The 225,078-nt window shown below is 49.7% G+C and overlaps 12 protein-coding genes, 1 long non-coding RNA gene, 3 other non-coding genes and 1 pseudogene across 25 annotated transcripts; 9 read left to right on the top strand and 8 right to left on the bottom strand.

Moving 5' to 3' along the window:
• Nucleotides 1-554: 554 nt before the first annotated feature.
• On the top strand, nt 555-27,577 carry NUTF2 (nuclear transport factor 2). 3 transcript variants are annotated; one of them, XM_075101911.1, is made up of 6 exons: nt 802-1,105; nt 1,473-1,542; nt 11,522-11,646; nt 15,070-15,141; nt 19,145-19,243; nt 27,035-27,577. In XM_075101911.1, exons 3-6 carry the CDS (start codon nt 11,548-11,550, stop codon nt 27,146-27,148), a joined length of 384 nt encoding a protein of 127 aa, XP_074958012.1. In that variant the 5' UTR covers nt 802-1,105; nt 1,473-1,542; nt 11,522-11,547; the 3' UTR covers nt 27,149-27,577. The 3 variants fall into 3 exon arrangements, with proteins under 3 accessions (XP_074958011.1, XP_074958012.1, XP_074958013.1); XM_075101912.1 differs by having other exon boundaries at nt 823-1,105; nt 1,477-1,542; XM_075101910.1 differs by lacking the exons at nt 802-1,105; nt 1,473-1,542 and adding an exon at nt 555-795.
• A 1,887-nt stretch (nt 27,578-29,464) lies between these two features.
• On the top strand, nt 29,465-68,159 carry EDC4 (enhancer of mRNA decapping 4). Of its 2 annotated transcripts, XM_075101908.1 has the most exons (30): nt 29,523-29,660; nt 30,830-30,882; nt 33,727-33,883; nt 34,966-35,077; nt 36,218-36,317; nt 37,837-38,026; nt 39,094-39,241; nt 39,759-39,863; nt 40,760-40,869; nt 41,450-41,533; nt 42,100-42,195; nt 43,227-43,329; nt 43,797-43,977; nt 45,826-45,898; nt 46,813-46,904; nt 47,567-47,763; nt 50,064-50,152; nt 50,893-51,046; nt 51,801-52,264; nt 53,969-54,070; nt 55,058-55,210; nt 56,558-56,594; nt 57,576-57,756; nt 59,693-59,848; nt 60,529-60,644; nt 61,333-61,498; nt 62,658-62,844; nt 64,116-64,335; nt 65,075-65,238; nt 67,180-68,159. In XM_075101908.1, exons 2-30 carry the CDS (start codon nt 30,864-30,866, stop codon nt 67,370-67,372), a joined length of 4,149 nt encoding a protein of 1,382 aa, XP_074958009.1. In that variant the 5' UTR covers nt 29,523-29,660; nt 30,830-30,863; the 3' UTR covers nt 67,373-68,159. The 2 variants fall into 2 exon arrangements, with proteins under 2 accessions (XP_074958010.1, XP_074958009.1); XM_075101909.1 differs by lacking the exon at nt 30,830-30,882 and having other exon boundaries at nt 29,465-29,660.
• Nucleotides 68,160-68,530: 371 nt separating this feature from the next.
• NRN1L (neuritin 1 like) lies at nt 68,531-71,493 on the top strand. Its single transcript, XM_075100989.1, has 3 exons — nt 68,531-68,627; nt 70,784-70,943; nt 71,031-71,493. The coding sequence occupies exons 1-3, from the start codon at nt 68,570-68,572 to the stop codon at nt 71,302-71,304; spliced, it is 492 nt and encodes a 163-aa protein (XP_074957090.1). The 5' UTR covers nt 68,531-68,569; the 3' UTR covers nt 71,305-71,493.
• Nucleotides 71,494-78,282: 6,789 nt separating this feature from the next.
• On the top strand, nt 78,283-110,070 carry PSKH1 (protein serine kinase H1). Its single transcript, XM_075101903.1, has 4 exons — nt 78,283-78,343; nt 80,122-80,284; nt 81,407-82,438; nt 108,730-110,070. The coding sequence occupies exons 3-4, from the start codon at nt 81,494-81,496 to the stop codon at nt 109,045-109,047; spliced, it is 1,263 nt and encodes a 420-aa protein (XP_074958004.1). The 5' UTR covers nt 78,283-78,343; nt 80,122-80,284; nt 81,407-81,493; the 3' UTR covers nt 109,048-110,070.
• A 7,608-nt stretch (nt 110,071-117,678) lies between these two features.
• CTRL (chymotrypsin like) lies at nt 117,679-119,867 on the bottom strand. The gene is given in 9 exon segments (XM_075101907.1): nt 117,679-117,958; nt 118,125-118,258; nt 118,693-118,767; nt 118,770-118,805; nt 118,808-118,871; nt 118,975-119,065; nt 119,299-119,369; nt 119,550-119,653; nt 119,816-119,867. Coding segments are annotated over 9 exon segments (789 nt in total). The 3' UTR covers nt 117,679-117,796.
• An 886-nt stretch (nt 119,868-120,753) lies between these two features.
• Nucleotides 120,754-129,935, bottom strand: EXOC3L1 (exocyst complex component 3 like 1). Of its 3 annotated transcripts, XM_075101898.1 has the most exons (14): nt 129,770-129,908; nt 128,611-128,771; nt 127,344-127,370; nt 127,151-127,232; nt 126,214-126,874; nt 125,932-126,049; nt 125,680-125,805; nt 125,472-125,572; nt 124,933-125,043; nt 124,682-124,811; nt 123,570-123,692; nt 123,063-123,218; nt 122,507-122,631; nt 120,754-122,022 (listed from the first exon to the last, which is right to left on the bottom strand). In XM_075101898.1, exons 1-14 carry the CDS (start codon nt 129,810-129,812, stop codon nt 121,836-121,838), a joined length of 2,151 nt encoding a protein of 716 aa, XP_074957999.1. In that variant the 5' UTR covers nt 129,813-129,908; the 3' UTR covers nt 120,754-121,835. The 3 variants fall into 3 exon arrangements, with proteins under 3 accessions (XP_074957999.1, XP_074957998.1, XP_074958000.1); XM_075101897.1 differs by having other exon boundaries at nt 127,151-127,370; nt 129,770-129,935; XM_075101899.1 differs by lacking the exons at nt 127,151-127,232; nt 127,344-127,370 and having other exon boundaries at nt 129,770-129,861.
• A 1,774-nt stretch (nt 129,936-131,709) lies between these two features.
• On the top strand, nt 131,710-146,867 carry E2F4 (E2F transcription factor 4). 2 transcript variants are annotated; one of them, XM_075101905.1, is made up of 10 exons: nt 131,712-131,927; nt 134,218-134,327; nt 134,880-135,043; nt 135,569-135,610; nt 138,414-138,475; nt 138,817-139,102; nt 140,174-140,365; nt 141,562-141,609; nt 144,194-144,238; nt 144,584-146,867. In XM_075101905.1, exons 1-10 carry the CDS (start codon nt 131,781-131,783, stop codon nt 144,697-144,699), a joined length of 1,212 nt encoding a protein of 403 aa, XP_074958006.1. In that variant the 5' UTR covers nt 131,712-131,780; the 3' UTR covers nt 144,700-146,867. The 2 variants fall into 2 exon arrangements, with proteins under 2 accessions (XP_074958007.1, XP_074958006.1); XM_075101906.1 differs by lacking the exon at nt 140,174-140,365 and having other exon boundaries at nt 131,710-131,927.
• Nucleotides 146,868-146,935: 68 nt separating this feature from the next.
• ELMO3 (engulfment and cell motility 3) lies at nt 146,936-156,153 on the top strand. 3 transcript variants are annotated; one of them, XM_075101901.1, is made up of 20 exons: nt 146,936-147,261; nt 147,332-147,372; nt 147,486-147,558; nt 147,635-147,685; nt 148,151-148,320; nt 149,184-149,283; nt 149,388-149,539; nt 150,595-150,673; nt 151,014-151,064; nt 151,419-151,541; nt 151,719-151,850; nt 152,122-152,226; nt 152,702-152,810; nt 153,030-153,166; nt 153,278-153,441; nt 153,562-153,674; nt 153,883-153,987; nt 154,328-154,410; nt 154,676-154,756; nt 154,948-156,153. In XM_075101901.1, the coding sequence occupies exons 1-20, from the start codon at nt 147,184-147,186 to the stop codon at nt 155,158-155,160; spliced, it is 2,160 nt and encodes a 719-aa protein (XP_074958002.1). In that variant the 5' UTR covers nt 146,936-147,183; the 3' UTR covers nt 155,161-156,153. The 3 variants fall into 3 exon arrangements, with proteins under 3 accessions (XP_074958002.1, XP_074958001.1, XP_074958003.1); XM_075101900.1 differs by lacking the exon at nt 154,676-154,756 and having other exon boundaries at nt 147,056-147,261; XM_075101902.1 differs by lacking the exons at nt 146,936-147,261; nt 147,332-147,372; nt 147,486-147,558; ... (7 more) ...; nt 151,719-151,850; nt 152,122-152,226 and having other exon boundaries at nt 152,721-152,810; nt 153,074-153,166.
• Nucleotides 156,154-159,468: 3,315 nt separating this feature from the next.
• TMEM208 (transmembrane protein 208) lies at nt 159,469-165,084 on the top strand. The gene is made up of 6 exons (XM_075101896.1): nt 159,469-159,585; nt 159,713-159,808; nt 159,912-159,971; nt 160,145-160,281; nt 163,495-163,579; nt 164,635-165,084. The coding sequence occupies exons 1-6, from the start codon at nt 159,580-159,582 to the stop codon at nt 164,770-164,772; spliced, it is 522 nt and encodes a 173-aa protein (XP_074957997.1). The 5' UTR covers nt 159,469-159,579; the 3' UTR covers nt 164,773-165,084.
• A 692-nt stretch (nt 165,085-165,776) lies between these two features.
• MATCAP1 (microtubule associated tyrosine carboxypeptidase 1) lies at nt 165,777-180,562 on the bottom strand. The gene is made up of 6 exons (XM_075101895.1): nt 180,072-180,562; nt 175,682-175,825; nt 168,709-168,841; nt 167,998-168,303; nt 167,177-167,274; nt 165,777-166,670 (listed from the first exon to the last, which is right to left on the bottom strand). The coding sequence occupies exons 1-6, from the start codon at nt 180,513-180,515 to the stop codon at nt 166,506-166,508; spliced, it is 1,290 nt and encodes a 429-aa protein (XP_074957996.1). The 5' UTR covers nt 180,516-180,562; the 3' UTR covers nt 165,777-166,505.
• A 1,250-nt stretch (nt 180,563-181,812) lies between these two features.
• LCAT (lecithin-cholesterol acyltransferase) lies at nt 181,813-189,197 on the bottom strand. Its single transcript, XM_075101894.1, has 6 exons — nt 188,964-189,197; nt 185,830-185,986; nt 185,253-185,368; nt 184,811-184,906; nt 184,309-184,533; nt 181,813-182,980 (listed from the first exon to the last, which is right to left on the bottom strand). The coding sequence occupies exons 1-6, from the start codon at nt 189,109-189,111 to the stop codon at nt 182,358-182,360; spliced, it is 1,365 nt and encodes a 454-aa protein (XP_074957995.1). The 5' UTR covers nt 189,112-189,197; the 3' UTR covers nt 181,813-182,357.
• Nucleotides 189,198-191,296: 2,099 nt separating this feature from the next.
• TRNAH-GUG (transfer RNA histidin (anticodon GUG)) lies at nt 191,297-191,368 on the bottom strand. Its single transcript has one exon. It is a non-coding gene; the product is annotated as a tRNA-His (tRNA).
• Nucleotides 191,369-191,737: 369 nt separating this feature from the next.
• On the top strand, nt 191,738-191,810 carry TRNAK-UUU (transfer RNA lysine (anticodon UUU)). Its single transcript has one exon. It is a non-coding gene; the product is annotated as a tRNA-Lys (tRNA).
• Nucleotides 191,811-193,899: 2,089 nt separating this feature from the next.
• Nucleotides 193,900-193,971, bottom strand: TRNAH-GUG (transfer RNA histidin (anticodon GUG)). Its single transcript has one exon. It is a non-coding gene; the product is annotated as a tRNA-His (tRNA).
• A 10,402-nt stretch (nt 193,972-204,373) lies between these two features.
• On the bottom strand, nt 204,374-207,305 carry LOC142061174 (C-signal-like; annotated as a pseudogene).
• Nucleotides 207,306-213,962: 6,657 nt separating this feature from the next.
• Nucleotides 213,963-215,558, bottom strand: LOC142061175 (uncharacterized). The gene is made up of 3 exons (XR_012662070.1): nt 215,225-215,558; nt 214,968-215,136; nt 213,963-214,462 (listed from the first exon to the last, which is right to left on the bottom strand). It is a non-coding gene; the product is annotated as an uncharacterized LOC142061175 (long non-coding RNA).
• Nucleotides 215,559-215,670: 112 nt separating this feature from the next.
• Nucleotides 215,671-220,907, top strand: LOC142061173 (C-signal-like). Of its 2 annotated transcripts, XM_075101891.1 has the most exons (6): nt 215,675-215,848; nt 218,027-218,078; nt 218,942-219,132; nt 219,447-219,605; nt 219,800-219,910; nt 220,615-220,907. In XM_075101891.1, exons 1-6 carry the CDS (start codon nt 215,702-215,704, stop codon nt 220,726-220,728), a joined length of 774 nt encoding a protein of 257 aa, XP_074957992.1. In that variant the 5' UTR covers nt 215,675-215,701; the 3' UTR covers nt 220,729-220,907. The 2 variants fall into 2 exon arrangements, with proteins under 2 accessions (XP_074957993.1, XP_074957992.1); XM_075101892.1 differs by lacking the exon at nt 219,447-219,605 and having other exon boundaries at nt 215,671-215,848.
• The last annotated feature ends 4,171 nt before the right edge of the window (nt 220,908-225,078 follow it).

Raw genomic sequence — 225,078 nt, 5'->3', positions numbered from 1 at the left:
TTATTTGAAGCATTTTTTTTCTACCACCCCACACCTTCTGTGCAAATCTCTTTCACTGCAAGCAAGCTAAGCAATTCCCTTTTTTTAAAAAAGATAACGTTTTCCTTGCACAGCTCGTTAGGGGAGTTAAAAATTAATGTCAGGATCTGCAGCGCTGGCTGGGGGTTCCTGCCTCCTTCCTCACTCAGGGCTGACAGACCTCCGAGGGCAGGCCTGGCCTGGCAACCCTTCTCGCCTCCCTCTTTCGGCTGAAATCCTGTCTTGTCACAGCTCTGGGGCAGCTGCAGCCAGGGCAGGCCAAGGCTCCCCCCGGCCAGCGGGGCCCTGACTGCGCTCCCGCGGGGCTGACAGGGCCCAGCGGAGCCACCCCCGTGAGACGGGGCCTCCCACCTGGGGATGGCTTTGATTGGCCCCAGTGGATTCGTCAGGGAGGGACCGCAGGGCCCTGACGGGCAACGCCGGGCGGGAGGGACGGAGGGAGAACCCCGCCACACCAACGTACGCCTCGCCTGCTCGCTCGCGCCCCTCCCAGCCCCACCGCTATCCCACAATGCATGGGGGTGCCGCGCGGACCCTCTCCCCTTCATTCAAATGAGCCACGGCGGGGCAAGTGGCGGCGCGGGGCACGCCGGGAGTTGTAGTCCTCCGCGCCCCTCCCAGCGTGCGCTGTCCCACCGGCTGGACTCGCTCTCCCGGCATGCCGCGGGGCGGGGTCGGGTGGGGCGGGGCGGGAGAGGCTGAGGGGGTTCGCGCCGCGCACGGTGCCGCTGCCGCCGCCATAGTGGGAGCCGCAGGGTGAGTGCGGGGGGAGGCGGGGCGGGGGGTCTGCGGTGGGTCCCTGGTGGTGGTGGCGACGGCGACGGCAGCGGGGCTGGCTGCCCTCCTGCCCGTGGGCCGGCACATGGTGCCACCCCACCCCGCGCTCTTACCGGCCGGTCGGCCCCGGCCCCGCCGCGGAGCGCTGCCGGTAGCCGCGGGCCGGGTTAGCCAGGCAGCCGGCGGCCGGAGCCGCCCTGACCTTCCCCGTCTTTGAGGCGGTGGCGGCAGCGCGGTCCCCGAGGGACGGTGGCGGGGCCCGGCGGCCGCGCTTTACCGGTTGAGGGAGGTGAGGCGCTGCCGGCGGCGGCTGTGCCCGGGGCTGGGCGGTGCCCGGTGTGTGGGCCGAGGGGGGCGGCGGGCCCCAGTCCCGGCGGCAGCACTGGCGGAGCCGGTCTGTGTCGGCGAGCGGCTCTTCCCGGGAGCGCCGTCCCTGCATCAGCCCTGCTCAGGTCTTTGCCGTCGTGGTGGTCCGGGGTGCTGGGGCTCCTAGGCGGCCCTGGGTCCGGTGCCCCGCTGTGCTCCTGCCTTGCTTTACCCTAGCCGGGAGTCGTGGGGAGGGGAGCGAGGTGGAGGGGATTGTTTGTGAAAGGTGTTGAAAATCATGAAAATCACGAAGAGGTGCTTTCTGGTGTCCTGACGGCACTGCTGTTCAGCCAGGAGGTTGCGGGAGGGCCGAATCGAACCCGACGTGGTGGAAACACTTTGTCACGTAGAAAACGAAAGGTTTGTGCTTCCTTGGAGTAAAACTAGCAAAAGCGGGTGTGCTTGGTGATCTGCTGTAGCCGTCTAGGTTTTTTTCTTTTGGGTTGCCGCTTTCTGGTGTGATTCTACAAGGGTGATTTTTTTCCTTTCACCTCTGTAGCTGCTGTCGCTTTTTAGCTTTAAAAAACAATCAAAACCTGCAAAAATCCACAGTAGCAAGGAGCGTATGTTGCATTTTGCTAGTATGAGAGAGCTTTCTGAAGTCATTCAGTCCCAAAGATACTGTTCGTGCAATTCAGCTCCCTGTCTAAGGCAGGCTGTAACGCTTCAACTGTTCATTCTCCTTTCAAGTCCATTGCTTCCAACATAAACGTGTATTTTGGAGTGGGATTTGTGGCACGTACGTCATATTGCAATCAAACAGGAGCAAAACCCAGGTAAATGCTTGAAGAGGAATAGGAATCAGTTGCAGAACTGTTGCTTGAAGGTTAAATCTGATGGCTGACTCAGCCACCTTCTCAAGTTGGTACTTTTTTGAGTTCTCTTCTGGGAGGAGTTGTGTTCAAGCAATGCTTTCTGTGTTTGCGTGTGGTGACTTTAAGTTTTCTTTTAGCAGCAACAAATAAGGCATTTCATATATCTCCACATAGAAGTATGGAGATGTAGTATCATTATTGGTAAAAAGCATAGTCTAATTTAAAGTATAATGACATTTTGGCTTACTCTTGGCTATTCAACTGTTTTCCAACTGGGGTCCTAATGATTATTTTATGTTCCTCCCTAAAAGATTGCAAGTTGTGTGGTAGATGATTTGAAATATATTTAACATCTGTGTCTGTCTGGTTCTTCAGAAAAATGCAAATGGTGACAACTTTCTGCAGTTCTGTCCCTTGGGGTTTCTTTTGTCTCTGTCATTAATAAAAGGATTGCCTGGTTAGTGACGGTGTTGAGTATGTCTTGTCAGGATTGCAGTATATACTAATAACTGGTAACACTCGTAAGCATGATTTCTTTCAGTTGTTTCAGAACCCCTAAATATCGGGGTGTCACAGGCAGTTTTGATATTCATATTTGTGCATGACCAATTTGTGTGCTTCAATAACATGTTGCTGGAAGCAGGGCTATTGTGTGTTGCAGGGGAGGAAAAAAAAGGCAGCAAAGCAGGACAGGAAATGTGGTTTTGGAAGTGTAAGATGGTTAGGTAGATATCATAGAAAAAGTTTTGGTGACTTTTTTTTTAAAGGCATATTTTAGGAAATTTGGAGCTCGACCAAAGGTTGGAGACCAATCATTTGGAGGTGAGGTGTAACAAGCCTTGCTTACACACATGAAAAGCTTGTGAATCATAAAACATGTTGGAGAAAATTTTCCAGACTTTGAATGCTGCAAATCAGTAATAGAGGAATGCTGTGGATAAACCTAAAATTGAGGGGTAATATAATGCAAAATAGCAATGTTAACTAGGTTCTCTTTCATTTATCACTGCACCAAGGTACCTAGGGTTATGTTTTTAGGGGCGACTGCCTTTGTGCTATCTAATTCGGGGCTGTTATACAACTGGCTGCTTTTAACAAACATACAATGGTGATTGTCTTCAGATGTGCCAAACACTTGAAAACAATCAGTTGTGAACCACAAGAAAAGCTGCAAGGATTAAACTGCAGTTTTTGGTAGAAGTTTTATTGAGAATAAAAATTAATACTGAATGTTATTTTGCTGCTGAGTTTATGAACAAACCTGGTTAATTTTTAAGTAATGGTTTGGTAGAGAAAAAAAGGTTATAACTGTAATATGACATCTTTTCTTCTGTAACCTAAAAATCAGTTCCTAATTTTCTCTTAACCTGAACCAGCTGTCATGAGAGTCAGCGATGGATGGACAGAAATATCTTATTCTGCTGTTGAGAATAAATGTTCTGTTACTGTGCCTATAAGGTAAAGAAGAAATGTGGTGCAGCAGTTCCCCCTTCCCATCCCCCATTGCCTCCTCTGTTACTTTAAAACTGAGCGCTCTTGGGCTCATCCTGGGGAAGAGATGTGACTTGAGCCGTGTAAACATGAATTTGGGTTTCAGAATGCAGCAAGAATACTGTGGAAAAAATGCCAGATGTATAGTATTTTGACTATTGCTTAACACCAAAAGGTTGTGTCTCTCTGTCCAATTATATGGAGTATAACTTATGTATATAATATATGTATGTAATATAATATTTAAAAATAATCTCTGCTGACTCTTTGTGACTCTGTTGAGTTGTCAGGTTGCAGACAAGTTGCATCAAGCTGTAGGCACAGTGAAAGCTTTTCCAGAGTCCTCCCTGTGTGTTTTATTTACTAATGGCTGTGTACTGGTTGACAGCTGTACCCAAAAAAAATACTTCAGGTTGGCATAATTCCTGCATTAATTTTTTAAAATGAAGTTGGAGTAGAGGAATAAAAAGACTGAGAAGGGGAAAGTAAATTTATTTTCCATATTTTTTCAGAAGGAAACAGCCTGTGCCTTGTCACTCTTTCCCTTTCTCCTCTTTCTATCCATCTACTGTTCACATTTCTGGACTTAATTACTTTTAGATCTGAAAACATGTTTAGAATAATGTAATTTCTTGTGCAGTGCAGCCCGTGGCAATTACTAGGTGAAGGTCTGGGATGAAATCAATAATTTCTGATTGGGCTGGAGCAGTAATCTTCAGATGGTTAACCTCCATGGTGGTAGCAAAGATACACAGAAGTGCTTCTTTCTTTCAGTCTATGAAAGCATGAGTTTGCTCCTCAGCTGGAAATTTCATAGGTTTCAGATGGAGAAGGATTGACCACTAAATTGGAGTTTCTCAGAAAGAAGCACAGTGTGTTTAAGATAAATGACTGCTGATGTGTGATGTCCCTGAGTAAGTTCCAGTATTCCGTCATCCCTGAGTTAACGTGCATTCTGCCTAGGCTTGTTTAGCCTAGAGAAGAGAAGGCTTGAGCAGGGCTTAATCATAGCCTCCAATATCTGTCAAGCCATTCTCAGGAAAATGGGAGCCAGGCTATTCACAGGGGTTCCTGGTGGGAGCACAGGAAAAAAGGGATGTACATTGGAACAGAAGGGATCCTGGCTAGACATGGGGGAGCTCCCCTCTGCATGCAGATGGTCAAACATTGGAACAGGTTGCCCACAGAGGTTATGCAGTCTCCAGTATCAGAATTTTTGGGGATCTGGTGTGGGCAACCTGGTCTGATCTCCTAGCGGACCCTGCTTTGAGCTGGTGAAGGTCCCTTACAACCTGAAGTATTCTGTGATAATTTGCATAATTTCTTCTGTGGAAAGCTTGGTCCTTTGCTAAAGGAGGATGAGCTGTTATCAAGTGATTCTTGGTGTAGTTGAATAGACGATCTGTTTGAGAGAAGATTAACTGGTTCTGTGATGCTGGTTCTGTTGTGTTCCTAGAAAGCATGCACAGGAGATGCTCCCGTCTTTGTAAGTTTTAGTGGCAATAGGAAAGAGATTGAAGGAAAAATAGTCTAAACTCTTCGCTGCTTTGGTTTTTTTACTGCAATCTGCCGACTGCTCATTCTTTTTAATCTGAGTGATCAAAAATACATTCATGGTAAAAGTTACATGAAGAACGGGAGCTGAAACAACCGAGAGCTCTTTTGTTGTCCTTATTTAATCTTGTTAACCAGTAGTGAAGGGTGCAGCAACTGATGGTCTAAATCATGTTTGCTGTGGATTAACGTATACCCCTGGACCAAAAGCCCTGAGTTAAAGGGAGCATTGGTGCTCTCTTACTACGCTGATTTTTGAAATCTTCCAGAAAACAAGCTTGAGTTCAGTCTTAAGAGAGTTTAACTTGAGTGTACTGGTGTACCAGTGGTACATAGGGCCGGCTTTATCTATGGAGCATGTTTATTTATACTCTGACTACTTAATGGAATAAGTGTAGTCATAACTGGATAATAGTAATTCTTTTTTCCACTAGCATGTTAGAGTGTATTGGTTTGAAGTTTTTCCTCTTTAAATTCAGTGTTTTCTTTCTTGGTGTTTCACAGATCAGAAAGTCTCTACTGACCTTATTTGCTTGTGATGGTTGTTCATTGATTGAATGCAGCTTGCATTTTAAATGTGGGAGACCACCTTTGTTTTCTTTAGCAATTTACATTATACTTTACTATTGCTCATACTGGTTTTTGTTGCCATTATAAAAAAATGTAGGATTCTTATAGAAGCGCAGGTCTGCCATGCTTGAATTCAAAAAGACTTAATTTTTTTAACTGATAGCAGTCAGCTTATATATGTCCAGGTCCAAAAAAGCAGTAGACACAGCTGCTGGTTGAAACAAAGATTTGGTCTTTCTCTGTACTGCTGAGATGTGCCAATAGCCCACCTGCTCCAAATGTCACTGGTGCTTCCACATTGCAGGATAACCTCTCTGTTTGCCTGTCAGTGGGAGGCTTTATCTATTTTTGCCACGTAAAAAGGTGGCTTTTCCTCAAGTTACACCTCCGAGTAGCTTGCTGCTTGAGCAGAAAGATGGACTTTCTGTCAGCACACTGCAACACAGAATTGTCTCCAGGTGGTTTTTTCCTGTCTTGGTTGTTGAAGGATGCAAAGGGAAGAGTTTTCATCCAGCCCTTTTGCAGAAATGAGCCTTTGAAGGACTGTGTTGCCCTTAGGAGTTATGGGCAGCCTGTTCGTGCTGATCTGTCAAGCCCAGAGTTATGGCAGAGAGGGAAAAGGGATGAGCATAGGTAGGAACATTTAAGCTGTGACAGGCAATGGGGAAGATTCTGTGTTTCTGGATTTTGTGGACAGAAAAGCTGTTACCTGAGGCCAGTGTAACTCTAGTCTAATTCAAGGTCACTCACTGCGCTTGTGAAGGCTCCTTTTTCTTCCAGTTCTCCTCTGCCTCACACCTTTCTTTCCTCCTTGGTTCTACCACTGTTTCGGTCATGTAGCTTCATATCATGTTGGTGCCACCTGCCACGTGTCAAAGCAGATGGTGGGGAGCTTAATTTGGGCAGTTGCCTCCCTCCTGGACCAGCATGGCTGGTGGCACAGGACACAGCAAGCTGGAGGAGCCTGTGGGGAAAGGAGGGAGAGAGGCTTTGGGGTGTAGCATAGCCTTGGGCGACTTGGTGAGGTTGAGCAGCAACAGAAGCGCTGGGCAGTCTAGACTGTGCGGGCTGGGCTCTGGGATTGTGGGTCCCTGTGGAAGCCCTGTCAATGTGGGGGGTCTGTGACTGCATGTAGGAAAGCCTGGTGTCATGGGGAACCGGGAAGTTCTGCACAGTTTAGGGGATTAATTCCTTTCCTGTGCTGCGGGATTCTGAACACGAGCTTCACTCTGTGGTCGGGGTGCTGCGTGCCCGAAAGTGTTGTGCAGCAGCAGTAGTGCTGGGATGAACACAGGATGAGGGTGCTGGTGATACCATGGTGCCATGTAGGAGGAGACCTGCAGGAAGGGTGGGGAGAGATGTGCAGAGGGCTGGAGTTGACACTTCAGGATGTGTCTGCGTGCAGCCTGGCAGAGATACTGGAAAATTTTATTTAGGTGTCGCTGAGGAAAAGTCCCCTGTGGAACAGCAATACCAGTTCTGCAGTGTCAGCGTATACCTGTTGAACTTGCTGGCAGCTGTGGCTTTTGTGTGCTCTATTGGGTTTCAGCATGAGTGCTGTCTGCTGGGTGATATTTGAGGTGGGGATAAATACTCTGATATGAGCAGAGTCCAAGAAACGGAGGAATGTGAGTTAAAGTATTGTACTGTATGTTTGTAGCTCAGCTTTGCTGCTGTACTTCTGCGAAGAAGCTGTTAATCAAATGGGCTGTGATGTTCTTAAGTGGGTGTGATGAGGTAGGTTTGGTTTGAAGCGACAAAGGAAAGAAAATTAAGGGACTTAAGGAAGCAGTCTCCTTTTCCATAGGGAATTAAGGAGGAATGTTCAATGATACACTTCTGCAGTGGTAACTGTCAGCAGGTGCCTTTAAAAGGACAGGTGTGACACATCTTGTGTGCTTTCTAGCTTATTGAAACTTCTTTTGTCTGGCTTAATATTACCTGAACATTCTTGCCTCTGTAACCAAACTTTGAACTATGGATAGATTTGGCTGGATGGCTCTGAGGCACAGCTGTGTCATCCTAGCATTTGACACCATCAGAACATGTGCCTCCTTCCTAGCTTTGGAATAGATCTCCAAAGCCTTTTATATACACTTCTCTCATTAAAACAGCCCGATGAATGTATCGGTACCATCTTATATGGATTGTATCTCACTGAAGGGGACTGGGCTCAATGACACACAAGACCATTCCTATCTTGTTCTTTCTTTAGGTGCATCTCTAAGCTTCTTACATCTGTGATGACAGGCAGAAAACATAAAACGGCATGGTGGAAAAGGTGACAAATCAGAAAAGGAAAATTAAAAAGACCTTCCCAGGGACAGTGAGTGTTCGAGAAAACCTTATATGAATGGCACAAGAAAAAGAGTAATGTTGTAAAAAACAGACAAAAAAAATCAATCAAGGATCATTAATTTCAGCAGCATTTTTTAGTTTTGTTTTCAATTCTGGCAAAATCAACATAACTGGTCAAATTTATACTGATTTTTTATATTTAATGATTATTTTACCTGTTGAAATACAAATACTTTTTTTAGGAGATAAGAAGTTAGCATACTAATTTTTAGTTTTAGAAACCATAACACTACTTTCTGTATTTAAAATACTAATTCCTTAATTTCTTGCAGCCTCAAAGGCTTTCTTGCTGTTTCAGGATAGAACAGAAGGTATCTGGTGCTTGAGTGAGGCTGTTGTGCGTTGAGGAGTTGGAAGCCTCTGGGTCTCAGTGAGGTGCAGCGTAAGCATACAGCTTGATCTTCGGTGTGTATGACAGTGCAGTGAGCTGTTAAGGGTGAGCGCACATCATGCGTGTGCATGGAAAATTTAATTTAGCAATAGTTGACTTCAGCTTCAGGAAAATAAGCTGGTGGGTTTTTTGCTGTTCACTACTTCATCTTGGTGTTAGATGTGTGGCTGTTTAACATCAATACTGTCAACTAGATTTGCACTTGGATGTTTAGGAAGGATATCTGGTAGTGGTGTGAGCTCATGAGTTGAAGTTGAAGCTATGAGGATCCATAAAGAGTGAAGTGATTTTTCACTTGGACTGATTGTTGGCTCTACCACAGCCATCCCAAACTACACATCTGTAGGTACCTGCAGGTCTGGAATGGAAACAGCAGACTTCAGAACTAAATACTAATTCTTCTGTTTTTCCAAAAAGGACATGAGTCCTGCCTAACAGCAGGGTGGGCGTCACTCAGCGAAGTTTCCAGGGAGTTGGTGCAATGGTTGGAGTGGTTTTCTTTCAACATAAACTCTTTTAATGCAGGCTGAAGTTGTTTGATTTCTACATCTGCTCCAGATTAGGCTGATATGTGGCAATTATGGATGTGCAGTCAATACAACTTTTGCCTCCTGTAAAGAAGTAGGTTTAAGTTGTTCGGGGTGTCTTTTGTTTTTGAACCTGTTGTAGTTGGATGGATTTCTAGTTTGTGATCCTTTTTCCCAGAGGAGTGACCACACTGGGTAAAACTCCTTCAGCCTGAGTCATGTATTGCAAGTATTAGTGGACCACATGTGATGGTGACTGATGCCAGATTGGAGATCTTTTTGGGACACTTCAAATAGTTATGTGGCAACAAGTCTTTGAATTTTTAGTCTGTGTTAGTGTGTGGGGTTACTGAGTTTGATGTTGACCGTGTTGCTTGGGTGGTTGATATTGAAATAAGGATGTTTAAAAATGGGATAGCTATGTTTCTATCTTAAGTTTATTTTTGACCTCATCCTTGAATAAAATTAATTTCAAAGATGGACTTGAGAACTAGCATGCAGCCAGCATCAGTTGGATGGCAAAAACTACCAAGTCTGTGGCATGCTTTTGTGGTTCATTGTCACAACCAGAGCTCCTCCTTCTGAACCTCTCCTCTTTTCACAGGCTACAAAACATCCCTTTCTCAGCAGGGAGAACCACCTTGCCAGCTCTGTGCTGTCATGTTCTCTGCTCCACAGAGATCCATTTTCTCCCTCAAGTAGTCTGGGTGTCTAAGCTCTAGCAAATGTTCTTGGTTTGTATTTTACTTTGGTAGTTGAATTTATTGCCCTGAAAACTTGTATGCAACCTCCTGTTATGCCATTGATCTAGTAAAATTTATGATCAAAGGACTGGGAAGCCTGCCATATGAGGATAGACTGGGAGAGCTGGGTTTGTTCCTCCTTGAGAAAAGGAGGTTCAGAGGGGGTCTCATCACCGTGTACCGGTACTTAAGGGGTAGCTACAAAGAAGATGGAGACTCCCTTTTTACACGGAGCCACATGGAGAGGACAAGGGGGAATGGACACAAGTTGCTCTTGGGGAGATTCCGATTGGACACAAGAGGAAAGTTTTTCACAATGAGGACAGTCAACCATGGGAATAATCTCCCCAGGGAATTGGTTGACTCGGCCATGTTGGACACCTTTAAGTGTCGTCTGGACAGGGTGCTGGGCCATCTTGTCTAGACTTTGCTCTTCCCAGAAAGGTTGGACTAGATGATCCCTGAGGTCCCTTCCAACCTGTGATTCTGTAATAAAAGATATTTTCTATTCTATTAGTCTGGCCAAATTTGTGTAACCTTAAAACTTCTGGCCTAGGGTTTGAACCCATTTCAGTTCCCATTTGTATGAGTAAAGCTTAAACAGCTGAAGGCCTAAAATATCAAAAGAGCTTTCTTGTCTGACCATGCACAGAAAACTAGGCCTGGTAATACTCATTGTGGAGATTTTGGGAATATGTTTTTTTGCTTATCTTGTGCATCTGTCAAATCTGAAGCAGGTATGTGAGTAACTGACAACTAAAGGAAGCCAAAAATAACTGTCATGTTCTGTGTCCTAAAACAAAATTTCACGCCTTTCCAGACCTGCAGTGCAATACAGACCTGTAGCTCAAGGGTTTCCTGGTCTGGGGTTACAAAGAGGGACTACTGGCTGACAGATCTTGAAGTTTAGCAAGTATAATTTAGCTTGCTTGAAGTAAACTCCGATCTTAAAATGTAGTGTAGTGGGGTTTGAGCGCAGCATTGTTGTGTTTTGACTTTTATCACAATTCCTCAGTCTTTCAGAGATATAAGGATAAAGAAAAAATGAAATGGCTTTCTTGAAAAATTGAATGGCATGGTAAAGCAATCATTTGTACTGATTGTACATGGTAGTTTCTAGACTGACTCTGGCTGGACTCCTGCACTTGCTGCATGTTTAATTGCTCTAAAATAGAGGGACTCATGTTGAGAAGTGTGGGATGCCTCCAAGTTTCCAGTACCTTCACCAGGTACTGCAGATTCTCACCACTGAAAAATGATGGTTTGTATCTTGAAATTACTACAGGTTCAAAGATAAATGTCGAGTGTACTTCAGCCTTAGTGACAGGGTAGAAGAGGAAAGTAAGCTTGTGTTAAGCAAAAAGCTAGTGAACTAACTCCTGTTGTGTACAGCTGAAACAATGCTCTTCCTTCAAATGGCATGTGGATGGTGAAATACCTGGGGAGCTGAAGAGATAAATCAGTCAGTGTAAGCCACTTGCAGACAATCTGTATTAACATGTCAGTTGTTTACAGTAAATGAGATCAAGTCAAAATAGGAAGCGCTTGCCAACTTTTTCAGATTGTGTAATTTTTTAAAATATGCGACTAGAAGGTGGTAACACTCATTTTTGTTCTTGTTCTCCACTTTCGTATATGAGTTGTGACCTCACACTGAAATAGCTTTAGAAATCAGCAAGCAGTGTAATAAGAAATTGAACTGTTTGGTATCCAAGACTTTTATTTTACACAAGCCTAGGATACAGAGGTGAGATTTGTCCTACTTCTTCCAATGAAAAAAATCTGGCCAGCTGAGAGGATCTGCGTTTACTGATGCTTTATACTCAAACCAAGTGCTATTCTTGCTTACATGATAGTTCTTTCTGATGATTTTTTTTGTTTGTTTTACAGTCACTGGCTTTAGGTGAGGATTCAGAATGGGAGACAAGCCTATCTGGGAGCAGATTGGTTCCAGCTTCGTACAACATTACTACCAACTTTTTGATGCAGACAGGACTCAGTTAGGAGCAATATATGTAAGTATCTGTAAAAAGAGGGCTGGGGCTCTCTCCTGTTATCTGTCTAGGTTTCTCTATTTTGATGTGTGGGAATATGCAGGCTGGGATAGTGGGTTTTATCCTGACTCCAGAATATCAGTCAGTGCAATCACACTTACTCAGCTCTTACTTATTGCCTTTCTTTTATGTTTCACTTCTATTTTGAGCTTTGTCTGCCTTATCTATAGGCAGTCAGACTCAGAAACCCCGGGCTGGCTGCAGACAGTGGCTTGCAGTGGAGGGGACTGGTGGTGATCCTGTGATGAAATTCTCTGTAAAAGCAAACATGCTAGCCTTAGTTTGCCATTAATGTACAGGCATGGATTTGCTTGGATCCCTCTTGAAGTGGGATGTGATTTAAGGCCTACTCTGTGTTTAGCAGTTCTTGGAGGTGTTTCTCAGATCTCATGCTGTATTAATCCTCAGAACATTTAAACTGGATTCAGAATTTTAAATCTATTTTAATATTTAGACTTTATTAAATTTAAATTCAGTTTAAATTTCTTCAAAAACTAGGTTTTTATATTTTGCTCCTTATTTGGAGCAAAATAGATTTGGTTTCCAAAATTAAAGACTGTAACAAACCCAAGGAACATGAACTTTTAGTTTTGGGGGAAGACTCCTCTAGAACATGGAAAGTGCTCTGCATGTGGGGTTGGTTGCTGGTGATGAGGAACACAGCTGGGTGGCTGAGGCGTTTCAGCAGAACACTCAAGTCTTACAAGTCTTCTAGCAGTGTATCCTGTTCTTCTGACCTGTTTTTCATCTGCTGGAGGAATTATTTGAAGTTTCACCAAGCTCTTGAGGTTTGAAACTGTTGCATGAACACCATCTGACACCCCTCCATATGCCTCAGCAATATCTATCAGCATTGATAGCATTTGCTCATTGGATTGTTGTATATTTGCTATTTGCTAGACTGTGGCCTTATTTTGACCAAGAAGCTGTGTACAGACAGCCTTCCTTTATGCAAGAAAAACAAGTAGCCTGTGTTCAAACCACAGCTCTAAACATGCAGGCACTTAGCAGTTTCTGTCATTTTATTACCAAAACACATTCAGTCCTCAGAAGACTGGTGATAAGTACAGGGTAATTTAAATTCCTGGAAACAGGACCTTCCACACAAAGACCTCCTGGGCTTTTCCCACCCTTAGGGTGTTTCTTCCTTTCATCATTCAGTGGAGATACCTATGCAGATGTAGTCAGGAGAGCTGTTATGCAGGTTACTGATGTGTATTGTTTTGTGGAGTTGCTAAACTGTGGAGGATGGGACCCTGTTCTGTGAGGCTAAAATGCACCGTGAGCCTACAACATGTCTACATTAGAGGAGGTTCTGCAGCAACGCGCTTTTACTGTTGAGCTTTATGCCGTATGAGACCATGTGGGCGTGAACAAATTTTACAGCATACAGGAACACAGCAGGGAGTTCTTGGATTTGTTTTGCATTCCTGTATTGCTGCTTCCACCGCAAGGTTCCGTTTTCTCCTTTAGTCGTGTAATCCAAGTCAATTGAGCCTGTCACCTGAGTCACCTGTCCTGGGTAGGGATCTGGGCCAGTCACTTTTGCTATGAGTTGCTTGAGCAAGAGACCTGTTTTGCAGTTATCCCCCTGCAGTTGCTTAGCAGGAAGATGCTGTAGCTACTTCTTTCCTCTGCTTTGGGTATGTGGCTACTTATAATGAAATATTTTTTTAATGCCATTTTGTCATCTGTAGAGCTTTTGGGATAAAGGATGGGATGCTTTTTGTTCTTGAAGCAGTTCAGTGGCTCACAGACTGTTGATACAGCAAGTAGCTATGGAGGTAACCTATAGCAGAAGGTCAGGTGGACACTAATTAGGTGTGTGAAGTTCTAGTGTATTTCAGGAAGAATATATTTCCCATACCAGCTTAATCTATGTCCTTTGCTACTCTTTGAAACATCAGGAGTGTCCTGCCCCATTGTGTGCTCACCTCCTGATTGCTGCAGTGGGTTCAGTAAGGCAGGTTTTGGGTCCCCTCTGCTTTTGTGGCTTTATGTGTTTGAAGGCTCTAATGTGAATGCTTGAGAGGATAGCCTCATTCCCTGGTACCATCACCTGGCTTCTCAAGTTATCAGTGTCAAGGGTTGAGGTCGTGCAAGGTGCAAGTGGTATCAGCCAGATGACTTGCTGTGTTACTTTAGATTACACAATCTAAGTCTGAAAGAGGTGGGTCCAGGTTCAAGAGGATGCTTTATTCAGGGGCTCTTCATACTGGTTTTGGCTGGATCTGTGACCCTGAAATGCTTCGTGCTGTTGCCCCTGGTGCCCTCCATTGTTATTCTGGCTCTTGCTGCACTGTATAGCTCCTCCTGATGATACATGGAGGACCAGAAGCTTTTTTAGAGTGGTTGGCTGCTGTGCAGGTTCAGCACAGCATGTATGGCTGAAAGCAGTGGCTTTTTGATATGGTGTAGTTTAAAAACAGGGCCTGGAAAATGTGCCAGAGCGCTGGCAAATGAAGTTCTTTGGATACTGCCATTTCCGGCTGAGACATGCAGAGCTGAAGTGAGAGTAGAAGACTGGATGGAAAAGAGCTGGGAATTGTGTTCCTGGAGGTATTTAAAGTCAAAAAGATGGAAGGAATAGCCATCTGTGATAGGGTACCCACAAACTTAGGCTATCAGATAGTGGGTGAGGGTGTCGTTTGGAGATGGCAGAAGGCAGAGCTCAGTGGAAACCAATTTAAATTTAAGTCTGTTTTCCAAGGCTTAATACTGGATTTGAGAAGGCAGAGCTACGTCAACAATAGGATATTGTGACTCTGGTTTAAACAGAGTATCGTAAGCTGAATAGAAAGCCGCTTGCCTGTTGCTGTTGCACCTGAGATAGCATGCTCGGAACACCCCCTCTCATGTACTGGAAGTGCTTGTAGGTTAAAGCACTCCAATCGCTTCATGCCACACAGGGCAGTCTGTTAGAAGATATTTAGAGGCACATTCTATTTTTCTGAGTGTGAGAAGGACACAAGTCAGTACCTGAGCGGGGAGAAAGCCAAAAAAAACCCCAAAACCCAAACCCTGATGGTACAACTCATTTAGTTAGATTTCTTCATAGATTTAGTCCCTATACATGCTTGACTTTGTGTCCATAGGATTATTTTTTTGTATCTTTTAAATTTTCTTCTGAAAGCTAACTTTGACCCAAAGGGAGGAACATTTTTTTGCTGGTAGAATCATGACAATAAAATTTAATCTACCTTGATTTCCAGTAGATTATTCCAAACTTTTTCAGTTACTCTTTGTGGTTTCTTTCTACCTCTCTTTGAGGTAGTTTCCAAATAGCTGGCTTCTAAGGATCTATGACAAGTAAACAAAGTATCTTCTCAGGATTGCTTAGGGGTTACATAAGCAGGTTGATGAATTTTTTCCTTTTCTCCCCAGATTGATGCATCATGCCTTACGTGGGAAGGACAGCAGTTCCAGGGCAAAGCAGCTATTGTTGAAAAACTCTCTGTAAGTCTCTAATCCTCACTGAATGTTTTGGGAAACAGCTCTGAAGACTATAAATTAATTGCTTCTGAAAATTTGAGTTAAAGTTCAGCAGTTTAAAACTCTTGAATGTGGTACGTGTGCTTCTAACTTTCGGTCTTCAAAAGAAGTTACTTGTGATTTAATTCTATGTAGTGGGATGCTCTACTGGTGGCTCTAATGGTGAAATGTTCATTGACTCCATTAGTTTGCAAGGTTTTTAAAAAGTATAGCTCAAGCTGACCCATGACCTAGAGGTATGAAAGGTGTTTTTTTTTTTTCTTTTAAAGCATGCCAAGGAAGTAGCAATAGCAAATCTGTTATTTGGACCTGCCTATGATAGAGGCAAAACACCTTATTCCAAGGAACAATTTGTTTTCTGATACATAAACTTCAAATAAATTTTATGGTGGAGAACCTGACTTATCCTCAATGCAGCATTTGTCAGCTGTTCACATGTGAGCAGTGTTGGTTCAGGACTTTGAAAGCAGTGTTTCCTCTTTACCAAGTGAGAGGAAAGCATTTCTTACCATATAGAGATTGAAACTCTCCACGTTCATTGAGTTAAACTTGGAGAAGCTTTACCTTTTAGGTAAATCCATGTGTCTGTTATAAAACTGTGTGTATTTAGAAGCTGTCATGAAACTAGAAGGGTTTTCTCTTGCAAGATACGTGGAAGGCATGCATTAGGTCCCCAGACATTCTGCTCAGAGCATGGTATATCAGGCAGATACACCATTTTTATTGCACATCAAGAAGAAAAGTCTTTAACTTCAATGCTTGTCTTGTTACACAACTGCTGCTCCTGTGTCTTGGCATCACTGCTTTCATACACAACATCTTTAACTGTGAAGGCTGAGGTTTGCCCTTGGATGTGCATCTTAGGTACTTGCATTGCCTTTGAGAAGGTCACACACTTCAGAATAGCACAGCTTGCAACTGCTTGCTTCTAGATGAGATAATCAAGCTCCAGAGTTGCTTGTTTGTGTACTCAGTGTTCTTCAGACTTCTGGGCTAGCAGCCATTTAGATACCCAACCAGATAAGCATTTGTTTGCTGGGCCACAGTGTCTCAGACTGATGCCTTGGATCTGGCCCAGTGCAGATCGGCCCTTTTCCCACCAGAGCATTAACAATCTTTACCATCCCTGTCTGTGGTGCCAGTTGGACTTCCTTGATTCATGAGCCTGCTGCATAGTGTTGGTTGGAGAGTGAAGGCATGCTGCTTTGCCTCAGGTCAAGTTTTTCTGACTTTTATCCATCTGTGTCAAGTAATGAAGAAATGCAGGAAAGTTGTTCCGTGCCATTCCACTGCCATGGCTCGTTATGAGGCTGTATCAACTTACCGTGACTCTAATCAGCATACCCCTGCCAGCACTGAGCTACTTGGCCTCTGTTTGCTGTTTCAACTCAATGTGCTCACCTACTCTCTGGTCCCAGAGCTTCTTAGTCAGTTGAGCAGATCCCTGAAAGTTTGATGCTGGAATTCTCTTGCACTTCTCCACTCTTCAGTGCGGGGCTGATTAATCAGTGCAAGTGCCAAGGGACAGGATTTTCTTTTACAGCAAGTTCTTTGCTGTGTAACACCTTTTCAACCTACTCTGTCAGATTATGCTAATACAGCAGGGCAAGGTTGTAAAGACACTGCTTTGCTAGCACTGGTGCACCTGTACCTTGTTACAGAGTGGGAGTTGACACTTGTTCCTTTTGTCTTAATTGGTGCTGGATTTAGGAGTTGTTCCAAATAAAATACCTGTCCTAATCAGGGGGCAGCCTGGTTTACATTGAGCATTTGAGATAATCCTCTAGTTCTATGAACATCCTGGACCAAGGAGGAAACTGGGACAGGTGGCTTTGCCAAGAGTAAGTTTAAGTTGCTCATCTTTATTCTTGCAGAATTCCTCTTACCTGACTTCAAGGAGGATTCCATGGGTTTGGTAGTGAAAGCCCAGACAGTTTCTGTCAGAGAACACTAAAAGCCTTTGTTTTTGTATGACTTCTCACTTGTTAGTTGCTTTTATTATACCCTTCATATCAAGAAATGCTTCTCTCCAGTACAGATGGATGTCCATAAGCAACCATCCTTTTGAAGTAGCTTCTCTCCATCCTAAAAGTTGGTGATCTTTCCTATCAGCTGACCTCACTCTTTCCAGTGGGATTTCCCCCACTGCATTCCATGAGGAGTAGTTCACTCAGCTGCCCAACCATTGGGGTACTTTTCTCTGAAGGGGACAATCACATACTTGAAACAGGCCCCATCTTACCCGGCCTTGTCTTTGGTTCCTTGTCAAGAAGCCCTGCAAAATGGTGACTCTGAAGCCTTCCCTGTCTTCTGTCCCTAGTCTCACCTCTCATTGGCATCTTGTCACATTGGAAGCTGGGTTCTGGATACAACCATGTTCATTCCTCTTCATCTCTCTGACTTTTCAAGAGACTTTTCTTGCAGGACTCATTCAATAAGAAGCTCTTGTGCTGAGGTGGGACCAGGCTTCATAGTACTCTTTTTGCCAAAGGAAGGGTGTGTGGTGTCCTAGCCTATGCTTGTGCAGGCACATTCAAGTTTGGGATGGTGGTTCTGAAAAACATTTTGCTGGTAGTTCAGAAAAGAATGCTCTGGATTTTTTTTTTGTTGCTAGATGTCTATTCCCTACTACAAACCAGCGGCTCACTTTGCAGTTCATGGTAGGTTGGGATTGTTTTCCCAGCCAAGAGGGAACAGCGCAGGCTTTATTAGAGAGTGTTCTTGAATAGTGTCCCTCTGTGACTAGAGGCCTGCTCTGTATACTTCATTTTGCTTCTCCAGGTACCTACTGATCCTTCCACAGTTTCTGTATTTATCTACTATCCAAAGATTTAGCTTCTGGTATACCTCCTGAAGCATCATGCTTGTCAGGGCCAAGTTTTATACTTTACGTCCTTGACAGTAGGACTTAGGTCTCCTGTTCTTGTACCTAGGCCTTCTAGGAAGCCTTTCAGGTTCCTTCCACTATAGTGGAATGCAGAATTTGTCAAAGTACATGCTTGGGTCTGCCTCAACGTGTTAAAAAATCAGGGAAATGAAGCAAAGGCATCAAAGTACAACCTGAGGTTTAAATGACAGCATGCTGCTGTCCTGTGCAGTGGATGGACTCTGGGCATCAGCTGTGTGGTCACTCATAGCTCCATCCATGCTGAACTGCCACTTCTAAAACCTCTAGCATTAATGCATGTTTTGATAGAACACTGCCAAAATTGTGTTTGTGTGACAGGACTCTGAGATCCCCCAGATATTTTATGTTCACCTCTTGGAGTTGTCCGTGGTTGGAATGTGAATGTGGTCTAAATTGAAAGAGAGGTATTATTCCTCGATGTCTGGTGTTTCTCAGGGTGTGTTCTTTGTGCACTTAACTCCAGACATACTTGCATCTGCTACATGAGCATAGAAGGCTTCTTTCTTTTCAATATGTGTGCTTTTGATCTCCACCTCCTCCTCCTTTCACCCTGCTCCTGCCTGGTATACAGCAAAGATGGTGCCTGTTGCTGTGTTGGAGCTGTTAAGAAGGAAAGAAAGAAGGGAAAGGGTGGGTATGTGGATTTCAAGTGCTGAATGACGGTTCTTGGTCAACCACCTTCCCTTTGTATTCATAGCCATTGTAACAAAGAAGCAAATTTGTAGCTGTCTGGTAAATAATCTTTCAACACTGTTCAGAGCAGAGAAGCTTTGTGCATTTATCATATGAACCTTCAGCTTGTAGATGAACTGAACCTCTTTGGGCAGTGTAATTAGGCTAGGAAAAGATACTGCTTAACATATGTGGTGACATATTATTTCACATCTTCGTGCTTGAAAACACAACCCAGCCTAGTAGTGTCAAGTTGCCATGACTCTCCATGCAGCGCTACCAAAACAGTCCAACACTTCATAATGTTGGATTTGCTCAATCTTTAGTTTGTAAGTTAAATAATGCAATGACTGTACACTTCCTTATTTCACATTCTTTTCATTGCAGAGCCTCCCTTTCCAAAAAATACAACACAGCATCACAGCACAAGACCATCAGCCTACACCTGACAGCTGTATACTCAGTATGGTAGTGGGACAGCTTAAGGTAAACTCCTTCCGTTACAGGTTAACAAATGCCTATGTCTTAGATTTTTGCAGGACTCTAAATCGTCCGATTTCTGAAAACATTAAAATGCTCTCTTGGGTGGGGAAGGAACACTGGTAAGCTTGCATTGGGATGTCATTCTTCTGCTGCTCAAGACTGTCAAGAAGCTGCTCATCCCTTCAAATAACTAGCACTAGGTAAACCACATGTAATTTGATAATTGTATGTTCCTGCCAAGCGAAGTATCATGGTTTTTACTCTGCATAGAAATATCGTATGGGCTCTAAAAGCATCAATCCTTCCCTGACCCTGATGCAGCAAGGTTTCAGTGTCCTCTGCGTTTAAAAGCATTGTTACAGTGTTCTTGGGCAACATAAGCACATCTGGCTTAACGAGCTTTTTGATGTAACATACGCATTGAGCTGTGATTTAGCAGTCATTTTCTGTTAGCTGACAACCCTTCAGTAAGACCGTGCTTTTTCTCTGATGTCACAGGACACAAGAATACAGTTCTGGTGTTACTGCAGTCCAGTAAGTCTGTAGTGAAAACTGGTTCAGCAACAGGAGTGTTACCTCTGAGATCAAATGCTTATTGTTGAGAAGAAATCAGATTATTTTTCAGGCTGTAGTATGATTACATTGCTGTTTACGTTATACTACTGAACTGTGTAAACTTACCTGGTCCTCCATTCTTTTGAGGAAATGTTGGATATAAATATAACAGGGCTGCAGGCCTGTAAGCTAATTACACTTCTTATGAATGAAAGATGTTGTCCTGGAATCTGCAAAGAATATCCTGTATGTAAAGTCAGCTGTAGGCAGAACTTTCTCACAGTGGGCAGTGTTCATTTAAAAAGTGTGACATCACATAGCAATAGCTATGTATATAGCTAGTACATAGCAATAGCTAAAATTATCAAAATTTAACTGATTTTGTCAGGCCGTAGTCCAGCCATGCTGTCAAGTCAAGGACTCTTAACCCATCCAGTCTTTAGAGGTACTTGAACTCAGTTTCTTTTAAAATAGCTGTTTAGGTTTCCTTTTCCTGTTAACTCTGGCATCTCTGGTATCAAAACATTCCAACTTCCACTGGCCATACTGTTCACTAAGCAAACATAGGACTGAAACTTTTGAATCTGCTTGCTTAGCTATTCTCCTTAATTGTTCTGGGCTGGGCAGTTGAGAAGAGCAGTTCCCAGTGTATTGCATTCACTTCTAAGCCTAACATAGAGAGCTTTTGCTCTTGTTAAAGTTCCTCCTGCTTCCTAGCTGCAAGTTGGATTCCAGCTTTCTTGTAGCTCAATCCTACCTGCACACACTCTGAGGAAAGCCACACACAGCCACAAAAAGTACCGAATTGCAGGACAGGTATGAAGTCAGACGTTCTGGACTCAGTGTCTTGGGCCACTCACATCTACACCTGTTTTTACACAGTCATGTTTTTAAGCTTATTGCATGATCATCAGGCAGATCACAGCTTGCAACAGTGTTTGTGTTGAATCCTGTGGCAAGATACCAAGTCCTCAAAGATTCTGTAAAGCTTTTGGGTGTTCTCATCCTTTAGTACAGTTGTTAGGGTTGTAGATGCAGTCCAGGAGCTTTCCATAAATACCATGTCTTGGAGCAGTATCTCTTACTGTGCTGTTCTTATAATTCAAGGATCACGCAATAGTGCATCTAGGTACTTGGAAAGAACATACTGGATTAAAGTATGACTATTGTCATAATCAAATCCAACCTGTTTGAATTTTAGTAGGAGAGGCAACATTTTTCCACGCTTCACGTGTATGTGTCTCCAATCTTAGCTTTAAAAAGCACATTTTAATGTCTGGGAAATGCTGCTCCTCACTGAGGGAGTGTCCAGGAGGTCAAAGTCAACTTAGAACTTTTACAGGTGGATGAATGAAATAATTGGTAACAGTCTGTAGCATGATGTATATGGTAAACATTTCTGCCACTACATGAACCTGGCTGTCATATATAGGGAAAACTGTCTTGTGCTCATACATAGGTGTTGACAGCCATTCTAATGCATCTCAGTGTTGTTCTTGATACAATACAGTAACTGAGAACAACTGGGTTCACTTCGTGCATTTTAGCAAGTGGCTGTCCCATAGCTCCAGTCGAACAGGGTACCCTTTAACACGCAAACATGGAGCAGCATGCTTAGTTTTAATTAAAGGTTGCCTTCTTAATGGTGTGGCTGTTCTGCACAGCTTGCATCTGTCAGTCTCGAGGAAAACTGTAGAGAAAGTTGCACAAGGACAGGGATTTTCAAGACCAGCAGTAGCAGGGTTTGAAGGGAAAAACTATGCTTCCTGCTTGCTATTCAGTTATCCTTTTAATGGGACTGAGCCAAATTCTTCAAAGTCCAGTACAATTAATGCATATGCTTTTGAATTCTCTGCGGGTCTTTTTTCAAAACTTGCATTGTTTTATGTAATGAAGGAGCATGCATAATGCTTTTAATAGAATATTCCAAGAAAATAATAATGGTAAATACCTGTAACATGCCCTTTCGAAGAAGTCATTCCTGACCTGATATTTAATTGGATTTTTTGAGGCTTTAGTTGCTTGAATTACTAGTCCCAAAAGTTCAGTGGAAACTCATTCTTAAGTGAGCTGGGCACATCCTATATTTCTTCCTTAAGCCATTATATTTTGATCTTGTTTGATTTTTGGGGGGGGGGAAGCCAAAGCAGAAAAACTTTCTACTCACCCCATGGGGGTGACCAAATTGTCACAAAGCCTCAGTTCTCTTCTTAACCGTCCAAGAATAGTTCTGAAGAAATAATGGGGTCAAGGACTATTGCTGTCAAACATTGCTTTACCAGAGTATTACGCCTCAAGTAAACCTGCAGGTTTGAGTTGTTTTAAGCCTTTGGCCTCCCCTGCTGGAGGGGGTTTTAACTGGGGTCAGCTGAAATCATGGCTGCCTTGTGACACAGTCAGGATGTGTATCTGCCTCTGTGCTGCTCCAGTCTACAGCTCAGCATGCTAATACCGATGTTAACTGTAAATAAAAAGAAAAAAGCAACGTCTTTTGCAGTAGGATAATCTGCGCTGAGAGGACTGGACACAATGGCTTCTTGGGAGAAGATGTTGGAAAGTAATAGAGCCTCTGAGCAGGGTGGATGTCACTAGTGAGGATCTAACCCACTGGCAGAAGCACTAATCACTTTAATTGAAAAGTATGTATGTTTTCAAGTAAACATATGAAAGGTCCTCTTTAATGGATGTTGGGACAGGTAGTAATGGTTTTTAACCTTTGGCAGAGGTATAATAAATATACCTCCACTTATTCTAATTCTATAATAATTTTTTTATTGCTATTCATTGACTGGGTGCATGCTTGCTTGCTTGAGCTAGGAAGAGTAAGCATCAGTTTAAGCCTTTAGGAGTGAGTTCCATCTGTGTGATGCTACTTCGCCAATGTGCATCCAGAATGTCACCCAGTATTTTCAGTGTGCTTCACCTAGTAACGCATTTCTCCTGTCACGCTCAGGCAGATGATGACCAGGTTCTAGGCTTCCACCAAACCTTTTTGTTGAAAAGTTTCCAAGGTGCCTGGGTATGCACCAACGAAGTCTTCAGGCTAGCCCTCCACAACGTTTAACCCCTCTGCCTTACCTCTCCATGCAGTCCTCGCTGTCCTGGTTGAGTAAGGAGTGCTCTCTTCTGTCACTTGATCTCAGCGGAGAAGCATGGCTGTGGCTTGTGCATTCTCAGAGCAATGTGGCAGATCTGTGGCTCTCCCCCAGAGCGTGAATTTTGAAGTGATTGCTGCAGAATTAATTGTGAATAACTAATTGTTATGCTGTGTTTCCTAGTTGTAAAAGGGAAAGGAAATTTGCAATTAGACTCACTGGATGTTTTTGTAATGCATGCTGAACACTTGAAGCATTGCTTAAAGCCTGTTAAATGAGGCTTAACATCTGAAAGAACCTGCTATCTTAAGTAGTTAGCCTTTCCTTTGAGATAAGGATAGCTCCAAGCCTGCAGTTCAATCAACAGTTGCTGCGGGGTGGTGGTGAAAGTGTAAAACTGTCTCTGAGCAGAAAAGAGGAGAACAGTTGTGCAGCTAAACTTGGATTGTGAAGTAGTGTTGCATCTAATACTCTGACACGACCCATGGATGGCTCTGTGAGCTGAGGACTTTACAGTTTTGAGCCTCCAGGTCAGAAGAGATTTAGGAAAACTGTATGAGGTCAAAAAGCTTCCAAGATTGGCAGTGTTTGAGAGCTTGTGGAGCTGGAAGAGGAGACAGCTAAGGGCAATCTGCCTGAAATGTAGGTGGAAAATAGTTGAGTGTTTCCAACAACCTGAAAGCAACCTGGTTTTGATGGTGCCAGAGAGTGTAACAAGGGACAGTGGTTCCAAGCCAGAATTTGGGAGGTCCCGACTGGACACAAGGGCAAGATTTTCACTGGAAGGCTGAAACCCTGGGAAATGGTGCCTGGACACCTTGTGAAACATCTGTTCTTGGAGGCTTGGAATACTCTGCTAGACAAAGCTGTGGCTGATGTAATGTTGAGCATGAGGCTGGACTGGAAACCAGAGGATCCTTCGAATCTGATTCTGTGACTTTTAAAAATTTTTATTTTAATTCAAGGATGTCATGAAAGAACTTGAACTGCATAAAGGAAAGCTTTGTAGGAAAAATAAAGGTGTGTCCAGGTTTGAAACATGGGACATCTGGAATGCAAATTTTGAGTTGGACATAGCTGAATTTGGAGTGGAAAGTAAGGGTAAAGAGTTTCAGTGATTTTTATCTGAGATGTGATGAATTTCCAAAATAAAATGGGATAGGATTAGTCTATGCCTTCTAGAGCATCTCAAGTGACTCAGCTGTGGGTCTTTGCTAGACTTCAGTAGGATGTATTGAGAAATTTGGGAACAGACTAAAATTATTTAATTCACCTTAAATTAAGTCTAGGATTTTCCTTGGTTTTAAATCATATTGCTACTCTATGCTGTGAAGACATAACATGAAAGCAATAAAGCACTAACTTGTGACTTCATTGTGGGAATTTGCCATATGTACAACAGCAAGTGTTTGGGGATGAATTCTCTCTTCCTTTAATCTTTTTCTCATGTGTCCTGTCCTGAATTGCATAAGAAAGGAGAAAATTCTCCTCAAGCCAAAGCACTAAGCTGCAGTGCAGCTAGGCTTATCAAGAAACTGGGGAAACCTGTGCTAAAACTAGTCTGGTGGTGGTATCTTTTTTTCCAGAGGTATATTTTTAAAGTGTACTCATGTCAGTAATGATATGCTCAATTTTGGTGCAACTTGTAATAGATGCCTCAGTGATCTAAGAAGAGGAGACCACGAGGCAACTAAGTAGAAAATATACTACATGCTTATTAATAGTGTTGATTAGAAGTGATTCAAGCTGAAACAATTCTGCCTGGCTGGTTTAAACTAAGCCAAGCTGACACAAATCTGAATTCATTCCACTTAATCAAAAGAGATGGCATTAATAAGATGCTTTACAAAGTCGTATGTCAAACTTCAATGTACAACGCTTTGATGCTACTCAGTTTTCTTAGATTCCTTCATGTCCAGGAAACTACCAACTATCAAGCAGTAGCAAGACCATGCTAGGATGCAAGTGTTATAGTTGATATCTTTAAAAAGCTAGAACCCATGGGTTTCAGTGCATAGGCCACCTCTGCAGTATGGATATGCAAGTGTCTTTTCTGGGCAGATTTAGTAATGATAATACTTCCCTGAAATAATTGGCAGGACTGCTGTCATATGTGCTAACAAACTAGATGGGCGGCTGGATTAATCCACCATAATTGCTTGTGTTCACACTGTGCTGATTATTATGGAGCCTCTGCCTGATGCAAAAGGAGGCATATACCAATGTGACAGAAAACTGCCCAGGTCATCAGCCTGTTGAACAGTGGCTTTATTGGCACTTGTCTTGCCTGGGGACTTTTCTTTCATTTGTCTACTGAACACTTAGACTTGCTCATACTTCTGGCCTTGCTGCCTTCTTAATTTTTGGCTGGAGTAGTTTCCTCATTCACTCTACCCTTCATGGTTTTAGAGTAATTTGATATTTTGCCTGTTCTCCCCACCCTGATCACACTGTTGCAACCTAGAGTGTCATGCTCAATTTACTTTCTTCTGTAGGAGACAGTCCTGTAGCTGGCTTATCTTTCTTGCCCTTCTCTGGCCTTTGCCTACCCTACCATTTTAATTTTTGGGAAATAAGTGCATGCAGGATTTGATACGTGGGTGCTCTCTGTGCATTTATGTGGTTGCTTATGGGTTTTGGTTCTCTGCTCCTTTCCTAATATCTGCTAATGCTGTGCTTGCCTTGATAGCTGTTGAGCTCTGAGCTGGTTCCAAAAACAGTAATTGTCCATCATGATTCCAGTATCACTTTCCTGAGAGGCCATAGCTAATCCAGGGCCCTTTTTGGTTTTCCTCTGTGGATTAGCATACACTTACTGACACTGCACTTCATCTATGTTATTTTATTTCGTAGGCAGTTGTCACTGTGAAATCCTGGCAGTGGTTTTAGATTTAAATACTGCTTTACAGGCACTCGATCCCACCAGTGCTCTGGTAGACATGCTGTTCTGTGATATAACTGATGTCCTTAGCAAATTGCTCCTCAAAGCTGACTTGTTTCACAGTCAATTTATCACTTACATGAATACTACTTTCTAAGTAAAGATTTTTTTTGTTTATTTTGTAATCTGCTTTGCTCTCCGACCTTTTCACTTGCTTTTCTTGATGGACAGCAGCAGAGCATTGAGAAAAATTCAGCACTTTGACAGTGTGTTTCATGTGCTTTTCTGGCTGCTGCTTTTCAATGCTTTTTAAAAATGCATTTCACCCCTTTTCTGAAACTGAAAAGTTGTGTGCTGAAAAAATGGAGTGTAAAGTTCTCCAAAAATGCTGACTTGAATACACTGTGGTCAGTATCAGAAGACTGTTCTGTAGCTAGGTCCTGTGTGCTGTTCAGAGTAAATCCTGTCATGTGATTTCCTGCTGATTTGGGGAATCATTATGTTATTCTGAGGCTTTAATTCCTGTATGATGTCTCTGAGGAGACTGGTAAATTTCAGGTGGGAGAACTAGTCTCCCTCTAACACTGTTTTCTACTTTTGTAGTAATATAGTAAATACAGCACAGGCACTATAACCTGCCTAGATGTATTGTCAAAGGCAAGAGCTGAGGCACTGCTGCAAAGATCCCTGTGCTTGGAACATCCTGTCACGGCTATAGCAGATATTTCACTCCCTTTGAGCTGTTCCTGGACAGTGGAAGTGGGAAGTACTATGTTGTTGGCCAGCTGTACCTACTCTGGGAAAGAGCATACATAGATCTTTCAGGCAATATTGTTGTTACTGACTTCTACAGAAACCCTCTTCTGTTATCAATCCAAAGCATAGCAGCTGCAAACTAATTTTGAAATGCCTTGTTTTATGCTTGGCTCCTGGGCAAGGCCCAAAGAAATTTTGTGATTCAACAGTGAGGCAGTTATGCTCTTATCAGTGTTGCGAAGCTGCTGGAATGAGATGTCTGCACATCTTCCAGAAAACCGCAACTTCAGATGCCATTGCAGGATTTCTGTGTTGTTGGGCCCTAGGTGTTTGTCTGCAAAGCACCCTGGAACAGAACCTCTGGGTGTATTAGCCTCTCTTGAGGTATTAGGCATCTTACAGCATGTGATGTCACTGTTAACGTTGGCTTTTAAGTCATCGTATTGTGAGTTTTGGAATATGTTTCTCAAAAAAGAGCTTTTTGAACTTCTTCCTCTCTTTCTACAGGCTGATGAAGACCCTATCATGGGATTCCACCAGATATTTCTATTAAAGAACATCAACGATGCCTGGGTTTGCACCAATGACATGTTCAGGCTAGCATTGCACAACTTTGGCTGAGCTGGCAACCCCGAGGCACCCGTGCTTTTTTGGTTTGGTTTGTTTTTTTTTCTTTTTCTCCTCTCCTCTTACTGGTATTATTCACACTCACAGAACATTCCAAATATCATACACAAACCTGCGGCACTGCAGAGCGTGAGCAAGCAAGACCTGCGACCTGCCCTTCTGCTGAGTTTACATTGTCACTAGATGCGTTTCTTGTGCATGATGTTTGGAAGTTAGACTTAGCTACATTTGACAAGAGAAATTTGTGTTGTACCAGCATGCCTCGGAAAGAATTTATAATGCAAAAGGTTGTTGTTTATGTACTGACAAGATGCTCTATAACCCAAAGAAATGAAAGAACAGCAGCCTGTACAGCCCAGATATTGATTTGTTCAGATGTTTCAATGCTACATTACACAATAAAACCATGAGATTTTCTTAACAGTTTAAATTGTTTTAATGAGTCAGATATGGAGTATATGGTACCCGTTGCTTTGGATACCTCGTGTCTGCCTGGTGAGGTAATATTTATGGACCTAAAGCTTTCAAACTGAAGAGCACTTGATAGTTTTACCAATGAAGGCAGTTCAGGTGTGCCCTTAGCCATACAACTTCATTTTCCCTCCCTCTCAGCAGTGTTTATAACAGACTTCTAGCTCAATTTTTAACAATGGCAGGTGAGTTCTCAGCTGTTGCATTTTGCCAAGGCAAAAGCTTAAAATAATACCCAAGGATGACAACAGTCATGGTAGCCTGTAGTTAATCTTCATGACATCTATTATGTTCACCTTCAAAGCTAAACAGGACAGTTGTATTGCAGGAAACGCATAAGCAGACACAGAGGAATGTCAATCCAGTGCTGCCCTTGTGGAGTTTGCATCCAGCTCTAAAGCCCTGGCTGGATCTGTGCCCTGTGATGTGTTTCTAGCATCCCTTCATTGCAGTTTGAGCTGGTTGGTAGTACTGTTTGCTCTACCACAGGCTTGTACCACATGGTTGGTTGCCATGTCTCTTCCACCCTGGAGGTGGTGTTGTTCCACCAGCAATGGTATTTACTAAATTAATCTTCCTGGCACAGGAGTGGAATCATGTTCCCTTTGCCTTCAGAGCTGACTAACCCATCGGGTGCTAATTTTCAAGGGATTAGTGTGCCTTGCTGAGCTTGCTTTCAGAGTATGTGAACTTGGCATTTCCCATCTTGAGACCTGTTGGGAAAGGCTGGGGTGGGCTGTGCTCAAGCTGGTCAGTTTTCAAATCGGGCTGCTTTGGCACTTGAATTGCAATGGAGCTTTCTTGGAAGCTGATGTTAGGGCCCTCCTGTTTGGTACTGCACTGTTTTCATATATTCCCTCTTTCAAATGTAGGACTGTTCTGTCACTGCTTCAATGCTATGGAAGTTGGCACTCAAAATTAATTACTCAGAGATGAACTGTTTCAGTAGAAAGGCATTTTGTGTGGTCACCACTAAGCACAGCTCCTGATACTGTAGCTCCAGATCTAAATGAAGCCTGGCAGAGGAGGGAGAATCTAAGAATAGGTCTGGTTTATGAGCCTTGCTCTGCAGAAGGACTTTGTCCATGAGGTCAGGGTAATCCTTTGAATAACAAGCCCAAGAAGCCTGGAGAGACCATGCTTAGAAGTCGGGTTCAAACAATGATAGGTGTGGCGGGTGTTAGTTTAAAAACTATCTAAAATGAGATTCTTTTAGGCTGTTAAAAGTTCAAAGCAGTTATCCTTCAACATTGGTCACTGTAGGTCTTTCTGGGGCCCTTTTACAGCCTTTCTCCACACAGTCGCTCACTCCTGGTTCCTTACCCGGAGAAGACAAACACCAGTGTTTCTAAATCAGTATTGCTTAGTATTTTTGACACCCATAGGTCACTTTTGACGCCCAATATATGCAAACAGATTTGCTGTATCTTGTCTTTTGTGCCTGTGTTTACTGCAAGTGTTAGGCTGAACCCTGATGGTCACCTCCTGCCTCGGAAGGCCTGTGTGGAGGTGAGGGAAGGCCGGGCAGCTGCCTGGTGTTACTTTTCCCCACAACCAACCAGATTTAACCCTCCATGAGTGAGACTTTAGGTGTCCCCTCTCGGCATCGCCTGTAAGGCCCAGGAGCCAGGGCCGGTGGAGGACCTCCAAGCCTGCGGCCCGCCCGATGCACCCTCAGTGGTGCCCCGGCCCCGGCAGAGGAAGGGGGCGGCGGAGGTGCTCCCGCCGCGGGAGAGGTCCGGGCCTGCCACCCCCGGCCCTGCCGCCCGCCCCGCCCGCCACCAGGCCGGCTCCGCCCCCGCCGCACCCGGAACCCTCCGGCCCGGCGACGGTTTCCGCTCGGCGCAGCAGGCCCGGACCGGAGGCGGAAGCGTGGGTGGCGGGCCGGGCCGGGGTAGCGCGGTGGAGGCTGTGCGGGCGGTGGTGGCGGCGGCAGAGGGAAGCGGGCCAGGCCCCATGGCCTCCTCCTCTAGCATCGATATCGAGGACGCGACCCAGCACCTGCGGGACATCCTCAAGCTGGACCGGCCGGGAGGTAAGGGCCGGGACCGAGGGGGTGCGGGAGGCCGTCGGGCGGCGGCGCGCCCCTCCTCAGCCGCGGCCCCGCCGTCCGTCTGGCGGCCGCGCCCCGGGGCTGGGGCCGTCTCTCTCGGGGCGCCTGTGGCATCGCCCCCCGCCGGCTCCTATCCGCCCGGGGCGGGGGTGGCCCGCCTGGCCCCGCCTCTCGTCCCGGAGTGGGGGCCGGGTACCAGCCGGGCAGGGAGTAGAGCCAGTCTCCCACCTTTGGGGGGACCTTCGCTTAGAGGAGAGGGGGGTTGTCACCCAGCAGAGCGGAAGCCGCTGGGAGCCAGAGCTCGCTGCTGCTGCTGCGGCTCTCGGGGCTTTTTTTATCCAAGAGGTGTTGCCGCTGGGAACTGGACGGTGCTCGTCTCCTCCGCCCAAGTCTCCCTTCTGCGTTAAGAATACTTTTTTTCTTAGGGCATGTTGCTGGGCTCAGTGGAAGGGGCTGTTGGGCCTCTCTGAGAGCAGTGCCATCCTCAAACCTGGTGAGGTAATAGTCCAAAAGAGACCATGACCATCAAAGTTTTGCAGGAAAAACTTAGCTCTGGGTAGAGGACAGAATTTATGCCCATGGTCCCATCCTGTTGAGGGAAAAGCAGGGATAGCATACCTTTTAAGTGTCTTGAGAGTCAGTGTGAACACCCTACCTCCAAAACAACTGTCATGTGCGCTGCCTTTTGCTTGGCCAAAAGGATGAGAGGTTGGATGCAGATTGTGTGTAGAGGCACATGGGGTGAGGGGGTAAACCTACAGGAAGCCAGCTTCATTAGTTTTGATACCCATAGAGAAACTTATTACTTGGAGTAGTTTCTCTTGTTTCTGGAGCACTTGGATGCTCCTGGATTATAATTCTTTTAAGAAAATACATTTTTCCTTCACAGCGCAGCACTGTACTCAAAAGACTAACAGGATAACTCAGTGCAGGGATGGGGAACACTTGTTTCACAAGCAGTTTCTGAACTGAAAGGATATGTCATGATTGGGAAATGGTTGGAGTTGTTTCTGTTCTCTCAAGGTATCTTGACCTTTCCCTGAAGCAGTTTCCCTTGCTGGTTGAAGCAAAGGAGTTATCTACTGAGAATAGCTTATCTATTTTCATTTTTCTTCTATTCATTCTCTTTATACCCTCTCTGTCGACTCTAGTGCACAAGAAGGCAGTTGAGAGGAAAAGGAGCAAATGGACAGTACGTCAAGCGGTAAGGAGCCTGTGGTGGTTCTCAGCAGAAATAACTGCCCGGGTAATAGCAAATAGACTTGAAAGGACTGGTCATAATTAAGTGAAGAGCAAGCACATGTTTGATAACTGGAAGCCTCTGAAAATCCTGTTAGGATGTCAGATGAAAGGGAAACTGGGGGATCCTTCAAGGCTTTTGAAAGAGAACAGAAGCAACCTCGTGAATTACGTGCGTAGGGCTAGTCTTGTCTGGCATAAAATTGCTCTGGTCAAGCTCCTTTCTAGTTCTAGTTTCTGTCATACCCCGAGTTTCGCTTACAGATCTTAATATCCAGCAGAGACTAGTGTAGCTGCTTTCCAAGGTTACTGTCACAAAGAAAGTTTTGCAGTACTGGGTGCGCATAGCTATGAGCAGCATTACGTTATTCTGGGTGCTGTCCAGGTGGGTGACAAGAAACGCTCCCTGGTCTAAAGAGTTAACAGCTGTCACATGGTTTTTTTTAGTTCTGCTGGGTTTGGTGATTGTGAAAATGTGATCCACCACCAAAGTCCCTCTTGACAGAGTTTTCTCCCAGTTTTGGCAAACATCATTCATCACTTTGGTAGCACTTGCCCTTTTTTGATGCCATGCCCTCAGCAAGGGGAAGCTACATGATCAAACCGTGGACCTCCCAGCTGGGGCACATAGACAGGCTGTCAACACCATAGTGCTACAGAGGAGAGTCCCTGCTGGGGTGGTGGGCAGTATCCTTCAATCTGTGCTGAAATCTCTGCTGATACCCATGTGTTAGGTAGGCTCACCCTGCTAGTGTGGCGTTTATCAGGGAAGTCACTGTTCAGTACAAAGTAGTGTCCCTGTCGCGATGCAGGGGTGGGAGGAGTGGGAGCAGGAAGAGTTCAGTATCTCAGCTCTGCTCCTGCTTTCCTGCTCTTTAAAAAGGTAATGAATAAGACCACACTTTCCCTTTGACACCCTACGTCTACCAATGTCAGTTAACATTTTGCGTTTGTTCATGTACCTACTAAACGCTGAGCCTCTTCCATTCTTTTATGCCTTCAAGACTCTGTGTGGGCAGCACCTGTGCTTGTCTGGCTCCCACTAAGACAGAGTGATGGGCTAAACCCATTCCTGAACTTCAGCGTACTGTTGTTGTGCCCATCAGCCTCTGTGGAGTGTTTCCTCCTTCCCTTTCCCATGGAGTGAATGTCTCAGTCCTGCTGTCCATAAAAGAAAGGAGATGCTTTTGTGAGCTGTTCCTGTTGCTGCAAACAGAGCAAAGAAAATACCGTCTTTATCTGGCAGCCTAGCTGCTTTTTCTGTAGTGAATTTTTTCCTGCTTTCGGTCGCAAAGTATAAATTGTGGTCGATGGAAGTTGCTGCAACTGGACAAACACCAACCATATGTTGTAGGAATAAGGGGCACATCTTAATCTTGCAACAGCAAGTGGAGCACAAATGTGTTAGGTTTTTACAGGATTCCATTCACCGGTCTGAAGTTGCCTTGTGCTGGGTAAGCGCCACTGCTGTTTTCTTCATGCAGTGCAAGTAAATTGAGGTGAGTGCCCAAATGGCCTCTGTGTTGGGATGCGCTGTCGCTGCACAGGCTTTTTGCGTCCATAGTGTAGTTGCTCATTTAATGACTGTTCATAAATGTCCGAGTTTTAGATATTCTTCTGGCAAATGAATAATAGTCACAGTTATTTCTGTAGGTAGCAGCACACATCCTGGTATGTTAAAGCCTTTTTGGTAACTGAAAGCTTGCCTTGCTTCCAGAGGATGTGCCTCTTGCCTGCACTTATGTTTGGGTTTCTTATGTGTGCCAGTAACAGTGGAGCTTCTGGTCCTGGGAGCAGCCATTTTGCAAGAGCTCAGCAGCTGTTGTTACCTGGCAACAGTATACGAAATTTTGGTTCTCAAAACCAGTGAAAATTTCAAGCGAGGGTTTTGCTGAGACAGAAGGCTTTGGCTTTGATGTACCGATGTATAAGTGCAGATGGACTGGGCTTGCTCTCTAATGGGGATCGTCAACTATTTACCTTGCTAGTAAGTAGCAAGTAGGGAGAAGAGTCTCCTTCACCCCCTGTTACATCTGTCCCCTTCTAGAAGAGTTCAGAAGTCACAGAAGCCACCAGGCAACGTGTGCTAGGCCAAATATAAGAAGCCAGGGTACACGTACTCTTCAAAGCACAGCTGAAACTCTGAACAAATGGTTGCTTTAAGCAAAACCTGAGTGCTGTAAACTTTTGTGTGACTAGTCAACTAAGGGAAAAATGGGAATCCTGTAGGCACAGTTGCACAGCTTTGTAGCTCAGTTACTTGAACACCTGGCCTTTGAGATCAGGTCTTAGTCAGAAGCCAGAGTTGGAAAGTAACACATATGTTATTTCCAGCCAACCCCAAATGTTGCAGCTGACCGCTGTATGGATGGGCTTCGGAGATCTGTCTGCAGGCACGATTAGGTTAGAAATGTTAGAAGGGTTAGAAATGACCCTTCAGGAACCCTTTGATCTGGCACTTGATTCAGCGAATCTGAATTACCAACTAAGTCTTTCTGATTCAAGCCTGTTTGCTCCTTGAACCTGGTAAGTTCCTTGTACGTGTTCTGTGGTGTTTTTCTGATCTGCTGGGATTGCACGTGTAAGAACAGAGCTATGACTTTGCTCATTTGTGTGCAGATAAAGTTCTTATGTGAGAGGTCTCTTAATTTATCCTTTTTGGAGAAGAATACTTTTCCCAACTAATTCAGTGTGTTCTACCTGATAGATGAGTAGAACCTGACAAAAAAACATCTGGAGGCGGTGTATTTCATGCAGTGCTCTTTCTTTTAAATGGATATTGTGCACTGTTGGTCCTGCTTTTTCCTAGGTTCAGTGAATGAGAACCAGAGACCATCAAATTCGTATAACGGAGACCTGAATGGACTGCTGGTGCCTGATCCCATCGTGGCCGGAGATAGACCTCCTTTGGCTAAGCCAGTGCATCGCAGCATTTCTCTGGGAGCCCTGCAGGAGAAGCAAGTTATGTAAGTTTTGTTGAAAAAAGGCTAAGGGTGAATAGGAAATTGTTAAAAATTAGTTCTGGTGAGCCTGGACAAGCATGCAGGGAATCTGACAGTGAGTTTTACGTTGAGTTCAGGTGGCAGTTGAGTCCCTGCTATTGGTCAGAGCTTTTGTAGTTTTTGCAATGCCGATGTGTGGAGCCTGCCATCCCTGCTACTTGAACTGAAGAATATCAGCAGAGCTGTTTAGGGAGAAGGGGAGCAGGACTGGCCACACAGCAAACACTGCAAGTCAGGGTGGAGGTAAATTAGCAGGGCTCTGGGTAGGACTTGGCATTCTCACACAGACCTTCAGCCAGACTCTTTCAGGGACCCAGGTTACCTGAGTGATAATTTATACGAGTTTGTAGTATGGTAGACCTTGCACTGGTAGAAGTATTTCTCTCTGCAGAACTTAAAACAGGACAAATGATCCTGAGCTAGATTTCTACTTAACTCTTTGCTAAGTGCATGTACATCAGTGTGTTTTGGATAGAACATGTGCTTTTACTGCTTATATGCAAGAGAACATATGCATATAGAATACCTTGGATTTGTCATAGGAGTAATAATACATATCCACACCTACAGATCCACCTCAGTCTAACTGGTGTAATGCTTGGCTTCGTGTGCTGACTCTTAACATCAGAGCTCATGTAAATAGCTTTTGTTTGGGTTCTCTGGTCATGGTTTTGAGAGAGGATGCTGCAAGAACTATGAGCAATGTGCACTGTTGTTGATGAGGTGCCACTGATTGGCTTTGGTCTCTTTGCACCTTCCAGTGTTCGGCAGTACTCAAGGCTACTTTAACCCAATGTAGTTCTGTGCTCCAGTCAAATAGATTAATGGACTGTGAGAAGAGACTGGAGGTTTTTAAGCTGAGCGAACCAGGTGTTTGGCACCTGGAGAAGGGAGCCTCTTAACTGAAAGTACTTCTGTGTTCAGTTCAAACCTCCTAGATGCACAGATACTCCTGCACTGCTGTTAAAATTTTGAATTGTAAATATCTGACCTCTGTTCTCTTCTTTTGAGTCTTGTCTGATTTTTCCCTTTGTTTTTCTTAAAAGCTGCCTTTCCAGTGGTGACAGCTCCACTTGTGTGGTGATATCAGCAAAAGACGTGGAGATAGTGGCCAGCAGTGATTCCAGCATCACCAGTAAGGCCAGAGGGAGTAACAAGGTAAGGAGCAAGAGAAAGTATAGTTCTGTCTCTTTTTTTTCTTAATCACATCAGCTCATGCTTGAATATTTTAAACAGACATTATTATCTCTTTCCTGTGTTATAGGAGCTTGTCATTAGGTAGAAGTTTGTCAAAGACCTTAACAAGGGGGAAAAAATTGGAGCAGTGTCTTGTAACTGATTGTTACTGTTATTCCAGAGACCGGCTAAGTCATTGTCTAATTTGCAGGAACAAGTCCATGATCTAACCTGTAGGTTCCTGGGAAAGCGTCCATCCTTCACAAACAAGCTTTTCCTGCTGATTGTTTCTTCACTGGAAGGTCTTCACTAAGGAGGGAGGGTTGCTCTTGATAGCTAGCTAGCCTCAGTCCTGCTGAGGGCTCTACCCAGCAGACCAGAGCTGCAGAAGAACCAATATCCTGAGATTAGAACTAGAGCTGTAGCAGAATACCAAGACATGTTGAGAACAAATGCTAATAATTAGGAGACAGAACTCTGGTCTTGATCTTCTCAGCTTTTTCATATTATATCACTTTGTCCCTTGATGTGCATTGAACTAAGGGTCCACAGAGATCATAAATGACTACTGTACTATGTTATTATTGTTTTTCATAGATAATACTGAAGATAAAAATGAAAGGGAGGACTCCTGCTGTAATTCCCATAACATTTCTTAATTCTTTGCTCACAGAGACAATGCTTATCAAATAAGACCAGGACTCTCAGCTTCTTGGAAAGCAGTATTAAAACTAAAAAGCAAGTGCCCATGCAGAAAATGTGTTTCTATATTTCAAAAAAGTTTCCAAGAACTGGGAATCTGGGCCCAGTGCTAATAAAGAGGTAAAGGCTGCTTTGCTGTACTTGCAGGGTAGAGTGTTGTTCTGCAGTGTGACAAAATTCAGAGAGTCACATTCCTTCCTGCAATGGAAGAAGATAGTCACCAGCCTCCAGAATTTTGAATCGTCAGGGCTCTGCTGCCTGGTACTCAATGTGCAACTCTTCTTACCAACTGCTGCTTCTAATAGCTTCCTATTAAACCTCAGAGATCCTCCCTGGAGGAAATCATATATTTGGCATGTTTGTTTCAGGAAAAGTTAATTCCAGGCACATCTCATGTTTTGTTTTCTTTCTCCTGAGCAGGTGAAAATACAGCCTGTTGCTAGATATGACTGGGAGCAGAAATACTATTATGGCAATCTGATAGCTGTTTCAAATTCCTACCTGGCTTATGCCATTAGAGGTGAGATACCTTCTTGTTGTGGATGTGATTTGTATTCTTTTGCTCCGTGTATCTCTGAGAGGCAAAGTTCACATCAGAAGAAGGTAACTGGCAATAATTGAAGCATTTCTTGAAATACCAAGATCAGGATGCTGTTGTAGTGGGAGTATAAGTGAAACTGGAGCTACAGGGGAGGGAGAAAAGCTTTTCTGAAGTTAGAAATAAAAGAAAGAGGACTTGGGTTGGAATTGAGGAAAAGTTGAAGGATTACGTTAGTTTCACTGGACAGTATGCTGATGTTGAGATTATTCCTCTAATTAAATATTTCTGCAGTAAACAAGTTTCTCTGTGGCTAAGCACAGAAGCAGCCCTGTGGTAATTTGAGCAGATCAATGTTTGCGATGGATTTGCTTGCATGAATTTAGAACTGAGTTTAAGGCTAAATTTAGAGGAGCCAAAGAGCAATGCAGATGCAGTGTATTTTGCAGTAGGAAGCGAGAGAAAAGCAGAACAAAACAGGGAAAGATTGTTTCACAACATACAGGAAACAAATTAATATTTTGTCATCTGCAATGTCTCTTTCTGCTCTCATATAAGCGCGCAGTGTTTGGGGCTCCATCAGTGCTTTCCTTTCTTCTTAGTTCTAACACCCATCAGTTCGTCTGGCTTTTTATGAAATCTACTACTCCGCTTCTGTGTTTTTTCCTAGCTGAGGTTATTTTAGAGCAGCTTTAGGCTGTCTCACCCTTTTCTTTTTAAAGTATTAAAGCTTAGGTGCAGTAACACTATGGAGAGCTGAATGGTCTGCTAGGGCCAGCTTGGGCATTGAGAAGCGGAAACAATAGGGCCTCCATAAGACTGCCTTCATTATAGTGATGTTTGTCTCAAATGGGAAGTTGGAGACTTTTGCTTTGTATGTGCATGCTGTAAAGCATGTTCTTTTCAGTCATGCAAGCCAAAAAGCAGTACTTTTTGCCAGGTGAATGTTTATGCTTTTTACATTCCCCTTACAGAAGATACATTTGGCCTACCTGCCTCTCAGTGACTCCACTTACTGAAAATGAAATTGTAATTAAAATTAATTCGCTGTCACTGGAGGTCAGTCTTGGAGGTTTGGTAGCTTTGTCATGAGCGCGGGATAAAGATTTAGGCCTTACATTTAATGAAGGCATCTTTCAGAGAATAATCCTGAGAATCACAAGAAGTCAAATTCTGTTGACTTTTTAAGTAGAGGAACTTAGAATTTGAGGTGCTCAAGAAATTGTAGAAGATACAGGGAATTAAGCGGCCCCTTCCAAGGCAGGCAAACTCTTCCTGATGCGCTATTCCAATCTTTTCTGCCAAAGTGAAAAGTGCAGAGAATGTTTGTCTGGGTCTTGAAAGGGCTTGTTAACATGGATACAGGTTTTCAGTGTGTTGCCAGTGACAGCTGATGTTAGGATGGGTACTGGAAATTACAAACCAATGGCTGGAAACAAAGGCAGTCCAGTGGGGAAATTGCACAGCTAAATGATGACTTCTCCCTCTGTCTTTTCTGCAGCTGCCAGTAATGGCTCCGCTATGGTGCGGGTGCTGAGCATCAGCACTGCTGAGCGGACCTTGCTGAAAGGATTCACAGGCGGTGTGGCAGACCTGGCATTTGCTCATCTCAACTCCAACCAGCTGGCATGCCTGGATGAGGCCGGCAACCTTTTTGTCTGGCGCCTGGCCATGGATAAAGAAAAAATCCAGTATCTTGTCAAAATATGCCTCATAACAGTCTTTGTGTAACGGTTAGATGTGAATGCAGCCTCAAAATTGCAACTTATTTTGTAGCCTCTTCAGAATACCAGCGTGATGGGGGGACGTCAATACTTCTGCTCTTTCCAGAGTATCAAATCAATCAACTTGTGCCTGTATTCAGCACAATCATCATGTGATATTGCATTTAAGTAGAAATTCTAGGAGTGACACCCCAGTGCTTCTTCTGGTCCAGGCAAAAGTAGTCAGTGAGAAGTATCAGTCTGGACTTAGCTGGCCTTACACATGGACAGTGTTACCTTGGCCATGTGACAAAGCTTTTTACTCACGTTTGTGCGTTCTAGCTCTTTTCCTCAGTTATTTTTCTGGGGAAGAGGATGTAATACTTTCCCCCTGCCGCTTGCTATCTTCCTTCCAAACCTGTCATCCCTCTCCTGGTGGTCCTGAAAGTTATTTTCAGTGTTTGATTCATTGCCCTATATCATCTTCTTTTAATTGCTAGGAGTGACTGCTCAGTGCTTTTGGGAAGCACATGCGCCTGTGGGATATGTTGTCTTAGGCTGTGGCTTCTTAATTTCAATCGTATACCATCATTTCAAAAGCAGCTGGAGTGAAGGTGGTTGTAGTTGTTTAAGATCTGATTTGTATGGGTGGACCAGAGCATTTGGCCTGGGACAACGTGGTAGCTTTTCTGTCTTTCTGTGGTAGTGTTGTTATGCTAGCTGAAATAATTTAATCTGTCCATTAGCAGTTGCATGGATTGCATGTTCAGATGTGTGTGCTCCTGTTGTGCTTATCCTGTCCCTGTCTGCAGCCTGCAAGAGAAAATTACGAGATTCTATTAACTTTTGTAAGCTTAACCTCTTCTGCTGGTGAAGAAATGCTGGTTTGCCACCTTTCTTAGCAGAATCCTTTTATCTGATTTCTTTTTGAGTCTCAATGATCAAAAAAAATCATGAGGTTTAGTAGTATTTACCAGAGGACCAAGCCTGAACAGATTATTGCTGAGTGTCAGAAGCACTGCCAGAATGTTATGTTTCTTAACTGTGGTGATCAGAGAGGAGATCTTGGTTAACATCAAGCGACCTGACAATACCCCATTGAACACCTCTCGAAGAATCATCTGGTGCCCTTTCATCCCAGATGATAATGAGGAGAGTGGTGAAGAGGGAAGTCAGACGTTGGCCTTGTTGCACGAGGACAGGGTAAGGAAACCTTGCTTATGAAACATTGTCCCTTATTAGAGGGAGAGAATTCAATGACAGAAAGAACCAATATGGTTAGAGCTGTAAAGGCTTCTGTCCCATCTGTGCTGGGGATCCTCCCATAATATGAGGTGTTAAGGAGAGGTCATGCTGATCTTTCCTCAGGGCTCAGGAGGAAGGAGAGTGATAACTTCTGCTCACCATCAAATAGTGGGACCACTAGAAACAATGTGGGGGGCCAGAGGCATCACTCCTCTGCTCAGGCTGAGCCAGTTCCCAGGGAAAGGGGGATTGGTGAGCCACAGCTACGACTGCCAGGAGCAGTTCCACCGTACTTTCATGTAGCTGCATGTCAGGCAAGCATCTAGTGGCCAAACTGGGTGGAAATGGGAAGATTTGTGTCACATACTTGCCATTGAGCTGGTACGTCAGGATATAAGGTAAGGATATAAGAAATTCTCTGCTGGATCAGACCAGTAGTTGTAGGAATAAACCTGTGTGCCCACATGTTTTCCAGGCAGAGGTGTGGGATTTGGACATTATCCGAGCAAACAACAGCTCCTGGCCTGTGGAAGTGCCTAGCATCAAAGAAGGCTTCATCGTAGTGAAAGGACACAGCACGGTATAAACCTGTTTTGCTCTCTTTACTGCCATCACATAGGTGATCACTACAGATCACTTAGGTTTTCTTTGGGTTGTAGTGTCTCAGGAGCTGCAGTTCTTAGGACAGCTGGCTGTAAATAACCCAGTTTCTTACCCATCCAAACTATCACCCACAACCTACTGGCTATGTACACACAGTATTGGTAAGTAACCTTTGTTTAAAGAGCCAGGGTGAATGTGTAGCCATATTGTTTGAAAATGGCTCTTGACAAAACTCATCTGTATTTCCAAGGGCCTGTTTGACAAACTGGGCTGTATTTCATCTATTTTGTTACAAGTCCTGGTAAATGGAACACTTAACGCTGCAGTGGTTTACTGCTGGATAAGAAGGGGGAAATTAAGCCCAATGACATCTTTATTCTTCTATGATTTCCCTTATGAGTATAGTTATATCTGTGAGTACAGTGGACCAGGACTGCAGCTGAGTATCCAGTAGGTGATATTTCAAATATAAAATAATCAACTGGAAAGAGGCCAGTTTCACTTCTTGAACAGGATGATGACAAAGTAATTGTATCACTTTGTTTCACAATCATAATTGTTTCATCTATCATGACTGTGAAAAGCCAGAAGATCCCAAATCAAAATGAGCTCTGCTCATAACATGAGTAACAGTGGGAACGGTAGCAACACAATCCATTGTACTTAGATTTGCTGTCTGGAAAAGGTGAATGTTAGTTATTATTACAAAAGAGTCCTGTCAGTTCTTCTGTGAAGGGTTAAGTTGCCTTGTGACTTGTCTGTTGGAAATCACTCTGACGAATGTACTGTCAAATTCCTGTTTGAGGAGTTCTCTTTCTCCACAAGGAGTTGTAAAATCACTTTTCTTTGTCTTCCCACCCTGCCTCTGTTTAGTGCCTGAGCGAGGGAGCACTTTCTCCAGATGGAACTGTGTTGGCCACAGCAAGTCATGATGGTTTTGTCAAATTCTGGCAGATCTATATTGAGGGACAAGACGAGCCAAGGTAACTGGAGTATTAGAAAATTAAAGATCTTGGAACAGAGAGCATCACTTTCTCTCTGTTATCATGTTATCACCTCGAATCACCTGCAATGGTCATTCTCAGGACATTATAGAGATACAGGGTGAATGTTTGTAATCTGTTGCGCAAGAGTTGTATCACTGAATATTATATATGCTCAAGGTTTGGTAAACTTAGATAAAAAGCAAAGAACTGTGTCTGGAAGCAGGAGTTCTGTGCTTTGCACAGGCTGTAGTCAAACTATTTTTGCACTGTCCCTGTAAATGCAGAAAGCTTCTCTGATCTTTTCTTCTCAATGTTGACTTCTTTTATGTATTGTGCCCTTGTTTAGCACCAAACCAAGTACCGACACATGATTTCTTTTTCTTTTGTCACAATCTGTGGCAGCATGGGCTGTGATCTCCTTATTTTATATAAGCCTGTAAACAGCTACAAGCTGATAACACTTGGTGGCTGCTGACTCAATGCTGTCTTTGTACAGGTGTAATGTGTTCAGCGCCTACCTTATATATTCCTTATTAACTAGACCCTGCACACTCGATCTTTTCTGATTCTTTCTTAGGTGTCTTCATGAGTGGAAACCCCATGATGGTAGGCCTCTTTCCTGCCTGCTCTTCTGTGACAACCATAAAAAACAAGACCCAGAGTAAGTCCCCAATCCTGTACTTGGATTATCAAAGTTTAGTAGTGTCTTCTAACTCTACTTTTGGAGGGCTTCTTGTAGCTGCATTGTACTTGTAAAAAAATTAGTGTCATGGCAGGAGCAAGTCCTGTCATCTTTGTAGTCAGTTTTTTGGTGAGGGAGGAATAAATAAGGCTCTGCAGTACAGTATAAAGGGACCCTAATTCTAGTGTCAACTCCATGAAAGCAATGAAAATTCTAAATTGATGAGTCCTTTTAGGTTTGTGGCATGGTCAGTTTTAACTGGGTGTTATCCTCCAAATTTCTGCTGTAGTTGATTAAAAAGTAAAAGTAACTGTTTTGGTTTTTAATTTTTATTGTTTTTTTCAGTCAGTTGTGGCCTTAAGGCTCTTGAGAGCTGAGAGCTATAGCGGTTTCTAATCTGCCTCAGTGGAGAGATTTTTTGGGAACTTTAAGACACCATTGGGCAAAATTAGCTATGGGCAGCTTGCGAGGAACTTTTCTGTGAAACGTCCTTATGGGAAGGACCAGATATTCTTTAAGAGAGCTTAATTCTGTTGGGCCTGCAGGGTTCCCTTCTGGAGATTCCTCATCACAGGAGCAGATCAGAACAGAGAACTGAAGATGTGGTGCACTGTGTCTTGGACTTGTCTGCAGACTGTCCGGTAGGTGTTGATATGCCGAGTCCCATGAAGTGTTGGATTTACTTTGAGCAGTGGATCGTAACAAAGCTCTCAGTTTCCAGGTATGCTTACTTTGCAAAGGTGATCCTTGATCTCCAATGGTGTCTTCTCTAACCCCAGTTAGAGGATCCTTTGCCAATCTGACCTATCTGTTGAAAGCTGTCAGGGCTGTTACAGACTGTCAAGATTTGGCAAGGCAGGGCAGGTTGATCCTGGTAACACCAGTCTCCTTGGTGTTACCAAGACCTTTGCTTTGGTCTGTAGAGCACAGATATACCTGTGGCATGAGGAGAGGCATTCCAAATTGCACTCCTTGAGATCTTTCTTCTGTAAAAATACTAGATACTCAATAACCAATCTAGGATCTCTTCCTCTTACTGCTTTTTCATTTTAAATAATGAGAGGCTGCTATGTTGACAGAGCTTAAGCAGTTATACAAGGCTTACTTGCCAAGCCATATGGGTCAAGAAGTTCAAATTCCACTTTAGGACATTCCTTCACTCAACTTATGTGCCTTAGTTTTACCTTTCTGCTGGTGAATCGTGGCCTCTCTGATCACATGCACATGTAAGGCCACTTCTCATTTTTAAGAGAGCAGTTCAGAATATGGCATACAGCTGAGTGCTGCTTTTCCCACCTCATACTACAGAAAGTCCAAAGCCTATAGAAGAGTTATTTTGATTTGGTGGTTTTTTGTTTTTAAATCTGTAGCGTTGGCTCATGTCCTCCTATGAATGTGGAATGTGTTAAGTAATGACAAACTGTTGTCTTTCATTTAAATTTTCAGAATCTATATCTAGATCCTGTTCTGTGATCTCCATGCTGGTCTCTTAGCTGAAGCCAGCACTGATTTCTGCAATGATGTTCTGGTTCTAGTGGGTGGTTGCACTGTAATATGGTTGTAAGCTCCTTAAGAATACTTTTTGTAACTAGTGCAGTTTCATAGCAGTTGTTCTGGTTGTGCTAATCTACCTTGCTTTCTGCACCCCCCAATCTCTTGTTTGTGGATCTAGCTTTTGTCCTGACATCTTCAGCTCCATGAGTATTCTTCCCAGCCTGAAAGTCTGCCTGGACCTCTCTGCTGAATATCTGATACTGAGCGATGTGCAGAGAAAAGTAGGTGGTTCATTTTATTGCTGACTGTGTGGGTAATGGTGACAGAAGGAGAAATGACCATCTGTGTGACTGATTGTGCTGCCTAGGTCTAGGATTTGCATGTTAATAGCTAAAAATGAAGAGTTTGGCCTCATCTATTTCACCATAAGATGACAAATGGTAACCATTCACTCGATTCATCCTGAGGAGCCTTAGGATTACTTCTCACCCTAAAGTAAAGCTCTCATTTGGAGACACCGTGTCTGGCACAGTAGGATTGAGTTCCTGATAGACATTGACTTAGATAGGAGTGTGCTTATTGTGGTTTCCTTGGGTGTTCTGTTTCAAACTGAAATGGCTCAGGCTTTATTCCTCATGTTATTTCCATTGTTCCAAATCTCGTTCAGGTGCTACGTTTTGTAGTCCACGCACATGTACGCATGGTCTGCTCTGAAAGCCCAGTGGCTTACTGTTTCTGATTCTTCCAGGTCTTGTATGTGATGGAGCTGGTGCAGAACCAAGAGGAGGGCAAAGCTTACTTCAGCTCCATCTCAGAGTTCCTCCTTACCCACCCAGTCCTAAGCTTTGGCATCCAGGCAGTGAGCCGCTGCCGGTTGAGGCACACTGAAGTCCTCCCAGCAGAAGAGGAAAATGACAACTTGAGTGTAGGTAGGTGATGAAGAGAATTTGGTTGCTGTGAGATCAGGATTTCTTTCCTTACTGGTTCTGGCTTTCTCATGAAAGACTGGCTCTTTTCTTCTCTTAATGTGTATGAAATACATCCTGTGCAGCTAGAGTACTTCAGGGAAACACAGCAGAGTTGGTTGCAAGGGACCTCTGGAGGTGTCTCGTCCAACTTGCTGCTTGAAGCGGGACTGTTGCTGGTGGCAGATCAGGTCATCTATGGCTTCATCTAGCTACATGCTGAAGGCCCCCAAACATGACGCTTCTGCCTCTGCTCTGGTGCCCTGTCACAGGGCTGCACCCCTTCATAAAGAAAATATTTCTTAATCCTGAATCTGAACCTCCCAACCCAGGTTGTAGCCATTGCCCCTTATTGCACAGAAGCTCTGCTGAGGTGTTTCTGTTACTAAAAAAGCATTCCAGGGCTGTGTGGACTTAAGTGACTGTGAGTGATGCTTTGGTTAAGGTACAAGAGTAGCTGCTCGGTACCTGAGCCATGATGCTTTTGTGATTGCATAGTGTCATTGCCCCCAGCAGAACAGAGGGGACGGCTTCTGGCAGCGTGGGGCTGTATCTCCCTCCAGCACAGTTTGCTTCAGGCTCACAGGAGCAAAAGAGTTCCTGGAAGAACTGGCAGGATGTATTTCTGTGGCTGCTTCTCTGAGTAAACTATGGAATTAAACACCAGAGGTGCGAGCATATGGTCTGAGAAACCAACTGGTTGCTTCTGAATTGTGCTGCCTGAGCTCTGACAGATGTGAGGACAGTATACAGTCTGAGTTGAGGGAAAGGGTGGGATTCTTCCCAGTCACATCTGGAAGGCATATTCCCAAGCTTCTTGCAATGGAAGTGAACGAGTAACTCTCATGGGTTTCTCCTCTAAAAGGAGATGTCATCTTCTGGCTGTTACTCCAGCGAATATGACAGTGAATCCTGTGGAGAACTGTCCCATGTAGACATACCTTGATTGCTGTCTCTCTTCAACTGTTGGTTTGCTCTTGCTCTCCTACATTTCTATTAGTAAAATTTGGAAAGGTGCTTTGAATAACAGCGACATATTTCCTGTTAGAAAGATACAGCTGTACTGATAGTCCAGGAGCAATGTGCTTCCCTACATAATATAGTCAATTCTTGTTGTTATCAATATTAGTGGTGTAGCTCTGAAATGCAGAAGCAAAAATGACAGATTACATGTAAGCAAGTCAGGAGCAGATGGCAACTGAAGCTTTGTGTCCTGTCTGGTGCTCAGATAATTAGGACAATTTGCATAGGAATGCCTAATTTTGGAGAGGGGGGGCGGAATGTGTATGTTGATTTATCTTTTTGACTCGGCCTCCTTAGTTTTGTTAGTAGTGACACAGATACAGGTGTTGAGTGAATGTTGTCAGTGCTGGGTCATGGGATGTTATTACAGAGCTGTTCATAACTAGAGTTGTTTACAGTCGAGAAGGATGGTTGAGCCCTAGTCTGAACTTACGTATGTTATAAGCTAGTGTGTCTCTCTTAAAATATACCTAACCAGTCACTTCAACAGCCTGAACAAATCACTGGCAATTCTAGACCTCAGCTTCCTCCTCTTTACCTAATGAGGTATCTTTTTTTTTTTCCTCTTCCTTGAGGCTCATCTGACAGATGAGCAAATCTGGTTGCTCTCACATTGAAAAGTTAAGGGAGTGTAGGATACAGTTCCCCTTAACAGGTTGAATCTACCTCTGAAGTGGAGAAGTGATGAAGCTGTATCTCTGCTGCTGGTTCATCTGCTGTGTTGGTTTTTCTAGTAGTTTGTCTGCTGTTTCCATCCAACTTCATATTTTACTTTTGTCTCATTTACAGAAGGTGCTCAGGGAGCTGGGGCTGTTGAATCAGCAGCAGGCGTGCTGATAAAACTCTTCTGTGTGCACACCAAGTGAGTATGCAGAGTAGCTACCATGGGCAGCGGTCTATGGTTGTCCTAATCCTGCACTGACCTGCACTGACCTGTGGAAATTTAACTTACCAGTTCCTTTTGCTCATAAGAAAAACCACTTGGACTTGTAGAAATTTCTAGCTGTGGTGCGTGCAGTATGGACTTACCAGGAGGTAGCCCTGCATGATGCTGTGGCAAGCTAGTATTTTTGTTGCAAGGAGTACACAGTGACTTAATAGTTGTGCTCGTGTTTGCACATGAGCTGGGAAACATCTCTCGAATACCCTGGATGCCAGAACTGGGTGGCACAGCTGAATGAGGATCAGCTTCTGCTGAGCGTGTCCCGAGAAGGGCAACAAAGCTGGTGAAGGGTCTGGAGAGCAGGTCTTATGAGGAGCGGCTGAGGGAGCTGGGGTTTTTTAGCCTGGAGAAGAGGAGGCTGAGGGGAGACCTTATCGCTCTCTACAACTACCTGAAGGGAGGTTGTAGTGAGGTGGGTGTTGGTCTCTTCTCCCAAGTCACTAGTGATAGAACGAGAGGAAATGGCCTCAAGTTGTGCCAGGGGAGATTTAGATTGGATGTTAGGAAAAATGACTTTACTGAAAAGAGTGGTCAGGCATTGGCACAGGCTGCCCAGAGAGGTGGTGTAGTCGCCATCCCTGGAGGCATTTGAAAAACGTGTGGACTTGGCACTTTGGGACATGGTTTAGGAGGCCTGGTGGTGTTGGGTTGGGGGTTGGACTTGATGATCTTGGAGGTCTTTTCCAAACTTTATGATTCTATGATTCTTCTGTCATGGACAGAACACACTAAAGCATATTCCAAGGGAATCAGTTTGGTAAAGAGAAACGTTCTAAGCATTAGACTTCTCTTGCTGATTCATAGACTAATCAGAGATGCCTCATTTTTTTCAGGGCCCTACAGGATGTGCAGATTAGATTCCAGCCTCTTCATAGTCCTGACATGAGTGCACCCATGCCTTCCCATAGTTCCCATGAAGAATTTGGTAAGCATTTGTGTTAAATTGATCTTCAGTGTTGCTGAGCTTTTAAAGGTTGCCGGGGAGGAGGAGCACAGCAGGAGAGCAGCTTTGGGTGCCTCTTTGTAATAGAGTGGTGTAATTGCATAAAGGGTTCTGAATATGGACTAGCTGTGAAGCAGACCACTTGATTAGAGCCCAGTGTGAGTATGGAACATGGGGGCACGTTAGGCTAGGAGTGCTAATGCTTTGTGCACATTGGAGTCAACCTTCTTATGTGATTTGGCACTTGTGCCAGAAGCTTGGCATTTGTCTGTTGTCAGGTGGAAGAAATTAAGTGACACCAGAGCTTTGGGAGTGGAGGACACTGGGCTGTGTGTAGTGTGCTCTTTCAGTTCATTCTCAATTCTGGGATGTAGCTGTTAAACTGGCCATGTGATTAGGGAGGAAAGCAAGCTTGGATCTCTTATTATCAAAGCCCGATAACATCCACTGTTTAGTCTACAAAGAATAAGCAATGACACAGGATTTCCCTTGGCCTTAGCTTTGATTAGATTGTTGCAGGGTTTTTGCTTGTTCTTTTGGAATCTGGCATGGCAGGCAATGGCATAACTTCATGCTTTGTGGGATTAAAGCTTTAGCTTTTGGGGGAAGTTCCTATAAATTGATTTGTATTTCTCCCTCGGAAGCCTTTCCAGACCACATGGCTGATCTAAGCACAGAAGTGCTGGGATCTGAAAAAGGATCGGTGCATGGCTCTCAACCAGACCTGCGGCGTATTGCTGATCTGCCTGTACCAGCAGACTTCCTTTCTCTCTCAAATGATGCCAAACCTAAGCTGATGACTCCAGATGCATTCATGACACCAAGTACATCTCTTCAACAGGTAACCAGAGAGCAGCACTGTTATTGGTGGTACGAGGCGTAGGTTTGGATATTTCTGTGAACTTTTTCTATGCAGTAGTGACTCTGATAGGCTAAAGTAGCTGAATGCAGAGTACACAGGAAACTCTGTGGAGGTAACCAAACTGAGTAAAGACATGTTGGCACATCTAAAATGCTAGGCTGACCTAAGTTTGTGTTGCGATTGCTATATTTAGCTGCAAAACTGCTGATGTAGCTGTCTTGTGTAGAAATACGGGTTTGCTAAATAATTGTGTCTGAGCTGGGAGACTGGTTTACCTGTGTTGTTTGGGGTTGTGATATAACTATAATGGAAGAAAATATGCCATCTCTGCATATCCTGTCTGATGAGATGCTGTGGGAACGTATGTCTGAAATGATCAGGTAGGTAGCTGGGACTGTAACATCTTCTGCAGGACATCTGCAAATCATTGATGCAGCAACTCAGTGGGTTTTTTGGATCTAACACAACAGGCCTTAACTCGTACAGAAGGAAAGTCTTCCATGCTTGCACCAGAGATTTCAGTGTCAGAAAGCATGCAAAGCATTCCTTGGGATTTGGTGATCTCTGCAAACCATAGCAAAGTGTCTTGATGAAGAGCCGTAAGGAAGCATTTACTCCTCAGTGGAGCTCTCATGAGGCAGTCAGAAAACACAGAATTCTTCCTAAAGTTCTGTCATGTGTGCACGGCCAGCAGTGCTGCATCATGCACCATTGGGTCCTGCCAGGCATTTCTAAGGTTGGCACTGGCAGTGTGCATCTAACTCAGCGTAAGTTTCTGCTACTCCTTTTTGGTTATGCCAACAAGCAGAAGTGCAGGAGCTTGCTGTTTCTTGGCTGCTCGGCATCTGAGTGTCCTGTTAGTTTGTCTTAAACCCATTCAGATATTCTTGCCCTATAACCTGCCTCCATGCGTCTCTATTGAATTTGTGACTGTAGTTTTTTCCATGTGCTTTTGGAATGGGAGTAGACATAAATTAAAAAGCATTTTAAAAAGGGCATTCTTTAAAAGAAGTAATCTGCAGTATAATTACAAGGTGTGGGTTCCACTGGTGAGAAGCTGTGCTGTTTGTGTTTTCTCTGCCTTCCTGTGAGAAATGGACTGTCATCAGTTGTTTGCCGCACTGATACAGTTCTTACAGGAATGGAGGAGAGCACTCGTGAGCAGCACTCCACATACACATCCTAATATAGAAAATATAATTAATATAATTTAATTTATAATTAATATTAATTTATAACAACATAAAATACAAGGAACATGTTGCCACCACAGCTTGAATGTGTAACTGGAGGAGCCTGGGTGAGGATGGGCAGCACGTGGAGATGGGCAGAAATGGAGTTTGTGCTGAGTTGACTACAGAGAGCCGCCCCAGTGACAACTTGGGGAGCAAAGACTAAATTAAGCTACTCCTAAGGGTTTTGATGTTGCTAGCAAAGTTGCTGAGTGCAGAAGTTAATTATGTGCCTGTGGGCACGTAGCCTTCCCAATGCAAAGACATCCCAAGGGAGCAGACGGAAGTTGTTGATGGGATGATGGTTGCGCATACTGTTTGCTGCAAGGAGCAGCTCACTCTTTAGTTTAAACAGTGTAACTGTTCCATTTAAACCTGGCTTTTCACTGCTGCCTATTTTATGGCAGGCTTTTTCCTGCTGGCACCAGCACCCAGGACCAGTATAGGGTGGACACAGCCTTGAGTTTAGCTCAATCTCTGCTCTCTGCCATAAACAGTGTCAAGCGCAAGAAGCTCAGTGAAACTGGCTTTCCCAGCTGAGTACTTGCGTGCTTATGTTGGTGTTCTCTGTAGGTGTTTCTTGATAGCCAGAAGCAGCAGTGGGGGCCAGCATATTGCCCTGTACTCTTCACTGCTAGCCAGCTAGCTAGAAGAGCAATACTTCTTCTTGTGCATTGGAGCATTCTACTTCCACGTATCAGCAGTGCAGGACCTAAACCCCTTACAGAATCTGGCCTCACTAGTGGCAACAGAACTTGACAAGAGCAGTCTAGCTTAAAGAACAAAATGGGGATCTGGTGCTGAGCCTTGCAGAATGCCACTTTGTTTTGGGAGAGGAATCGCTCGATAAAAACAGTCATGGTTCACGTGATGAGGATGTTCTGGGGCTTACCTTTAACGAGCACCTGAGTACAACTCAACTTTTTTTTTTTTAATTCCTTCTTTGCCAAAAACTCCTTAGGAGTTGTTCCGGAGCCACCATTCTCAGGTCAAGCTCTGCTGTTGGACTCTTCTGTCCCAGCCTGATGGCTGTATATTTTCTTACAGATTGCTGTGTCTCCAGGCAGCAGCGTCAGTTCCCTGACTGCAGTCACAGCCATGAGCAGCACTTCTGTCACGGATGCCTCTATGCCCAGGTAAATAGCATGTATATATTATATCTGCAGTTAAATTGATACTGTCCTTCAAGATGGTGCAGAGCTGTACTGTATCTTGTAGGAGAGGACACTGTAACCAGAACCAGAAACTGGCCTGAGTCCCAGCATCCCTATACGGGCAGCTGTTTGCATCTCTGATGCAGCATGGAGCATGCCTGTTGCCATCCAAGGGGCCAACAATAGTGTTTCATTTGTGCCTCATAGGGATTCTCTTATTGCATCTCAGTTTTGTTGCTTTACATGCTTCTCCCAAAGGGCTGCTGTTGTTTACAGGTAAGAGAACACTGCAGCCACCAAAGACAAGAAGATAACTCAGGCTGTTAGGAAAGTCTTACTAGTGTTGAGGTGGGTTGGGCTGCATAACAGGGGAAAGCTTCACTTCTGGGAAAAAGATAAAGACCGTTCCAATAGTGTCCTCTTTCTCTCTAAACTCTGCACAGTGTTCACTGAAGATATAGCAGGTCCCTTCTCCATTGACACCTCAAATTCTGAGAGATTGCAATGCCCTTCTCTTTGGGCTGTATGAGGACTAAGTGATGCAGGTGCTAGTTGACAGGGAGTGGCTGACCACAGTAGAAAGAGCAAGGGCTTGGACAACACTAGCAAAATTTGGGTTGGGCTCCTCCATTGACCCGTGTATCCCGGCTCCTCACCTTTTGGTGCAGATCTCTACCATTAGATCAGCATTCTCGATTTGTTTGTGCCCCTGTTTTCTGCAGGCCATCGGAAGACTTGACTGTGAGCCCCAAGATGCAGCTGGACACCAGCCTCACACTGAGCAGCAGTAGCAGCAGTCTCCAGACTAGTCCTAGGAACCATTCGGTTCTTATCCCAGGCCTCCCTGACAAGCTAACACCAAAGGCACCTGTTCCAGTAAGGCTCCAAATGCTGTTCCCTTCCTTCTTGTGGGCCAAGGGACCTCTCTCTATGGGCCTGTACAAGCTGAAATTAGACTTCCTTGGATAATAACAGGACCAGCATCTGCCGTTTAGAAAACACAGATCTGCAGCCAGGTTTACCAGTATTATCGGAACTTGACCTTGGCATAAACAGCAGGTCTCTGAAACTAGAGAAAGCTCTAGCTTGTGCTGTCACTATCACAATGGTTGGACATGGTCACCTTTTGTGTTAGGAGACAGTGCTACCTTGAAAGGTTTCTTCTTCCTTGTTGGTCTGACAGGTTTCTGAAACAATAATTTCCTATTCCTCAGTTTTTATTTCCAGGTGTGATGTAAAACAGATTATGACTAAAGCTTGAAATTGATATCAGCTTTCAGGCCTGGAGATGTTCAGTGTTAAAACTGACTTTTTCCCTCAAAGAGAAGGGATCCTGGAGCAGAGAAAGGAGGTAGAATTGGTGTGACATTTTCTTTTGAAAGCGTGTTCAAACTAGCGTTAAGGCTTAATTGTGTTGTTAGCCTAGCCAAAAGCCCATTACAAGTCTTGGGGCCCTTTTCTGTCTGCTGAACAGAGTAGGAGCACAGGGATCACATGAGGAAAGGATACAGCTGGCTGTTTCCAGAGTTAGTTGGTGCAAGGTACTGGGGTTTCTTGGGATGTCTCTGCATTACCCTGAAGCCCTGGTTGTTTGGTTTTGGTTGTTTTTTTTTCTTTCTTTTAAATTCAGGTCACACCAGGAAACCCCTCTCTAGCACTGGAACTGCAGGAGGTGGAGCCCTTGGTGGTGCCCCAGGCTTCTCCCACCCGTGAGCGCTCCCCAGATGTCATTTCATCTGCTTCCACAGCCATGTCCCAAGATATCCCAGAGATTGCTTCTGAGACCTTGCAACGCAGCTTTGCAGCGGCTCCGTCTGGGCTACCTGCGGAGGTGCTGGAGCCCAGTCATCACGCAGACAGTATGGCATCTGCTGCCTCAGCCTTACATTTGCTGTCTCCGAGGAACCGGCACAACTCGGAGCACAGCCACCACTCTTTGGACATGCCTCCAGTGGAGGTGGACAGACTAAATGCTCCATCATTACTGGAGACTGCTTTAACTCAGGAAAATGTATCTTCTGACAGTGTTGTGAGTCAGCCATGGCCAGCAGCTCCTGACATAACCAGAGAAACCAGGAACAGCATGGCAGACAGGTAATCACTTGGATTTGTCTTGCTTAGGGCAATTTCTTTGCACTTGCCAAATTGCTAGCTTGGTGAAAAGCTCTTATGTTGTGATTAAACCAGAGCAGTTCTCCATCCCTCCTTTCCTTAAAGGATCTGGATGATTCAACTTTCCTGTGTGCTTGGTTTGTGTATGCTGTGTCCTGAACTTCCTAGGCTAGCTCTAACAATTTGTGTTCTATGATACCCCTTGCAGCTTAAAGGATCTCTGTTAAGAAGGTGAAAAGTCTACTTTATTGGCCTTCGTGTTCACCTGGGAATGGAGACTTGAGATGGGATATGTTTTTTTGTACTCTGGAAATAAAACCAGTACAAACTAAATTCTGCCCCAGGTGACGCATTCCTGCATGCTTTTGTTGAAAGGAATCAATTAGTGCATAATTGACAGTTTTGATTATAGGTTAATTGTATATCTGTCTTGCACAGGATTAGCTCTGTGCAGCTAGTATTATAAATAAAGTATTTTAAAAGTCAGAAAATTAATGGCAATGTCTGTGTGGAGCAGGCATGCAGAATAGGGCAACATCACACACACCTGCTTACCAGGAGCAAACTATTACACTGGAGCAATGCTAGGATTCGTCACAGAATTAGTGTCCCTGCCTTGTAGTGGGACAGGAACTGCAAGATGCATCTGGCACCTCCAGAGTCTGTCAACGCCGGGGCTGCATTTGCCACAGGAGCCTGCAAGCACCTCCCTTTTCAACAGGACTAGCAGGCTGAGAGTGTTGGTGTTGCCCCTCAAACTGTCCAGGGCTGTTCCCTCCCAACAGAATTGCAAGAGAAGGACCTCATCTTGTGCCTCTGTGCCTGAGGATGCTACTTCAGGAAACAGTCTCAATTCTGATGGCAATGGGGAGGGCACTGAGACTGTGTTTCTACACGGTGTTTTTGCTTTTGCTCGTAATTTGAAGTTGAGAAAGTACTTTTATAAGAGTTTGCAACTCCCCTCAATTTCACTCTGTTTTTGAAGTCTCTTGAAGACTTCTCATATCAGAATATCAGATCAGATATCTCTGGATCTGAGATACTTTTTTTTATATGTTCCAGCTCAGTCAAGCCATTAGCCTATGTGAAAGTAACAAGTGCTCACTTCTGTCTGAAGACCTTTCTGAAAGCTGAATTCAGATAGACCTAGTTTACAGCGTAGAAGCATGTGCAATTTGCTTTCAAAATCTTTTTGAAACTCGGACTGGATTCACTGTTACAGTTCTGTGCTGTCTGATAGAGCTAACCCATCAAAATCACACACTTCCTCAGATGCTTGAAAGAACAGAGAAGTGCTGATGACTTTTGTCCTAGTGATCAGTATTCCTTGAGGAAAAACAAACCCAAGAGGGTGCTATTCACTGAAGTATGCTGTACTGCCCATTTTGAGTAGTGGCTTACCTGTCTTGCTTGAATGTCTGTTGGGAGATTGTTCTTGGTGAGTGCCTGAAGCATAGCTGAGCTGTTTCTCCCTTTTTAAGGCCCCCAGAAAAACACAGGGGAGAAGTTTGAGCGTTTTGTGCCTTGAAACAATACCTGCCACTTTCTGGATCTGTGCAGATAAGTGTCAGGTTTTTGTTTGGTTTAGACCTTCTATCAGGTTCTCTTATGAGAAGTGGAATGAGCAAATACCCAAGCTGAAAGAGACTTTCATAATGGTATTTTCTTTTTTTTTTCCTCCTCTAGCCCAAGGGATGAGGTTGAAGACAAGCACAAGAGCTCTTCCTATCATCGACACAGCTACCACCTGCTGCAGCATGACAGCCAGGATGCTAGTGCAGAACAAAGGTACCAGAGTGCTCAGCCCCTTCTCTCGTTCTGCATGGACTCAGTTCAGGCTGCATTCGTGCTTCTGTCCCCAGCAAGCCTTCACATGTGGGGTGAATGTCTTTGCTTTGTCTCCTGACTTCATGTGTGTAAGCAGTCCAGCTTCCATAATGTTCTGATGACTTCAGCTGGTTGTGAGGTTGGCCTCTGGGTGTTGTCTAATTTACTCTCTGTAGGGAAAGGTTTGACTCTGCTGCTTTAAGAGCATAGACCAAGCTTGGTTCAATTCCTGGTGAAAACCTATTACAGGACCAGTTTCTAAATACTGTGCCTTGGATAAGGTAGCAAGGGTATCTCAGGAGTTATTTTCTTGCTTTTGGCATCTTGGCTCCCTCGTAAGCCACCCTAAAGCTCCATAGGCACATTCTGTGTGCTCAGCCCTGTTTGACAGTTGAGGGTTCATTCGTAATCCACACTTCAATTCAGACTGAAACATGCAGCCTGCATTGGATGGCTGGTCAGTGGCTGAAAGACTCCAGGGTACCAAGGATCACGCAGTTCCTAGGTTCTACCTGATTCTCCACCATTCCTGCGATACTTGATGCATTTAGTGCTTTCTGTTTGTAAAGCTGTAAGGCTATGCTATGCGTGGGTTCCCTGCTGGGTCGGCATCATGTGCTGGGGCTTATGTGCTTGAGTGTGTATGCAGCAAGAATGGGCATTATTCCAGCACGCTGCCTGAACTGTGGTGGTCCCAAATGCAGAGACCCTCCAAGTCATATTATGCAGCGCTCAAGCTTAGCCTGGGCAGACAGGGATCAAAATGGAGCAGCACGTGCTGAGCCCTGTAGAGGTCTCTGTGTTAAAGATCAAGATGGCAGGAGTCTTTAGCTAAGTGACTCCAGCCATGTGTGGATGAAGAGCAGAGTGTGAGTCCCCTCCCTTTAGTGAAGGCTAACGCTGTCCTGTATTGCAAGTGATGTCCTCTCCCCTGCTGTTCCTTCATAGTGACCATGATGATGAAGTTGCAAGCTTGGCTTCTACGTCAGGTGGATTTGGTGCCAAAGCATCTACGCAGAGGCTGCCTGTGAAGGACTGGAAAGCCAAAGCATCCCCTCGGGCTTCCCCAAAGCTGAAGCGGAAGGGCAAGAAAGATGATGGGTACGCTGGGCTTGCCAGAATGCAGGTGGCTGTGGGACCAGCTGTGCAGGGCCACAACCTGATGTAGCCATTAGCAGTGAGACTAGGGTCTGAGTCTGCGCAGCGGCCAAGTGCTCCCAGTCCTCACCCCATTTTGCAAATGGCAATAACACCACAGAGAGTGTTGCTGGTTACTCAGACACTGAGTGGTACTCAGGGGTGTGGCAGTAGGATCTACACTACCTTTCCAGATGGGACTCAAAATCCAAAATATAGCCTGAGCTTCAGAAGATGTGTGGAAGGTAAATTGTGGGGGGACATGGGATCCATTTGCCAGTTTCAGTGAAGTCTTCAGTGGAACTGTGATGCTGTGAGTGTAGTTCAATGTGGCCTCCACTTCTAATTGGCTTCTGAATGCTGGCACAGTGCCCTTGTTCAACGATATCTATCATTACCTGCTCGCTGCTTTTGTGTGTTTCTAAACATGTGCATATGAACGTTTGGTAAGTGAAAACTGATGACTGTAAAGGTCTGCCCATGGCAGTTTAGACCAACCTGTCTGCATTAACGTGTGGAGAGCAGCATAGCTGCTGCACAGGCACTCTCCCCTTGTGTTCCCATAGCTCTGTGATTGGGATCTCTGACTGTGCAGATTATGACAAAGACAGGCTATGGCATTAAGCTGCTGGCTGTGGTCCGGTACTGTGACACCCGGAAGCTCTTAGCCTCTGAAATTACTTTCGTTTTTCCTGCCTCAGTACTTTTAAAGTTGCTGAATGGATGCTGTCTGGAATCAACAAATGTTTGCATTTGAATATTCATAGATCTGTGACTTTGATGGAGATATGCAGTATTAGTGGATCAGTTCAGTGTTTTTCTTTATTCTGCTATTTATGCTGGAGTGCATCACTAGTTTCTTCACCTTGAGAACTGGAATCATTCTAGATTATTTGAAGCTCATTGATTTTGTATTTAACAAATGGGTATTTTGTTTTTCTTTGTAAAATATTAGGAGACCTTCAAAAGCTGTTTGGCAAAGCCTTCCCTGGCTTTGAATTTGGACAAAACTGAAAAATCAGCATGTGTTGTTCTTTGTAACAGTCCTCATTAAGACTTGTTCAACTCCAGCCTGTAAAGAACTTCGGCGCGTATGGATAGCGCAGATGTAGTCACAGTGCTGTGAGGACTGGGATTTCATCACCTTCCTGTTGCTTGTCGTGTTATACTAGGCAAAACAGAAGTAGGAGGTGGAGCGTAAAAATCTAAAGCAACTGTAAAATGTGTGACCTATTTTGGCAGAAGACTTGGATAATAAGAACAGTTAATTGACATAAGTGGTTTACTACTTTTTTCTCTTTTTATTTCTAGGGATGCAAACCAGTCGCCAAGATCAAATAACAGCCAGGTGAGTCAGAGCTGCTCTGCAATCCCTCCCAAGGGCATGATACTTCAGCACTATTTACTGTCTTACTAAAAACCTGAGAGAAAGTTCATCCCGGTTCCTTGAAGCACATGAGCCCCTGCTGTGCCCAAGCAGGCTGAGATGGGGCTGCACTTGGGCTTCATGTCACCCTGTTCTCTGACTTGTGCAGCAGAGAAGGAGCTGCTCAGTGCTATCCAGACTGATGGCTTCCTTCTCACCTTTGCATATCACTGTGTATTTCTTCGTTCTCACAAGCCCTATATCATCTAAGACCATAATTTCCTATTCCCTGCTGAGATGACTCACGTGTGCCAGCAGTGAGTTCCCAGCAAAGTAATGGTCACAGTGGGACTGGCCTGTTGGAATTTCTTATCCCTGTTGATAATACCTTTGTATCTGACAGAAAATGCTCTCAGCTGAGTTGCATATGCTTCTTAAACTGCCCTTGATGCCTGTGCCTCCTTTAGATACCTTGAGCAGGTGAAAATGACAGTATGCTACAGGTGTATACTTCTGCAGTTGTGTGGTCATTGGTAAATAAGTTAAAGAGCTCAAAAAGTTCTCTAGGAAACTTCTTTCTTACTCTACTGATTGCACAGCTCTTTCATATGTGTTTGAGGTCGTTATTTACATTTGAAGGCCTAAATGCTCTCTCTCACTACCTGGCCAAAAGTGAATAGGATCTGTTTTCTTTTAGATGCCAGAGCTTTGAAAGGAGTCTTGAATCTAAATAGTTGACATTCTATGCAACCATTTATGAATTCCACGCAGGAACTTCATGTACCTTCCTTTATCAGTTTATTTCTTGGGACGAAAGTCTTAGAAATAGCCATAAAGCAGGTCACGGTTTCTGTTTTATGTTATGCTTCAGTCCAAGGCACAGGGGTTGACTTAATACCTGGCAGAAAACTTAACTGACCTTTGACCCTGTTAGAAATGAATTCTTGTCCTCTCCATGCATAGGTGACACCAGAGTTCCAGGATGAGCTGATGTGCATATTGAGGAGCCAACAGCGGGAGCTCTCTGAGCTGCGGCAGAACCAGATAGAGCTGCTGCAGAGACTCACAGATCACCTGGATGCTATTCAGAGCTCCCTTATGGGCCACGTGGAGAGGGTGATTGACTCCCAGCAGGAGCAGGAGCGTATCCTTGTTTGCAAATGTTGCGTGGCAGTTAAGGAGTGGAAGGCTATGAGGCAGACTAGAGACATGATGAAGACTAAGAAGGTTCAAGGATCTTGGTAGCGTGGGCCATAGGTGCAGTAAAATTGCCTGGCTGCAATGTAACTATTTCAGTTCCTCTTGGTCCCTTTCTAGGAGAAGAATTGATATTTCCTCATGCCGCTAAATCTTCTAGTTACCCATTAAGTGCTGCAATGCTTGAGTAGACTAGAGATGCACCTAATATATTATCCTACGTCAAGCAGTGGCCAGTTGCACAAGAGTAATTATGGGATGATCCTTTCTTTCCTTTCCTCCTTTGGGCAAGTCAGTACTTGCACCAGATGTAGGACCTGTCTGCCACACTGCATGGCTGCATATAGAATTATCTTGTCTGTACCTATATATACATCTGGAGGTCCACAGGTCCCTTATGTGTTGTCTGAAAAGTACTTCTTTCTGGTGTTTTCAAACCTGGTATCCAATTATGTTTTTTGTATTGCGACTAGTCAGTTCCTGTACATCTGCTGCTGCAGTGGATTTGGTCATGTTCCCCAAACTGAGCAGCTCTAGCCTGTTTCATGTCTGAAACTACCCTCAACTTCTATGATGTGACAAAGATTTCTGTTTTCTTTATTAATTAGTCTGACCACCAGACTGATATTTTCATAGATAATTCAGATAGCTTTCTATTGAAGTTCGGAGTCTAGAGTTATATTATAATATTAGAACAATTTTTCCTGTCTGCACAACTTCATATCTACACTGAATTTTGTCAGTAGCTGAACTGTCTTTTCACCGTTTGTTTTGCTGGAATTTTTTTGGTGGTTGGGTTGGTTGGTGGTTTTGGGTTTTTGTTTTGTTTTGATTTTTTGTTTGTTTGTTTAAGATGCACATGAGTCTCAGTGTTTGTGTGCTTGCTCCTTCAGAGAGTTTGGCTGCTTCGTGAGGTATGACTGGCTCTTATTAAGCCTGGGTTTGCTTCCGTGCTTATGTCCACCAGTTCCACCCTGTAGAAACGTTTTTGCCAATTTGCTTTTTATGGGTGTCAGGCTTCTTGGTTTCTGTAGTGGTTTTGGTTGGGATAGATAATTTTCTTCATAGCAGCTCATATGGTGGTATGTTTTGGATTTGTGAACAAAACAACATTGATAACACGCTGATGTTTTTGCTATTTCTAAACCCTCTCAAGGCCACCTCTGTTTGTTGTGCTGCTCCACCAACAAGCAGGCTGGGGCTGGGCAAGAAATAGGGAGGAGACACAGCTGAGACAGCTGACCCCAACTGACCAAAGGGATGTCCCATACCATATGACATGCTCAGCAGTAAAAGCTGGGGGAGGAAGGAGGAGGAAGAGGGACATTCAGCGTGATGGTGTTTGTCTTCCCAAGTCACCGTCATGCGTGATGGAGCCCTGCTTTCCTGGGGATGGCTGAACAACTGCCTGCTGATGGGAAGTAGTAAATGAGTTCTTATTTTGCTTTGCTTGCATGTGCAGCTTTTGCTTTACCTATTAAACTGTCTTTATCTCAACCCATGAGATTTGTCACTTTTACCCATCCTACTCTCTCACCCATCCTGCTGCAGAGGAGTGAGCGAGTGGCTGTGCGGGGCTGAGCTGCCTCAGGGGCAGCTAAGTTAACCCATGATACGTAGGGAACACTCCTGTCGAGCTTCCTTTAGCTCTTTGGCTTTTCTACCATGCTTTCCAGAGCTCTTCCCTCACTCTGATCATTTAAGAGCACCTCTTGTTTACAGGAACACATCAACAACATTATTTTTCCCCTCTTTCGCCAGAGCTGCAAATTTGCTCTCACTGAGCCTCTGGACGTGAGGCTAGTGTCCATCTTTGTGGACAGAAGTGTTGAGGATAGAGAGGAAATCTGTTGTTTGTCCTCCTTAACATGCATTTTCATTAGAGAGAAGACTAGACCGAGCGCTGACAGAAGGACAGCAGCGCAATGGGCAGCTCCAGGAGCATCTGTCTCAGCAGCTCTCTCAGTCCCTTTCCACAGCTGTGTGTAACCGCCTGGAGAGGACCATTCGTGAGGAGATGAAGAAGACTGTACCCCAGTGTGAGTGTTGCTCTCTAGGTTTTGAAGGTGGATCCCTACAGTTAGCCCTGTTAGGGATTGAAAGCGTGCTGCATAAAAGTGTTGGCGCTGTATAAAGTAGGAGTTAGGTTACATGAAGACTAGTCATTGCACTTTAAACTGTTTCAGGCCCTGCTGTAATCTGAGGAGTTGTGGTTTTGAAGGAGTATGGGGCTCCCAGAGGGAATACCTGTCCAGAGAACGTGGTCTGACCTTCCATTATAATCCATAAAACTTCTGGAGTCTGTTTGGTGGAAGAAGGCAAAAGAGGCTAATAAGTTTGGGAATGTTGAGACTTGACTGGATTAAACTTGCCCTTTGTGCACTGGCACGATCCATGTAAGGAAATGCTGGTGAGAAAGCCTTCTGCAGCCGTTAATGTCCACCATTCTGCTTGAAGCAGGGCTACCCACTATTCTAGATGAGCTCAGCTGTGACTTTGTCGGGCCAAGTCTTGAAAACCTTCAAGGTTGGAGACCACCTTCCTAGCAAAAAGTTTTCTCCTAATATACAACCCTGGCTTCTCAAGCCAGAGCCTGTGACCATTCCCCCTTGCTGTGTCATATCTCAGAAGAGTTTGACTCCATTTTCTTTTTTGGGGTTTTGAAGTGTGACTCTAGCCTTAAAGCTGTAACTTTGACATATGTTTGTGTTGTGCCTAGGCATTTCCAAGAGCATGGACCCCATTGCAGGCCAGCTAAGTAACACCATTGCTGCCAAGATCACTGCTATTGAGGGGACACTGAAAGAGAGTATCACCAAGCTCGTGAAATCAAAGGTAAGGAGAACCAGACTTCCTGGGGACACTGAGTTGTCACCTGCCTGGGTAGTGACTTCTCATACCTCTTCCACTCACCTTTATCTTCAGGTAAAGTCAGTTTAGCTGCCGGTGGTCAAGGCTGTTCCCTGGTCTCATCTGGAGGGCGAGCTTGCTGTGTACTCCCCTGCCTGCTTTGCCTCATTAGCCCTTTCTTTCATTTACCAAGTTGTTAGTTTTCCACCAGAGTAGAGAATTCTCACTACAGCAGTGTTTTTAGGGCGTTCTCAATCAGCCTAGTGGTGAAAGTTTGACTGTCTCTTCTGCTCCCTACTCTGTCCTCCATTTCTACATTATTTAGGGAGCAGAAGCTTGTTACTTACCTTGGCAAGGAGTGGTGGATTGTGGGAGAGAAGCAGGGGAAGGGAAAGGAGCCATGCCTGACTGTGCCACCGTCCCTTGCTTTACAGCTGAACTACAGGGAAATCATTATGTTCTCAGGCAGCCCCTCAGCAAGCAGATGCTCTGCCTGCTGTAGTCGTGGTGCAGCCTAGTCAGTGGAAAGAGCTGAGGGAATACATGCTTCTGACACTGGGCTGTCCTTATCTGGTGTGGGTGTGTTGCAGGGACCTACAGTGTTTGTCCACATATTTAGTTGGCAGCAGGCTGTTGTTAATATTCTGGAATCTCTTCTATGTGTGCTTGTAAGAACCTTACAGATACTGTTGTGAGGGCAACGGCCGATACCCTGCAGGGGCCAATCCAGTCAGCTTACAGAGAAGCGTTTCAGAGCGTTGTGTTGCCAGCCTTCGAGAAGAGCTGCCAGTCCATGTTCCAGCAAATCAATGACACCTTCAAGCAGGGCACACAAGAATGTGAGTAGGTTTTATTCTCTGAGTTTTCTCTGCACAGTGTATTTGTATTAGTGGCTGACAACAAGTTGGCCTTTTATTATGTCTTTGCCTTTCAGAGTTTCAGTGGTGACTGTTTAACATCTTAGCCCATCTGCATGCTTCATTTTGCGCTTGGGAAATACAAGCAGAAGTGAGGAGGTTTTTGTGGGTGGTGCTATAAGAACAGAGGTTCACCTCTGGTCTTTGTAGCCCGTGCAGTGAAACACTTGGCTTCATTCTGTGAATCTGTGACTTCATCTTGAGTACAAAAGCCCAGCTGTAGGATTACCCCATCCTGACATCAGGAAGACGATGTATGGAGAGGGTAGCAGTCCTGCAGCTAGGCCCTCATCTCAGAGGAGTAATGGAATTGGGGAACGTTTAGAGAAGGGTACAGGGATGATCAGAGGTTACAGAGTGGCTGGACAGTGTAGGTATGGTCAGGCTGAAAAAAAAACCCTATATCCTTAAGTATGGAAAATTGTGCACTGATGCACTGGAGAAGATCTTTATCCTTCTCAGAATTGGGGTCCCTTCTGGGAGGCCAGGCAGGTATTACTCTGCAGAGCTGGTTTCTGAGGGGGCCTGAGGCTGGCTAGTGCTGGCACAGCAAATTCTGTGGTCCGTAGATCTGCAGTATCTCCAGCTGCTGTGTATTTTGCACCCTTCCTTTTCTTCAAAAGTCTCCCACAAGTACATAGAGCTTATATTCTTCTCCTTTTTGGTCAGACCAGTTCATAAAACATTTTAAACTACAGGTTTTTGATCTCTGCAGACCTGATTTATTTTTTGTCAGAAATGTCCCTCCTCTTCCTTCATTGGCACTGAACTCCATCACTAATGCAGATCACAACTCACGCTGTGTATGAAATAAAATACCCTTACTCCCACCTTTATCTTGCCCTGAACAAACAGCACCTGTAAAGGTGTGTGTCACAAGAAAACTCATTTATTTCTTTCTGTGTCATGTAATCCGGCATGATGGGGAGCCTGGAAGCGGGGTTTCTAGGTTACCGTAATGCCTGTGTGCTGGCTTAGTAATTGTTTCTGCTGAAGAACATGTAGAGCCTGGCAGCTGAATTTCTGTCCTGACCATCTCCGTGGGTACCGATGGCACAAACGTCTTCCTCTCTCATTGCAGATATCCAGCAGCTTGAGACTCACTTGAAGAACAAGAAGGTACGAGAACAGGAGGCCCGAGACCCACTGCTGAATCAGCTTCGACAGCTTATCAGCACCTTCCAGAGCACCACTGAGCAGCTGGCTTCCACTGTTGCAGCCAGCGTCCATGCTGAGGTGCAGCATCAGCTGCATATTATTGTGGGCAAGTAAGTTGGCAGCTCGGCTTGTGGAGAGAGATGTCAGTGAGGTATACATATGCGTAACAAAAACCTCTCCCTGCTAGCTGTAGAGCAAGCCCTTTGCCGCCCTAGGGCTGCTGTTGGCTCTCGACAGAGTACGACAAAGCATGTGGGCTGGTGTAACCGTTGTCCTTTAGGGGACAAAACGAAGACCACAGAAGGTTTAACAACCAGATGTATCACTGCTGTGTGTGGGAGCTCAGAGCCTGCTTTTCACAGGCATGCTGGAGGGCAGAAGGACCGAAGGCAGCCCAAAAGCACACTTGGTTCTGAACAGCCTTCCTGTTCTGAAGTGTTCTGGTCTTTTGAGGGCTTCTCTTCTTTATTTTGCATCCTCAGGCATTCTGACAGTTTCCACAGGCTACTCTGTCCTCCCAGCTGCTCTGCAGCAATTTGTGCTTGGCCATCCTCACTTCAAGATGCAATCCTGGCGGTGCCTTCAGCACATTCAGACCATGAAGCTGGTGGCAGGTTGCCAGGCATTAAGACTGGCCGGTGGTCACCTGCAGGGCAGAATGCCCCTGTCTATTTTAAGCCACTAGAACATATGTCAGAGCACATTGGGGTCTTTGATGCAGACCAGGCTTGCCAAGAAGGCTACCAGACTAAATTCTGGTCTTGTTGCATGGGCTGCACTTCCTCCCAGGGAAGTCCTGCCATTGTCCCTGTGGTAGGTTTGGTCCTTTGTATCCTTTGTAAGAGGGGAGGATCCAGCCCCTGGAGGGGAAAAGGTGTAACACACATTAGCGGAGCCTCCACTGTGAACTCTGAAAAGTCCAAGGCTCAGTGGAAGTGTGTTCTCATTCTAAAGATGTCATCTGCGGGCTAGGAAACTGCATCTAACAGATCTGATCTAGAAAGCTGGGTCTGCTCAGGGATGAACCTAGAGCTTTGTAGTTGTGCTTCTAAGTCAGGCACATTAAAGATTTAAAATACTATGTATCAAGAGACTCGGTTCCCTGAAACATCGCTTTCCCGCACAGAATCCCAGCATTTTCTGTGGTACCGTTGGCCAGGAGCTACCTTGCACAGCATGTTTCCAAAGCCTGTGCCTCAGAGCGATTCGTATTAACCCTTTGGTTGCCATGCTACAATAAGTAAGCAGGCAGGCCTGTACCTTCTCACTGGTACAAGCTTTGTGCAATGTTGTCCCTCAGCTCTTCGTTTTCAGAGATGCCTGTTTGTTGTTGTGTTTGTTTGGTTTGTTTTTTGTTCGGTGTTTTTTTTTTTTTTTTTAGCATGCAAGAGTCTATTTTGGCTCAGGTGCAGAGAGTCATTAAAGGAGAGGTGAGCCTGGCTATGAAGGAGCAGCAAGCAGCTGTCACCTCAAGCATTGTGCAGGCAATGCGCTCAGCAGCAGGGACTCCGATCCCCTCTACTCACTTGGATTTCCAGTCTCAGCAAACTCACATCCTTCAGCTGCTTCAGCAGGGACACCTCAACCAAGCTTTCCAGCAGGTACCTAGGCTTCCTGGTAGTTGGCGTTGCTGCTTGTTGGGGGGCAAAGAGGTTGAAAAAGGGCTCCTTGAGCTGGGAACATAATCCCACAACTCATACAGGAGTTGCCTGAAAAGACCTGTGACAGCCGACAGCTCAAGGGGTGCAGCTGAACTCTCCTGCAGGTCAAGCCAGAGCCATTCAAATTCCATGATTTGGTGGCAGCTAAGTTACTTCTTCCCTGCCCATGCCCTGGCAGGACAGCGTCAGTGCTCCAGCAAGCCAGAGTGTTTTGTCATCAGCAGTGGCACGTGTTGCAGCCCTGAAGAGCAACAGCTTCATAAGCCTCTCCAGGCAGATCTACCAGCTGGAGCCTGACCTTGCCTTTGTCTTTGAATATGTAGGCAGATCCATTTGAGCCGCTGCAGACAAACTTCTCTGGGAATAGTAGCAATGCCACGCCAGTGGGCTGGCAGGGGATGCAAACATAGCCCTGCTCCATGCTGCTAACTGTAACCTGTTCCCCTCTGTCTGGTTGTAGTCTCTTCAGCTTAGAACAGACACGGGTCTCCTCTGAGCACAGACTGAGAGCCTAAAGGCTGTCCTTCCCTGTACATCAGGATTTGCAGAGACTTCTACTTCCATAGGAGGCTGGTGAACCATTGAGCTGCCCTGAGGCAGAGGGCTGCCTCGTGTTCTGTCTTGTATCCCTCACCAGCCTGTTGTTTCCTCGGCATTTCTAGCTGTGTCTTCCTTGCAGGCTCTAACCGCAGCTGATCTCAACCTGGTCCTGTATGTCTGTGAGACTGTGGATACTCAGCAAGTATTTGGACAGCACCCGTGCCCGCTGTCCCAGCCTGTGCTGCTCTCTCTCATTCAGCAGCTTTCCTCAGATTTGGGTACTCGTACGGAACTGAAGTTGAAGTGAGTATGATGAGACAACCGGGTCTGAACCTATGCAGACCTGTTCCTGGCTCTGGCTTTAAATTCACTGCCTGGAAGTGGAAGGTGGTGCTTTGATGAAGGCTGGACCTTCTGTAGCCTGTTACGGGAATGTGAACAACCGGTAATGACTTGGAAAAAGATGTAGGCATTGCCATGGAAAGCTTTGCAGCCCAGAGGTAGTAGTAGAAGGCGTACCCAGCTGTAGGTGCTGTTACTGCCTGTATTGTGGTCTGTAAATATTATGGGCTGCTTTAAAAGGAACATGGCCAGCAGGTCAAGGGAGGTTATCGTCCCCCTCTACTCTGCCCTAGTGAGACCACATTTGGAGTGCTGTGTCCAGTTTTGGGCCCCCCAGTTCAAGAAGGACAGGGAACTGTGAACTGCTGGAGCAAGTCCAGCAGAGAGCTACCAAGATGATCAGGGGGCTGGAGCATCTGTCGTAGGAGGAAAGGTTGAGAGACCTGGGTTTGTTCAGCCCGGAGAAGAGAGAACTGAGGGGGATTTCATCAATGCTTGTAAATATCTGAAGGGTGGGTGTCAAGAGGACTCTTCAGTGGTGCCCAATGACAGGACAAGGGGCATTGGGCACAAGTCAGAATGTGGGAAGTTCCACCTCAATATGAGAAAAAACTTCTTTCCTGTGAGGGTGACGGAGCAGTGGCACAGGCTGCCCAGGGAAGTTGTGGAGTCTCCTTCCCTGGAAACATTCAAAACCCTCCTGGACGCGTTCCTGTGCCCCCCTGCTCTAGGTGTCCCTGCTCAAGCAGGGGGGTTGGACAAGATAATCTCCAGAGGCCCCTTCCAAACCCTACCATTCTGTGATTCTGTGATATGCAGTCTGTGCAGCAATCTCATTAGACCAAGGAGAAGTTTCCCTGCAGAGGTAAAATGAAGGGTAGTGCCATGTTTCCTGGATAGCTTAATATCCAGAGCAACTTAGCTCTGTCCTCAGTTCTTAACCCATCGCTGGGCTTCGTGTCAGCAGTTTCTTGTCATGACTGCCAGACAGGCTCACTGGGAGGTAGCAGCAGGAGCTACTGGAAATAACGTATGTTAGATGTCACACAAGCTTTGCTTAGAATAAGGTAGTGACTGTGCTGATACTTGCCTTGAACATTTTAAGTGAGCGAGTCAAAACCCTGTTATCTGTTGTCAAAAACTAACTTAAGTTACCTGCAGGTTTTAACTATGGCTTCTATGGAAAAATGACTCAAATCATGTTTGTTTTTAACTCGATTTAACAATAGGGATAAAGCAAGTGAGAAAAACTGCAAAAGAGCTTTAAGTTACAGATGAACTGGTAATCAGCACTGAAGTTGCTGCTGTTAAGTTTCAGGCTGGTCTGTTAGTGAAAACCGTTTGCAGTGACCACATTGCCTTACTGTCAGGCTGCAGTTTGGAAGTTTGTGGCTCATCTGAACTTCAGAATGGCCTGTTGGTAAAATTCTTGCTCTTTCCCCACCCCTTCCTGGATAGATGTATTGGAAGACGACCATAAACGTGTCCCTGCATGAAATAAGCCTCACCACTGAGGATTTTTACTAAGTGACTAATTCTGCTTCTGCTAAAAAGGCATCAAAGAAAATATCTACAGAGCTGTGACCAGGCATGGCCTGTGGCCAAGTGCCACCTCCAGCTCTGCAGGGAGTTCTAGCTTGCTGTTGGGCCTGCTTGGTTTAGGCAGCCAGGCTGTGGTGCCCATACTGCAGGCTGGAAAATATATAAGCTGCCCTTATACGTTGAAGAAGGGATAGATGGACTGCTATGAGTCAGTAATGCTTATTTTCTGATGGCTGAACATACTGCGCTGAGCTTGGGTCGGCAGGGGAGCAGAACTTCACATCTTCAGTGCTAGAATGAACTGAATGGGGTTGGGATCACGTACCGGGTTTGGTTCTAACCGTGGTGTCTCTCCTTCAGTTACTTGGAAGAAGCAGTGATGCACCTGGACCACAGCGACCCCATCACCCGAGACCACATGGGGTCAGTCATGAGCCAGGTGCGGCAGAAGCTCTTCCAGTTCCTCCAGGTGGAACCCCACAACACACTGAGCAAGCCTGCCCGTCGCCTCATGATCATGCTCCAGGGCCTGGTCACCCCCAGCATGACCTAGGCAGAGCTGGCTATCTTGTGGGCTGCGCCGTGGAAGCCCATCCAGCAAATCCAGTAGTTACTAACCACGTATGGCTTGTGTTAAGAGCTCTTGCCAGGAAATCTATCAACATGTGTGTGGTATCTCTAAGGCAAATGCCATCTGTGTATAGTTCCAAATAGTCACTGAACGCTCACTTGGCTTATTTTCTTAAATAGCCTCTTTTTGAGAGAATTAAGTCTCCTCTTCACCTGCCCCTCTGTCCCTGAGGCCTGCCTGGCACTCCAAGTCACATTCAGCAGACGTGGGTGGATTTCTTACCCCTATAGTTTGTAGTCTGCTACCCGGAGCGGAAAAGGGAGGAGCACTCTGAGCCCCAAGCACGGGGGCAGCTGGGGACACGTGCTCTTTGTTGCAGAAACCAGTACCTGTATATTAGTCAAGGACTCAAACTGCTGCTCGCTGGTGGGGTGAGTAGCTGGGAGGGGGTGTCAGCTAAGCAGGAACAGAGGGGTTTCATTGACTCCAGTTCCCTGCTGCCACAGGGTGCCCAGCCTCTCTGAGGCGGATTTGGGCAAGGGGCTGTGTGTACATGCCTCCAGAGTGACCCAAGGAGGTGCTCTGGGTGGGGATGGCTGGGCAGCAGCAAGCTGTGAGAGCCCTGGGGGTCATTGGTTCTGTTGTGTCCACAGTTCAAACATTAGTTTTGATTTTACACCAGGGTTTTTCTTTTTATCTCAATTTTGAATTTTTTTTTTTTTTTGAAATAACATTAAGAACAATTCAATAAACTTTTTGAGGAAAAAGGTGGGGACCTGCTCCTGTTTGTGCCATGGAGGGAAGGGTGCATTGCCTTTGGAACCAGTCCTGGAGCACGTGCGATGGTTTGGAGAAACAGTCTCCAGGCTGGAGCCTGAGAGGATGTGCCGGGATGCTCGCTCTTCCCCCAGATCTTCCTCTGAGCCTCTGCTTCATCTTCCCGGGGCGAGTCCAGCCGGGCGCAGGGCTCTTCCCTTCCCGGGCAAGGCGGGAGGTTTTGTCAGGGATGGTGGCAGTCTGCACTCCGCACGGAGGAGACGCGAATTCCCAGTTTGCCACAGCATAAGCTGCTCCTGGGGTTGCCGGGTCCGGGGTCCAGCCCCGGGGGAGGGCGGGGCCGGGGCGGGGCGGCGGGGCCGGGGCTGCCGGTAGCGGGGCGGCGGTGGCGGGGTCCGCACCATGGGCTGCGGCTGCTGGCGGCTGCTGGGCGTCCTCTGCCCGCTGCTCCTGCACCTTGGTGAGTGCCGGGGGGGCGAGGGGGGCGACGGGCGGACGGCGGGTGGGAACGGGACCCCCAGCCTCACTGGGTGCGGGGTGCCCCGAAGCTCAGCGACGCCCCCCTTCCCCATCTCCTGCCGTCCTGCGGGGCCGGGCGAGGAGGAAAGCGGTTTCGCGGCGCTGCCCCGGGGTTCCTCTGCTCAGGCGGGGACAGTCCCCAGCCTCCGGCTCTCCAGCCCGGAGCGGGGCCCCAGGCCAGCCCTACCCGCCGACCCCGTGCCTCCGGTGGCTGCCCCTGCCTGCCGTCCTTCACCGGGGGCCTGGAGGGCATCCTGCCCGCTGGGGAAGGGGGTCCGGCAGATGCTGCACCTCGCCGGCACCAGCCTGCAGCCTCCACGCTCTCCTACTTCTAGAGCCGAAGGAGGACGCAGTCCGGCTCCGGGCGCGGCAGTACCCAGCGGCATCCCTGCCCCAACCAGGGATGCAGGGGCCTGGGGGCTAACCTGGTCTGGCGCTGCGCGGAGTGTGGGGGACGGGGGCTGCCAAACCTGGGACAGTTCGCAGGCTCAGAGGGTGGATGATTCAGGCCCTTCCCCAGAAGCAGGACGGCTGTGTCGGTGCTTGCTTGGAGCCAGTGATGCTCTGCAGCACCCTGGGCTCCCTCCCTGCTTTCCCCTTGGGGTTCTCTCCCTGACGGAGCCGGGGGCAGGTTTTAACCCACATGGTTTTGCAGCAGAGGAGCAGAGGTGATCTGTTCTCCTGGTTTCTCCTTCCTTGTCTGCCCCGCCCAGCCTTGTGCCAAGGGAGCTGGGCAGGGGCAGGGGCCCGTACCGGGCATTAGAGGAGCCCAGGAGGCCAAAACCCATCCTGGGGCAGGGACCAGCCAGCTGAGGGAAGGCATCTACTGGCCCTACCAGCTGGTGTGTCCCTGGGCTGGTGGGAGACACACTTGTTCCCCAACTGGGTCAAAAGAGGAGCAACGGATCCCACTTTCTCTGTTGATACCTGCAATATTTGTGACCCACGTGGCTGGTATCCAAGGCTTTCCTCAGTGATGTGCTTGGGGGAGTGGTGTTTCTTGTCATGTACACCTGCCGTGCTCTGTGATGGACTGAGGTTTCAGGCTCGCCCTGGCACTAGTCTCAGCCACAGCTACTTTGTTCAGGGCCTTGTTCCAGGGGCACAGGCATGGGATGCCAGTGGCATGGCACATTGCACCCTGGAGACCTCCTGGCTGCCTTGGCAGCTGCTGGGCAACTTTCAGCTGCTTCTGAGGAGGTCCCCTTCCCACAGGGGACCCCTCTGGGTCTGTCCTCATGCTTTTTTAGCATCCTCAGTTTAAAGAGCTCCTGGGTGCACACCCACAGCACTTCCAAAAGTCTCACACCTCCTGTGACAGGGCCCTGCGGGACCCCCAGGGCAGAGCCAAGCCAACCATACAGCATTTCCCTGTGTCCCAGCCACATACTGACTCTTTTTAGGCTTGCCCCCAGCCACGGATGGCACTTGCGGTCATCCCCAACACACCCTGTCACCCACCATCCCATGGCTGGCACTGGGGTTATGCCAGTCCTGGTGGTTCATCCCTTGTGGAGCAGAGCAGGGAATTGGGGCTTCCCAGGGTGAAGCAGACAGAGTTGCATTTAAACCTCTTCCTTTTGTGCTTTACCTTCTTCTTTTCCCCTCCCTTTCCCGTTTTCCTCTTTCTTCCCCCTTACCCTTTCCCCTTCCCTCCCACTGCGGTAGAAGCGGGGATTCCAGCTTGACGAGCCTTTGCTTTTTTTTTTTTTTCTGTTGTAGTCACAAATTAATCTTTGCTGTTAGGGGATAAAAGCCAGGACAGATGGCTCCAGGGAGAGCCTGGGAAGCCCGAGGCGAAGTGGCCAGCACGCCGTTCTTCCCCTGTGGCTAATGGCAGCGTTGCTTGCAGGGTCATTGCATCGTGCCTCCTTGGGCTCCTGGGCCAGGAGCGAAGGTTCACTCTGAGCACCTGGGGAGAGGATGCCAGGGGTCTGGTGGGATGTGGAAGGGGGTGCCAGACCCTCGCCACATTTCAGAGCCCGGTGTCACCCCCTCACGGTGACACCTGCACCCCAAGCACCCCTGAGCCGGGCGGGCAATGGCTGTCAAGGGGGTCCACTGGGGCTCAGCTCCATCTCTCCCTGTTCCCTGTAGCTACGAGCCAGGAGCCCATCAGCATGGCGGGGAAGTGTGACACCATCTACCAGGGCTTCGCTGGCTGCCTCATCAGCCTGGGGGACAGCATGGCCCAGAGTGTGCGGCAGCAGCAGGAGGAGGGCAGCGAGGAGGTGCAGGAGCTGGACACCATCTGCAAGTGAGTGTCCCTATCCCTGTGGGAGCTGCTGGGACAGCTGGATGACCTGTCACCGGCGGTCCCCCTCACTCCTGCCTATCTCCCCAGATCCTGGGATGACTTCCACACCTGTGCCAGCGAGGTGCTGTCGAGCTGCCCTGAGGAAGCGGCCGCCATCTGGGAATCACTGCGCCAGGAGTCCCGCAAGATCCAGTTCCAGGGGAACCTGCAGGAGCTGTGCAGCGCTCGGGGACGCCTGGCCAGCACCCATGGCTCCCCGGCCTCCAAGACCAACCAGGCCACGCTGCAGGGCTCGGCCACCCCACCGCGCCCCCGTCTCCTGGCCCTGCTGGTCCTGCCACTGCTGGTGCCCCAGCTCTAGCCCTGCCTGCCCCTAGGGTGCCCAGCTGATGCCCCGGGGCAGTCCCCTGGTGCTGGCTGGGCACTGACATCCACAGTCCCTGCCAAGCCCGGCTTCCCCACAGCCACCCCTCGTGGGGCACGGTCCTCTCTTGCAGCCCTTCAGATGGATTTATATTTATATTAAAAGACACTTTTACATTTCTCCTGACTCTCTGCTGTGGGATGCCCCTCACATTCTTCCCAAGCTCTGGGTTTGCTCCTGGGGTCAGAGGGGAGGCGCTCCCTGGACCAACCCCCCAGGGAGGGTCACTGCGGGGGCTCTGTGGCTCTGTCACCCCCAGCACATCGCCTGCAGCCATGCCAGGCAGCCCATGGGACCACAACAGCCCTGGAGAGGGCTGGACTGGGGATTCCCACTGCCCTGCCATCACCTGACAGCTGCTTTTCAGGGCTGGGCATGAAGGACATTCCCTTTAGAGATGGGTCAAATGGTTTCTTTATTTTAAAGCGCATCTGAGGAAAACACAGTGCAAGCATTTCTCTTTTTTCTTTTTGGCAGCCGATAGCTTGTCCTTTGGTGGGTGAATCTAGCAGCATCAGACAATTTTCTGAATGAAAGCCTGTCTTCCATCCCTTTTATTTTGGGCCTGCTACATTAGGTCCTATTAACAGTCACCAAGGAAATTGGGGGTTGAAAGAAAAATAAGAAGGTTTTTTTAGATGAGATGATATAGGTGAACAAAACAGGGAAGTGAAGCTTTCACCCAGGTCCAGGTAGGACTCATTGAAGTTAAACCAAGATAACATGCTGGAGTTTGACTTGGTTAAACTTGTGTCAGTCAATGGAAGATGCTGTTATTCCCATCCCTGTTGCTGTTACACTGCAAACTTCAGATTTCTTTTTTCCCTAGCATGCTAAAACCCATTGTGGTAAACCAGTTCCCATAGATGTGGGTTGGTGAGGCGACCTCCCTGCTGCTCCCCTGCCACCTAAAGGGACATTAAAATTGTAAATGGGCCACCCTGTCAACAGCCCCTTTCCAACACGGCCTCAAGGCTCCTGGCAGTGGTGGAGGGTAGGTCTGGCCACCCCATGGGACGCCATCCTGCTCAGTAAAAGCAACAGCACCCAAACAGCCAAAATCCTCTGGCCAACATGAGTGTCACCATGTCCTGGAATTGTGACAGTCCCATCTCCCACACAAGGCTCAGCTGTGAGCAGGAGCGATGAGAAAAGCAGCTATGTGCCATGAGTGTGAGTTGCTGCAGTGTCTTTGATTCCAGGGATGACTTTAAGGCTGTCCCAAAAACATCCCTGTGGCCGGTCACGGGGCATGATCATGGTTTTGGTCTGGGGAAGTGTTTTCACACTGGCCTGTGTCTGAAAGCCACGCAAGAGAGAAGCTCAATTATCACAGTCCAGGGAAAACAATCGTTTGTCTCATTGCAAAACATTTTCCTGCGAGGTGTGGTCACTTAAACGTGTGATCCCCAACCTCTGGGATGTCACCACAGCTCTCCAGTCACCTGCCAGCATCCAGGGCTGGGAAACAGTGCCTGGACTGTTATGCCATGGTGCATCCCAGGGGGCTGAGTGGTCACTGCTGAACCCTCAGCTTTATGGGAGGGGCCCCAGATTTATTTCATGTTATTTATTTCATTAGACAGCCTGGAGCTGGCTTGGGGGGGGACACAAAATGTCGCATGGGGATGAGTGGGGATGGGCCTTTGCTGGGGGACAGCAACAAGCCTGGGGCAGGGTCCCCCACAAGACATAGAGTGAAGTGCTGCCCTGGCTCTCCTCAGCCAGCAGCTGCCACTCCCCATGTTTAACGCTGGCGCCAGGGGGATAATCTGCCAATTCTTTCCTTTCCAGTTCCTGAAAATCCGGTGTTTAAGGGTGAATTAGTGCCGGATCCCTGCAGGGTGGCTAAGAGGATAAACGCCAGACAGGGACCAGACACCCACCACACAGCACCCGGTGCCCTGCTGGCACCTCCGTGGGACCGGGAGTGATGGGCTCACTGCCACGAGCTGCTCCCAGTCACCCCCATGGGGTAGCAGGAGGTGGCCAGGGAGACAGAGGGCCACCAAAGCGGTGCTCTGCTAGGCCATCACCACAATGGTGACACCCGCGCACACCAAACCGCACCGCTTCAATCCAGCCAGGAGCTTGTGTGTATGGATATTCCACAAACACCAAACACTCTGGGTGTTTGATCACACCTGCAGGAGGACACGCCATGCATGTCCTGTGCCTTGGAAGACATCACCGCACATGTCCCACACCCTCGGCTGTGTCCCCACGTGTCCTGCACACCAGTGCGTGTCACCACACATGGCCTGCTCCCTTGGCTATGCTGCCACATGTGTCCTGCAGCTGGGAGGTGTCACCAGAATAGTCACCACACAGCCTGCAGGCACTGACAGCTCCAGGGAGCTGGGGCTGGGATTTGGGCTAGGACTAGCCTGTGGGTCACCACTGCTTGGTGACACCCCATGGTGCAGGGGTCCGTGTCAGAGCCCTGCCCTTAAGCCACCATCACTGTGTCACCCCTAGTCCTCCTTCAAAGAGGTGCCCACAAGGCCAGGCATGGCAGCGTGACAGCAAGGATGGACACACCGACCCCCTGGAAAACTCTTCAGGTGCTCCAAAACTGGGACAAGCGCCAGTGTCCGACCTCCTGTTTGGTTCAAGGGTTTGTGGCAAGGGTTTGGGACAGACTTGCGGCTGTGTCCCACCATGGGAAGGGACCATGTCCCTGTTCCTGCCCCTGAAATGGCACAGCTGGCTCCCTGCAGGCTGGCCAGCAACTTAAGGTGCTTGCCCAGGCTGAAACCCGTGGTCACCGGATGGAGGGATCGGGGCCTAGTGGCCCCCGGCACCTCTGAGCACCCGGCATGCTGTGAAAACCTGTCGCTGCGGTTATGAAACTCTGGCGACCTACTTTACACTCCCCGCTTTTGTTCTTAATTCCCAGATATGGCCGCTCTCCAGATTTTGCCCATCAAGGCAAATTAATTGGAGTAGATCCTAATTTGCTCTCTGCTATTCTTTGGGCAGAAGATTAAATGCTCAGCAGACATTATCTCCCTCTCTCTTTTCTAAGAGACAAACCTGAATTATTAAAAAAAAAAAGGGATAAAGGAAGGCTGAGTTAGGCTGAGTTGATGTTTGAATTCACTTTTTGTAGTCGCAGAAGGGGCCAGGGAGGCCCCCGCATCCCTGGGCAGCTGGAACCAGATGGCGACACTATTCTGGGCAGCTGTGTGAGCGGGATGGCACACGTGGCACGGTGACATGAGGGCCAGCCTTCCAGTCACACCGCCTCCGCCACGCAGCAGATGAATCCTCTGGTCCTTTGCCCAGGGAAATTCCTCCTAGCGAAGGCACTGGCTGGGGAACGGCTCCTTGTCTGCAGGGATGCACTTGAGTTTCTCCAACAGGATGGGCTGAAGCTGTGCTGGGGCCACCAGTGGAGATGGGACGGCTTCTTGCCCTTCCATGGTTCCCAGTGCCGCCATCCCTGGAGTCCCCATAGAGGAGCACATCCAGGCACTGAGCTGCCTCCAGCATTGCTGGCACCCCAGCATGCCAGGGGGAGAGGGAGCATCGTGAGGCATGTGTAGCCTGGAGGACACTATGTCACAGGGCTGGCGGCCGGCCGAGCTCGTGTGGGGATTTCTGCTGAGCCAAATGTCCAACTTTCCATAAGGAAATGCCAAAAGGCAACCTCAATCCCTGCAGATCAGACGTGGTGGGAACGGCTGAGCCGAAGTCACCTCTGCTGCCAGGGCCGTGCTCAGCCCCCAGCCTGGCACCCCATCTGCACTCAGCTTTGGGGCTTTTTTTTTCTCCAGAGAGGCATATGGGAAGTTGGATTTCTTTTTTTAAGCAGCTTTAATTGAACATCCTCCCTCTTCGACCTCTGCTCAGCCTTGTTGGGACAACCTTGAGCTCTAGCCTGGCATGGCCGCTGAGGCAGAGGCTGATGGCCACATGGGGCTGGGATGTGGCTCAGAGGAAATCCAGGTTTCCTGCTTCACCGTGTGTCCATTTGATGGCAGATGAGGGACCCAGTTCTCCTCTTCTTCTGGATTCCTGTGGCCCAGCACAGCAGGAATCCCCTCCCCGGGCTCCCCGAATTGCCCCAGGCCCTGAACATGCAGCGATGTCCCAAGCAGCTTGGGGATGTGGGGGGTGCTGCTGGCTATTTCCATCTCCAACTCCACAGGAAATTACAGCTTGCTGGGCCTCAGTGAGGCCCCAGATTCAGACAGCAGCACTGCAGGCAGCTGTTGGATGCACAGGGAGCTCCAGAGGCCTCTCATCTGACCTCCTGCTCCAAGCTGGGTTTAGCCTGGTTTAAGCTGCTCAAGGCTGTGTCTGGGGGAGCTGTGCATCTCCAAGGAGGGAGGATTCTCCACCTCTCTGAGTACCCGGCATCGCCCCCGTGGTCCCAGCCTGCCTTTAGCAGCTTCCACAGGAGAAGCTATGAGGAAGCCTCTGATGGGAGATGCAAAACCCTAAGGGGAACCTATCCTTGCAGAGGGATGGCTGTTCCCAGGAGGGAGCAGCAGGGCTGCGGGGCCTCCTCTGCTGCTGCTTCTTAGTGGAGACCCCTGCCTCAGTGGGCTGAATGCTTCCCACGGCGCTGGAGGCAGGCTGTGGGTCCTGGGGGGTAAGAGTTGGCAGGGGACCTCTGAAAGGGCAAGCAAGGAGTAGCAGGGTGAGGTTCCTTTCTCAGGAGAGCAACACCTTGGAAGGGAGGAGGCAGAACCAGGTGCAAGTCAGTCAGGACACAACAAGATGGCAGCCTGTTGACATCGGGGCGAGAGGCTGCAGAACCTTCTCAGCACTTGGTGCTTTGCAGCCCGCAGACAGCAGCCCTAGCGGCAAGACACTTATGCTGACGTCATGAAATATTTCTTGCTGGAGAAATTATTCTAGACTGAATATAAGGTTTCAGGGGTCAACTGACACTGACCCTAAACTCAAATCGGGTGCCCAAACCAGCAGGCAGCAGATCGCAGAGACGAGAGGAGGTTTCTCTGAGATCTCTGCCTGCAGTCATGTTTCATCACAGGTTTCACACTTTCCCCAGACCTTCTGCAGCAAGCTACAGGTCCTTCCCAGCCTCATCCCTGGGGTGTTTGCCAGGCAGATACGTTGCCTTTGCATGGATGTCTGGTGTGATGTTCTCTTGGCTTCAGTGGGTCTCAGAGCACTACCATGGCATAAATAATACAAGAAAGAGCTGCTCTGATTGAAGTTCTCAGAAGTCCATGGTCCTGGCCCAAGAGTTCGATACATGTTGGCTCTTTCACATTTCTGTGCTGACAATTAGCAGCGGTGATGGACCTGTAACTGCCTCGTTTGATGTTCTTATGAGCGGGACAGGAAACAAAGTGAGTAATGGAAGATAGAAAACCCTGAGGGAAACCCATCCTTTCAGAGCAGTTATCCCTGTCAGAGCAGCTGCGGCCAAAGGCAGCCAGCTCACTGCTGTATGCCCATCCATAGCAGCTGGGCTGATGGGGAGGGGCGCACGCTTTTTAATTTGCTGGTACAACCAAGCTGGGACAACCTTGAGAAACAGCCTAAAATGACGGTATCAACTTTAATAGGGACACATGCAAGGTTTTACATGTCAGGCACAGGCTAAGCCACCTCCCAGGGACAGCACGGGGAACGTGTGGCTGTGGAAACATCTCCAGAAAGAAAATGGAGGGGGTAGAGGGCTGAAAATGTACCAGCAGCACCATTACTGTATGGGACAATAAGAACCAGCTAATTTCCCTTGCAGGAAGTGGTACAGCTCACCAAGTCTGCCAAGTACAGCCCAAGCAGCCCCTTCTCATCCCTGTCATGCATTGCCGTACCTTATCTGGAATTACACAGGAAAGAAGCTGATGACAATGGCACCCATCAGCAGGTATAAGTTTTATTATGGTGTGACTTACCAAGCATTTTAAACAGCTGAAGATACCAGGAGTGTTAAAATAAAACCAGCTATTTTAAAAAGCATGGTAGGAGTGTGAAAATAGCCCCTCTCCACCCGAACTGCATCAGGAATGATGTGACAGCCAGGCTGGAAAACAAGCCTGACGGTGTTGTATTTGTATCTTCCCTAGAGAAAAAAGTGCCATCAGCATCTCTGCGAGAAGGTGTCATCCCTCATCCTGCTGCTCTCAGGTCATCTAGGGCTGAAATGCAGAGTGTTTGGTTTAAGGATGGGGAAAGGGTGTGAGGAAGAAAGTCCACCAGCAGTTACCGACCAAGTGTTGAGGGTTTTGTGGCGCTTAGTAGCTGGGGAGAAGAAAGGAATGTGCCTTGTTATTCGGTTGTGCACAAGAGCTGGCCCACAGGGACTGGCTTTTCCCTGCCAAGGAAAAGAGGTGATGCTTCCAGGCGCTTTTCTTGCAAAGGCAGTGTTTTTCCAGAGCCCCACAGCCCAGCAGGGAGCCCTCAGAACTGCCCAGTGGGAGCAGCACTGCCAGGCGCTGCTGGGGATCAGCTTGGGCCAGGTTTGGCTCCAAAAAGGAGGCGAGTAGTCATCTCTCCTTGGGCAGCAGGTCACTATGGCTGCCCCTCAGAGGCAGGAGTGCTGTGAGCAGGATCACCATGCTCGTGGGGCTGAGTGGGTCCTGGGAGTCACAGGGCTGCGGGGGGGTCCCAGGCACTGTGAGGTGAGGGGAGTGCCGGAGTCTGTGGGGCTGAGGAGGTCCCAGGGCTCTGTGGGGCTGATGGGGGAACCCAGAGGGGTCTGAGAGGGGTCCCAGGGTCTGTAGGGGCTGAGGAGGGTCCCAGAGGGGTCTGAGGGGGCTCCGGAGGCGGGGAGGCCCCGGGGCGGGTGTTTCCGGCGGCCCAGACAGGGGGCGGTAAAGCGCGGGACGACGGAACAGCGCCCAACCTCCCCCCGCCCCCTCGCTTCGGCCCCGCCCACCTGCGTTCTCCGCCAATCGCCGGCGTTGTGTTCCCGCCCCCTTCGGGCGTCCCCGGCGCTTGGGAATGACGTCAGGAGGCGGCGCCGAGCCGCGGGCCGGAGCGGGCCGAGGTGAGTGTACGACCGGCTGGGCCTAGGTCTGGTCTGGTCTGGTCTGGTCTGGTCTGGTCTGGTCTGGGCTTGGCTCGCCCTGTCCTGTCCTTCCCCTCCGCCCACCTGCCCGGGGTGCCGGCAGCCCGGCCCGGCCCGGCCCGGCTCGCCCGGCCCGGCCCGGCCCGGCAGTGGCGGTCGCGGCGGGCCCCGTCGCCTCAGCCCTACCGCTGCCCGGGACGGCGGGACCGGGCAGGCCGGGCCGGGAAGGGAGCCCTAACCGGCCCCCGGAGTGCCCCGAGCCGAGCCTGCCGCGGGACGAGCTGCCGCCACCGGGTACCGTACCTGGGAAGGACGGGGGGAAGCGGCCTCCTCCGGGCTCAGTCATGGGAAACAGCCGGAGTTTCGAAAATCTCGGTTGGTTCGACCGATTCTGGCCCGCCGCCGGCTCCGGCAGCGCTGCCTGGAACGCCGTGGCAGCCCCAGCCCCGGGTTCCCCGCAGGAACCCGCTAAAGGTGTACGCGGCCAGCCAAGCAGCTGGTCTTGCCGGGCTTGTCTCAGGCAACGAGATGCACTTTAAAATTGGCTGGTAAAGCTAGAGGTAAGGTCCTTCCAGGCCTTCTTTCCACCATTATTCTGTGGTGGCACAGGTGTAATTTGAAGGTTGCTGGGTGTGGGCTTTTCTTATGCTGTTAAGAGCTGGTATTGTCAAATTTCCTTACTGGCATATTACAGAAAAGTGAAATTAAATAGCTTCAAGTCGTGAGATATTTAATTGGTGGTGGAATGGCTGCTAGGCCTCGGGTGGGTGAGCCAAGTGGCTGATGCTCCTTATGCATGGGACCCCCTCAGGCATGAAACCATTCAGGCCCTGATGTTTTTGTGGAAGCAGCGGGTGCTTCCTAATCAGCAGACGTTGCCCTGCAGAGCCCCGGGATGCAATGTGCTGGTTGTCCAAGGAGAGGAGTGGGCAGACATTGAAGCATAAACCCGCTGTTCCTCCTCACCACCTACAGCTGCAGCTCAGGTGCGCTGTACTCCCTCTGGTAGTTTGGCACCTGCTGAGTGTCCGATTTCCTGCTCTGAGTGCCTTGTAATGCCCTATTTTTCTAATGCCTTAGTTTTTTTCCCAAACTCTTGGTGATTATTATGCAGGAGTGTTTCCACCTGCACTGATGAAGAGTTAAGCATTTCATTGCTGGTTATGGTGCGCAGCTCTGGGGTTCTGTAGGCTTTGCTGTCACGGACCTCTGTGTATTTGAGGAAGAGCTGCTGGTGGACACCTGGTCTCAGTTAATGTTATTGGCAGCGGTGGATTTATATATGATGTTTTCAAGGTCGGCATTTGATCCTTCTCATTGGTTTTGTTTGTGAGGGATGTTTTACACAAGTGCTTCTCTATGTGTGGAATTATTCTCTAATGACCTTGTTTGCAGATGTGCCTATTCCGTTTATCTGTTAATCTAGTAAGCTTTAAGGTACAATAGCACTGGGAAAAACTGTCCGTGTGAGGCATTATTCAGGAATACCTATTGTATTTTTTTTATTTTTTGGTGTGGTACTTTATTCTGAATGAGCACCTAATTACAGGACAGCCCTTGGTGAAACTCAAATGTCAGTTAAGCCTTCTAATAAAGTTAGTTTTCATTTCTACTGTTTGCACCCTGGTGTAGGCCTGTTTGTGCACGGTTTGCGTGCTTGACTTTGCGATGCTCCCAGGAGGTCTTACGTGGGAAATTACTTTGTTGATGTCTGATTTTAAAATTGAATCTTAACTAAAGCCTTATTTTCTTTCCAGGTTGGAGGTAGCATCTAAACTCCTTCTGGGTGCCCCTCTAAAACACTTCATGTTTCTCCACATAATTTTCCTGACAGATGACCAGTTGGGGTTCCCTTTCTGCTGTTCATGCTGAATAGTTGCTTGGAGAGGTGGTGAATGAGTGAAGATACACTTGGTGATGGTAAGCTGTGTGGTTACATTTCAAGGCTAACAGCTTTTCTGCAGCCTTCTGTGGAGGCTCAGGCACCACATCAAGCCAAAGAGTAGAAATTTAAAACTGCTTGGCTAACTGCCAGAACGCATACAGGCAGTTTCTCCATCTCCTAGCCAGGCATATTGTTTTAATTGGCCCCTAAAGACTTGCTGATGTGCAGCTGATTTGGTTCTGCTGGATTACAGTGGGATGAACAAGAACTACTTTTCCTCTGGTCTGGAGCAACTCGTAGAAATTCCACTTCCTACACCGAGCTCCATGTGGAAAAACAGGAGTGCCGCTTGGTACCTGAAGATGCAAAAGAAAGCAAAGCTGAGTCAGGATTTTGAAAAACGTCCAAGCCCACCTTAATGTCGTAGGGTTTGGAGGATGAGGGAATTGCCAGCTAAAAGTTGCTCTGGTTAAATAAGGGCTGCCTTTTTGCAGGGAATGGTAAAATGCATCTTAAAATTGGTGTGCCTCTGTCTCCATAATCCCTGTTTCTGCACAGTTTCATTGATACCCAGGAGCAAAGTAGTGAGATGTTTAAGACATCAGTACCAGTTTAAATATAAAGAAAAATCCTAGGAAGGGATTGATGTTGAGTGAACAAGTAGGTGAGACACTTCGTGGAGTTTCTAGTGAGAAATTTCCAAAGTGTAAGATTTGGAGTGGGTGATGTCTCATGAAGTTGAGCAGATTAAACAAAATTAAGGAAAATGCTCGACTCTTTTCCTTAATTTGATTTTTATTAAGCAATTAGGGCTGGACAAAAAGATCCAGAAGTCTTTTCCAGCCACAACTGTTTTGCGACTCTGATTCAGCTCTCAGCTGGGAGCATTAAATTGCGTAATAAAAAGAAGTACCATGTAGTTTCTGCTGACATCTGTTCTGACTACGACTGGATGTTCATAGGCGCTATCTTCACTGGCTTGCTGATGAAAGCAGCAAAGCGCAGCGTGTGCTCTGTAGTATCATACAGTGAAAAGCTGTAACTCTGTGGTAGCATGGCTCTGTTGAGATGGGAGCCACTAGCATTCCTCCCCTCCCCATTTGAAACTTTACTCCCTTAATTCCTATTTATCTGTTTCTTCTCATTCTCTTCTGAAGGTTCAAATGTGGGAATTGCCCCCAGTGTGGTTGCTGCTGATGTTGCCCTGGGAAAATGCCTTGATAGGGAATTAACACAAATCAGTGATGGGCTGTGGGACAAGCAAAGTGCTTCCCGAGCCCCCCAAAGATGTTCAGCTAGACCTGGTTAAAAAAGTTGAACCTTACACAGGCCACAATGATATATACAAACATTTCATCAAAGATGACTGTGGGACCCTCATCAAAGCCATTTCTCCCTCACCTCTGCGTCATGTTAACCCATATCCTGGGAACCACCTGCCTGCCCATGTGGACCAGCCTGAACCCCGCAAGAACAAAGTGGCTAAATACCGTGCCAAGTTTGACCCCAGAGTGACGGCCAAGTATGACATTAAAGCCCTGATCGGGAGAGGGAGTTTTAGTCGCGTTGTACGGGTGGAACACAAGGCTACGAAGCAGCCGTATGCAATCAAGATGATAGAGACCAAATACCGGGAGGGGCGGGAAGTGTGCGAGTCGGAGCTTAGTGTGCTAAGGCGGGTTCGGCACACCAATATCATCCAGCTGATTGAGGTGTTTGAGACCCAGGACCGTGTGTACATGGTGATGGAATTGGCAACTGGAGGAGAGCTGTTTGATCGGATCATCGCTAAAGGTTCCTTCACCGAGAGGGATGCTACGCGTGTGCTGCAGATGGTATTAGACGGTGTGAAGTACTTGCATACATTGGGTATCACACACCGGGACTTAAAACCAGAGAATTTGCTCTACTACCATCCAGGAACAGACTCCAAAATCATGATTACGGACTTTGGACTGGCAAGTGCTCGGAAGAAGGGAGATGACTGCCTGATGAAAACCACCTGTGGGACCCCAGAGTACATTGCTCCTGAGATCCTGGTCAGGAAGCCATACACGAACTCTGTGGACATGTGGGCACTGGGTGTGATCTCGTACATTCTCCTGAGTGGCACTATGCCCTTCGAAGATGACAACCGCACCCGCTTATATCGGCAGATCCTGAAAGGAAAATACAGTTACTCGGGCGAGGTGAGTGTGGCAGGGGTTATGGTGAGGGGAACTCAAACAAGAAGCTTTCTGCAGGTGGGACTTTGTGATGACCAGAAGCTGGCTGTCGTGTGCAGGGTAGTAATGTTACCAGGCATTAAAAATATGCGTGATTTTAGCTTTTAAAATGCTTTCCTGTGTTCTGTCTGCTTTCCAAAACTGCTTACAGTGCAGCATAGTGAGCTTTAAAAATGCATATGTACAGAAAGGAGCGATCTCTTCCTGTAGAACAGAACTGGGATGCTTGTGGGTTTCTGCCTGGGGAGACTTCAGCCATGGTAAGCTGCTGTTTGACTGTTTCACTGTTGAAACTTGTGCCAGGGTGGGTGTTAGAAATGTAGTGTGCACATGCCCAGTCTGATTTCTGATACAAATCCAAGTGTTGCCTGAAAAATACCTTTGCCGGAAGATAAGTTATGGGAGACAAAGGGGCACTTGCTTCTTAGATGTGGAGACATGAGCATTTCTGAAATTTATCTGCATTCTCTTGAGCTTAGTATGTAACAAAATTGAGGGTTCAAGGATAATTTTCTTAGATAGCTATAGAGAGAAGAACCTTGAGGGTTGGATTTTAGGCAGAAGGTGGGGACCCCTACCCTCCCAGAGTCCCATCACTCTGCAGAATGGCCGGGTGTCAGGCTGACCCAGCTCCTGCTAACTTGCTCCTGATCAAGGTGGGACACCTCGATTACCAGCCAGCTCTTCAGCCAGCACAAGTGCCAAGTGTAGGCATAACTTTCTGAAGGATCACACTTACGGAAAGTGGGGGTATCTGAATTTGTGAGATATAGGCATTTCTGCCTATATCCCTCACTGGGAATATTAAAAAATTGAAACTTCTATAACTTCTTCCTCTCTTTTATAAGAGACTCCTGAGAGAGAGACTCTCTTGTGTAAGAGATTCCTGAATGCCATGACCTTGTGAGGTGAAGCCCCCTGGGACGGTGTTAATGAGTGGCTAAGTTTATTATTCGGAAATGGCAGTCAAATAACTGTCAAAAGCCCCAGAATAAATGAATGATTGTTCTTGTATTTTTCAGGTGTGACAGTTATGTTGGCATTTTAATGGTGGATTGAAGGAGTCTAGCATGTTAAGTTTTTAAGCATATTAAGCTGCTTTAGGATTGTGTTTAGAAAAAAAAAGTAAAAATCACTCTCTGAAGGTTTTCAGAGGTGTCAATAAGTCTTTTATACTTCAAAGGTGTCAGGCCAGCTTGTGTAAATAATTGGAATATCCAAGTTCAACAGAGCTGAGGGATATTGGCATTTGCACAGGAGGCCACCAAGGAGAGCCCAGATTTGACACCTTCATTAATCTTATTAATTCTCCCCATAAGTGCTCCTCAGAAAGTCCCTGTTGGCAGAGGGAGGAGACAAAAGCGAGGAGTCATAAACCCCCAAATTTGACACTTTCTGGACTTCCTTTGGAAACTGCAGTACTTGATTATGTTCTTGCCAGAAGTATTTATCAGCTGCTTCCTTGAACTCCAAGCTTCAGCTATGTTTGGCAGCCATTGCTTCTTTTGTTAATTTGCTGTGTTAGTGCGGTTTGTTAACTAGTTGCATAGTTTTAAGAATGCAGTTGGGTTATTCTAATCCAGAAACACTAATTACTGGCCGCATGTAACATCTGCAGGGTCACGCTGAAAGGCAAAGTCCTAGATACCTAGTTTACCTTAGAACCAGTAGTATTAGATACGTTAAATTTTTCTCATGTGAACAGGCCGGCTCACTCTGTCTGTTGTGTAGCAGAACTCATTTCAGGTGTGTGCACCTCCTTGTAGTTTCCCATTCAAGCAGTTGGTAGGTGTTGGCTTGGCTCAGCCTGGATGTTGGCCTCTAGACAGCAGATTTTAGAGCTTTTGAGATTCCTTGGCCAAACTCAGGTTTGGTCCTTTTGAGCTCACTTCATTGTGTTCATCTTGGCCATTCATTTTTCTCCTCTCCTTCTAGTTCATTTGTTTTGAAGAGCAGTGTGGTAGGGTCTTTTTGGTGAAAGTTCTCCCTTTTTTTTGGTGATTTCCTAGTTCTGTGTCAGCCCCATGCCTTGAGGTGCCAGAAGGTCAGCGAGACCATTGACTCTGAATTTGCTCTTTCCCTTTGGGGACCCGCTTTTATTCTTAATCTGTCTAACATGTTGTGTTAATGAGTTCCATAGTTTACTTAAAACACACATGGAAGAGCTGTTCCCTTCTCTTAGTTTTTATTTACCTCTGCTTATTTAACTGATATTTTTCTATGTGCATTGCCTTTAATCCCCTTTACTTGAGAAACTAGTGAGTAACTTTTCCATGTCCACCTGACAGTTATCTTTATACTTCTTTAGATTCCTTCTTTTTTTGAGGCTGAAGAGCCAATTGTGTTTAGTACCTCCTATGGAATACATTCCATAGATCTGATTTTTGCTCTTACCCTTCTCTAGGCTACTCGTAATCTTTAGGTGGGGTGATACATGGGGACTGTGGCTTTGTGTCATGGCATAGAAATGCGCCTCTGGTTGTTCACTACTTTTTCCTGTAGGGTTTCTGATACTATATTTGTTTCTGAGCATTTTGCTGATGATGAGTGGTCTGCTGTCACTCCAGAGGTTTCCTGGGTGTTAATGGATGATTTGGGGATGTCATGGTATCTATGTAATGTGGTCCATTCCTTCTAGTGTCTCCACCCCTCAGCGCATGAGCTTGTATTTAGTGACATTGAATTTAGTGACTGTGATTCAATTTTGTCACTTGCTATTTTTAACTTTTTGCAGATTCTTTTTTTAATTGAGTTTAGCATGCTCTCCAGGACAGGTTCTGCCAGTTACTGTGAAATGTGGTAATTCTGGAGACTTAGAAGCAAGTGGTGGGATACAGGTTTGACACCCAATAAATTATGCTGATGATACTGAGCTGTTGAGGTCAAAAACAAAGCTGAGGCATGATGTAGAGTGTATATACATACAAATAGTGAGAGACCATGTGATAAATTGGCTGATGTTCAGTGTGGACAAACTTGAACTGATCCCATGGGAGGATGAGCAGTTTGAATTTTCTGTAAATGGTGGCAGGCCCTGGAGGTGCTTCTTGCCCATCAGAAGAAAAAATCTGAAGTTAAACGCTTCTAAACATCTTGATACTCATGATCCAAAAGCCATTTGATATTAGGAATTAGTGTTACTGTTGCCGACATCCTTGCTGTGCCATGCCCATCATCCACCTGCACTTGAATGTTGAGTGCAGTTCTGTTCCACCCTGGAAAAAAAATTACAGAACTGAAAAGCATATGAAGAAGGGTAGCGTGAGTAATCAAAGGTATAGGCTGGCTTCCATTTGAAGAACAAGTGAACAGACTAGAGCCCTTCCTCAAAAAAGTGCTTGAGGGGGACCTCTGACCAAACTCAGTACAGCCATAGGTGGAATAGTGAGGGTGAATAGAGAGCAGCTGTTCTGAGCATTCCCTGGGGTATTTAATTTGTTGTCCTCTGGTCCTTGTGCCAGAACTGAATTATTCTGAGAAATTTTGTGCCCTCATTGTGCCTAGGGCCACTGGATGCTTGTAGGTTGTGTACACAAAGGTAGCACATGTGCCACAGAGAAAGCATTAGACTCTATTTTGCAAGTGCCAGTGCACAAGCCTGAAGCGTTTTACTTGTTATCCCACTTTAGGAGGCTGTTACAGATAGTGTGTTTTATGAGTGGTTGTTTTGGAAAGCTGTAAATGCTTCACTGCTTGGAAAGCAAATATGTGTCAGCCAATACCCTGTATGTTTTGACCAAATGCTTTCTGTTCTTCCAGAGCCAGGGAAAACGGATGATTTAATTTACCAGTGTAATTAAGCCTATACCCCTAAATTGCAGGTGGTACTGTAGCCAGGTATTGGCAGGAGATGCAGTAACAGGCTGCCCACTTTGTGAGTGAATTCTAGGTGGAAGCAAAGTGAGCCAGAGGTTTAGAGGTGTCTGGCTGGTTGCCCACAACCTTGCCAGCTTCCTTAAAGCCATCTTCTGGACTTCTAAATGCTTCTAATTTTGATTTTCAGAGAAAATTGCTCTTTTTCTGTTACACTGGAAGAAGTGGGTAGGTGTCAGAAATGAGGCTGTTGGTAAATTTGTCAGACTAATGGAAATGCCAGGAGCCATAAGTCCTGGTTTGTTTGAGACAGGAATGGACAGAATACTGGACTACGTTGCAGAACTGTCTATCTCCCGATAGATGCAGAAGCAGAGATTTCAGGGGAACAACTGCTTTTCTCCTCTGTAATGTGAACTTTGAAGATGTGAAATGGAGGAGGCAATGTTAAAAGAAGCCTGCGAAGTAACGTGCCCAGAGCTGACAGCTTGAGCTGCAGCTGAGGCAGGTTTCAGGAGGGAAGGAGGGAGCTGTCTTCTGAACTGTATTGCCGTGCCACATCACAAAGCAGCAGTGCCATGAGTTTGCTGAGGATCAGTGCCGAGTCCCACTTTTTGAAAGGTCTGACCTCAAAATCTGGTCAGAGCAAACAAAGCTGTATTGAGAGATATAAAAGCCAAGATGCAAGCTGATCTGAGAAGTAGCTCCATCTTGAAAAACAAGTGAGCTCATGTCCAGCCAATGTAATTGCTTTCTGACTGGGACCCTCTTAGCACCGCTTGTCTGTTCCTGGAGTGAGAGGTCTGTTTGAAGAGGCTATTAGCAGATCAATAGGAGAGGTCTCCCATAATAGGTTATTCAGGTACTGCTGACATCATGGTTCCAATTATCTCTTGTATCTCCTTCTGTACTTTCTGAATTGCTTGGAGTAATGGGTAGGGTGAGGGATGAAGAAAAGTCGGCTTTGTAACTTGGCATGCTTTTTCCTGAGCAGGTCTGAGTAAAGGTTATGTGGGCTATTGAGACTGCATTTGATGTAGCCTGCTACAAAGTCATTCTCTTTCGCTTGTTTTGTCAGAACTCACCAAAATAAAATTTGGTAATATTTTAATTGATATCTTGGGGATAAAACTGATTTCTGGGGATCTCTTTGTAGCTTAAAAAATTGTCTGAGGAATAAAGCTGGAATTCCGTTCAGTTTCCTTTGAATTTGAAAGTGCAGAAATGAACATCAGACCATTGTAATCTTGCTAAGACAGGCTTGCTCTGGTTTTATTTCAAAGCTTGTCCTTCTCTTGAATACTGATACTCTTATGTTGCTTTACACGCCTGGGAAACTTGCTGGAAGAAGAGGAAGATAATGTATGTTGTGGATAAATTGGGAAACTGAGCTAGAGATTGTTCTGGTTTTGATATCTGATCTGGGCAAATAATTTCCCCTTGTGCTCTGATCTCCCGTTCATAAAACAGAGTCAGCTTTTTGTGGTGTGTTCCCCATGGTGAGGTTGGTGGGTGCCGGTGTGGGAACATCTCTTGAGCAGTTTAAAACCAAAAAGCTTGTTCTGAATAATGGTGCTGTTGGATACATTGCTAAATGTGATATAAGGAGGGACGTTTGGTATATGAAGGAAGCTGGGCATTGCAAGTCTGTAGGAGCTCTGTAAGGGGCATAGCAGGCATGTGGCGAGATGACCTGGTTCTGTGTGGCTTGCTTAGATTTTTCCAGTGGCGTTCAATAAAATTCCTCACCAAAGGTTCTTGAAAGAGCTTTGCAGCTGTAATGCGATAGCAGCCTTTGCATGGATCAGCAATTTGCTGAAGGTAAGCACAAAGTTGAAATATGTGGTCAGTTCCATGGGGAAGGAGAAAACAGTGACATTTGAAGGATCTGTTCCTTTTTGCCCAGAAGTGATCAGGACAAAGTTCACTAATGAAGCTGTGTGGTTGCTGATGATAGAGTTCTTCAGATGGTGAAAATGAGGGCTGTGGACCTTAGAAGTTTGCCTGAGTTAAAAGAGCAACTGGGTGAATTCATGGAAGATAAATCAATGGGGAGAATGGTATTAGGAAGTCCTAATTATGAATAAAGAGGTCCCTAAGCCGTGCATTTTTCAGGCTTGGGAGTAGAGGGGTGGACTATTAATTGCAACATAGGGATTGTTTTCTTGGATTCTCCCTCTGTATCTTCTGTCAGCTGATGTGGAGACACCATACTGGACTGGCTAGATCTTTGATCCAGTAACCTTCAGTCCTGTTAGAAGTGCTAGTCTTTCCTCCTTTCATTTCATCCCTCAGCTGGGGGCTTCATTCGCTCCCAAGAATTATCAAGCTGAGTAATAGGCAGCCTGCAGAGCAGAGAGAGCTCCAAGGTTGTGCATGCAGCATTTGGGGCACCTGCCTATGTGCTGGGGGTGTTCAGCAGTCCCATTGGACATCAGTGGAGCAGGTACTGCATGCCTCGTGTGGTTTTAGCTTGTGGTTTGGCAGCAGCGTTATTTCAACTGAGTCTGAGAATTGGAAATCAATCCCAAGGCTTATCAACTCCCACAGGCTAATTTTACTTGCTGTATAATACGCCTTTGGGAAGGCTAGACATGTAAAAAGTGAGGAGGGTAAACATTTCCTGTTAAATAGAAATGTTCTTGAACTCTTTGGTTATGACCTGGTGCTGGAGTTCCCCTGCAGGCAGTGAAAAAGCAGGCAATATATACAGACTAAGTAGTAATAAAAAGTGCATTTTGCAGATGATAATATTAGTTTTAAATTTCCCTTCTCCTGCAGAGTGTTTTTCTTGTTTTTTGTCTGTTTTGACATTATACATCTATAAAAAAGTGTGGTGTGAATTGCATTCTGCTTGTGACTCTGCCCTTCTCTGTTTGGCAACTCATTTGGATTTGAAGCACGAATGCAGAACCTATGTAGTCGTCCTGCCTGGCTGCCTTGCTCCATGGTGCCTCTAATACGATGGCTTCATTCTTTAACAGCTTCCCTTGCTAGTTAGTGTTGCTATTTAGAGTTCTGCTTACTTACTTTGCACTCCCAACAACATCCCAAGATGCTGTCTTCCCTGTTGCTTCTCCTGTCAGATGTGCAAGGGTGACAGCAATTTTAGGGGTGACTGCTAAAGCCCCACGTGTAAGTGTTTAAGCGGTTCTTTCTGATCCCATGAGCGAGTGGTGCCTTTCCCCACTGACTTCATGTGGGAAGAAGCTACCCTTCTGTAGCTTCAGAAACATGAGTCCCTTTCACGTGAAGGCATGTTTAGAAATATATCCCCTTCAAACTGAGGATTCTTGTGGGTCTTCACCAAAGTCTAATTTTTAAGGCTTGCTTTTTCTTAATTTAAAAACTGGCCCTTTCTTTCTGTCTAAACAGGCTCTCATTTTAAGTTTGAATATTTGCAGCATCCTTTTCTCCTGACTTGACACATACATTCTTGCTCTGTTATCACACATGCAGATATCTGCTGCACATTTTTTGTATAGCTTGTTTCCTTGGCCATGTCCACCCAGATTTCTTCTTCTCCACTTCTTTATTTGGGTTACCTACACTTTCTACCTAGGCTCCTTTGCAACCAGGTTCACCTGGTCTGTGGCTGCTTGTTAGTAAAGATTGTAATGCTGAAAGGGATTCCTAGGATAACCAACAAGACTGGAGACTTGTTCACGTACGTGGGCTTCAGGTAGTTGTAATGTGGAAAAATAACTTAAGATGCTCATAAAAGTAACGTAAGTAACAATTTTATAGTATTTTTGTAGTGATGACACCTTTTGAAGTTATGTCAAGTGAAATAGAGCACCCGTTTCTAAATCTAGATGCCATTATTTCTGCTAACTTTATGAGGAAATTGATGGCATTAATGAATTGGTTCTGCTTGTTTTGCAACAAACTGGCAAGCTCCAGTTGAGACAGCATCAACAAACAGTTGGTCTGGCTTCCTGCAGTACAGTGTTGCAGTGCATACCACTGAACTTAAAATTATAGGAAGGTTTAGGCCAAAGTGACCTCAGGAAGTCTCTGGTCCAAACCCCTCTTCAGAGCACAGCTAAATTTAATGCTAGATGAGGTTGCTTAGCGCCTTGTTCACACAGGCCTTGAAAGTTTACGAGGATGGAGACATCACCACCTTTCTGGGCCCTGTCCTGGGGCTGCCTCAATCTCATGGGAACTGTGTTTTTTCTTTACATCCAGACAGAATTTACCTGGTTGCAGCTTGATGGTCACTGCTTGCCTTTTCACTGAGCAGATCCAAGACATCTGGTGTGGTGTCATCCTCTCTGTAACTGCCCTGACAGCACTGACAGATGCAGTTAGATCCCATCGCGTTTCTTCAGCTAGTTGAGGTCCCTCTGGATGGCAGTCCTGCCCTCCTGCATAGCAGCAACTTCTCCAAATCTTGGTCAAAAGCAACCAAGAAGCAAATACTAAAAATTTTATTGGTAAAGAGATTTGCAGTTCAAATGGCTTCAGAGCAGAACCAATGGAGAGGCTTAACGTGCAGTTATATGTGCATAGCAATTCTTGTTTTCTCTTCTTGAGCATTCAGCATCTCGGTGATCATCTGCCTTAGCTTGGAGTTGAGAGCGCCAAGTTAAATGCAGGTATTGAGTGAACTCTGCAGATACTGCTGTGGATAGATTTGGGCTGGAAAAATGCCCTTAATTACATGAAAAACAGGTTAGCCTAGTAGATGCGTGGTGCTCCCATAATAACTAACTCAGTCCACATAAGTAAAGAAATTACTCACTTTCTCCCCACACAGTTTTCCCTGCCTGCAGGTGATACCAGAAGCAGCAAAGATGAAGAGTGCTGGCAGTGCATTAGCAAACAAACCGTGTGCCTGTGTGTTAGATGCTGCCTGACAGCCAGCCAGATAAAAATACAAAAAGCAATTCCAAACCAGCTGATGCATGCTTACAGGATGAGTTCGTACCCCAAGTATGTCGGTACATCTGCAGAGTGTTCCCAAAGTATTCTTGTAATTGTCCTTGTTGTGGAGGCTGGTTAAAAGACTGCAGAAGACTTGTAACTTCTCAAATCCCTTGTGACATGTAATGGAGGAGACGGATGACAGTCGTGTCAACTTTTAATATTAACTTCCTACATTTATTCAACTTTCTGAGAATGGGGTAGAGCTTGAACACAGGCTTCTTCTGACTTGGTTGGGAATTGGTTACTGAATTGCCCATCCCTCTCAAAGGGACTGATAGGTGATTGTATTATGAGGACTGTGGTCAGATTTTCTATCAAATGACAAACTTTTTCTAAAAAAGACGCAAGCAATAAAAAGAAACAGTAGTTATTCTTGGTAACCTCCTTCCCCTAAAAGTTGCAGGTGGAAGAGTGTAGTGGCAGAGATCCACGGGAGGGGGTGGGAAGCCCAACTTTCTATTTTGTGTACTTGTATTTTAGTGTAAAAACTAATTTCCTGTAGGAGGTTAAAAAAAAATTATTTGCATATCATGGAAAACATTTCTCCACAATCCCTATCGCTTTGCAGGAGAGGTCAGTCAGTCTAGGACAAACATTCTCAAATATTGGATGCAGCTTTTTCAAGAGCATTAAGTTTTGCACTGATGCTGCAGCAGGTATGATCCTTGACTGTCTGGGTGCCAGTCCCGGAATGGCTCCTGCCTGCTTGCACTTCTGGTCATAATTACATATGCCTTTGTAATTAAAACAAACGAACAAAAAAACCCACAACAAACCAAAAAACCCCAAACTGTCTTTTGTTGTTTTGATGACAGAAAGTATAACCACTTTAGGAAAAAAACAATTTAGAAAAAAAATCCAGTGTTTCATAATGTATTAATTTTTTTCCCTATTTGATGCTTTGCTTGTCCCAGAAATTCATCCAGGTTTTTTCCTGCAGTTCATAACCATAGCTATGTGTAATATGCTACATGCTAATGAAATTGGTTACAGGGTAGCAACTGCCTTGAAAGGGGGAAAACTCTTCCTCTGGCGATTTCTTCCTAGTACATCTTCTGTTTAAGATGGGCAGTGAGGCAGCCAGGCTTCCCTGAATTTGGACTGGAGTATGTCTTCTGGAAAACATTCGAAGCAGATTTAAAAAAGAATACCAGGAACAGAGAAGCACCACTGCCCTCTAATGTTCCCATTAGTCCTTTATTTTTAGAATACAGAAGATAGTCGTGTATCCACAAGAGGCCAGGAAAGCTAGTGTCTGCCTCCCATTTACTGAAGGTTTACTTTTGCATGGTATTCTGTGCTGCCCTTTGCTCAGAGGTGCTCCTTGTAAAGCTGCCTTGTTCTTCTGGAAGTTCTCCGTTGGCTCAGTGCCTGGGAGGGTCTGGATGCGTGGGGACCCTGGCAAGTTGCACTGGTCGATGGTGCTGCCCTTCCTGGCTATGCCAGTTGGTCTTTAGATCATTAGAGGCTTTTGCAAGGCAGGGACATCACCTTGGCCTCTGATCTTCCTGCCAGACGGGAGAGCAGATTTCAGACCAGCAGGGTGGCCACTCTTCAGTCTCCTCCCTGGATTTTGAGTGTCCCAAACTGTTGAGAGGAAATATCAAGGAAAATGGGCACAGGGCGATTGAAAGCAAGGTATTAAACCATATTTGCAGTACCCATTTGCATGATCATACAAGTCTACTGGCCCATGTTTTAGCCTTCTCAGGGGAAGAGAGAGGCTTTTCTTATAGCAGCTGGTATGTTTTTTTTCCTGAGATCCACATTAGACAGTAGAAGTGTTTTACAATAGTCCTTTCATTAGAGAAATGCGTGCATTTTCTCATAAAAATTAGAGGGTTTTTTCCATGTAAGGAATAATTGTTTTTTATATAAATAGCTGAGCCCCCTGACTGGAAAAAGAAAAAAAAAATCAATTTACAGAGGAATGTGCTTTTGCATTTCATACAGCTGTAAGAATGCGGTGATTTTTAAGTAGAGCAATATGAGTGTTGGCAAGATGCAGTCAGATGGCTCTCTGTTGAAAAGGGCACTATGCTCTGCTTTGAAGAGCTGAAACACTTGACCAGGATGAAAGTGTACTTCTCCTGGCCTGGCACAAAACACCAAGGCCAGCCATATAAATGTACTTCTCTTAGCTTTTGTTTTTTCTTTTAATGCACCTGCTTAGTGGGTGTGAGTATGGGTGGATTTGTGTTGCTCCATATGTATCTGAGAGCTGAAGTGTTTGTCCAGATCTCTCATGCTGCAGGAGTGGACGTCTTAGGCTCTCGAAACACGACAAACTCAGTTAAAAACCTCGAAAATTCTCCAACCTTCTGCAGATATCGGTGACCATGGTCCTCAAAAACTTTAGCATGCTGTATTGGAAAACACTTTATTTACAGGTAAAGAAACACAATTTCCAGCAAAAGGGATTTGAAACCAATGTATGCATTTAAAAATCAATTCTCCTTTGCTTTGGCTGCTTCTTGAGGTTTTTTGAAGGTTGTTTCCTCTGATGGAATTGGTGTGTCTTAAGAACCTTTCTCAAAATTGTTCCTTTTGCCTTTTTACTATGTACTTCAGCTTACGTTGCAGTTCAGCTGTAAAGATGACACCAAATCCTAGGGCAGGGTAAGCAAGGAGGAGAGGGGTGATCTTTCCCTGCATACCTTTGTCCTTTACATACAGCTACAGTCTGTAACACCTCATTAAGAGTTTATATTTCACAGAATCATGCATGTCATCAGGTCAGTGAATTTTTTTAGTCAGTAGCTTATGACAGGTGAGTTACTGGGCTTTCCCTTCGTTTGGATTTGTGGTTTCTGTGGCTGAAAGCATCGCTGAAACAATGGGGTGGAGATGCTACATGCTTCACTGGTGGCTCGTTTATATTGTGATGCTCAGATTTATTCCAGTGTGTCATGTGGAGGAGCCCAGGGTGGAAACTCTGTCTAAGCCTCAAAGAGCCTGGAAACAAAGCAAGCAGGGCATGAATCTCCATGGGGAAGAAGAATGTGCTTTTTCCCAGTCATTTCATTCACAGCACCTTGTACCTAGGGCTGCTCTCTATACCAGTAGCACCTGTGGGTTCAAGGCAGGGTGAAGGGCAGCAGCTGAGCATTTTGGTTAAGATTTTTGGGTGAATGACTGGGTTTGGGAAAGTGGTGCACAGCATATGGCATGCAATTATTTTAAGGAACGAGGAAGGCAGGAGCCACATCTGAGGGAAGAGGACTTGCAACAATGTTATGATTTGATGTATTATACTTTCATTTCTGCATCTCTGGGCCCTATAAAATCCTGTTAATGGCAGAATAATATTTCTGCAGAATTAGGGATGTAGGGTTACAGGGACATTGGTAGGGTAGAAAAAAAACTAAGCTGCCTCTGTACAGAATATAAATTATTAACAGAAAGGATTTGAACTATCAGCTACCATTGGTGTCTTTGACTCCTTTATAGTTCCCTAAAAATAAACTAGGCAGTTTCCTCATTTACCTTTGGATGGTTTAATCCTTTGCTTTCTACCTGTGGCTTAGATGTGTTGTTTTTCCAATACCTTAGTGGAGGTATATTTTCAGTGGGAAGACATGCTGCTTACATGGTTGTTTGCTTAGGACCAAGGTTCAGCAAGTGAGGATGTATGTTAATTCTGCAGTGGAAAGAGCTGTGATCTGCAAGAAACCACCCTTACCCACTGGAAGGATTGATTGTGCTTGACTATCCTAGCTCATTTGCATCCAGTGTTTCACTTGGGCTTGTAAATGGGCTCCATTGCATTGAGAATGCAGGAGGACTGATAACACCTTGCTGCCTTCTTGTATTTCCACCAGTGAACGTGGTAGAAAACTTGATTTTCCTACAAGACTGTGGGAGGAAGAGAGAGTAACTGCTTACTGCAGCTCTACAGGCCTTGAGAGGTCATCTCTGCAAACCTGGCCTGTTCTAAATACAACAGCTCTCCTCTCCTTCCCTTAGTTGGAGGTGGTCACCGTGGAGCAGGAGCTTGCGCTTCTGGGCAAAGCTGTGTTTGAAGTTCAGCTGATCCTGGAGTAGGGCTTGAGCTGGGGCAACCCTTGAGCAGGGTGCAAGCACTTGTCTTGTTCTGTCGCTGCTGTGACATATGTGGGAGCTCACCACAACCAGTTGTGGGGTGAGTGGATGGGAGTAACAACTTAAACTGCTGCAGCTGCATTTGCTAGACCTGCTCTGCTGAAGAACTGAGGGTGGTGGTATGGCTCCAGAAGTTTGTATGGAAATACAAGATTGGAATGGCAGTGCAACTCTGGAGGCACAGGGAGCCTTGACTGGCACCTTTAAAATGTTTTTAAAGTGAGATTTCAGGTGGGTGCTGCAAATGTGTTGCATTCTGGAGAAAGCTACTGCATCTTCCTAGCTCCTGTCTGAGGCCCTGGACTGAGCACCACACTTTGAGGTTTTGGAGGGTTGGCTCCTGGTCATAGTTCCAGCGGCTGTCCCTGCTGCAGGTTGAAAGCTAGTTTTAATTAACCAAAACTGAGCTCTCTGAAGAAGCACTGTGAACATGCACCTTGTTGCAAATAATTTCATGGCCTGTAATTGAGCCTGCTCTTACAGAGAGGCAGTTGGAGCTGATATATTTGGAATAACCTGCTGTTGAAAGACATCTCTGATTTCCTCTGACCAAAATTTGGGACTTTCCTGGCAGTTGCAGTGTGCTCCTGCCCTGGGTCAAGACAAAGGCCAGCATACGTGGCATAGGTAGGAAATCAAGATTTTGATTTCAGATAGTTAAGATCTGTTTTCAGCTGCAAAAACTGTTTTGGGGAGCTTCTGTTGGTGCTGAGCTGGAGGGCTAAAAGGCGCTTCCTAAGCCCAGAGTTTTTCTTGGTAGTCTCTTTACCTAATCCCTGAAATCCCTAAATCTGACAAGATTGCAATTGAAGCTTTCAGGCTGGTAGACACAAGGGGACTGGGTTAGTGTTTTTTGAGCTGGAAGGGGTGGCTCAAGCCAACAGCAATGCATCCGAGCTCCATGTTTTGGAGCACAAGCTTCAGGGCTGGCTCTTCTGTTCTCTCCGTTCTCACTACCCTGCTGCTTTGCCCTCCTGCTGCCCCGAGTGAGTGCTAAGGTAGAAATCCCAGGCATGTTTTCCAATCCATTTGTTATTTAAGTGGATGCTTTTATGGATTTTCCTGAAAACTGAGCTTTTACTAATACACCAGATTAGTGTTGACTGGTGAAATGGGAGCCACACAGACAAGTCGAGGAGAGGCAGAATGTTCTGGTAGTGTCTGCTAAGAGATAACTGCTGTTAATGCAGCGTATACCTGACTGCTGCTGTGGATGTATGCCTGGCTGTGTGTCTGTAGCTTGTGAACTTCCATCAGCACGATACACCCTATGCATCAAATGCACCCAGAATTTCAGGTGGTTTGAGTGATTAACCGAAGAGTTTGATTTCATACCTAACAAAAGGTAGAATTGAGCTGTCTGACAAGGAAAGTATTTTCATGTTTCCTACCTTTGTCCATGTCTGAAGAATAATTACTAAGGGATTCTTTCACAGTCTGATCATTTTGAAAATGGATATGTAGCTCAGGCTTAAGAAAGGTTTCTCATAATAGCTGGGACGACTCAAAAGATTTTATATACTGTCATGTCAGATGCTGATAGGAATGCCTAAGTTACTAAGTTTCCACTAAGTCCTCCACCATTTTTTTGCATATTCTTTTAGCTTTGCAAGCTTCAGGAATTCTTGGCGACGGTCTTAAGCTGCCTTTTTGCTCAAGAGGCTCATTTCGAAAAATTAAGGAAAGCTAGCTTTGCTCTTGGGTGAGAATGTAAAGTCAGTTCATGGTATACTCATCTTCCAAAATTTATAGGAGTTCCCGTACCTCCAGTGTTTGGCACAGGGGCTTGGCAAGGATGGTTCTGGCATTGTAGATATCTTTAGCTATTTCACAAAAGTGTTCCATGGTCTCTGAAAAATCCCTGTTTGGAAACATGCTGTAGCACTTGATAGCCTTGCTTTGGAAACCTGTGTGTGCTGAATGTGAGCCAGGGATGTGGAGCTCCCAAATAGTCAATGTGGGTAAATCCAATGAGTAAGTGTGATAAGCATACTTAACAAACAGAGATGGTGAATTACCACGTCTGCAGGCAAAGGAGAGGCAGTATTTGAAGTGTTCCTCATCTTCTGGAAGCAGGGAGCCTTCCCCTCTCCCTGGATTTGGGCAATCAGCGTTGTCTCACACGTCCTCTGCTTCAGCTGATATCACCCATTGATGCAGAAGATAAGTACTGTGGGAGAGGGGCTTTGGCACTAGGAAAAGCTATGCTTCTCCACTTACTGCTACAAATCATTTTGTCCTTGTCTGTCCTTCATGCTGAGCAAAACTTCTTTGCCTAGAAGCTAAGAAAATTATGTTCTCCAGCCTTCCTGGGGCCAGAAGCCAGCAGGCAGATTCTGCTGTCAAAATCTGCCACAGGTGAAGCAGGGAGAGCACAGGGACCAAGTCTTGTATTTCCCCAAACCTATTGTGTTAAAATTGGCATTTACTAACCGGTGTCTCATCAACAAAGTAGAATACATAGTGAGCATGATTCTCTAGAAATTGCCAAAGGTCCAGTGGTATTTGGGCTTTATTGACTAACCCCGGTGAAGGAAGGGGGGGATATGTTCATTATATTTGCAGATGACATTGAATTGGAAGGGCTGCAAAGTGCATTGAATTCCAGATGGCCCTAACAAATTTGAACAGTTCAATATCAGTTCCAATTTTTTTAAGAGGAGTAAGTTAGTGCATAAAAACAGGTGAAGAACAGAAGATTAGGAGGTATTGGCTTCTCAGAAAAGGACTTGTCCAGGAATCACAAACTATTATGTGAAACAGCAATATCATGCTTGTGGAAAAAGACAAATGCACCAAGGTGTATCAACAGGAGAGGCTGCACGTGGTGTCATCCTGCTGCATTGAGTGGCTGATGCAGCATGCCAGCCTGAAACTCCGACACTTCTGGGCAGTGGACTTCAACACCACAGGACAAGCAGAGACACTTGACAAGCAGAGACACTTGACAGATCAACAAAAGCAATTGTGAGTCGAAAACCAACAGTCTCCAGAAGACTGCAATGTTTGTGGCTGTTTGGCCTAAAGGAGGGGCTGTCATAGCAGTTTGCAAATATGCATAAGGCTGCTTCAAAGATGAAAAGGAATAAGCTCTTTTCTGGATTGTAGTAAACAAGAGCCTTAAATTGCACTTGGAAAGAGTCATGTTAGACCTTGTACAACACTTTACTAGTGTCTCCTGCTCCAAAAAAAAAAATTCGACCAGGAGGATTGCTTAAGCTGTCTTGAAGAACAAGGTAGGTAGTCATGTGTCAGGAAGGATGCATCTGCAGTTGATCCTCTGGGGCTGTGGGATGGATTGGATGATTCCTGGACATCCACTGCAGCCCTGTTTTTACCCTGATTTCCCAAGGAAGTGAAGTTTATGGAACTGTGCTATCTGTCTTTCAGTCTCCCACGATTAACTACTTAACTTCTGATGTCATTTTCAGCCCAATTTGAGCGATGTGGAGAATTCAAAGGCCTGAAGTTTCTATGAATTTTTGTAAAAGTCAGTGGGTCAGTAGGAGAGGGAACTAAATTCATATCCTTGCTGCAGGAAGGTAATTAAAGATTGGTCCAGATGTATCCAGAGAGCCAATCAGCATATGCTTATTTCTGAACCGCTTGTGGCGCACCTGACCCTGTTAAGTGTGTGGGATGGAGCCTGGGCAGTGACACGTGTAGGAAGGAGGGATGTACTGGTGCCATGGAGGGAGATGCCAGTACTGGCCAGGGACAGAGAGGAGAAGAGTATGTGGCACAAATGCACTAGAATCATAAAAGCCTTGGTTATGAGAGACCTTTGGAGGTCTCTAATCCCATTCAGCTTGAGATGGGCCTGTAACCAATACTAGGACTAGGTTTGATGTGACTTTGTGTTCCTGAGTCTTGAAAGGCTTCAAGGATGGAGATCTTCCACCTCCCTCGTGACCTTCTCCAGGGCTGTAGCACCCTTCCAGTGATTTTATGATATTTCCTGATATGAACCTTCCATGGTGCAGCTTCTTTCTATTACCCCTTGTGGTGTTTGGACCTGCTGCGTGGCTCTGTAATCCTTGTAACTACTCTCAAATAAATGTAATCTGCTATTAGATTTCCCATAGACCTCTTTTTGCCAGACTGAACAATCCCAGCTCTTTCCGCTCCTCCTTGTAGGCCGTGTGCCCCAGACCCCAGGTCAACTTGGCAGCCCTCACCCAGATCTTTTCCACATCCCCTTGAACTGGGGGATGGCCAGGCTTGACAGTAGTTAGTATGATTCCACATAGGAAACTGAAAACTTTTAATCTTTTTGTAAGGGGGGAAAAAAACCAAACAAAAAAAACCCAACCAAACAAAAATCAAACAAACCCCAAAACACCCCAATGTAGGAGACAAGTGTCGGATATAACAAAAAAAAAAATCACATCAGTGTAAGATTATAGTTGTAGAATTAGGTATGTGTAAGGTAGGGATGCTTGATTTAAGGTTGTTCTTGCTACTTTAATTTTTCCTTCTTGTGTATATGCAGTTTGGTGCAGTTTCAGTGACATACTTTGTTATTCAGCAGGACCTCTGAATAGTTCGGATGCTGAAAGAGGCTGAGGAGAATATTAGGAGAAATGGGGCAGAGTGGGATCCAGAACAGTTGTCCTGCTCTGTATTCTAATAAAAACTTCTCAGATAGTGCCAGGAAAAACAACTGTAAACTAGTCACCCTGGACTGAACTGCATTAGACCAAGCAAACCTACTTTTAGCATCTCCTGATGTTTTGTGCACTTCAAAATTTTCAAAGGGTAATAGTTTATATCCACCTTGCCTACCCAAAACAGTGCTTTCTGGGAGAGAAACAGGAATGTCATTAGATTGGGCCTTACTGGGCTAACTTGGGAAGCACTTAGATACCTAAACCTGGGCTTTTAGGAAATGCGTGGATGGAAGAAGGGGCATTTCACCCCCTCTGACCCATGCCTGCGTTGGATTTGATTAAAATTGAAAAAGTACTATAAGAAAGAAAGGAAAGTCAAGGCAGGCAGCAGGGCAGGTGCTGCTCTCCTCGTGGAGCCTGACCACTGCTGATGTTTTCAGCCCAGCTCCTTATCTGCCTGCTGCACTTGGTGCTTGGGCTTGAGCAGGTTAAAGAAGCCTCCATGCTGTCCCGAGCAGCAGAGGAGAGCTGGTGCCAGCCGGGAAGCAGGGCTGGACTAGCAGCTAAGACTGTCTTAGGATTTACTCCCCCTTGTTCATTCTCTTGTAAGCACCCAGGGCTTGTGCATCAACAGCTTGGAGCCTGCAGGAGCTGGGGGGTGCATGCAGAAGGTTATAAGCTTGTTTGTTCATCCCCCCCACTGCACTAATCAGTGTGATAAAAGATGCTCTTCCTCCCTGGGGAAGATTTTTCCTCCCTACTGGGGACCACCGTTTCTTAGTTAAACTGTGACTGAATTGGTATGTAGAAACGTGTGTTAGCTTCAGTTCCAGTTCTCAGCCAATACATCTCTTAAGATAAGAATTCAGAATTTTAACATGCAGTGTTTTCCCTAGGCATTACACTTAGAAGAGCTGTCCCTGGCTATAGAGAAGTTTCGTGTTTATTGTTTTTGTAGCTGCTGTAAATTCACTGCATGGTTCTAGCTGAATACTCAGTGGTTGCACAGGGAAAATCGGCTGGCTATTTCCATTTGAAAAGCTGGGTTATAGAAGTTCACAGCAACAGATGGCCGCACATACTTAAAATGCGGTGGATTATTAAAGGGCTGTTGTATTTTTCTCTTTCATCCTTCCTCTATTCCTCCTCCTCACATCAACAAATTAATGCTGAATGCTTGGGAATCTGTCCTGCACAGCCTTCAGCACATCACATCTTTTCATTGGAAACTTTTTGTTCCAGCCCTTTTGAAGTGGTTGGTTTTGATCACCTCTTTGCAACTGCTTGTCTGCTGAACGATGCCCGGGACCATGTAAGCCTCTTGTTATTGGAGCCTCAGTGCAGTCCTAGGCTGGTTTACCATGTATTGTCTCATAGGTGCGGTCCCTAACCTGCTCCTTTGGCACTGATACTTTCTGTTTTCTGAAGCCATGCAGAACCTCCTAAATTAGACAAAACCCCTATGTTAGCGTGAATGTATGAAAGATGCAATGCAAAGAATACTTGGGGACCTTCAATTAATTTATTTTTAAAAACTAACAGCAGATTACTTGTCTACCACCAGAGACATCTGAATTATAAAATGCAGCTACTCTGAAAACTGATAGAAGGTGGAGAGATGTGCCCTGCTTCCAGCACCAACATGTGTGTTAGGTTGAGTCATTTCTGTGAAAAAATGCCTTTGCTGTTCATATTCGTGATACCTGGGTACCATCTGTGTCCAGGCTGACTTTCTTGTTATGGTTTTTAATGGTCCAGATGTCTTCAATGGGATTGCAAAGAGCAGCAGTCAGTGGACATAAAGTGGAGATGTATACAGGGACACATGCGCAATTCCAAGCAGTGGTGTGGCTAGGTGTGTCTATAGCATGGAAAGTAGCTGTCGCAAGCCTTGCATCCCATGTAGGTTCTGCAGGGCAGGAAAGGCTCCTTGTGAGGCAGGTAAATAACAGCTGGAACAAACTCCTTTATATTAGAAGTTCTGCATGCCCAGGTCAGGGGTGGTCTTCGCACTTCTCGAAGAATGGTATCTGCATGGCCTGTGTGTATCTGGGGGAGGATGTGCTGCTGAAATCTGGAGACTTCTGGAATCTGATTTAAAAAAAAATACTTAGGGGAAATAAAAGAAGCTTAGAAACCTGAACATAATAGAAATATTTTAAAGAACTAGTGCCCCACAATAAAATGGATCAGAAACATATTTGCCATGTTTAAGCTAAAACCAAGTAAAAAGCCAGTGTAAAACAGATGTCTCGTTAGCTTGTTTGCAGTGCAGGTTTTGATGACCGCTTGACAGCAGTGTGCACTCCCATCACAGGCAGAGTAAAATTCAGGGACTCTGCTCTAGTATCTAAAATCAGTCCTGAAAGCTGCTTTGCCTCCAGAGTGCTGGCTCCCGCCCTTACCTAAGTTTGGTTTAGTTACACAAGGGGACTTATATTGGTAGCACGGGCCAGCATTTTATTTCAGGCCCATGTGTTGGGAGCTCTCAACTAGCATACGCCAGGTTTGTGCTCGCTTCAGCTGTAAGTGAAAGAGGTGGGTTGGTTGTTCAAACCAGAGAACAACGCGCTGTTTGTTCCCCATGCGTTGGTGCAGACAGTGCCTCAATAGCTTTTATGCTGATGTGAATAACAAGCAGGGGTGGTGATGGGATTTAATCACAGAGAGCCTAGCACTGCGTGCTATCGCCTAGCCTAAGTGACACTTGGAGGATCTCTTGCTTTTCCTCCTCCAGACTCAGAGCCTGAATCTGAATGAAACATAACACACTTGAGAGCTCTTCAAGGCATTGTAAACGAGGCTGCTTTCCCCCTAGTTTATTGTCTAAGCAGGGCTGAAGTTGAAGGTCAGCAATGCATCCCATGTTTTATGCAGCCTAGAAGTTCAGGCTGTGCTTTTGTAGGAAATGCTGGTGCACCTCAGAAGCAACAGCTGTCATTCCTGGGGGGCCAGAGCTACAAATCTCTGCCGCAGGAGTTTTGCCTGTTGTCATTAAGGCTGTAAGACAGTGTGGCAGTGGTTTTGTTCTTGGTTGAAGTGCTGCTAATTCTGGACCCTGTGCCAGTCACTCACTTAGGCTGATGTAGCTGCTTCTGCAGCCATCCCATGAATCATGCCAAGAACGGTGGCTGAAAACCCTAGCAGAAAAATTAACAGAAGCTCCCAGATTTGGCTCATTTTGGTTGCACAAGCCAAACCATCTATGCTGGAATGATGGAGAGTGCAGCATCAAAATGGGGATAAGAACAGAAATGTCATGCTCATCTTCTGTGGCATTGGAGCATTGCTGTTAACAGCGATAAGGGCACGATACGAAGGCAGCCCCTCTGACCAAGTTGACATGTTCAACCCACTCTATTTGTTGGGGCAAGGTCATTCCCAATAAAACTTTTTTTGTCTTGTAAAACTTTAAACTAGCCATCTGACGGTTTTGTGTAGGTAAACCTGGCAGGAACCTATGGGCTGCTGTAGGGCTTCTCAGACTCCCTGGTGCTTTGAGGCTTCTCCAGCGCTCGATCAGACTCATCCTAGGAATTGGTGGGACTGGGATACAGCTGCAAAAGATCACTCTTAGGTCAAAACGACTGTGATAACATGCTTTGTGCTTCTGTATTTGTAAAGACTGACTGGTAAGGGAAATGCAGGCCTTTGTAGTTCAAGGTGTCCCCCACCGTCCCCATAACATCCTATTTAGAGCTCTTGTCAGTGCTCCTGAAAACAACACGTAACTTGAGTAGGAATCAGGAAATCAGTATGTATTTTTCCTTCACTGGGTGCTGTCAAGATTGAAAGCAGACCATGGAGGCCAGATGACTGGTTCTTTTTAGTTGCACAGGACTAACCAGAAGATCCCTCTGAGGCTTTGTGTCTCTAGGGAAAATGTCAAGGAGCTTCAGCGTGTGCATGTAGGTTTGTGCACTGAGTGCTGCACCGGTGGAGTAAAGGAGACCTCTTGGATGGCCAGGGAGGAGTTGCTGTTAGCTTGGAGAATGCTGTAGTCAGGCTCAAGCAGGACACCCCCATAAGAAACAGGTCTGTCTGAAGTTTGCCTGGTTGCCATCTCAGACTTCATTCACAGTTTCACCAGTCAGTGAAAGCACGGTAAGACTTAAGAATTTGAGCATCAAACAGTGACCCTATGTTACTTGAGTGATCCTGTGGTCCTCTTTAGGTTATCCACGAAGGTGCTGAAAGGTGTCACCCGGGCCTGGAGGTATGCAAGGGGACAGGCACTCTGACAATGAGGGAATTTTGCCAATAACTGCAGTTCTTAGATATACCATGTCTATATACATCTTTACAGCCCCTCTTCCTTCCCCTCTTCTTGAGAGGCCTCTTAACCTCTTGGATTCTGTTGTTGACTAGGATAGCTCAGCACAAGATGGACGTGAGGAATGGATGTCTGCACAACTCGTCTCAAAGATCATGAGTTACTAATTGCCGTTTTTCTGTTTCAAATATCCTCACAGTCACAAGAGAAAGTTCAGCAGTCTTCCGTGCCTCCTAGGGGTCTCCACATGCCTGAAGGTTTGTGCTAGTTAGTAGGATATGGTTTTGGTGGGGTTTTTAGTACTAGGCTTTACCGCATCTCATCCCTTCCAATCTCAGAAGCCCAGCAGTCCTGCTTATGCCTGCTGAACAGAGGGGAGTACGCCTTAGACCTGCTGTCCTGTAAGCATGATCTGGTTAATTCTTCGCCAGTGCTTCTTTATGATTAGATAAAGGAAAGTGAAATGATGGGATGGCAGGACAACTTCCTTCACACTGTGCTGAGCCTGCACAGGAGAGTAAAGATGTACTGTTTTTTCCTTTGGTTGTTGCAGGGACCCTCATTATTTCTGCATTAGGGTGAGCTGTTCAGAGTTATTTACTGCAGCTCTTCTGCTCTCCCCCTCCCCCCCTATTTTTTTTAATTCTGCTGGATGATGTTTTCAGCCACTCTGCTAAATTCTGGAGTTATAGACATTACTTTCCAGAAGATGTTCAGCCCTCCAGCATGAGGGCCAATAGCTTCCAGTGTTAAACTAGTCTGTACCTAGTGTTTGTCTTGTGAGAAATGAGGTTTGTGAAATGGATGCTGCACCAGCTATCCCAGACAGTGGACTTGATTGCAGTTGCTTGAAAAGCTGGTCACCTGTAAGTGGTCTCTGTTGGCGTTTGGCAACTACTGCTGCGGTTCTGCTCAGAATATGGCTGTTCTACCTTTTTTTAAGATACATAGAAAGACAGCAGAACTACTGTAGTACCTTTCCCTTCTAGAGGCATGCAGTCTACCAGAGGGGATGGCACAGAAGTTATACTCAAACTGCCTTATGTTTGAAATCAGCTCAAAGAGGAACAGGGGTGCAAGATGAACAAGTATTGGTCACTTCTCTTCATTTTTGTGCCACAGAAGAAAGGAATTTGTCATTGCGGCTGTGAGATTAAAGGCAAAGCTATCTGATGGAGTTCAGCTGATGCCATGTTTCATGGCCACTGGATGGGAACATTTTCCTCCCAAGCTATTCTCTGTTTCTCCTCAGAGCAGCCAAGGGGGCAAAATCTCCCCTAGGTCACTTTGGTCCTGTCATGTGAGCGTGCCTTGTGTCCTGCACACATATCGTTCTTGGTGTTCCCCAAAGACCAGTGTCAACTTTCCCCAGCTCTTACACAAACTCCTGCTGCTGCCTTGCAGTATTCATTGGGAGAGTTCCTGGGGTTATGCTAAGTTAAAGCTGCTGTTTTGCCGACTGATGCAAGGTTTCTGGAGAGTGGATACATTTCTCCAGGGACTGGGGTTGAAAATTGCTAAATTCATTCCACTCAGTGCTTCAGTAGAATGTTGCTCTACATATTTTTAAAGAAAAGACTTCAGTGAAATAAAACCAAAGATGTGTGTGGTGCAAAAATGAAACCTCAGGCTGCATAAACAGATCAATAAACTGATTTGTGTTTGCTGACCAGAAGAAAGATCTAATTCCAAGTACTCAATATTCAACATTTGTGGTGAAACTAGAGTAATTGGAATAATGAGAAATCCAGTTTGATTTTGTTTGGAGTTTATTCTTTAGGTTTTGTTAAACTGGACTGGTGCAATGCACAGGTATCTCAAGGCTTAGGCTGGTTGTGTGTCCACAGTTTGTAGGTCTTCAGACTGATATGTTCTTCATGGATTTCTTCAAATTCTAAATTATCACATTTGCTATCTTCTAATATGACTCAAAATGACTGAAGTAATATTGTTCCTGGTGTTTAGAGGTGTTTCACCCACCACAATCTCCTGCTCTGTGTCAGACAGCCATCGGTTGACTGAACTGTGAATGCATCTGAACAGCAAAATAGCTCTCAGGTTGCCTCAAGTTCCAGATCTGTGCAGTTACTGACATCTGCAAGAGGAAATAATGCTTTCCTGTGTGTCCTGAAGACACATTTCCAAGAAAAGTATTGTTGTGTCAGTCCTCAAGTATTTTTTGTTGGAGTGCATCTCTTGCATCTTTTTGGATTTAGGTAAAAAAGAGAGGATGGAGATCCTGGCATGATTATCTCTATGAGGGACAATATTCAGAAAGGTAAAAGGTTTTAGATAGATGGGAAGAAATACCCCAGAAAAAACAACGAAGTTGTTTCAAGGTATCTAAGTTATCTCAATTGCTGGTTACAGTAACGAAGAGGGTAGTAGAGAGTTCTTAAAAAATTATAATTGCAAGGAGAGTAGAATTGTCACCAGCATTTAATATCACTTTGAGTTAAAGTCAGTAAATTGGCTAGACGTATTGTTAGCTTAGGTGTCTCATTAGCATTGTTTGGAGAGCAGAAAATGAGTCCTCTTTGAAGGAACCAGAAGGGGGCGAGCTTGCTTTCTGCTGGGAGGAGGGGAAGGGAAGGAGTGATTCGAGGTTAATGGGGTGTAGAGAGGTAATGGTGAATTTGTGATTTGTAACTATATGAATAGCTGATAACTTAAAAGAGTCCTTAAAAAAAGCTACATAAAGTACTTTTTAAGAAGTTTTTGAAGGCAAGCCTGGTAAAAGTGTAGGCAAAACCTCTTGTGCTTGGGTATCATTTGGATCTGTCTGTCTATGGAAGAGGGAACCCAAAGGTCATCTGTAACTGGGGTTCCAGAGTTTAAAAGGAGGGTGAGGTGTTGACCTGCCAATTGACATATGGTACAACCCTTGTATTGTCAGAGATTGTGCCAATAAAGACTAAACCCTGCAAGTTGATTCCCTTCACTGTTGTATAACAAAGGAGGTACCTTATTCAGAAGTCTGATAGGAAATCTACAGGCGTGAAATGCGATTTATATCCCCCTGTGGCAGAGGCAGATTTGGGTTTTTGGTTCTGGTTTTATAAATAGCGTAAAGGCTGAGTTCTTCAAAAGGTCCATAGCTCTGCAAAACAGACCAGTGTGTTCAATTGCAGTTGTAACCTTTATTGCAGTTTTTGCTACATTTGAAAATGTTTTTTTTGCTATTTTATTTATCCTCTGTATAAAGAACACTTTAATGAGTCTCTGATCAATGATTGTCCCTGTTCTATTCTAACAAGTGCCTGTTTTTTTCTTACCATTCATTGTCAAGATGCATTTCATCAGCTAAGAAAAAGTGATTTAAGGCAAGTCATTATGAACTAATTATATTTGAAAACAGTAGACACAAAAGCTTGAATTTTAAGAAAATTTTCTTAACTGGTTTTTTTGTTGAAAGGTGGAGGGGAATGCATTTTGGACATGGTTTCAAAGCACAGAAGTGGTGTCGGATCCACAGGAGAAGGCTGAGCTTCCTTCCTGAGTGCTCTGGCTCTAGGCAGTAGAACTATTTCCATTTCTATCCTGAATACGATCAGGAACATTTATAGTTTTTTATTCCTGTACCTGTATTTTCTTTATATCAGGTAGTTCATACCATTTTCACTCCCTTTTCTTGCATTGTTATTGACAGTGATCATATATCCCACTAGCTAAGCTGAGTATGCCAGACTGTTTTAGTCACTGCTTGTAAAAGATGACTTTCTGTACCCTGACCACCCTAGTAGCCAGCTCCTTAGCTAGAGCTTGAATTCCTCTTTCCTGGCCACTGCACTAACTGTTGGTGGAGCAGGGCTGGGAGCAGTGCTGTAACTCAGACCATCCCACCTTCCCTTACAAAATCAGCTCATGGATTAGCTCTCTTGCCTGTGCCTTTGACACTTTTGAAAGAAATAACTGCTTTTGTTAGCAATAAATTACAGACCTCAAAAGAATCAAGCATACCTTTTTTAGACCTTTTGCGCAAGGAAAAGGTGTTATAGCTGACCGTACAGCTGGTGGACCCCGAATTTTAAAATAGCTGGGTTCTTTTCTTCCTCACCAAACAGAGAGAGGAATGAAAGACACAGAATAGCAGCCATTATCTTCTAATAACAGCCATGCTGTTCCCACTCAGTTATATGTACATGACTTTATTGTATCAAAATCTTCACTTCATTGCATGAATCTGCTCAGGCTTTTTTGAATGCCACTTGGTACGTGGTTTCCATATACTTGAAAAATTCAGTATTGGTGGTTTCAGGAGGGGTGAGACCCACACAACGCCCAGTGATTGCAGAAACCTGGTGTTGCCCGGGTCCATTTGACACTTGGGTTTTTGTGCTAGCTGTCCTGCCTCCTCCACTCCGCTCTTACAGTGGATTTTGCCACAGTTTTCTTCCTAGCTTTGTCCACAGTCCAACCTTCATCTCATGCTAAAGGAAATGTTCTCAATTCTCACGTTAGTCTGATACTTTGTCAGAAATTAAACAATTCCAGCAATGTATTTGTATTTTGTATTTGTATTTCAGCCCTGGCCCAGTGTGTCCAACCTGGCCAAGGATTTCATCGATCGTCTACTCACAGTGGACCCCAGTGACAGGATGACAGCCCTTCAGGCCCTGAAGCACCCGTGGGTGGTCAGCATGGCAGCCTCTTCCTCCATGAAGAACCTGCACCGTTCCATCTCACAAAACCTCCTCAAGAGGGCATCTTCCCGCTGCCAGAGCACCAAGTCCGCACAGTCCACCCGCTCCAGCCGCTCCACCAAATCCAACAAATCACGGCGGGTTCGGGAACGTGAGCTGCGAGAGCTCAACCTGCGCTACCAGCAGCAGTACACTGGCTGAGCACTGGGCTGGGACCTGCCAGGCGTCTTTCCAGATGTCCTCTCTGCAGTGTAGGTGTGCAGCACCCTTTGCTGCACACTGGCTCAGTGAGGAACATCCAGGTTGCGCTCTCCCTCCCTCCAGGTGTCCCCCCCCATCCATGAGGACGTGTCCACCCGTGTGGAGGAAAGGGAATCTCGTGGTGGCCATCACACCCTGCGAGCTGTGCCATGGGGTCTCACGCAGGAAACGGGGGAGCCCTTGTGGGCTCAGAGTACAGCTCAGAGCCTCAAGTAATACACAAATTAAGGAGCTACCTGGGGAGAAGAGCTCTTTCTGTAGCCCAGGAGCTTGGTTATTCATAGTTATTTATTAATTCCAGAGCATTAAGTTTCTCTCACTTGCATATGAAAAAGAAATCACTTTAGATGTATGTACATGCACGTATGTGTATGCACATACATGTGTGGGTGTGTATATGTATTTAAAAATTATATATACACAAAATTTGACCTGGTTTAGTCAGACTCTGTGGTGCCTTTGCAGTGAAGCTGGTATGAGTCACATGCAGTTAGAAGTAGGATAGCTCTGACTCACTGGTGTGCTGCCCACCAGCTCCTCATCCCTATATGGTGCTGAGGAGATGCCAGACAGCAGTTTTCCATGATGGCTGGGAAGCTGTGAGGTTTTCCCCAAGGGCTGCCATCCACTTGATGACATCAAGGGTTTACTCAAGCTGTGTGAGAGCTGCCGTGAAAATTGGCAACCACGCTGACATGCTGCAAACTTGGAGCTGTAGTCCGGTTCCTTTGATCCAGACTGGGTGGGCGCTTCCGATGGAGGGGTGGGAAGAGGATCATCATGCTGCAGGAACTTCATGAGATGTCTTTGGCAAGGCAGGTTTTTGGGGGGTGCCTTGCTGCCCCCCTGGAATTATCCTTCTCCCATTTGCAGCAAGACCACTGGCTACCTTGCAGGGTTTGTTTTTCTTGCTGTGGTGTGGCCCTGTCATGTCTGTGACCTGTTAAACATCTTGTGCCCTTCAGACTGGCGTTACCAACTGCATCACTTCACCAAAACTTCGGTGGTTCCAGGTATTGCTCCCTAGCTGCAGATTTTATGGGGTTCCCCTGGTGTGCATGCCTGTCCTGCCCCAGTCTTGCTGTCCCTGCTCTGGGACAGTGAAGGGGTGGTGGGAGCTGTCAGGATGGCCACAAATGGCTCCATAGCTGTCAGGGGAGGTCCAGTCCTGGAGTCTCAGCAGTGATAATGCTCTGCAGATATTGCACAAACACCTAAGAGCTGTTAGGTGTGACTTAAATTCAGCAGGAAAAAGCTGCCTTTCAGGTTGCCTTGTGCTGGATGGGTGATGTGGGGGCCTCTTGTGAAGGACCTCTCAGGGGAGGTGGGGGCTGTAGGGCTGAGCTTTGTGCAAGCCTGCTGAGATATCTTCCCAACTAGCTAAAGCAGCAAAGCGGGGCTGATGGCACAGTCTCAGGGTGGATTCGGTCTCTTGTGATAACAGAGGCAAGATCTGTGGTGGAGCAGAATGCTGTTTTTTGAAACTTTCTGTACAAAGCCATACTGTTTGCTTCATTCTGTGCATTTGGGAAGTGTTTGCTTAGCTCTGGGCTGGAGCTGAAGGCTGTGCAAACTCAAGGGGCTAGCGAGCATGGCCTTTCCACCCAGGATTGATGTCTGTGTGGCTGTGTTTTAGTGTCAGCAAGGTTTTAAGTGGTTGGTTGCGTCTCCAGGGAGCTTTTAACTCTACTGGCTGCAGCCTCTCTTGGTCAGCAAACAGCAAAACAGCAAAGCTTCCATGGGAGAAGACTGAGCTTTCTGTGCTAAGGAAAAAAGGAACTTCTAGGGATGTACTTCCCATCCCAGAGCTGGGATGGGCCATAACCACTGTGAGCATAGCTTGATGTGCCCAAGCGTGCGGTGGGGAATATGCCAGAGGAAACCTGAGGACAGCCAGTATGTGTAGCGGGAGTGAATTCTAAGTCCTTTGCATGGTATTGCATATTATTTTGAAAACTCTGGATCCTTTGCAGGCTGCCCTGTCTCTGAGTGGCCATTCTACCATATCACATGCAGTCTTTCTTCCATCAGCATTAACAGATACAGCAGAATTACTAAAAATTGGGTTTTTTCAGCACTGTGGACTGCAAACCAAAAATGTTTCTTCTGCTTCTGTTACCTTCTCACATAGTCTTCCCTGGCTCATGACCATGAACTATAAACTAGACGTGATTTCTGACAAAAGAGGCAGCTTGCCACATTTTGCTTCATAAACAGTTCAGTGCCCCTCATATTCCTGCAAACAGCTCTTCAGAAGCAGCAACCTCTCTAAAACAAGTATAAACTGGAAAATTGTTCTTCCCCTTAAGAGGTAGCAGGATGCTCCTCTCAGAGGGCTTCTGGTTTTGAGCCATCAATTGTAAGAGTCTTCCATGCGTTTGGAGCATCACACCCAGGCACTGTGATCTATGTCCTGTCCCTCCTGGGTTCTTTCATGGCCCTCCCCAGATTGTCTTGCATGTTTATCCTTAAAATAGGTATTTTGTCTATGCAAGGAGGTCAAACTGATGAACTGAGCCAAAACCTGTAGAACCTGAGACCCTTTCCTTTAACCACTAGACCATCAAAATACACAGATGTTGTGCAGATGTCTGGCCACACTGTTCCTTCATGCGTTCGCTTGTGAGGGGTAGACGAAGGTGGAGAGGTCAGAACGTTGAGCTCTGGTCTGAACACGCGTGTTTCTCCAATTTCACAAAGCAGAACAAGAATCTTCTCAACTGTGACAATTTTTGCTTTATTGCTCTTCTCAGCAATTGGTTTTTCACCAGAAAAAGTTCAAAGTGGTGGTATTCATGGTGAGTTTTGGGGTGGAATATGTTTTGGGAAGCAAGATGGTGCTATATAGGTACCTGACAGTGTCAGTTTTCTGTGATGATACTGTATGACCAGGGAGGTGAATTGGCGGAAGAGAGGATCCTTCACATACATGAGCAATACTGGATAGATGCAGCCTGCCTCTTTGTGGGATGGAGATGTGGTCCTCAGGCGTCCCGCTAGTGGGGAATTTTGCACCAAAGAGGACTAAGTCCACCCCCAAAGTCTTTGGCTTTTTGAGAAAAAGAGCTCTCATTCTCTTTACAAACAAAATGTTTTCTTGTTTGCATGGAAAAATCAGTGTAAACATGGGGAAAATCTTTATGGGCTTTCTTTCCATCATTTGAGTATGGCTCAATCCCTCTTCTTTTTCTGTATCCAGTATTTGCAGGAACCCAGACAATAACTTGTGTGGGCAGAGGGGAGACTAGCAGAGCTCTGTCCAAGTGTCCCTTGGAGCCCTCAGTGATCTTTCTGTTTTCACTCTGTCTGGAAAACTGCGATAGTCCAAATGCTATGTTGCAAGGTCCAGCTCAAGAGCGATTCCTGGGGTGCTTTTATCCTTGCAGTTATGGCACGTTTTCAGCTGGGTCTGGCAGGGAGGACATGTGAAGTGCTGTAATTTTGAGGAGTGGTTCAGGTGCCTTCAATCTGTCCTCTAGGAAGCTCTTCACTGTGAATTATCTTGATCATCTGTTGTCATTTATATTCCATGTGAGCATCTTGGCTCTCGGTTTGTCTAAGCCTCAGGAGTTTACACTCTTCAGGAGTGCCTTGTTTGGGGATTTTAGAAGTTTAAATCTCTCTGAAACATCCTTTTTTCTGTTTACTGTTTAAATCTCTTTCTGTGGCTCTTAATGGTGGTTCTTAATTTGGCTCGCAGGGTTTTTTTTTTGAAGACTTCCTCTGGTACTGAATTAGCCAGGAGAATGCAAACCGGTAACAAATCCATGTTCCAGGCTGTTGCTGAGTTGCAGTCTTTATATTAGCTGGGATGCAAATCTCTGTAACAAAGTGCTTTTGTTTTCTGTACTTCTGTTCATACAATGCAAATGAAGCTGGAATGACACCTAGTGGCAAACTGTAGTGTGTCCTTGTCCAAGTACAGCCCTCTTCTGCTTCCATTACTGCTGTTCCTGGGTGAGATGCTCCTACAAGGAAGAATCTGGGTTTGGTATGCTGAGTGATGGTCCTGGACCACACCCACAGTCGTAAGTGTTCAACAGCTTTCTCAGTGTGGGACCAGTTTATCCTATACTGATCCCAAAACCAGCATTTTAGCCCACCTGGGGATGAGTGTGAGTCCATGTGCACCCACTGGAAGGGATGATCAATGCTGGGAAAAGACCTGTGCAGTCAACCCACTAGTGTCTCGAGATGATGCTTACCAGCACCCTATCTTGGGGAAACGTCTTAGGAGATGCTAGGGGAAAGTGAAGCCTAAAGATGCTGAGGCTAGCAGCAGTAGGTTTGGAACTTTCTCCCATCATGAGACACAATGGAGCAGCTCGGGGTGTTGCTCTCCAGTGTATTGTGTTTCAGAGAAAAGCAATTTTAAGGACTAGACGGAATTATTGTTGTTTGTCTTTTGGAACTTAGCAGTACTGTGTAAAATAAGCTCATTGTTTCGTCCTGTTTTGTCCTCTGGAGGAGAGAATTAGGGCTTCAAAGAATGTGGCCTATTGATTCCTCGATTTTTTTTTTGAGCGTTATTGGTAATGAATGTGAAAAGGTCTTCCAGAAATAACATTAGGTGTTCTACAGACTTGTTAAGCTTTGCATCCAGATTTTTGAGTGGCAATATATTTTTGTATGCATTTTGCTAAACAGCAAATCAGTTGTCCATGTTTGCTTTACCTCTCACCCTTCTCAACCTTCTAAAAACCAACATGTCAACCCAGTGGCAGTAGAAAACCCCTTTCCTTTAGTCTCACTTTAACAGTGAGATTGTGATAGCATCCAGATGCTCCTGCCAGTTGCTGGATTGCATTGTTCTTGGAAGCATACAGATATACGTGAGGGACAGCTTTACAGCTTTGTGATGAGAGTAAGCCCAGACAAAAGGGCTCTGACCTGCTGGCTTTAGTAGTGATGTGGAAACCAGCTGCCGTGTAGGGTCTGCATTACGTATTTGTTTTGGAAATGATAAACCCTCAAAATCTTAACTTCTTCGGAATTTGGATATTTTCTTCTTTTAGGTCAGATATTTTCTGCTCTGGTTGTTTACATTCTTTCTTATGCCCTGCTCCATTTCTCAATCCTGTTTTCTACCTGGGTGTGTGGCTGAAGTACTAATATAGTCGGCTTTTGTGTAACGCACAAACTGGAATAGGAATCGTGGTTAACTCAGCAACTGGGTAGCAACTCTGGCTTTGGCTCTGCAGGAGCCGTGGCAGGCCCTGGAGCAAGGTAAGAGCATCTGTATGGTGCCTTGCAGGTGGGAGAAGGCTTCCTTTGAGGACCCTGTGGTGCAGGCTCAGCTTAAGAGAATCTTGTACAACTGAGGACAACTAATGCGTGGCTGTTACAGGCCTTTTATTAGATTGCATGGGACCATAGTCTTAAGTGGCAATACTAAAGATTTGGAGGGTTCAAGGTACAGTTCATTAAAATACCAATTGTTTGACTTAATTTAGTTTTCTAAGTGATGCAAAGCAACACAAAGATTGGCTTTTGGAAGGGATCACACCCTCTGGAGGAGTAGCAAACTGTTTTCTGGCAGCAGTGTAAGCCCTGGGATTTGCAGGGAGGGTGGTTGTATTCTGGCCTCTCACCAGCTTGGCTTTGTCCTGGAAAATATCACACAGTGCCTGTACTGCTTGGTGCCGGATACCCAGCCCCAGGTTGCCCACACACTCTTGGGAGATTTTTGGTGCTTTTTCTGACCACTCAGTCTCCTCTTTTCAGCCTGGATTAAAAATGCAGCTCTTGGGTGCTGCCGTGGCAGGTGCCTGCATGTCAGCTGTGCCTTACTGAGCAGTAAATCTGCAAAAAAAAAAAAAAAAAAAGCTGCAGGGATGTGCGGTGGCAACAGCGTCATGGAGCTTGGTATCTTCCACCTTCTGTTTCCCTGTGGTGGAGGGATCATGGGAGGCAACAGGCTGCTGCCTGCCTGGTGACACTTTATCCTTCTTCTGTTGTCCTCCCCTGCATGGTGATACTGTAGATCCCTCGTGTGCAATGGGCAAGCTACTCGCTGCTGTTGCAAATATCGTTGCACTGTGTTTGCTGAACGTGGAAGGGATCTGCAGCCCCAAAGAGGTATGTTGGAAACGAGCAGCTCCTGTGAGCATGCCCAGATGCCTTGAGTTTTCCTGTGGCCTTTCACTACGGAAAGACACCTCCCGGGAAGCTCTCAGGACCGGAGGTCTTCCAGCACTTGCTGTTATTTTTGGTTGCCAAATTTCCGGTGCTGTCTTGGAATGGTTTGGAAGTAAATCCAGTTGCGTCCCGTTAGTCCCTTGACAGGGCTGTTTTGAGAAGGATCCGGTTCTGTGACTTGCCTTTCGAGTCCTCCCTTTACACTAAGGACTGTCTTGTAGGAAGAGGTCTGAACCATTGTAATTAGTCTGTAACGTTATGATTAGAGTGTAAAGAATTATTTATTTTGTGTACTCAGTCTGCTAAACACGTAAATGTATTGTGTGTACCCCATGTCTCCGCTGTCATTACTTCTGGCGCATGGATGGCACGCGGGCTGACTGCTGAAAGGCACTGCTTTCCGGGCTGTGAACAACTGTCAGTAAATCCATCGAAAGCCAGGAGCTGCTCATCCCTCTAATGTATTCTTGGAGCGGAGCAAGAAGCTACCAACGTGCCCATAAAAGAGTTGCAGTTTTCTTTAGTGCAGCTGCCAGGCCAGGAGCTGCCTGCGAGAGACCTCGTGCAGGGGTCGGGTGTCCACAGGGATGCTCCAGCTAAGCTGGGCACTCAGCCTCTTACTGGAAGGCAGGGTTTAGAGGCTGAACAGGCACTTTGGGACATTTTATTCACTTTTCTTTGGCTGCAAGGTGGCAAACAGGGCCAGAGAAATACCCTGGTTTGCCCACAGCAACACATCACCTCTCCAGTTTCACTCTGAGCAGCTTTTATAGGTGAACATGCAAATGTCTAATGTTAAGTGAAAAATGCATGCCCCTTTCGAACCATGTCTTCTGGGAAGGAAGCAATTTTTCAGGGGTGAGGGACCCCATCCCAGCAGTGGGGGGATGACAGTGACCTGAACACAGAGCAAGTGACCTGTAGCACTGCAGTTGATCAATTCCTGTTTGAAGCTCCATGTGGCCGCCAGTTTCTTCTGCCCATACTGCCCATCCCATTTCTGACATTCAACTGTCTTTAAGGACATTTAGGAGCTAATTAAAGCACACTCCGAATGTCATGGCAGACCAGTGGGACTGGTGTGTACCTAGTGCAGCTGCTACTGCTGTCCTTAGGGGAGATTTGCAATGAGCTCAGCCCCGTGCCCATCTCCCCTGTGTCCCAGATGAGACTTTCCAAGGCAAAGGAGCCCAAGCCAGCAGCTTCACGGGTTACTCTGCAAGCCCCTGTTCCCCTGCATCAGTTTACTCCAGTTGCTCTTGCTACCTGCAGAGCAGACCACTAAATGAAGCTAAATTTTATCCAACTAAACTAAAACTTAGCAGCCCTGGGCTGTGTTTGAGCAGCTTTTATTTTTTTTCAACTCAAGCAAATGGGCCACACTCTTTGTCTTTACCCTCCATTCATGATCTGTAACCCTTCCCATGGGTATGTCTCTGCGTAGCATCATGCTTTCCCTGCTGCTGCTTGATATGAGAGTGATTACAACATTTTGTGGGCTGAGATTCACACAGCAAAGGTTTTGTGTCACATTCACCTCACTGGTAAAGAAAAAAACCCTACACCTCATGCTGGGACCATCTGATCCTGCTTCTCTCCACACTCACCTTGTGACCAGCTCTATCTGGAGCTACCAGGAATCACTGACCATGTGTGAATGCAAGACTTTTTTTCTTTTTTGGCACCTGCCATTGTCTCAAGAACTTGTTTGGGTGAAAACACTGCTTTCTTCTGTTGCCTGGCCTTGAATTGTGTTTTCAGCTTCAGATTTTCCTTTGGGATGACTTTGAGTTTCCCGCTCTGTTACCTGACAAACCTGTGTGCATGAAGCAGTGTGCTGTTCTCCAGCTGCCCCCGTCCACCTTCCTGGAGAGCTGGGGCTGCCATTGGCATTTCAGCTCTGTGTTCCCAGGCTGCTACACAAGTTACAGCTTCAAACTGCAGGCAGGGATCTTTCAAGATCCCGTGCACCCACCAGCACCTGCCCTCAGTTGCAGGCCAAGAATTGTTTCTTTGTGCTGGGCCTGGTGAGCTCTCTAATCCCTTCCCTGGAGGAGCTGATGCTGGTGGGAGCAGCTGGTGCTGGAGACCTTGCACCTGGGTTGGTGGCAAGGCTGTTACAGGTTAACATCACCCACCCTCAATGCTGCCATGGTCTCTGGGTGGTGCCAGGGTGTAGATCGGTGCGCTTGGTGGACTGCCTGAGCAGCCCTTGAGCCGCAGCCAGCCCTGCTCCCCCTCCGCCTGCACACCATGTCTTACCTTCTGCACCTTCCCCGTGGGTCCCAGCTAGGGGTCAAGCTCCAGCTCTGGGAGGTGCTGGGGTTCAGGAGGGGAGTACCCAACCACAGGGTGCCCCAGGCTTCCCCCATACACCTTCACCCCAGTCTGCATCACGATAAGAAAGGAGCCAGAGGCAGTGCTTGGCACAACCAAATGCTGATGCTATTAGAAGTGAGGGGCCTTGCTTCCAGCTCAGCCCCTTGCCAGCTCTGCTGAGCTCACCATGCCAGGAGCAGTGCCCAGCAAAGGGATCCCTCTGGCACCAGTTCTATTCCTGAGAAATAGCGTAGTCAGTCCAGTTTCAGAACTGGCTTACATGGGCGTAGATGGCAGGCATGTGAACGTTGCAGTTGGCGTTTCCCCAGGAGACAATGCTGATCAAGGTCCAGACATTCCTATTCTGGTATACCAGAGGTCCGCCAGAGTCACCCTGCAGAGAAGACACCTGCTTAGTGGTCCTGGCACCCCAGCCACCTGGTCCCTTGGACACAGCCAGTTGCTATAGCTTAAATCTCTGGTTCCATAAGATGCAAGACCCCACGTGTCTTCTTCCTTCTCCACCCTCCCTGTGGTGCAGCCTGACCTCGGTTCCTTACCTGGCAGGAAGAGGTGCCAGCCCCACCAGCACAGAGCACGAGGCTGGTGATCCGGTTGCCCCAGTACTGCGTGCACTGGTGTGGGGAGATCAAGGGCAGGGTCACCTGCTGCAGGCATGCTGCCAAGGCTTGGGCTAGAGGAAAGAAGCACCATTAAATCACCTGGCTATCAGTGGGTCATGTCGGGCCTTCAGGAGCACAAATGCACCCTGGTCAAGCTCCTGCTGGTGCTCCCAAATATGGGTGCTGTCATGCAAAGCATCTTCCTGCTCCGTGCCAAAGTTCCCCTTCTTCTCCAGGCATGATCATCTTGTGCAAGCCGCCCCAAGCAAGGGCAAGCTTGTGCCTGTGTGCAATCACGCCTGGGGTATGCACATACCTGCCTCCTGAGCACACAGCTACACCCGTGCTTGCACCAGCACACATGTGTGCACACTCATACATGCCCAGACATAGTTACTCAACTGCCCAGCTGCTCCATCCCCACGTGCACATGAGGTGTCACCCCTCCAGGTGCCCATGGGCACCCCTGGACTCTGCAGAACCCCTGAAGCCACGGTGTACATACAGTCGGTGTTGGTGCCTCCCCAGCCGGTGGTGACACACTGGGGGTTGGTGGGCAGAGCCTGGTTGGTGGGGGCAGGCAGATGGGGGACACGTGGGGTCCCAGCTGGGCAGGCGAGAGAGTTTCAGCAGGGTGATGTCATTGTTGAGGTTGTAGGGGTCCCAGCTAGGGTTTGTGATGGCCTGGTGAGAAATACCGTAGGGCTTCGTCCCTGCCTTCTGGGAGCAGCTGCAGCACAGAGCTGCAGCCCCATGCCAGGATTGCGGCCACGTCAGCCTGGCTTACCCTGACCATGGTCTTCACTTGAACGGACTGCCCGCTGGAGCCAAGGTCATATTCCCCAAGGCCGACAATGTGGGAGTACGGGCTGCAAGAGGTAAGGGAGTCAGGGGGACACACAGCAGCCGGCACCCAGGGTAGGAGCAGCACCGGGGGCTGCTGTGGGAATGGCACACTGTGCTCAAGGGAAGGCACCATGGGGCTGCTCAGTTCCTCGGGTGCTGGCGTTTGGGGCTGCCCCAAGTGCCGCTCAGTGATGCCCAGCTGGCCCAGAGCTCCTGCTGGGTGATGCTGGCATGGGCTGGCTGAGCATTGCTCCTCACTTGAATTCAGTGGGCAGCTGCGATGACCCAGTTCTCGTTGATCAAGGAGCTGCCACAGAAGTGGGATCCTGAGTGGGTCTAGGGACGAAAGAGGGAGGAAAAGCTGGGGCTAGGCAGGCTGACCTCCCCAGCTGAAGCTGGGGATAGGCAGGGGGTGTTGCAGGTGCCCTTGGTGCCTGCCCACTTCCCAGCCCTGGCGCCCGGCTCGCTGTGCCGTGCTGCTGCGGTGCCTGCCCGGGGAGTGGGATGGTGCCGTACCTGCAGGGACACCTGCCAGGGCCATGAGCCAGGCACCACGCTCTGCCCGTTGACAATCCTTTCACTGTAGTGTACTGAGGAGCTGATGGCAGGCACCCTGCAGCCTCTGGGAGAGGCAGAAGGGCACAAGGGTGATGCCCGGAAAGCTCAGGGCTTGTGCCCAGGGGCTGCCTGTGCCAGTGTGGGTGGCTCTGTGTCACCGTCCCTGCGGCACCCTGGTCCTGCTGCACCCTGAGGACCTCCCCACACCTGCAGGCAACACTTACCTGAGATGGTGCTGGCAAGGGCCAGGCAGGCAACTGCCCACAGAAACGCCATTCTGGGAGGACACGACTTCCCCGGGACCACGAGGTTTATAGCAGCTAGGAGCTGCATGGCTTGTAGCCAGGCAGGGCAAGGTCCCCCTGCTGTCTTCTGCCAGCTGTGGGCAGTGGTGACAGACCAAACCTGGCACCCATCTACGCATGTGGGGATGTGGGAATGTGCTAACGAGAGGCACCCTGGGGTGCTTGGGCTACCACTAATGAGTTGTGTCAGTTCTCACTGTGGAGTGGGAGAGGGAGAGCACTGCAGGGCTGTGGTGGGGGGCACAGGGGGGCTTCTTGTGGGCACACAGCTGGGGTAGCAGTGGGGCTGGACATGTTGGGATGGTCACCAGTGCCTGTGGCATGGGAGGTCACCCCATCCCTAGGCCTGTTTCAGATCTATTGGGGCACCGGGGCTGGTTTTCCATGTGGCTGTGAAGCCCTGGCCTCGGACAGTGCCGGTCCCAGCTGGACGTTCCCAAGACCCAGGGCCATTCCTTGAACCTGGTGCAGGTGAGCATGTCCCAGAGCCAGCTGGGGCAGGTGGGGAGGGCAGACACCTTCCCAGGTAGGCAGGGGCCCATGGCCAGCATGGAGAGCTGGGCAAGTGCACCGTGAGCCCTGGGGAGGACAGTGCTGAGGTTGGCATCCCACCACCATGGCAGCCGCCTGAGCCCTTACCCCAGGGCTGCATGCTGGGGAATAGTATGGTACTCTCCTCCTGGACACAGGGGGTGTCTCTGTCATCCCCCGTGTCCCTGGGTGATGCTCCCAGGGTGGTACTGGGTGCAGGGAGCCATCCCTGGGGGGATACTGGGCATGGGGATGGATATCCCCCCCACTGTGCCACCCACATGCCCTCATCCCTGCCCTGACCCACTGGGGAGCCGAGCCTGGATGCTGGCAAGTGATTGCAGAGCTCAGACCTTTATTTCTGGCAGTGGTGCTGCACGAGGATAACAGGATTTGGCCTGTCACAAGGCAGGAAGCATGGCAGAGCATGGAGGTCTCCCAGGGTGCTGCAGGGGCTGGGCACAAGGATGCAGGCACAGAGGCAGGCTTTGCTCCTGATCTTTGCACGGCACCCGGGGAGGAGATGAGCAAGGGCTGGACAGCAGCAGAGGTTGTAGGGGGAGCCAGTGCCCAGGAGGAATCATGGGACAGGAGGATGTCCAACACACCAGACACAACCATGCTCTCCAAGAGGCTGGAGAGTCTTGGACTCCAGTCCTGTCTTGGATATTGGCAAAAGAGCCAGGGCCAGGAGTTGAGCAGGTCACTCAGAGCTGTCCCTTCATGCCAGCAGGGTCAGGGTTGACAGCACTACCCAGTGAGGGACAGCGAGGCCCCTGCTCCTCTGCAGCCATGAGATGTGATGAGCTGTCTAAGCTGCTTTCCTCCATCCATGCCAGGCCCAGGCTGATGGAGCTGCAACACCAGACCTCTGGGCTGAGCCAAAACAGAGGAAGACCTCATGTGGCTAAAACCCTCCTGGCAAGCCTGGGTATAGCAAGGCTCCAGTTTGTCTTGGAGCTGGGGTGATAACAGGCTCCATGGCCAGGACAGGCTGGCTCAGAAGGCTGGCTGGAGACTCAGGGAAACCCAAATATTTCTGCAACCCCATGGAGGCATGGACTCACCCCAACTGCAGACTCCTGACCTTTGCTCTGCGGCTTCTCTTTCTCCTGCAGGCAATAGGCCAGACCAGAGCAGCCCTCAATTACTGCCTCAGCAGGCCCTCAAAATAGCTATGGGTTGATTTTCTCCTGACCCAGGTCTCCTGCGGCTGGTGCTTGTAGGGGACAGTCAGCTCAGCAAGGCAAGACCAGAGGAGGATGACACGTCTCCTGACTGTCCCCACACAGGGCAAGGTGCTGCGTGTCGGGGATGCCACGTATCACCTCCGTTCTCCCCACAGGCAGCCTCAGAGATGTCCTGTGTGCTCCATACGTCCGTGGGGAGCAGGCTGGGGGATGCTGTGTCAGGCACACTTGCCCTTGCGAAGGCAGAAGGGCAGCTCCGGCGCGGGGACCAGGATGGTGTTGAAGATGGGTCGGTAGCTCTCGGGCAGGACCTGGGGGTGCTGCGCCATCATTTCCAGTACCATGTGCCGCACCTCCTTGGAGACGTCACCCCGCAGATCCAGCAAGGTGGTGATGTGCTCATCACTGGGCAGAGAGCAAGAGGTAAGCCCAGGCACAGCCGGCCCATGGCACCATCCACAAACCTCCCACAATCCAGAGAAGCTGAGCTGAGGCTAGGAGAGAGCTGGTACTTTGCACCAGCCAAACTTTAAAATGTGCTTGAAAAGAACCCCACAAACCTTGTTAATTTGGTTTTGGCATTTCATGGGTTTTGGCTGATTCTGACATTTGGTGTTTTGTGATTTCTCAAGCTGGTTTTGGCCACCAAATACAGACAGGTGAATGCCACAGCAGAACTGCTTTTTCCTTTACATCTTTGCCCTTGGGACTTTGCAAGAACCCCTCAAATCTGGAGCATGGGAAAAGGAAACCTCAGGGAGGTGGGGGAAAAAGCCCAGGTTTCTGCCTGCTCTGCAGCGTAACCTCATGGGGTCCAGTCCAAGCCTGGGTCCCCCAGGCAGACTCACACCTACCCCATCTTGTGGGATAGCAGAGCTGGGCTTCTTACCTGACATCGGGGTACTTGGTGATGAAGCCCAGCACCTCCAGGCTGAGTAGTGCTGGGTCTTTGAGGCAGATCAGCTCCCGCAGGGCAAACACGGCCTCCAGGCTCTGCTGGCTCTGGTCCAGACCCTGAGAGGGAGAGTGGCCACATGTGTCACCGCGGTGGCTGGTGAGACTGGCGTGCCCAGTCCTCAGTGCCCACGCGGGGACCTGGCCCCTTGCAGCTGGTGTCTCCCCACTCAGTGTGTCACATCGATTGGGGCTGGCTTACCCCAAGACGAGATGAGGCTGTGCAGCCTTGCCGACCCATGCTGGGCAGGGTGGATGGTTCCCCAGAGTCCCTAATCAAGTCAGTTCCTCCCAGTTTGGCCTCACAACTGCCCCAATGTAACAGCCCCATCTTGTTCATGGGCTGACGTGCCCTCCCCATCTGCTGTGGGCTGGAAGGGAACAGGAGGGTGCCAGAGGTGAGCTATGAGCTCCTTGCACCAAACTTGCCATGTGATGCTCCCCTCCCATGGCCCAGTCCCAGCTTCCTGCAGCAGCTGGGCACCTCTCACCAGGCCACAGAAGAGCTCCCGGAGCTGCGTGGCATCCTGCAGCAGGCGGTCACAGAACTGGCCCCGCTCTTCCTCGTTCTTGCACACCATCTTCTTCTGCATGAGTGCCCGCAGGTACTGGCTCGCCACCAGGAGCTCGCTCTCAGCCAGCAGGAGCTGGGCAGGGGAGAGCTGTTAGTGCTGGGCATCACCTGGGTGTCAGACCTCGATTGCCCAGGGGAAGGCAGAGAGGAAAGGGGCTGGATGCAACACCAAGCCTGCTGAGAAGCCTCCTGGCCAGAGAAAGTAGCTGTGAATTTGGGGAAAACCCTGAATATCTCTGTGTGACGGTGCCCTCTGGTCTGCTCTGGAGGATATGGGCTTTCTGGCAAACCCAGCAGTGACTGCATCCCCACTCCCCTCCCAGCTCCCTGCTGCCTCTAGGCTGCATCCTGCACCCCACCATGGCACCCAGCTGCCCAACCTCCTTGCCCTACAGACAAGCAGCCATTCAAGGACACCCCATACCGTGAAGATGGGTTTCCTGACATGGGAGAAGTCCTTTGCATACTTGTCAATCACTTCACACATGCTGCTGACGAGCTGGGACCCAAAGAGCCACTTGCGGGAAGGCAGCTGCAGGCAGAGGGGCTGAAAGAGGCAGAGGAGCAGCATACAGTGCCCTGCATCACATTGCTCTCACAGCAGCTGCCAGCCGCAGGATGGCACGATGTCCCACAGCCGCTGCCTGGCAGCACGGCAGCTTTGCCTGGCAAAAGCCTCAAGCCCTGCTGCCAACCGAAAGTCAACATGAAAATGTAAGTGGTCTAGATTATGAAATTATGGAAATACACGGGGGCTGTCCTGCCCTTCCACCCAGAGATCCACATTTTGGAGCTTTATCTGGGTTATGATGCCCCACCGTGAGCAGTAGCTGGGCAACAAGCTGCTCCTCACACACCTGCTTTTGGCCCGTCCTGCTGTGATTTTATTTTTAATTTCCACTCCTCTCCACTTCCCTTGTGGAGACATAACACGTTTTTGGCTGTGGGCTTTGACCTCCTACTCCTCCCCTGTTGTCCTTGCCTGTCCCCCTGCCTGCAGGCAGACACTCCCTCTACGTCTCTCCTGGGGCCATGGCAGTCTCCATGCTGCCCACAAGCGTTTCACCCTTTAGCTGCTCCTTTGTTTTAATGGCATTCAAGCCCTAAATAGCAATGCCATTAATTATTCCAGATTTTTGGTCCAGACTCCAGGAAAGCTAAATTTGACTATGCTGGCAGGAAATGACTCGGGCAGTCACACACAGTCTTGTATCCTCTGCACGGACATTGCCTCTGTCCTGTTTGGTTTTCTGCCATGAAACAGCCATAAAAAGGAGCACGTGGCAGCCTGGGAGGGCTGTGGCTCCTGGTCTCTGTCAGTTAGTGCTTAGGCGGCCACAAGCCATATGTCCCAGCGATACAGGGTAGTGCTGGCTGGTGAGATGTCTGCAGGACGATAGCAGGCCACAGGGTATGTGGTGGGGATCCTGGGCAGGAATAAACCTGTGCCTGGGGTGGGTGGAGAAGTAGGGCTGTTCTTGCTGGGGCCTGATTTGTTGCAGCCCTACCAGCCTTGGGGGCTGTGGACAAATGTACCTGCAGGTCCAGGAGCAGCTCCTCCAGCAGCAGTTGGCAGGCTTTCTTCTGCATCCTGTCTAGAGCAGCCCAGAGGGACATGGGGACTTCTCTGCGGGCGGTGTTGGGGTGCAGGGAGGACACAGAGGAGCTAGGAGAGAGAGAAGAAGGGAGGGGACAGGTAGCTTGGGAAGCATGGTGGATATGCTGGTCCCACATGGGGATGGGTAGTGGCATTGCTATGAGACCTACAAGGTGCTAGTGCACATTACCTGAGAGCCAGGTTGTTGTTGAGCATGGCCAGAAGGTAGGAGACATAGTACTTGGGTGCAGTACGGTCCTTCTGGTGCTCCTTCCCACATTGCACTAGGGCTTCCCGCAGACTGCAACACAGCAAATCAACCATGATGGGCGGGCAGAGCCCCAGATGTCTTGCCACAGGGACCTGGAGCTGGGATGCTCTTGGGGGCACATGGAACTCCCACAACCCTCCCAGCTCACTTGGCTCTTTGCAGCTCCTGCCACCAGGTTGGAGAATGACAGGTTGTTGGGTAGGGTGGGACAGTGGGACCCATTCTGGACCCCTCAGGAGAGCAGGGCTTGGCACTACTGGAGAGGTGCTTGGGGCAGCAAGCCCTGCAAGCTGGTAGCCCCACAGGCTGAGATAGTAGCCCCACAAGTAGACAGCATTCTGTGACCTGGATGAGCGCTGGATGTCCCATGGCTGAGACCTCCACCATCAGCCTACAGTACTTGGCCATGGGACTCATGGTCTTTGAGGACAGGCAGGGGTGTAAGGGGCTCCACTGACCGGCCCAGAAATGCCTCGAGCTCCTCCAGGGCCATGTTGTAGACCTTCTGCTGCAGAGAGTCTGTGATCAAGGAGGCTACCTGGATATTCTCATTCAGCATCTGCACAGGGAGAGGAGAGCGGAGGTGAGTCAGTGGGAGGCTGCAGGCCACGGCCCACTTTTTGGGGAGTCTCAGCATGGCCATGCCCCATAAGGTTGGAGACCCACCTGCATTACAATGACGGGCAGGGCTGACTGGAAGAAGCCCTGATGGTCCATTTCAGGTTCCTCTTCCCTGAACCATTCCTTGAACTCCACCTCCAGGGTCCTCTGCATCCACTCGAGCACGCTAGCCTGTGGGATGGACACCCACCACAGAGAGCCCAAGAATTCAGATACCAAATCCCTCTAGACCCAGTTGCAAAGCACAGGAGCGAGGTCAGTGGGTCCCCATACCCAGTGCACATCCTGCTCACTCACCTTGACTTTCACGACGTATTTCCTCTCTGTCTGATCCACGAGCTCAGGGGACATCAAGGGTCCCAGAGCAGAAACATCCACTTCTGGGAGAAGGTCAGGGTGACCCATCATCTCTGGGCTGGAGGGCAGAGGTGGGACAGGGCTGGGAAGACCTGTGTTTTCCAGCAGTTCCTACCTCTCCCTCTGTCCTCCTGGTGGTCACCCCCAAGCAGCCGAAGCCACTCTCCCAGCCTGCCTGCCTGCTGGCAGACAACCCGACTGGGTGCTGGGGTTGGTGCTGACCTGCAGTACACACGAAGTGCCCACTCAAGGAGGAGGAAGAGTGCCTGTTTGTCCAGGTCCTCTCGGAGGATGTCCTGGAGGTGGCTGATGAGGGCCTGGTGGTAGGTGGCAGTGCAGACGCTGAGGATGTTGTAGTGAGCTGGGACGCACTGGACCATCAGGTCCTTCACCACACGCAGCTCAGAGACAATGTCCTTTTGCAGCGCTGCCAGGTGCCTGGCCAGCCCCGGCCCCTCAGCGCCCACGTGGGTGGCATGAAAGCGGGCTCCTGTAATGGTCTCCTGGAGAATGTGGTAAAACTTCTGCCTCCAGCCCTTTGGGCGGCCAGGGGGCAGGAAGGTGGCCTCCAGGAGCAGAGTATCATCTATTTTTTCCTCACGCTCAATGATCCTTACAGCAGTGACAAAAAGAACTGGGTCCTCGCGCACCAGCCGCAGGCTGCTGCCCACGATGTCCCACAACTGCTTGGCCAGTCTCTCACTGAGCTCCTGCAGGCCACCAAAGTAGGACAGCACAGTCGCCTGGGCACTAGAGAGCCCACGGAGGTGCAGCTGGGAGAGGATGTCATCCCGGAGGTGCTCCATCATCATGAGCGCCGCGTGGGCCTCCAAGAGGTGCTGCCCATGGAGCAGCTGCAGAGTATGGGAAAAAACCTCGTGGACTGTGGGAGAGGGAGGAGAAATGCACCAGGGTCATGGGCACAGGTTAGCAGGGAGATGGTGAGGGGAAGGGTCTGAGATCTGGGGAACACTGTGCTGGATCAGTCCCTGGGGAGGCAGTGGCATCTCCATCCACAGAGACCTTCCAAACCCAACCAGCAAAGCTGGAGCAACCATCTCTAGCTTTGCCACCAGCCCTGCATGGAGCCCAGGGTTGGACTGGAGTTCTCCCCAGTGCCTTACAGCCCAAATCCACAAGGACTGGGCCAGTGCCTTACCCGAGAACAGCTGGGGCAGCACCTGGACCACCGAGGCCAGCTGCACGTGCTCCGCCATCAGTGCCCGCATCTGCTGGAGGCCCTGGAAGCGGTCTGCACTGTCGAGCAGGGCCCGCTGTGCAGCCCCCAGGTCCTGGCACACGCTCTGCACCTCCTGGGCCGCTGACCGCAGCTGCTCCAGCCCCAAACTTACCCCCTCCAAGTAGGACTGGACGGTTGACTGGGGAGCAGAAGAGGATGGAGGGGAAGTGGAGAAGCTCTCGCAGTCTGGAGGACTCACACACCATTTGCCCCAGCCTTGCCAGGTCTCTCTCGCATGCACTCTCCCAGCCACACAAGGTCACATCTTCTCTGTTACACATCTATCGTGCCATCGTATCTCCATGATGACCCCACCCCATCAGACCCAAGCACACCCAGCTTCAGGAAACCCACTCCAGCAGCAGGAATGGCTCATGTCACCCCTTTTGGGTAAACTGAGTCATGGTGACTATTTATGGGGTGGGGGACAATGGCTGCCGTGCCAGAGATAGGAGAAAGGCATCACTTTGGGGTGACCAAGGCAGCAGGATGAGCAGTAACCAGAGGTCTCCTTTTAGTTTTAAAAGATTACTTTGCTTCTGCAAAATACTTGCAGCCCAGAGGGCTCCTGTGTGCTCCCCAAGGCATATCAATGGCATGAAACACCTCAGTGGCCATATGAACCCTCCTCCAAAATGGATTTCCATCTTTTCCAGCTCTGCAGCAGCACTGCCACATCTCCATGCCTTGTCTGCCCATTAAACTCCTGGGCCCTGGTGCCAAGAAGCACTTTCACCAATTGTCACCAGAAGCAAGGTGTTTACTCTGAGGCCACATCACTTAAAACAAGTTGCCTCCTGGACAATTGACCCACATTCAGGTGGAAGAAACCATCTCCAAAATAATCAGGAGAAGGTTGGGGTGCTTGGATTGATCAGACCTTGAAGTTAATTGTTCCTCAGGTTATACAAAAAGGGTTCCCCGGGCAGGAAGGTGCGCACAGAGACTAGAGACAGCCCTTATGGATGTGTGTGGAGAAGGAGTTTCTGCTGCAGGATCTGCAGGCAGTGGCAGGTTGGAGCTCATTGCATCTTCCCAGGCGTGGGGAAGGGGAGCTTTGGTGCTGGGATGGGGAGTGCTGACTCCCACAGATGGGATGTGCTGAACACCCTCGGTGTTTTGTTTTGAAGGATGGATGGCAGACTCATTTTAACACTTCAGACACTACCCAGGGGGAGGGCAGGTGGAGGGGGGGGAGTTTACTGGATCTTTCCCCACAGACAACTGCATTTCTCCATCCAAGCGCCAGCCAAAGGACAAGATTTTTCCAGAAGTGGGGGAAAAAATGGATGACTCAGTGCAGAAGAGGGGTCCCTGGCTGAGATCCCTGCCTGGGGAGGCTGCAGGCGCACTCAGGGTGGGCTGTGGCAAACACCCACCTTCAGCCGGGACTGGATGGAGCTGTTCCTCTGTGTCTCTCGGCTCCGGTACTGCCCAAGCCCCTCCAGTTTCTCGGGGCAGTAAAACACCGCTGAAGCCCATTTCAGAGCAGCTCCTCTCGCCAACTTCTCAGCCTTCTCCGCTTCCGGCCACTCCTCGTCTAGGGACAAAGCCAGGGGTTAACGAGCACAACGAAGCCTCTCCTGGCAGGGCAGGAAGGGCCCCCGAGGCCAGAGGCAGGAAGCTGGCTGCCAGCCGATGTCCAAGCACACCCAGGTGTGGGAAGCCGGACAGTGTGGCAGCAAGCGTGTTCTCCTGCAAGGGCCCTGCGCCAGATGCCACCAGCGTGGACCGGGGATTGTTGCAGCAGCCGTGGTGAAGGCTGCCCCAAGGAGAGTCACCCAGCCTGCCAGCTCAGGCAGTCCCCCAGGCCCAGCGCACATCCCCATCACTCCCACCAGACACAACACTGGGTTGTCTCGGGTAGGGGTCCAATGCCACTCGGGAAGTCCTCAGCAGGGCTGAGGCTTTGGCAGTGAGTCAGCAGGAGGGATGGAGAGATGGCAGCTCTCCCATGAAGGACAGCCAGGCCCAGGTGAAGACGGCAGGCTCCTGGTCTCTTGAAGGCACCCACGCAGCTGTGGGTGGCCACGGCATCCCCCCTGGGCACAGGGTGCAAAGCCATGCCAAAGGCCTTCTGGCCAGAGCAGAGGGCTGAGAAACAGCGCAGTTATCACACGCCAGCCCCCATCCCCAGTGCCTGCTTCATCATTTCCCACTGCTCCATCCCCAGCAACTTCCCAACCTGGGGCTCACCACAGCCCCACAGGGATGTCGCCCAGTCCTAAGCAGGAGTTCCGGCTCTGCTGGGGAGCCTGCCTGCACAGGCACCCTAGCGGACTGGGGGCTTTGGAGGAAGCCAGCAGCTTTGAAGATGAGCTCTGCAGTGAGCAGCACTGCTCCTAGCGCAGGTCAGGAAGCAAAAGCTGGGCTTCCACCTCCTGCAAGAGCACAAGGCATCAGCCCCAGCACAGGGAAAAGGTCCAGGGGTGGTAAAGCAGAGGGCGGGGAGCCCCCAAAACACACTACGAGCTGTAGCACCCCTCCCCTGCCCAGCACCACCAGCTCCCCGGCAGGTGGCTGCATCGTCCCCGTTACCTCTGGGGCTCATGGTGCGCTCGTCCTCCGCAGACATGCCCATGGTCTCCAGGCTGTGCAAGCTGAAGGGGCCAGGGCAGGGCTGTGCAGAGGAAGCCGGCAGCCGTTTCCTCAGCTGGAACAGCCGCGCTCCTCATGGCTTCATTGTGTTCCTGCAGCCACGCTCAGGACGTCAGGAACAGGGGGCAGAGGGAAGGGGGGGGACACGGGAAGGCGCTGTGGCTGCCGCAGGCCTTGGGAGTAGAAATCTCACCCTGTGTGCCCTCCTTGGGTCCCCCTGGGCACACAGCCCCTCCATGTCCTCCCAGCACTGCCCCACTCGCAGCCAGCCTGGCTAGAGGAGGACAGACGGGCACCTGGGGAGACACAGAGGGATGCTGGCCCAGGACAGAGCTTCCACTGCACCGTCCACAACCATAGCAGGAGCACAGCTGAGGACAGAGCAACCGGGAAAGGGTCTGCCCAGGACAGCCTAACCGAAGGCAAGAGTGTGGGGAAGAAGGGACGGACCCTTCCCAGCTGGGGCTGGACCTGGGAGACATCCCCTGGCCACAAACCGCCTTCACCAGGCACCGGTCAGAGGATTCTTTAATCTATTCATAAATGTCGTGGATGCAGGATTTGAAGGAATACTAATTAAGCTTGCTGATGACACAAAACTGGGAGGAACTGTTGACAATCTCAAGGGCAGAGAAGCCCTGCAGACAGATCTGGACAGGCTGGAGAGCTGAAAAATCACCAACCATATGAAGTTTAACAAGGACAAGTGCCAGATTTTGCACCTGGGGCACGGCAACCCTGGATATACATACAGGCTGGGGAACGAGAGGCTGCAGAGCGGCTCCACAGGGGGGGACCTGGGGGTTCTGGTCAACAGCAAGTTGAACATGAGCCACCAGTGTGCCCTGGCAGCCAGGCAGGCCAACCGTGTCCTGCTGCATTGCAGCTGTTTGAGGGAGGGGATTGTCCCGCTCTGCTCCGCGCTGGTGCGCCCTCACCTCGAGTGCTGTGTGCAGGTTTGGGCACCACAGTACATTAAGGATACAAAGCTACGAGAGAGTGTCCAGAGGAGGGCCATGAAGTTGGTGAAGGGTTTAGAGGGGAAGCCATATGAGGAGCAGCTAAAGCCGCTTGGTTTGTTCAGCCTGGACAAGAGGAGACCGAGGGCAGACCTCATCGAGGTCTACAGCTTCCTCACAAGGGGAGGAGGAGGGGCAGGCGCTGATCTTTTCCCTCTGGTAACCAATGACAGGACCCAAGGGAATGGCAGGAAGATGTGCCAGGGGAGGGTTAGGTTGGATATTAGGAAAAGGTTCCTCACCCAGAGGGTGGTGGAGCCCTGGAACAGGCTCCCCAGGGAGGCAGTCATGGACAGTGCCAAGCCTGGCGATATTCAAGAAGCACTTGGACAAGGCCCTCAGAGACATGGTGTGAATCTGGGGTTGTCCTGTGCAGGGAAGGGAGTTGGACTCGATGATCCTTACGGATCCTTTCTGACTCAGGACAGTCTGTGATGATTCTGTGATTCGCCCCCACACTGGCTGTTTTGGAGCAGCCAAGCACTTGCTTTGCCCAGGTGGAGAGAGACCTCAGGCGCGACACGGCCGCACGGCCAGTTACGAGGTCTAAGCTTAGCCTTGGCACCACAGGACGGCTCGGGGGTGGGCGCACACCCCGTTTGTCCCCCAGGCCCTGCAGCCCTCGGTAAAACCACCGGCAGCTTCCCGGACAGACCCCCTGAGGGGCGCCGGCAGCGGGAAGCTCCCGGTGCCGGCCCCGGTGGGACGTCGGGCCGCCATCCCCGCACGGAAGGCAGCGGGTCCCGCCGGGGGAAGTCCCTGCCCCGCTGCGGGGCGGCCCCGGAACCACCGGGTCCCCTCCGTGACCGGGCTTCCCCCGCCCGCCCCGGAAGCTCCCGTCGTTCCCCGCCGGGCGGAAGCGGAAGCGCGGCGGGGCCGGGGCCGGAGCCGGGGCCGGGGCCGGGGCCGGGAGCGGAGCCGGCGGCGGGCAGATGGCGGAGTGCGGGCCGCAGCCCCCCGGGGGTGGGAGCGGAGCTGCGGGGGCGCCCAGCCGCCATGAGAAGAGCCTGGGATTGCTGACCACCAAGTTCGTGTCGTTGCTGCAGGAGGCCAAGGACGGGGTGCTCGACCTCAAGCTGGTGCGGGGGCTGCCGGTGGGGGGTGGGTGCCCGGGGGGGACGGACTCTGCGGGAGCACCCGCCTCCGGCTGGGCCTTCCCGCGGGGCGCCGCTCCTCCGGGGGGTGAAGAGGGTTTTTTTGGGGCGGGGGACGGGGACACGGGACATGGCAGCGCTCGGTGCAGCAAGCACGGGGGAAGAGGGGTCCCGAGGATCCCCGGGTGCGGCGGAGCTGCCAGCCGCCCCGCGGGGCCCCTGCGCCGGCCGCCCCGCGTTCCCCCCGCTGCCTCCTCCCCAGCCGCCCTCCCCACTCTCGGTCTGTCCCAGCAGAGAGGAGGCAGCGGACCTTGCCTGATGGTGCAGGCATCGGTGTGCTTTGGCTGTAACCCCCTTCGGCTGTCTGTTTCTCTCCTGCGCTCTTGCCCCACACCGAGGTGCTGCTTCATCACCAGCACCGCAATGATCCAGCCCTCTAAATCCTCTGAGACCTATAGAAACGGGGAGACTGATCCCCCTACTGTGCATTGTCCCCCTGGCACACAGCAGGAAGGGTACTGGTGGGTGAAAAGCTGGACATGAGCCAGCAATGTGTGCTTGCAGCCCGGAGGGCCAACTGTACCCTGGGTTGCATCAAAAGCAGCATGGGCAGGAGGTTGAGGGATGGGATTCTGCCCCTCTGCTCTGCTCTGGTGAGACCCCACCTGGAGTGCTGTGTCCAGCTCTGGAGCCCTCAGCACAGGACAGACGTGGGCCTGTTGGAGCAGGTCCAGAGGAGGGCCACAAAAATGATCTGAGGACTGGAGCACCTCACCTGTGAAGACTGGCTGAGAGTTGGGGTCGTTTATCCTGGAGAAGAGAAGGCAGCAGGGAGACCTTATTGCAGCCTTTCAGTACTTAAAGGGGGACTATAGGAAGGATGAGGACAATCTCTTTAGCAGGGCTTGTTGTGACAGGACATGGGGTAATGGTTTTAAACTAACAGAGGGTAGATTTAGACTGGATATAAAGAATAAATTTGTTACTGTGAGGGTGGTGAAACACTGGCACAGGTTGCCCAGAGAGGTGGTAGATGCCCCATCCCTAGAAACATTCAAGGCCAGGCTGGACGGTGCTCTGATCAACCTGATCTAGTTGAAGACGTCCCTGCTCACTGCAGGGGGGTTGAACTAGGTGGCCTCTAAAGGTCCATTTCAACCCAAACCATTCTGTGATTCTAAGGGAGCACAGTCAGATTCACCTCTACCAAAGGTTGTTCCTGATGCCTGTAGGTGGTGGAGGAGTACCCTGCAAATGTGCCTTCCTTCTGCATTTTGACAGTCTTCACCTAGAGGAAGTAGTTCTATCTTTGTGGTGTGTATGGTACTTAAACCTAGGCCTTTTCTATAGGTGAAATTCCTTTGCTGTGGTTTCTACAAACACCTCTTAGGTGGGTATGCCAATGAGTGCTTTTTGCAGGCAGCAGACAAGTGCCAGAAAGCCCTGGAGATGCAAGAGCTGGAGGAGTCTCTGGCTGCAGGCTTCTGTCCTCTTCTCTGCGAAATTGTTGTCTCCCTGGATTTGGGCAATTTTTTCCTGCTTACAGTGTCCATTATGTGGATTTGTATTCATTAGTGTGATTTGAACTGTTGCGCAGTGTAGGGTCTCGGAACTCCCGCTCCATTAGTGGTAGGTGAGAGGGAACATCATTACTGTGCTGACCTGCTCTGTGTGCGGTGCCGCTAATGTTGTGGCCCTGGCTATTCTGGTGCTGTGCCCGTTAAACCTCTTGCTGATGCTAGGTTGCTGTGTGGTAGTGGAAACCATTTACTCTCCTCCCCGTGTAATGCCTTTCAAACAGAGTAATCTGCCTCTTGAAAAGGTGTCGATTTTCTATCAAGCGGCATCAGATCAGGTTTAGAAAAGACCTTTTGAACATCCGCTTTGCTAAACTGTTGTCAGTTGCGCAGGCAGCTCTCTACCTTCCTCTTCCCGTCCCCATCTCTTTTACTCTGAAGGATTACTAAATTTTTAGGCTGCCAGGCTAGTTTCTTCTAGCACTGCTTTGCTGCTGAGGAATGGTGATTTTTGGACCCACTGCGAGCAAGATGGCTGGAATTTGGTTTGTGCTTAGTGGGGAGGTTGCTGGTTGAGAAAAGAAATGAAGGGGCAGTGGCTTCTTCTCATGGTCATGATGACATTAAGAACACGGTGTTGTAATTTGAGGCATGGGGACGAGATGGTGAGCGAAGCTCTTGGCCAGAAATTAATCTGACGGCAGGAAGGAGTGAAATGTGACTGAGAGTTTGGTGTTAAGTGTCTAACATTTTTGCAGGCTGCAGATACCTTGGCTGTGCGACAGAAGCGACGGATCTACGATATCACGAATGTCCTGGAAGGCATTGGGTTGATTGAGAAGAAATCCAAGAACAGTATCCAGTGGAAGTGAGTGACAGAGAAACTCGAAATTGTTCACAGGTTCCTTCTAGCCCCAGGTCCTGTTGTATGGGTGCCTTTTTCCTCTTCAGGCAAGCAGGGCTTTGTGAGGCTGTTGTCTAAGTGACACTGTGGTTAAAATGCCCAGCTCAGAGCAAGGTTTCTGGGTGGTCTGTGCATGCTTGTACTTCCCCCAGCTGCGCTATGCTGTTGGTAGTAGTAAGGAAAGCTGAAGAATGTATGGCATGTCTCTGTTACATTGGAGCTGTTATTTTGGTACAGACTAAGTATTTGCAGCTCCTTGGGCTAGAAAAAATGCCTGTCATGGCACTGGAGATGGGGGAGAACCCTTTCAGTCTGTGAGATGTAGGCAGATGTACCAAACGTTGCTATGCTGGAAGGTGGGAATCGAGAGCAGGTACAGATGAGGCTTTCTGGGTGATCTTGCCTTGATGCATGACAGGGATGACAGTAATGGAGGTGGCAGCCTCTCTGGGAGGTTGGGGCTGGCCTGGGTGCCTCTGGAGGCTGGTGCATGTCACTTCTTTTTACTTTGTGCAGAGGGGTGGGTCCTGGCTGCAACACACGTGAGATAGCTCACAAACTTATTGAGCTGAAGGCAGACATAGAGGACCTGGAGCAGCGGGAACAGGAGCTGGAGCAGCAGAAGATGTGGGTTCAGCAGAGCATCAAAAACGTTACAGAAGACGTGCAGAACAGTCGATATCCTTTGTGTGAACTGATTACTCTCTCTCCCTGCTCGCTTGCTGGGCTAGAAAGCAGAGCCCTGAGGGCCGGGTTGGTGCTGCCCTGCTGAGGGCAGAGGGCTGATGGTGACCTGTTGTGGCTGAAGGATCTGCGCTGAAAGGGTCAAGAGGCAGTGCCTGCCTCTGCAATTAGGGTATCTCTCTCCAGCCTGGAAACCAGCTTGCTCAGCGGTGCATGGCTTTCATCCATCTTTTTGAGGTAAAAAATGCTGTAATGTTTACCATGATGAGAAAAGTGCTTCTCTCTGAGCCACAGGTGCTGCTTTCTCTCATGCAGAGCTGCTCTTGTGGCTTGCCTCTCTTAGGATGTCAGCTCTGATAAGTATGTAGCTTGCAGACCTTGCCTGCAGACCACTTCAGAGTGTGGCATGGAGAGCCTTCTGGGAATGGTGTTTCTTGTGCTCAGGAAGGAAATGCCAGGTGCCCTTTAAGTTCTTTGTCTGCACAGGAAGCCACAGCCTTTCCCCTTAACCTTGGAAACATTAGCTTATGTGACACATGAAGATATCTGCAAGTGCTTCACAGGTGAGGAAATGGTTCTCCATCGTAAAGACATAACGCTGCAGTCCTATCTGCCTGTCCCAGCTGCTCTTCTTTCACCAGGAGAGAGCAGGCAGCAGACCACGGGCTGCCCAACTTAAGTGCAGTGTGAGCTCTGAGGCCATCCTGGGCGTGTGTACCACTGAGCTGTAGATTTCTTGTCACCATCGGAGGGGGCAGACAGTTCCTTCAAGTTGTCTTTAAAGGAACATAGCTGCTATTGCTAAGGAAGTCTTTTTGCTGGGCATCACTATGTTATGTGTGTTACGTGAGAAGTTTTTGAGGGCTTGGGCAGGCAATGTTCTAATAATAGGAAGCAAATTTTATTGTATGGTAGGTGGGTGTAAGCAGGAAAACAGTATAAAAAGTGATCCCTCAGCTGCCTCATGCCCTCTACCAACACGAATGCAAGGAGGAGATAGTGAAGAGCAGGACTGAAGGCAATACGCTGCTTGCTGTGACCTCACTGCCTTGCGTACTGCCTTCCTAAAGCCATGAGGTGCCTGTATAAAAAGCTATATGTTCTCTCTCTGTGGAGCAAAAGTGAAGAAAACCCACAGGATCCTCTGTTTTTTCTCTGTTGCCAATTTTAATGATAGCTGTAGGACTAGAAAAAAAAAAAAAATCCCCGGTGGCCAGCATGCAGTACAGCACCCTGCAGTACATAAACTTCCTCTCAGCTGTAGCGGTGTGGAGTGGCAGCTCCTTTCTGCTTCAGTGGGCACCTCACCTCTCCTGACCCTGTGCAACCTGCATCTGCTCCCTTGCAGCAGAGATTGAAGCTGCTTATCCTGACCACCTTGGCCACATGTAATCCCACCCTTGCCTGACTCTCTCCTCATCTCTTCTAAGCACTCTTCTCACCTAACACTTTGTCAACTCTTCTATTTTCCACTTTTGCCTTTGTGTGCTTTCTGTGTTCACCAGACTTTATACTGCTTGAGTTTCTGCTGGTAACTTACGCCTCACCACCCCCTTTGCTTTACTGTTTCTAATTTAAGCTAGCACTTTCTGGGGGCAGGGATTGTGTTTTCACTTTGACAGTGCTCGGGGCCAGATAACTCGTAACAGTCTGGAAGAGTTTACTGGAGACCAGCAGACAGTTTATTGCTTGGTTGATTGAGTGTTTTGCATTTTATTGCACCTGTTTTTTGTAAACTGGTTTGTGTCTGAAGTCAGACCTCACCAAAATGCTGAGAGAGGATTAGATCTTACTGAAGGCAGGTCTGAATTCCTCCCAGAACAGAGGCTTGATCCACATCTTCCCATTGTCTGTTCAGTGTGTGCCCAGTTTTGCTGTATGAGTATGCCTTACAGAATTTTTTTCCCTTCTCTGAAGTGTCTGAGTCTTGCAGACGTTCTTTGTTGGACTGCTTGTGTTCTTGAACTGTGGTGCAGGCTGAATTTCAGCTCCTCATTTTGTTTGTTTTTCTGATTGACTGCTATTAAATTTGCTTTCTTAAAGTGAGTTCAGGCTTGGAGATTTCCCTGCTTGTACTCTTGTCAAATGTGGATTCATTATTTGGATTAAATTTAAAAAAAAAAAAAGGGAGAATGTGTTAGCTTTTAGTGACTGGGGGAAACAATTTTCCCATCTGTTGCTGTGGTGCACTTTGCACTTGCAGAATCAAAGAGGAAGTGGAAACACTGTTTTGTAAAAGTATTTGGGACGTAGCTATCTAGGGAGATAGAAACGCAGTGCCTGTATTGTTGAAGCTAACAGGTCTTAAAGCTTGAGCTTGTGTCTTTGAGCTTTATTATACATTTTAATGTCTTATAACAATATTTTTCTTAAGTGTAGATTTATTAAAGTAATCCCATTTTATTGACAAATCCTGTGGTATTTTTAATCCCTGTACCTTTTGCTGATCTGACCTTTATCTGCCTGCCTCAAATTAAAGGATGTCCTCTTCTGCTGTCCACTCTCTCTCATTGCTCTGGGGATCTTCTGTGTTAATTATCAAGTGAAGCTGAATGCAGAATACTGGTGAAGTGTGAACAGTAACCACAGCAAAGCTTAAACAGTCAAAGTGAAAGCTGCTAACTGCTCAGTCTGAATAAGTCTAATGTTCACGGCACTGGTATTTCTCTGTTCACATTTCTCTAAACCCAGATATGGAATGGAAGCTGCTTGCTGCCTGTGACTTGTCCAATTAGGGGCGCAGGTCTTAAGGAGCTGCACACCTTGAAAATGAAAGATGCTGTCAGCCTGGCTCCCAGGCCCACTCATGCTGGGCTCTGTGTAGGGTCCGATACAACTAATACCACGCAGCTCTCTTGCCAGCAGAAACTGGGGAGTGTTGGTTTCAGCTATTGGTACTCCAGAATGAGGCTGCCATGCGGTTGGCAGCCTGGCTTCTGAGCCTAGTTTGGCACCATCTCCCCGCAGGCAGTGAGGCTCTTGAGTTGTGTGCCTTTTTTGTTTATAATTCACATCTAAAAGCTTGTGACAACAGGATGAAGGATCCTTCCCTTAGGATTCAGATATTCTTAAAAGTGAATTTAAGCCAGCTCTTCTGAGGGGAAAAAGGTTAGTCCTGTTTAAGGATGCTGCTAAAAACCTTTAGGGTTGCTTTGGGAGAAACTTCACAAGTTCTTCACAGGTGCCCCAGGTAGTTGGCACACTGGGAGCTGTACAATATGCCTACCAGCTCAGGTGGGTCTAAATGGCCATCCTCCATGGAAGGGAGCACAGGAGATGGGGGGCTTTGAGGAGGGGCTCTGTTAGTGCTTAATTATCATCAGAACAGTTTGTGCTCACTGAGTGCTGACCAGTCTCTTTTCACAGGAGACACCCTCCTTGCAATTCGAGCCCCGTCAGGCACGCGTTTGGAGGTTCCCATCCCTGAGGTGAGTGCTAAATGGGTGGGCAGAGACGAGGAGTGTCTCTGTGTGTGTTGTTGCTGGATTAACTAGGCCAGGAGTTGGCAGTCAAGGGTTTGATGGAGTCGGAGGAACTAGCAACCTAAGGAAGCCTCCAGGTATTTAAGAATTTCCAGGAAAATCTGTTGTTTGGAGGTACATAAGTAATTGCAGGAGCACCTGGGGAGAGGATAGCCCTGGGAGTCAGGGGAACTGTGTGTGGATCTGTGGCATGGGTGCCTGTGGCATGTCTTGCCTCTGGGAAATTCCTGTTCTGTTTGAAAAGGGCATTTAATATATGGCTGTGTTTTGCTTATGACTTTTCTCAGGGCCTAAATGGGCAGAAGAAATACCAGATCCACCTGAAGAGCACAAGTGGTCCCATTGATGTTCTTTTAGTAAACAAAGATGCTTGGAGCTCTCCTCCTGTTGTGCTACCTGTCCCTCCCCCCGAAGACCTCATTCAGTGCCAGGCAGTTGCACCCTCGAAACCACAGATACCACCACTCACCCACTTCCAGGAGGCATCTGTTCCCAGCAGCACCCAGCCCTCCACACCGACGCCTACCAGCACTCAGGACCATAGCCCCCCTGTGCAGAAAGCTGCAAGCACAGGTGAGGAGGAGGTTACAGGAGTCAGAAAGGCGATGGCGGCTGACAAAGGAGAGTATGTTCCTTGGCCCAGCTGGGGCAGGCACTGTTGGTTGTGCAGCATTGTCAGCTCCTGGCAAAGGGGGCACCTCTGCCTTTGCTGCAGTGAGCCTTTTCTTCTGTCTTGTTCAGTGGGACTGGCTGTGGTAATGGGAATAAGGCATTTGGCTCGAGGGGGTAGTGCCAGCCTGTAGGAGCAGTGGTGGGGGAGAGACTGATCATGCAGATACATTGGTTGGCAGAAGTTTGTAAAATGGTCTTTTCAAGTCTCAAGTTCAACTTTCAGTTTGAAAAAAGACTGTCAAGAATACTAGTTTAGGTTGGTTTTGGCTTTGTGCAGCCAAATTCTAAAAGCTTCCCGTGGTGGAGATCCCCAGCTTCCTCGGTGAGCTCTTCCAGGGCTGCAGCACCCTCTCAGTGAATTCATTTTTCCTGATGCCTGGATCCTTTGAGCTGCATCTCATGCCTGTTGTGCATGTTACATCTTTGGCACCACAAAGTAGTTCTTCATTTTTGTAACTGCCTTTCAGGTAGCTGCAAGCTGCTGTTGATTGCCCTTAGATTTCTCTTTGCCTGATGGAACAAGCCTAGCTCCCTCCACCCCTCCTTGTAGGCCATGTGCCCCAGACCGTTGGTCAAGTTGGCAACCCTCAGCTGGATCTTCTCCACATCTTTCTTGAACTAGGGGCTTGCCGAAGCTGGACACTGTATTCAAAGTGCAGCCTCAGCTGCAAGCAGGAGGATAGTAACTTCCCTCAATGCGCTGGCCACTCTTCTTCTGGTGTAGCTTACTACCTGGCTTGTGTTAATTCCTGCAAGAGCTTATGTGCAGCCCGGTACCACCAAGGCTGCTCTCCTGCAGAGCTGCAGCAGGGCCTGGGAGTTTTTACTGGGTGAAAGCAAGAAGCCTTCTTTCTATGCAGCTGTCTGTGCTTGGCCAGCATTGCCAGTGAGGGTTGAGTCTGTGCTGCAGCTGCTTGCTTTGGGGCTGTTGGGAGATGACGTTCCTGTGTGTGTGTCTGTGGCTCTTTCCAGAAAGCTGTGTCTCAGCAGCAGAGTCCAAGAGTAGCGGTGACTTTGACCCCCTCAGCAACGCGTCTGCATTGGCCGGCCAGCCGGCCGGGTTAGATACCCAGCCACTACAGTCCTCTGCCTCGCTGGACAGCAGCTCCGTCCTACCCAGCCCCTCTACCTCCTTTGAGCCGATCAAGCCCGATCCCACAGGAAGTGAGTATGCACCCTTCTTTCATGAGTTGCTCCAGAAGTACGCTGCTTAGAGCGAGGGACAGGCTGCTTGCTCTGGAGGAATTAGCTGAACTCCATTCTGCCTTTGCTGTCAGCTAGGCTCTGCAAGGTATGAGTAGGCATTTCCCTCTGAGGGTGCTGGGGAACCTGGTGAGAAGGTGACGGTGTCATGTCTAGTGTCCTGACGCTTTCTGTGACACTGGTACTAGAAAATCTGCAAGGGACATTTGGATGATGCATGTCTCTGCTGTTATAGATAGATTATTCCCTTTCAGATCCTTCTGTAGTGCCAGGTACAATTTTTGAAACTGCATGAAGCTATAGAATTTCCAGCCGTCACTGAGAACACCTGTATAACTCATGGGGAGTTTTCCATTATTAGGAGAGCTCTTGTCAATCTTTTCCTCCTTTACTCAGGAATACTTCCTCTGTCTTTAGCAATCTTGCAGTCTTAATGATCTTGCAGTGTATATTTGGGGAGCTCCTTGATGTGTGTGGTGAGGTGAAATAGGCTTTAAAAAAAAGGAATATTTGAGCTTTATGACAGGAAATGGCAGGCTGGCCCAAGGAGAGAAAAGCATCCACTGGGTAAGACACACTGCTTTAATGTTTTGAAGCCGACCTTCGCTGCAGAAACACTTTAGGTTAGAGAGTTATGGTTAGAAGAGGAAATCTTGCTCAAATGTAGCTCACACAGTGTTTTTGTGTCACTTCTGCTAGCATGTCTGAGAGGAGCATGAACTGTCTGTCTTCATCTTGGAGTAGTCTTGATTGTGGAATTAGGCCTTTGTGTGCTTATAGCTTAGCATATCCCAGTGGGCCTGTGCTGACTCTCTAAAGGCATGCCCTCATCCTACACAAGATAAAGTGAGGTGATGTATGGAAGCTGACATCGTGGGAGGCTTACACACAGGCAATTACTCTAGAGCTGCTGACTGTGATAACATGTTCAGCTCCCAGGGCTCCTACAGATCTATTTTTAAAGTAGTCAAGCTTAAGTTTTATTGCTTATCATTTCAGCAGAACTATGTGACATGGGGTGTGGGAGCAGAATTTCTGGATGGCATAGGATGATTTGGGTGCATAAGGAGTACAGTAGGATAGCAGGTGATTATGGTGTAAAGCATTTCAGACTCTTCATGTAACGATGCAAACCATTTGGTTTGTTGTATTTGCAGTGCTGGAACTTCCCAAAGAGCTGTCAGAGATGTTTGATCCAACGAGAGGTATGTTCACTCCCTGACCACGGCTTTTTTCTGGGCCCATCTACCCATAGAAGTGGGACAGTTTATTTGTTCTGGGGATGTGGTTTTGTAAGGTGCTTGTGGTCGTTGGTGGCTGCTGGCTCTCTACTTGTAGTTAGTCACTCTTAAAATTACTGGTTTCTGTGTGTATTTTTCTGTCTTCACATTGCCAGCAACCTCTGTTAAGAGTTTGCCCTGCAGCATGTAGATGAGGGCTTTCGCTTCCCCACGCCAATGCTAATCTGTGCTCTGGCTTCCCATGCTCCTTCTCCAGCTTGTCTGCACATAAGAAAAATCCCTGTTAGTCTTGGTTCAGCTGTAGCCTGCCTGAGGCTAATCCAAGCAAATAATCTAGGGAGATATCCCTCCCTAGATTCTTTCATTGAATTTTATCATTGACATTCTTCAAAATGGCCCTCTGTGGTTTTGGTGATACTTGTAATTTTGGAGCAGTAGGGGAGGAGATGCTCTTACTTGTGTTAGGCGTTCTGCCTCTGCCCAAGGAATGCCTGGGTGTTGCTGCCTAATGGTGGGACAGACTCTGGGCTAAAGAATGTGGTCTAACGTAAGCCTAAACTGGGAGACTCTTTATCTGCACATTTATTTCCCTTCAGTGCTGGCAGAATACTTTCTAGCCCAGCAACTAGGCGGAGCCAAGTACACACAAGCACTTTTCTGGTGGCGCCAAGACCTGTACAACAACAGTCCCTAGTTCTGTGCTCTAGCAGGTGCCTGTGAAAGTGCTGTCTTGATGTAAAACCCCACAGGCCCAAATGCACATGCACAACCATCTGATCTATGTGCTGGGAGCCCTGGGCTCCGCAGTTGGCCTGGAGAACACCTTCCTTCCTTGCTCAGCACCAGCTGCCATACGTGCTGCCATGGATAAAGTCTTGGTAATGACTGAATGCGTCTGAAGAGTAAATTTGACTTTGCAATGTCAAACATAAACTGCTGCAAGGCTCCAGCCCGTGTAGATCTAGCTTAACCCAAACGAAGGCTATGGGACAATGTGGACACTATTAAAAAGGTGTTTGCTGTCTGTGGTAATATATGTTGTTTTATGGAGTATTCCTCTCAATTTGGAGAGAGAAGATAGAGGTCCAGAAGTGAAGGACAAAACAGTCGACAACTACAGGGGCAAAGCTCAGGACCGGAAAGAAGCAACACTACAGAGCTCGGAGAAATGGGCCTTGCAGTGTGCTCCACACAGCCTCTTTCATCCCCGTGTGATCCCAGTAATGTTGTCCTGGCACTGGCTGCTGCTTTCAGGCTGTGCAGTTCAAGCTCCAAGAGCCTGGAGTTCTTCCATAGTGTTCTGTATTGGAATTACTTGTTCTATATGGTTTTCTCTCTCTTTTAAATGGATGCTTAATAACTGCTTGTTTTAGACTTGTATTCTGGAAAAAAACCTGAATTTCAACACACACATATACACACCTTGCTATATTACCAGCCCTGATCCATGAATGCAGATTCTACATTTAATTGCTGTTTAAGCTGGTATTAGTCTGGTCACTTGGTGATGAAATTCTCTCATCTCATAGCACTGAATTAGACAGGTAGGTTCCTGTCCTCTAGGAAATAGCCTTTTGTGAGTAAGGTCTTGAAAATGGGCTTATCTGTGTTTCTTTCGTGAAAACCTATTTGAAGTGCGGGTAGTATCTCATCAACCCAGTTAGGCTGAGTTAGATACTCATGATCTTGGTAGTGTGAGGCGTATTCAGAAAGTTGTTTTCAAATGCTCAGCTTCTGAGAGAAAAGAGATTGGCTTGCACATGCTTTGTCTGGGTGCTTGTCTGTCTACCATTCAAGTGCCTCCTGAACCTACCAGCCAAGAGTAACAACAGTGGAGGAAGGAATGACATTTCTGAGATAATTAGTTTATTTTACATTTTTGTGTGGGCAGCAGAGGGGAGAGTGGAGTTCGTGTCCCATTCAGGAAGGATATGCAGAGCTTAGATGTTCATTCTGTTTGGCAGCGGGCAGCCAGCGAAGCTGCCAGGGCATATGGCTGGATTAGCCACAGCACAGCCGTGGGGCAAGGGGAGCAAGTTAGGGGGACAAAGGACACAAAATCTGGAGGAAAGTGGAGGTTCATTAGTTCTAAGGCTCCTGGAACAGATCATTTGTCTTTTAATTTTTGTCCCCCTGCAAAGTTGGTGGGTAATTGAGGACTGTGAATATGTCAGGCTTTACCAGCTCAATTTCTGGTGCATGTTGAAGAGTTTCTGTTGAAGGCATTTGGGGCAACAGCTAGCATGCCAGTGCAGGGGTAAGGCACAGCCCGTCCTACAAAGGAGACTGGCATGTGGTTAAGCTAAAGCAGGCAGAAACCTCCTGCAGAATTTTTTTACATAGCTTGAATTGTCTGACACCAGTTTCCCTTTGGCCATGGCAGGAGGCCCACACCTCCTTTCGCCAGTGCCTGCTGCACATGCTGTGCCTTAGCCAGGGAAGGGATAACAAGGGTGAGGGCCAGAAGAGGCCGGGGGGGGAGGTTATTGCATGGGAGGAGGCCAGGAAAGCAGAGTGCATTGCTTAACTGTGTTTGTCTCTTCCCCAGAATGTATGAACTCTGAGCTGCTGGAAGAGCTGATGTCATCTGAAGGTGAGTCTTTGAGCCTCCCCCTCATGGTGTGGCCTTTCCAGGGGAGGACGAACATCTTGTGTGACTTTACCCTGCTGAAAGTCCTGCAACTGCAGGACTGCTCTCAGCTTTTCTGGGCTCTGGACACAGACTCCGTTCTCACTGTCCTTCCAGTCCCCAAGAGAGGTGTGAGTTCCAGAAGGAGCCTGTCTCTTCCATATCACAAGGCTGATTTGAAGCAAGCTCAAAGATTATTACTGTGAGGTGGCCTCCTCCTGGCTCCACAGCTCAGCGCCCAATGGCAGCTCTTGGCTAGGTGTGGGAATGCTAAGTTTTGTAACCAACCATGGTCTTCTCTTTCCCCAGTGTTTGCTCCCTTGCTCCGCCTTTCCCCTCCACCTGGAGATCACGACTACATCTATAACCTGGATGAGAGCGAAGGTGTCTGTGACCTCTTTGATGTGCCTGTCCTCAACCTCTGACTTCTCAGTGTGGCTGTGAGCCTCACAAACACAGACTGTTTTGTAAGTCTTTGGAAAGTGTCTATTTTTGGATTCCTTTTGTGTAGAGCTCGATGAGCGAGCATTTCAGAGATGCTCTCATATGGACTCGAAACCAAGAGATGAGGACTTGCAGGCCGGGAGCCTCCCAGTATCATCTTCCTCTTCCTCTGTTGCACATGCAACTCACCCTGCCGCATCTCTCTCTCCACTGGATCCTGGGCCTCACATCAAAGGGTCTGTGTTTTGAGTGTTCCCAGTTCACCCGTAGAATTTGCCCATGTGCCTCTCCGAGCTTCCTCAGATCTGCATGCCTTGGTTTTTCCTGCACTCCTAGAGGCACTTTGCACCTCCTAGGTACCAGCTGCTACAAGGAGCCCTAATACCGTGGTCAGTTCACAAACCCAGAGGTAATTAGCTAGATTTTTCAATTTGAGCAGTTCAGATTGGGGTGTTTATTTCTGAATGACAGCTAGGGGAAAAAAAAATGGCGCCAAAGTGTCCATTTCTTCCAGTGACTCCAGACCAAGCCAGTATGTTTTACAAGAAAAAGCACTTTTTTTAGCCAGCTGTGCCTCCTAGCAGGACTCAGGAATTGAGCATTCCTAATAGGACCCAGGAGCTGAGTCTTCATCAGCAGGAATGCTGGTTCTTCATCCACCAGTCTGCTGATACAGGAGCCCAGGGGCTCCAGCTCCTTATACAGCAGCTGTGCTGTTTCTACAGGGCTAAAGAATAGGTGCCAGTATGGTTTTTTTAAATTTTTATTTGTTTTTGCCTGAGTGAAGAGATGTTTGAAAGGATAAGACTGCTCCAGCTGGTGCCTGTAAGGTACTCCAGGTACATCAGAGCCTGCTCATATTTGCGAATAGCTGTCTTCTCCAACCATTGCACTTGAGCCTTTGGCTGTCTAAAAGGCGACCAAGCAGTAAGAATTCAGTAGTACTTTGCTGTGACAAGTTCTGTATGTGTTGTCAAAAATAGTGCTTTTTTTTCCTCCCCTTTTTCTCTCTCAGCATCTGCTCAGGATCAGGCTTTCTGTATATTTGAATTCTCTCCTCTAGTGTCCGTACGCACGCTCCCAATTCCTGATCCTGTGGGCAGGTCGCTACCTAGTGTGATGCTTTCTCTGCATCATTTTTCCACAAGATTTTCTTCATTGCTTTGTAATGCTGTTGGGTTTCTTAGGATGATCAAGTGGTGCCAGTCTTGGACCCTGGTGCACATTTTAGTTGGAGTAAAACACCCTGATGGATTTGTGTTGTATTTTGTAAGCCCCAACTTCAGTTTTTGGTCAGATCCTGTATTTGAATGTCTTCAGTTTTGCACATCTTCCTGCCAATGCAGTGGTAGCAGCTCTCCTGCCTTTCCTGCTCCATGAACTGCCGAAGACAGGGTCAGTCCAGGAGCATGGCTGGCCATAGCAGAGAGGTAGCTTGCAGCCATCCACGTAACCAGCTGATTGTTAACATCTCCACTTAGCTGCTCACCTCCTGTGAACCAAACAACCAGCTGGAGCAGCAGCAGTAATAAGGGATGCAAAGTCTTCAATTAATTCTTGGAGCCCACAGAGGTGAGAAGACTATATGTTTGGGACCTGTATCCCCAAGGTGACTCCTCAGGCCATCCTGTTCTGTGTGGGACTCCTCCAGAAGAGCCATTCCTCTCTGCAGCCCTGAAGCACCAGCGTCCTCTTTGGGAAAAGCGTTAAGAATTCAGGAGGAACGATGGGACACTCTCTAGTTTGGCAGCAGGCAGCTGCTGCTGGTGAGGCAGCTGTGGCGTGGGACCCTGCCGGGGGATGAACTTCCAGCCCGCATGCAGCCAGTCCCTGAACCTTCCCTCCTTTGCATGGAAGCTGACCGAACACCCTCGGTCCTGCGTGCGCGTTAGTTAGGCTCCGTGGCTTTGGTGTAGCTCGAGCTTTCCGTGTACTGCCTGGCCCTCGCCCTCCTTCCAAGTGTTCATGTTCGCCACCAGTTAGACAACCTTTGGAAAAGGTTACCTAGAGAAAGATTTACAGTTACAAATGAACTTTTTGATTCATATATAAAGATTATTTTTATACTTTTTTTTGCAAGGAAAGAAATATTTGTACAGTGTTCTCTGACGTGAATAAACAAAAAAACTTTCCAGAGTTTCCCCCCCTGCCCCGGCCTGTGCCTCCCTTTTGCTGAGTCCAGAGGGCCGGGGTGTCCCCGAGAAGCACCCAGGGGCGGGGCCGGGCCCTTTCCCGGCAGGAGGCCCTGTCCTCGCCGCGGAGGTGGGTCCCGCCGAACCCGCGCCAGCTCAGGTGAGGGGGCCGGGCCGGGCCGGGCCTGCTCGGGGTTGGGTCCGGTACGGCCATCGAGACCGCTGGCGGCAGGGGCCCTCCGGGAGGCGGCGGCGGCGGCAGCGGCGACCCGGAACTGCGGCGCGGCGGGGCGGGGAGCCGTGCCGAGCGGTGACGGTGCCGCCGCGGGAGCCATGCCGCCGCCCAAGGACGTGGTGAAGATCGCCATCCAGATGGTGGGAGCCATCCCCCAGCTCATCGAGCTCCAGCAGGTACGGCCCGGCACCCCCAAGCCCCCCCAGGACCCCTGACACCAGCTCACGGGCGGCCTCTCGCTTGCAGACCAAGCCTCTCGCCTCCGTGCTCAAGGACGTCTGCGACGCGTGAGTACCGCACCCGCCGCCCACCGCCGGGTCGTGACAGCCCACAGTCGGGCAGGCCCGGCGGCAGCCGGCACTAGCCCTACGGTACTGCGACCGGTCGCCTGTCGCCGCAGGTGGAGCCTGCCCAACGCCGAGCGCTACGCCCTGCAGTACGCGGACGGGCGGCAGACCTACATCACCGAGTCGGTGAGACGTCCCCCGATCTCGCCCCTGCCCCGCCAGCATGGTGCTCCCCAGCTCACTGGTTCCTATCGCCTTACAGAACCGCGGTGAGATTAAGAACGGGAGCATCTTACGGCTGACCACCTCCCCGGTACATCCCTCTGTCCCCCCGTCTCCTTCTCCGCTGCGTGCTGTGGTGGGATGTCCCCCTGCGATGGGGCAATGCGGTGCTGCAAGCCCTCTGCCACTGCCTCACTCGGCGACTTCTGGCTCCTGACGGCTCCTCTCGGTGCCTCAGACCCATCAGGCCTGTCTCAACCTTCATGCTCCCTCAGCAGAGCTTGGGGGAGTTTGAAGAGAAACTAAATCATCTTGAGATGCTTTGGACATGTGGGCCAACTCGTCAAGCGTTCTTAGTGTTGTGCCAGCTTGACCTCCTTCCTCAGCTCCTCCTGGTCACTGCTCTGGTGGCTCTGTCTCTTGGTCCAGCTCCTCACCAGGGCTGCTCTAACCTGAGCCTCAATCCAAAACTTGTGCTTAAGCTCTTCCAGCCTTCTCCAAGCTTCTCATTGTCTTTTGATGAGCCCCTTTGGCTTGATTCTTTCCTTCCTGGTAGGACCAAGAAGCAGAGAGGTTGTACAGTGGGATCCAGAGCAACAACTCGGATGTGAAGACTGACTCGCTGAAGAAGCTCGCGAGCCTCTCCCAAGATGTTACCTTTGCTCAGGAGTTCATCAACAGGAATGGCTTGAAACAAATCTTCTATATTGTGGAAGAAGGGAATGAGTGAGTATCAGGAGAGGACTTTCCTTGCGGTTCTTGACTTCTGCCTTGTTAATGATGTATGAGCTCTAAGCCTGGTGTTGGAGTGGACTGGGTTCATGTTCCTGGCTTGTTAATCCCTGCGCTGCAGCACGAAGGGCAGTGCTGGCAGCAGGGTGCTTGGCTCTGCAGGCTCCTTACCTGCAGGTACGCAGCTGTGTCCCTGGATGCTGGCAGCTGGGGGTAGGTCCCCAGGGGTCTTGTGGTCCTGACTGCTTGTGAATGTGCCCAGACTTTAACCTCCCATCCCTTTCTTGGCTGGGTCATCTGTGGCCCCTGGGTTTTTGCTGCCGGCAAGCCTCCTGTGATGATTGTAGCCTCTGCTGCTGCTCATTCCTGCCAGCCTGAATAATCCCTCTGCTATGAGGTTTTAGCTGCAAGAGGTCTGCAGGCAGCTCAGGAAAACCCTGGTTGCCAAACTAGTGCCTGCCTGACTCTTTCAGGATGTGATGGTGCATCTCCTCTGAGCTCCTATCTCACAGAGGATGTGGAGCCCAAAACCAAGCAGCTCACTGCATGTTTCTTGGAAGGAGGGGGAGGGATTTGGGGTGGCTTGGCTTTCTTGAGGGCTTGTCTGCAGTGATCTTTGTACTGTGGTAATGCAGCTTTCCAGAAACGAACTTCCTCTGCCTCAACTTCCTGGGATGACTAAGCAAGATTCTGATTTCTTACCTGACGGTCTCCCTTTCCTTTCTTCTGCTCGCTGCACTCTGCTTCTCTAGTTATTTCTAATGTGCCCACCAATGTGCAGCTGTACTCCTGCCTTATGGTGGAGACTGTGGGGTATCTGTACCCACCTCACTGCGTTTGCTCACCTGTTCCTCCAGTACAGGGGAGATGCTAGCTCACACCCTGAAGGCCTTCATGGAGCTGATGGAACATGATTTTGTTTCCTGGGAGATCCTTAGTGCAGCCTTCATCAAGAAGGTAAGTGCCTTCTGCAGGTTCCACAGCCTAAGCCCTTGGGATTCCTTGTTGCCCTCGTCACCCAGGCTTAGCCTACCATCAACAGATGGTTTTGTGCCTTGTAGATAGTGAGTTACGTCAATATGAACGTGGTGGATGCATCTGTCCAGCAGCTCTCTTTGTCTATCTTGGAGAACATGGTACCCACCAGTCACCTCCTCTTTGATCTAGTCAAAAAAGAAGTGACGTTGGATCGTCTTCTGACCCACCTGCAGGCGTAAGTGGAGAGGCCAGAGTGCCGTTTGCCCCCATCCCAAAGCTGGTGGGGATGAGGGAATGGAAGGGATTTCTCCAGGTGTTGCTGATGGCACGTTGTATTGTCCCTTCCTAAACAACTTGTGGGTGGGTAGCCTGTCCTGTCCCCACTTCTGGGGGAGGAACAGACTGTCCTAGGAACCATCCCATTTCCAGGTCAGGTTTTTTCATTCATGGCCTGTTTCATTCAGATGTCTTGGTTCTTTCACTGACTGGCATTTTTTCTGGTGTTGGCTCTTCTTAGGACCTGAGGAAATGGCAGGAAGATGTCCCAGGGGAGGATGTTGGGATTTTGGATGTTAGGAAAAGGTTCTTCACCCAGAGGGTGGTGGAGCACTGGAACAGGCTCTCCAGGGAGCTAGTCACAGCACCAAGCGTGATGATATTCAAGAAGCACTTGGACAATGCCCTCAGACACATGGGGTGAAGTTTGGGGTTGTCCTGTGCAAGGACAGGAGTTGGACTCGATGATCCTTGTGGGTCCCTTCCAACTCAGGGCATTCTATGATTCATCCTTCCCTTTCTCTGGTGTATTTAGGAGTGGTAGTATATTCCCTGCAACTTGGGGTGGTGGTGCTGTACTGAACAAAAGAGTTCAGATCCCTCAGCTAAGGCAGGTTCTTCATTCCCCCATCTGCCTCATACCTCTGCATCTCTTCATTTTGGAGTTTTTTGTTTCTAGAAAATGGAGAGGCTTGTGTCCAGGGCTCCTTGCCAGACCGCTGAGTCTGCTGCTCACCCTGGGTTCTCCTGCAGCTCCAAGATGCTGTACCCAGGGATGTGTGCAGAGCAGTATCTCATCCATCCATGGGTGCTCTGCAGTCACAGCTGGGGGGACCATCTCACCCCCGGTCCCGCTGTCAGCAGCTGTTCACTCATTGGTCTGGCCTCTCTGGGTCCCCCAGCTCTGTGCAGTGGGGTCCAGCAGTGAAGGCAGGAGAGGACTCTGCCTTGGGGAGGGCAAGGCCATCCTCAGAGCTGGTGACTCTTCCCATCCTCATCATCCTCCTTCTGCAGGACAAATGCTGAGCTGCAGCTGAAGGCGATGGCCCTGCTCATTGCACTGCTGCTGGCTGCAACTGACGCTGAGCGACGGGTAAGGGGCTGCTCTCTGCCCACGGGCAGCAGGCAGGCCCGGGTGATGGCAGGGTGGTAGGCATTGCAGACCCAAGCACCTCAGTATCCCTGTCGCAGAGGTGCTCTGCCAAGAGGCCTCTGCTGTCTCACGCTGGCTGCCAGGGCAGTGGGAGCTCGGGGCAGGTCTCCTGTTTACCAGTGTCACTCCTGAGGCTGCCAGTTCCTTTCTGTTCCCACCCTACCTGTGGCCCAAAGCCAGGCCATAGCAGAAAAGTGGGTCTGCAGAGGGAACACCAGCTTTTTTGGGAAATGGTAGTGTGCCAAGCTGGGGAATATCTCACAGCCTCTTCCCGTCCTAGGACATGATGGAATATCTGAGGGAGAAGAACATCAGGCAGTTTATCCACAAGGTGAGGAGCTGGGGTCATGCAAAGGTCTGCTCTGTGCTTCATCCTCTATCCTTCCCCTCCAGTCCCTGTTCCTTCAGCCCCTGCTGTTGGTGACTGTGCCTGCCTACATGCCACATACCTCTTCCACAATGCCTCCTGTGGGTGCTGCTGTGGTGGCACCATGTGCCCAGGGTAGCACCCCTGGCTGCCTGCGGTTCAGCACGCTCACCTCTTGCCAAACCTCAAGGGGAGCTGCCTGCTTCCTCATGCCCCTTCAAGCAGCAGGACCTGTTGGGCTTTGGCTGTTTTGCTCTGGGCTTGGAGGAACCAGGAGCAGCAGCCTGGGGGAACCTTCTCACTCGTGGTCTCCTGTAGAACATTATCCACAGCTCAGAGCCGCCGGGGGATGAGATGGCCCATTACCTGTATGTGCTGCAGTCCATCAGCCTCAACCTGTGCGAGTGCCGCATGAGGACCCCCATGGATCCCTACTCACAGGTCTGGGAGCACTCCCCTTGCAAATCTGGCCCTGCTCTCTTCCACCTGTGGAAGTAGAGGCGGGTGAAAATTTGCCTTTGGGTGAACCCAGGAATTTGATTTAATCACTGGTTTGTCCTGGGAGAACCTTCTTACGTGGGGCTCAGCAGCATGCCCTTCTCTCCGCTCTCCCTCCAGGAACAGCGGGAGCTCCTCCAGTCTCTGCGCCAAACCGCCTTTGAGTCAGAGAGCGAGACACCTGCCAGCAACTTCAGCACCGAGCGCCGGCGATCCCTGTGTGCCAAGGAGTTCCGCAAGCTGGGCTTCATGGTGCGTCCCCCGCATCCCCGCCCCAGCCCCACGCTGGTTCCGCAACCTGGCTTTGGCAGCACCTTCTGATGGCTCCCCTAAGCCTGGTGTCCTGTTGATCCTGATGGGCCACTAGGCAGTACCTCCCTTCTTGTCCCTTGGCACTGCTAAACAGCGAGTGCTCTGGAGCTACAGGATTCAAAAGGCAAACCCCATGGCTGCATCAGGAGGACTCTGCTGCTCGGAGAAGAAAGTAGCAGTTGCTAAACTGCATCCTTTTGTGTTCTCCTAGAACAACAGCAACCCAGCAGAGGACCTCCGCCGTGCCCCGCCTGGACTTCTTGCCCTTGACAACATGGTGTATTTCTCCAGGCACACCCCCAACGCATACAGCAGGGTGCGTGCTCTCTGCTGGAGAGGTGCTGGTGGATCTTCACCTTCTTTTCCTTTCCCTGTGACCTGTTCTTGGCCAAACCAAGGCGAGGATGTCCCTTTTGGGCAAGTGTCCTACTGTTGCCCTGTTTCAGATGGAGCCGAGTCCTCCCTGTGGGTGGAAGCTGTTTGAGGCTGGTGGCACTGAAGGGTCCCCATAATTTTTGGTGTTTTGCCTTGGTTTCCAGACTGTGTTCACGTCTGAGCAAACCGGGGTGATTTGGGCAAAATCAGCCAGTGGCTGCAGAGCATTAGGCACACTCTGACCTTCTGTGCCTGCAATCAGCTCCCCTACTGCCACAGGGGAGGAGGAGACTGGGGCTGTTTTTGTGGGAGAGTGGATTACTTTTGCTAGATATGGCTCAAGTCAGGGTGGGGGGAACAGCTCTTCCTCCAAGCCCATGGCCTATGTAATGCAAGGCAACAACCCTCTCCATCAGTTTGTCCTTGAGAACAGCAGCCGGGAAGACAAACACGAATGCCCCTTCGCTCGAAGCAGCATCCAACTTACCCTGATCCTCTGTGAGATCCTCCACGTTGGAGAGCCATGTACGTGTGTGCCCTGCCTTGTCCCTCTCCCTGCCCTGCTGCCTGCTGGCTGGCAGGAGTAAGAACAAGCTGTTGGGCAGGGGGCTGCAGACATGGGGCCATCAGGCCCTGGCGTGGCTGACAGCAGGTGAAAGGCTGGAAAATGTCCAGGATCTCCTGGACACTGAAATCCCCTGGAAAAACTGGGGAGTCTGGCATCATCTGTTCTTCTCACTGCAGGCTCGGAGACAGCTCAGGCCTTTTACCCTATGTTCTTCGGGCAGGATCATTTCTTTGAAGAGCTCTTCTGCATCTGCATCCAGCTGGTGAACAAGACCTGGAAGGAGATGCGCGCTACTCAGGAGGACTTTGACAAGGTGCGAGGGGATGCTGGGGCCCCAGGTGGGAGCTGGGACCATGGGCTGTGCACAAATTCAGGGGCTCTGGTGAGCGTCACCAGACTGGGAGTGACAACCTGGGCCCTACAGGTGCTGCAGGTGGTGCGGGAGCAGATCACCAGGACCCTGTCCCTCAAGCCCACATCCCTGGAGCTATTCAAGACCAGAGTGAATGCACTGAACTACAGCGAGATCCTGAAGCTGCGGCAGACGGAGCGGCTGCACCAGGAGGAGACGCTGGCTGTGCCCGTGCTGTGAGTGGGCTGCAGGCAGGGAGCTGGAGCTGTGATGGGGGGCCATAGGGGAGGATGCTGTGAGGCTGGGGGAGGTCAGTGAGCACCTGCTGAAGTAGGCATGCTCATCTTTCACCCCAGGGAGTTGCGCGAGAGGCTGAAGCCAGAGCTCCTGGAGCTGATCCGACAGCAGCGCCTGCTGCACCTCTGCGAGGGCACCCTCTTCCGCAAGATCAGCAGCCGCCGCAGGCAGGGTGAGTGCCAGCCCTCTGCTCCTGGGTCCTGGGAGGGGGGCAGAGGCTTGTCCCCACGTCCTCTGCCACTGGGGAAGTCACAATTAATCTGCGGGAGTAGCATGCCCGGCAAGTGGGATGTGCTGATGAGGGGGCAGCTCTGTCCACCCGGGAAAGGGGACCTCAGCAGGGAGGGGCTGAGCATTTCCCAACAGCGCTTCTCCTGCAGACAAGCTCTGGTACTGCCGCCTGTCACCCAACCACAAGGTGCTGCACTATGGGGACGTGGAGGAGGGGGTGCACTCTCCCCCCATTGAGAGCCTGCCAGAGAAAAGTAGGTGATGGGAGAAAGAGAGGGTGGGAAGGAGAGAGGGGAGCCTTCTGCACACCCCAGCTGTGATGTGCTGGGGCTATCTTAAGGCAGAATTGCTCCTCTTGCCTGGCTGCCACACGCGTGGCCCAGTGCCCACGGTGCTGTGGGACTGGGAGCTGTGGGAGTTCGGGCTGGGGCAGTCTGGCTCTTCAGAGGGTGCTGCAGAGTGGCTTGAGCCCCCTGCGCCCGGAGTTGTGGATGGCTGCAAGCCCCCACACTTGGGCTCTGCTGGGTTCTGAGCGCCGGAGACCTGGGGAGAGGAGAGGAGAATGGGTGCTCACAGCTCCTCCACTTGTCCCAGTTCCTGTGGCAGACATGAAGATGCTGCTTGTGGGGAAGGAGTGCCCGCACATGAAGGAGAAGAGCTCTGGGAAGCAGAACAAGGTCAGCACCTCCCACCCTGTCTTGCACAGGGGGCCCAGCATGCTCCCCTCCCAAGCTGCTGATGGGTTTTGGTGGTGCATAGATCATGGCAGGTTGGGTGGTTTTATGGACGGTGGCAGGTTATTGACACAGTTTGAGACTGGAGACCTCTTGGGTCTTTGGGGGTGCAGGGGAGGAAGCTGGGAGGCAGCTCCTGGTCTGAACCCTGCCGGAGCTGGAAAGAATCCAGCTGAGAAGCAGGCTACCCCCTGTGCTGTCACCACAGGACATCCTGGAGCTGGCCTTCTCCATCGTGTATGACATGGAGGAATACTGCCTCAACTTCATTGCCCCCTCCCGGTATGAGGTGAGTTCCAGGGTCCCACTGGGGAGGCATGCTGCAGCCAGGTGGGACAGCTGGCGGGGAAGGGAGTCATGTGTGGCCTCCCCAGCCCACTCTCCCGGGCTTCTCTGGGATGGGAGCCATAGGGCAGGGAGAGGTGAGCTCTCTGGCTGCCCAGGGCTGGTGCCGGAGATGCCTGTGCTCTGCTTCCTCAGGTCTCCCTCTGGATGGATGGGCTGAACGTGCTCCTGGGCAAGGAGATGACAAGTGAGCGAACACAGAGGGACCTCGATGTCCTGCTGTCCATGGAGCTCAAGCTGCGGCTCTTGGACCTGGAGAATATCAGCATCCCTGACACCCCCCCTCCTGTCCCAAAACCCCCCAGCAATTTAAACTTCTGCTACGACTTCTGCCACGCAGAGCAGTGAGTTCCTTCCTGTGCCCCATCCCTTCCCTACACCTCCCAGAATCAAACCTCTTACTCCAGGCTCTGCCCTCCATCTCCTGCCCAAAGGGACAAGCCCAGGTGCTGGCTGGGCAGGCAGGGCATGCAACTGCCTGCACCTTGCCCGTCCCAGGGTGAACTTCCCACCCTTCTCTGCTTGTGTCCTGCCCTCCTGCAAGAGCATGGGGCTGAGCCACCGTGCGTTGGGCTCCTGTTCGAAGGGGGGTGACCTGGATGTTTTGCCCCCCTACTATGGGCAGGCAAGACGAAGTACTTTCCAGACAGCCGAATGCCTCTGTGGTGGTGTTGACCCCCCACTGCAGCTGGCATTGGGCAGAGAGGGCAAGGATGTGGGTGGAAATAAAGGTACAGGCAGCCCTGGGACAGCTGGAGGGGGGCAGCACTACAAAGGTACAAATCTCTGATGCCTGGCTTTCCGTTGGTGTTGGGGGATCCTTTCTGGCCAAGAAAGCAGTTAGAAAAAGGATAAATCACCCTTTCCACTCAGTGTGGTGAGCAGACAGCATCTCAGAGCACCGAGTGCCTGCCCAGCCAGGCCAATGCACACTGAAACATTTTTATGCTGAGCCATGTGAGCTCCTAGTCCTGGAAGGGGGGGGGGGTGTTTAGGGTACAAGCCCCCTCTCCCACCACCATTTCAGCTGGGCAGGGGCTCGCTGCTGCAGTGACTGGTGAGGACACCCTGGTCTACCCTTGCTACCCGGTGCTCATGCCAATCCTGGTGCCTTCCCCTGCCCCAGGCGGGTACTTGCACACTTCAGCCATGCTGCTGCACTACTGCACCACGACAAGCTACCTCCTCCCTGGCCCCCATGGCTCCCACCCTGGTACCCTGCACCTCCTTGTGCCTACAGCTTCTCCATCAGGTGTAGCCTGTGACTGCAGCTGCAGGTCGCTGGGACTCTGACTGTGCCTCTGCCTCCTGCATACTGGGACAATAAACACTTGTGGAGAACTTGGGGCCGTGTCCTTTCTCAAGGTTTGGGGAGCGGTGTCAGGCTGACTGCGGGCAAAAAGGAACCAAAGCAGGCACAAGTGGAACTGTGCTGCAGCACTGTGGAAGCTGCGGCACAGAGCATGAAGAAGCCTGCAGGATGATCTCCTGATCTCATTCTGTGACAGGGTGACCCACCTAGTGGGTGAGCAAAAGGCTGTGGATGTTGTCTACCTGGACTTTTAACAAAGCCTTCGACACTGTCTCCCACAGCATCCTCCTAGAGGAGCTGGCTGCTCATGACTTGGACACGTGTACTCTTTGCTGGGTAAAAAACTGGCTGGATGGCCGAGACCAGAGTTGTGTTAAACGGAGCTAAATCCAGTTGGCAGTCAGTCACAGGCGGCGTTCCCCAGGGCTCAGTTTTGAGGCCAGTCTTGTTTAATATCTATCAGTGATCTGGATGAGGGGATCAAGTGCACCCTCAGTAAGTTTGCAGGTGGCACCAAATTGAGTGGGAGTGTAGATCTGCTCAAGGGTAGGAAGGCACTGCAGAGGGATCTGTACAGGCTGGATCAATGGGCTGAGCTCAACTGGGTGAGGTTTAACAAGGCCAAGGGCCGGGTCCTGCACTGGGGTCACAACAGGCTTGGGGAAAAGTGGCTGGAGAGCTGCCCGGTGGAGAAGGACCTGTGGGTGCTGGTTGACAGCTGGCTGAACATGAGCCAGCAGTGTGCTCAGGTGGCCAAGAAGGCCAACAGCATCCTGGCTTGTATTGGGAATAGGGCGGCCAGCAGGAGCAGGGAGGTGATAGTGCCCCCTGTACGTCGCACTGGTGAGGCCACACCTTGAATTCTGTGTTCAGTTTTGGACCCCTCAGTACAAGAAGGACATTGAGTTGCTGGAGCGTGTCCAGAGAAGAGCAATGAAGCTGGTGAAGGGTCTGGCGAGCAGGTCTTATGAGGAGCAGCTAAGGGAACTTGGGCTGTTTAGCCTGGAGAAGAGGCTGAGGGGAGACCTTATCGCTCTCTACAACTACCTGAAAGGAGGTTGTAGTGAGGTGGGTGTTGGTCTCTTCTCCCAAGTCACTAGTGATAGAACGAGAGGAAATGGCCTCAAGCTGCGTCAGGGGAGGTTTAGATTGGATATTAGGAAAAATGTCTTCACCGAAAGAGTTGTCAGGCATTGGCACAGGTTGTGCAGAGAGGTGGTGGAGTCGCCATCCCTGGAGGTGTTAAAAAACATGTAGACATGGCACTCTGGGACATGGTTTAGGAGGCCTGGTGGTGTTGGGTTGGGGGTTGGACTTGATGATATTGGAAGTCTTTTCCGACCTTAATTATTCTATGATTCTATGACTGGCAGGAGGGTTTTATTCCTACTGTTGAGCAGAGGAGCAGGCAAGGGGTCAAGTTACCTCCAAGGAAGGCTACAACTCAGGCTGTTTCCAGCCTAGGAAGGCTTCAGAGCACTGCGGGTGGTCCTGGTAAAAAGTTGAACCAGCTCAGTTCCTGCAAGTGGGCCCCTGCCTCTTGGGTTTGAAGCTTGGAGAGCAAGCATCCTGGAAAAAAAGGAGCTGTTGCAAGGAAAGACAGGGCTGGTGAAGGTTGCTGGTGTGAGCCTGCCACCCTGCAGGGGCAGGCTCTGCAGCCCTGGCTCTTGTCCCGTGCACCTGTCCACCTCCTAGGAGCCCGCTACTCTGGGAGTTGAGAGCAACACAGCTGGCTCCGCTGCTGGTAGGTTCTCAGTGGCTGTGCAGGACCCCGGCACTGCTGGTGTGCAGTCAGTCACCTCCAAGAAACCAAGGTGTCACAAAAAACTGGGAATAAAATTCTTTAACACTGGGTGTATTTAAGAGCAGGCATGACTTTATTTGGCACCAGGTATGTGGGGGAAACCTCTCCTAGCATGCACACCTACTATAATTCCTTTTTGACATTTATACATGACAGTTAACACACGACCCCTGTCCACACAAAATTATTGACCTGACAGTATCCTCTTCTTCCATTGGTCTGTATTTTCTTCGCTTAAATGTAAAGCTACAGTGTGATTTTAATTCACTGCACATGCTCAAGAGGAATGGTGGGGCAGTCCTTTCATCCCTCACCTGAATTGGTTCTTGCAATCTCCCCCTGCCAGAATTACCTGTCCCCCAGTTACTGAGCTTTGGCCATTGTCCAGTTTTTCAGTGCCTTCTGGACCAAGATGTTCTCTTTTATCACTGCTGACTGATTTGTGGCCTTCCCTTATCTCTGCAACCTTTATAGCAGGATGTTTCCACTGTCAGTCCTTGAACTTCTAGTGATTTGTGGTTTTTTAGGAGGTTCTTGTTAATGGGCCATTTGTTGCTAATCCCTCCTATCTGGCTTAAGTATTATTAGAACATGAGCCAACTGTGTGCCCTGGCAGCCAAGAGGGCCAACCGTGTCCTGTGTGCATCAAGCGCTGCATTGCAGCTGTTTGAGGGAGGGGATTGTCCTGCTCTGCTCTGTGCTGGTGCGGCCTCACCTCGAGTGCTGTGTGCAGGTTTGGGCACCACAGTACATTAAGGATATAAAGCTATGAGAGAGTGTCCAGAGGAGGGCCACGAAGTTGGTGAAGGGTTTAGAGGGGAAGCTGTATGAGGAGCAGCTAAAGCTGCTTGGTTTGTTCAGCCTGGACAAGAGGAGACTGAGGGCAGACCTCATCGAGGTCTACAGCTTCCTCACAAGGGGAGGAGGAGGGGCAGGCGCTGATCTTTTCCCTCTGGTAACCAATGACAGGACCCAAGGGAATGGCAGGAAGATGTGCCAGGGGAGGGTTAGGTTGGATATTAGGAAAAGATTCTTCACCCAGAGGGTGGTGGATCCCTGGAACAGGCTCCCCAGGGAGGCAGTCATGGACAGTGCCAAGCCTGGCGATATTCAAGAAGCAACTTGGACAAGGCCCTCAGAGACATGGTGTGAATCTGGGGTTGTCCTGTGCAGGGACAGGAGTTGGACTCGATGATCCTTGTGCATCCCTTCCAGCTCAGGACATTCTGTGATTCTATGATTTACTGCCTTGAATATTCTAAAATTCTCAGGTGTTTCCCCTGCTAGCTATGATCCTTTCCTAACTACTAACAACCCCCACGCTGTTCCATTTAATCCCAGAAAAATATAACCAAGGGGAGGGAACAGGCAGGAGCAGCCCAGGGCCTGTACGGGGTAGGGGGAACATGGGAGGGGAGGGGCGGGCACAGGCACCCCAGGCCCCCGGGCTACGCAGCTGGCCAGGGGAAGGACCTCAGGATCCCCTGGGGCTGCGGGTGGCGGAACCGCCCAGGGGAGGCTTGGGGGACTGAGAGTATCCCCGCTGCTGCGGCCTCATGTACGCCCGCACCGCCCTTCCGGCCCCGCCACTTCCGGGCGTGGGGCTCTCTTCCGCGGGGGGCCGGAAGCGGATGGCGGCGCTGGGGCAGTCATGGCGGTGAGTGGCGGTGCGGTGCGGTGCGGGGCGGGGTGGGGTGGGGTGGGGTGGTGAGGGTGTTGACGCTGACCCACCGCGGGCGCTGACCCACGCGGGCGCTGACCCACCGCCTCTCTTGGCTCCGCAGCCCAAGGGGAAGGCGGGCACCAAGGGCAAGAGACAGATCTTTGAGGAGAACCGGGAGACGTTGCGTTTCTATCTCCGCATCATCCTGGGGGCCTCGGTGAGTGCGGCGGGAGGGGCCGGTCCGCGGTCCTGGTCCCGGTCCCGGTGGGTCCCAGACCTGGCCGACAGCCGCGCTGCGCTGCGCTGTGCTCTCTCCGCAGGGCGTTTACGCCGTAGTGAACCTAGTGATCTTCTATCCCGCCGCCTCTACCTGGACATGGGTAAGCACCCGGCCTGCCGCGGGCAGAGCCCTGTCTGCCGCCCTGCCGAGTGGGCCCGGGCTTGGCCTTCCCCGGGCCTTTCCCGGTTTCTGGGATAGACAAGGCCAGCAGGCCCCTGCCGCTCTACCGTGGGGTTGTGGCTTTCCCGGCTGACAGCTCTTTCCTCCTTGCAGCTAGCATTCATCTTCAGCTCCGTGGTCTACGGTACCAGCTACCGGTCCATGAACACCATGGCAAAGCCGTCTTTCACAGACGATGGCAGCCTTGCCGACGGGGGAATTGACCTGAATATGGAGCAGGGGATGGCAGAGTGAGTGTCCACACTCGCACGAGTCCAGGTGAGCAGGACCTGCTGCCTGAGCGTGCACGCAGAGCCCTGGATGAGAAGGCCAGGCCTCAGCTCCCACTTCAGTTTGCCCACCAGTGCAGGCGTGAGGGGAGCTGGAAGCCTGTAGCTGTTCTTACCAAGAACGTAGCTAAACTGTTTGTTATTGGAATGCTTGGCCCAGCATGTGCTTGTCATGAGCCACCACATGGGTGTGTCAGCCTGGAACGGTCACTGTCCTGAGGGCTGGGGTGCACAGGTAGGAGATCCCAAATGGTTCAGCTGGAACAGCTTACAGCCGCCTTTCAGTGAAGAGAAAGCACTGACACTGGGCATGCTTCTCCAGCACATGTGAGATTTAGATTTTCTTTTTAAATCAAGACTGCAGGTAACGCTTGACAGAGTGGAAGGGTGCGTGCTGCCAGTTACCCGTCTTGGCTGCAAACTGGCCGTGTCTTGAACTGTTATATGCACTAATAAACCTCCCTCCTGCCTTAGCCAGCTCCTCTCACCTCCTTAGCCTTTTCTGCCCCCTGTGCTTGTGCGTCCCCTGTGTCTGTCTGCAGACAGCACTGAGTATTTGTCTGTCTGGTGTTCTTGGTTGTGCTGTAATGGTGTTCTTTTCCTCAGTCAAGGAATACACAACAGTAATTTCCTGTAAAGTGCTGTTTAGTAAAATAAGGAGACAACAGTACTAAAACAACGGAAGTATCTTACAGATTTACTTGTTTTCCAACAGTGACCCCCAAACTAGTTACAGAAAACTGCCAGGCAGTCATGGACATGTCAGGCTTTGTTGTGTCCTTCCTGCCCTCAGCCTCTGTCTGTTGGCCCAGCTTTTGCCAGGGATCTTCAGCGCATGCTCAGCGAGGTACCTGGGGTGCTTTTCCCCTTCCCTCCCATCATCTTGTTCTACAATTTAAGGTTTACCTCTGTCTTTCACTTGCTGCCAGGCTTTTGAAGAAACACAGTGGGGCCTCGTTTGCGGCAGAGCCCTCTGCATCACGTTAAGTGTTCTTGTGCTGGAAGGGCCATGAATTGATTTATATATTTTTATTAACAGAAGTTTTATTTCTGTGGCCAGCAGGTGCCCAGGGATGTTACCAGCAGGCAGACTGACTTGCATGATACAGAACCTGCTGCCTCTGCCCAGGATGAGCTTGCATCTTATGTGTTTGTTAGTGGAGTATATGTTATCTCTGTGCAGGCAGAGTGACTCAGATATCCATTGTGAGAGACTCAGCCAAGGGATGAGGTGGCCAGGATGAGAGGGAGTTATTCCTAGTGTGATTTGTGAGCCGGGTGCTTTGCACACTCTTCATCCTATAGTGATTTTTTTTTCCTGGTAGGCAGCTGATCATTTTTGTCTTGTTTTACACTGCTTTGGTGCTCCAGAGGAGAAGCATAAAGTATTTTGGCTGCCTTTTTTGTGAAAGACAACATGGGACAGTCAAGTAAGGGCAACAAAGAAGTTTGTTGTCTGGGGTATCATCCTAGCTGTGAGTGGTGCTCCTGGGAAATGTGTAAGGCACCGAAGTGGAGCGTATGCTCCAATAACTGCCCCATGCACATGTGTGATGGCCCTGTCAGGGGAGCTGACTGAGAGGTGTTGGTGCAGGGATCCCGTTACCTGCTGTCAAAAGGTGGTAAGTGTGGTTGTAACACCAGTGCAGCCCTGGTTGCAGATGTAGTATTTCCCTGGGTGCTGGGGCTCCAAGGTTTTTCTGCCTGAGCAATACACCACTGGGTGAGTTTTATGACCCATTAAAATGAACTGATGTTTATCCGAGGCACGGGCTGTGCAAAACGCAGCACAGCAGGGGAGCTGTAAAGGCAAAACCTGCACAGCTGAAGTTCCTGTCCTTACCCTGTGCCTTTGTACCCGAGCCTGTGCGGAGCCCTCCATGTGAGAGTGCAAGTCATTCATTTAACCCTGTTGGTATGTGAACACAAAGTGCTGACGAACACTGGGCCCTCCTCCCGGTGGCTGTGTCTGTCAGGTGAAGCACTCTAAATTACCACTTTGGGGATTGGGGAACTGCTCCAGGCTAGCGGTTCCTTTCAGAAAGCAGTGATGTTTTCCTGCCTCTCAGCTGAGCGTGCTCTTTTGGAGCTGCTGCTGCAAGGCTGCAGATATGATGATGTTTCCCTCCTACTGTCTGTACCTGAATCAAATGCTGTGTATTGCTTTAGGGTTGAGGAAGACTGATCTTGCTGGTTTCTGGTAGAGCTGGGTTTGGTGGGAGCTTTACCGTCACCACTCTGGGGCTGCCCATGGTCCACGAGATCTCTGAACCTCGGCGTCTAATATTAGAGCTGTTGATGGACTCTGCAGTGGCTTAAGTTGATCATGGTGTCCCAACCTAAACCAGTTGTTCCTGCACTTTGTTTTGCACTGTGCTGCCCAGAATGAGACAAGCTAGTTCATTACCATTACCTCTGCCTTTGTTTTTCAACTCCGTTTTTGGCTGCGACTTGAGTGTTTCTTACTCCAGCAGATGATGATTTAATGGGATTGAAGGAGCTAATGTTTTTCTAACCTGTCATGGCACTCCCTGTGGATTGTGTTGGAAACCCAAGACCTGTTTCTCTCAGATCCCACCGAGGGTAGTGTTTGAGGGGTGGGCAGCTTGTCCCTGTCTGTAGCTGCTCTCAGCTCTGCCTCAGGCTGGTGTGGAAGATAAGCAGGAAGGAGCAGGAGCTTTCTGTTGCCGTAGCTCGGCTTGCGGGTGATGGTGTGCTTGTCCTTGTGGCACCCAGCCCTATGGTGACCCTGAGTATGTTTGCCAGCCTGTGTGAAGGCAGAGGGAAGATCCACACTTCCCATGGTGCAGCCAGCCCTGAGCGACCGTACTCTACGCCATGGTATCTGTCAAATCAGCAGGTGCTGGCTGCTGTTGCAGGCTGAGGGGGTGGTGGCTTTGCTGCTGATTTCTACCCCCTTGCATTCCTCAGCTTTCTCAGGGTCCCTTTTCAGAGGAAGCCTTGCTCTTTAACTCCTCAGACTTACTTATTTTGTTTTTGTTTACCACTCTGATTCTTCTAGATTACCTTGTGTTGCAAAGCACAGCTGCAGGGACAGTCCTTTGGTTGGGCCAGGCAGGATCAGTCTCCAGTGGCGGTGCAGGGGGCCCATGCTGGCAGAGGAGCTGGTGTGTTTGGCAGAGGAACGTTAATGTTCTGCTTTTCTTCCCTCAGGCACCTCAAGGATGTGATCCTGCTGACAGCCATGGTCCAGGTGCTGAGCTGCTTCTCACTCTACGTCTGGTACTTCTGGCTCTTGGTAAGCCCCTGCGGTTTTCCCTGTTGCTCTACATTGTCCATGTTTTTCCCTGTCTTCAGGACCAAGGGTATTATTTATCCATTTCATTTCAGTGTCCTGTTTCAGGACAAGACTATTTTCTGATAAATTGTTTAATCTCCCAGTCAAATCATCTTAAAAATGGGGCCGTACAAGGGAAAGAAGTTCCAATCCCTTCAAGTCAACCATGCAAAAACTAGGCTGGCCTTGGCCTTTTTCTCTGGTCCTGTGAAAGGGCAACAAGAAACATGAGGCAGATGAAAGCCATCTTTGTGTGTAGCGCCTTCTTGTGACTCTGGCAAACAGACTGTGCTTCTTGTTTGGTTTTCTCAGTCATTCACTAGCATGGACTGAGGCTGGGAACTGCTGGACACTGCGCTGCTTGGTAGATCAAACACTGTTGGCTTTGATTTCCCCTTAACACACCAGACTCTTTCTACTCCTGAAACATTTGTCATGTGCCTCCAGCTAAAACCACTTTTGCAGAAGGATAAAACAATCTCCTGTTAGTTTAAAAAATCCCACAGTTGCCTTGAGTGTGTACCACAAAGATATAAAAGGCAATCTTGGGAGCATAGAAAGCTACCTCATTTCAGTCCTCACTCACACGATCCTTTCTAGCTGGCCGGGCAGAGGGCAGCCTAGACTCTGACTATCCCCTGGAAACCATTGGGATCACTTATTTGTTTCACTTCAGAGAAACGTGGGTGTTTTCTGAAGGAGGGAGAGGCAGAATGTCTGGGCAGTTGGATTTTTTTTCTGGGTAATTCAGACCTGATACTGGGATTTCCATATATGAAGCCTGAGTGCTGTATATGTATGCAAGTTCCTAAACCATATGAAATCAGGCCATTTATTTTGGATGCCTGCCACTACTGGCTTTAATTTCTGTGCATCCTGTGATGTCCCTGCTCCAGCCTGCAGAGATATTCCAGCTTCTCTGGCTTCCTCAGGAGGACCAGCCCTCCTGACCGTAGCGCTGCATCTGCCAGAGCTGTCCCCAGAGTGACCGAGTTTGTGCCACGTGTGTTTTGCAGGCTCCAGGACGTGCTCTCTACCTCCTGTGGGTGAACATCCTGGGGCCCTGGTTTACAGCTGACTCTTTGCCCACCAGTCAGGAACCAAATGAGAAGAAGCAACGCCGACAAGAACGCCGCCAGATGAAGCGCTTCTAGCCCTGGCTGGGGAGATAGCTTAATGCCATCTCTCATCTCCATGTTGTTATTTCATCAGGGATGCAACCAAAACCAATCCAAAACCATCGCAGTAGCTGTGTTGCCCTGTGTCATTGCTGCCATTCCGCTAGAGAGGCTGCAAGAGACTTCCCTTGGTTGTTCTTAGCACCAGTTGAGGCCTTGCTCCTTGGGATGACAAGGGGGGTGATGCTGGGATGCGTGTAAATACCTTTTTGAAGCAGCACTGTATCATGCTTGAGGTTGGGAATTGCAACGTTGGAAGAAATAGTACATTAAAGAGCAGAGTCTTAACTGCCTGTGCTGGCAGTGTGTTCGTACAGGGATGCTCGCAGAGGGGAGCTGTTAAAAATACCAGTGTATTCTTGAAGACCTGCAACAGAGGGAAGCAAAATCCCCCAGACAAGTGGTCTCCTCCCTTCCCAAGCTTGCTCTGTACTGCCCTGCCTGCCGGAGTATCTACACCCTGCATAAGGGTGGCAGCTGCCCTGTAAGATCAGGAGCATGGGGTGGCTGGGGGTGCTGTGAATGGGGCTTGCAGCCAAACCTGGGAGCTTTTGGATCTGAGCCTGGGCTCTCTGGAGCCATAAATTGGCCTGTGCTACCTTCGCAGGAGCTCAGTGGGATGAAAGGCTACAGCTAAAAGAAGCCAAAACTAAATCTGTATTGTTTTGGATTTTTTTCTTCTTTCTTTTAAATCAACTCTTCCAGGGGTGGCACAGCTGGGGTGCCGTGACTGCTGCGGAGACTGTGTTAAGAGACCAGGAACAGCTCAGGGCAACTTCTGCTTTTGCCTACTTTGATTTGTTAATATCCCTGCCCAGTATGTTGTTTTACGTGCTCCAGTGACCCCTTCCTGCTCCTGATGCATCAGCTTGGAGCCACCACACAGCTTTTCCTGTGCGAGTGAGATGCACTGACAGTGTTCACAGCAGTGCCAGCCTGGCTTTTGATGCCATCCACAACCTTCTGCCCACATGTTGTTTCCATTACATCATTTTTATTACACGCTTTTTCCTTACATCAAGCCCAATCCCCACCTTGAGTCCTCCTGTGCCTCAGAGCCAGGCAGAGTGGCTGTAGTTGGGCTGCAGGCCAATGTTTTAATTGTGGGCAAGTATCTATGAGGAGTGGGGAGAGCAGAGATTGGTATTTGGGGGATTAAAGTCCTTCCTGCTGCTGGTGAGGGGCATGAGGGAAGGGGTAGGGAGCAGGAAATGCATACACAGGGCAAGCAGTGGATGCAGGCCTGCCCTTACTCCCTGCCAGGCACAGCCCAGAGCCCCCAGACCCATCTACTGGCCCTGAGGTGGTGTCTCCATGCTGCTGGGAGCACCCTAAGGGCATCCCCTGCCATTACAACTACCCCAGCACAGCCTCCTGCACCTCTGGGGGACCACCACATCTCCCCAGCTCTGCCCTTGCTCCCTCTGAACCCTCTTCTCCAGCTCCCCAAAGCCATGCGGCGCTGTGCAGCTGTCCCCAAAATGCTATTTTGGGTGGATGGTGCTGGGATGGGGGAATACATCAACACTAACCACACTGGCCCTCTCAGCTGCACTATCCTACACAGCGGTACATGCACAGCAGCTGCCTGGGCGCAGGGGAGGAGGCCCAGGCTCTGCCCTCTCCTCCAGGCTCCAGCCCCAATAAATACCCACTAAATGGCACCAGTTACACCCTTGGGGCACTGGTTTTCGAGAAGGAAATGCCCCTCAGTTGGGCAGCAGCTGCTCCAGCTCCTCCTCGTTCAGGCCGTTGGTGGTGACGATGTGGTCTAGCTGCTTCATGTACCGCTCCAGGTCCTGCATGAAATGGGGGATGCGGGCCTTCTCCAGCACCCCAAATTTCTTCAGCCGATTCACATCTTCATAGGAGACCTGATGGAAGCAGGAAGACAGGGTCAGCACTCTAAACACTCTTATGCAAGGAGTGGGGTCTCGCCCCCTGCAGCTCACCTGGGTCGCCCACCCTCTGCCCAAACACCCCTCCTGCTTGCAGGGAGGCATTGGCAGAGCCACTTGGGGAGGCATTTGCAAGGATTAGTGGTTTTGGTTGTTCTCTGTTGCTGCAGGGGCAGGTGACAGCAGGACTGGTGTGGCCAAGGCAGTGGGCCAGCACTGTGGCCGGCAGAGCTTATCCTGCTGGGTTAAACCTCGCCCCAAGGGTGTTGCATGGAAGAGGAGGGATTCTCTGTCCTTCCTTGCATCCTACCCAGCACAGCCTTCCCCTGCTCCACCAAAATCCATAGGCAGAGGAAGAAAAAAACCTGAAGGGCTTCCAGCCAAGAGGCTGTTTTCAGGAAAACATGGGACCATGGGAGCCCACGTGGCTTTGGGACGGGAATGGGGCTCTGGGGTCAGCTGCTCCCACCCCTAGCTGTTACCTTTCCAAGCGCAGCCAGCAGTGGGAAGTCAATGGTCTGCCGATGGCGCAGGATGCGGAGAATCCCATCCAGGTAGACCTGGTCCTTACTGAAACAGCCTGGAGAGGAGAGGTCAGGGAGAAAGATCCTGGCTCTCCCCTGCCCTCTGCTCACTTGATTGTCAGCTGCCCGTAATAACCAGCGTGATGGCGTTGAACTGGGGTGGCATAAGTGTGCCAGGGCTCAGGCATTGCTGGTGCAATGGCCAGGACTGCAGCATCCCAAAGGATGAGCAGCCGAAGTGCTAGGAACTGTAGAGGCAGCTGGGTGCAGTGAGTCCGAGGGCAGGGGTGGGTAACAAACCTCTCACTGGGATGCTTTCGCCCTTCCTCCCAATGGAGCTTAGCTATCTATCTATCTATCAATCATCTAATGTTAAACCACTGCAGGAATCTAAATGCAGCCCCAGAAATGCTAATATTTTCCTCTCCTTTGGCTGCTGCCTCTCCAGGAGCTTGTCACACCGCATTCACCTTCTGGGTCTCCCTGGGGCCGGGGGCGGGACCCATCCATCCCTACCTAACCCTGAGCAGCCAAGAGCTGATGTGCCAAGTAAAGGATCACTGCTATAAAGACAAGTGTAAACTACAGAGGAGCAGTGCCGGGATGGGGAGAGATGTAGGGTGGTGGTGGGGCAGAGCCACCATTTCAAAGGCTGCTGTGGCAATGGGGTCAGTGATGGTCACCCCACCCAGCAGCAAAGCATACCCATCTCCACTTTTCTTAAAAAAAAGAAAAACTCCCTTCCAAAACCCAAAGGCTTTTCACCCCCCAAGCAGTACCTGGCTGCGAGGTGTCGGTCTGGCCCCGCTTTGCCCGCACACAGTACTCCCACCGGACGCCGGCATCCTGGACATACTGCTCCAGGTCCTGGAAGAGGGCGGAGAAGGAGAGGCGGCTGGCCCGCTCGATGGTGTAGTAGAGCAGGGCTGCCCGCCACAGGAAGGGCTGCTTGCGGAAGAGGACACTGTGCAGACTGGCCAAGCCTTCCTCCGTGGGGTTGGCAGGCTTCAGGCTGTACTGCTTGCGGCCCTCGGAGCTGTGCCAGGGCTGATGGGTGTTGTTCACTCCCCGGATGTAGTGGGTGCCTGCGGGGCGGGGGCGGGGACGGGCGTGAATAGGAGCAAGCACTGTCAGCCACAGCCTCCAAAAAGCACAATTCCCCACCCCGAGTCACTGGGGTTGGGGCTGAGACCAAGCACCCATGGGTGCCAGCTCCATTCTTGGCTGGAGATCCTGCCACGGGACATCGGCTTGCTCTGGTGCCCAGGGTGGGGTGGGGCAGGCACACAAATGCACACAGAGAGGGACCCAGGTGGCCTCAGCCCCTTCTGAAACCTCCCCAGGAGCACCCCTCCAGGACGCCTCCTTGCAGGACCCGGTGGGTAGCCCCTCGCCCTGTGGTCCCCGCAGACCCCAGGCCATTACCACAGTGCCAATCTGAGGATGCTCACAGCATCCCCCTGCCCTGCCCCGCCATCAGCCCTGCTGACCTATCTCATGGCGCAGCATCCCCTCCAGCCAGTGCTGCCGGGCTCCAGCCAGGTTGATGGCCAGCGTTGGCCGGCTGTCCTCCACCATCATCACTGCCTGGGACAGGAGGTCATCGGTGAGCTGCACCACCACCTGCAGAAGAAGAAGGAGGCAAGGGGCATCAGCACTGCCACAGGAGGAGACACTCAGCCGGGTCTTGGCTCTAAGCAGAGGCTGAGATGGTGGCGGATGGTCAGAAAAAGCCACTGATGCTGCAGGTGGCACTGCCTGGTGCTGCTGCACCATCATTGACTTGTGCTGCAGCTCCCCAATGAAACCACAGAGAGCAGGAGCAAGCAGGGAGGGAACTGCCAGTGCTGAGCAGGTGCTGAGAGGAAAGGGATGGTCCCCACAAGGGATGAAATAACTTCTTTAACCTTTTCACAAGTAGCAAACCTGAGCAGGTATCATGGGGGGAGTGGGTAGCTCCCAGGCAGCCTGGCTCCAGCATCCCTCTGGCTCCAGCACCTCCCCCCCTCTCCCCCAGCTTTTTCCCATGGGCTCCCCACAATTTTATGGCCACACATGATGAGCACCCTCTGGAGACCTGCCTCATCCCACTCCTGCATCCCCATTAGCAAGTGACAGCACAGTAAATTCAGTCATCAAATCAGCTCCACTCTAAATAACCAACAGCGCCTGCTTCATTATGGGTCCAACCTCCAGACCCCCCCCCCAAAACATCCCATGAGGGAACCAAGGCTCTGGCACCTTTTTCATGGACTCTCGTGTGGATTCTCCCTTTCGAGGCTCCCAGACAAGAGCAGTGAGGACGGATCCATGCCAGCCCACCCTTGCAGCAGGGGTGGCACGTGCTGGGCCATGATTCACAGCAGGGATGGGCAACGCATGTGCAGGACTGGAGAACAGCTTTATACAGGAAAAAACATCTATTTCAGGAAACCTGGCTATCACAAGTGCTGGAGCCAAGACAGCTGCTCTACATTAACATGAGTTAACGTGCCAGCCAAGCAGCATTTTCCAGCCATCCAACTTCAGACCTGCAGTGACTTGAAGCCAAAGCATCACCGGAGGGGACATGTGGCTCTGCCACGTCCCTAGGAGCTCTTGCATCCAAGGTTCAGCAGTGGCAATGCTGAGGACCTTTGGGCACATACCAATTTAATCTCAAAATCCTTCTGTCACATCCATATTGACTTTAAAAACCATCTATTATTTCAACTGCTGACACTTTTCAGGATGAAAATGTGCACACACACACATAATGCAGCAATTTTTCTCTTATTTAAAAAAAGGAGAGGAGACTGAACAGGTTTGCTTTAATCCAGATTTATTATTGTGCAAAGCTGCTCATGAAAGCCAAAAGTGCAATGTAACAGAGCAGAGTCTACCACTGGGCAAATAAACACCATAAAATACTTAACAGTGCAATTGCTTACCTGGATTAACATATACCAGCATGAAAGAAAATCCCTCCAGCTCCGAGAAGAGACTTGCTGGTCCAGATCTGACTTGTGTGTATCTCCTTGAGCTTATTTCTGCTCGAGTAAGCAAGTCAAAACAAATAAGGGTTGCAGTTTTTCTGCCCTCCGCCACATCCAGCCATGGACCTTGGTGACCTGAGACAAACTGAGGCAGGGAACTGCTCCAGACTAAAACTGGCTTTATGCTCTAGGTTAGCCTCTAGCAAGATCGTCAACCCTGGCCACATGAGCTCCCAAGGGGGGCTCTTGGTGGGGAGAAGGCTTTTGGCAGCAGTGCCAGCTTCTGCTAACAGCCCTGTCCAGAACTATGATGGGCAGGGAAGGTTCACTGCAAGCAGAAATGAGGAGGTAGAAATGAGCCAGGTTTTGGTATGATTTTAACCAAATCCCATCTCTTAGGTCAGCTCTGCGTGATGGGAATACAGCCTGGACATCCGACACGGCAATCCCAAATGCGACTAGTGGAGGCTGAAATCCTGGGATGCAGGAGAGAAAGGGAAAAGCCAGGGGACAGAGTTTAATCCAAAAGAAAGATGAAGAATACATTTCATCATCGCAGCACTTTTCCTGCTCCCTCGAAGATGCTGCAGGACAGAATTGATGCCTGGACCCTGTGACAGTCCCTGGTCCCCAGGTCTTTGCTGCCCGACCTGCGGCTCTTACAGGGAGCATGATGCACTGTGTCAGCCGGAACTTTGTTACCAGGATACAGGATGATTGGCTGGCTGGGAGTGCTCCACAAGGCCAAGTCCACACCTTGCTGTCTTATCATGCTTCATTGCCCCTACATGAAAAAAATATAACCCAAGGAGGTTGGAATTTAAGAAACTAGATGCAGAAGTAAATTCTGCTCTAGTATAAATTCCTCTCATTCTTAAACCTGCTTTCTCCCAACCTATTAACAAAATACTCTCCCAGAGCTCCTCCTCTCTGCTTTTCTCCATTTTCCAGTTGCTCAACTTTGGCCACCTTACACTGGATTCCTCCAGGTACCATCCCCAGGCAACATGGATTCAGCAGCTCCAGGTCCCCCATACCAGCGGGACCCACTCCAGTGGGGTCAGCTCAGTCGGTGGGTTTTGGGAAGAGGCTACTTGCCTGGCATCCTCCAAATTGTTCAAGTTTCCCTTCTGCAATTTCAAAAGCCATTTCTGAAAACAACACTCAGAGCACCGCTCAAGTGAAATATTGTATAAACCCAGGAGTTTAACTATATTGACTGTTACATGGATAAATGCTCCACGGCTCATCTCTGCCATTCTGGTGACCTCCAGCCCTCCCTTCCCATCTGCACTGGCACCTTAACTCCCACCACTCTTTTATTATAACCCAAATATCTGTCCATGGCTTTTTCCTCTGCTGCACTGGGAACACCATGTCCCACATCCTATGCTGCATCTTCCCTGCTGTTAGCCAGGCTAGTAACCGAGCATGCTTCCAGGGCTGAGCTTCCCTAAAGCTGAGACCCTGCTTTAATAAGCACTAAGCAACATTTGCAGCAGAGTGCTCTGTCTTTAAAAGAGTTGATTTTCGTATTATTCTAGGGGGGCTTTATGCTATGGGACAAGTCAATGGTCACCAGGCTTGGCATTCCCCTCCTGAGATGGTTAAAACCATAGCATCAATGAACTGTTCACACAATGCGACATGAGCACCAAATGAGCCAGCCAAGTTGTGGAAAGGCAAGCGCTGTCCCTCAGTCTTCACTATCGTGCCTGAACAGGCGGCAGACTTAACAGTCCCAAAACCAAATTTTTTCCTTTTTCTTTTTCTACTCGGTTTCACACGCGCAGGCTGAGCAAAGAGAAATGTAGCAAACAGCTAGAAAATAAGAGGCAGCCAAGGATGCTGAGGATGTGATGCTCAGCACTGAAACCAGGTCTTGCATGACCCCTTTCTGGCAAGGCAGCAAGAGCTGAAATGCAGAATGAAGCATTCCTTAGGAATGCTTCTGAAGCATCTGGAGAAAGACCCAAGGGCACAGAAAAATTCAGTTTGCAATAAGCTGAGCCACTGTTGGAGGCTGAGCACCGAGGTAAGGGCACAGTTGAAGCAACCAGTCTGTGTTTTTGGAAATCAAGGAAAACTGCACACAAAAACATCCCAGAGCCTTTAGAGGAAGAATTTGAGTCAGAGGGAGCACTTTTAATGTCTTTTTCACTCTCATGGTGAAAAAAAGGTAATGACAACACAGAAACAGCAACACTCAATTATATGGAGAGGAAACTATTTTTCCCTGTACAAGAGCTAGATGGAATCAAGTGAAGCGATTAGAAAACCAATTCAGGATGAAGAAGCATCAGCAAATGGTGCAACCAACTGCATGATATTGCAAGGGTTCATGATCAGGTAGGCATATTAACAGCAGAGGTTCTGCAGGCAGAAACACACCCTGACTTGGGAAGACACAGGGTTGCCGTGGCCCTGAGAGAAATTCCCCATCCCTGTCCTAAGGATGGAAAGATCCTGGGACAGAGCTGGGCAGGGGAATGGGGGATGGAAATGGACAGATCCAGTGGTTGGGAAATGGGATTAGATGCTGCTCGGAGAGGCTGAGAGTGCCTGCAACCCATGGGTGCAGCTGCTGGTCAGTCCCACTGCAAAAGCCAACGACGTGGATGTGTGTAGGGGCCACCACGTGGAAAGATGATGAGCAAAACCTCATGATGTCATTCTTCAGATGTCAGTCTGATGACTTTTTAGAGGCATTGGTTTGGGTTATTTTATTTTTTCCCCTTATTTGACAGTGAAGCCAGCCAGCCAGGAGTGATGGGAAGAGACCCGCAGTATCACCAGAGCCTGCGGCTTCACATGCTCTCATTATGCTGCCCGCAGCCCTTCTCCAGCTGCAGCAGTTTTTCTGCCCACTGAGCAGCACCACTTGCCTTGTTTTGGGACCCTCCAGCTTTGCAGATGCTGTTACAACAGGGGCTGCAACTTCAGGTGAAGTCCTATTCCTGGAGCAGCAACCCCAGCTCTCCAGGTCTGTGACCTTTCTCATTCTGAGCAGCATCCACAGTGCATCCTCACGGTCCACAAAGCTCCTGCTCAGCTTTTGTGGATGCAATGATGGAGAAAGAGCTTATCCCCAGGAACAGAGAGAAGACTGCTGATGGCTCCTGCAGCTCCAGGCCACAGACTTCTGCCTCTCTCCAGCTTGCTGGTACTGCCAGCAGCCTGCCCATCTGCTCAGGACACCACACACCAAGAAAGCCCTGGCACCGAGCAGCTCCTGGGTGAAGAGGCATCACCGACAGGATCCCAGGGGATGCTAGCTAGTGCTATTTAGGCTAATGACATTTCACAAACCCAGGGATTGCCATGCAGCACTTACCAAACAGGGCCAGGGGTTTCTCTGCTGCAAGCTGGGACCTCACCAAAATCCATACGGTGACCCCTGAGTTCTGGCAGCATCACCTCAGTCCTGAGCCAAAAGAAAAGCAGAAGAGCTTCAGGATCTGCAGGTTGGACCCTGACAAAGAAGCTTTTGAATACACAAAGTTAATTATAGTGCAAATACTTACCCATAAGCGCACTGCCTGCTGTGCTGGAAAGCGGGATCCTCCCTTCACCCATCGGCGCCGGGGACAAAGGGCAGCTGCCTGCAGCAACTGCCACCACCCTGGGCCGCACTGCCTGTGGGACTGCCTGCAGGCAGCACAGGCAGCCGACACATCTGTGGGTCAGTCTCTTGGCTAACACAACTCCCTGTGCTAGCGTTTCTTTTTTTTTTTTTTTTTTTTTTTCTTTTTTTTAAGAAAGCCCTCACAATGAATATGTAACAGAGAAGCAAATGGCATGGCAAAACAGACAGGGCACAGCAGGTGGAAGTCAGGAAAGTCAGGGGAGGGAGACGCATCTGAAACCACCCAGTTCCCCGGCAGGGTGTTACATTATCAGCGACGCAGAAGTTTCAGCAAGTTTTTGTCCTGTATGGGGAGCAAGCTTTGCCAACATTGCTGTATCGAGAGCAGATGAAACCCTTCCCTCTTCCCTGCCTCAGAGAAATTCAGCAAAATTTCTAATGTGTAGCAACAAACAAACCAATGCTTTAAAGGTTTTAAAAGCACTTATCAAAAGTTCCAGATAAAGGAGCCACATATCTCATACGTAGACGTGCAAAGATAATTACTGAACCCACGTTCCCTTGAGCAAAGGGAAAATTACAGGGCTGGAAGAAAGCCAGTTGTACACCAATATGTAAGAAAAAAGATGGTTTTCTGCCTGGCCAGAGCTCAATTTGGGTTTAAATTAACAGAGAAGAGCAAAATAGCTGAATTTAATAAATTAATAAAATCAAAAGATAGACCATAACTAGCAAGTCATAAGTGTAGGTTTGTAAGTAAGACTGGCCAGCTAGGCTGGGTTTTGGGACTAGTTCTGGGTACTAAAAGGCAGCTGAATTATAGGAAGAGATTTGCAGAGATCCCTTCTGTCCTAAGCAAAGGCTTAGGAGGGCCAAGGTGCCAAATCCACATCCCAGGGACACCTGCAGGAAGGATCACAGCAAACAGAGGGGGCTGGAGGAGGAACGTCACCTGGCCAGGTGGGACCTCAGGGAACCGCTCACTCCCGCTTTTGCAGGCATGAAATGCGCTGGGTACTGCTGAGCAAGTTGATGCCTCAGGGAAATGCTTGTGAATAACCCTGTTTGGAGTTGGAGGTGAAAAATCATAGCTAGGAAAAATAGTCTGGCCAAGAGGCAGTGGTGAGGAAGCCCCTGTGCCAGCCAGCACTGCATGGCCTTCTGCCCTGCAGCCAACAGCCGAAAGCAGCCCCACGAGTGAAAAAGCAAAACCAGGTCCAGAAATTCTTCTCACTGCTTGAATCAAGGATGGTGGAAGCGTTTTGCCCACACCTTGCTGGCAGAAAAGGTAAAAAAAAGGCCCTTATCTGAAGCTGTGGGACATCCCATGCTGGATGCTGCTGGGGCACAGAGGCCAGACTAAGAGTTGCTGAACTTGCCCCCCTCCATCCCTCATGGCTACCATCGTATCTCTACTACATATTTCCCAGCCTTAAAACCCAAGCTCAGGGTGTCAAAGTGCCGTAACCCAGCACATCCCACCAGACAGCAGGAAATGCCTCCCCCCGGCTTTGCTTTTGGACATGTGAGCGAAGGCGTCTGTTGGAGATGTCTGCCATACCACTGCTAACAGCAGTAATTGATACCTCATGCACACAGCAAAACGCTCCCTGCGCAGCCGCACAGACAAGCAGCAGCTTCTCTTTCTCTCTCTCTCTCTCTCAAGCATAAAAGGGAGATACACACTGGAAAAACCAAGGGAAATTGTGTGGAACCAGCAGCCACATCCTAATGCCAGGGTACCGCGAAGGTAGCCAAACCAGAGATAAAAGAACACCACAGCTCAGGGTAGAAAAGTTTCTTCTTTGTACCCACAATATTTCTTAATCTGAGTCCTTTTTATCAGAAAGTAAATATTTTACAGCTGTATTTTACAAGAGATAAAGCACAGACGTGGATTACCTCTCCCACGCAGCCTTCCTTCTGCATGTACTTTCGGATCACAGACCAGATCTGGCACTTGTTCAGCAGCCTCCCGCCCGTGGCAACTTCAAAGCTCTCATAGGTCCCGTACTTCTCCAGGACGGCACGAATGATCCTGATCGCCTGTCGCAGGCAGAAATGAAACATCAGTGCAAACACCTGCCCTGCTTATAAACACATCTTAAAATCCCACATGCAATAAATCCCAGAGGAGATAATCCCTGATAAACGCCTGTAAAGTGAGACATGGTTTTGCAATATCTAAAAAAACAAGTAGACTGAGCCAGCTAGAGGTAGCCACCGGGACAGACACTTAATGCAACCAGCATGACCCACAGTACATTCTTTCTGCTTTTTATCACCCTTGCAGAAACAAAACGGCATTATCACAGCACGCTGCCTCTGGAGGTTAAAGCCGTGATTATTTTCATCTATTCTGCTTTCAGTTCTCCTTTCAAACTCTAGAGCTTTCACAAAGAGGTCTAGCTTATCAGCTTGCTTTTTTACTCTGAAAGTTTCTTATTGCCATGCTGAATTGCAAGCCCAGCAAGAAAGATGGGCATTGCAAGCATTGTCCTTTACAGCAATACTACTTCCTCCTCTTTGGCCAGGATCTCAGCACAACCAGCCTGCTGCACACCATCAGCCTTCTAATAAAAGCAGCATGTGCTATTTTATTAACATTAACAATTATGGGGCATCTATAAAATACGAGCATTTATTAGCATGTTTCCTTCCCTAAAAGTGAGTTTGCATTGTAGATGTTTTCAAGCAATGACCCTCTCCAGCCTATTAATATATATTTCAAAGCAGATGACAACTTTGAACGAGTTCCTGAGTTTTTCCAGGAGTTTTATTGCATCCGTAAACCTGGCTCAGTGCTGCCAGGCTTCCCAGCCCAGGACCAAGTGCTGCTCTTGAATGGTGCTTGCCAGCTGAGCAAACCCCCTTTGTTCTCACACAGGCTCTGGGCAGTGGCTGGAGCCCTGGAGAGGTCCCATCCCCTCCTTCATCCCTAAGGTCACCCAGGATCAGGAGACGGGTGCTCACCACCAGTACCGGCATTCAAACCACCCAACACCCCATAAGAGGGGCTTTGTGATCTGCATCTGGTCAGCAGCCTCTACTGCCCCAGCAGAAGGTCCTGATTTTCCTTCCGTGGACAGTCTCCTCTGCACAGCTGGTTTTTATTCTCAAGTCACTTACCGTGTCTTTCCAGGAGAAGTTGTGCGGGTTTTTTGTGTTGCTGGTTTTTTTCTTTTTTTTTTTGTTTGGGTTTTTTGTTGTTTTCACTGAACGATCAGGATCATTTTTGCAGCGACACAAAGTACCTCCTGCGGTCAGAGGCAGAAAAAGGACCCATTTCTTCCTCCCACCTCTGCTCAGCCAATTGCTCTCTCCCTCCCAGGGGACTTAAAGCACTAAGCCGAGAGAAACCCAGCACAGCTGGTGCCCACAAGTAAGAATAACCAAAGGGCATGCTACCCGCTGACCTCCCATCCATGTCCTGGCGAGCAAAATTCCTAAGATACCAATTTTAGTTTTCTGAGAGTCTGATGAGCATCCCTGGGCAGCCCAAAATCATGTACCCACCATATGCAGTGGTATAACAAATCCTCCAGCGCCAGCTCCATGCTGGTGCTGCTGGTGTTCCTGGGACAAACCAGGGATGTGATCTCCGGGGCGATGAGCCTCCATGAGGCTAGAAGAATCCTTCACATTTATTTAAATTTTCTATTAAAAAATAAAATAACCCCCCAAGCATGTGCAGAGCAGCTGGTGGGGCAGCAAGCTGGAAGCAGAGAGCTGGTGTTGGTTTGTCTGCTCTTGTCCAAGGATGCTGGCTTAGCAAAATGTCTCATTTATATAAGGTCCCTGATTAATGCAGGGTTTTAAAATAAAAGAAGTTTATAACCAACAGTTAGCTGGCAAGGAAAAAAGTCTCACAAGAGAAAAGAGACTGGAAGGAGGTTACTGCAGGGTGCGAGCAAAGGAACAGTGACACGAATACCGTCCCATCACACCATCACTGGAGGACTTGGAGAAACATTGGTAGAAACACTCAACACTTAAAATCACTTGCAAGGGGTTTTAGGACCCAGGACGAGACCATTCACACTGGTTACGAACACTTAATTTTATTAATTCAAAATAATGCACAGAGAAAAATAATCTCAATTTTTCATCTTTTACTGTATTGTAAGTCAGCTGTACCAAAAGAGAAAGCAAGGGGGGGAGATACCACATTACTTGGAGAATGAAATGCACTTAAATGCAGGAAGAAAACGCTGGGAAGCCAGTGAGGTCTTTACAGCACTGAGAGCGTCTGCCCTGCAACAGCATCACTGGCAACAGTTTATCTATGGCAGAGGTACGGGCAGGCACTGGAAATTACTAACTGCTTAGAAAGCTCTTTACAGAAAGAACCTGAATCATCTGGATACTAATGCAGGCAGAGATATAGAAAGTAATGCAAGAATAAGTAAACATTCAAAAAACAGTAATGAAATGGATGAAGGAGTAGTTGTTTGAAACACCAGGTGTAAGCTCCCAACTCAGAGCTGTAAAGAAATGCCTCTGGTGTGTAAGCCTCAATTTATTTTAAGAGTTTTTTTATCTGCTTCCTCAGATGCAGCAAAAAGGGGTCTGTGTGGCAGAAAGGATGCTCTTGCCAGAGGCAGAATGCCCAGCCCAAGGAGTGAGCTGATTTTGGGGCATGGCCAGGCTCCCAGCTCCAAGCACGGAGCAAAGGGACAGAGCCTGCAGCTCCACTCCTGCCTTGCTCTGCCTGCATCCAGGAAAGGCTCGCCTGCAGGCAGAGCACCAAGAAAGAACACTCCTCCTGCCTGTCTTCTCCCTTTCAAGTGGCTGCGCACTGTTTGATCCTGCCAACCACACATTCTTGTCATCTATGGCAGGGAGCAAGTCAGGAATATTTCAGTAGCATACGAGTAATAGAAGTCACTAAGCAAAATAATAGACTCCTTAAGCGGAGCCTAAACCAACTATTATCATTACTGACCACACTTGCTGATGCCTTAAGGATGCTGCCACACCTGACAACCTTTAGGCCTTCCAGAAAACAAGCCAGACTTAACCACCAGGTCATTCAGGCTAAGAACCACTTCCCATGTGCTCCAGCTCATTGTCCGCTACTTCTACAGCAACAAGTCCAAAAAATTAACAGCAACATGCCCCTGAAAGCGCACCAGCTTCAAACCACCACCATGCATCCACAAGCAAGAGCCAGTCTGAGGCTGGCAGCATTGCCCAGCACCAATACAACAGTCACCCACGTCACGCATGGAGCACATACTGTTCCTGCAGGTATACCAGGTTGCTAAAGAAGAGTTTAAGAAATAGCAGGGCAAGCACACTGACAGCAGGATAGAGAAGGTGTCAAGCAGAGCAAGATCAGGCAGCAGCCTGGCAGCAGCAGAGGGTCTTTTCCTTTCCGTTTCCCAGGAAGGAAAGCAGGCCATGAGGTTTCACCTGGACCATGGACCAGCTCCCGGCTGGCCCAACCGCAGAGTGGTCCCACCAGGATGCATCCTGCTGGCACTGAGGGGGTGACACTGCCCTACACGAGGACACCCACACCTTCACACCCACTGGGTTATCACCCTCACGGGATGGGAGGAAAGCAGGCAGCAGGTAATCCGGGGTCCCCTGGTTCCTCTTCACAGAATGGTGGGGTTGGAAGGGGCTTCTGGAGATCACCTCTTCCAGCCCCCCTGCGTGATCATCTTGGTAGCTCTCCGCTGGATTCTCTCCAGGAGTTCCCTGTCCTTCTTGAACTGGGGACCCCAGAACAGGACACAGCACTCCAGATGTGGCCTCACTAGGGCAGAGTGGAGGGGGAGGATAACCTCTCTCAATCTGCTGGCCACAGTCCTTTTTATACATCCCTAGGATACCGTTGGCCGTCTTGGCCACAAGGGCACATTGCTGGCTCAATGGCCAACTTGCTGTCCACCAGCAGTTCCAGGCCCTTCTCAACAGAGCCGCTTTCCAGCAGGTCAACCCCAACCTGTACCGGTGCATGGGGTTGTTCCGCCCCAGGTACAGGGCTTTGCCCTTGCTCTTGTTGAATTTCATCAGGTTCCCCTCGGCCCAGCTCTCCAGCCTGCCCAGGTCTCGTTGGAGACCGCTTGCCCTCCTCCTCCTCCTCGCAGGCCGAGCGTCCCTCCCGGAACCGCCGCGATGCTCAGCCCCCGCCCGAGGCAGCAGCTCAGCAGGCAGCAGTACAGGCAGGGGGATCAAGGCAGCGGGGGGTTCCGGCAGCTGCCCGCACCGATGCCCCCGCCCCGCGCAGGCTGGCGGTCACACCCACGCGCAGGCAGCGCGTGACCCGCCGGCCCCGCCTCACCTGAACGACGAAACGATCGGAGGCGGCCCCGTATTTATCCAACACGGCGGCGGGGACCGGCTCGGCGTACTCGAACTGCGGGTCGTAGGCGAAACTGGCGCGGAAGAACCGCTCCCGTTCCGCCTCCACGTTGCGGGGCCGCAGCGCCACGAGCAGGCAGGGGCTCCGCCGCCCGCCGCCCTCCTCCCCTCGCCCCCGCGCGATGTGGGGCAGGGAGGCGGCGGCGCGCATCCCCCCGCGCCCCCCCGCGCTTTCGTGCGGCCGCATCCCGGCGCCGGTTTCCGATAGACGCCGGGTTCCCCGCGGGTAGCGGGCGGCGGGTCCCGGTGGCGGCGGCGGGGGACACGGGCAGGGGCAGAGCGGCGGGCCATGGCGGTGGGGCAGGCGTGGGGCGGCGCTGGCGCCCAGCTTGCCGGCCGCCGCCGCTCCCGGGTCCAGCACCATGGCCTCCAGCGCGGCGGCGGCGGCGGCACGTGGGCTGCGTCGCGCCAGGCCCCGCCCTGCCGCCCGGGGCACGCGCCGCCACCCGCCAATCGGCGCTGCGCCCGGCGCGCCGGAGCCAATGGCAGCGGAGGGCTGAGGGAGAGCCCCGCCCAGCCCCGCCCAGCCCCGTCCCGCGGCCCCGGCGGGGAGTGCCAGAGCCCTACGCCCCGTGTCGGAGGGGTCGGCGTGCCGCCCGTCGCCTCGCCAGCCCCGGCTGCATCGACAACCCCGCCTGTGTCACCAGTCCCAGTTGCATCGCATCCCCGCCCCAGTTGCATCGGCAAGCCCATTTGCAACACCAGCCCGGCTGCACCTCCAGCCCTGTTTGCTTCGCTGCCCCTGTTGTGTCACCAGTCACGGTTGCGCCGCCATCGCCGGCTGTGTTGCCAACCCTGGTTGTGTCGCCAGTCCCAGTTGCTTTGCTAGCCCCGGTTGCATTGCCAGCCCTGGTTGCATTGCCAACACTGCTTGTGCCACCAGCCCTGGTTGCGCGGCCAGTCCTAGTTACATTATCACCCCTGTTACATTGCCAGCGCTGGCCACTTTGCCAGTCGCAGTTGCATCGCCAGCCCTGATCACATCACCAGTCCTGGTCACGTCACTGGCCCTGGTCCCATTGTCACCTCAGTCACATTGCCAGCCCCAGTCATGTCACCAAGCCCAGTTGCGTTGCCAGCCCTGCTTGCATCCCCAACCCCAGCTGTGTCACCAACCCCAGTTGCATTGCCAATCCCATTTGCACCACCAGCCCTGGCTGCACCACCAGCCCTGTTTTCGTCATTGCCCTGGTTGCGTTGCCCATCTCAGTTGCATCTTCATCCCCAACTGTGTTGCCGGCCCTGGTTGTGTCGCCATTCCCAGTTGCACCGCCAAGTGGCTGCGTTGCCAGCCCCAGTCGTATCACCAACCCTGGTCACAGAGCCAGCCCTGGTTGTGTTGTCATCCCAGTGGTGTCACCACCCCTGGGCACATTGCCAGTCCTGGTCACATTGCCAACCCCGGTTGCATCACCAGCCCTGATCACATCGCCAGCCTTGGTTGTATCGCCAGGCCCAGTTGCGCTGTCAGCCCGCTCACATTGCCAGCCCCAGTCATGTCACCCAGCCCACCTTGCATTGCCAACCCTGGTTGCATTGCCAAGCATGTGGCTCTTCCCTAAGCCTCAGCTCCTGGTGTGCTGCCAGGCAGTGAGCACCTCCGTTTTCAGTTACGTCTGGCTTTACTATCCCGCTGTACAAGGACAAGGCAGGCTCAGTGCTCAGAAGCAAAGTGTGTTTATTATTTTGTAAATCTGCTGATTTCAAGTCAGCCTTGCTTGGGGAGTCTAGCTCACTGCCTGAGCACTGGTGGCTGGCAGAGGTGCTCTTGCAAGCTGTACCTGCCGTGCCACTCCTATGACACCCTCGTGACCACCCCAGTAAGTCAGAGCCTGCACTCGTTATATGAGTTGCTCTGTCCCGAGTGAGCTGAGGCTCACCGCGGGCTCCACAGCCTCTAAAGTGCCTAAACATGGCTTGCTAGCGATGAGGGCTTGTGCATACACCATAATTTGCAAGTGTGGTGTTAATGAGCTGGCAGTGCAGTTAATTATCCACCCGCTAGTGGGAAGTGACAAGCCTCTGAAGTATAATTAATCACCGTTCCCAAAAGAAAAACCAATCAGTGTGGAAGTGGGTGCCAGCCCATCCACCTGAGCTGTTGGTCTTGCTCCTTTTCCTTCCAAACTCAGCTCTGAGTCCTTTGCTCCTCTGATTGGCAGCTGTGGTGGCTACCAGCACGGAAGGAAGCTGGCCCTCATTCCTTTCAGTTCTTTTTGGGCTCCTTAAGGACCTTCTGTCCAGGTAGGACCTTCCCCCCCTTCCCTGCCTCTGGGCTGGGTCTCACCTGCCCTGGCTCTCCCTGCTCCCGTGGGCTCCCCAGAAGGATTTCATTGATGGAACTGAGCGTCAGGTTGCTGAAGACCATGTTGAGGTGGTCAACGCCTCGCAGCTCCTGGATGTGCACCTTCTGCTTTTGCTGGTTGTGCCATCGCTTGCACAACTCCAAACTGCGCGTGCTGACAGTGTCATCCCCATCACCATAAATCATGTCCACAGGGTCCTCGTAAGGGAAACGCTCATCATATATGTACGTCTCCACGGTGGGGTAGCCTGTGCCATAGAGGCAATATGTGTCCACCCCAGGAGGGGGTAAGCCCTTCAACAAGTCCTTCATGTCCTCCCACATGTACCAGCCATCCTCCAAGTTGACATCAATGAAGAAGCGTTGGTAGTCCCGGTAGGTGTAATTGTAGGAGGGTGTGGAGATGAAAATGTGTGTCTCGGGCCAGGCTAGGCTTGTTGGGAACATCCAGGGGCTGGTGGTGGTCATGCGTTGCTCTTCACGCAGCTTGATGTTGGACATGAGTGGGATGCCCTGATTGTCACCTGCAGGACACACAGGCACTTATAAGAAACAACACCAAAACGTACGCTCGTAAATGTGTCCCTTGGTCGACAGTGCTGGGATCAGCCCGTCCAGCAGTGACTCACAGCTGCCTCTTGGCTGGGGTGTGATTCTACCTCAGATCTTCCCCTGCTTACCCCTGCCCTGCCCACAGCTGTACATCCCCTCCTCGCCCCTCTGGCTGCAGATATCCAGATCAACCTTCCAAACTCTTCTATCCAGTACAACATCTCTAGCTGCAACCCTGGCACCTGCACACCTGCCTGCAGGGACAGGAGTGAGCTGAGCCCAATGAGGGTGCTGATAACGAGTGGCCAACCTGCATGCATCCTGCAAGCCTCGGCATTTTTGCATGTCTGAAGCCCTAAGACCTTGCAATGATCTCAGATTACCTTAAGAGTGGCTCTGGCCCTTGTAGCAACAGAGGAAAATATGAGGAGGTGACTTAAGGGTGATGCAAGGGGCCAGATGTTAAAATCTTAAAGCACGTGATTTTAATTCCATGTATTTTTGAAGGCTCAGCTTGTGACTTGTAGATATTCTGGGCTGTCAGCATTAGGCAAGTGATTGTGGCTTTCTGGGCTGAAGAGAAGCTAAAGAGGAACTGGGTGAAGGGAGATGAAAGCCTGCAGACAGCAAAGCTTATGGGGGATGGGCTTTGTGGGGAGATCCAAGCAAGTGGTGGAGTAGAGCATGAGTGTCCCTTGGGTGGCCTCCATGTCCTCTGCTACAGAAGGGCTGAGTCCAGCCACCCGCATAGATGGAGGTGGCGCAAATGTCTGAGGAGGCAGTAAGAAGGGCGTGAGCATGCCCCAAACTGCTCCCCTGGCCCCAAGATTTTTGGCTGAGCACTTTTCTTGCCCAGGATGGGTGTTTCGGCTTTCAAGGAGCACCCCTAGCCCAGGAGTCAATCCTGGGCATGGTGCAGGGTGTGCTGCAGCCTGTCTAGTGAGAGCTGGTGCGGAGGAAGTGGGATGGCTGCAAGTGGACCCTTCTGAAAGCAGTTTTCCATACACACAAACCCACTAGCCCCAATCATGGAAACCAGAGCAAGCTCCAGGTCATACCCTGGGCCACTCTCCTGCTGTTGGGGCTGTGACAGGAAACTCCATGGTGCTTTCTGCACTACAGGATGCAGCAGAATGCAGCAGCATCAGCACCAGACCACGAGTGGGGCCTTCACAGCCCACTCAGCCATCTGTCCCCTACCTCTTACACCACTGTGTCCTTTCCCTGCCCACCACCCCCGTTCCATTTCTGCAGGAGGCAAAGAAAGCAAAGAGGTGGCTGTACACAAGGAGTCACCCACCAGATGCCAGGACACGCAGGGGCTTGACGGACCCTCCCCAGGGGGCACCCAGGGAGATGAAGCCCCCAATGTACTGATCTTTCCAGGCTTGCGTCTGCTGTAGCAAGAAGTAGAGGACGTTCAGGTTGCCCATGCTGTGGGCGATGAGGAAGACGCGTCGCTGGTACTCATCGTGCATCTCCTCGACCAGTGCCTTCAGTTTCTGGAAGTATTCGGGCTGCTCCTCTGCAGACAAGAGGGACACCAGCTCTTGGCCACCTCACTCATGGCCACAGTGCTCCAGGGCTGACTCTAGGAGCCCCAACCAGAGAGAGGTGTGGGCACAGGGGCCACAAGTGCCACTGTGCATTCACACAAGAGCACCGTGAATGGCCAAGTGCCCACCACCTTGGGTAGCCATCCCTGTGCGGGGGCTCCTCCACATCAGCTGGCTCACCCAGCCCATGAGAGCCATCCTCTTTCCTCCCTGCATGGGTGGCCTGGCCACAAACCCGATACTTACGGGGCCCGACCCTCCAGTCATAGGGGGCTGCCCGAACTGTCTGGTCCCTCACGTAGCCATTGTTCACCAGGTTCTGCACCAGGGTGTGCAGGTAACCTATGGGCAGAGAGAACAGGTGGGAATTAGGTCTGTGGTCTTTTCCTGTCAATCTTTTTCCACTCTGGTCCTGGTCACAGCCACAATGTCCTCTGGTAAGCCCTGTGGCTCGGTGGCTCAGCCAGAAGTAGTGGCTCTATGCGTCCCATGTGCACTGGGGTCAAGGATGGGTAGTCCCTGCTGGCACTGGATCCCCAAGGCCAACGTCCCTCACTTCCAGGTGACCTGGGCTCTCTGCAAAACCAGTCCCTCCTGGAGACTGTGTGTCCTGGAGACACAGAGTGCCTTCTCCACTTGCAGGGAGCATGTGGGAATCCTGGACACCCCACAATTTTCCTTCTCTCACCTGCCAGCTTGCTCTTATCCAAGTATTCCACAGAATAGGTCTTGCCGAAGCCAGGCACTCGGATGTGCACCCCTGGGGCATTGGACATTTTCCGAGAGGTTCGGTTGTACACCACCCTGTGGGGACAGGACAGAAAGTAGCAGAGGAACCATGACCCCAAGGGATGGGGTGGAGATCACTGGGTCACAGCTTGGGCCTGGGTGGCTGTTTCTAAGTCTTGTGTGGATGGGGAGGTGGACTGGTGCCAAGCTAGTATCCGTGCCAATCGCCTGGCATCTTGGGGCAGGAGGCTCTGATGGAGCAGGCTGTGGCAGCCCCCTCACCCTGCGGCCCCAGACAGGGCAGCAGCATCTCCAGTGGGTGCTGAGGACAGTCTGGATGACACAAGCACATGACAGGGACATGGAAAAGGGACAGGCACTCGGAGTGGGAGCCAGCCAGCTGTGTTCCCAAACAGTTCCGTGGTTGTCCTGTGGTTTTCCATGTGTGCTAGGTCGTGGCTGGGGGGAGGAGAGGGCAGGGAGATCCCTGGTAGGTCATTTACCCGGGGTGCCTCTGGGGTGAGGGTGAGCGGTACCTGGTGTTATCGATCCAGCAGTCAACTCCCACTGGCAGGAAGGTGTTGAGGTTGAGCCAGATGGTGAAGTAGTCCTCTGTTTTGCGGTAGCACATCCAGTTCACCACATCTGGCTTGTCCAACTTTGCTTCCAGCTGGTTCCCGAGCCACCCAGGCACTGGTGGCACCGCAGAGGGAGAGCAGAAGGAGCTACAGACCCCGTGCCACTGGCTTTGTGGGGCTCCCAGCCCAGTGCTTTCTCCAGCCCCCCCAAGGAGGGCTCCCCTGGGGCTGCCTCAGCTAGGGACACCTGGGGACCCGCTGGAGCCACATCCCTGGAGAAAAGCCTGCTCCACGCAAGAACGAGGATGCTCAGAGCCAAGATGTGGGTGAGCATGGAAGTGGCACTAAAAATGCATCCTCAGGAACCCCCCTGAGCTGCCTTTTTAATGGGGTGACCCCCAGAGCTGCCACCCTCAGCCCAAACCTGCCAATCCCTACCAGCACAAAGCATCCTGGATTATTCCCCCCTGCCTGGCTGGGTTTCCATCGTTCTCTACTCGCTGCAGCCTGGGGGAAGGAGTTGGTGCTACTTGGGGCTGCTCTGCCCTACCGCAACCCTGGCAGCTTGGGGATGCACAGAGTCCACAGGGAGGGGAAAGTCATCCTGGTGCTGGCACCCAAGGCCCATGCACTGTTTTCCTGAACTCTAAACCCTCCACACAGGCTGAGCAAGGTCTCTGAAATGGTTCTGTGCTGAGCAGAACCATACCCTGTGGGAATTCAGTGCAAATAGCATGTGCAGTAAACACAGCGTGGTTTCAAGCAAGTTCACAGTCTGATATGTGCAGCCTGGGCTCCCTTAATGAAGGGTGACCATCACTGGGGCACCTGGTCTGTCTCTGGGATTCCTGGCAGGGATGGGACACCCATCCCAGTGTCACCCTGGTATGTGTGCCTGTGCCATGGGCACATGTTGTGGAGAGCATTCCCAACTGGTGTGCAACACCTGAATCCCAGCTCCTGGTGCCAGCACTGACACCAGGGGCAAGGGCAAGGGGTGAAGGGACTGCAGGGGACAGTGGCTGTGAGCCTGGTGGGATAGAAGCACTGGATGATGAATCCCACAGCACCAGTGGACTGGCCTGCAATGCACAGCTGGAGGCAGCTGGACCTTCAATGCTGTTGCAGGCACTGTCTGCTATGTATACCCTGTAAGTTGCTTCCCCCAAGGACATCACGAGCTGCTTTGTAGCCTAAAGTCCCTATAGATGCCTGCTCTGCAATGGTCTGGGACCTGGACCTGGGCTGTGTTGTGGTTGCAGCACCCCACAAGCATGGCAGGCTGGGAGCCACACTGCCTGGTGTGGGGGCTGAAGGATACAGATAAGAAGCATCTTTGGCCTGAGAAAGATATCCCCCATTTCCCTGGTCCCCACCAGCCTCAGGTGTCCCTGCATCCTGGGGGTCCATGGATGCAGGTGTTTTGTGGAGCTGCAGTGCTGTCCCTGTCGCAGGGTGTGAGGGCAGCCTGGCCTGGAGATGCTCTAGCCCCATCCCACCTACTATGGCACCAGCTCCTGCAGCGTAGCAGGGGCGCAGGGGCACAGCTGCAGCTTCCAAAAGCATCATCCTATGCAAAAGGTGAAGGGAATGTAGTGGTTGCCTCCCTCAACCTGCTTCACAGCTCCTTCACCTCTGTGGCATCTCCCCAGGGATACAGGGAAGGTCTAATCCTGTCTTCAAAGCACCTGGGATCAGGCCACCCAGTGGGCCCTGGCATAGGAGAGCCCAGGCAGGGAATGAGCAGAGAGGACCTCCCTGACCAGCAAGAAGAGCAGGACCACAAGTGGCTGTGATGGCTTCTGAGGGTGCACAGCCAGCACACCCACCCTGGGCATGAAGCCCTGAGCTCTACCTCCCCTTCCAGAGGATATTAGGTAATTATTAAGGGAGTTCCTGTGGGGGCAGAGGGGTTATCGGCGGTCCCAAGGGCACTGGGGGTTTCCAGGACACCCGGCCCAGGGGGATGGGCTACACACGGGTGCTGAATGGCACGTGGGGCAGCTGGACCCAGCTGGGTGTGGGACACAGGGGCTGAGGCTTGTACTGGGGGTACAGGGAGATGCTCTGACCATCATAAGCCATCCTGAGAAGAGTGACCCAGTGATGGCCACCCGCGTTTCCTGGCCACCTGCATGGCCAAGCAGAACTTGCACCAGGGCACCGAGGCTCCAGACACTGTCCCCTGCTCTCTGATGCCTCTGGGAAGGGAGTTTGCGGGGTCAGCCCTTGGCATTGCAGCAGGGATGTTCTGCTTTCTCTCTTCTCTTTTTAAAGGGGAAACTCATCTTGATTCAAGCAAAAGGAGAAAAAAAAACAATTCTGCCTAGGAGAGGTTTCATGGCAAAACCCTAGCTCAAGACCCCAGTGATGGCATGGGGGTGAAGGAAGGCAGAGCAGTGCAGGATGGAGGTACCAGCTGGTGGCTGCTGCTCCTACCTCCACCTCCCCGAGGTGATGCCCCAACCTCTCCTTTCACCTCCCTGAGCACCTCTGCCAAAGGCTTGCTCTCCTCTACGCCCTCCTCCAGGTAGGGTGGACGTTAAGTGGGATGCGAGATGTACGCCCTTCTGCAGCAGCAGAGGATGACCTAACAATTGCCAGGGAGTGGCAGAAGACACAGGATGGGGTGGGCTTTGGGGGACCAAGGGGTGGTGGATGCTGGTCCCCTGCACCGACAGCAGCAGCTGTGGGAAGCAGCAGATGAGGGTGTGCTGCAACCCCTGTCCCTCTGCCAGCAGAGCTCCCCCCAGAACTGAGCAAGCCCTAAAACACCCTCTGGGCCAGCTGTGAGATTTTAGAGTCCCATTTGCTTTCTGAGGTGCCCAGCCTGCCCCCTCGCAGCTCCAGGCAGCTGAAGCAAGGCATGGCTAGCCCTGGATCCCCTGCCTGGCAGATGGCAGGGGACCTGGGAGCCATGTGTCACCCCGCTTTGGTGGCTCCAGCTCCAGACTGCAGAGGGCCACTGCAGCCAAAAGCTGCCAAGGTGCCGGCAGCACAGCACCCCAATCTCACCATTGGTTCCAGGGGGCTGCGCAGCCCTGGGGTGCCCACCCATATCCTGTGTAGGGCCCGTGCTGATGTGACCTTACCGAGTACCACAGGCGGCGTGCTGTTGGTTGGGGGAGCTTCTGGGGTCGTGGTGGGTGGAAAGAGGACGTTGAAGAGCCAGAACTGGGATGTGGGCTGCAGGAGCAGTGACAGCGTCAGCAGCACAACCCTGGCACCGCTGGTCCCCATGGCAAGCTCAGCGGGATCCTCTGGACGTCTCCAAGCAAAACAGCCTTTTATATTTTTTACGCAGGTCCAGCCAAGAGGCACCCGGGCTGCAGGGGAGGGGAGAGCTGCAAGGGGCTGGCCGTGATGGGGAGGAGGGACGGGGAGGGCCGAAGGACTGGCCTTGCGGACATGCCATGTCCTGCCAAGGCAGTCCAGCAGTGCCGAGGGGCTCTCTGTGCCCCAGGAATCCTGTTCAGGGGGCCAGTGGAGCAGGCACATAATTTTAGCAGCTTCTCGGTGCCTTGGCGTCCATCCACTGTGTGCTGTGGTTGTGGCTGCCACGCCATTTCCCCCTGCACCATGCTCCCAGGGCAACCCCACGGGTCTGCCCAAGGCTGCCTGCTCCCTACCCGCTCCCTGCCCGCTCCCTGCCCGCTTCCTGTCTGCGTGAATGCAGCACCTTTCTTCTCCTCCTGCCCTTGGCGGGGGGGGGTGCGGGGGGGGGCTGGTGCTGTCGATATGGCCAGGCAGACCTCAAATCTCTGGGAGACATTGGGGCCAGCACAGGCGAGGACACATCTGGGCAGCCCCTCGTGCCACATGGCAGCAGAACGTCCCCCAGTGCCACCCCAGGCACTGCCCCCGCCCTGTGTCCCCCTGCCCAGTGTCCCCCTGCCCATGTTGCCCCATGCAGCGTCCCCCTGACAGGCACTTGGTCCCAGGGGGATCCAGCATCCCCCCTGCTCAGCCCTGCCTTGGGCTCTAATAGGCAGCTGCTGGCAGGTCCCCAGGGGGAGGAAGAAAAAGGGTGTGCTTTTCCTATTGTTTTTGCAATGTACGGCCACAGTGCCTGCTCTGAAGTCACGTCTGTGCTGTGTTTCAGAAGGAAGGGGTTACAAATCTATGTGAGGATGCAGAGGGATGTCCACACAACCCTCACCTACTCCCTTGGGAGGCTCCATTCCCCTGCCACAGGCAGTCTTCTTGTGTGCCCCAGCCTTGCTCTGCTCAAGGAAGGCCTTACTAGCCTGGCAGGTGAGGGCTGAGCAAACTGACTGTTTTGATGAGGAGGTCTAATCCAGGGTGCATGGGCTTCCCATCCCATCTCAGGGGTCATTGTGACCCTTGGGCCGAGCTTGGTTGGACCAGATGTGCATGCAGGGCTCAGGGGAAGAAGGATTTGGGGATGCATCTCCATCATGCTCTGCTTGGTGGACAGAAACTCAGGGACACCCCAGGAGCAATAAGAAATCTCTGCTCACCCTGAGTCCTGCCCCATCCTCTGCCTTTGTCAGGCTTTCTGCCCTGCAGCCCTTCACTGGGCAGCCCCTCACTTTGGGGGGTGTCTACTTATCCCAGGGCTTATTATAGCATGATTTAACTTTTCTCCTTAAAATCACTGCTCTTAGCTTCCAGCCTGGCATGTTGAGCCTGGTTGTGCTGCCTGCGTGGGGCCAGGACTGTGGGCAGAGGAGATGTTCTCCCTGCTCCAGTCTGCCTCGAGGGTTGTGTGCAAGGCTGTGCACCCAGGGAGGGGCTGTGGGATGGGGGAAATTAGGGGTTTTCTCATTTTTTAAATGTGTTAGCAGAAAGTCAGCAGGATGGCGTGGCCATATGTCCAGCTGGACCTTCCCCCACAGTGTGTTCCAGTGGGGCAATGGGCCAGTGCACAGCAGTGCAGAGCAGAGGGATGCTATGGGGGGAGTTCAAGCTCACCTGGAGCATGGCCTTTTGATTCGCTGGATGCTTTGATTCTGGAGCTGAGCTCTGGAGCAGAAATCTTCTGCCTTCTACCTCCTTTTGCTCTGCAAGGAAGGGAGAAAGGCATGCAGCCTCTCCAGAGAGGCTTTCCATCCACCTTAGCCAGGATGGGAATAAAGAGGTACAGCAGAGTGGGCTGGCTTCAGAAAAGTCATACTATTAAAGGGGAGATGTCGTCTTCTTCCCAGGGAAGAGCGAGTTGTGTTGGGTCTATGTGGGGCTGGAGGGCCCTGGTGGGTGGGCTGGGCTGGTGGGGGGTGGTTCCCTGTGGAGCAGAGGGGCCCCTTCCTGCAGAACTGGGAGGAAGGGCGAGAGAAAAGGAAGGGTGGCCTTTGGGAGCCCCTCCTAGGGCACGGCCTCTCTGCAAACCACCCTCCTGGCAGCCGAGACCTCCCTCGCACCTTCAGCCCGGCCTTTCGGAGCACGCGGATGTTGGCAAAAGCCTTGCTGTGACTCGGATTCGAACCGAGGTTGCTGCGGCCACAACGCAGAGTACTGACCACTATACGATCACAGCCACTGAGCCCCGCACTGCCGCTCCTCTCCTCCGGCCGGAGCCCCCGGCCTCCCTCACTGAGCGGTGGGGGGCAGCGGGGGTTTTACAGCCGCCCCCACAGCACCCTGCTTGCCCTCCCCGCGGGCGCATCCCTTCAGCGCTGGCATTTTCCCGGGGTGTGTCCCCACATCAGGATCAGTCCCCCGGCGGGAAGCAGGTCCATCCCGTGCCCAGAAGCCGGGTGCTGAGCCCGGCATGCACAGGCAGCCTCGCTGGGGCGCTGCAGGGCTGGAAGAGGTCAAAGTGAGCCCCCACGTTGTCCCTCCAGTGATGCCATGAAGTGGGGTCCTCGCTGCCTGTCTTGAGCATCCCCCAAAATCTCCAACAGGAGCCTGGATAGCTCAGCTGGGAGAGCATCAGACTTTTAATCTGAGGGTCCAGGGTTCAAGCCCCTGTTCAGGCGAAGGCTTATGCCCATGGGCAGAAGCAGCACTGCTTCCTGCTGGGACAGCTGCAATAGGAATGAAGCTTGGGGGGGGACTCTCTCCCCTGTTCCCTTGCTCACTAAAGGTGTTCAGGTATGCAAACTGACCACTTTCAAGCAGCTTCCTCAGAGGTTGCGTTCCTGCTGGCATCTCCTTTTTCTGCATGATGGCTTCCACGAAGATGTCAGAGGGACTGGGCTATCCCTCCCAGGAGGGCAGCCAGGCTCTTCTCAGTGGTGCCCAGTGCCAGGATCAGAGGCAATGGGCACAAACTGGAACACAGGAGGTTCTGTCTGAATACCAGGATACCCTTTTCCACTGTGAGTGTGATCAAGCACTAGAACGGGTTGCTGAGGGAGGTTGTGGAGTCTTCATCTGTGGAGGTGTTCTGAAGCTGTCTGGACACAGACCTGGGCAGCTGGCTCTGGGTAGTCCTGCTTGAGCAGGTTGGACCAGATGATGGAGGTCCCTTCAAACCTCAACCATCCTGTCATTCTGTTGCCTGTCATCCTAAATTCACTCCACCAAAGCATAGCCCTGCGTCGGTTTAAGGGAAGATGGTTCATATGAATGCAGAGGCTGCAGCAACCCATGGGGCCACAACACTGCCTCAGCCAAGCCCTGAGCTGCACTGTATACGTGTGTATATGCTTCAGGTTATTTTGGCAAAACAGAAACTCTTGTAGCAGAAAGTTAAGTAATTTCAGATGAAAACATCCTCTTTGGGATTTTGACATTTTCAACCTGAACATACATCAGGTATTCAAGCACAGTACGTTATTCTTCAGATAAGCTTAATGGCCTTATCCCCAAAACTGACTTTCAGGGGCAAAAACAAAGGAGGGGTGAAGAAATTGTGTAATTCTTTGTGTTTCTGCTTCTCAGCTGTGTAGAAGTGGGACAGGTACTGCTGCTGCTAAAGGACAACTTCTCTAGATGTTTGTCTTCTCTTCCTTGTGTATTATCTTTAGAAGGGAAAACACTTTTTGAGCTTTCTCTGAGTAAAGAAATATGTGTTTACAGTAAAAGAATAAATGAAAGTTGGAGGAGTGTGAAGTTGTGCAAGTAGTGCCATATAAACTGCAAATCCTAGAGGTAAATGCATAATGAATTTTGCTCTCCATTTCTTGCTATGGATGAGGTATGAAAGAAGAAGAATCTATTTTATGCAATAAAAGAGCCTCCCTCACTCCTTCCTATGCACAAGTCCTGCAGACACCTCAGTCAATATGCTACTTTCAGTTACCCCTGCAGTGGCAAATAAATTGAGACCCACTGTTTGGGTAGTGTTCTTCACCAGCTGAGCCCCGAGTGCAACCTGCGCAATTCCTTATGCAGGGAGTCGTAATTTCATTTTTGAAAGCTGCTGTCCAGAGTGAGTTCTGCACAGCTGTCAGGAGAGGGCACCAAGACCAAGCAGAGTGCCTTCATGGTCTGAAGGCTTCTGAAGAGTAAAGGCAACAGTTTAAAACACTTCCTCAAGCTGAAGCACCTTCTAGTGCACCCCAGAGATCTCCATCTCCCTCTTGGTGCTCATGAGACCTCTGGTTCCCAGACTCTCAGTGTGTTAAAGTCATCCCTCAGCACTGGCTGGGTTTTGCCTCTGCCATGAAAGCATCCCTGGAGGTGCTGCAGCCAAAATCCCGCTCCCCAGGAGATGGGAGAGCCAGCAGCAGGTCTTTAGCAGCTTGATATTCCTTCTTCTTCAGGTGGTCACTGTGGCAGAGCCTTCCTACCTTGGAGGTCAGGAGGGAGCTCTCTTGGCTCTCTGGAGCTGAGCCTGGGGCAGCAAACTGCTGCCTCCTACCTCCTCTGGCTCTGCGGGGTGGCCACAACATCTTCTGGTCCCCTTTTTGTAGAACTGGTGAGGGAACAGTGGAAAACTGGATGATCTCCTCTAAATTCTCAAGCTTTGCCTGGAAAATGGAGAAGCTGGAGTGCTTTTGCAGAACATGGGGAAGCTGTCACTGCAGCTTCTTTGCATCTTTGCAAATTAACCTCCTCCCAGATGCCTCCCTTGCATCGTCAAACTGGCCTTTTTGTGCAGTAGGCAATCTGCAAAACCATTGCTGTGACTCGGATTCGAACCGAGGTTGCTGCGGCCACAACGCAGAGTACTGACCACTATACGATCACAGCAGAAATCCTGCCACACGCTGGGACCACGGGGAGGAGAGCACCTGCACCATCCGCTCCCCTGGCACAGCCCAGTGAACAAAACCACACTGTTTTTTTAAAGCTGTTACAAAGGGACTTGGATGCTTCTGCTCGGAGTCTCAGCAATCTGAATGGCACCCTAAATTGTGCAAAAAGCTGGCGATGCTGGCATGGCACCTGGGGACTGGGGTGGCTGCAAAGGACAGTGCTGTTGAGAGGGTATCGTGCCATGGGGGCATCATGCAGTGGGGACATCACGTTATAATACAGCAAATTTAGAGTTATAATAGTTTCAGCTAAGTCTAAGTTATACAAGAGGTGCTTAATTAATAACTTTATAGCATCGTAAGTGTGTGACACAAGTTTGTGGCAATTCAGTTTAAAATACAACAAAAGGCACGATGATCTTCATGGAGATCTGAGTGATGCTGTAGGAAGGCCCTGGACAGGTTGGTCCAGGTAACTGGGATATCCCCAAGGTCCCTCATCCAATATCCGACATTCCCAGGTCCCCACCGCCACCTCGCTGCCTGGTCCCTGCAGAGAAATCCTTCCCTGGCAGGATCACCCAGGCACAGGGAAGCCCAGGGCAGGCAGTGTGGCCGGGCTGAGCCTCTTGGTTGGGCTCAGTCTTGCAGGCGTTCCTTGGTTTGAAGTCTTGCCCTCCAAGATCATGTCTCCAGGGTTGTGCTGACACTGAGGTCTGCCTTTCAGCCCTTGGTTTTCTCCCAAAACCACCCCTCCAACTGCTTCTGTGACACTTTTTATCCTCCCTCCATCCCATTTTTGCCCTCTGGTGGCCCAGTTAATGGGGTGTGTTGGTCTATGCTGCCTACCCTTTCCTCCTCTTGGCTTTTTGCTCCTGCCTGGTTCAGAGAGGAAACTTAATTTTCTGTGCTTTTAGCCCCTTTATGACTGGGTCTGTGACACAATTGCATGAACAGGTGGTACAAGATGGCCCTGGGTAGAGATTGGCCAAAAGAGATATATCCAATGCCAGCCTGACCCCCTCTTCCTTCTTCCCCATCGGGGCTTTCTCTTCCCTTGGGCATGCCAAAATGGATTCACATCTGGTAAGGATGGGGAGGGCCAGGAGTTTGTTCTCCCAGAGCCATCCTGCCCCTGTCTTTCTCTCCCCTGCTGATGCTCGCAGGCCCCCAAAACACCCCAGGTGCCCAAACAGGGACATAAAAATTGCCCTATGTGCCCTGTGTTGGGACCAGCCTGTGTACATCCCACCCTGCCAAGGTGTGGGGGATGGATGAGGGTCCTGTGTTCTTCATCCCTATGTTAAAACACAACCTTTATATTCATGACTAATGAAAGGAACACCTCCACATTACTCCCAGTTTTACACCTTTGAGAGGGTGCCCTGGTGAATTCAGAGATGCTTTTGCTGTTTCTGGCCCTGGCACAGGTTGGGCTCAGCACTGGTGGAGAAGGAAGGACACGGTGGGGTGAGAGGTCCCTGCTTCATGTCCCAGGCAGCCCACAGGCCCCTGAGTACCATCCCACCACCTTCCCCCTCCCCATCCCTCTCTACACCACAGGATATGCAGTAGGTGAGCCCTGGTGCACCCAAGCCCTGCATGGACCCCAGGGAGCCCATGTGCCCATCAGGTCCCTCACCCAACTCCATCAGCCCCTTGCTGAGTCCCAGAGCCCCTGTGGGCACCTCTGATCAGCTTGGAGCCCCTAAAGTAACATGTGCCCCACAGAAATGTACACAGCACCAAGAGCCCATCCTGGCTCTGCACACCAGCTCAGAAGTGGGAGCACAGCCACCCAGAAGAGAAGTGGAGGCAGGATTTAATTGGAATATAGAAGAGACAGACATGAGGCTGCCTCCCGTCCCTGGGAGGGCTCAGGACCACGTTTACAGACTTCCCCATCATATTCATGTGTCCTCTGTTCTGCCAGAAGCCCAGATACCTTTCCCTTGGATTTCTGAGAGTCATCTGCTGCCCAATGCTGCGCATTAAGGAGGAACAGTTTGGTTTTATTGTGCAGGGAGGAAGGCAAAGAAATGCTATGTGCTTAGTCAGCCTGGGGGTGGGTCGGGCAATGGATGAGACTTTGGACCAAACAGGCATCAACCCACAGAGTAAGGCATCTCACTGTCTAGTAAGAAAACACTGGAGGAATCCTCTTCTCTTTGACCACCCACAACTTCCTGGTCCCACCTAGAAATCCTACTGGAGTGCCCAACAGCTGGCCCTTGGATGGCAGGGTGCCTCATCCCAGGTGACAACCTCCCCAGCTTGCTGACCTCCCACGAGGGGTACCGGCAAGAAACCCTCTTCCCCTCAGTCCTCCTGGTTGTGGAGGCAAGGGCACTGCAAGGGATGGGGAGACACCATGCATAGGTGGAGAGATTTACCACAATAACTGATTCTCTTCATAATTCCTCTGCCGGTTCAGCTTTAGTCTTCTGCTCCAGTCTTCCCGATGCATGTGGTAACTCTCCAAGAGTTGCAAAGTGTAGTTTGCTCGCATGGAAAGCTGGCTGCAACATCAAGGGAAAAGCCTCTCTCGCCTTCTGGCTGAGACCCTCCTGCCTCCCCCTTGCCTTCAACTTGGGGGCAGCTTGGAGCTGCCTGGCATCAGGGTCTAAGCCAGGTCATGGTAAAGGGGAGGATGCCGTACTCAGCCCTAGAACTCAGGTGTTGGAGTCCTTCACGCCTCGGACAGCTACTGCTGCTCAAGTTTCCTGGGCTGAGGTTGGTGAATGCATTCGGTTTGCGTAGCCCCTGTGGACTCTCCAGCTTCCTCTTCACCAAGGCTTTATGCACCAAGGGAGCAGTCCTCTCCTCTTTCCCAACTGGTGGCAGTGGTGAGCATGGCCAAATCTCCATCAATGTTTTGTGAGACCACCTAGCCTGCGTTGGCACCAGAGGATGATTTTTAGGCAGCTTCTCACCTCCCTCAGGTGCTTCGAATATTCAGCAGTGGAGATGCCAGCAGCTACAGGGTCTGTGCAGCCCTCCAGCACCTTCTGCTCCATCCTCAGAAACCCCTACAAGATGAACTGCCCTGGGCAGGGACCTGTAGCCGTAGCAGAGGAACCAGGGTGACATTATTTTCCCACTGGCCCCCACTCTCATGCTGACATCACTTGTAATGAGGTAAATGAGGGTAGAGAATGGACATTTTTCAGAGCAAGGCCATGAGATTAAACCCTCCAGCAGGTCAGAGCACGTCACCAGACCACAAAGATGGCTTGGTTGGAGGAACTGGAGGCCCTGAGGGCACCAAGAGCACTCAGTGAACCTGTCCAGTGTCCCCTGGGACCTCCACCCACATCCCTTTTCAGCCCCCGCCAGAACTTATCCAGACACTGACCTGTGGACTGGTTTCCCAGCATGACAGGGATGTTCTCTTTTTGTTTCTGAAAATGGGAAGTGCGGTCTGAGGTCTGACACTGAGAGTTTGCTTGTGCTTGCCATCTTTCTTCACCACCAAGAAGCTCTCCTGAATTCGTGGCAGGAAGCTGAAAATATGGTATGAGTATGGGATGAGGCTGTTCTCCACCTTGTGCTCATGAATAGTCTAGTGCCAGCCTGTGCAGCAGACAGCAGTTCTGCTGGAGATTTAGGTGTATTTGGCTACTTGGTTTCATGTGAATAGCAGAGGAAGTAAACCTTGAGTTGTAGCACTCACATGAGCCGTAACACCCGCATGTGGTCCCTGTCTTGAGGGAACAAAGAGAACAACAGTGACTTCTGCAATAACCAGAGCCTGGAGGGACCATGACCCCCACTCTGTGAACTGCACTGTGGCAGCCACACAATAAAGGCTGTGTTTTGGGGGCACCCAGTGCAGGAGAAGGAGGAAGTGTTTGAGGGAGAGCAATGCTGGCAATTAGCTCTCTCTGGCACTTTTCCTGTGCCAGACAACCTCCCCTGAACACCAGATTTGGAATTAAATCAGAGTCTTCCAGTTGACTAAATCTAAGGTAGAAAACAGTGAAGAGAGACACTTTTGTCTTGCTGGGGGGGATGCTCTGAATTTTCATTTTTCTTTGAAAAGCAGCATCATTTAGATTGAAATCAGAGGAGGTTCATAGATGTCAAAAAGGAAGGTGAAAGATTTCATCAGCTCCTGGAGTAATTCTTCACACAAACATCAGTCACCATGACAAATCTGAAAAATTCTTCAGAGACAATACCTACACTGCGTACAAAGGGAACAACTTATTCAAGAAATCCAAGAGCACAGGGGCATCCTCATCCATTTCTCCATGAGGCTTACCTGCCAGGTGACCTCACCTGCCAGGTGACCCTTTGCCTTTGTGCTTCTTTCCTGCCTTCCATGAGAAAGGAGACGTTCAGTAGGAGGACTCTCTGGAACTATACAAGGGAAAGACTCTTCAGAAAGCATCTTTGTGGCTCCTTAACAAGAATGACAGGCATATCTGCTCCAGCATCTAATAGAACAATCCAATTCCCTTGATGCCATCATCTCAAAGAGTTCTTGCTTTCTAGGAAGTCTTTGCCACAGCTTACCACCCTTTTAACTGTAACCTCTGGGCAATTTTTCTCCCCACATTCCCTGTGATTCACCCACAGGATCTGTGGGAGAGGTAGACCCCTCCTCACTTGGCAGCTCAAGCTCCATACTGAAATGAAGGAGCAGCCTGCACTATACACCAGGGCACAGAGCCTTGGGGAAAGTGTCCCTCAGCAGTAACAGCTGCATTTGTCAGTGTTGGGCTGCCGTGAGGTCTTCTTCCATAGCAGGTGACCTGAGATTTGCTGTGTGCAGCAAGACACAAGAGATGCAGTCTTTCCTCCCAGGGCATCACATTTTGTCCTTGTCTTCAACCACCTACTGCTGAGGACTAGAGGAACACCCACACACAAGCATCCATGCCCACACACACGCCTTACTCTCTCACAAGCCAGATGTGACATTACCATCAGTCTCAATTTGCTTATGACCCTCTTCCTCCTCCTTCTCCTCCTTCTCTTCCTCCTCCTCCTCCCTGTCTTCTGTGGCTTTCAGAGGTCCTACAAGAGGGGCATTCCATGGCTTCTTTCTCATGGGGAAGTATAAAATCAAACCTGGAAATGAGAGGACACCAGATTGAAGAAAGGGCCACCACATTGTCTTTGTGTTTTCCATTAACAGTGCAGTCAGAGAGAGGCTTGAGAAGGTCTTTCAAGGCTGCTGCTTTCCAAAGCACAATGTGCAACATCCTTGAGAGTTTTGTTAGGAAATGGAGTGACACAAGACCTCCTCGGCCTGGGAGCACATGAGAGGTCCCATCAGTCTGGTCTGGGGCTTGCCAGTCCTAACTCTGAAAAAGTTGACTCCCTCACTGAAGACCATCTCTCATCTCCTCTTCCTGTTCACAGACATGGAGAACAGACTAATCTCTCTTTACCCAAATGGCCAAGGTTGGTTTGAATTCTAGCCCTGCCCTGCAGCTCTCTTGCAGACCCGCTCAGGCTCATGTCGGGGGATTTGTAATGCATAACCACCATCCCCATGGCCATTAAGGCCACTACTGAGTAGCCCCAGCACAGGTCAGAGCTCTGAGGAACCCCACTCAAGCACAGGAGGGGAAATCACTCCTCCTGTCCCCAAGGGACTTGGGAAGCAGGCATTTCGGGGCACTTGGGGCCCTCAAGTCTCATCAAAGGCATGGCTATGTCACAAACACAGGACTTATATGAACCTGGTACCCACTCAGGGACACTGAACAATCCATTTGCATGAAATTCTGGGATCTTTCCAATTTGAAACTGCATCCAGGAGAAAGAGATGAATCATGGGAAACCTTATGGAAAACATTGCCTGAGTTCCTCAACAAATGAGAAGCAAACGCACTGTGGCAACACAAAGACACCTCCAGGACCCACGTGAAAATCAGGACGTTCTGTGCCTGGTACCACCAGATGTCTCCTGCCTGGGGTCTGAAACAGAGACAGAGATATCTGAGAGCATTCCAGGAACATTTTTACATTGTTTACCTTGTCTTTCCCTTGTTCAGAGAAGACATGGCCACTCAGACATCCTAAAACAAAGTTTTCTTTGGCTAATACAAGACCCTCAGATTTTCAGGAAGAAGCTGCATAACTCAGAGTTGACAAGGAGCAATAATACTGCCATGTATGGCCCTATGCAAACTGCCATCTTTCAGGCTCACTACAGGAATATGGGGAACTGAAGCTGCTGTGCCTGTTGCCCCAGCGCCCCAAACGTGGTCCAAGAAGTTGATTCAAAAGCCGTAAGATCACCCCATGGCTGTTAACACACAGAGGAACTAAACCTTGGCTTTCTGTGACATGTGAGGTAGGATGGGACATGCAATGGGCATGTCCCCATGTCTTGGACTCTTTCCCTAGACCATGTCTGCTTTTGAATCCATCAAAGCTCCACCATTATAATTTCTAGGACAGAGAGTGGGATGCTGGGCTAGGTAGTACCTTGATCTAACTCCAGGTGACTCTTCCTGGACTCTCCTGTGTCAACTAGACCACTGTGTAGGAGCATGGGCCAGTACAGAGTTGGTATTGTGGTAGAACATGGCCACCCCAGTGGCCATGGGGGTTCTGACAGGCCGCCAGAAATTAGTTCAGTCATCCTTTAACAGGTGCCCAGAAAGACAAGGTATAGCACAGGGAAGGGATCAACTTCCACTGAGAAGGGCTTCCAGCAGCTTTCCAGTGCCATCCACAGTGAGGAGAAAGTCATCAAAAAATCTCATAATGACTTCCCTGTTTCATATGGAAAGAATGCCAATGGCCTTGATGACAAAGTCTGTGTCCTGTCTTTTAGAGGCGGCCCGAAAAAATGATGTCACAGCCTCATATACACAACATTGCACTGTTGTAAAAGGTAGTTGGGCACACACAGAGAGCTCCTCACACCTCAGAGGGACAACTGTTACATCAGCTAAAGAACAGAAAAAAAGGAACAAAGTCAACTCTGCGGCAGGACAGCATAGGCTCCAAGAAGATGTCAGCAGATTTAGGCAGGACGTTGCTCCAGCGCAGTCTGTTGAATCCCATCCTAACAGCTCCTAAGAGTGCCTGGGGGATGACCACTGTGTGGGAGGGCAGGGGACATGGGTGCAGATCCCACAACAAGGTCCATGGTACTCAGCCACAAGCATGCCCCACCCAGTGTGCTGCAGCTAAGTCTACGCCAGACTCACACAGAAGCAATGAAGGAGCAAAAATCAAAAGGACTGTATATGAGCCTATAGCATCCTTCTGTCCCGCTGCCCTTCACACCCAGCAAGTGTCCTCACAAACACACCTGATGTTTCAATCACATGGAAGATGGGGTTATATGAAAGAGAAGAACCCCTCCAAACACAGACACAAGATCTTCCTGCCCCACAGCATCATTAATATCACACTGCAGCTGCACTGACCAGAAATCATGGCAGACCTGGTCATCCATGAGTCCTTCACAAACTCTTGTCCTCATCCTTGGTTCTGGTATGTCTACAAGTGACTTGTACTCACTTTGCTTTAGAAGGAGCCTGTAAGGGTCAGCAGGAACTCTGGCCTTTGCCCTTATGGGTAGGTGGGCAGAGCCATGAAGGTGGAGTATTAGCTTTAACTTGGTTTCACTAGAAAAAGCAGCTTCAATAATTACAGTCCAAAAGCAGTAGTCCTAACATTGCATAATCGTGAACGGTATGGAGCCAAATGCAAGAGCAATTACAGAAGAGATCCTCTAGCTGAAGGTCTATCATTAAACAAGGACACCCAAGGGGCCTTTCTGAGGAAATGATCCTTTGTGGCTTGTTCAGCCTGACATCTTTAGGCATCCAGTCATGCCTTAACATTGGTTATCATATGCCTCAAGGGTGGTGCAAAGGTTTTAATCCACCTTCTTACCAGGAACACCTTCTTCAGCATAGCTTAGGTTGCATTCATCTGCAACCACCTTGGATGTATGAAACATGGGTCTCCGAACAATTGAAACCTTGCTGTTCACAGTGCACACGTAGTCTTTAAGAACATAGAATGTCCTGATTCCTAACAGTTGGACACCCTGAGAACAGTGGAGGTAAAAGAAGGAACAGTTGTAAGTATCCTAGAGAGGAAAACACTCACCAGTGACCTGTCAGAGCATGGGGATACTGCCTTGTGCCTTGCCCACCCCAAACTTAAGAAGGCCTAGATGGGACACTGAGGAAGCTTTGGAGAGAAAGCACATACTCCAGGCCTTTTTTTTTCTCTTTTCTCCTCTGCTCTGCTTAAGAAAGCTATTGGGAAAAGTAACAGCAGAGCCAACATCCCTCCCCTAGATATAACTGGAGGGGGTTCCAGCAACATGAAGAAACCCTTAAAAAGATACGAGGATATGGTCTTCCCATTCTGGAAGTGTTGATGAGAAGTCCCAGAAAGTGTCTAACACTTTCTTCTACTTTATCTGGTCTTCCATTTGTATTGCAGGTGCCAGAGAAGCTGGTCTGTGCCACGTATGTTGACAACAGTGTCCTGTGGGGCAACTGTTTCTGCTTTCGGAGCGGGGAAGCAATGGCATTCAATGGCACAGTGTTGTCTGGACAAGGCAAGCTCTCAGGGTTTCACGAGGGGAGGAATAGGATGCAAGACCCACCCTATCCTGTGCCAAGTGCTGTCTAATGTATTCAGACACGCTATCCCAAATCATAAGGATCTCTGGAAAGCAAGCAAAAGATGTGTCATGCTCCAAAACAGCAAGCTCACAACCCTTTAGCACACTCTCATCTAAGGAGGTGATGAGTGAGATTAAACATATTGCCACCCCAATTAAGAATGTGTAAGGTGCCCACATGACAGAAGATGTAGGAAATTGGGAATAGACGTCCACATCAGCGAGAGGTTGGTGTGTTGCCCACAGAGGGCTTGGAGGCTCAGGGGACCCCCCAGGTATCTCCCCTTCAGGGACCAATGTTGGCCCACTCTGTGCTCATCAACTCTGCACGGCTACTGTGGCTGGGAGCTCGGGGCGGGCAATCCCCTCTGCAAGGCAAGCAGAAACTCTTGGTGCCAAGGGCTTTGACCTGGGGAGTGGGCAACAGGCAGGGGCAGAGGAAGGTCCTCAGGCAGAGGACCCAGGAGTCCTGGCTGCTTAACTGATCCTGAGCCAGGAAGGGATGATCGGACAGGGCTCTTGTTGCACCCATCAGCCCTGCCCAGTCCTCCCCAGGCCCCCATGTTTCCACAGCTACTTTCATAGCTAATATTGTCTACAACATTCAGAAAATAACTGCTGCAAGCCTCACCACCACAGGTGAGATTCCTGAGCGTTGGGAACATATCTGGCCACAGGTTTTCCATCTTTGTCCCTGGCTCCCTCTGGGTTAACTGCTGTAACAGAAGAGTAAGGAGGGTAACATCCCCTCCATGATCTCCACCTCCTCCTTTGATATCACCAGAGGGTCTCCATCTCCGTCCTGACATGGAATGTCTCACAGTGACCCCAGACCATGTCACAAGGGCTCCCTTGACCCCCCCTTAGCCTCTCCCAGATCCTGCTACGTTTTGCCCTTCAAAAGGGAGGAGAGGTGTGGTGGGTGTTGTGGGGAGTTATCCCCACCTCACTGCCCACTCTCCAAGGAGAATGGGGGGGCATTGAGAGCCATGAGGGAGGTCCCCAGATGGGGGCTCACCTTGTGTACTCCAGATGTGCTGGTCAGCTCATTAGTCCCAACTGGAGAGGCTTGCCACCACTGCTGGTCTGGGGCTGCACACACAGCAGCATCCCCGGTCCTGGAACAATGGCAGGGCTCTGGGACCCCTTTATGGGGTTTCCCTTTATGTGAGACAGCGGCAGGAGTGCATGGAGCTCTGCCTCAGGATGGGTGATGAGCCAACTAGGAGCTTATGGATGGGAGTCAGGATTAAGGACAAGACTGGGTTGGGTGTCAATGTAGCGGGTGTCTGCTGTAGGCTGCCTGCTCAAGAAAAACAAGTGCATGAGGCCTTCTGCAAACAGAAGTAGCCTCATGTTTGCAGGTCCTGATCTTCCTGGGGGATTTTAACCACCCTGATATCTGCTGGAGGGGCAATGCAGCAGGGCATAAGCAAGCCAGGAAGTTCCCAGAAAGCATCAGTGACAGCTTCCTGACATATGTGATAGAAGAGCCAACAAGGAGCAGTGCTCTGCTGGACCTTGTACTTACAAACCAGGAACGCCTCATTGGGAGGAGTGACTGATGCATGAGAAAGTTGTGCGGACATTCAGAAGGAGAGCTGTGGGATGAGCCCCTCTGTACCCATGGACAAAGCCCTACCAGGTTGACACCAGGCCTCCAGTCAGAGGAGATCAGACATTCAGACAAACCTAGCTCAATTATACGTGGAAATAACTCTGAGAAGTTCTCTCAAAGCATTAGTGAAGACTCTCAAAATGATAGTTAAAAGGAGACCAAGAAGAAGGTTCAAATAGTGCTACTTATTATTAAAGACACATTTATTAAGACACAGGCACAACTCAGTGCAGCAGCAAAGGGACCTGCTGCAGGCATCCTGGGCTGGTGTCTCACCATGGCACAACCTTCCCTTCCCAACCCAGGAAGGTGCCAGTGTCCTTCTCGGAGAGGGAGGAGAGCACGTTCAGCATCCGTCACACACTGGCATCCACCATCACAGGGGGATGTGTGGGCAGAGGGATAAACACAGTCAGGTGCCCAAGGCCTGGCTAAGGTCTGCCCTGGAGCAGATCATTGCTCAGGGCTTGGGGCTTTCTGGTGTGAGGAGAGGCGAGCACAGGGCAAGAAGATTTCCCCATCTCTCATCTCCTTCCCTTACGTGCCTCTAGCCCAGAGCATCTGCCAAAGAGCTCTTCCAGAGCCCAGCATGTCTGGGACTGGTCAACCCACAAGAAGCTCTGCATTCCTAAGTGAAGAAGTTCTTGCTCTTTATATATCCTCTTCCTCTTGGCCAAAAGCTCTCTCACCTTATCTGATCCTACACATCCCACGTTGGTGGGCACACAGCCAAGGTGGAGAGCAGTGCAGAGGATGCCATGTTCCTGGTACCCCAGGGACTGTCACTTGGTCAGCATGTTCAAAGCAGCCTATGGGGAGACAGGGCGGGGATGGCAGTGGGAGGCAAAGGGCATCTGCAAGAGGACACATGCAGACTCTGCAGACAGACCAGGGAAGGGCAGGTGGAGCCAGCTCTCTGGGGCACACAGTGCTGCTGCACTATCCCCGTGCAGACACCCAGCCAAGGGCCCATCCCAGCACGTCCTTCTGAGGTGGGATCTGGGACCAGGAACAGGAATGTGCCATCAGAGGGACCCAGTGACTGATGGGAGCTCCACCACAGTGCTGAGAGGTGCAGGGACTAAGGGGGAGGTTGGAAAGCATGTGAGACCATTTGGAGAGGAAAATATATGGGTTCACGCCCAGCACAGTGTGGCAGTGCCTTGCAGCAGCGGTAGGAGACAACTTGTCCATAATCTCATAAATAGACTTCCTCAATGGAGCCCGCAGAGCTGGACATGTTGATGATGGCTGCCTTGCTGCAGCTCAGTGCTGAGATCAGGCCAGGCTCTCCTGGGCAGCCTTCTTCAGCAAGGACAGGAAGGTCTGCAAGGATAAGAGAGGAGAGGAGATAGGGGTGTGCATGGTGCTGGCACAGGGGAGAGGACCAGCTCCTTCCACAGTGGGCAATGATAGCACCAGCACAGGAGCATCCTCCCTCCTCTTCCCACTGGCCCAGCCTACCAGGATCCAGCTCCTGAGCTCCAGCCCACAGCACCATGAGCTTCCTGTCAGTCTAGAGCCCATCAGGCACCAAAGCAGAGCTGGACCTTCTCCTGCTGGTCCTTTGTGCCCCTCAGAATGGCCCAGATCAGGGAGCCAGGGCCACCAGGAAGGGATGCTCCCCAGAGCTGTGCTGCGGGTGAGGATCTCACCTGACTCAGCAGCAGGGGCCCAATTGTGTTGGCAGTGTGAATCTGGGTCATGTTCTCCAGCATCTTATTATCAAGTGAGTTTGGCATTACAATTCCAGCACTGTTGATGAGAAGGCTCAGCCCCAAGCCCCCCAGATGCTCCCCAACTCTGGCTGCAGCAGCCTTAATGCTGGTGGGGTCAGTGACTTCTGTAGAGCCGGCACAGGGGAGGTCAGGGCCCACATCCTTGTGGTGGCTCGGACCCCCCTCTGTCCCCCAGGGATAGCAGCACCCTGTGTCCCCAAAGGCACCAGCCCATCGGCACAGCTCCCTCCAGGCACTGGGTTCCCAGAGTGTGTGCAGCACCCAGGCACATGCCAGGGCTGTGGGGGACCATGGTGCTGGGCAGAGAAGGAAATGGGCAAAGGAACCCCACCTTGGGGCACCTACTGAGCAGGATAATGACCAGGTTGAGGTGCTTGAAAGCCAAATTCTGTAACCCCTGCAAGAAAGGGGACAGCGTGGACACAGAGAGGCAAGAGGGGCTGTGCAAAGACTCTGTCTTTCCCAGGCAAAGCCCATGTTGCTCTGGCTCTGTCCCTGCAGCACCTCTCAGCCAGCATCCTGCTCTGACTGCCCTGCTCCCATCAGTGTGGCTCCATGCCTCCCGCACGCACCACATGCCACTGCTTCATGCCCCACCCTGCTGTAGCAGACACAAGCACTTTGCATCAAGCCCTTGAGGAGATGGGGAGCAGCAAGATGCCACTTTTGTCCCCAGGAAGCCCTGTCCCCTCTGGCACATCCCACAGACATCTGGTCCCACAGCCATCCCAACCCAGCTGCCCTGTGCCATGGGTACTCCACTGCAGCTTGAGCCCTTTGCAAACCTTCTCCCTACACCAATCTGCTGCCCTGGCACCGAGTGCTCCCATCCCCCAGCACAAACCATTAGGTCCCAGCCCAGCCTAACCTGTGCTCGCTGTCCCTTAGGATCCCAACAAGCTGCAAAGACTCACTTCAGTGGATTTGGCATCCCCAGAAACTGCTGGACAAGCCCCATGTCAATTCCCCAGTTGGCCCCAGTCACCAGAACGGAGCGGACATGAAGCTTTCCCATATCACTTTTCGTCCCTTTGCTCCAGCTTACATTGTTTGCTCAGCTCCCTAATGCTTCTATATAGCATGTTCCACAGCCACCCCACCCACTCAGGGTTTGCGCACACGCTTGGCTCCAGGTACAACCTCTCCAGCTCATTGAACTCTCTGGGACACAGTTCCTGGCTGGGAACCAGCCCTCGCTACCAGTGGGCAAAAATCACTTCGCTTTTTCAGATAAACTCAGCTGACCTTGGGAAACCTGACCCCATAATCCAGAAGCTCTGGCCAGCCTGGCCAGGAGAAGCTGTTGTGGGTGAGGAGGGAGGGATCAGCATGTGGGAGGGGTGTGGGATGCCCCACAGCTCAGTTACACCTGAGTGCAGTCCTAAGTTGAGTGGTCACTCTGCCCAGAAGGCACGGATGACTCAGGTGCCTGGGACATTCTCCTGCAAAGAGAAATGCCTTGGTCAAAGCCTCATGGTCCACATCGGCCATAGGCGATGGACAGTCCTGCACTAGCACTAGTGAAGCCCAGTGCTGCCCAGTACCTCAAGTGAAGCATTACAGATTTGCAGAGTTGTGACAGGTGCGTGTGCACGTCATGTGTTCCCACTCCACTGCAAATGAAGACATCCCCAGAAACCTCTTGGTAACCCCCTTGCTTTCAAGTGCTGGGTCCCAGAGCCATTGCATGGGCTGCTGGTCAGCAACGGAGACAGTGACACTGCTGACATGTCACCTTCTCCCCTGGGATGTCTCTGCAGTAGCGTTAACCAGAGCCACTTCCTCCCAGTTGCAGTGCCAAGTGAACCCTCGTACACCAGCAGCAGCTGCTTTCCTCCTCCCCACTCCTGTCTGCTTTCTGGGGCTCAGCTGGCAGATGCCGTGGGGCAGACAGGTCCTCCCTGCAGCCCTGGGACGATCCTGCCCAGGGCACCCCCCTCAAACCCAGCCAGGGGAAATGCAGCCTGGGGTAAAGATGCCCATTTGCTGGTCCAGCTCTGCATCCTCAGTCCTACACTTGTTTCTGACTCGGTCCTGCTCTGAGTCTGCAGCATCCTCACCCACCTATTGCTGCTGCATTCACTTTCCCCCCAAACAAAACTCCTCTAAAGTATGGATGTGTCAAAGTATGGTCCCAGGGAACCCTCTGCACCTCAGGCTAGTCGCATGGTCACCATGGTGCCACCAAAACAGGCAGTCCTGCCCTCACTCACCTCCCCATCTCATATTTGGGCAGCTGACTCGAGGGCTCTATCAGGGGCCTGACCCACGGGTCCCTCTAGGTGCAACGGGGAGGGGAGGATGCTGCCACCAGCCCCACCCAAAGTAGGGATGAAGCCCCATTATGGTGGCGGTGTCCACCATGCCTCTTCTGTGGCTGAGGTGGCATGGTCCAGCTGCACAAGAGATCAAGCCTTCCATCCCTAGCCTGCCTTCTCTCCCCCAGGCACTGGCTCGGGCAGTCACAGTACACATTAATCCAGCACAAGACAGGTGAGTGGTTTTTATCAAAACAGCACAGACCACATCTAGACCTGGACATCACACTTTCAAGTATTCTTATCAATAGCAATCAGTTCTTTACCAGATATGTTAAAAATTAATTGCATGTATACAAAGCACGCTCCTTTTCCAAAGCCTGTTTACCAAATGGCAGTGTTTCAAGGAGATTTTCTGCAAGTAGAGGCATGCCACAAATCACAGGGGAAAAATTCTCTGATTTGTTTTTGCTAGGTTCCTAGCATTGAAATATCATCACCATACATCTGTATGAGAGAGAATTGAATTTTGCACATCCCACCACAGCATCTTAGTGTGAGATACTAAATCCCTTTGATATGCCTGCTCTGCCAGCTGGGCCTGGCATGCACGTCTCTCTCCAGCTCTAAGGGGCTTTGTAATTCCCCCTGTACCCTGGAAGCTGCAGAGTGGTGACAGCCCCAGACTTTTCTCTCCTTCCGTAGCAACCTTTGTCAGAAGATGTTCATTTGGTTTCACATCCTCTGAGTAAAATTTACCATTTTGTTTGCTTGGTGTAAATCCTGAGATAAAGCCCAGAGCACGTGACAGAAATGCACACAAACATACTGTGCTTTCTGGCATGGGAAACAAAAAAATAGTCTTTGTTGGCAAGTGATAGCCAGTGTTTCCCCTTCTGGACCTTGTGGAAAATGTTCCCTGCTAATGTATTTGTTTAGTTTCTCTGCTATTATTCATAAGACTTTGCATACAGGTATAATATCGGCATGTTAAGCACTCACACATTTCATTCACTTAGTAAGACAACCTCATGAGAACCTAGACTGGAGTTTTACCCCTCTCTCTGCTACGGCCTGTAGCTTTTCTTTCATAGCAATGCCTCTTTTTGTGGCCTGACGGTTCTTTCTGCACCAGCATTCCATGAACTGTTATTGCTTCGATGACCATCTAGTGCTGTGCTGTCCAGCTTCTAGGTAAGATATTCCTCTGCAAGAACATGACAGCAGCAATCAGCTCCTGCCCTCTCATGCATCTGCAGCTTGTATTTGGGAGCTGACCACAGATCTTCCCTCTTCACCCTTCCTCAACCCCATGAAGTCTCAGTCTCTCCTTAAGCTCCACTTGTTTAAAGCTTTTTTCCCATTTTCTTTCCTGAGGCCAGTCAGACCTTCTTCTGCATTTCTGATTCTCCACATTGGGCTGAGACTGGTTTTGTCTAACAAATTCTTGCTGCATATCAATGGTACAAAACCCTGGGTCTTCCAGCTGTCTCAGACTGATCTCTCATTGAAGACCCTGAAAATTCTCCCCGCCTCAGCACACCTCCCAGAGTGCAGGACTGGCTTTCTGGCTCTGATAGGTCTTTTCTATATTTTCTCTTTTTAATGTCCACAGACCACAGCTATACTTGCTGATACATGCCATTTGCACGAGAGCTCTGCTCCTCCAAACAGACTTCCATGGTTTTCTTCTTCTAGGTGGAAGATGAGGCCATCACCCACAGTCTGTTAGAAACCTCCACAATGCTTCAGAACCAGACAGCATCAGAAACAAAAAATTAACCTTTAAATCTCCTGCTTTTGCTGAGCCATCACATTTTTGTAGCCTTCCACTGTTTTGGAGTAATAACTTTATAATGTTGACTTTGCTCTGGGGCCCCATGCTGCATTGCTGATCATTAGAGTTTAAACAAGTGCCACTTCTCCAGGAGTCAGAGTCCAACCTGGTGCGAAGAGGCAGTGAAGAAAACAACCGGCCTTGCCTGGCTGACCACCCAGCCTCTCAAAAAGTGCTGCTGTTGTTCCCAAGGGACCTCAGACCAGCTCCCAAGAAGGGATTCAAATGGTTCATTCGCTCTGAAATTTTCTGCATGATCTAAACCTTAAGATGAGCATTAAGGTTTTTCTGTATGCCCCTCTCCCATAAAATCTCAGACAACCATGTTTCACATGCTTTCCATGTCACCAAGCTAGAGGGAGTCCATCAAAACTATCCTGCAGAGCTTTCCATCTCACCAAGTTAGAAAGAGTAAGAGACAGTTTTCCAAGACGCAGTCACACACCGCCTCCACTACCAGTTGCTGAAAGCTCAGGTGTCCTCACATTCACCTAGATGTTTGCACAAAGGGTAATGACAGTGTTGCTTACAGAAGTACTGAGAAATAGGCTTTTCTTCGCTAGCCAGGGGAAGGGTGCATGGCACAATTATCTTCAGTACATTTAATCTACCATGTAAGTGAGAATAAACTTGTTACTATTTATCAAGCCTACTTGCTCCATGGTGTATTCAGAGCTGTTTTGTGCCATGTAATCACATATTAGTCACTCGTTGAAGACTCAATAGATAGTGTTAAATGAACCACTAATTGAGTGGTGGGGTGAGACCTACCCAACCTTGTAACTCTCTGAAGCTGGGCAGGTCATGTCCACCCTCCCTGATTCATTTTCGTCTTGGCTGAAGAAAACTAGTGACACCCATTGTGAAGAGATCATGCAGCAAATAAGGGTGAGAGCCTGCACTTAAATGCAGGTCCCAAGCAAAGTGAGGATGCCCCCAGCAAGGCTTCTCATGGCCTTTTTTCATAGCTTTGTCATTTCCCAACGGACCAATCCAGGTTACACCTGCATTATATCAGAGCTGGCCTTGAGCCCAGGAACTCAAACTGCTGGCACCAGGGAAAGAAGTGCTCAGGACCCTGGCATAGTCTGAACATGAGAAGAAACCAAGGTTGGGGTAGGTTTCCAAGTAGCCTCTGCCCAGTGCAAAGGACAGCTACAGGAACTGCTGGGTTTCTTAAGATCCAGATGAACCTATGGGGAACCATAGGCCACTTGTGGCTACCTCACACAGGGAGTGAAGACATTCCTTCATTTCCAAGCTTATGGTTGTTTGGTTCTCTGGTCCAAATCCCAGAGAATCCCACTGTTGAAGAAACTTAGCTAACATTATATTTGGCCAAGATATTCTTTGTATGTGTTAGAACCAAAAGACACTAAACTATCTTTAATTGGAAGAACAGACATTCAGTATTGTGGGAGGAGGACTGAGAGACTGACAAAAGGGAAAGCTCCCACCTCAGGTGAAGTAAGTATCCTTTAACCAAAGACATCCGTGGGCAATTAGACTTTAAGGAGAATGACTAATCAGGGTGTCTTATGTACATTGCCAACTTGGTAAGAACTAAGTGCCCTTTGGGTGAACTATCCTTATTATAATACTAAAAACCACAACCACAGGCAAGAAAGCCCACTACTTAAATAAAGCTCCTTGCCCTCTGAGTGTGAGTAGTAAATTTAAAAGGAGCTGTACCTTTAAGATGAAGCAAGAAAGAAACTACCCAATGACCAGCTGGTGGACATGAATATTACATGTAACTAACACATTTAACTGTATAAATATATGCTGCGATTTTGATCTGGTGTGCTTGATTTGTGGGAAACCACCGAGCACCCAGGCTTGTGCAACCCTGAAATAAATAATCAACGTATCTCCTGAGTGTGATTATTGACTCATTGCACACCCGGCGACAAATATGCTTTTCAGACAACACCACCAAAGCCCCTGAGCCAGGGGTTTCTTCTAAGCAAAGCATTTCTGAAGGCCTTAAACCAGCCTATTGGAAATAGCAGGCATAGAGGCTTAGATGGAAGGTGGGCTGGATGATTAGTGCTGATGGGAGTGAAACATAATGCCAAGAGAATGCAGAAAATACCTCCACTCCCCACATTCATGCACCAGACCCATGAACAAATGGGTGGCACAGGATGGGGGGACTCTCTGCTTGTGGAAGAGAGCACAGAGGATCCAATTTTCCTTCAGTGCTGCTGGACTTGGGCAGGGCCGAGAGATACAGCTGCCCCCTGCCCAGAACAGCCATCCCCATCACAGCTAAGCTGGTGGTGGAAGCCTGTTCAGGCCCCACTACACTGCTGATCAGACAGTGGGATGAGAGGGAAGGAAAAACAACCAAGTCTCTTGCTTCCCCTTCCAACCTGACAGTTTAAAAAATGTTGGCCAATGTGCTTTTCACAGTCCAAGTATAGACATAGCACAACTGACTTGGACTGAGTTTCAGAGACCATGAGCTTGATTCAGTTGCCCAAAGACAGACAGTGGCTCAATGACCATGGAATTTCTGTAAGGTACTGGACTGTACGGGTCCTGGTTTCGGACTGTCAGGAAAGGTACATGGAGAAAACACTGACGCAGAGGCTACCCTGCATAGTCTTTGTCTATTAGCATCTCTCTAATGCTGAGAGATGTACAACAAGCTCCAGCTAGGTCACTGCACACTGGTTTCACAGGAACTGACTTCTCATTGCAAGGATGGAGAAATAAAAGCAAAGGTGGTTTGGGTGCTATTTACTCTGCCCTTGGCTTGTAAATGCCACACAACCATGTTCCCTGCTGGACTGCCCTCACGCAACCTGAGAAGGCTCCTGGACACGACTGATATCTGGTCTATCACCCAGGATTGAGTGGTATCAAGGATAACAGCAGAACCCACTGCAACTGCAGAGCCTCGAACCCTTGCAGAGACCTCAGCAAAGGGGATTTCTTCCAAGTGTATCTTTCCCAGAAGAGGATTTAAAATGTACAAACTCTCTATGCAACCTCACTTGAGCCCTATTGCCAGGGCCCACAGGAACATGGCAGATCACCACTGGCCTCTTTTCAGCCACGCTCTGAGGACAGTTGGCTGGGTTATTCTTCCTTCTTTGTCACGATGCCCTGAAGAGACACCTCAGAACCACCATGCAGGACAAATTTGTTCTCCCGCTATTAAATTTGTTAATGGGGATGCCTGAGAATGGGCTTTCGCATGACGTGGAGATATGCCTCATCCCATAAACACTAAGGCACAGGATAAGTGACCAGCTTGTGAGTGGTTTGGTTTGACATCCACATGTTGGAGTGAGAGAAGGAGGCAAGGCTAAAAAGAGCACTTTGTCACCTGATGGGTGGACACAGTGCTGGGAAAAAACCAACTTCTTTCCAGTCCATCTTTTTTACTAAAGCCAAAATATATGACCCTCCTCCTAAAACTGCTGCTCTGTGATGAGAGCCCAGCCTCTCAGCTGGTAGGACCTAGACATTTGACAGACACCCTAAGGAACACATCAATATGAGATATGGGGAAAAGTCATATGGCTGCACCTAAGACTTGTTCCTCTGTAGGGAACATCTCAGCTTCATGTCCTGTTTCTAAGGGATTCAGCAGGGTGGGACATTAGCTGAGAGGTTCAGGAGGACCATACCAGGGGCTGCTGCATGGAAAGGTGGCTCTCATAGTGCGCAGCAAGAAGTTTTTAGAGACACCAAAGCTGTGTCTGCAGGACCCCAGTACCCACCAAGGTTAGGCAGCAAACAAGTGGAAAATGCTCGTATTTTTACACTCAAGCACTCCAAAATTCGGTAATGTCAGAATGGGCCTTTACCAGGCAGGAGGAAGTTACCAAGGCCTGTTTGTTGTAGAGAAACTAAAGCACTTGGGTGAGCTTTTCGGTTTTTTGTTGCATTTCTCTTTATTACCTTCTGGAAGACTCACAAAATTTGACTAACAAGGTTTTCAAAAAACTTTATAATCCCCTGTTTTGTACATGGGGAACTGAAGCATAAAAGTGGGTCAAGCAATGTCCACATTGGGAAGTATCCAATTACACATGCTTAGAGCTTGCCTTTTTTCACAGTTCACATTTACATTCAGAACAGGCTCCTACTGACTTCAGCTGTGGCTGAACATTAACTCTTTTCTACACAGCCGATATAACTGTTGATCCCCCGGGATCTCAGGAATCCCAGGGAAGTGGATCCCCATTTCTGGGTCTCTTTGAAGCGAGCACCTAGAAGAGTTGGTTAACCTAATTTGCCTGCAGTGTGCAGGATCCATGTGGAATAGGTGGCCAAAAACCCAATTCCTCAGTCTGGTTCACTGTGACTGTTGGTTTGTACCCCTCTGTCCTCATTTGTTACATATCGGCCAATCTTTTCAGCAGATGGAGCAGCACTTCTGGTGACAGGTCACCTAATTAATGGCCTGAGCACAGAATGAGGCAGGAAAAGGAGAATGGAACCTTTAGTTCAAATATACGCTATAAGGAGGGTTTCTGCTTCTTAGTATTTATGGGCATAATCGAAGATTTATTCCTAGTAAAATCCAATTTCTGTATCACTGTTCAAAACCAGAAAGTTCTCAAAGCATTTTTATATACCAAGGCAAACTGGAGAGCAGAAGTGCAGCCGAGTAGTTGAGCTGGAGTAGAGCAGGACAAAGTTAGCACAAATCACCTGATGCTATCACCAGATTGATATGGTATCATTATTTATTTTCTGATTTATCAGTATCAGAGGCATTTTTGTCTACTGCTTATCAAAAAGAATGAAAATAAACAACAGAAATAATGAAGCTTATATAAATCAGAACTGCTCAGTCATTGCTTCACTGTTGAGCTCCTGGTTGTGTGCCCACCGTAATGGGATTTTAATGTTCTTTGTGCATCTGATTTTCCACATATAATTGAAAATAAAACATCAGCACCCACCTCGGGGCTGGCAGCAGAGCTGGTACTTGTGGGTCCCCTCCAGGCACAGTCCTCCAGCTGATGCTGATGGTCTCCTTTCTGTTTCCCTTCCCTTCGTGACCCATTTTCCCATACCTTGCTACCACCAAACCTTTCCCTTGCTTTACTCCTTTCCACAACTTTGGTCCAGCTGTTGAACCAGGTACGCAACATCCATCAACAAAAACAACAGGAAAAATCCCCCAACCCCCTCCATCCCCAAACTGCAGCCTACTTACCCAATCTAACACATCTGATCATCATGGAGAGAGCCAAATCAGGTGCATTTATTTCTGGGCAGGAAATAAAGAGCATCTGTGAAGGATTTGGTACATCCGTGATAAATGGGGTCAAGACTGGGATGGGATACGATATATAGCTCACATTGCTGTCCCAAAGGTGCTGAAGGCACCACCCCAGAAATACTGTAAGCTTTCTCTCCTGCACCCCAGCCTTGGGAAGAAATGGGGGTCCCCTCTCGTGTGTGTGTCTGCCAACCTAGAGCATCACTCCCAGAGTTGTTGCTCCTCCCCCCAGGGGTGCTGGGGTCCCCGGGATGGGGATGCTATTAGTGTGTTCGTACTGAATATTAGATGGGAAGAAGAAAGGAAAAAAAAACAAAAAACACGCAGGCCGAGACACCCGGGGGCTGAAGCGGCTCGCCCCGGGCCGGGGAGGCAGTACCGGGCAGGTCCCGCCCCGCGGGGCGGGCGGCAATGGCGGCGGTGCGGGCGCGGGCGGTGCTGCTCACCGGCTCCAACCGCGGTATCGGGCTGGAGCTGGTGAAGCAGCTCCTGGGGGCACCGCGACCTCCCGCCTGGATCTTCGCTACCTGCCGGGACCCCGAGGGGCCGCGGGCCCAGGTCAGTGCGGGGCGGGAGGCTGGGGGGTGTCGGCAGCACCCTTTGGCGGAGGCAGATGAGACTAGTTCCCCATTGGGTTAACTTCACCGGCTGCAATCGCGGGGGGCTTCATGTTTGTGCTGTGCCCTGCCTGGCGTTAAAGTCCTCCGAAGGTCCGCTGTGCAGCGGGTGAAGAATAAGCCGCGCCACCCCTAAAACCATGCCGCTGGGTTATCTGAGGCTGCCTTGGCTGCGCCCCAGCCGGCCCTCCCATGCCAGACCTTTGCCCATTCGCTGCGGGCACGGCGCCAGGTTGCACAGAGTTAGGGCTGAGCAGGGTTGGACTCGGTGGTTGCGGCTGGCTGAGCTGGTGTGAATTGCAGCGATGGTGCTCTGGCCAGTTCTCCGATGTGTTACTGGTCCCTGCAAAATCTGGGCGTTCGTTAACTGGTGGAGCCTGAAGGCTGCCGCGGGATTCTTCTTCCCCTGCTTTCCACTTCACTAAAACGGGAGAGACTCACATGTGCTGCTCCAGCAGGAAATCACAGGGGCAAAGCGTGACTGTGCTTGCAGCTTTCCTTAGGCTAAGCTTTGGTTTTCCTCTGCTTACTGTGACCCACTGAAATACCAGTGGGGAGATATTTGCTCTCTAATAGATCCTGCCTCCAACTGGTTTATTTGCTGCATCTTCTCGCAGCTTGGCTGTGTGCAGGGATCGTGCCTTAGGAAGTCCTTGAGATGCTCTTCATGTACTTGTTGCCAGTGTTATTCTGGTTCAGGAGTAATCACAGCACAGTGAGAATACACCCTGGTGCTAGCCCTGAGGTGCCCAGCTGCTGGCTGAGACAAAGCTGGCTCAGGTCTCTTGAGTTTTGCCCTGTTCTTCCCCTCACAACCTGCTGGATTTGGGCAATGATGAGCTCAGAGGACTTTTTGCAGGTCTGGACTGGAGCCAGTTTCCCCCAGGTGTACCACGCAAATCGCTCTCGACCATAAGATGCTTCTCTAAGCCTTGTCCAGCTGTGGTAGGGTGAGGGCAGCGTCTTCATGGTGCTGTTGCTGAAGTCCTTGACCACAGGAGACTGGACAGAGTGATTCTCCATCAGGCTGGTGCCACTGCAGGAGCCACATCGTTCCTCCTGCTCCTTTGTGCCTGGATCAGGTGTTGGGGTGGGTGAGGCTGGACTTACTGCTGGGATTGTGGGAGGCTGTAGAGGCTAGCAGCTGGGCAAAACAGGGGAGGAGAAACATTTTTTGGCCATCACAAACCATTTAGGTGTGTTTTCCATTATTTCCTGTGCCCAGGAAGAATGTGGGAACATGTGGCCTGGTGGGGAAGCCCAGAGGCAACGGAAGGTGGACCACAGCCAGTGTCAGCAGTTCTCCTGCTCCGTGTTGGTAGGATGAGTCCCAGGGGAAGTGTCCCTTCACAAGAAGCCACCAATTCATGTTTTCCCTGTAGCATTCTCTGTGGGCTGCTTTGTAAGAGGTTTTTAGTTCTAAAAGTAATAGTTTTGGACACATTAAGTATGGTGTTTTGGTTTCTGTCATCTAAAACCTGCTATAGTTGAAGAAAGCTCAAGGCAAATAGCTGCTAGGGGCCGTAAAGTTGAGTTGTAGCTTTTATTCCTTTTGGCTTCTGAATCCTCTGCATTTGGTGAAAATAATCAATAAAAATGTGCAAAGTGCTTCATTTCGCTTGAGTGGTTGAGACACCCTGTCCAGAGTAGAGTGGATCCTGGGATTGGTCTGTTTGGATCCAGATGTGACTTCCCCAAATGTCAAGAGTGATGTTGGCATTGACAGCCATTCCTCCTCCATCTCACTGCCAGCAGTCTCTGGGAGACATTTCTGGCCATATCCCCAGACAGTTTGCATTCTTTCCCGGGTGAGCTGATCCTTAGTAGTTTGCACTCATCCTTTGCGGTGGCTCTGGCTGGGCTGTGCACGTAGACCCTTTGGGAGAGTGGCCATAGTATCTTGCAGCTGTGGCTGTGTCATGCTCTGAGCGCATGTACATAGCTTTGTGGAGCCTAGGAGAAGCCTGAGAACCTAGGCAGGTGCCCAGTCTGGTGATTTGCTAGCGCTGAGTAACGTCTGGAAGATGTTTCCCTCAGGTTGGACCGTCGCTGGTGCCCCAGGATGATGCTTGGCATTGCCTCTGCCTTGCACTGATTGTTTCCATGTCTCTTTTTGTAGGAGCTGAGAGATCTGGCATCCAAACACCCAAATGTCATTCTTGTGAAGCTGGGTAGGTGTGCTCTGCCTCTGAGCTGGTAAATTTGTAGCTGCTGGCCACACTTGCTCTGTTTCGCCTTCTCTCCCTCCCTGCCTTCAGGCTCTACATAGGGATCCAGTTCTTCAGAGCTGCTTCAAGTCCTGCTGCCAAAAGCCCAGCTTCTCCAGACCTGTCTCAGCTCCAGTACCCCATTCCCTGGAGCCTCCTTGCCCCATGGCCGCAGGACCAGGAGGGTCTTGAGACCCATCCTGGGTGGCCTTCAGTTCCCACAGCTATGTAACAGTGTCCTTGCTCTGCTATGCAGCTGAGCTGCCTTGATCCCAAGTCCCAGGCAAGAGATAAGGAGGGCTCCGGGAGGAAGACAGCTCCTGTGGAAATGTGGTACAATCAGCCCAGAGCCTGGGCAGGAGGTGTAGGACCTTGCAGAACCATCCCACAGAAGGTCCCAGCAGAGCCCCCATGGGGACTGTGCCCCCCCACAGACTGCCCTGGGTTCTCCAGAGCTTGCTCAGCCGTAGACTTTGTCCACTGACAGGAGGCTGTGGCTGCTGGTGCCTGACACAGCATGAGAGTCACAGCAGCTTTGCCACCATAGGGCTGTCCCCAGAGTGGCTTTGGGCTGCCCCAGGGCAGGGTGCTTCAGCTTCTGGTAGTGGGGCACCCTGTGCATAGCGGAGGAGGCAGTTTTGGGATGGGTTGGGGCTTGTGGGTGCCGGGGTGCTCTGAGCTGGTTGCACAGCACCATCTGGTGCCCACGGATGGAAGGCCACACAGGTCGAGATGTATAGCTGTTCCTCAGCATCTTAACCTCCCTCTTCTCCCAGGCTCCCCGGGTGGACCGCATGGCTCTCAAACCCTGTTCCTTTCCACTGCAGATGTTGCGAATCCCTCAGCTATTACTGACGCAGCGAAGATCGTGGAGGGGAAGCTGAATGGCATGGGCTTGAATCTGCTAATAAACAATGCTGGCATCTATACCCCAACAGCATCGCTGGAGACGGTAGATGCTGAGGAGATGATAAGAACATACAAGACGAATGCGGTGGGGCCAATGCTGATGGCCCAGGTACGGATGAAGCTCTGTGTATGGAGCTCACCATGGAGCGACAATTTAGCCCAGCTTGAGGGTAGCTCGGGCTGCCTGTGGTCACAGTAGAGATCTCTGAGTGCTTTGCCAGGTTTTCTGGGGCTGCTCCCAGCCCAAGCCCTCTGTAGCCCCACAACTGGGAGCAGGCAGGGTCACTGCAGCAGAACACCTGGGCTCTCTTGGCTTCCTGCTGTTCCTCCTCATCCTCCCTGCTGGTAGGCAGGCTGGGTTGCAGTTGCCATAAGTGGGGCTGGCTCGAGGCACAGGAGTCCCACACGGTTGCTTCTCCCCAGGCATTCTTTCCCCTGTTGAAGAAGGCTGCCCGGGAGAGCACAGAAAAGGGACTGAGTTGCAACAAGGCAGCCATCATCAACATCTCCACCGTCATGGGGTCCATTGAGAAAACTCCTGAGTCCTTCTTCAAGCCTGTCATCTCCTACCGCTGCAGCAAGGTATGGAGACTAAGGATCTGCCCGAGCTCCCTGGGCATCTCCATGCCCAGCTGCTGCCCATCTAGGGGGGACACACATTATCTCTTGAAGACCTGGCATTGTTTTTTCTCCCTTGCCATGAGGCAGCTAGGGTGGGGGAGTCTGGTGCATAGAGCTTTCTACTGCCCACAGCTGATGCTTCCTTCCTCCCCCAGGCTGCCCTCAACATGCTTACCAAATGCCAGGCTCTGACTTATGGGGAAGCTGGGATCCTCTGCGTGGCGCTTCACCCCGGCTGGGTGAAAACTGACATGGGCAGCCAGGAGGTGGGTTTTGGCTGAGCAGGTCAAGGGTGGGACCCAGGCCTGCAAACTTGCAGTGGCACAGGAGGTGCCTGGGGGGGCCAGGATGGCTCTTGGGAGGAGGGATCCGTGTGAGAATGAGTTGCCTCTCAGGCTGCAAGTTGCCTGCATCTGCTCTGGGCCACTGCAGAACATGTGGGTGCTGCCCAGGAAATAGCATCAGCACATTTCCATGGTGAGCAGGAGGCCTGTTCAGGGGGTGAAAGGCTTTGGGCAGCCTGGAGATGTGCAGAGAACCTGAATCCAGCAGAGCAGGGAGGAGAGGAGCAGCACCATCCCATCCTGTGCCTCCTTCCTCAAAAAGCTGCAGGTCCATGAGGTCTCCACTCATCCTGCAGGATCCCTGTTTTGGGGTGGTCCCTGCAACCCTGGATTTTTGAGAAGGCTGCACATAGCATCCTGATTGCAGCAGGGATCTTTTACATGTCCTATTGGTTTAAGCCTGTAGCTGGCTTCCCAGCCCAAGCCACCGCCACCAAGGCATCAGTGAGCATGCGGATACCCAACCATCTTCCCATGTAATAGACCCATCCCACCTCCTATGTCTTGCTTCTCAGTGTGGGCGGAAGCACCCTTTCTGCTGATGCGCATGAGTGGATCAGGTGCTGGTGGATGGCTGGAAATGATGGTGGGGTCTCAGTCCTGATTCTCACTTGTGCCCATTGCAGGCTGACCTGACGGTGGACACAAGCGTGCGGGGGCTGCTGTCTGTACTGCCAATCCTCTCTGAGAAACACAATGGGACCCTGCTCAACTGGGAAGGTAAAGCTATTCCTTGGTGACAGCTCTGTCCCTGCAAGGTACCCCACAGTGCCAGGAGACTCTACGGGTGCCCTGGAGCACCAGGATGCTCAGCCCTCTCTAGTCTGCAAGGGATCTACTTGGGACTCCACCACTGGGTGTGCAGGGCAGCCTGTCATCCCTGCCTTCACATTGCTAATAAATCAAGTCAATTAGTACATGTGTCTTCTCCCAGCTGCAATGCTCCCACTGAGACTGTCTCTGCCCTGGCCTGGAGCTGGCCCCTGCAAAAAATAACCTGTCATTATTGCAGTCTGCCTGCCTTGCCTTTGGCTGCTCTGTGCCAGAGGAAGGTCCCAGGGGACATGTAACCAGCCTAAAGCCCTGCTGTCTTCCCTGGCTGCTGAATGTGCCTGGTCTGCCTGGTCTCTGCCATGCTTCCACCCAAAGCATGGTGTCTTTGCTGCAGACTTCTTGGGGGTACTTTGTGCTGGACGCAGTGTCCTTGAGAGCTGCCTTGAGGCTGGAATATGAGGACCAGTAGCACCACAGTCCAGGTCTGCAATCCCAGACAAGCCCTTCCCAGTGGAGTCCCAACTGGACACAGTACCCCTTGGGTGGGGGAAACCCAGCCCTATGAGGGAGCACATCGTGGGAATGGCACTTCTGCAGGATGGAGAGGCTGAGAACCTCTGGACTTCTGTGTGGATTGGGCAGCCCCAGGCTGCATAAATTTTCCTAGGATGTGGTAACACCCCCAAAGAAAAGGACTTTTGGTGGTGCTGGGTTTTCCCAGGAGGGTTCTGCCATTTCTGGGACGACCTTCTCCTTGAGGTGATATGGGGAAAAGGAGCCAAGGCTCCTTCAAAACCATGCCTAGTCTCAGGTGGGCAGAGCAACCTGGTGTGCAGGAGAGGCAAACCCACTGCTTCTTCCCTCAGAAGCCACCACCTCCTCTTTCTCATCTGGAGGATCAGCTGAAGCACCTCTGTCCCTCTGGGCCTGGCCTTTTCTGGGGTTGTACCTTTCCCCTGGAGCAAGGGCTTGCCAGGCAGCACCAGCTTTGCTGGGAATCTTGAGGCCATGCACCACTCTGCACAGGAGTCCCCTCATTTCCCAATCAAGAGCACAAATTCTGCAGTCCCCCCACCCAGGCTTCACCTGTCCAGGCAGCCAGAGCATTGGGGCAGTCCATGTGTCTGCCCCGCTGAGATGAGCTGTGCCTCAACAAGCTCCAACAAGCGCTGGTGTCCACAGCCCAGTGAGTCACAGGCACCAGTGAGTTTTAATTCCTCACCAGTTCCAGTTCCTCCCAAAGCAGTGGTATTTTGGTAGCTGAGACTTTTGAGAATCTGAGAAAGCGGACACCAGGGAGTATCTGCAATGTGGGTGCCAACCTAGCCTTGGAAACAGGGTGCCCATGGCTGGAGGCAGCAGCGCTGCCAGCGCTTGTAAGCTTGGACCCTGGCTCCTTGTACCCACTTCTTGGGGGTCCCAGGCAGCCCAGGTGCCCAGCCATGGATAGGAGGAGAGACAAGATGCCCCTGTGAAGTTCAGGGGTGCTGGGAGCGTCCGCAGAGGGAGAGGGGCTCCCTTACTCTGCAGGCAGTTTCCATATTGGATGGGCAGGTCCTTTCTGGAGCAATTGCAGGAGCTGGGACAACCTGGGTCCCACTTCTGTTCTGGAGCTGAGGCTCTGCTGCCCCATCCCTGGCATAGGGCTAATGGCAACCTGCACCTGCCAAAGGAAGCCAAGCCCCAGGGCTGTTTGGAGTTCGCCCATGTTTTCCATGCCCATGCTGTGCTTTCCAAGGCCCATGGGAGATGGCATTGCTAGCACTGCTGTGGGGACCTGTACTTACACGAGGCACCTACTGCTGCAGGGGTGCTCCCTTGCAGGGAGACAGTGGCCTTGGCTTTCTCCTCCTGCACTCAGCATCTGCCCAAGCAAACTGAGCCGTGCTGGGGATGGGGAGCAATGCTGCTGCCCCAGCTGAGGGCTGCTTCATCCTCAGGGAAGCTTTGAACCATCTGCGCTCTTCCCAGCACCTGATTTCCCATGCAAATGCTCACTCATCTTTGTTCTTTTCTTTCTCAGCTTATATCTGTGGCCAGAGGAGTCAGTGCCCACCTGGGCACCTACCTGGGCATTTGTCAGCGCTGTGATGGCAGCAGCAGGAGACAAATTCCTTGTGAGAAATTGCTGAGGGACAGGAGCATGGGTGAAGGGCCTGATCCTGCAGCTGTAGGGCTGTGCTCAGCCTAGCACTGGATCAGAGACATGTCCAAGCCTCCACCAAGCACCCTTTCTGCCCCTTGGCAGAAGTTCTCCTGCCGCAGTTGCTCCTCACAAGCCAGCTGGAGCCTGGCCAGTCACCATGGGCTGGCTCCATGGCCATCTATCTCCATGTTTCTCCCTTCTGCCCCATGTCATGTGCTGGATCCTGGGAGATAAGCAATGCCAGGTATCCCACCATCACTTGCGGGCAGCTTATAGTCACCCCCATCATCATTGCCAGGCCTGTGAGATGGATGCAGCTGCTCCCCTGGGAATATGGGGAGAAACAGGACTGCTGAAAGCTGGGACAAGCTCCATCAGCTTGGCTGATGGTCTGCAGTGCTGGTGACACAGGATGGCTGCCCACCTGCTATGGCAGCAGAGTTTTGGTTGAGCTTGGGAGGCTGACAAACCTGTGAGCATCTTTCTCTGGATCCCTGGGAACTGGGACTGCACAGTGTGGGAGGGTCACCTGGGATGTGGGTAGCCCTGGATGTGTGTTCCAAAGGTGGTGGGAGGAGGAATGGGAAGCTCTGCAGGTGAAGTCTACTCTGGCATTGCTAGAAGCCCAGCTGCTGGGGATGAGAACAAACCTGGAGGGGCTGTTGGATGTTGAAGCACCATAAGCATCAGCCTGTAGGAAGCCCAGCACAGCGATCTTCCCTTCGGGTGTTTGAACAACAGGCTAATTGCTGTGGAGAGCCAAGTGGCAGCAGGTCAGTTGATCCCATTTTCAAGCCAACAGGAAACTGGGCCAGTATGACCCACCTTGGACCTCTACATCTGGGAATTGCCCCTGGTGAGTGCTTTGCCATCACAAGTGAGGCCACCTATTTCCCAGGAGCCCATCCTTCCACCCTCTAAGACCAGGCTCATCCCAGGGAGCATAGGCTGGAGATCAGCTGCCAGGAACTGTGCCAGCCACAGTAACTTTATGGCCAGGGATGCCTGAGCACCTTAAGGTGCTTCAGGACACATGTTCCTTAAGAAGCCTCAGTGAGGGGACAGACAGGCAGGTCTCCATGCTCAAATGCTTGCCAAGTGGTGCTGGCTTTTCCTTTGCATGAGTTCCGGGTGTTTGTGTTCATGCAGCTGATTATCTCCCCATTTCCTCTCCTGCCTGATGTTTCCTGCCTAGCTTACTCCCTTTTGCTGGCTTTGCCCTTTGTGTCAGGCTTATGTCCCAGCTCTGGGCAGCATCAAGCCTCAGTGTCTCCCCTGCCCACCGTGATGGCAATGTGCAGCTCTGAGCACCGTGCCCTGTGTCCTTTCACTGGGCTGCAGCACAGTGCCCCAGGAGTCACTTGAAATGCCAGCTCCACCTGGCCATCTAGCAGCTCCTTGGGAGTATGGGCAAGGTGGGACAGAGTAAGGATGGTTTAGGATCCTTCTGCTTTTAGCAGCTGATCCATCTCTATTCTGAAGCTGGGGGGCAGGTGCCAACTGGACCAGTGCATTGCCTGTCCTATAACAGGCACATCACTGCCACGGGGCTGCTGGGTCCAGCAGTAGGGAAACCTGGACAACCCCTCGGAGACCCTTCATATAGGGGCACTGGAACCTGGCTGGGGGCATCCAGGGACCATGGGTGGGGAGGTGTCTCCCAGAGCAGTTCAGACTGCTCAGGGACCAGACCTCTGCTGGTCCCTGGGGGGTTGCAGTAGCATCTGGGGCCAAACACATCTCTGCTCTGGGGAGCCCAGGCTCTCAGTGCACATCTTGGTGGTGGGAAAGGCCCATATTTTCCAGGATATTCGACCAACCACCTTCTTTCAGACCAATAGCCACTGCCAAAGACTTGTTGCACCAGGAGCTGGGGGCAGACATGTCCATGGGTCAGGACAGGAGTGGGAAGGAATTGCAAGGATCAGTATAAGACCCAAGTTGAGAGGTAACCTCCCATGCCCAGGGGAGGAAACAGCAGCAGGCAGAGCCCCTGTGAAAGGCAAAGCCTGCTCCAGGAGGACTGGGGCAAAAGAGGAGACTGGGAACAGAAAAGGGCTGCTCCTGTGACAGAGATGCAGCTCTGGAAGTAGAGCAGGAGGCAGGTCACAAACAGCCAGCACATGAAGAAGCACTGGAACACCAGCAGAAGGATGGCCGGTGTGACCAG

This window comes from Phalacrocorax aristotelis, chromosome 8 (assembly GCF_949628215.1).
Source record: "Phalacrocorax aristotelis chromosome 8, bGulAri2.1, whole genome shotgun sequence".
Classification (NCBI taxonomy): Eukaryota; Metazoa; Chordata; class Aves; order Suliformes; family Phalacrocoracidae; genus Phalacrocorax; species Phalacrocorax aristotelis.
This window is presented reverse-complemented; position numbering and strand designations above follow the sequence as displayed.

What these genes read in the sequence shown, in the direction of transcription:
- MATCAP1 (XM_075101895.1), bottom strand. Translation starts at nt 180,515, where the DNA reads ATGGTGCTGGACCCGGGAGCGGCGGCGGCCGGCAAGCTGGGCGCCAGC. An exon ending in CCGATCGTTTCGTCGTTCAG is followed by an intron (nt 175,826 to 180,071) that starts GTGAGGCGGGGC and finishes TGCCTGCGACAG; the next exon opens with GCGATCAGGATCATTCGTGC. An exon ending in TGCTGGCTGCGCTTGGAAAG is followed by an intron (nt 166,671 to 167,176) that starts GTAACAGCTAGG and finishes TGCTTCCATCAG; the next exon opens with GTCTCCTATGAAGATGTGAA.
- NRN1L (XM_075100989.1), top strand. Translation starts at nt 68,570, where the DNA reads ATGGGCTGCGGCTGCTGGCGGCTGCTGGGCGTCCTCTGCCCGCTGCTC. An exon ending in CCCGCTGCTCCTGCACCTTG is followed by an intron (nt 68,628 to 70,783) that starts GTGAGTGCCGGG and finishes TGTTCCCTGTAG; the next exon opens with CTACGAGCCAGGAGCCCATC. An exon ending in GAGCTGGACACCATCTGCAA is followed by an intron (nt 70,944 to 71,030) that starts GTGAGTGTCCCT and finishes CTATCTCCCCAG; the next exon opens with ATCCTGGGATGACTTCCACA.
- EDC4 (XM_075101909.1), top strand. Translation starts at nt 29,582, where the DNA reads ATGGCCTCCTCCTCTAGCATCGATATCGAGGACGCGACCCAGCACCTG. An exon ending in CTGCAGGAGAAGCAAGTTAT is followed by an intron (nt 33,884 to 34,965) that starts GTAAGTTTTGTT and finishes TTTTCTTAAAAG; the next exon opens with CTGCCTTTCCAGTGGTGACA. An exon ending in TAGTTCCCATGAAGAATTTG is followed by an intron (nt 46,905 to 47,566) that starts GTAAGCATTTGT and finishes CTCCCTCGGAAG; the next exon opens with CCTTTCCAGACCACATGGCT.
- NUTF2 (XM_075101910.1), top strand. Translation starts at nt 11,548, where the DNA reads ATGGGAGACAAGCCTATCTGGGAGCAGATTGGTTCCAGCTTCGTACAA. An exon ending in CTATTGTTGAAAAACTCTCT is followed by an intron (nt 15,142 to 19,144) that starts GTAAGTCTCTAA and finishes TTTTCATTGCAG; the next exon opens with AGCCTCCCTTTCCAAAAAAT. An exon ending in TGGTAGTGGGACAGCTTAAG is followed by an intron (nt 19,244 to 27,034) that starts GTAAACTCCTTC and finishes CTCTTTCTACAG; the next exon opens with GCTGATGAAGACCCTATCAT.
- PSKH1 (XM_075101903.1), top strand. Translation starts at nt 81,494, where the DNA reads ATGGGCTGTGGGACAAGCAAAGTGCTTCCCGAGCCCCCCAAAGATGTT. An exon ending in AATACAGTTACTCGGGCGAG is followed by an intron (nt 82,439 to 108,729) that starts GTGAGTGTGGCA and finishes TTTGTATTTCAG; the next exon opens with CCCTGGCCCAGTGTGTCCAA.
- LOC142061173 (XM_075101891.1), top strand. Translation starts at nt 215,702, where the DNA reads ATGGCGGCGGTGCGGGCGCGGGCGGTGCTGCTCACCGGCTCCAACCGC. An exon ending in CCGAGGGGCCGCGGGCCCAG is followed by an intron (nt 215,849 to 218,026) that starts GTCAGTGCGGGG and finishes CTCTTTTTGTAG; the next exon opens with GAGCTGAGAGATCTGGCATC. An exon ending in CTGACATGGGCAGCCAGGAG is followed by an intron (nt 219,911 to 220,614) that starts GTGGGTTTTGGC and finishes TGCCCATTGCAG; the next exon opens with GCTGACCTGACGGTGGACAC.
- ELMO3 (XM_075101901.1), top strand. Translation starts at nt 147,184, where the DNA reads ATGCCGCCGCCCAAGGACGTGGTGAAGATCGCCATCCAGATGGTGGGA. An exon ending in ATTGTGGAAGAAGGGAATGA is followed by an intron (nt 148,321 to 149,183) that starts GTGAGTATCAGG and finishes CTGTTCCTCCAG; the next exon opens with TACAGGGGAGATGCTAGCTC. An exon ending in TTGCCCCCTCCCGGTATGAG is followed by an intron (nt 154,757 to 154,947) that starts GTGAGTTCCAGG and finishes CTGCTTCCTCAG; the next exon opens with GTCTCCCTCTGGATGGATGG.
- E2F4 (XM_075101905.1), top strand. Translation starts at nt 131,781, where the DNA reads ATGGCGGAGTGCGGGCCGCAGCCCCCCGGGGGTGGGAGCGGAGCTGCG. An exon ending in AAGAACAGTATCCAGTGGAA is followed by an intron (nt 134,328 to 134,879) that starts GTGAGTGACAGA and finishes TACTTTGTGCAG; the next exon opens with AGGGGTGGGTCCTGGCTGCA. An exon ending in TGGAGGTTCCCATCCCTGAG is followed by an intron (nt 138,476 to 138,816) that starts GTGAGTGCTAAA and finishes GACTTTTCTCAG; the next exon opens with GGCCTAAATGGGCAGAAGAA.
- TMEM208 (XM_075101896.1), top strand. An exon ending in GCATCATCCTGGGGGCCTCG is followed by an intron (nt 159,809 to 159,911) that starts GTGAGTGCGGCG and finishes CTCTCTCCGCAG; the next exon opens with GGCGTTTACGCCGTAGTGAA. An exon ending in TCTGGTACTTCTGGCTCTTG is followed by an intron (nt 163,580 to 164,634) that starts GTAAGCCCCTGC and finishes TGTGTTTTGCAG; the next exon opens with GCTCCAGGACGTGCTCTCTA.
- LCAT (XM_075101894.1), bottom strand. Translation starts at nt 189,111, where the DNA reads ATGGGGACCAGCGGTGCCAGGGTTGTGCTGCTGACGCTGTCACTGCTC. An exon ending in TGCTGGATCGATAACACCAG is followed by an intron (nt 185,369 to 185,829) that starts GTACCGCTCACC and finishes CTGTCCCCACAG; the next exon opens with GGTGGTGTACAACCGAACCT. An exon ending in TGACTGGAGGGTCGGGCCCC is followed by an intron (nt 184,534 to 184,810) that starts GTAAGTATCGGG and finishes TCTTGTCTGCAG; the next exon opens with AGGAGCAGCCCGAATACTTC.
- EXOC3L1 (XM_075101897.1), bottom strand. Translation starts at nt 129,812, where the DNA reads ATGGGCATGTCTGCGGAGGACGAGCGCACCATGAGCCCCAGAG. An exon ending in GCGCACCATGAGCCCCAGAG is followed by an intron (nt 128,772 to 129,769) that starts GTAACGGGGACG and finishes CTTTGTCCCTAG; the next exon opens with ACGAGGAGTGGCCGGAAGCG. An exon ending in TCAGGAAACCCATCTTCACG is followed by an intron (nt 123,219 to 123,569) that starts GTATGGGGTGTC and finishes TCCCCTGCCCAG; the next exon opens with CTCCTGCTGGCTGAGAGCGA.